The sequence below is a fragment of the Euwallacea fornicatus genome, chromosome 26, assembly GCF_040115645.1.
Source record: "Euwallacea fornicatus isolate EFF26 chromosome 26, ASM4011564v1, whole genome shotgun sequence".
In the NCBI taxonomy this organism is placed as follows: domain Eukaryota; kingdom Metazoa; phylum Arthropoda; class Insecta; order Coleoptera; family Curculionidae; genus Euwallacea; species Euwallacea fornicatus.
In genome coordinates, this window is record NC_089566.1 from 833,220 (window position 1) to 1,121,577 (window position 288,358).

The 288,358-nt window shown below is 34.9% G+C and overlaps 10 protein-coding genes across 13 annotated transcripts; 6 read left to right on the forward strand and 4 right to left on the reverse strand.

The window, feature by feature from the left end:
* Nucleotides 1-1,840: 1,840 nt before the first annotated feature.
* On the forward strand, nt 1,841-134,674 carry N (neurogenic locus Notch protein). Of its 2 annotated transcripts, XM_066296678.1 has the most exons (29): nt 1,841-2,235; nt 24,998-25,082; nt 57,188-57,468; nt 59,550-59,745; nt 74,681-74,814; nt 89,666-90,022; nt 94,690-94,845; nt 102,759-102,941; nt 117,104-117,308; nt 117,370-117,503; nt 120,865-121,069; nt 121,963-122,214; nt 122,550-122,828; nt 122,882-123,114; nt 123,531-123,825; nt 123,883-124,172; nt 124,230-124,649; nt 124,706-124,854; nt 125,180-125,357; nt 125,460-125,701; nt 125,762-125,885; nt 125,947-126,248; nt 126,392-127,820; nt 128,495-128,680; nt 128,791-128,990; nt 129,057-129,237; nt 129,295-129,493; nt 130,289-130,541; nt 130,659-134,674. In XM_066296678.1, the coding sequence occupies exons 1-29, from the start codon at nt 2,145-2,147 to the stop codon at nt 130,887-130,889; spliced, it is 7,470 nt and encodes a 2,489-aa protein (XP_066152775.1). In that variant the 5' UTR covers nt 1,841-2,144; the 3' UTR covers nt 130,890-134,674. The 2 variants fall into 2 exon arrangements, with proteins under 2 accessions (XP_066152775.1, XP_066152774.1); XM_066296677.1 differs by having other exon boundaries at nt 125,460-125,885.
* Nucleotides 134,675-138,073: 3,399 nt separating this feature from the next.
* Nucleotides 138,074-150,650, forward strand: Dip-C (dipeptidase C). 2 transcript variants are annotated; one of them, XM_066296681.1, is made up of 9 exons: nt 138,074-138,209; nt 138,510-138,738; nt 138,803-139,047; nt 140,224-140,402; nt 144,665-144,740; nt 144,797-144,976; nt 146,874-147,085; nt 148,267-148,437; nt 148,501-150,650. In XM_066296681.1, exons 2-9 carry the CDS (start codon nt 138,536-138,538, stop codon nt 148,762-148,764), a joined length of 1,530 nt encoding a protein of 509 aa, XP_066152778.1. In that variant the 5' UTR covers nt 138,074-138,209; nt 138,510-138,535; the 3' UTR covers nt 148,765-150,650. The 2 variants fall into 2 exon arrangements, with proteins under 2 accessions (XP_066152778.1, XP_066152779.1); XM_066296682.1 differs by lacking the exon at nt 138,074-138,209 and adding an exon at nt 138,253-138,380.
* Nucleotides 140,409-144,658, forward strand: LOC136347051 (uncharacterized). Its single transcript, XM_066296685.1, has 2 exons — nt 140,409-141,729; nt 142,609-144,658. Exons 1-2 carry the CDS (start codon nt 141,376-141,378, stop codon nt 143,233-143,235), a joined length of 981 nt encoding a protein of 326 aa, XP_066152782.1. The 5' UTR covers nt 140,409-141,375; the 3' UTR covers nt 143,236-144,658.
* Nucleotides 150,651-153,567: 2,917 nt separating the features above from the next.
* On the reverse strand, nt 153,568-156,664 carry Grx1 (Glutaredoxin 1). The gene is made up of 4 exons (XM_066296689.1): nt 156,509-156,664; nt 156,223-156,362; nt 155,200-155,304; nt 153,568-153,904 (listed from the first exon to the last, which is right to left on the reverse strand). The coding sequence occupies exons 2-4, from the start codon at nt 156,322-156,324 to the stop codon at nt 153,806-153,808; spliced, it is 306 nt and encodes a 101-aa protein (XP_066152786.1). The 5' UTR covers nt 156,325-156,362; nt 156,509-156,664; the 3' UTR covers nt 153,568-153,805.
* Nucleotides 156,665-158,438: 1,774 nt separating this feature from the next.
* Nucleotides 158,439-167,519, forward strand: LOC136347156 (leucine-rich repeat-containing protein 40-like). 2 transcript variants are annotated; one of them, XM_066296893.1, is made up of 11 exons: nt 158,439-158,673; nt 161,732-161,925; nt 161,985-162,188; nt 162,415-162,538; nt 162,598-162,770; nt 162,825-162,967; nt 163,021-163,227; nt 164,450-164,593; nt 164,641-164,829; nt 167,025-167,210; nt 167,265-167,519. In XM_066296893.1, exons 1-11 carry the CDS (start codon nt 158,499-158,501, stop codon nt 167,368-167,370), a joined length of 1,845 nt encoding a protein of 614 aa, XP_066152990.1. In that variant the 5' UTR covers nt 158,439-158,498; the 3' UTR covers nt 167,371-167,519. The 2 variants fall into 2 exon arrangements, with proteins under 2 accessions (XP_066152990.1, XP_066152991.1); XM_066296894.1 differs by lacking the exon at nt 161,985-162,188.
* Nucleotides 167,520-168,392: 873 nt separating this feature from the next.
* On the forward strand, nt 168,393-187,154 carry LOC136347157 (T-cell activation inhibitor, mitochondrial). Its single transcript, XM_066296895.1, has 7 exons — nt 168,393-168,698; nt 169,908-170,085; nt 174,086-174,388; nt 183,450-183,607; nt 183,676-183,920; nt 186,482-186,698; nt 186,758-187,154. Exons 1-7 carry the CDS (start codon nt 168,626-168,628, stop codon nt 187,060-187,062), a joined length of 1,479 nt encoding a protein of 492 aa, XP_066152992.1. The 5' UTR covers nt 168,393-168,625; the 3' UTR covers nt 187,063-187,154.
* Nucleotides 187,155-200,407: 13,253 nt separating this feature from the next.
* LOC136347038 (uncharacterized) lies at nt 200,408-231,667 on the forward strand. The gene is made up of 11 exons (XM_066296667.1): nt 200,408-200,667; nt 219,704-219,969; nt 220,031-220,297; nt 223,965-224,141; nt 224,204-224,466; nt 224,518-224,884; nt 224,939-225,085; nt 225,140-225,305; nt 226,294-226,504; nt 226,566-226,986; nt 230,698-231,667. Exons 1-11 carry the CDS (start codon nt 200,650-200,652, stop codon nt 230,822-230,824), a joined length of 2,430 nt encoding a protein of 809 aa, XP_066152764.1. The 5' UTR covers nt 200,408-200,649; the 3' UTR covers nt 230,825-231,667.
* A 9,125-nt stretch (nt 231,668-240,792) lies between these two features.
* Nucleotides 240,793-241,996, reverse strand: LOC136347060 (uncharacterized). The gene is made up of 5 exons (XM_066296692.1): nt 241,891-241,996; nt 241,645-241,829; nt 241,502-241,588; nt 241,177-241,447; nt 240,793-241,113 (listed from the first exon to the last, which is right to left on the reverse strand). The coding sequence occupies exons 1-4, from the start codon at nt 241,983-241,985 to the stop codon at nt 241,218-241,220; spliced, it is 597 nt and encodes a 198-aa protein (XP_066152789.1). The 5' UTR covers nt 241,986-241,996; the 3' UTR covers nt 240,793-241,113; nt 241,177-241,217.
* A 4,950-nt stretch (nt 241,997-246,946) lies between these two features.
* On the reverse strand, nt 246,947-259,587 carry LOC136347061 (multiple coagulation factor deficiency protein 2 homolog). The gene is made up of 4 exons (XM_066296693.1): nt 259,479-259,587; nt 250,651-250,854; nt 248,322-248,562; nt 246,947-248,270 (listed from the first exon to the last, which is right to left on the reverse strand). The coding sequence occupies exons 1-4, from the start codon at nt 259,479-259,481 to the stop codon at nt 248,146-248,148; spliced, it is 573 nt and encodes a 190-aa protein (XP_066152790.1). The 5' UTR covers nt 259,482-259,587; the 3' UTR covers nt 246,947-248,145.
* Nucleotides 259,588-267,534: 7,947 nt separating this feature from the next.
* LOC136347027 (uncharacterized) lies at nt 267,535-268,135 on the reverse strand. Its single transcript, XM_066296651.1, has 2 exons — nt 268,028-268,135; nt 267,535-267,873 (listed from the first exon to the last, which is right to left on the reverse strand). Exons 1-2 carry the CDS (start codon nt 268,133-268,135, stop codon nt 267,535-267,537), a joined length of 447 nt encoding a protein of 148 aa, XP_066152748.1.
* Between the last annotated feature and the right edge of the window lie 20,223 nt (nt 268,136-288,358).

The following is a 288,358-nucleotide window of genomic DNA, read 5'->3' on the forward strand; positions in this document are numbered from 1 at the left end:
CTGTAAAATTTTTATTTGTGGTCCGATTTTGATTATTTTTTTTACATGTTGTAAAGCATCAAAAACTCTAGTTTGTGAGAAGTTCTTGTTGTGCTCACTTAAAATCCAAGACCCACTTTGCTTCTTTTTCATGCCGAAAATTCAAGAAAAGGCATTAGGGATTTTTTTATTTCAAATTTAACTATAATAATATCTTTAGAATATTTCAAAATAGTTGTATCTCAAATTTCGTTGAAAAATATTGATTAATAAAAAAGTTATTGAACAATCAAATTTTAAATTTACTGAATCGTCCACATCTTTATTAATAAAGATTTTTGGTCAACTTGGCTGAGGGGTGTCCCGCTCTTATGTGGGTCACACTGTATATCAAACTGCTCCAACTTCGATATGAAAAAGGACATGTTTGATATTGAATGACAACTTTTCATTCTATCTCAAATTTGACAGGTTTTAACGTTTTCTTGACAAAATATTCAGCATAAGCATGTTTGTTTCGGATCTTTTTCTTTCAGATACCTTGTGTATTTTAGTTAAATATCCACTTAAAATTATTTTTCCTATTGCTTTCAAATAAAATAAAACTTTATTTTATCATTTAAACAAAAAAATATATTTTTGCTTCTAAGAGTGCAAAAGTATTATTCACCTTCCATCATAAAGACACATAATACCTACTTTTTTCTTATAAAACAAAACATTGGTTATAGAAAAAAATATCTGCGAACCTTTGGAAGAAAGTACCGTTTGCTTCCTCGAATGTCGATGCCCGACGCAAGAGAAGGGGATTAATTAGCACTTTCTTCCCTTGTTGTGCAAATTATTATTCATTACTATTCATTAATGATTATTTGACTATTTGAAAAATTTTCAACTTAAATCTCCTTAAAGTAGATTTTACTAACATGAAATTTTTCAATTCGAACTTATAATGAAATTCATGCAGGCACTTCATAAGTTTGGCATTTATAGATCTTTTAATCGTAAAAATGACTACAATAATGGTTGTTCAGTTGATTTGTATTATTGTAAATGGCACTGTTCTATTTGCACTATTTTGTAGTGACAACAAAAACTGTTAGTTCGAGTTAGCACTTATTTAACTAGTATAGTACTAAAGGTAATAAATACTCTTTAATACGTATTGTCTATACTAATTTTTTCTGAATGTACGGATACCTGCTGTGACTAAGCCGAGAATGTTAAAAACATGGGAAGTTTCGTGGATGAGCATAAATGAAAAGAAAAGGTCCGTGGAATGTCTCTTTTAATATTATTCTTCAATCAGTAACAATACAATAGGTATTCTGACAATGGTAAAAAAAGGTACCAGACCAGTTAGCAGTTTAAAAAAGAAAATTTGAAATTGACTAATTAAATTTTAACAATTTTAAGAGAGTTTCACAAATCACACAAATAATGTTGAACCGAGATCATCCCATATTGAACACAGTGTGTCGCCAAGCGCATCTGAAAACTGCCTCTGGCGTTCTTCAGTTCACCGAGAACACCTCTTCATTGGCCGATTGTTCGACTCGTCTGAAGAAGGGAAAACATTCCTACATGTGGCAACGAAAAGTAGAGCCCAAATACAGTTCTCACGAGCTTTTCTATCTTTCTGAAGCTTTATCATGCTTTCAAGTCAATGAGAACTTGTCAGTTTTAGGATGCAGTTGTCAGTTCATGCAGAATTATAAAGTGAAATCTCTAATAAACAATAGAATACCAGCAAAAACTGGCGGTCTTGCGCGTAGGAATATATCTGCCACTTGGGCGGCCATTTTGGTTGCCTGCTTCAACTGTCTCCCCCCTCTATTTCTTTCAATCGTGCTTTCGACGCTGTACCGATTGTACGTGTGACCTTTTTCAACGCGCGCGCTGATCAAAAATGTATCTTATTTTGACTTTTGTTACGGATTGTTGATTGAAATTTTCGTCTTTTCACTCCGAAAGGGTTCGGAGTTGTGTGACTACACCGGATTCGGTTTGTCGCGTTGTATAGTGCGTAAAACAGAGTGCCAAAACGACTTTCTTCAGACTCTCAGTGGCCGTTTGTACCATCACAGGATATAAAGTGGATTTTTTTATGATAGTAGAATAGAGGAAAATGCTTGGTGCCCCATGAGGGGGGGAACATTTGCAAAATGTGGATTAACAACGTCAAGAAGAAGGCAGATTTTCTTTGGATTATAACTTTCTTGACGATTTTTGGATTTTTTGTCCAGTCCACAACAGGTGTGCATTGAAATTTATACTTTTTAAGTTTTGTAGTAAGACAGTCATTATAGATGTCTTTATTTGATACTATCCATTGTTGATGTCAAACAATTTAAGTATTTCTGTCTAGTAATATACCCATTAATGCCCAGAGACAGGTAGAGTAAGCTATCCTACCAGGAGGGCGAAGTTCTCGCTCAGTTGGCGTGCGATGCGATCGTTGAAATCTAACCCCGATTTAGTCGTTATATGTGGTTTTATCAACATTATTATTTATTATTACAGAAGAGCGAACCAGAGAGAGAGAGATGAGTTAACTCTGCTAGAAATTTTTTACACTTTACCATTATGTAATGAAATTGGGGAACATTTTGATTTATATTAAGTTATCTAAGGGTTATTTCATGCAATCAGTCAAAGGTATAAAGATCTCTCAGAAGATTATATGATTCAAGACCCTTTCTACCAATGTCTGGAATCACTATCATGCTATCAATTGCTTAAGAAAAGTTGCGCCTTGGAACATTCTTTAATGTTAAAATCCCACTCCATCTAAAAGAAGTGCATTACTCCTCATTTGATAAAGTTGAGGTCTTTTTTCACAAAATGTGTAGGTCTCCGTTTAGATATATACCTATTGTCTTTTTCGGAAGTTCCTTTGTGAAGAATTTCCATAATGCCCAAATTAAGTAATTCTGGCAATTCATAAAACATTTTGAAATATTTGCATAATCTCTTTTTTTTCTGAAATTTCATTAATATATAATTCGAAAATTTTTTTAGTACCTCCAAAATTATTGAAAATTTAAGAAGGGAAACAATTATATATGGTACAAAATATTCCTAAAATATCTTGAGGTAAATCTCAGGTCAAGTAAAGTATAAACTAAAAGATATATCTTTGTTTTCTATAAAAAAATAAATGATCTATACCAGTAAACTTAGGTTTCTAGTTTGATCATAAATAATACAAAGGTCAATATGCAACTCGCCAAAAAAAGACAAGAAAAAGGGGTTTGCCAGGCTTGTAACTGTTAATCTAGCTTTCATGTGCTTATGCTTAGACAAATGAAAATTAATAACACAGATAATTGACAGTTATGCAGTTTTTCTGCTATACATTTGAATGGATCTTGATATTTACTGTTCTAGCGTGGGAATGAAACTAATATTTAATAAAGCATCCAGTAGTATAATTAAGTACAATTGCTTTCTTTTATTAATAATAATTATTATGGTCGGCCAGGTGCGAATGGAGGATTCTGATTTTCCAGGTTCGACCGGGCGCTTCCACCATTTAATTAAAATGTTTGAAATGGATTTAAAATATTGCATTATACTGATGTATTACTGGTATCAAATATTCCATATTTTAGACCTTTTTGAAAAATATCTAGGACTAGTATTTGAACCTGATAGGAAAAAGAATTCAAGGATCAACTTGATATATTGACAGTAATGGGACTGAACTTTGAACTGAGCCTTGGTATGAACTTTTTCTAAATAAGCCTGGTAAATAGTAGAGGTTTATATGTTTAAAAACGTGTCAGTTCGCGTTAATTCCCAGCAACCAAGAGAGTAATTGCCATTCTGAAAATGTTACTTACGTAAATAAAAAAAAGTAGAAATGACCCCCTTGCTTGAATTTACACATTCGAAACTGAAATTTTGTAATCAATTTTTTAATACAGGTTCTGGTCCCAGCATGTGACATTTTACGCTATACAAGAATTCTGACTTTGATCTAAATAAATTATTATACAGATAATCAAATAATCAGCAATAACGAATAATATAAATAGCCATTAATAAATGTACTTTTTTCCAGTATTTACATTCTAAGAATTGTACGGTAATAAATTTTCCGATATTTTGTCACACACGAAATCGATCATCAATAGTGGTTTTATCTCTTAAATTATGTTGTCCTTCAGGTCATTGATGGTACGCCGCTTCGACAAATACACTTTATAACTTAATTATGGTTAGGCTCTTAATTCGGAAATAGCCATGCAATGTGTCCTTTTTGGAAAATTAATGCCATCATAGGTAACACGCTAAACCAACTGCCATCAACATACTTGATCCATAGAATTCTCTATTGAAAACTGACCTACTGGAAAATGTCATACGAAATTAATAAATTTATATAGAGCTACTAATTCTAAACTCACAAAAATAAGTTTAAAGGCGTTTGCAGATGTATAAACGACCTTATAGTAGGTAATGTCACAAGTAAATCAAAATATTTCCAAGGCACCTTTCCAGCAAAAGAGGAGTTACAATAATTTTAAACAAATTCTAGATAAACAATATTAATATCCAACAGTTTTGAATAATTATGAATCATTTCTTAGCTATGCAGGGTGTTGTATGATGAGAGGGAAGTATTTCAACAGATGATTATCTATACTGGCTGATTCTAGATAAATTGGACAAGCAAAAAACTTGAAATTGAGAAGATCTACAAAAAAATGTTTGAATTTTTTTTTTTTTGAGGGCTCTAGTTATACAGTAAATTTTTTCCCAAAATCACCTACACCTGTTTTTTGAGATGAACTTCGTTTTTAAAAATGCACCCCAATGTTATTTTAAAAACTAATTTTTTCTTGTCAGTAAAAATGTTTCAAGTAAAAACATTTTTTGCAAAAAATGAAAAAAATCATAATAATACTATATGTACTGATAAGATGGGCTAAAAGTATTGACCATATGGGATTTTTTTAAAATTAAATTTATCATAAAATGTTATTGTTAGTAAGTTTATGCAATAATATTACTTGTATTTTTAACCCTCTCCGCAACAAAACTGGCATACTAAATAAATTTTCGTACTGGGTAAGTCATAAAAAAATTTCAAAGTGTTTCACAAGATAGAAACTTAAAATATCAATGTGGGGGTTATCTTTTAATTCTGAACTACTTTTCTTAATACACGTCTCCTCTAATGTTTTAGAGGTATTCAAAAATTGCATTAAATATTCGTGGTTTGTGGACAATTTAATGATTAAAACTAACAAAGAGGATACATACTTAGATACTTACTTATTAAGATAACAGAGATCCATTTGATTAGGTATATAAACTCATTGGGATACTGAAAATTATATAGATAAATAAATCTTCGTACATAGTTCTTAAGAGCTGCAAATTACTAATATTTCGACACAATTTTGGGTTTGTAATGGGTAATCTGCTGTAACTACTTATTTGGTAATAAATGTAATTAGACTCTCAGTTAGGCTTTAAATGTTATCTTGCCATGAAGGCCTCATCAATATAGTGAGGCCAAGTATGTAATGAAAGTACTGAAAAATTTAACCCAAACATACTTTGGTGGCTGAATGACAAATAAAAATATATGATTGTCAATGGGTGTCAATTTGACATTTGAAAGTGCTTATCGGTCGAAAATGATATAAAGTTTCTAAGAGTAGTTGGTCATGATAACTTGGTATACTCCCCGCTCTATAACGTGGCAACCAAAGAAATTATTTTCAATTTCGAGTTGTCCTTTTGAAAGATGTAATTTTGTGCTTGTTGTGTGTTATATCCTTTAAAATAATCCAAACTCCTCAATTTGAAAGTTTTGTGAATGAATACCCCCCCCTGTTTTGATTACTTCATTTTCTGCTGTGTTTCAATATGAAGAAAATTATTATCATTACCAAGCGCATTCATCCAACCTCATTCAGGAGACGGATCTCCAGCTCACTTGTATATGTTTGATTATTAGGCATACTACATTCAAGTTTATTACATTATCATTTGCAATTGTAAACTTACCTTAAGAATCAAAGTATCATCTCTATTCGACCAGTCATTAAATTTAAATAGTGTGAACGCAACTCACCATAATGGATCAGATTAGAAGATCAGCTTTCATCTCAATGCCTAAATTAGAGAAAATAAATCGACGCGGTAACCGGATCAGAATACAGTTTAAAACAAACCAAATTTGGCTCTTCGTGCACCTGAAGGTATGTTTTTTATTCTCTTGTTTTGAAACTTCTTCTCGATCTTGTTCCATGGCATTTCAATAGTCTGGAGATGATTAACAGCGATGAAGGCTTTAAAATGATGTGTATTTTTTCCTTTGGAAGTTAATTTGGCTACATTTCATTCTTTAACGCGCAATTAAATTTGACAATATCTAATTTTAAAAACAATTCCCTGGTGATAAAAATGACATGCTTTACTAAACAGTGGTCATATACAGGGTGTTTCATAAACATACCGACAAACTTTCAGGGGATGTAGAGCTCATAAAAACAAGCACTTAGAATGAATGAAGTTAGATCCGAAATTGCTTCGTTTCTAAGATACAGCGTGTTTAATTTTTAATGCTACTACCTACATAAAGGCTTGGACTAACTTTCAGTATGGTCGCATACACATGGACAATGTGGTCGTCTTCTCTGCCATGAATGCTCATTTGGAATGGTTGACTCAAAATTGTTTCGCCTCTTTTTTAAGACGGTTGATCGGTACTGAAGTGGTAGATTTAATAGTAGATAGTATCTCGTTTATTTTTATGGAAAATTGCGACAAAAAAAGAAAAGAAAATGTGGTGGTGCCAGATAAATTTATTCAGACAAAGGAGTGTGAATGATGGCGTGATTGTTTAGTGCCATCATATAGGAGAATTGCTAAAATAATTAAACGAACAAAATTCCATCTTGGGTTTACTCCACTATGTTACGAAATGTTGCACAATTTACAAGATATGTATTTGTAATTTGAGTCATCGTCTGAATGTTCTGATGTTCCATTCGCCCTTCGATATTCGCGGTCGCTTATCAGCACTGATTATGGAATGTTCATGTTAGGTTACGCCATTCAATTAAAAATAAGTTGCGGGTTTAATAAACCCTGTCGAGGGGTTCTTTCATTGAAATTGTCACTTTAAAATTAAGTTGTCGAGCATAAAAATTAAATACTAATAATCATTCTTTTAAAGGAGCATTTTGACAGCAGTAAGTAGCCATTTCCTACTTTCTAATCAAATTTGGAAATTGCCTTGTCTTTGAAAGCAGCGATTAGGAAGAAATGGAATTTTACGGAATTCGCTTACAGTAGTGTATTTTAATGACCAATAACTTAAATTCCATTTTTTGAAATCGACAGTTGCATTACAACAACCCTTTTTGTAAGGCTACTTGCGGAATATATTCCATATTTTAATTGATAATTTTTGTTTATTTTGTTCGATATTTCAGTTTTTCATTAAGTTGCGTTGTCACTTTTTTACACGTTAAGTCTGTTCTCTTCTCAAGCTCTGATCAAAGCGAATCGTTTGCCGAACACTCGGAAACAATAAGCTAAACGAACGGCACACCGAGCGCTCCAAGTGATCGATGAGCAATAAACGAACGCAGTAATTGTTAAGCTGAGTGTTAAGCTCATTTCATAGGTAACGGCTACTTTAAAAGTGATTGGTTGCATGTTGATATATTTCAACGGTATTCGACAGTTTTCCAAAGATTGACGACTTTATCGCAACGTTAAAAATCCAACTTTGCAGATATAAGTTCGCAAGTGTGGATTTAATTACATTCCAGTGGTGCCCTCGGTGGTGCCGGCCGGAAAAAAATATAATGGCCAGGTTCGTAGTCACCGTTAAGTGGTACTGACAATATGAAAAGTAAGTTTTGCTTGGTCTAATTTGTTTATATCATTTAGTTCTTGGCAATAATGTTGTCACGTGCACCAGCATGTAATAATATTAAAAATAAAATGTCGAAATTCGACATCTCACAAGCACTCTGTATTACCTCTGTATGTCTGTGTATAAGTATATGCTTATTTTTGCCCAATACACTACTATTATATTTCTATATTTTCCAGTTACCGATCTTCATGGGTACTTTCTTTCCTCATTTGAGAAGTTGACTTATTCCGTTAAAGGGAGAAATACATATAAAACGCTCGTTTTTTTAGTATTTTTTTTTATATAGGTATTGTTGATTATAAAAAGTACAAAATACTTTTTTCTACATTCTTATTAATCGCGCAACAACGGCGGCTTGAAATATACATGTGAAACATTTGCAATACTCTGTGGAGGTGGGGGAAATCGTCTGTAACAGATCTACCAAAAAACATTTCGTTAATTTATTGAAACATGTTTTGCATGTACCTAAAAGTCATGAAAATTCCAAAAAAGGCCATGTTTAAGAAAAGTTAACGTTTTCCTTAAAAATTACTGTTGATAATTTTTCTATAGCTTTAAACAACAAACATTACAGGGATTCGTGCAAAGGCCCACGAATAAAGGAACATTCTCTCTATAGAATAGTTTTCGATTTATCCTGTAGTGCGTGCAAAATTTCGGATTTCGTAAAAAACGCATTTAAAGTTTTGGATAGGGAAACGTCAAATGTAAGCATTCAATCTTTCATTGGCGATCTGCGAACGATCTCCTAAACACCTTTCAAGCGGATCTCCCCTTGACAAATCCTCCTATATCGGCAAAATGTCAATTTGAACATCTCAGTGGAGAAGAAGTAGATGGTTGTATTTTTCCAATCCGAGCGTCGCCACTACTTGCACGCTCCTGTCGACCTGACGCCATGGCATTTTTAGCAAGAAGTAATACAGGATGAAACCCGAAATCGGTTTCACAGCTTTCTTAAAATGTCCTAGAGATGTTTTCTTGTCATTTTAAGTAAAAAAATTCTTAAACAATTTTTTTAGGCGCATTTGTTCCTTTGACATCCAAAGACTTTATTTCATAGTCAGAAGGTCATACCATCCGCCTCATTAGCGTCTCTCCATGTCAATGACTACAGACCTCTTTCTCGCTTTTCTAATCTCTTAAGATGGCATAGTCAATTCTAAACTTAATCCAATTTGTGGTGGGGTATGGATTATGGATTTGTAAGAATATAGCTCTGATTTCTTTTATTTAAACTTGTGCCTCTCATATTGACTTGTGTATTATCGCTGTAATCCTTTTCTTCAGGTTCGCGTATATTTACACTTCCATAACTTCTTCGAAAGAAAATCAATTATTCTTAATAAAACCTCTTCACAACTAGCTTTGATCCATTGTTCGAATTTCGTGCACGCACGTTCACACCACTCAAAAGCAATACAGAACAAGACGGACAGTGTAACGTTAAAATTCGTCCGTCTAGCCGGTGTGACGTAAGGTGCGAAATTTGGACGCCAAGTTTCAGCTCTCAGCGGCCTCATTGCGCCAGCCAATAAAATCTCCTTTAACAAAGCTCTGTTTTACCGCCGGATAATAGAAAATTCACTCGGCCGCGGTACTTTGTGCTAGTGTCAGATCAAAGCAATGTTGATAGAACCCGAAAAAGCCATGACTATTCACAGTTCAGTCGCCTATCCTTGTCTCTTATTCGATAGCATTCTAAAGTAAATAAAGTTGCAGCTTTCGAAGCTTCCAATGCGTATCGAGACGTATTCGGCCGTTTAGCCAAGTGTGTCAAGTTTTCGATGATAAATACGCGTTCTGTTATTTTACAGCTCCGCGTATCAATCATCGATGGTACCAAATTGATTTGAAATTAACTCGATTGAAAATATTGATATTGATAAATACCACGTGGGAGAAAAATAAAGTCGCGTCATTACCTCTCATATGGTTAATTTAAAGGTACAATATCCGTATTCGACCTTTCAGTCGCAGATTAGCCATGAATATGTAGAAAAAGACAGTCATAGAGTTGACTATACTCAGTTTTTTTTTAAATTTTAAATGAAAATATTGCTTACAAACGGCTATTAAAAAATGTAAAAGTGTACAAGTAGATTCGGCAGTTCTAAAATATTTCATATAGCATATGCTGGTCGATATTGCATTGATTTCAAAATATAGACGTTTGAAGTATGGGGCTTTTCGCATTTTCAAACGCCGTAACATATCACTGATCTAAGTTGAAGTGAAAGGTTTTTTGCATTCATGTCTTGAATTTCAATCTAAATACTTTTCTTGGTAAAAGTCAAAAATGCGAATTGGCCGATGCAGACGAATATAGATATAAAGGACAATTTATCGAAACTCTAAATTTCAATGGACCGCGGTCATCGAGGAGATACTCGACTCATTGCGAAAATGAATTTCGAGGACGTGAGAATTTTCAAAATCTTGGTGTGGAACAACCACTTTGAGAGAACGACCCAATTTCCAGTTTTAATGCAAATTTCCATCTCGACGATCCCCAAGCAATCTCGCCGAGCATACTGTACTTTCGTATTTCTCTATTTCAACAAAAAATTCTAAATACAGTATAAGTGTAAGATTTGCCGTGCCATATACGGGAAAATGAGAACTTCTGAGTATTTGTTTTTTTTTTCACACCTGATATTAAGTTTGTTTAATTCATCCATTTCAATTCAGTCCTTTGGTGTTAATTAGCTGGAAAGTTGTTATTATTTTTCATATTTCATTAACGTATGTTTCAAATTATGGAATTAACATCACGGAACTGAAACACGTATAAATGATAACTAACACTCCGAAAAATATTTCAAAATCTGGTTCTGAATATCCCGCATAAGCACACCTGGCCACTAAAGTACGACCCAACTATACCCATAGAACGAGTCGCCCTACAATATTTCAGAACAGGGGTTGCCTTCTTTACCTTGTTTTAGTGAAAGTCATAGCGAACGCTCGGCTCCGTGGAATACTATGTTATTGTAATGCTAAGAATTCATCATTCCTACTTGATATAGCCATACAGTAAATTGTAAATTGCCGTTTTTTATTAAGCTGATTACGTAAATTGGGCAAACTAAACATATAGGCGAATGATTCGCTCTACTAAGTGTAACTTAAGTCGGTTTCCGCTTGGTAGTGTGTGAAACAGCAGGAGAGATCTTTGCTGATCGGTGATTAGGTACACTGTTTACACACAAGCAACAGTTTCCATCTAATGATTTAGAAAGCAGTTTTTCCATGATTTAGGGAGAATTTATATCGAATTAAGTGCGTTTAGATGTCTCTAGCGTTAGAATCTGACAAGTGGTATCACCGGTATCAGTAGAAAAGGCGTGTTCTTTAAGAGAAAGCTTGAGAATGCAATGAATTGACGATATCGACAGCCATGAATCTCTTAAGCGGGCGTTCTCGTTTAATTGATGGAGAATTATTTAAATATGCACCAAGTTAAATGAAATGATTGATTGTCAATATTTGTTGATATACACACACTTCGGTTGAATATTTGTTTGTGAATACTTTTTGCATCTTGACAATTTTGTGCGTAACCACTATTATAAATACATGTTGCAACTCTGTAAAGATCGGAGTTACGCGATCAAATTTTCGTAAGGGTGACATGGCCCTCCGGCCTTTCGACTCCGCTACCTTCCCTCTATAATTTCGGTGGGTATAAAAATATATGGTAGACTGTATATTTACCTACTTGTGCATGCACTAGACTGGGAAATTAATAACATCTGGTCCTTAGAGATTTTGTTCTGGCATCTCGAATCCTCTTGCAATATCATTAGAAAAGTATTACTTCTTAAATGTGGCGACAACGAAATTATTGCCGTAGGTAGGGATTTAATTTTTCATGAACTTTTCCAGAAAGCAAGTAATTTCCTTGGAGCCCTGGTAATTGGTATAGATAAGTTAGTCAAGAGAATAGTTATTTGGCCCTTAAGTTTCATACCACCAGCTTAGACGGTTTTCAAGTAAGAAGCTGCTACCTACCTATTTTAGAAGAGAAGTTTTTACGAACTTAAAATGAGACGGTAAAGGAAAGGATACGTAGAGTATAAATCTGATCCTTTTGAGAAGCCGGTGCAGACCTGATTTTTACCTGAAGGTTTTCATTTGGACCATTATGAGAAGCATACATACAAGGTGTCTCGTATTAGTAGGCCAATTCGCTAACCGAAGATTCCTTATGTGAACATAATTAGAATTTCCTAATGGGACTTTTTTTGGCGGTTTATACACATTACACAGGGTGTTGAAGTTAGTAAAAAAAATACTTTTGTTAATAACTTGGATGTTATTTTAAACATAATTTAACGATATTTTGTACTGATGTATAGTTCGCTTAAGCGCACATTCCTATGATTTATGTAAAAAAATAGGAGAACAATGGGGAATATGGGGGGTCATGTGCCCCCCCAACTTGTGCACACGCCAATTTTGCATTTGTTTAGTTATTCAAATTAGTTGTCTATGTACATTTTTTACAATTCGTGGCTTCCATTTTTTATTTAGTCGAGAATGTAGTTTCAAAACACACATGTTTACTGTTTTATATTTGGTATAGTTAAACTTACTAATATCTTAATTTTTCATTTGAAAAACAATAATTTTCGTGTTAATACCTGGATTGCTACGAGCAATTTGTAAAATTTCGCTTCTGGGTGTGGTTAATTAAATAAATAAGTAATGAAGCCACATATTAGAGGCAATAACCTGAAATGTCTTCTAAAGGAAATTGTAAATCAAAATTTTACAAGGATGAAAAAGAAGAAATCTAGATAAGAAGACTAATTCGAATAACTAAACAAATTGGCGTACGGAAAAAAGTTGGGGGGAAATCATACACGATCCTCCATTTTTTTTACTCAAGCTATAGGATATGTACGCCTCGGCGAACTATGCATAACTGCAAAATAAAAGCACCCAAATAATTAACAAAACTATTTTTACTAATTTCAACACCCTGTGTAATGGTGTAAAGCATCAAAGAAGAAAGTGCCGCAAAGACATTTTAGTTATTTTCGCATAAGGAATCTCCGATTAGCAGATTGGCCTATTAATACGAGACACCCTGTATACTATAAATTTGAACTAAATATCTACCTATAATAATGCGCAACAGCTAGAAAAGGAAAAATATTTTCAAAAACTGCAAATTCGTCCATTTTTCAAAATAATTTCTCTTTCTTCGGTATTCCTTTTCAAGCCACTCGAGATTTATTTTTGTTTCCTAACATTCACAGATGTTTAAATGATTTTTTTGCCATATTATTCTTACAAAGTAAGTAGTTTTAGTCTAAAATATCTCGAAAAAGCGACGTTTCATATTTTTTTCCTTTAATATCGTAAAATCCTTACAACCGATCGACACAACAGTTGTATATGACACATTCTTCGATATCTTCAAATAGAAGAGTCGCAGGGATGTGCAACGTCGCGTGAAGACCATATTATCTCAATGTATCGAATTATATAGAAATCTCCATAATCTCGAAATCTTGTAGACTTAAAAAATAAGTATAATTGCATTGTGATGGTCGAGTTAAAACTTTAGTAGGACCCGTTACTTTCTTGTTATCAAGCACCAGATCTCTTTAATCTTTAATTCTTCTGCAACACCTCGAGAAGAACCCGTCGGTAAAAAGAACAAGTAAATAAATAATTATAATGAGACACCATGGTACAGTGACGCGAGGATGGAAAGCAGTTGAATCGAAACGACTTCGAGAATTTTTGTGTCGTTTAAAGGTTGAGATTTCTTCATTGTACAATCGAATAGATATTAGATCTAAAAGCTTTTCCAAACCGCAATGGTGGTTTTTGCCCAAGACAATTCCGTTTAATTCCGGGTGTCTTGTGGGAACGTTTAATAATTATTTCTTGATCTGATCAGAGCACGATGGCCAAAGCCGCACCTCTAAATAATACGCATTATAACAATAAACACAGAGAAAATTACTATTTTCCTAATCAAGGTTTATGTATGGTTGGATAACCACAGGGTATAGCACACGATCAGTTTCGTATTGTAGGTTGGTGCAACACAGCAATTCGAAGTTCACGGTGTCAGGTGCTGTACTAGGAAGCACCCGAGGAAGTACCGGTTGATTCGTTTTGGTTCATTATTGAATCACCAAAATTTTACGGTTTTGTTTGATGAACGCGAAGCTTTTGGGAACCAACTAAACTTCTGGTAAATAGGTACCTGATACACGGTTGTAATCCCAGTCCTGTAGCACCACGTCCATGTGCAACGCCACACGTAACAAAGCCCAGTGTGGGCGCACTTATCTGAATATTTATAAAGTACGTATTATAAACATTGTTCTTCAGTGCGGAGGTCAATGTTCGCCAAGGTGTAAGCAACAATAATAGTGATTTATTAGTAGTTTCTTGATCATTTAGCGAGGAATTTCAAAGAAAAGCAACTTCGAAAACGACTATAAATCAAGCATTATGCTATTCTATTAATTCTTGCAATATTTGCATGTCAAAACCGGAGGACCAAATAAGTTTGTTCAAGGCAGGGACATTGACAGTTCTATATGTATAATAGAACTTCATTTACAATTCAATATTGAGTATGTACATAGTAACTATTAAAAATGAGGATGCCTTTACATGAAGTAAGAAACCTGTATTAATTTCAGGATTTCCTGTAGGTGTCAGAGTGTTACTTCGTTCTAGAGCTATTATAATTTTAGAGCGACGATGGAACTCTGAAAATATTTCTAAATAACTCTTCAAGTTGTGTACAGATTCTATAAGGGGGAAGAAAAATGCAGAGCCCTTACAAAAAAAAGTTCACAAGTATATTTCAACTTTCTAAACATAAGCCATTCTCGAACTTTTTACTAACCCTGTATAAGGGGTAATGTTGAAACAAAATATTTCACAAGTCTCCAAAAAAAAATTATCAGATGATATGTATAGCTCAAGTTTAATTTTATATTAATTTTTTTTTTTTTATTATAACTATTATACCATATACTGCGTTTCTTTAGCTTACTTGTTAAAAAAAAGCTGCTAACTTACATTGTTATGTATTATTCGACAGGAAAGAATTCAATTTTAATTACTCGATGTAACTGAACATGAAATGAAAACTTCAAAATTGTGCTTTTCATAAACGTTGTGAGCCAGACATGAAGCAGAAAAGTGAAAATCACTATTATGAATTTCAATTATTTAGGGTGTAAATTATAAAACCCCCTACGCAATGAAAAATGTAAATTTTATACTCATCATTACACAAAATGTTGAAGGTAAATTGTGGCATATCACATTTTTTGACATATCTTAAATATTTCCACGTTTTTTACAATTCTCATATGTAAATTTTAGCTGAACATCTGATACACATAGTTGAGACACCCTGTATGCACTATCAGGGGATCACTGCGATCATCTATAGGGGAGAAATTTAGAAGGGTTTGCCAATAGCGTTCACGTTGCAAAAGGGGTTATATGAAATTTTCTGAGCTCTTCGGTAATTTACCCCACGTTTAGTGGCGTTGTTCGTTACTCTTCTTTGATGCTGTGTAAATTTATATTTTGCTGTTTAAATAGTACACATTTGTACAGAGCATATAGTCGAGTACGTATTTCCTTGGTATGGAATGTGTTTCTTAACTGACCGTAAAAAAAAAAAACAAGTGTTTTAATGAATAGTCTTGAGGAGTTCTAAGACTTTACAGAACTAACCTAGCAATTCGGTCGATTCAGGTTGGACCGAATTTTTAGACTACTTTCTAAACAATTTTCTTCGAAGTAAGCATGTAATTTTAAAACTCATTGACTAGTTATGTACAATAATCATTTAGATTCAATTTTATATAGTAGACATCGGTGGAACGAATCTTATGATCTTTAGACGATCAGTTCAACCAACCAGTTCTCTTAGGTGACCTCCTGGTTGACCCACAAAATTGGCCGTTAGGTGTTTCCACTGTTTCTTATATCATATTATTTTATATATATATTATATCCGTCATGTGACCAAAATTATTCGTGTTGGATAAGAGATACGCCTGAGATACCGTCAAAGTGAGAGTTTAAATTTTCGGGTTTGCAGTGAACGGAATGTAATACTTCTCATATAACATTTTTTTGAAAAATCCCGAATAAACAAATAAAGAGTTGTTGCCTTAAAGTTTTATTCCTAATGCAATTATTGTTAACATCGACGTTCTTCGATATTCAGTTCTGTCTTCACAAAAATCAATCTACGCGATGATCTTGTGTACAGTATATCAGCCGATTCAACGATAGAATTGGTGACATTTTGCATCACATCTCGAATTCAATGGTTAGGTATGCCGTAAAATATACATGTCTCGATACAATATCGTCTTGTAAAAACTATAATACCTAATTGGTTCTTGGAACCTCATTGACTCTAAAGGATTCAACAGTCACATTCCAATGTATCGACCGAAACGCCGAACAATCATTAGAATGAACCTTAGAGCTTCATCGGGACATGATTCAGATTTTTCATGCCATACGGTCTATACACATATGTGATACCAAGGTGTTCTCTGTATAATAACTCTTCAACAACAAATATTGCCATTTCTGGAAGTCTCGCCTCGAACGGATGAAGACATGAATTTAAAAAGTATAACACGTTAATTGGAGATATAAATATTCAATTTAAAGCCAAGATTTCTCGAATTTCTTCAGGTGTTTGACGTCGACTTCACTTCCTCTTTAATCACATGGTTCCAAATCCGGGAAACCGAACGTCCCCCCGACATCCGTTAAACTTGGTCGTTATCCATTAATAGACACTTATTAAGATCAAACTAGGTCTGTTTTTAATTATCACGCATGCATCTAAATTAAAACTGTACTTATATCTGTTTTGTTTACAGCTGTCACCAATTGAAGACCGAGCTTGACCATTATAATTTGTGCATCCCTCGATTAATAAAACAGCTCGTCTAACATGATACGGGCCACTTAACTAATTTGAACTGAAAAAAATTGATCTGGACACACGTCAAAATTGCCTCAATTGTTTCCCGGATGGAACCATTTACGTTCGTTCGTGGCGTGTGTTTTATTTGACTAATGTTAAGACATAATCTAATTGGGAAGTAGGAAATTTATGGGCTTAGCTTACTGCATCAAAGGCATCCAAGAGGAATGCGTTCCATTTTAGATTATTCACAAATTCGATCTCTCCGACAGGGAATATTTTCCATTGTTAGTCCATGCCCATACAAGACACCAAGGCTGGCTGACCCTAATTTAACTCTATTATTTATATTAAATGGAGATACCATTTAAGAAGTGTTTATGTGGAAGATATAAATCTGAAACCAACAAAGAGTTACGACACTCAAGGCTGAATCACAGGTTTGCAGCTGCATCAATCAGTCACACTACTGATTAAATAACGAAAAATCATCATCTTCAATCGAAAACTATGTTACAGACTTTCGGTAAAGTAGTTCCTATTGAACTGTTCAAAGCAGAAGTCTTACGTGTTTAATTTATACAGGATGTCCGCAAACGACGTTGAAATATTTGAGGAGGTGACTCTAGAGGTTAAAATAATTTTAAAAAGTTCTTATAAGCATACCTCAAAAAATGCTTCTTAAAGGGGCTAGAACCCTTTAAAGGAGGCCCTCTGAAGATGTTTTTTCGTAATATTTTCGAAACGGTTTCTGTTACTAATTGCAAATTTTAGTCAGGGTCGTCACATACAGAGGGTCTCTTACGTAAATCTTGCATTACCTTTTTTGTTTGTGACAATTCTTTATTTTTGAAATGAAATTACTGATTCGCAAATATTTTCCAGTGAAAATGGTCCTCTCGCTTCATCTCGTTAGGATAGACCGTTTCCCAGAAAAATGATTTTTATAAATCGACGCGCGACTACTGGGACATAGAAACGTATCTTAATGAACATAATAGGCATCCTCGTAATAGAAATACTTTTTTATTAACCAGCAATTACAAGACAAACATTAGTAATTATTACTCATAACGAATGTTGAAAATGACCTCAGTTCATCTCAATACATCTCATTTTGTTCTTCGTAGGAAACCTACAGAGAACACCAGGCTTATTCCTGATACAATCACACGCAGTAAATATGTGCTGCTGCAATTCCTTCAAGTACCCCCATAGAAAGTAATACAGAGGGTTTAAATCTGGGAAACGTGGTGGCCAATGCACTAAATCTGTTCATTAATGTACATTTCTATGTCCCTGTAGTCGATCGTCGATTTATAAAAATCTATTTTTCTGGAAAACGGTCTATCCTAACGAGATGAATGAAATAAAACGACCTTTTCTACCGAAAAATATTTGCGAATCAGTAATTTGATGTCGAAAATAAAGAATTGTCACAAACAAAAAAACTAAGGCAAGATTTACGTATGAGGCCCCTTGTATGTGACGACCCTGACTAAAATTTGCAATTATTAACACAAATCGTTTCGAAAACATTGCGAAAAAAACATCTTCAGAGGTTCTCTTTGAAAGGGTTCTAGCCCCTTTAAGAAGCATTTCCTGGAGCATGTTTATAAGAACTTTTTTTATTATTTTAACCTCTAGAATCATCTCCTAAAATATTTCAACGTTATTTCCGGACACCTTGTATATTACAAATAGGTGAAAATTGTCTCTTGTAAGCAGCTTATGGATGGTCTCTACCGTATACATATACAATTACGACATATGCAAACTTTATCTTAGATCATGTAAATCGGATGTAAATGGCGCACCTAAATGTAAAGACTTGATCATATTTCATTTCACAAGTGCATTGAAAGTACCCGATAAATTTTAGGGCAGCATGCATGAATGTATATTGGTCTACATTTATCTAGAATTTTTGAATGCACAAGTATTATATTCGGAGAATTTCACGAACCAAATGCTACATAAATGTGACACCTTTGTAGAATTTTTGAGTCATAAACACTGTCAGAATCTGGCGGAAAGTATCGAGATATTAAACCCACTCATCCTTAGAAACGTTCGATTTTCAACCAATTATATTAGCATTGATAACAGTTTGGTTATCATAATAAACACTAGGTCGGTGTCGTCAAGGTAATATGACAAATTTTGTTATTCTCCAACGTCAATTTTAACCTGAAAATCGCTTATTTGTTGTCAAATATTACGCCTTATCATTGAAGAATCATTCGCATATTGAATTATTACTGAATGTGGCAAGATTGATCACATTTCCATCGCAAACATGAACACTTTCTTGTTCATTCTGACTGGCAAAATGATCTCAACATCGCAAAAAGTTTTTTTTTTAATTTAGAATTTAATATAATTTTAGTATATGAAGTTTAAAAAACACAATTCTGCTTGTGCCGAGGGGGTGAAACTTCTTCGATCGTGACCGATGGTCATTTATCGAACCTATATATTGCACCATATGTTTCAGTCAACGCACTCAACCCCAGCAAAAAAATCTTGGCGCTAAAAGACTTGTGACTTTTGTTGCTTTGCTGGGGGATCATGCCTTTGCTAGGTAACGACGGTTTGGTACTTGCAGACATTTATTCGATAACCTTTAGGCCTTTATATACATATTATATATAATATAATTTGCGTCAGTACCTGTTATTGTAGTTACAACAGTTACTTAGTAATCAAATACTTACCCGACTTTTGCCATAGAACAAGTGATTGAATGATGTTTTAACGGCGAAAATTGAATTTTTTCCTAATTGCGTCATTTCAGGGGTAACCGCAGTATACTTATTGCACCATATAACTTTGAACATATATACATCGGTATATTAAAAACAAACTTTCTGAACTTAATTTCTCCGCCATATTTTTGAAAATCAAATTTAATCGAAATGCCGTAGGTGCTTCCCTCAGATCTTTCGACAATGTTAGTTGTTCTTCTGACATTTCTTTCCAGCCCTGAAATACATTTCACTTCCTAAATTGGAATAGTTAGAAATATGGTTGAAATTTCCATTCTGGACGCGAATGTTGTCTTTTTTAATTAAGCACTCCATGTACTATTTGATATTTGAATGGACCGTTTGAAAGTCTTCCCACATATAACCCATAATGTATATCATATTCATGATAATTGTTTGGCCTAAGTTTTCACATTTTAACCATTTCCGGACGTATGCTTGTATGACTTTTTATTGGGAATAGCTGTATAAACATTTAGTAAGTATCCGTATACGTAGGAGCTTACTACAAACATAGCAGGAATTTAAGTTTGAATATATAATAAAATTTGAAGCCGAAAAGTCAACAGACACACCTATTTTTAATGCATTAAGTCTTCTGTTATTGTTGCCAAAAGAAATTCCCCAAAGTCATAGGATTCCACCCCCAAACGGCAACTGGGCGGCGCAGCCGGTGGTGTTCCACCACCTGCTCGAACCGTTAAAGCACGTTAAAAGTGTGCGCATCCATTGGCCAATAACTGGAGGGAAGAGCGGAGGGCAAATACGTGTGACGTCATGACGACAGCTGCATGTTTCGAGATATAGGTAGGCCCAGTTCGGTGTCCCAGTGGAGTCGGTGGGCGAAGGAAAGTGATCGGCGCTGTTGCCAGATATTGTAAATAAGTTCATTTTTCGGTACACATTATATTACTAAAAACATTTAGGAACATTTGATGGTTGCCGACTAATTCTTAATTTCTACTGCACCTTCTCGTAAACATATGAAAATAGAAATCAAACGACTAGGTTGTAGTAGTGACATTGATCAACGGTGATCGGGCGAGGCCTTTGGTACCTACATATATGCAAGGAAACGCCTTTGATAAATTTGTAAGTCGCTCACGTCATTGCACATAAACCACTTGATAAGAACCATATGGATGGAATTAACGAACTTTGGACATCTGCGACTCCAGAGCCACATTCTTATTCGAATATAAGTGACGTTTATTCATAATTTCACGTTTGGAATGTTTATCGAGGCGCACATGTGCGTTTATAATTTTTTTTAAAGTTCCCAGTATCCAGCTTCGGGCAGCTTCTACACACGTTCGTGTCATTCAGGACGCCTTTGATAGTTCAACTTTTCTAAGTAGGAAACATTTCCTTGCATTCTCCACAGATGTGGCATTATTTCTTCCTTTAAAATGAAAGGAAAATACTGTTCATATCCTGTTTGGGTGTGTGTTTACCGTGCACGCATCGGTTGTGGTGGTTGTTAATATTGAAAGCCTTGTTGCCGTGGCGTAAATGTAACCGAGAGGCCGTTAAATGTCTCATCTCGGCAGCTGGTCTCATCTTTGCTTTTGTTTATTTAAATCATGGTGCTGTAAGTCACCATGTTTCGGAATTGAAAGAATTCGGAAAATTTTTAATAGTTATCCAATTTTTTGCGTGAAATTATCCTTCAAACGTGCTCTAAAATTTGACATTAATTCCCAATTAGTTGTTTCAAACAAGCTTAATGCAACTTTACAGTATAATCACACTTTGATGGAAAAAGATCTATAATATATCATGGGATTGCAAATATAACGACAGTCTGTGGAAAGTGTGAAAGTTAACCCTGGAATGATATGACGCTCGGTTAACAAGTTGCCGTTACGGGCATGTTTGCTCACAAATTGAAAAATATTGAGAAAGCTGCAGACATCCAGTATGATGAATAATATATTGTCAGAAATATTAAAAAAATGACCAAACATGATAGAGAAATTGTATCCCAATGAATTAACGAACAATTTAATAAGGAGGTAATGGAAGTCCAGAACGAAGTAACTAGTGAAGAAAATCATGCCAACCCTATGCAGGAATATCAGTTATCATAAAGTCTAAAGAGGAATTTACTATTCGAAGGTACTAAAAGTGTATCTAAAGTTTTGCCCGTGAATGAGAGCAGCAATAAGATAATATGGAGTGAAAAAGATGCCGGTGGAACGATGGTACTTCACCATTATTCCCATGTCTATCGAAAGGCATTTTTTATGGAGTCAAACATTATTGAATGGAAAATGAGTCACAGGTAGCTGAAGCAGAGTGCCATAACAGGAAAGGAGATCGGAAACAAGTACTTACTGAATGTACGTCCAGAGAACTTTAGATATCGATTGAGATCTGTGCAGTAGATCATCTACTGCAATTATGAATGTTGAAATATACGGGTTTACTAATTTCCATCTTTAGGAGAATAGATAACACTTTAATAACGTTTCCATGCGACATGTTTCATCAACATGTTTTCAGAAACGTTTCGTTTGGGACATTCGCAGTACAGCAGAAGGACTTGGTTTTATCTTTCGGCATCTTTGATGATGCGGCCTCTTTTGCACTCCTTAAAGCCGTATCTAGCTTCTATATCACTAAGTTAGGACGAAATAGCTTTCGCGTTCTCATCTTAATATTTCAAAGTGATTCTAAGTGTTTAGGACAGTTGTCAAATTTTCGCCGACTATATGTCCGCACTAATCTTTCTTAGTTGCTCATCCAGTACATCAAAATTTTACTCACTCTGATCTGATAGTTAATCAGGTGTAAAGTAAGTATTCGCCGGGATTCCCAACAAAATTAACAGTGTTGCGCAGCGAACTGTCAAAAAGAATTTGCCTAAGAATAATAAAGTTATGATTCAAATTATTTGTTACGCACGTTAAAGACTTTATATCTGCAGCGATGCCACATTTCAAAATTTATGTGTTGCAAAGAGGTTACAAGCTCTTTACACCGACAATTTAAGAGCTTAGGTGTTATGTCAACAATAATAATAACAACACCGATAATAAGTCACCAGGAGCAATATTTTAGTTTTGAAAAGAATAAATTTTATCCCCAAAATTGATGATCAAAAACGCAATGGTTTAAACCAAAACGTCAAAAAATTAATCGGCAACCGCGCAAAAAAATAGGGTTATGTTAAACTTTGAAATATATTTTTATTCTTTTTTAGCACATTAAATATATCTGACTTGTCATTGGACATAGGGCGACTCTCAATCGTTATATTTTGTCACGTGATAAAAAGTTACACACGTTTAACTATACACAGTGCATTAGCGAACTAAATCATTATTGGCAAAGTTGATATACATATGATAAAAAGTTAGGTGTTGTCCTTTCCATTTCTAACCCCCACTGACAAAATGTTTTTCTAATCTCCAAATCAGGCCCTAATAGTTCTTGATGGAAGGATATTCTGTAGTCATGACACAACTTGTTTCTCTTTAAAATTTTACTAACGGTAGATCGAGGAACGATGGTTTCCTTGGATATTGTTGTTGAACTGGTAGAAGGCTCCGAAATTACAGATAGCAAAACATTCAACTGATCTTCATCGCTTGTCCTCTTAGTCCTTTCACATTTTTCATAATCACCTTGCCTGTTCTAATAAATCTTTCCCTAAGTTTTCCTAAACTTCTAACCGAGGGTTGCCTTCTATCAGGATATTTTTGAGCATACATCCTCTGAGTTAGCAAACAATTTTGATCAGCAGATCCCATAACAAAGATCATGTCAACCAGTTCCGTCTTTTCGAAATTCATACGTATTTAGTGAACTACATGGAAAATAAAAAATGAAAACTCATGGAAAACGTAAAAATGATACTGGACGTCACCGGACATCGCGTAAAATTTGCGTATGGTGACGTAACCGATGCGACTTTTCAAATACAAATTTAGATGTAAAAAAGGGGCAATTTTCAGCAGCTCAGAAACGGTTGGGTTTAGGGATGGGGTAATGTTAACAGAAGTTGTAGGTTTTTGGATTCTGAACACGATGCCGTCGAGAAAAGTAGGGCATTCTATTTGAAATAAGCAAGTTATTGAAGATTGAAGTCATACAACTTCGGAGGCCTATTTCGAGGGTTATGGAAAATTCTTTTTAAACTAAAACATGTCAAAACGTAGCTCATTATGTCGCCTTGGAGCCTCATAAGATCGATTCCAAAATTCGCAACGGTTAGGAAACAGCATTGATTTCCGCGAGACCTTGCAGCTATCAAAATTTTCGAATTTTCGCAAATAACTCGAAAATGGTAAATTTTTTATATAAGACCTATTTCATAAACTAGCCTTAAAATTTGACGATAAATCCGAAAATGGCAAAAAAATTGGGGGGTTCCATGTAAAAAAACATAATTTGGTACTACCACACTTTTATGACAGATCCTGTACATTTGAAAATAATTTAAAAATACGTGCCTTTTAATCCCCAAAAACTTTACTAAGACAAATTTCCTTCCAAAACTTATATATTTACTGAGATATCGCACTTTGACGCACTAATGAGCAACCCTGTATAAAAGCTTCTAACCCAAAAAGACGGCACTGTACTATAAAACAATAGAAATATGCGCGGGCATCAAAGAAGTAATTTCATTTTTTTTTCTAGTTTTGAGCGAGTAAGGTGAAAAACGAGCAAATTTTTCTGAATCAAAACAGATCACGAATGAGATTCCTACAGCAATTATCATAGTCTCACAAATTCCGGATGCAGCTTAAACGTATTCATGTCTATGCCATTTTCTTCTAATTTCGTTGTCGTACAGTAAAATTCGAAAAATCACGAATTCAACTCGTTCACCTCGCTTCGCTCGTCTCGTAGAGTCCCACTCCTCTCATAAAATTTGACATTTCCTGACTTGTTACATAAATAATTATTTACAAACCCGGAAAGGTCATAAGTAGCGGGTCAAAATAACGATGCATCTAATGATATTTATATGCATCAGAATTTTCTAGTTCTGTTACGTAACACGATTCTTCAAAAAGTGCAGGAACGTTCAGTTTAGTCTGGCTAAATAAGCTTTCAAAAAGGCCATCTCACCGTGGCCATGGGTTGAAAGTCTTGGACAGTACACCTAAGACAAAGACCACGCTGGTACGTGATAGGATTACAAATTGTAAGAAAACAAAACAGTACGATGGCTCTTGGTGTCGTCGTTTTATCTTCGTTTAATCTGGTCAAAGTATATTTCCTTCAGCTCTGCCTTGTATGGAGTTATTCTTGGAAAAACTGTATATTTCATTATTAGTGCAAAACAAAAACAACTCATATGGTGCATTCGACAGTAGTATTTAACAGTATGTGTACGTACTTCCAATTTGTTAAACTGATGCTTAATTTTTTTTCAAGGTTTCGTCTCATGCTCCCCTAGCCCCTGCAAAAATGGGGGAACTTGTATATCGACCCCATCGCTGAAAGGAGAAAGTTTTTGCAAGTAAGTGTCATTAATCACTCATGAATTAATTATTACGGTTTGAAATAGGTGTTTTACAGCAGATTTTAAGTAATTGAGGAACGAGTGCGCATTGGAACGTTGCCTTCTTAAAATCAATTTATTCCAGGCTTTGAAACGTTGTCACCCGATTCGAAATCTATTCATTTCTGGACGGCAATAAATGGGTTTTGAAAAGGTATTTTGCCAATGGACATATCTCGTGATTCCATTCTTAAGAAGTACTCGCTGGTACCTACTTTAAATTTAGCTTTATTAAGCTAATTGGTGGTTGGCCTCTTGAAATTGCCAGGTATTTATCACAAGATCCAAAACAGCTATAATGATAAGGTTATTATTCTTTTATGAAAATTTTGAGCAACCCCATATTAAAGGGCCGCAATTCTAGGTAGATGAACCAAGCACTCTGTAATCTGGGTCAAAACAGGCTCTTCGTGGATTTTAATGGTCGTCTTACAGTTATCTAGGCAAGGAACCCGGTTAGAATGTATGTTTGAGCTAAGAACCTTAATTTCGTAGCGTTGGAAAATCGTTTAGGAGCCCATGGGTAGGCGGACACGAAGCGTAAATACCCTTTTCTCTCCTAGTAAATTACAATGCGGTGACGTCTCAACCTCAAAGTGAACGCAGCTTCAACTGACGCTCTCGAAGCTTTTGCTCCTCGTTCTTTTTCTTCGACAACTTCATTAATTAATTACATCTTAATTGGATAACTGTAAAGTTACGCACAACTCCGTAAAATCCCATTGAAGTTAATTCCACAAATACCTTTATTATGTCGTATTTCTTAAGGCACTAGAATTGCTTTAAAACAGGTCTTCGAAGTTATAACGCAAACATGCATTTTGTAAACTAATAAGCCACGTTTCGAAAAGGAAGTCGTCTCTTAGCACTCCCATGTTAAATATTTTACTTTTAAGTAAGAGCTCGAGTCTTGTGGGTCTTAAGAGCCCCGTAAAATCTACCTGTCGGTGGTGGTTATGTTTACATTTTAGTTAGATCCTGATGTTTCGTTGGGTTGTCTTGTTCCCTTTTTAAATATCTTAATGTTTAGGTTTCCATTGCTGGTCCATATGCTCGCATTACCACACGAATAGTGTTTATACAAGTTTCCTTTCGCGCTTATTAATAATATGTCTTGGGAAAATCTAGAATATTATCCTACCAGCTACCGTTATGTTTTAATAACGACGATGCGAGCGGAGTATGGATAAATATATGAAGACTCTCTCATCAAACCAAAGCAAGGCTGTTTTTTAGCTTACTGCACATATGTTAACCATGTGTAAAGTATAACATCTTTCTTGTATGTGCATGTATTATTATAAAATCTTCGGAAAAAGTTCTCACTTTTTCTTATAATGCAGTACCTACTTGAAGTTCAACATGTGTATGAGTCTGGTTTCATTTGCTGCTCCGCTTCGTGGCAGGAAATAGGGTTTCTGGATAAACCTGTTGAGATGTCATTGACATTTCCTTAAATTCCCTTTAAAAGTATCGTGCGGCTGTTTGCTTTGCATTTTAAGTCACATAACGCTTCTGAAATCGTTTATCACTATCAGTATTTCAACAGCTTAGAAGAGATTTAACCCTCGCGATCAGATATTATGTAGAAAATCGCCCCACATTCCGTTTTCCTCTCTTTATCTGTTCGTTGTTTACTTAATTTATAAGAGTTATTCTCTTTCCATTTAACAACAAAGGAAATACCAGGAAAGTTGTGTTCTCATTTTGACCGTTCAGTGATATCACGTTTATGGGCCCGTTTAAGCCGATTGTAAGTTACGGATTACCCAGAATGTAAATCATAAGATTGGGATTGTAAAATTGTTTTGAGAGGTGCATTTAGTACTACCAGTGGCGGCTAGCACATTACGATGGTATAACGCTCAGTAGTTGGCCCACTGCCGATAGGAAATTTACTCATACTCGGCGAATCTGAAGATCATTTCCCTTAAAATGATTTTATGAGGCAGCTTGTCCGTAAGTGGTTACCGTTTACCGAACCCTTTTCGCGGATTTAAATTATACCTGCGCCCATGAGGGACTCAGGTAAAAGGCGACTCGTTTGTACCACAGACAGTGTGGGCCGAAAGGTTTATCTATTATCTGGTCTGCGAGCGAACGCTGGGCACGCCCATAGGCTCTTGGTTCTTGGTTCCTTCCTTTTTTTGTTAAGCCTTAAGCTCACACACAGCATTACGAACATCTAATGAGCTTTTTGAAGGGCCCCGCTCGTATTTAAAGATTGCAATTCCATATGCGATTCATTAGTACAAAATGAGCAACATATTTTTGTTAGCCCAATGCTCGTAACTTTCCAGATATGTTTGAAATGCCCCTGGTATATGATCGCATCTACAGAACGAGAAAGAATAGGGCAGATTTGTATACATACATGTGCAACTAAGGGCGTGCATCAACGTTGTACAGTTTGGAAAGTTTAGGTTGATTTAGGTCCTTTTGTTCAATGGTTTTTTACGAGTTTTGGGCTGGGTGAATTATAATAGGATTTACTCTAAGCATTGTTGAGTGTTCTCCATATAACACACACATGTTTCAATGTGCGGGGGACTCGGTCTGCTTTTGTTTCATTATAGTAACCTCTGTAACATGTGGTTTGGTTCCAGATGACTGTCTGATTTTATTCAAATTTTTCGAATAACAAATGAGGTACTTAAGGGACGAATATTCAAATTAATGTTCCGTATTCGTAGAGGTCCACGTTCCCAATAAAATTAATAAAAATTCTTTCGCGACAGGGGCCCTTTATTATCGAAAAATTATGAAAACCTTCATTAGTTAATGTCGTGTTTTATTTAAATTGCCAGTGATATAGTGAGGCACAAATAAAACCACGAATATTTGAATTGATTTCATTAAACCTAACTACAGGATCCCCACAGATTGGACTCCCAGATAACAGGATTGTAGGTACATTCAATATGAATTTGAAATGCTAGTTTACTAATTAATTTTAGTTTATGTCCATATAGAAGTCATTAGTGATAACTTAAGTAGCAGCTGACGTTTTATTCGTGTCATTTATTGGTTACACAAATCCTGCTAGCTGTGATCGATAAAATGTTAGCTAAAACTGAAAAAGCTCAGAAGATTTGTAAACTTCGTTTTTATTTGCTTTTACTGGAATCTTACGAAAGCACTAAACAAGACGAATATCTTTCTCAAGGAAAAGAAAATTTTACTATCCGAATTTACAATTTGGCTATTGACATACACTCTATGACTTTCTGAAATATACAGGGTGTCCCGCGAATATGAGCTTTTATCCGTATCTTGAAAACAATCACTAGAAAAAACTTGAAATTTGGGTATCATATCAAAGTGGAGGTGAATTATTGAATAAAAATATTTTCATGAAAATACCACTTCCGGTTATACCGAAAATGAATGTCAACTCGTTTATTTTAAAGCAACACCGTGTATGTAATATCAAATTTCGATTCTGCGAAACATTAAGAACATTTTCCATGCGTAATGTTCTATACCTAAATTTATCGTTTTCGAGTTATTTAGATTTTTTCAAAAAAAAAACAGTTGTAGCCATTAATGTATTTTCTGATAATTTGCAAATTGCATTTTCAATTATTTCGTCATCAACAATAAGCTTGTTTTTTCTGTAACGTCTTTTGAGAGATTCGTTAGTTTTAAAATTATATATTATGTGTTTGGGGCCTTTTCGTGATGGCTTTGTTTTCCCTGGACATTGAATAACAAATGTATGATATGTTCTGGTTAATTCTTTGTTACATTCTCCATAAATAATAAAAATATTGAGAAAATGTTCGTTTGCATAATTTACGGGTACCGCCATACTTAAGTTATAGTACTCAACGTTGAAAAGTATTTTTTTGAAATTAAATCAAAACGATCAGGTTGAGGTACGCACAATTTTACTGAAAATTGTTCTTATTTTTATGTTAAATATGCATTCGTTGAAAAAAGAGGCGGTTCCTGTTTAAAAATTGAGTATTTTTACAATTTTGGGCTATTTTTTTGAACACTGTGTATGAAAAAGCATGGTTTAGCTCGCTGACCCAAGGACGATAAAGTATTTTGTGAAACAGCACTAAATTTTATTGCAAAATACTCAGTCATTTGCGAATTATTGGAAAATATATTAATGACTGAAACTGTAATTTTTTTAGAAAACTCTAAATTCATATCTCAAAACCTGTAAAATTTAGGTATGAAATATTGTACGTGAAAAATATTCATAATCAATTTAAAATCGAAATTTGATATAACATAGAAAATATTTCGTTTAAAATAAGAAAGTTGACATTCATTTCTGGTATAACCGAAAGTCGTATTTTCATGAAAATATTTTTAATCAGTAGATCATTTCTACTTCCGTATGATATTCGAATTTCAACTTTTTCCAGGGTTTTTTTTTCAAGATATGGAGAGTGCTCCATATTCGTGGGACAACCTGTATAGAGGTTTGTCTAGAATGTGAACGTGCCAATAAGAGCCCTACAATCATGTATATGATTATACGTATACAGTTGAAAGCTCGATTGAAAACATTACCCGAAATAGAGCTCAAACACGTACTACGCTTTAGGATACTACCAAGATACTTTTAAAAGCTGCTCTAACTCTAAAAAATTTAAATTAATTCTTTACCGAGCACAAAACTTTTTGGAAAAATTAAATCATTTTGTAATGCAGAAAATACCCCGTAGATCCTAACATTCTTAAATTAATAATTAAAATTAAAATTAATAACTTTATTCGAAAATCCATGTGTCACAGATTAAAATAAGATTTTTTAAACGATTTTTAAAATCTCTTGAGTCCGATCTTTACAAGTTTTGATATGGTTTTAATATGGTTTTAATACATGTAATAACATTATTGTCGTCTAAAATTATGTTTTCCCAATGTATTGTGTGATGCTACTAATGTCACAATCACAGATGATTTATGTAATATGACTTGTCCGTGACGTCTACCTTTGTTGAGTGCGTCATCGCAAATGTCATTGTAATTTGACATTTATTACACGTTAGCTTAACATCTGGCGAACTCCATTTAAGGGTTTTAAGCAGTGTTGAAGCAACCAGAAGTTCTAACAATGGGCTGCAATACCCGAAACAATTTTAGTGTTGTTGACCTCTTAGCAACTTGAAAATTTCGATGCGTCATGCAAATTTAACAATTCTTCGATTTTATCTGGTTCTTATTTAATCATCGATGATTACGATTATTGACAGATTGAAATTTCTGTGTGAATAGGCCGACATCGTCATGTTGTATTTCCTCAGGGTATAGTCATAAGTTAAGGAAATGAAGTAATATTTTCTTTCAGGTTTACATTGGCACTATCGCGATATTTAACAATACATTCGATCAACGTCTATTGTATCTAGAGAAATATTTAAATGGAACGTAAATTTAATGGCCGTATGAGGAAAAGGAATTTTGACAAATGTTGGACAGAAAAGATCCATTAACCATCGGTTTTATTCAATTTTATTTTAAGGACTATCTTTTTTATGTATGTGTACGATTATTAAGATGGTTCATAATAAGTAGGTGTCAAGATGTCGGTGTACCATTTATTTATTTTGGATTAGGTTCCCTACGTCTCGGAACAGTTTATAATCCTTTAGGCCGTCAATGAAGTAGCGACATGTTATTAATTTTTTTTGAAAAGGATAAAAATATATATTTGATTTGAATCGAAACTCCCTTTGTGTCTGATTTATTCGACAAAATATCCATAAAGTAAAAATTGATTATGGTTGAGTTTTTGCTTTAGAATCCAGGGGTATAGTTCCTCATTTTTAACGACATTTTTGTTAAAAAAAAAGGTTAAATTTGATTATCGCTTTTTAAAAGCTATTATCGTGTATACAGGGTGTTCTCAAAGTTGAGTAATAAATTTCAACAGCTGGTACGATTCGTAAAGAGAAGTCGGTTTACCAAACAATGTTTATATAAAAGTTGCAGAATAAAGCAATCATTAACAATTATCTAGAAAAATTAAAATTTAAATATTTTAATACAAATCTGATTTTTCGTCGTTTTCGACTGTTGCGTTGTAAAAACATTTTAGTAGTAAACAATTGTTTGTTTACTACTGATACTAGGTGTGCTTATTTTTTTGTTTTGCGATTTTCAGTGAAATTTTCGATTTAACCAGTGCTAAATAAATTCTAATTCTACTCGGCTGACAGGGGAACATTATTTGGGCTTTCTTAAAAACAATCTGCCAGACTTATCAGAAGATGTTCCTTTAAATGTGAGAGAGAATATGTGGTTTCAACATGATGGAGCCTCACCACATTTCATACGAGAAGTTCGCGAAAAGTAAATAATTAGTTTCCTAATAGATGAATAGAACGGACTGAACCTATTTCTTGGCCTGCACGTTCCCCAGATCTAACGCCGTGCGATTTTTTTCAATGGAGCTATTTAAAACAGTTAGTTTATCACGATGGAGAAGTAAATAATGTGGAAGAACTGCAACAGAGCATTGAAAATGCTTGTGATGTTATTCGTGGACATCGGGATTTCATTTTTGATGGATTCATGTGGTCACTCATGGGCACGCCGAGTAAGACCTCGCATTAACCGAACAAATGATGACAATTTTGAACAGTTTTTGTACAACAGAATGCCTTTTACCCGCGAACTTGGCATAATTTTTAATTTTTATTGCGACTTGGAGTTTACAATCTAATATTATTTAACTCTCTTATTCTGCAGCTTTTACATAAACAAATTTCTGTAAACCGACTTCTCTTTACCAGTCCTACCAGCTGTCAAAATAAATGACTCAACTTTCAAAACACCCTGTATATCCCGTACGCGTGAAACGGATTAATTATTTGTCCTTTTATTCTATTTGGGGAATAAAGCTCCACATAAAAGTAGGAATTTTTGGGGAAACTCAATTGTAAACTATTTCTAGTTAAAAGTGGTGAAGAATCACATTTTTTCTTTACTAATGACTCAGACGCAAACCCTTGTTAAACGTTTAGGTGACAAACCTGTCACTGTTTTTAAATCTTAGGAAAAAATTGAAAATTTATAGGACTAAAGTGTATTGTAACTAAGTATGTAAAATATATTGTTAATGTGAATCATTTCATCATTTTAAAAGCTTCTAAATGGTATTTGCTAGAATTCAGTTTCTTTTGATGTGTCCAAAATACTGATAATGGCTTTTGTGACAATGATTCCTGGGGAACGGTGCAAACACCATTCTGTTTAATTTTATGATCATTATCAAAGGCACACTAGCATGTATTTGAACTAAAAAATCCTCAATTTTTAATGTAGTGTTCTTTCATTTCTGGTTATATTGGAAATAACTACCGACTCCATTATTTTGAACAGAACTCGCAAATTTTTTTGTCATTTTCGGATTTCTCGTTAAATTTTAACACTATTTAATGTAAATTTTACGATTTCCCATTTACACAGGAAAAGATCTTAGCCCTCTACCTTTTTTCTGGATTGAAATTTGATTCTCTATCAAATATTAAGGTTCGCTGGACCGATTCCAAACAGGGTGTCCTATTTGACATAAGCTATCGACATCTGAAATCATGCAACTTCGGGTCAGGTTTCGGTGGTTTTAGAGGACTTTTCGTCAAACTGAAATACGTCAAAACGTCGTTTATTGAGTCCTCTTTGGACCCCAAAACACAGACTCCAAAGTTTGCAGCAGTTAGCGCACAATGCATATTTTCGTGAGATTTTGCAGCTGCCAAAATGTTAAAATTTTCTGGTATAAATGGGAAACGATTAATTTTAGTCGTAAGTCCCCTTTACATGAACTGGCCTTGAAATTCAATAAAAAGTTCCAAAAAGGGCAAAAAATTAGGGGATTGCATTTAAAATAACAAATTGGTATCTACTGACAGTATAACAGAAAGTGCCCCATTTTGAAAATATTTAAAATGGTCGATTCTGGCTTAAAACCAAATTCTATTGAACTACTATATTGGAGAGTTATAGTTTTTCTAATGAACGGGTTTCGTGCCTAGCCCTATATAAGCCCTAATAAAGGCAGAATGTCATTGTGCATTGATTTTAACAAAGAGTGGCGTGCAATTCTGTCGATCCAATAAACCCTTCTTATCAAAAGCAGTAAGAGTAAGTAAGTGAAAGAGGGCTAAGTGCGGAAAAAACAAACTTTATGACTGGAGTCTAGGGCAAAAGTTCAGAATACCTTTTTATTTTCTCGATTTTTGGTTGGTTAAATAAAATACAAAGGTTTTAAAAAAACCCCAATCCTCGAAACTAATGTGGTCATTATCACTTTTCCCTTCATCAAAATCGAGCATAGAATTGAGAAGACCGTATGTTTCTAACTTTAATAATAACTGATGTGACTTGTGAAATCGTTTTGGAATTGGGACACCATGTACGGTGTAACCCTTTCAACTGGATATCATTTCAGTTAACCACCATTTTTTTGGGTTTCCTAAAGATATAATTATGATTGGAAAAAGAACAAAAGATGATTAATTTGTGAGGATATGTGTTCTTTATTTTTTTTAAATAGGACAACCCATATACATATTTTTAGTTAGTCCCATAGCCTTTATTTTTCTTATTTTGACAATTCGGTACAGTATGTATCACTTTAGTAGTTTCTACAATAACCGGAACTGTACTCTGCATGCAGAGTGCCACGCAATCGATGTTGCGAATTTTCTTCAACGTTGAGACATTAGAGATTAATATCATACATGTTCAAACGTGAAAAATATCAGATTTTCGTATCCAAGCAGATAAATATAGTTCTTCAATATGATACATTCCTATTCTTCGAAAGGTTAAGATGAGATGTTTTCAACATTACCTGCTCTATCATGCACTGACTCACAGAATATAAAAGGAAATTACACATTTTGGCTTTAGACGTAAGTAAACTGGTCAACTGAAAGTGTTTCGTATCCTAATGGAACCAAATTTGTAAAGGTTATAATTATAAACTACTTAGAACGGTCGGTTCACGGATTTGATCAAAGTGTAAAAGAGTTAAGAAAAAGTCGATTAAACGAGAAGTCAAACAAATAACAAAGATACTGAGTCATGATTTTGAGATCAAGAGATGATAATAATGTTAAAACCGTGGACCTTTGACTAATTTATGTTGTTCCGGCGGGTTTTTTGTCGCCAAAAGTAAGTGTTGTCTTGGAGTAATTGCCACTTTCGTTAGGGCCGGAGGGTCATTATTGTTCAGCTCCTTTCCGTTCGAATTAAATAATAGCTTAAACATAAGTTGTGGCACATTGACCATCACCCGAAACTGACCTGTAAATTGCCCAAATCAAAGGACGTGATAAATTCCACAGCGGCAATGGTGCAAAATTACCGGAAGTCTAGAGGTCAGCTAGAATAGTCGCCTCTGCTTTAATTAACTTACGGCGTATGGTTCAAAACGGTGATATGCCACGAATTGGGATAAAGGATTTTTCATATTAATCTTGTGTTAGCGACAACCCCACAAACTCGTTATGATTCGGATGAATAAACAGTGCGATAATTGAACCCACCTTCCGGACCCTTTGGACCGACCTACGAAGGGACGAAGCAAGTGTATATACAATAGCTGCTGAACAGTAGCGATTTCCATTGAAAATTAGGGCACTTCGTTAAAAGTTTCATTGTTGACTATGATGGGGTGGATGATAACAATACAGTCAGTTAAAAAATATGTAGAACATGTGCACGTTTCACAAATACATGATCGTAGTAGTAGCCAACAAGTTGAGACCACATTTGGAGATTGATGAAGTGCTCTTAAAAATTATTTGTGACAAAATAAACCCCTGTCTAGACTACCTAAGTATTCCGAAATCCGATACAGAAATACATCATCTTTAAATTTCCTTAAGAACCCCCATGAACACATGCAAGGGCTTTCTGCCTCCTTTCCTTCATAGTCACAGATCGATGGCCATGGTAAATTGCGCACCGTTGCCAGATATCCTGAGCTGGTGTCATCACTGCAGAAGCTTGAAATCTACTTTTACAAAAAATATGTCGCCGGTATCTTCCCCATTTTCACTGCGGAGTAATAACCTGTTTCCACACTCCAAAATTCAGCAATGTCTTTGCTGCTTGCGTTGAACTTCTGATAGTCAGTCTTTAATTTATCCCTTTCGAATCAAAACCCCCCTTATCACCATTTTCGATAATCAGTCGGAGGAACCGTGGAGTATGCTCGAAAATTACATTTTGACCACGAAAAGTTATTTGTGACATAAAATATGGGACTGCATTGCCCTATACGGGTTGGTGGTACTTTCACAGTCATCGGTCCTTAGTGCGATCTGGCAACGACGCTTTAATGTGAAATCCGACACGTACCAGACGAGGATGTCGAAATCGCTCTATCTTCGTCGCACTTACCTAACAGGGTATTCGAACGGAAACGCCTGAAACCACGACATTGTTGGTACCTGTTTCCCACGAATAATGGTACTACTCTGAACGAGTTCGAGAAATATAAGTAGTAAAGTGGTACTACATTGAAATTGTGCTGATATAAATAAAGATTATGATTGTTTAACATTAGAAGAATGGACGGGCTTGTTTAATTTGGCTGAACTACCTTCTTTTGGCATTGCATTGCGCTGATGACTTAACAGTAGCTGGGAAATTGATTTTGTTGGCTTGATGAAAGTGGGCAAAAATAAGTCGTACTGGCCCGAAGCAGTTTATCCGAGATCCTATTATTCTTTTTATGGTATTCAAAGTCTTTTGTTGGGTTCATAATCTAGCTTACGAGTCATTTAGAGAGTCATTCTTATTTCTTCGCCTAATCGCAAATGACGATCTCATTTCCAGCGTAAGCTTATTTCTTATCTTTATTTTTATTTCTGTTTTTTGTTGTTGTCGGTTTTGTGTGTCGGTCCAAGTCGTAACCGAGAGATTGAAGAATTCGATAAGCTTTGCAGGATTATTTTTTTCTTACAGCAGGGACTTCCTAAGAAGAGAGCATTTCAAATTTTCAAGGGACTTCTTCGTCGATATTAGTTCCAATTTCATAAGTGAGTTGTTGTAAAAGTAGTAGATCACTATCTACAGCGAAGATCTACTTGAACTTTTATTGTACATCCACGTTGCAAGAAGAGAAATGTAAGGTCGAATATTTACTGGGATCACGACAAAGCGGTCTCATTCGTGTGCTGGAAGTGGACAGGAACAAATAAAGGTTGTCCACGACTTCACGAACTATATCTTTTTTTCAAACAGTTATACATATTTGTATCCAATAAAATATGTACCATGTGATAAAGATGTGACAAACCCTGATTTAAGGGAACAAGTTGCGGTAGATCCGAAATAGAAAAATAAAGTGAGAAATATAAATTATGTGTGCTTAGCTGGCCGATTATGAATGAACGGTTTCCATTCATAGGAAACCAAGGATATTTACTAATACAGTAACTATTGCTATTCTTGCGATCCCATTCCGCATTAAGTTTATTAAAACGTACATGTAATGCGTTATAAAGAGTCGTTTAGTCTTATTTGGACAATGGTATTAAAAAGGGAGGAAAGGAGTGTCCGCAATTGTGTGTACGAGGTGTCCCAAATTGAAAGTTCACCATCGTTATTTCAGGAACTACCAGAGTTGTGCATTTGGCTATTTATAATGTTTCAGTTTTAAAAATTGTAGAACTCCAGATATTTCTGGAAATGCCTTACAAACTAATTTACTTTTTTCAAATACGAACCTGCATGTGGATTATATAAATTCTTTGGTGTCGGCATTTTAAAATATATTACATGCAATACATTTTGAAATTTTCCAAAACGTTGGAAATTCCTGAATTTTCTAAACTGAAATGTGGCACCTCCCAAATTCCTAATTTTGCAATTATTTGAACAAGATTGCTCCACGTCCTACGGATTCCGAGATCACAATGGTGAGCCTCCGATTCAGGATACTGCGTTCAAGAGTTTGCTTTAAACCGTATCTACCGCGTGATCGGCAGTGCCAATTTAAAAATGTTAAATTTGTAACCACTTAGTTTAAAACAAGCCATAAATCTCTTATTATTTACTAATTAATAAAAGTAAACCATTATTAACATCTGTGCTTGAAGTATCCAAAAACAATTACAAATGATTCAGTTTAACGCTAAATTTTTCAGTTGTTTCATTTGATGCACAATTCAATTAGAAGCAGCCAAGTATTCACAAAATCACCATGCATGGCGTTATCGTCTTACTTTACGCTTACTTTACGGAAAAGATAAGCTATAAACGGCAATATGCACACTCCCGTGAATAAAGTAAGCGGCGTACAATCGTCATTCTTTAACTTTCCTATCCAATTTGAATTATGAATAACCAATCGATCAAAAATATCATTTTTTTCGAGAACCACTAGTTAAAAACAGGTTTAAAAAAAACCTTTTTTTTGCGTAGGGATCGATAATTTTTTGAAAGTGATAGTGAAAGTGAAACTTCAATATTGCCAAAAATATTTTACGTAGCTACACATACTTTTTAAAATTTAAAAAAAATTTTAAATTAAATTCTATACAAGAATCATAACCAACACAACAGAAAAAATAACCATTGCAATATGGTCATAAAAATGACAATTAAATTTCGAGCAGGGTGGTTACGTAGCCGTGAGCTTTCGAATTAGAAAAATATAATACCGAAATGCATCGGGTCTCAAAATCTCAGAAAATACAACTGCTGGTTTAATAAAGTTTAAAACGAAAATATTATTAGGAAATATGAAAAAAAAATCTTTTCAAATTATTTTCAATAATCAAGTTTTGTGAGTTCAGGGAAATTCACAGCATAACTCCTGTGTCTGAGGCAACTCTTGACTACAATCTTAATACTCAAGCATTTTTTAAAAAATCAAGCGTGAGCTTAAAATTAGCTATTTTCCAAAAAATGACTCTAATTAGCCGAAAATTTTCCGTTTATTAGCGTATATACGTATACAGTGTGTCCGTTTTACGAGCTCAACCATGGGGATTTTGGTTATTTGAAGAGATGCGAGGTCGGTTAAATTAGGGCAAAGTTGCGCATTTTGATTAATTCCAGAAATATCCGGGAAAATACGAAATTTCGAAAAAATATTTTTATTTTTTTCTAGACTCATTTGAAGAGATTATTGAAAATGGCCGGCACATTTTCGTAGGCACTTTTTCTTCTCGACAACATGATAGTGTCAAATTTGGGATCCGACGTTTCGATGTTCCGGAACCATCATCAGCTTTATTTTTTCTTATCAGCGCCATCTTGGATTTTCACATTTTTAGATTCAGCTTCTTTTCCGATTACGATGATGTATCACGTGTTAAGATTCGGACTTGTCGTTTAATAGAAATATCACAAATACTGTTTTTGGTCCCGAAAAATCAAAACGTAGGATTCCAAATTTGACACTGTCATGTTGTCGAGGAGAAAAAGTGACTACGAAAATGTGCCAGCCATTTTCGATTATCTCTTCAAATGAGTTCAGAATAAACTAAAAACCTTTTTTCGAAAATTCGTATTTTCCCGGATATCTCCGGAAGTAATGGAAATTTTATAATTTTTCAAACGGCATTTCACAAAGCTCGAAAATGCGCAACTTCGCCCTAATTTAACCGACCTCGCATCTCTTCAAATAACCGAGATCCCCACGGTTGAGCTCGTAAAACGGACACCCTGTATAGTTTCCGCGAGATGGTCACTTTCCTTGCTTACTTGGTTAACTGGCATTTGACTAAAAATGTTACTCGATGTTTTTCATCATTTGACCGTTTGACAACTGTCGATTTCGCTAACTGCAGAAAAATCAGTAATGTTAAGTAGGCTCTTATATGGCCTATCGCACAAGCGTAGCTTGTCTAATAAAATTGTTAAGATACATCGACAGAACAACAATTTCAATTGCCTTTGATTAAGGACAAATGTATAAAAAGCCACAACATATGGCTTCATGGAGGTCAATTGGTGTCAGTCGCTTAAACTTCGCTTAGATCACCATTATTCTGAATTGGCAAAAGCTTTAAGCGCTTGTTCATCTGCAAAGACTGAAGAGGGTTTTCAAAGAAACATGCAACGTACTCTTTTATAACATGGTGTTGGTATATACATGGCGTAGTATCAGATCAGTTAATTATCATATATTTTGAAAGTATTTTTTAATGCTCTTCGCCTGCAGTAAATTATAGGTCGTCTAAACAGCAACCTTGTCGGATGAATTAACAAGTCAAAACAGAAACCTTCGATAGGAAAATGATGCAAATTTGACCTGCGATGATGTAGATCGGATCCCAAAATTTAAAATGATGTGTAGCCAAAATAACGATATCGACGAACAGTAGGAGGTATTTGAAGCTGGAATCGTGAATTTCTTATGTTAAAAATTGGTTTAGGAAGGTTAGGTTATGGATTAATTTATTATAAAGTTCCTAAATTAGTTCCACCTCTCGTAATTCACTGTACGAATGATGTCCTTCGAAAAGGTCTTTGGCTCAATGTTTGGAGCATACGAGCCGATAGATTTGCAAATAATTCAAATACCTTTTTGTACGTCCGTTATGGCGTAAAATACAAAAATAAAATTATGTACACTGCAGTCGGAATTGGTCTGTTTCAACAGAGAAACCCTATTTCCCGATTAGATACAGCAAAATCCGCTTAGATGTCATGAGCTCGATTTCTGAAAAACGTTCAATGGTAAAAACCACCTGACGATATTTTAAATGCCAACCGACATATAGGGCGTTTTTCGGTTTTTGGCCGTTTTGGCAATTGCCCATAATATTGCTATTGCAAGGAATATTCCAATACTGCAAACCCATCCTTAAGGCACTTTTTTAAGCGCATTCAGGTGGCTTACTTAATTTTGTTCTGTAGTTGTCCATTTCATCAGAAATATATAGATACATACATATATACACATATACGTATGTATATTTTTTAATGAAAATCATAGAACTTAAAAAATTTCAGTGTTTAGCCTTTTTCAGTTAGATAAAACCATGGATACCTATTTCCAAAGATGGCGGAAATACTAGATGTTGTTCTTTTAATGGAAGAGAACCTTGGATCTGTGTCGACTTTTTATTGTTATACTTTTATTCCAACAAAGTAAATTATACATAAATGTAAGTTATAGATAAGTAGAACATTAGATTATAACAATAATTGAATTAGTAAAAGCAGCACAAATCCCAAGACCGCTTCGGTTAAAGGAAAAGCATTTGCTGTTTGAGCCCTTTTTTGAAAATAGGTACCCACAATTTTATATAATGGGAAGGGGCTGAACCGAAGCATTTTTTCATGTTCGTAATCAACTATGATTTCAATTTAAAAATATATATTCATCTGTATTTTTGATAAAACGGACAACTACAGAAAGAATCCACGCAAGCCACTGAATTACGCAATAAAAAAGTGTCCCAAGAATGTGTTTATAGAATTGAAATATTCTTCGAAGTAAAAAAGTTATGGACAATTTTCAAAATTGCCGAAAATTCAGTAGTGCTCTGTATCTCGCTTGGCAGTGAAAACACCTTTGGGACAATTTTTACTATTAAAATTTCTCAGAAATCGAGCCCATGAAATCCAAGTCGATTTTATCCTTTCTAATCGGGAAATAGGTTTTCTCTGTTAAAGCAGACCAGTTCCGACCACTCTGTACATCGGCGAATAAACTAAATCAGTGAATTTAGCCTTAAAATTTTCAAAGGTTGGTGCACCTGCCTGACGCCGGCAGGCGCCATTTAATCCAAACGTCAAATGGGGTAAGTTGTATACTTCGATGATGGTTTTCCCAGGGTGGTAAGAAGAATATTATCTCATATAGTTTTTAATGTTACAAGGCCGATAAAGAGTGAATATCAACTGTGTATCATTTAAGATTTTTTTGACGATTACATGATAAATTTTGTAATCGTAATGGCCGTTACGGCCGGCCTCTGTTAAAAACTGTTTTTCAAGTCCATTTTGAGGTATATTCAATAACAGTATAATGTGACGAAAAGCATTAATGTTATAAAATCACGATATTCAAGTACACATTACATTACTTACAATTTTTACAGCAAATAACGATATTTTATTAATGTTTTATATTGGAATCGTCATAATCTCGTAAGGTGTTCCGAAATTAAGTTGGATAATTTTACCAACAATATATTGTGTGGCCAAAAATTAGATAAAAAGTTCGTATAAATTGACATATTGTGTGTTCATACAGTGTAGGTAGATCCGCAAAAGCTTCTTTTCCGAGATATAGGGTCCGAGGATGATATTGAGACGTCTAGCATGCATAAATAACACTGTATATTCCCGCAATCAGTTCCCGCAACCAAAGGTCCTAAAAAGTTGCATATATTACAAATTCGAATTAAAAATCTCATAAATTTTTGGGATGTATAAAAAAAGTTGAAAGTAGTTTCGACCTTTGATACTTTAGACCACGAAAGCAAAGCATTTGCAGCTTATATTTGCATGATCCTTTTGCCCCACGTTTCGTGGTGAATGTGCTCTTATAATGTTGCATTCTAGTTTCGGAACGCTCTGTATAAAAAATATCATCAAATTTGAATAAGCTGTACACGAAGCTTCATTACACACTTTGTGATGCATTTCAACGGAAAATTTATTGCAGTGACTTGATGGGACTTATCGGTAGTTCTCCCTCTAATATAGCAAACAGGAAACCGTACTAGTTTTAAAATTTACAGAAAGTAATATAAGATATATGTGATCCACGAGTGCGGTAACACACTTTCCAAGTGACTAGTTTGAAATAACAGAATTAAAACAGTTTTGATGTGCCAGAATGAAACGAGACTATAGTCGAGACTCTCGTAAGCCTACGTCTCAAATAGAATGATTTTTTTGATTGTAATATCTCTGTCTCTGTCTCGATCCCAAAATGAGAATAACATTTTCATTGTCTTTAGGATCCAGTAGGAGGTAAAAATTTTACAATATTTTGTCTATTAGTAACAAATTTAAGTTGTTTCTCATAACGAACATACTCTATCGAGAAAAAAAAATTCTCGAAATTAAAAAAGGTATTGACAGTGTAAAGACCATTTTAAAGATATACTGAACATTAATTTATAAATGCATGTCCATGGGGTAGTTGCATTTAGCTAAATTTCAATCCAATATTAGTTTTCTTTCATATTTTTCAAAACGAGGTAGTTCGCAATTGTTTGAAATTCAATCTTATCGAATTGCTCCGGAAAATGAATAGTGATGTAAAAATGATGAAAGGTAAATCAGCAATTTTAACTACGTTGCAGTTTGTGACTCGGTTTGCAAGAAGACGATACTGGAGATACCGAGATTATGTAAGTCTCGGAATTCGTCTCGATATAGAATACCGAAACCTATATCGAGATCGAGAAGTGTAAATACAAGACCGAGGCTACAGGTTTCTCTGTCTCTGTCTCGGTTTGGCGAAGCCCTATTAATAAGCTGAAAATCGCGAATTTCTACTAATGTATCATGTATACACGAGCGTTTTTTTTTATATACTTTTTACATATTTCTCACATGGTCACCCGATAGGAACGGATACTAGCATTGCCTTTATAAAAAGACTACTTCATCCTTATAACCATTTAAACATTTTTGGAATCTTGACAGAACTCTTTAGAATTATGTATCTACAGGGTGATTCATTGGGAATGGGACATGGCGAAACCCGAGATAGGGGACACCAAAATATGACGATTGGACGCGACATACCTTATATCAATGTTGCGCGTTTCAGAGTTACAGGGTGTTAAAATTCCTTAATAACTTTTTGTGTTTTCGTAGCATCAACACCAAAATCAGTGTACTTAGGTTTTGTAAGATGCCCAATAAGGATTTTGATCTAATTTTTACGAAATTTCTAGAGGGCGCTAGTTACAGCCCACCGCTTCGATATATTTGGTCGTATTTTTACGCAAAAAAGGTATTCTTGTTCAATCCCGATACCTCTCTTCGTTTACGAGATTTTTACGTATAACGTCCTTCCATTTCAACTCGGTTTTATTATTTTTCTAATAAATATTTTGCCGCTTTAAACAAATGAAAAGCCATTAACAAACGAAAAATAAGCTTTATTTAAGCAGATACTCAAAATGACCACCTTCCACCTCAATGCACTTTACTAACCTTCTCCTCAAAGATCTTTTTATTCGAAATTGCTCATCGATGTCATTCCTGATTTCATCAGCTGCTTGTTGAATTTTTTGGCATAATTCTTCGCCAGTAATAATTGTCCCTTTGTATACAATTGCTTTCATACTTGACCATATTGAGAAGTTCAATAGGTTAAAATGCATTTGAACAAAACACAAATCATATCGCGCATCTCACTAAAGGAAAAGTCATTATGCCTTGGCATTTTTACATTTAAATTACTATTTTTTACTTAAAAACAGCAAATGACAAGAAAAGAGTCTAATTACTTTGACAAGCTAAAGTAACAATTGCTAAGTAATGCGTTGCTATGCAAGTACCCACCTCCGTTTTTGAGGATTTGAAATGGAAGGACACGAATTAGCTTATAGGTAAAAATCTCGTAAACGAAGAGAGATATCGGGATTGAACAAGAATACCTTTTTTGCGTAAAAATAGACGCTTTTTCAATACATTGAATAAAATTTGACCTCAGTTGCACTCATAAAACCATATGACCAAATATATCGAAGCGGTGGGGGTTGTAACTAGCGCCCTCTAGAAATTTCGTAAAAATTAGATCAAAATCCTTATTGGGCATCTTACAAAACCTAAGTACACCGATTTTGGTGTTGATGCTACGAAAACACAAAAAGTTATTAAGGAATTTTAACTTTTAACACCCTGTACCTCTGAAACGCGCAACATTGATATATAAGGCACGTCGCGTCCAATCGTCATATTTTGGTGTCCCCTATCTCGGGTTTCGCCATGTCCCATTCCCAATGAATCACCCTGTATAACCCCCTATAATGGTTCTACTAAGTCTATATATGTATGTATGTATTATAATCCTACTGTCATCGACATGACTTCTATACTTTGCCCACGACTCTAAGAATATAGTAATTTTATATCAGTTTGTAAATACATACGTGATACGACGTATTATTCCCTATAGTGCAACCAATGCTATCGAGCGTGATAGATTTTGTATTCTATCGCGTTCCATTAGAAATAAACAAGAAATATCCCAAGAGCTCGCGAACATGTCTCTTTCCTAAAGGGGCTCGATAAAATTTGCATACTCGGAAAAAAGTTAATTCTTACATTAAATATTAATATATTTTATTGATTATTCTTAGATTACTTCACGTATTCTTGAATCGGCAAAGTAAATTTCGTTATTCGAGTATCGTCTATAAGTATTTCCATTGAGTAAACGCGATGTTGAAATAACGCTTCAACTTGCACTAAATAATTCTTTCATAGAGTTGAAAATTCCAAATTCTCTATTTGTCCTCCGACCAATTTTAAAAATAAAACGAGTAAACCGGCAAACCTCGAGTTTGATTGTGTTCTGAATGTGGTCGATACCAAACTCTTGCATTGTGATGTCAAAAGTGATCGTAAAATTCGCGAATTCTTTTAGATAGACTGACAACTACGGTTGAGCTGAAGAGGATTACGAGAATTGTATTAGATTTTGGATTAAAATCGAATGAAATTGTACATTTAGAATCTTCTAAAACGAGTTGTCTCTCGTCACTGCTCCAATTTTCGATTTTAAAAAGTGGACGGTAATTTTGTGAAAAAATCGAAATGAGAACATCGGGACGCTGCAACTGCAAAGGAGGCGAAATTTCATTAAATCGATTTCAGCCTCCATGACTAGGAAATCATTTTCTTCTCCCGATCACGGGACGATGAGAGCAACTTCTTCATTCTTCGATTTTCAGAAGCTCGAAAGGTATTTGTTCGTTCAGTTCTGCGGTTCGTCGTCTCACAAATGGTAGTTTTTTGGTCGATATTTGTCCAAAATTACGTGGCCGACAAAAAATTGTTTGTTGATTGGACTGCGGCCACTGAAGAATGACAGGCAGTTTAATTTTATGACGCTCAAGTACGAAAAACTGCTTGACGTACAGGTACTTTTAACTTTTTACTCTCGATTTACGGCCCACTATTAAAATATAATATGCGGCAGATAAACCAAATGGATTATTCTTTATGCGTTTTGCGCGAAATTGAGACGTTATCTGACAGTTAAGTTATCCCCGACGAATTATATTTTATTATGCATTTTCAGCATCCGGCGAGCATTTGCATTTCACGCGTTTAAGGCGATTTCAGCATGTAAGTCAGGTCCGCACATGAGTAACTGGCTTTTCAGTGATGCAGGTAGAGGAGGTATTTGGTGGCATTTGAATAGGGAAGAGGCTCGTATCTGCGGGTTTATTCTGTCAATACAAAGCCCTTTTGCAAACTCGATTCCCTTTTCAATTAGCTATTGATATAAAGAGGAAAGACGAGCCATTAAAATTTGAATCCACCCTTCTTCCCACTATTCTTGAATGACAAAATGGAATACCAACTTTGTTGAACCGCACACTCTATGTAGCTTCATCCAAGGTGATCTTGTTTCTTAAGTAGATATCTCCAACATTAAATATGAAAATTGTTTAGGTCAGTTAATGTTGCTTCAGGCAAACACTTCGAACGACTTTTGCGCATGTAAATTTTAAATTGTCGTATTATCGGACAATTAATTGTCTATACCGGCTCATGAAATTGGGTCTCTTCCCCATATTATCTCCGTGTAATTCCGTGTAATATCCACTCTTTGTGCTTACACACGTGTGGGTATTTCCCTTGAAGAGGCTGAGGAAACTTTTAACATAATAGTGTCCCTGATCGATAAAACCATATCGTGATCAAAAAGTGTCAAGATCACAATTTAGATATTTCTGGTACAACATCTCGGTCACCGGTGTCTTTAACAGTTTCTAATGACTAATTAATTGATTACCAGAGAAGTCATTAGATTTTTAAGCACTGAAGGTGCTAACGCGTTCTTTTTTTCCTTAGCTGTAGGTAAACAAACATTCTTTATGCTTATCTATACCCATACTGGTTACAAGTAGGTAATAATTTATCAAATACCAAGACTTTACTTATGAATTTTGATAGCTTGAAAAACGCATAATTTGTCAAAAGAGGAAACATTGCCTAACAATGTGCCGAAACGGCTCTATCTATAATTATGGGAGTGCCGATAGAGCTTTATGACATTGAGGTCATATGGGTCATCAAATTTATCTGCAGCTTAGCGCCTTTATGGTTTATCGTTTGTACAACGTGTAGGTAGACATAAATGCACAATAATATATGACCCTTCAAAACCAATTCATTCTTCATCCATAAATAGTTCAGTGTCAAAGTCTTACGGCATTATTCAACCGCAACAAAAGGATCTTAATTATATTAAATCGCATCCTGCGTGCCATATTGTGAAGTGCCTAAATGGCCGAGGACAACCTTTCTTCCTAGACGGGAACATAAAAAGGGCTTGGAAAAACAACCCTTTGTCTCGCTCACGTTCAAGTTCGATGAAGGGGTGTTGGGGTGTTATGCATCTGTGAACATTTGACGGCTTTTTGTTTGAATCGCTTATGAAAGATGTGTGGTTAAACACATGTGATATGTGATAGATAAGCGCAATCTCAGGGTTTATGAATTTAGTGTTAATACTCTTTTTACGTTGTCCTTTAAACTCGAAATGGTCTCAATACAGAATTATTTAGGTTTTCTAGGCAAATTTGGTAAAAGCTTAAGCTTTACAGGGTGCGGCTCGTACTAGTGTGTAATGAGCAGACTCAAAACCATAAATTCTTTTGGAAATTTAATTAATTTGGGAAATTCTGTGGCCTAAATTATTATCCGAAATGTGGTAATTAACCTGTACCTAACCCGGCGGCTAACTATCTCAAATAGTTATACCATTTTTTATTAAATTGGTTTGAACTCTTATTAAATCTGAAATAATCAGTTATTACGTAACAAATAAACCTACATAAAAATGAAATTATCCAATTTATTTCAAATCAATGTAAATCTTTGGCGTAAATGACCGCTTACCAGTTACATCCTATGAGGTCGATATGTCAAATCACTTTATACATTTTGTACATCGCTTTTGTATCGGTGTTCAAGGATTCATCACAGACCACTAATTTATGAATAGAAGGTATATAATTAATTGTTTATACAAGGTGTTTCCTAAGTACGGTACAAAACTTCGGGAGCGTATTCTACAGCTAAAATAAAGGTAATTTTGCTATATAAACTATTTTCCAAAAGTGCTTCGTTGTGGAAACAGAGGGTGTGAAAAAATCTTTAAAAAATTACAATTTTTTCAATAAATATCCGAAACTACTTGAGACATTTTAATGAAATTTTGCAGGGTTTGGGGGTTAGCAACGGTGCGTATTTTACGCTAAAACAGTGGCTGTGGTGTAATCAGGGGCGTGCGGGCAGGATAATTAGTGAATATTTTAAAGGAAAAATGTGGTACGCCACCGTTCGTCCCCAATATTTTGTTCCTTTTTTAATTATGTGTTCGATTTTGAAGAAAAAAGGCCTCTTGACTTTTTTTCGTAGGACGCACCTTTTTCGACTAAATAAATAAAAAACATCGTAGCTAAATTTTTTCCTTCTTGTCTATTGTTCTTAAGAGAAGAAACACTTTGTATGAAGATATGATTTTTTTGTTGTGTACTTGCCTGTTCTATTAAAATTTCATTAAAATGTCTCAAGTAGTTTCGGAAATATTGAAAAAATTGTAATTTTTTAAAGAAATTTTCACACCCTGTATTTCCGCAACGAAGCATCTTTGGGATATAGTTTATATAGCAAAATTACCTTTATTTCAGCTGTAGAATACGCTCCCGAAGTTATGCCCCGTACTTGGGAAACACCCTGTATAATACATCAATTGGACCAAATTAATAGTTGGAGATGACCAGCTTTCTTAAAACCTAACTATGTACGTTAAATGTATGATTTCAAAGTGAGCTTAATTTTGTCATCACTTAACAAGATGGAAACAAGTTATTAGGGATGGGAAAACCATTGTTATGATATTGAATTTGCTATTAACTAACTTTATTAATGAAATTTTTCTTCCAACACAATCGCACAAACCGATCTGAATTAAAATGCAAATTTGATTCTGAATATCCATAATAATTACACAATGCAGAATTAAATTCAAGCATAAAAAAGACGAAATGAAAATTATCCCACACATATAATTAAACGGGTAAAAGTTGACTGTAAAAATTTTAATTAGAAGCTTAATTAATCGTATACTTCTGGCAATTATGACAAAAATTACACAACATTTGTATTCTCATAAAATAATTATTGAATATCAACAAACATTATCCGTGTTTACTCGCCATAAGTTCAGTCTCAACAAGCTGCTACTTAATTAATGTTAAATGTAACTCTGTTGTGTGTTGTGCTATACACTTTATTTAAAGACTTTGATTGGTACCTATCATGTATTATATGCATTCAAAGTAATAGGTATAATACCATTTAAAAGCCAAATATTTATGTATAATAGATACGATCGCTCTAAAATAATCCATTTGCAGACCTATTCGTGATGAGAATTTGCATTCATCGATTATCTCGTTTGTTTCCTTAATGGGCATGTGGGTGGCAGTACCATAGGTTATTGATTTACGATCAATATCTCCAAATGGTTTGACGAAATGTCAGCATTTCTTCTTATTCTTTCTGTGTGTATTATGTCTGCGTACGTCTTCACTCATTTATCCTCTCATTATTTAATTGAAATTGTTGAGCTTGCTGTGGCCACCATCATATCGCTCAAGTATAGTATATTGACGATCATTTTGTTTCGTCACTTTTTTACTTATCATCGTATGTATCCGTCAATGGAATTTGCCATTAATTTCCATTGGGTATTCCGATTTGTTTTTTAGTCAACTTACTTTTTACCGTACTTACTTGAGTTCAATTCGGAGCTAGTCAAGAGTTATTCATTTTCAGTTGCGGAAGAGTCGTGTAGAAAGGGTTCCAGAATGATCAGACTAAGAACTGTCTCAAAACATCCTAGAGATGAGAAAAAATGGTAGAAATTCGAAAAGGGACAAAAGTTGTAAAATGGAAACTGAATATAATTTTAAATATACAGGGTGGCCCTAGAATTATCTCAAGACAATTCCCTCTGTATATTATTGCTTTTTGAGTTTTCTATTCCGATTTTTAATTTTTTTTTAAACATCAACGTTCATCAATTCGTCATTTCAATTGTCAAATTTCATTTGAAATTTGACATTTGGATTTACCGTTTAGTACTTACGAATGTCGAATTTGCAAAAAGCGGCATATTTTACATCTCGATATTTTGAAGACGATTGAAAATTCGATTACGACACCTTAAGCGAATTAATTATAAACATTTGTAAAAAATCCAAAAATGCACTAATATAGAATTCCAGGGATCCGATTGAAATAATTCGATTTTTTTTTTAAATTAGATCGTAGGGACTCAATTAAAATATAAAAGAGCTAAATCTTGAAGCACACACCGTTTGAGCCACCTCTTAAGTTTAAAATTACATTCGGCCTGCACTTCTGCTGCCATGTTATAACTTTTAACGTAATTGATCGTAATTAATTCGTAATCTTTAAACCGCCTTTCTGTCTCTACTAGATTTTGATGTGGCCGGATGGTCTTTGTCAGATATCAATCCACAGATCAGTAGAAAATCCTTTAATCTACTCAGCGTAGTTGCCGAGAGGCCAGTGAGGTTCCGTGACTAACGGATATCTTCTCAACGTGACTTTTTGAATTAATGGCGCACTTTTTTATTTCGGGCATTCAAAAATGCATATTCTCTGCAGCAACATAACCACGGGAAACTATCTGCATCAGTCTGACCATGTTACAAGACTTTGTCCTGAGGTACCCTAGTGGCCGTTAGGAAACTTCGTAGGCGTCTGTAATTCTAGAGGGTTATTCGCGCTATACGACACGGAACATTGTGGCCAAAATACGAGGCTTTCGGAAAGTTTTACTTGTGGACAATTGGGGGTTCATTATGGCTACTTTTCATAATTATTTCCATATTATACAGGGTGTCCGAAAATCTGTAAAAGTATTAAAGTTGTGGGTTTTTAATGGAACCCCCTGTATACTATTGCATTTTTGGATTCTTCGATCGCACTAGTATGTCTTCTACCAAGGTTTCTAATGCCTAAAGCTTAAGGTATTTTAAGCGGTTTGAATGTTATCAAAATTTGACGTAATTTTCGAATTTTAAATACTTAATTAGTATTTAAGTTAAGTAAGCGTAATTTACAGTGAAGTGTGACGATAGATCATACGTTATATCCCGATCATAATAAACTTGCCATCTTGTACAACGTCTCGAAGCATACTAATCAAATAAGAACATTAAGTGGTTATAACTTGATTCATTTAAATGCAATGCCACATTGTTTAACTTACCAAGAAATGTAAATTTTAGTTACCTATCGCATGATATTAGTATGTTCATAGCTACGTCTTCACGTTAATACATTAAATAATTGTTCTTTGCGCGATTTGGTCGCAGAATTAGACCATGCAGTAATATACAGAGGGTTCCATTAAGAAGAACGTAATGTGGATACTTTTAACGGTATTAGGGCATCGTGTATAATATAAAAATAACTTCGAAAATGTCCATAATGGACTTTCGTGTAGTTCAAGAGTAATTTTTTTTAAGTCCTATTTTAGCCACAACATTCCGTACCGTATGGCGTGAATGACCCTGCACACTATACCGGGTGGTCCATTTAACCTGACAAATCGGGATATCTCGAAAATTACGCATCAGATTGAAAAAAGTTTCAAATGAAAGTATTTTGTCTCGCATGGATCCACGATATAACACTAACCATGACTTCCCAACTCTTTCACTTGGGGTTGGGGCGGGGGTAACTTTGAAATCTCAAATGGCAACCCTCATTTTTTATTGCAGATTTGAATTTTACGATAAAAATTACTTGGAGTTTGTCTGAAACTTTTTTCGATTCGCCACAGATGGCGCTGCAATCGGAAAAAATTGTTTTATTCTGATTCTGAAAGAAAGCATCGTGTCTTTCATGTTTTTAATGGAAACCTGTTGGTTTTTTTGGGTACCTCCGATAGTTTAAGAAAATAAAACCGTCTGTGACAAAAAAAAAACTTTATTTATTATTAAATTTCTAAATAAACTTAGATCCACATTGAATTTTCATTCCATTAAACACAACTGTTCGAACATTAAATTAATGACGAAGCAAATGTTCAAAATCTCCACCACCTTCATCAATACATTTTCTTAAGCGTATCTGTAATGCTTGTTGAGTAGACACTAACACTTCGGGAACGACAGAAATACAAGCATTTCTAATCCTTTCCATCATGTTTTCGGGCGTTGTGGGTACTCTTGAATACGCTTTTTCTTTGAGATAACCCCATAAAAAAAAGTCGAGTGTGGTAAGATCAGGCGATGGTGCTGGCCAGTGAATAGGTCCACCTCGTCCAATCCAGCGATTGCAATATTTATGATGTAAAATTTCTCGGGATATTAAAGCCCAATGAGCTGGGCAACCATCATGCTGAAACCACGGTTTTATTTCTTTAAACTATCGGAGGTACCCAAAAAAACCAACAGGTTTCCATTAAAAATATGAAAGACACGATGCTTTCTTTCAGAATCAGAATAAAACAAATTTTTCCGATTACAGCGCCATCTGTGGCGAATCGAAAAAAAAGTTTCAGACAAACTCCAAGTAATTTTTATCGTAAAATTCAAATCTGCAATAAAAAATGAGGGTTGCCATTTGAGATTTCAAAGTTACCCCCGCCCCAACCCCAAGTGAAAGGGTTGGGAAGTCATGGTTAGTGTTATATCGTGGATCCATTCGAGACGAAATACTTTCATTTGAAACTTTTTTCAATCTCATGCGTAATTTTCGAGATATCCCGATTTGTCAGGTTAAATGGACCACCCGGTATAATTCCATAATCTCAGAGAATTCCCTTTTGATTTACCACCTTCTCATCCCCCATAAAACAACCCCGTCAAATGTAGCATAACTGTGGCGCAAGTAAACCGTCTCTTCCATTTCATGTAGCAAGATTACTTGCACTTGACAACTAAGTCAACTCTAATGATCCAACGCCCGTTTTAAGGTTCGCCATTCCTTCCTTCGATGCTCTCCAAATACAGTTGTGGTTCTTAAAACTTGCCATAATGCAAGATAGAAGATGTAAGATGTGCGAACCATACACCCCGAAGATCGCTGGTCATTCAATACTCTGTCATACTTGAAGTTTCATTGTATCATTGAAGCTTCATTGGCCATGAACGAGTTCACGACAAATAAAAAACACGCGGTCATCTGTGACCATAAAATATCTCGTTTCAGCTTGTTGGCTTTTTTATGAATATAAGATCTTCAGGGGTATTAAGTTACGAGAAAACTTATTATCGATGGGTAAAGAGGCAAATTTTGTTTCGGCACTTGTTTAATATTCAAGCCAACGGAACGTGTCAGAAAAGTCCCACAAAAAAGTTCGTCAGAATCCAATCGCGTTAGAACAATATGATACTTTCTCCATAGTTCAAAGCTCGAGAGCTGAGCATAAATCAATTTCTAATAATAATTACATTTCTGTCATGACCGCATATATTTTGTTTAATGCCTACGAACTAGTCTTAGCGACGGGATATCGGGCGTAGTTCCGCTAAATTGTAATTAAATCAATTCTTCATCAGATCTGATTATCAATTAACGAATATCGCAATTTACCTTCGTTCCTAAAAGCCTTAACAACAACCCGTCCGAGTTTAAAAAATGCGAGGTAATTTCAGACATTGCCCAAGCTCATAATAGGCCGAAAGAGAAATAACCACTTTTGAAGATGAGACAGGATGGATGTAATCTGAGCCATTCGCTTAACGTTTCAATGCCAAAACTGCAGAAGATTTATTGAATCCGAACGACTTTAAGATTGATATTAATGGTGGCTGAAATAATAGAATGCCATATTAAAATAGGAGTCAAACAGAGAACAACGCCCACGGCACCATGATGCTACAATTTTTTATTTCTCGTCTCTGTACGATATGAAAGATTGAAAGATGAACAACGATGTCGCATTTTTCTATAGGATTTAATCGTTTATGGACTTATGAACATTGCTTACCTCTGGGGGCCTGATGGCATGACAAATGAAGCTCAGACTTGGCGAAGACTATATCCAACGATTTGTTTCCAATTTACGATTGGTTGTAGTTACTTCATGATCTGTCTTCGGGATCCCATCTAGTAATAGTGTCGCCCTGTGCGAAACGAACTTTTGCCACACTTCACCGCATCTGCGGTACGTAGCCAGGGGGAGATCTTCGTAGAACTTACCACCGTTCAAATTTGCCCCGGGCATGGTCTTAAGGTACGCCATCGAAGGAACGGGCCCTGCTGTCTGCGACTGAAAACTTAATTAATGGGCTTCGGTGCAAATTATGCTCTAATTAACACAAAGACAATGCTTCAATTAAAAAGTTTTAATTTAATTAAAACGCTTCAGAAATATCTGTAGGAACTTACTGTTAATCGTTTCATAGATTAATATTGCCTACGTATATCGTGTCCATATTTAAAAAAATCTTCTCAGGACGTATATTTGACCTGTGCGCTGATTTATTCAGGTTAGACCATGTTACGGCATTACCTGCGTGCATAATAGTCCGGCTTATTAAAAGCTTCGGGTCGCCTTGAAACGTAGACGTTTGTCCCCTGTACAAACACTGGACAGTGGCACGGGCCGAAACTGCCAAATGAGTAAGGTCAGAAATTCGGAAAACGTCAAACATTGGCTCTTTTTAAAACTGGCACATGTCACATTTTTAATCTTACTTATCGGCCAAATTTATAAGGAGCAAAGCTGCGGCATTGCATCGTGTCACATGTCCCTCGGATTTGCCTTTAAAGCCTCGTTGTAGTTGCCAGACATTTGGCGCCTCAACTGATCTCTGACCTGAAGAACATAGATTTCCACGCCTCTTCGACTTCATGACGGCCAAACACAGGAATCCCACCATACCGTATGAGACTCTAAATTGTCATTCGACGTTTCTTTTCCTTTAAGTGTTGTTTGCGTCATCAATAGCGCAAAATGGCCGATTTTTTTAAATCGACGCAAAAGTCAAGTGACACCTTAAATTGGAGGTCTTTCAAAATCACATTCAGTGGTGTTTTACGATTCAAGATATGTCGATTAGTTTTTGGGAAAAAACTGGTATAAATTTGGTAAAAAATGCAATACAAACTCATTTAAATGGTACGTAAGCGTTGAAAAAACGAGTTTGTTGATGGGACATTGGCTTGTTTTCAATTTTGTGCTCAAAACTAGCCTTTGGATAAAATAAATAAATAAATAAATAAATAAAAATGACCAAAGACTCTGCGGGCACAAAATCGAAAACAAAACAATTTCGTATCAACACAAAAGTTTTTTAATGTTTTACATACTATTTAACTGAGTTTCTTTTGTATTTTTTTATCAAATTTATACCAATTCCCCGCAAAAACTCTTCGATAGATCTTGGATCGTAACGTATGATTGAATGTAGTTTTCGAAGACCTTTAATTTAAGGTGCCACTGGACCTAAATTATTTCAATTCTACCATTTTGTGGTACCGGCGACGTAAGCATGATTAAAAAAAATTAAGAGAAAAATGAGGGGGGAGGGGGCGCAACTTAGAGCCGCGCGTTGTGTTTATGTATCGCGGCCAAATGGAAATTTTACCTGGGCTTAAAATGGCTTTTAATGGAAAGATTTGAAATTTGAAATCAGACAGGCTCTTGGAGCTGTAATCGTTGAGATATGGTCTGTGAAATTATCGAGTAGGAAAGTACTAAAATTTTTATATATTGTGGCGATTTCCGTCTCGTGGCATAGATAACTTTTTTGGACAGTGATGGGCAGAATTTCACGCATAACCCATTTTAAACTTTAGAAATGTTGTCAAACTTTTGCAGTAGTCATAATGAAATACGCACCGCCGCAATTATCATATTCCAACGTGAAATATCTCGCGAACTATATACGGTGGAACAAATTTATTGTTAAAATTTTTGCTGAAATAGACACTTTCGGGTAGACTACAATGGAATCCTTAAAAGAAAGTGTTATTCATGATCATTCCTAGATAAAAAAAAAACGAACTAACTTTAAACGATACTTTCTTTAATTGATGGTCACTCTGCAAATCAATTAATAATCGAAACTGTTGATAAATACTAATTTGTAATAGAGATTATTAATGCATCATTTACGCTATTAAATTTTTTCACTATAACATACATACACGTGTATAGTTATTCACATCAAGAAGAAATAAATACAAAAACAAAAATTCCTTGTTCTGGAATATATCTTAATGAGAAAATAGACGCAACTCGGACTTATCTAGTCGTTTTTAAGATTCAGGGCACGGAGACAAATCGCCGGTACAACAGAACTTTCCAGATAATGTCATCTTTTTTCTAGCCTTTTTCAATAGCTTCGCCGGCAGTAACTTCGAAATAATCTTTTTCCAAACAAAAATAACGCCCATCCAACATCTGCTGTGATTATGTTCATTACATACCATAATGAATAGGGAAATGGAGATTATAATTTGCGTGAAGCACAAACCTTCATGCAACATTACCGCTGAGACTGTAGAATTCACAATCTACAGAGCATTAAAGAACTCTGTTAACTATGCATAGAAATTAGCTGAAAAGCTTGTGAAAAGATTTATACTACCTACCTACTTATTTCAAAGAGGTAACTGGTCGTTTCATGCCTAAAATGCAAACAAAATATGAACATTGTGTTCGGAAATTTATATGCCAAACTACCTTTGTTTCATATCTACAGGGTGCTACCATTTGAAGTTTGTCATTTTTACAGGTGGCGGAGTTTTTGAGATATTTAGCTGAAATTTGGAACGTAGATAACATTTAAGGGTCAATGTTATTCTGCCGGGGTGATCTACAGGGCGATATTTTTTCTACCGGAATGTTCTTTTAGTCCCCTCCCCTCCAAAGTATATGTTGCAATATCCCATCGACTATTGATTTGAGAAAGTTTTAACTAATTTTTTCATATATTTAATACTTTTCGATCTTTCTCAGCATAGAGAATACCATTTTTTTTTCTTAATCTAGCTGCATGCAAATGCTATGTATTTAGATTAGTTAATGAAAATGAAAAATTAGGTTAATAATGAGATTAATGGACATTTTTTGTGAATTACCAGTTTTTTGCTTCATTTTTATCATTACTACTTGTAAATAAACGGCTCGTTATTTTATGCGGGTTAAGGTATTTTCGGGTCACTTTTAAAGTTTTGCAATTCCGAAACGAATAAACGGATTTGACTACGTCTTGCCCTGTTTCGAGGTCCATTTAATTCAGTTTTTTCAAAACGATTTTATTGATATTTTAGCGTCAGTGTTTTCCAGGTGGGTCATAAAGGAGAAGGAAACGCATGTAAAAAATTCTAGTGATATCAATGCATAAAAAAATAGTTTGTGTGGACAAGGTCAATATTTTCAATCGTTTTTGGGGTGTTTTGAGTGAAAATCCATAATTGACCGTGAATTCTAAACTTAAGTAAAAAGTGCGGAAGTTTAACTTTAAGCAACTAAAAAAATGCCTCAAAAAATACTTCAACCAGGTTCGGAAAACAAACAGTTCGTACCAAGCAACTTAAATAAGATGTCTCGATAGTCAAGAGTGCGGCCCTCGAAATAATATCACCCTGTATATTTATGTGCTATATCTGTTGATGCTGACCCGAGAAAATTCAAATTTGAGCTAAATGTCTTAGAGACTTTCGAAACTCTAAAGTCAAAAACGAAAAAGAATTATAACCTTAGCACTCTGCAGCAACCGTATCTGGGACATGAAACGTTCAAATACCTGCGTTCATATGAATTTTCCTTCATCAAATGATTCGAAAAATGGCGTTCTGTAGTCCGCATAGGAGTAAAATTACGATTAGTAGTGTTAATTTTTTCATTTCTTTCTTTTCAGCTGTACCTCAAAACATGTAGGAGAATATTGCCAGTACTTAAACCCTTGCCACACAGGCAAAGGTCCAGGTCCTCGATGCCAAAATGGAGGCTCCTGTCAAGTTCGTAACGTTCTAGGTGGAGTTCCTGGCTTCGAGTGTTTGTGCCCTTTGGGGTTTAGTGCCTCCCTATGCGAGATCCGCGTGGCTAACAGCTGCGATCGAAAACCGTGCTTCAACGGGGGCACTTGTTCCTTGAGGTCCTTGGAGAGTTACCAATGTTCTTGTGCTCCTGGATATACTGGTAAGTTTAATTGATATTGTCGTTCAGTGACAAAGTGAGGAGGGTCGCGCAACTTGCTGCCAGGGATTAATCTTGGCGTTTTTTAGTTTTCAAATGACGATATCCTATTTCTTTACGATCATTGCAGTACTACATTGCCTAGCTTGCACCTACCGCTAGGTGATTAGCATATATCAGCCATAAGTTACAAAATATTAAACAAACTGGCAGTTAAGGAGCCATTTAAGGCATTGGTAATGCTGGCTATAATAATTAAAGATCTGGAAGCACTAAAAGTCAGTTTATAGGCAAATTACCAATAAGGAAGTATCATAAATTACGCCCGATACATGAAAATCTCAGCTTGTAACACGGTAGTTGTCCTGAATAAGAACTCTTAACTTTCCAGTTTTTAAGGACGTTTTATCGGGGCATTAATAGATATTTTAGTGGTTTAGAAGTAATGCGAGAAAATCGTTTACGATTTGATTTTCAAGTCGTTTTTACCTTACCGAGCAGCGTCAGCGCGAAAGAGTTTTCCTCCCTCCCTCCCCTTGAAGAAGTTGGCACTTAGGTATCATCGCTCCCAAAGAGAAAAACTGTGTGTTTCATGACATTCTCGTTTTACTACATGTACGGATTTTATGCCAAGCAAGTTGCCTATAAAGGCGTGGTACTTATACAGGGCGTTTACTTTCACACGAACCGATACTTAATGTTACAAAACTTCAATAGCGTGTTCCACGTTGTAAAATACAAACACAATGAAATAGTATGATGCATTATTAACTTTCAGATCAGTGTTAAGAGAGAACATGGAAAAAGGACATGACTGTTACTCGAATGAATCTAATGAAATTCCTCTTCGCTCTTGTCGTTTTTATTCAAAAAAAAAGAAAAAAAAAAGAAAAAAGAACACCTTAAGAGGATCCAACGTCTTTTTAGCGGTATTGTTCTTCCATTAGACTTGTTGCATTTTAACGATAATTGTTTTTTATTATTCACATGCGTGCCACTAACCGGCTGCAACTAAACTTAAAAACTGGAATATGTCGACCATTTTACACGGTCTCATGTTCAGGGATATTAAGATTTCTTTTTAATAATCCGTATCTGGCTACCTGCTTTAAGTCTAAAAGTTAAATAACCGCGTCATCGGCACTTTCAATGGTTGTTAATTAAAATTTGCATGACACGTCAACCGCTTGCATCTTATCTCCTGTTAAATGGCAGCCATTAAAAACACCTTTTTGTACCTTCGAAAAATCCGGCACGGATAAAAAATGCAAGAGTGCTTTTTAATATCGATTTACGGCAATTTTAGTGCTGTCAAATCGATTTTTGACCATTTTTATATTCATCCCATTAATTTCAATGATTATCAAGAATTACATTGTAAAGTTTAAATTGACAGTTACATTTTAGGCAGATAATCATTTTAGCCTAATAAAATGTGTTTGCACGCAACAACTTCATAATGAACTAATATTTAGCTTGTTAACTGAAATTAGATAAAGGTCACGTAGCACCAGAGGGACTAACGAGGGATCCACGGGACATAAAGTCTTTATCGCCGATCTCGCGAGTTGTGCATTGTCTTCTCCTATTTCGATGTTTCGCCATAAGCGTCGTCAATTTCATGAATTAGCAATCATACTTATTTCAAGTTTTGACATCAAAATGTGTATTTTGAATTACTATAATATGATTATAGATGAATCAAGTGATAATGAACATCTTCGGGACGATAATTTCCACGAGGCCAGATACTCGTTGACCCTCTGCAACTTTAAGCCGTGCCATTGATCATTCAATCAATTAAAATTCGTCACTCCGCTTTCAACGGAAGAATTTTTCTACCATTTTTGGAAATATCTTCAAAAATATGCGATAAAGCGTCTTATCTCTACTATTAGCAAATGCCCGGGAAGGCGTGGCGAATTAAAAAAATCGGCAAGGCCAAAATTTTCAAATTAAATTGAGGCTGAGAATTTTGAGGAAACTAAAAGATGGTTTGCAACGAGAGTTGCCAAAAACATTTGAAACGCCACGTATTTTGGCGGAACTCAGTAATTTTCCTAATTAAATTTTGTGACTTTCAGGGGAGCACTGCGAAAAGCAGGACCACTGCGCATCACAACCTTGCCGAAATGGCGCAGAGTGCGTCAGCGTGGGTGAGTCGTATCAATGCAACTGCGCGCCAGGATTTACTGGAGCTAGTTGCAAGGAAGACAAGGATGAATGCAAGCAAAAACCCTGTAAACATGGAAAGTGCCATAACACACACGGGAGCTATACGTAAGTCTTTCAGAATTCAGTAATTTCAGCACTTTTATACATTGTGAAACTGTGGATGTTGGATTGTAATGAGACATTTGAAAATCAAAATCCGCGAGTATAAATTTTATTCTCATTTGGAACAAGTTAAGTAAATTGTGGTCTGATTTCTCATGTAGCAGCTGAAACGTCGTGGAGCAATTAATAAATAATATAAACCCATATTCAATGGGCTCTCTTACACAGGAAACAATAAGCTTGTTAACGGTCGTTGCTGCAATTATTATTATAATAAAAAAAACTGTTCCCATGCTTTGGATCATAAAGCAACTTTTTGCCTTGTGGTTGTGTTTGGATCACACATATACACGCAATTTTAGCTGCTAGATATAATTGTTTCGAAATTGAGAAACGGATCTCCTAAAACGTTTATTTTATTTATAATAATGACCAACATGCCTTAATCGACAGTAAGGAAGAACATTATGATATGGTGTGAACATAAGAAACAATTTACGGTTTGGTACAAAATTAGGAAAATGATTACGTAGCTAGTTTTGAAAATGTTTAGAAGAAACGAGGAATTGGGACGGGAACTGGAGAAACGTGTAACGAAAAAGAGAAGGTGTGTTGGAATAAATTACAGGGACATAAAGTGTATGCAAAAAATGTGCACAGGAAAATTTCGAGGAAATAAGTGTAAGAAAGTAAATATAGCGAGAAAAAAGTAGGAGAAAACTCTAAAATAAAGACAATCGCAATAGAAAAAAGTATGGAAGAAATGAGGGACATTATCATATCATAAAATCTAGGTTTCAAATTAGTCAGTATTATTTTATTATCATCTTTTTTAAACATACAGGGTATTTCAAATTTTCCCCTCACAATTGTTATCTCGGAAACTAGAGGAGATACAAAGAGGTTTAAGTAGGAGCAAAACTGCGTAATTTAGCGTTTGGCTCGAATGGAGGCTCCACATCAAAATTCAGTAAGAGACAAAAAAGTTGCGTAACTGACCGGGAACTTCATAAAACAACAACTCACCGTCTTCATTTTGAATAGGAACAGCATATACACGAGATTTTAGCAACCCCAAATGGAGAAATCGCAGGGAGTTAGATCTGGAGATCTAGGCGGCCATTGAAGAGGCACATCATTTCCTCCATTAATTTTTTTCGTCTAATGGAGGTTCCAAATCAAAATTCAATAAGAGATAAAAAAAAGTTACGTAACTGACCGGAAATTTCATAAAATAAAAACCAACCGTCTGCATGAACGAATAAAAAAGTTCTGGTGTATTTAACATTCGACCTTGTAGCAATTGACCACTACTCCTGGCGGTTTTACCATTGTAGGCCCCGTCGAATGTGCCCCAGGAAGCAGAAAGATTATACACCAAATTTCCTAGCAATGCGTCTAGTCGTTTTCGGTTTATCTGCAAAAATTAAGAAAAAAGTGAGACTTTAAGAGCTCGTATCTCCAGAAAGAGACAATTTCGTATATAAGTATACCGCCAGGAATCTATATATTTTTGACCAAGGAATGTGTGGTTAAGCGTCGAGCCCCTTATTCTGGGACACCCTGTACACTAGAAACATTGTTGTAACCAAAGATTACGCAATAAATAATGTTCGTTAATAATAAGTTAGCAAAAAACCTAATCCTTCCAAAAACACCGTAGTGTCCGTATATTAATGCGAGTCACTGCAGATACGAGTCGACACCAAGTTTCAAACTACTTTGAAAAAATGTTCTAGAGCACTTCTGGCATTTGGCAGCCATGAAACGAGCAATGATCGGAAATCGTAGATCGTGCAACGGTAGCCAGAAAATGTAGAAGCAAATTTGAATAAAATATATTGAAGGTTTTACTGAATTCAGCATTAATCTTTTGTGAATCGTTAAACGTCTGTTGTCGCACAGATGAAATCGATACAATGCCAATCTGAGAATTGAGCTTTTGTTGAAACAAACCGTTCTTAGATTGTAAGCGACTTGCACAAGTCATATTAAAACGGTACACAAACGCAGAAAAAATGTATGACCGCTCTTATCGTTTATTTTTAGTGTCCGGCCTCTTCGCCTTCTTTATTCATGAAACATACCCAATGTTTATTTCCAATATTAGACACAGAAGGCTATGAGAAAATATTGACCAACATTGTACGGCATCCCAAGCTTATTTGAAATTCTAATCTCGCTTTATTCATTGTTCAAACTGGAGACCTGGAACCCAACAGTTTTTTCCTTTTTTTTTTTTTTTTTAACCGAAGTCGGGACATTTTTCGATTGACCACAAAAAATTTCAAACATCAGACAGAGACAATTGGAGGTGAGTTTTTCTTCTGTCTCATACAAAGAACAAGAAACAATTAACGCGTGTAACTATTCCAACGTTGGCGCTGTAATTGCTCAAGAAAGTTGAAACGGTCGACGCCCACAATAAGACAAAATTCACCAATGGACATATTAAGCACGAGTGACATTAAGAAACTAGTTCTAATGACTTTCTGTTATATAAACGCTAATAAAAATCGCACAGAAAAGTATTGATTGATACGAGCATAATGCTTAATTTGCCGCTTTTCTTACCTTAGATCCGGGTAGTGAAACAAATGTAGAACGTCCTTGCCTCGGGCTAGTGCAACCGTATAGGAAATCTCCACTTCATTGTTTTTGATTTATTAAATACAAATATATATGTAAATTACTATAGATCTAAGAATTAATATGCATCCGCAACAGCCAGGGGCGTGCAAAAACGTTAGCCAAGTCTCGGTGGATAAGAAAAATTTTAATTGACAGTTGCCGAGACGTCGAATTTCGTAAAAGTTCTGGGTGGTTCGTGAAGGGATGCGGAAATTTCACTTTTAACTAAGCCGACAATAAAGAAACCACGATAATAATGCGACCAGAAAATCGCAAACTGTTATCAACAATAAATGCTGTACGTACGCGCGTACTGTGCGCACTCCTGTGAGGTCATTCTTATGTGAGTGTGTAGAATGCGCTTTTTACACGCTAATCAAGCAATGATATTGTCTCTTTTCCAGTTTACAATATTCATTGAAGATTGTTAAATGTTCTCGCGATATTTCACCGTGTATTTGAACATTTTCATATTTTTATAATTGCAACATTGAATGTTGCTTCAGGGAAATTTTGACGCCTGTCAAATTCAGTGCAACTTCACAAATGGGCACTGTTGCTGGAACAATGGAACGATTTCCAATAAGTCAGAACAAAATTGAACGAAATCGAGAAGAGATCGTTCGTAGTTTCCACAGCTGTACAGGGTGCGCCACGAGTAACGCCTCGGAATTTCATGACAAAGCCGAGAGATTTTTTAACTGTTTCTTTTTTGAGGTGTATGCAGACTAACTAGAGCTACATTTAAAAATTATTTTCAAAGTATACAGAGTGTCCCAAACACATGTAATTGATCAAAGTTGCATTTATTTAAATGGGGTCCCCTGTATATTATATAATTTTTGAACTCGACCATTAAAATAAAATTAAGTTGTATTAAGGTTTATGGTATCTAACTCTAGCAGCTTTTGAAATAATTCACCCTAATGATATTCAATAGATAGGTAAATTTGGCATCTAACAGTAACACAACATACCGGGTGTCCCATTTAAATTAAAAAAGTTATTAACAGTTAAAAGTTGAACGAATTTGGCGCTATTTTTAGAACATCCTGTACAATTCGCCGACTTTTTGAAACTTACAGTACAAAATTTGGTCCCTTGATGGCTTCCTATGAAAAATTTTGTTTTAAAAACTTAAATATGAGATGAGAGATTGGGTGTTGAAAATTATCTTGCATCTTGACAAAAACTGAATTATTTCAAAAACTGTTAAAGTTAGATACCATAAATCTTAATACAACTTAATTTTATTTTAATGGTGGAGTTTAAAAATTATATAATATACAGGGGATCCCATTTAAAAAAATGCAACTTTGATCAATTAGATGTGATTGGGACACTCTGTATACTTTGAAAATAATTTTAAAATGTAGCTCTAGTTAGTCTGTGTACACCTCAAAAAAGAAACAGTTAAAAAAATCTCTTGGCTTTGTCATGAAATTCCGAGGTATTACTCGTGGCCCACCCTGTAGAAACAGCATAATGTGAAACACGTGAAAAAGTCACTTATTACACTCGTTAGATATTGTGTCACTCATGTAAAAAGTGCCATTTTTGGCGTTAGTTCTGCAATTTCAAGGTTCGAATGATTCCAGTAAAATTGCTTTTAACTTAAACAATAAATGTTACACACATATTAACTTTGCAAGCAGACATAACTAAAATTGGTCAAATAATAGAATAAAACGATCTTTGTTTCCTGAATTTTCCTTTTGATATTTGCGTTACTACGTTTTCGATAATTTTTCTCGTTCTAGAGAAATATGTCAGCAAAATAGAATAATTGTACAACAAGGGCAGAAAGACCAAATGATCGATAGCCCGTTCCTTTCGAATAAAGATGAATTATATATATAGGGTCATTCGCGGTGAGTGTCCTATTAAATGTTTACGGGGTTCTAATATAGCTAGAGATCTGAAATTTTGGATACTGATTTAATGAAGTTTGATCTGTTGAATTAAAATATTGGTATCGTTGCGACGTTGACAGATCTATGTGTAACAGACAACAACTTTGTTATTTCAAATGGCACACCCTGTATTTTATTACATTTTCGAATTTCCCGGAAGATTTAGACCCCAGTTTATCTATCATATGCCATAGCTATGATGAACTGTTTTCCAGAAAAATGATTTTATAAATCGACGCGCGACTACAGAGACATATAAATGCACATTAATGAACAGATTTAGTGCACTGGCCACCACGTTCATCAGATTTAATCCCTCTGGATTACTTTCTATGGGGGTACTTGAAGGAATTGATTTATGCTGTCTCGATTGGCACTAGGGAGGAATTGCAGCAGCACATATTTACTGCGTGTGATTGTATCAGGAATAAGCCTGGTGTTTTCTGTAGGTTTCCTACGAAGAACAAAATGAGATGTATTGAGATGAACTGAGGTCATTTTCAACATTCGTTATGAGTAATAATTACTAATGTTTGTCTTGTAATTGCTGGTTAATAAAAAAGTATTTCTATTACGAGGATGCCTATTATGTTCATTAAGATACGTTTCTATGTCCCAGTAGTCGCGCGTCGATTTATAAAAATCATTTTTCTGGGAAACGGTCTATCCTAACGAGATGAAGCGAGAGGACCATTTTCACTGGAAAATATTTGCGAATCAGTAATTTCATTTCAAAAATAAAGAATTGTCACAAACAAAAAAGGTAATGCAAGATTTACGTAAGAGACCCTCTGTATGTGACGACCCTGACTAAAATTTGCAATTATTAACAGAAACCGTTTCGAAAATATTACGAAAAAACATCTTCAGAGGGCCTCCTTTAAAGGGTTCTAGCCCCTTTAAGAAGCATTTTTTGGGGTTTCCTTATAGGAACTTTTTTTCTTATTTTAACCTCCTAAAATGTTTCAACGTTGTTTCCGGACAACCTGACATAACCTGAATATAACCAAAATATTTCTTTCATTATCATCTCACCATATCAATAATTTTTTTTCGGTGGCTATTGATTTACGACCGAACAGAGGAGGGGGGTTGTTTCGATCAACAATCCTGAATATATTTGTTGAATCGATAATCATCCAAATCGTATTCTGTGTACTGTTTTGTTGTTTACACAAGAATAAATTAATTAACATTTTTTTTTAGCCTCATATATCACAAACTTGAAATCTCAACAGAGTAATCGAAATATTATTCAACCATTAATTTAGTTTCCAAACTGAATTTAATTACACCAGATCAATAATCTTTAGATTTGCATAACAGCTACTTTTCATAAATTAATAGACCAAATCTCGTAGGTAATTACAGGGTACTGCTTTCGATCAAAACAAAAAACTGCTTTACGCGTTTCTAATGCAAGAAGTTGATTTTACTGCGCTGGTTTCCTTTCTGAAATTACTTGAACCTCCAGTTGTATGGGAACTTTTTAGTACGGAATGTTACGCGAATTAAATACGCCCGAGCTCTTCCTTTTGGTATAGATAATGTTAATTTTATCGATTGCAATCTAAACACCTCGGCAAGGAGTTTCTTTCTGAATCAATACTTAGAAGTTTATCTTATTTAATCAAAAAACTCTTCGCTTCATAAATTGTCAGCTAAAAGCTGCCCAAGACCATCGAGTCGGTCGCTTTTTGTGTTTGGACAAGCAATTAGCAATGTTCGGATTCTCAAACATAAGATACTGGTCGGACAGGTCTAAATATTTAAAGTTACTTTGGCAGGTTATATGCAGCCACTTTGCCATTTATATAATTGTGGTGTTATTCCGTGGTTTAATTTCAACAGATATTCGACAGTCCGAGGTCTAACTCCTACTAGCTGGGCACGCTGTTGAAACAAAATTCGCTCCATAGTCTCAGCACTACTAGAATCTTTACAACCGAACATTTTATCATTTGTACTTAGTGCCTATTCAAATGATCGCATCTCGGCTACACAGAGTATTCCAGCCATTGGGTGACAGAACCATACATTGCGATATTATCATTTAGTTTATTTCGTACTGTATCTCAGCAAAACGTGAAAGAAGTAGTAATCTAAACGCAAGAAATATACACGAGATTAGAATGTATGCATGTATGTACCTACACATGTCCTCTCTTTGGAAAAAAGGTCGCGGTAGTCCGAGAGGCTCTCATGATCCATACGCAATTTTCATGGTTTTGTTTATGACTTGATGTAGCAAAGCTCCAATTAAAACGTCTTTAACATCTCTCTCTACCAAAAAACAGGTCACATTTACCGAGCTTCGACGTTACCGGCCGATGTTGTCTAATGTTAATAAGTACATAAATATACTTGTTACACGCCACTGACGACTGTTACAAGTCCATTTTCTCATATCCGTGTGCGGCACATAAAAAGTTCTCGTTAAAGAATTTTCATTTTCTAACATTAATACACGATTATCGGAACAAGAAGAGATAAATAGCTTTTGGGGTTGTTGGTAACATCACTTCCTGATGGTAATAGGCGATGTTAGAAGTAAATAGCAGAGATGTACCACTTGTTTGCTTTGTAAGCTTTACCGCAATAACATGTTTACCTAAAATAAAAACCTATTTCTTCCCTTTTCACAAGATAAGCGACCAATGTGATTACCAGAAAGACAAACTAAACTCTATAACCGCTAATATTGTCGAACGATGATGATAATTTTTGAACAAACAATATTATGTAGATAAAGAGCAGAGGATCGTCCCGATTTGTTGGACAATGATGGGACGCAAGATGCTACGTAATGAAGTGAGCTCTGTGAAAAAGAGGGTAATGCGCAATACATTTCCTTCAGGTCGTAGAAAAATTCTCGTGACCGAAAATAAAGATAAACGAAGAGCAAGTTGTTTTTTGATAGTAATAAATAAATATAAAAATTCTGCGTCGTGCGTGGTTCTTCGTTCGGACTCAGCAAATGGGAGAAGTGGAAGGAGATCTACTTCGTTTTGCTTAAAAGATGGTACTTATATTGTACTAACAGACAATATTGAGAGAAATTGTAATAAAAAATATGTAGCCCTCGTAGTAATCACCCTGTATCTTACTTAGATTTTAAAAAATAATTTTTTATTTTTTTGTCATATACTTAACTAAAAGTTTAGGAAAATCGTTAATGATTTTTCTCTGATTTAAAAACAATATGACACTTAGCCTTTTCGGTTCATTGAAATTTTCAGCAGAAAGTTATTTGCGTATTCTATGCGTGCTGCAGTACTTTGTTCATTATAGTAATTTTTTCAGCTTCAACACGAATGTTACTGCCATTTCTCCTTTGTGAGTACGGTAACGACCAACTAATAATTCTTAATATTATCTATTCATCATTCTTTAATGGTTTGAAAAGAATCGTAGCGATTAAATTTCAATTAATTTTCTTTCCCAAGTATTAGGAGTTATTACTTTTGTGCCCGGTTTGATTGTAAAGGGCTCTGTGTGCGACTTACATAGAGAAAGAAATTCATTACGGTACTGGTGCAATAAAGCTGTATTTTAGTAGAATAAAGCGGATATCATACGTGTTTACTGAGGAAGAAGCATTGACTGATGCATAAAATGATTTCCATTACATTTTCTCTTGCTGTAATCATAGCTCACATTCATTTTAAGTTAAAGGTAGTTTAAAATATTGCAATCTTCATGCTTTAATAATGAATACGAAAAAATTATTATTATTCATTCCAAATTATTATTAGTGTGCGACCAACACTATAAAATAAAATAATATTTCTTGTACGTTCATTAGCCGTTCTTACAGGACTCGTTGACGCTTTCCAGATCTAAAATTTCATTTTGTTATGTTTTACGTTTAGAAGTAATCTTCACACACACATACACACATACAATGCCAATTTTCATTATGTCTTTCGCAAAAGTTTATGGTTATAACGTGGGGTGTCGTATAAAGTTAATAAAAGCTGAACTACTGCTGCTGATGTTCTCGCTAACAGCAATAAAAGTACTAAAGATTGTACGAATACAGTTGTTGTAATCATAGCATGCATTCTCTTTGTATTGTGTAACAATCCCATAACAATAAAAAAAAAAACCGGAACTATTACGAAGACCCAACTTGACCCCCGGGGTCACTGAAATCTTTGTGACCGACGACGTTCACAGAGGTGTAACATGTCCCGCCAGGAACAGAACAAGTTTTGCTTTTCGGTCTCGTTAAGGCAACGAAAACGAAACTAGAATGAGGAACTAGAACTGATTTTTAATATATCTGATCCAGGAAAACGAATACTTGAATACGGAGCAGAAGAGGTAGCAAAACAATCGCAGCGATCCTTGCCTTGATTAAATGATAATGGGACCAAATAAAGACTGCCGTAATTGGCCTTTAATTAAGAGGGATTTCTATGAAAACGCGTCGCCATAAAAGACATACAAGTTTCTCGCAAAAAATCCGGTTAGTACGTGTTACGACACCGTGTATCGGATGCCTTACTGGGATCGAAAAGTATGCTTCCACCATACGTGCCTTCGATTACCGATTACCCGTTTAATGTTTTCCATATGACGTACGTCCAACAGTATTTTTTTAAATCAATGTTTCTAGCATTGATAAGTTCTAAGATCTAGGTTGAATACCAAAGCAAGTTGTAGTGGGTGTCTGATATGTATACTAATATACTGCACGATGAAAACTTATGCTCCTCAAGACCTTCTTCAAAGACTCAAATCAACTGATGATCTGACGAACACTATTTTCTTTAAATTAGTTCTGCAATTGGCTTCCTAAGAGACCATTTTGTGTCAAATATTGTCGCCACGGAGTTAATGCAGGTTGGTGCGGAATCATTCTATTCCCTTCGAATTTTCCAAATTCCTTCATACCTGTATTTTCCTATTTAAACTAGTCGTTTCTAATATTATGGAGTTTCTGCAGTAACTAGCTCTCCTAAACCAACTGGAAGTTTTAGATGTAGCTCAAAAGCCGAAGCTGATGGTTTAAACGGCGAAGAAATCTTTCTAGTGTAGGGCCGTTGCGGGCTCTAAGTTCGAACCTAAGAAATGCTCAGTGCCTCGTCTGCAGCAAATCCATATTCCTCCTTTGCGAGTATCTTACATGCTGCTTTATTTATGTCTATAAATCCATGTGTTTTTAGATTTATTTGACAAATTCCCGAACCCGTTTACTGCGCAGATGCAGTTTATCAATATCAAAAAGAATATAATACGTAATATTATTTTAATTACTGCGGCACGTAGATGCAGCATCTCAGTTTTCACGCTGTACAGCCCGGGGGCGATAATAAAACCAATATCAGAGGAAATGAATAAGGCAGGTGGTGCATTCGAGGCAATATAAAATCTTCAATGTGATTATGTGTTGCTAGATAGCGATTTAAGCTATTTTTAACTGGACCGTTACCATTATTAAAAGTAGAAGAAGCGGGTGAATCATCAATTTCCCCGATGCCAACTCTACATTTCGGGCAGGACGTGGTACTCCCTGTAAGAAATCCACATTTTTTTAGAAAGAAAATAAAGTTCAGGTTGTATTATCAATCATAAGGCTTTTGACACGCAACATGCAATGTTGAATTAACAATTCAAGTGGCCCGACTGCTATGTTGATATATTCAAATATTTGCTTTCATGAGCGGCACTTGTATTCAGATATGTCGTGGTGTAAACGTGTATAATGGTTCCTGAGAATTCGGTACTTAAAATGTACCCTGTGTTTATATTCAAATGGCCCGCGGTGTAGAATTAATTACATTGCATTACATTTTTAACAGCTTACTCGAGGAAGATGAGCCGCGAGTCCCGAGAGTTTATTGGAAGTCCCACCCACCCACTAGCTTGTGAAATAACAATAGCTCCGGTGTAGGAATAAATTTCAACGAGTAAAATATACGAAAAAGTCTTTTTTCAGCGCCAATTAAGGGGAACAATGCACATACAAGACACCAAATCGGTTGACTAATGAGCTCACAGTCTAATGAACCCTTGCGGTTTGCAAACCAATAAATCTCCGCTTAGACCGGGCCGCAATGCGACCACAACTCTTATGGGACTATAATCGGCTTTGTTATTCTACCGCAAGACAAAGAAAATGTATTAGAAAGCCGTACCGAACTAATTGCAAGGTACCTTAGAGTACCAACCATGTAAAAGATATAGTTTTACATCACACGCCCACGTTGGCTTCCCAGCAAGAACATAATGCCATGTCGATTTGCGGAGTTAATCTTTTGGTCTGGACTAAAGATAATTTGTTGTAGGGTTCGGTCTTTTCTGGCTATTATTCTGCAGGAGGATGTGACCAACTAATGTTATAAGCCACAAAACGCTGCCATCCTGGACGAAGAAGTTTCTAGTCGCTTCGCTTGTGAAGCAATCGTAAAGGGATGACGTTTATTATATGCGAGTGCTGCAGGAAAAATGAGCAGCTTGGAACTGTTAAAATTTATTAAATAATATTAAAAGTATTTGCGGGTCTATAATCTTCAACCGTCAGTATTGCATAGACAAACGATGTTTCCTATCATTTCTTGATCAAAGGGCTATAATTAGATCACAGTTACATCGAAATATTATACTCGATCAATCGAAAATTTTAATTAATATTAAAATAATTTACATGTTTGATAAATGATGACGCAGTGGCATAACAGGAAATGAAATTATTGAAGAGTAAAACAACACTGTTACTCTACACTGTTCGTTTCTGGATATTTATTGGCGTATCCTATTGGTAAATTCAGTGTGAACCTGTCGTACACATTGTTGGACAACTTCATTGGTATTTAGTAAAAAGCGATTAATGCATTATTTTTACGTTGTTTAACCGTTTAAATGGCTATAACACATACACGAAAATATGACTATAAAAAAATTTATATACCTATAAAAAATTGTACCAGTTCGATTATTGTGAATTGGATTTTGGCATTGTGATTACCACACACTTACGTGAAACACACAGAACTATGAGCAACATTACTTGGAAGCTGAATTAGGGCCAGGGTTCACGCAACGTTTGGTATGACAAACGTAACAAAATCCAATTATGAAATTATTTTGGTAAAATACCAACTTAATAGACCGTTTTATGAATAATCAAAATATCTAACATCATTTGAATAATCGTTCAATCAATAGGAATCAATCGATTATATTACTCATTGGACTGTTCGTTACCATCTCTACGAAAGGTAGAAAACATTGTTGTTTTATTCAATATTACAGTTTGCTCACGTACTCAATCACAGTACATCCCTGTTTTCTGCGAATTTGACAAAAATTCCATTTAAATATGTCTGTTGGGAAAAGCCACATTTTTTAACGCCAAATCCCAACGCGTGTACGAGTACTTCAACCTTTTTTGATTACGCAAGCGCTTCAAGTCTTCTGGTCTCCTTCCACCGTTGATTCGTTAATTTATATGTAATTCATTTAGAGCAGAATTCATTTACCCATTTGGCTTCGAATCATTAAATAATTGAGAACAGAATCTGCAATATTTTAATGTTTCACGATCGCTGATCATGCGAAAACGAAAAAACGATTAAAAAAAAACACCCCGAGTATAGAGTGCTCTGAAACAGCCAACATTCCAACGCAATGCGCAGGATTGAGGGGGTGAGATTCGTCTTAAGTCATTGTGTCGACTCACAGGCAACAAAGAACCTCTTAACTCTTAAAGCACACATCAGAGGTAAAACGTCGTACTTTCAGGTACCTCAGAATTTTTTTGTTTGGCCTAAAATCCACGTTCCAACGAACCTACCATACAGTTAATAACGATGCTATCAGCCTGGTGCTTACCTGACATTAGATATTTTACTGCAATATCTCATTCATCAAAACCACCATGACCAGACCAACTTTGCTCGGTTCAAAACGTCACAACTTCACACTTTCTATTGTGACACTGTTCTCTTTCTTTTCGCTTTGAAAACGCTAATCACACATAGCACTACATCTAGAGCCCGCTCTTCCTCAATATTCCACTATTCCCGATCCTGAGGATTCACATTTAAATGAATGCTTGCCTGTCTAATTATTCTCCTTAACTTTAGCACATTTACAGAGTGTTGACCTTTGAGATTTTGCAGATAACCTGAAATCTAGAAACTAGGCATGGAAACATTGCGATTTCACATATGGAAATGGTCCCAGAAATAGCCGACCTAATACTCGGAAGAAAAACGCATTTGGAAAATATTACATTATTTCTCAATACAATCTCCTTCGAGATTGTCACATTTTTCCCATCGAAGTCCTGGGGCTTCCATACCCTGCTTACAGCAGAAAGCTTCGAATGATTCGAAATAGGCATCAACCTCCTACGTCTTGCGTATAGGCAAGTCCTCTTCCACCGAGTCATTTTTTCAAGTTTTGAAATTGAAAATAATCAAAGGGGGCAACATCTGACGAGTAGGATGGACGAAGAAAATGTTCCAAATCAAGTTGATCGATTTTGGCTATTACGATGACGGAAGCGTGGATGGGATGGTTTCTCGATGAAACTAGACTTTGCGTTTCGTCAAATGCGGTGCTTTTTTCTCATTTTTTCGCTCAAACGCTGCAATATATTTGTATAATATATTCCATTTATTAATTTTCCTTTCACGAGATAATCAACAAAAATTATCCCACGTACATCCCAAAAAACCAATGTAACCACCTTTCCTGCAGACGCAACGGTTTTCACCTTCTTCGGAGCTGATTCCCTCCTTTCAGTTTATTGTTTTAACTGGTCTTTCATCTCAGGTGTGAAACGGGGACCCACGCAAAAACTCGGCCTTATTGCTACCAAACTTTACCAACCGCTCCCTTGAAACATACTCACGGCGCTGTTTTGGTTCATCTTGCGCACAGTTTCCTCATAGCCAATGGTTGGGTCAAAATGCGATCTGCAGTATTTTTTTTTTAATGTCTATCTGGCAGTACAGTCTGGTGGAATTTTACCACAGTTTCGGGAGTGGTCAGATCCGGAGTGTGATTGGGTCGACCGCTGCGGAATTCCTCTTGGCAGCTCGTACGACGGCGTTTAAAGTCTGCAACTCGCAATCTTGCAGTTGTTAACGAAGGCCTAGATTCCTCCAGAGCAGAATCTAACCCCGCTTTGATGTTGAATGGACAAAGACTTTTCAAATGAAAGTGTTAAAGTCACGCATCAATGACGAATGCTTCCATATTCACAAAATCTCTAAAAGCTCTCACTAAAAAGCGCTCCAAAGTAAACTTAAATTGACGCGGCACCCTCAAATTTTAGTCATAAGCTTTCTAAATTTAGGCCTTTGTAATATTAGCAAATTTTTAGCAAAAAAGCGACATCTATATATAATGTCGGATACTTCTGGAACTATCCTCGTATATGTATTATATGTTGTAATAGCAAGTGGTCTAAAATTGTCATTTATAAATTCTGTTAACAGCCCGTTCAAAATCAGCGCTATCGCAAATTTTTACGTTGCTCTACAAAGACTGCTACGAACTCGCGGGAACGTATGGGGATCTTCAAAAGATTCAAAATTAGCTGACTTAAGGCAAATGTCGGCAATTTAATGCTCATTTAAAACCGTTTTAAAATTGGAAAATTTCCGAAAACTTTCGAAAATACTAATTTTGTTTTTCCTAGTTAGTACAAAAACGCTCATCATAGAAAGATGAAGTGGTCACAATATTAAGACGTATTTTCTCAACATACAAATTGCTAGTATTGCAGAAAAAAATTGTTTTTTTTATGAAAGTCATATTTAAATTGTGTTTTTTCATTATATTTTTTTCATTTCACATTTTAATTCACAATTGAAAATCTTTGAATTAAAATTTGGAAATTCACTATCAAAAAAGAGATAGTGTTCGATGGTTCAACCTTTTGGATTTATCTCTATAATCGATTTTGGAAAGAATTTTCCTTTTAATAAGTAAATAACGACTTTTGGCCAAATCTCGTAACTTAATGCTGCATTTTCGAAACTATTTTTTTTATGTAAGAAAATTCTAGAGAACCCTTAAAAAATGTTTTTTTTGCAACATTTGCATCTCGTATATTGGAACAATTTTTGCAACATTTAAAGTTTTTATAAAAAAAAGTACTTTAACCACACCCTAGATCCATTTTCCTTCTATAAGGCCACAGTTAAACAACCCTTTTAGTAAATATTTTTAATTTCAAAACACTCGGAAAGAGACGAGAAATTGACGTATTTTTGTCTGTCATTCTCACACATATTGTATTATTTGTATTATTATATTGTATATTTGTGTTGTATTATTCGTCTCTCCTTATCATTTGTTTTTTTACATTGGTTACAAAGTTAGGACGAAGGCTTTATTTTCACTAACTTCTATTTTCTTTTTTTTACTTTCAGATGCACTTGTAATGAGGGGTATACGGGTCAAAATTGCGAAAACGAATACATTCCTTGCGAACCCAGTCCTTGTGCCAACGGAGGACGATGCCGGCCTGTGGATAAGCACACGTACTCCTGTGACTGTCCCTCTGGTAAGTGATGCAGTTATTAGATTTCCCAGTAGATTTCCCACAGTTTGACTATCTACCGGATAATCAGAGGTCCTAACAAATAAATTACGTTCGAATTGATCATACCTTCGGCTTGCACTGTTAGTTTTGACTGATTGGCACACATCTCGAAATCGTCTTATACTGGGTATGAAAAATAGAAGTTTTTGGATAGATTTTCGATTTTGATTAGAAAAATAGTTTACATCGGGTTTTTTTAAAAGGGATGGTATATTTTTGAAAAAAAACTGCCAATCCAAGAAATTAAAAAAATTAAACATTTTTTTAAGTGTTCAAAGACATTTTATTACACAAAACTGTAAGAGGTCTTTCTCAACTAACATAAGAAACTGTAAGCCAGTCTTTAAACTATGAAGAAGAAACTTATTACGCACGAACGGGCAATTTACTCATAAATTCATGGAGCGCCGAGGTCGTACTTCCACGAGCATGGAGTAAAGCGCTTTTCCACCCGAATTTCGTATTACCGTTTATTTCCTCCTCTCATTTACACCGAAAACTACTGTTTATCATAATGTCCAACTTCTAATGGAGTAGAAAATAGAACAGGTCCTGTGAAACTAGATATAAATAATTAATTTGGTATCAGTGAGAGAGACGTTTAGGTAAAGCAATGTCAAACCTTTGGAATCAGTGAAACGTGTGCTCAGGGCATGGAAGAATGTCATATTTACGTCTCTGTTGGAATGGAGCTGATGTTATTTGATCACAGCAGATGAAATTTGGAACTAGAGCGTATGTTGAAATTGACTCACTTGTTGTTAATCGTATCGTCAGTAGTCATAGTCACCCCTTAGCACTCTCGCAGCGTACGTTTGCTCTACCGTGCGTAAGTAGTTCCTTACTACCGAAATAGAGAGTCTATTTGTTATTTAGTTAGAATTCGTAAGTAATCTCATCTATCTCGGAAACTGTTTGAAGATAGGTAGGTATGAAACATCCGTGACAGGACTTGCTCAGAAACCCGCACAAAAGAGGTAGAAACGATTTGGAAAAAAATATTCGATTAGCGAAAATATGTGTCATTATAGCACAGTACATTTAATTATAACGTATACTGCATAATACCATAATAAAAATGGTTTTTTCTCCGTAGGTCTCCGGAAAGGCGTCATTTTAAAGATTCCTAATTAGAATCCAAAATATTTAAAAAATTGTTAATTTGAGTGCAGTCCAAAAACAAATTTTGAGCTGCTCCCTTTAGTTGGCGATAAATCCGCAAGAGGGAAACCTCCAGGGCAAAAAAGTTTATAGGAATTTTTTTATTTTTATACGTTCTATGGAAATCCACGTGATTCGCCACATATTCTATCACACCTTGTATAAATAAAAAAACCCGTTTTTTATGTGAAAGAGTGGTTTATAAACGACTGGGAAAATCATTCGTATATGGAGCGAATAACTGATAAATTTAATGTACATTTTATATCTGGAAATTTATACACATTTTTTTTTCTATCCTTTTTCTAAATCATGCCAGAATTTTATTTTTTATATAAATTTTTCCCAAATATCTCAGAAACTAATAAGAATTTTGCCAGTTTTATTACAAAACATTCAACTTCAATATCAGCTTTTAGCATTTTCATCATATGCGTATCTCAAGACTCGTAGGAACTTCCCGGGGAACATAAAAAATTCTTTGATAAGCGATAACTATTTCTACCTAATAAGGATGGAAAATGATACTTTACCACACATTTACTAAAAATGAATGAGCGATAAGAGGCAAAGTCCAAACGGCAATTGCGTGCGGTAAAGGCACTTTCTGAGTTCATTAAATTGGTAAAATATTTACACGTGGGAAAAGTTTCTCCTAAAGATATGTATGTAGAGTAAAATGTAGATTTCAACTCAAAAATGTTTATTAAGAGATTGTTGCTAAAAACTTTTAAAAATTGTGACTTACAGGAAGTAAATAAAGAAAAACTACCGTTTTCCTCCTCCTCCTTTGTACGCAAATGATTATTACTGGCCCATGTTTGTTCCGGTGATGAAAATGAAGCATCCTCGAGCATATTAAAGTAAAACCGTTAATAGCAGGTTTCTTCTTTTCGAATATGGAAATACATGCTGATGTAATGTAGGAGGCACAAGTTAAAGTTAGTTTTCGGCTGAAAATGGGCCTAAATTTTCCGATATTTTATTCAACATGAGCAGTATTATGTTATAAAAAAGTGTCACTGCTGTATAATACTGATAATAATAATAATAATAATAATAATATCAACACCAGAACTAGTGCCTAAGGATTATAGCGATTGCACCCGAAATCGTTATATGCGCCATTCCCACGGTAGAGAGTACGACCAATGTATTTCTGCCTACACTCGCCCGCTCTTATCGCTTCTTATCAATACTATTCCAGATACTTTTGCGGTTTGTCGATTTTGTGCCTGGGATCCAGACCTTGGCTTTCTGACTTACTGCATCAATCAAAAATTCGGATATTCTTCCTGCAGTCGGACTTTCACGTGTGTCTTTCTTGTAGAAGTTCCTCTCTTAGACGTAGAATTCAAGGGTCCTCAGGCCATATGCTCCGAAGTATGCGCATATCGACCGTATTTGAATGACATTGCAAGTGGTACCACGACTGAAAATCAATAGGTACTACATTGTTTTGTTTGTGTATGTGGTACTCGTTGGATACGCCTGCATGACGTTTCAAAATGACGGGAACAACGTATTTATGCTGATGAAAGACCACATGTTGTTGAATTTACAGATTTTTTTATTCACTTATCAAATTAGGATTCGAACACCACAAACATATGCCCATCCGTTATTTTATCTGCACAAACAGGCAAATGTGATACCAAATCTTGCAAACGTCAATTTTGATCACGTTCACAGAGCTAAGAAACATGGTTTACGAGTTAGGCGAGTCAAAGAGGAGTCACATTAGAAGATGAATTATTACGAAAGATTGTTAAATATTTGCACCGGTCCACTTTCAACGACCGTAAATATCTCAAAAACATATACGCGTTCGTTTATATAAGGCCATGCAACAACTGTTCTTTTACTACACGCACAAACGGGTTTTAGTTGCTACGGTGTGGTGGTCAGTTAAGAGATGCAACATTATGTTTAAGTCATAACATTTAATTTGTTAGTAGTTGTCTAATTAGCGAAGAAGCGAAATTTGTTAACAATATTGTTGAGTGGCGCTCTTCGGATAATTAAGTAGGTTAAAATGTGCGTTTAAACTTATTACTTCATTATGAAGGTTTGTAATTCAGTTTTTATATTTACTTTTTGAATTCAACATATCCGAACATACCATTGCGTAAAAGTGGTACTATTCTGAAATCGCGACCAAAGCGGCTTTTCTACATCTCTCATGGATGTTTCATAGCGAAGGAATGTATCTCCCCTCGTGTTCTCAGTATAGATACATTGTCTCAGAAATGTAATAATGGTAGATTACAGATTCAGGTGGAATATATTTGTTTTTTTAACGAGAGCAGAGAACAACTATCTGCGGCGCTTATCGGCAAGGTCAATCATCAAAATACACTTTTCCATTCTTATGCACCGTTCGGTGCGTCAATGTGGTTTTTTTTAATTTATAACCGCATAGGTAATGTTGATCATTACTCATTACAAATTGGAAAATGCCATATTACCTACCTCGACTTTCCGCCCTCATTTCACGCCCTAATGTTCCGGTCTATTTTAATATTTAATTTTAGAAATTGTTCGTAAACATACGATCAATTACCCACAAGGTTTATGGTTCCTTCGATTTGCTATCATCTCTTTAATACGCCATTTGAGCATTTTTGGACTCAAATTCTTCGTCCTTTCAACTAAGATGGACACAGTGTGTATACACCTTAGTTGAAGGTGAAATAAGATATGAATTCAATTTCGTTAATTGCGGCTCTTTCTAGCACGAATCGAAAAAAATATTTTGGACAGAAATCTCTTATCTTTCCCCGTATGATCTGAACCTGTAAAAAAAATGGGGGTTGCCATTTGAAATTATAAAATGAATCCCCACCCCTCCCACACGGGGGTAGAGCCGAATCAACTTTAGCGCCAATACATTTCCGCCTTAGAGTGTTCAAAGCGCGATACTAAAAATTTCTTTATAGGACGCCTAGTATTCGAATATATATCGATATTCCAGGTTGAGTGTTACACCCTGTACATTCCGACTTACAGATTTATGGATTAATCGTTCAATCCTTCCCCAGCAATTGAAACGAAGTTAAGGGCTACTATCCTACGCAACAGCATGACAAGCAAATTAAAAATAATACATAATCAATCATCCATATGATGGCTCAAACTATTCTTCTAACTTAATTTTCAGTTTCCTGAGGATTAAGTTACTATTCTTTTTAACTGTGAATTGCAAATGAAACACTCTCCACCTCGTCTTAATGAAAATGTTTTAATGGAAATACTAAATACATAAATAATAAATTGTACATTATTGAGCCGAGTATAAAGCTTAATTTTGAGCGCCTACCAGAAGATATGCGTAAAGCTCTTTATGAGATAGATTAGAAGTTGCATGTTGCATCCTTATCGTTTTATCATTTGACATCCACTTATGTAGAAAATACTCACTTTTCAGTCGCGTGCGGGTGACACTCCGAAAATTTCCATATGAGATAAATGTAAGAAGTAACATTACTACATATGTAGTGGTAAGCAAATTTTTTCACAATTTTTTTCAAATAAGTGAGCTTTTTCATAATTGAGAGAGAGGACCAAATTGGATTGTTTCGTATGTTATGCAGCAAGAATTTCTGCAAATCTACTATTTTCTTGCGATTTTTTTATCCTACAACAAAATTACAAAAAACATATTTGAGACCGACTACAAAATACTGTTTTATGTAATTTTATTGTCGTCGAATAAACTGACTTCCATCGAAACACCCAAGAGAAGTTTTGAACATGTAGCGACCATAGAGTGGATGTTTGTACGATCGGGCTTATAGCTCACAGAAAGTAAGCATAAGACCTGATATTTGTCATTTATAGTGGATTATTCAGGTGTGCGAAACACCCTCCATAAATTGCAAATACACAGAGAAAAAAAGGTTCATATACAGGGTGTTTCAGAATAGCAAGTCATAACTTTAAGGAGTGATTCTATGAGTGATTTTGAGAAAAAAAGTTTATATGAACCTAGGCCCGTTTTTGCTTTCTGTCTGAATTACAGGGTGATAAAAAATTTTTTTTTTAGAGAGAAAAAAACAAATTTTTAAATGCAAGCAGTGGCGCCCCTAAGGTCATGACCCTGATTATTTTTGGTCAAAAATATGTTACACCTCTGCTTTTTCAAAAAATCAAAATCGTTTTCTTAATTTTAGTTGTTTTTGTTAACAAAATAGCCTCTTAAATTTTTTTCGTAACATCAAGTGTTTTCAGACAATAAACGGACTAGTTAACATTGTATGTTATAATAACAACCAAATTAGTTATAATAATACTTTATTTGTAGCAATTTGTCACGACTATTCGGACAAACAAAAATTAGATAAATTGCTGAAAATGTCCTCCGTTAAGATAACGATTTTTATTTTTTTTTTAAAGCACCGGCGTAACATATTTTTCACAAAAAATAATCAGGGTCATAGCTTGGTGGGCGCCACTGCTTGCATTTAAACATTCGTTTTTCTCTTAAAAGGTATGTTTCTACACCTAACTTACGTCCACCGAGTTCGATAAAAATATATAATGCAGGTCCGGACTTATTAAAAAATATATAGCAAATTTCAACACCCTGTATTTCAGACAGAAAGCGTGAACGGACCTAGGTTTATATAAACTTTTTTACTCAAAATCACTCGTAGAATCGCCCTTCAAGTTTATGACATGCCATTCTGAAACACCCTGTATGTATGCGATTATAGATAAAGTAATTTTTGCTGGCACCTACTAGTATATCTACAATGTGATTCAAAATAAATTTATGTAGGTCAAGTCCATGTTTCCAAATAGAATGGCCTTTTGAGGATTCTTTTTTTGTAAATCTTTCCACGTGACCGAAATCACTAGGTTCGGATACATCTACGAACGTTGAATATGAGAATCCCACGAGATTCATAACACCAATTTCTCCAGAAACAGTAGTCTGTTAAGTTTATATGCCTTCTGATGGTCATCCTCACAAAACTGGACTATCATAGTTATGTCATATATATATCATAGTCAGTTTTTGGTCCTTAATTTCCCATTTTTTTGTTCCATGTTATTAGTTCAACATTAATAATAATTTGTCAACAACTTTTTACAAAAATCTAACTGCCTAACTGAAAGTTCTGAATTAATTTAACTAACGCTTTGTAAGTGACTGCCTCAAGTGGATACCGTAATCAGTGTCTTGTGTACTGCAGTAATTAAGACAGAATTCAGGGGTTCATGAAATAAACGAAAATTAAGTGAAGTTTGCCATAATGAATCATAAATATTAAGAAGAATTCCAATACACTCGCGCATGTCAAAAAATGTGTGTTTTAAATCTTGTCCAGCCCACAGGAATACTATTTGCATAAAAACTATGAACGACTTATAGTTCTCATAATATGAAGGTTGGGATGGCAGCTTGCAAGATCGAGTTTAATGGTCGGTTTCACACTTCCTTGGCAATAAGTACTCCTTATCTACGTAAGCCAAAGCAGGAACTAACGCCTGTAATCGTCGCTATATGCAGGTTAAAATCGAACATAGAAAATATGAGTAAAACCTTTTAAAAAATCCCCAGACAAGTTCGTTATCGTTCGTTATCTTGAACCACGAATCCGTTGGTTCAATGCCTTTCCCATCGTATCTAGAGCCTTCGGACTGCTTATCTATTCGAAACGGTAGTAGGATTATTGAAAGGCAACCACACTTTAATGTAAAAAATGTGTTCTAGTTGCATAAGAGATGCAGCTCATTAAGAACTAATAATTATTTTTAAATGGTTTCAAGAGCAGTTCGTTGGCTCTAAAACGGCAAAGGCAAGGGAACTGAAAAGTACAAAGTACCTCCCATCTAAGCGACGTACCCAGCCCGAGGTGGTGCTTATGTGGGAGAGAACCGACGATCTTACCTCGCTTGTCGCGGGAACCCCCTGCGGGCACCACGAGTACTCGCCTAACTATGGAGCCCCCGAGCGGATCGAGACCGAAATGGTGATGGTACTAAGAAAACTCGATGGGCAAGAGTACGAAGTGGAATTGTACCCGAATTTTAAAAATGAAATCTTTACTCAGATGGAATTTCAGGAAGAGGGGATGGAATTTATTCATTTCGGTGGTTAGCTGGGGGCACACACATATATGGGAATAATTTCGGAACCCTCAATGTGGTATAATTAGGTGGCCAGGTTAGGTTACTTCGACCCGCTAGCAACTACTTCTTTTTTTTTTTTTTTTTTTGAATACGCTAAAAACTCCTTTCCCATTCTAATCATCTGCACAACCTCTTCGACTCGACATGAATACTTGCCACTGTTTTGTGTACTGCATACAAGTACCACCACACAATTTTCGACTTTGTTTGATCTGATATTACGACTTATTCCGAACATCTGTATCCATTACAGTATCAGTATAGCTGTTCTAACGAAAAAAAAAATATATATATATATATATATATATTTTTCATGAAAGGTATACGATGGCATTATGCAAAGCAAATCAACATGTCCGGCTGCCGGCTAGCGTCTCCTGCTGCGGATTCGCTCTTAGTTGATAATATGCGTATTATGTTGTGGTGTTAAGAAAATAGTAATCAGCAATTTAAAATATTAAATCTTGAGTACATTAAACGGTAAATATCATTAAATATTCATAAGACCCGGAGTGGTTATTAATTATGTTCCCTCCTACGCGATCTACGTCACACGACTGTTACAGGTTTTTATGTAATTTAGTTACAAGATCATGTACCTCACGCAATATGATGGAGATTGTTTAATAGATTCTTTAAGGCCGCGTTAAAACTAAGATATAGAATTCACGTCTACTTCACCTTAAGTGTGCCAGGTTGAAGTAAGTGCAGTTGAACAATAAAATAGTGCTTTCGACGAAGCGTTACGGTCTTCAGAGGTGCTGTTCTGTGTATAGATTTAGATGATGGTAAAGAGGGTTGCTGCGAATCAGCCAAGGATTTCTATCCAATTAACTAAAATTCGTTGCGAAGAAGTTCAGGGCTGTTTTGAAATAGTTCGTTATTATTGGTATTAGAATATCATTAGGAAATAAATCGGGACTGCGAGATGGAAAGTGATTAACCTTATATGAGCGAAATAAAGGTTGCAGGTCATTATATTGCACTAGATACACCTGAACATAATAGGAAGGGAGAATGTTAACATTGATTTGATTTATGTGAAGTTTCTATTGAATTTTGATGTAAGCCTAGAAACTGCGGTGCAAATTATTCATCTTTTGTTCCTTCATGGATTCCTTACTTCAAAGTATCGACATGATAATTTCAATATAATCACCGTAATGATTGTTCCTCGCATCAACGTCTTGATTAATACAAATGTGATATAATTGGTAGTTCATTTCGCGGACAATCTGTGCAACAGATGAATTAGATTCAAAATACGATGCCAATTTACTATTGAATGTTGTGGTCTTTTAGTAGAAATTAAATTATTAGAAAGCGTCATTAAAAAAGCGTTATACCTCACTTTCTTTTTGCACTAACGCAGCTGGAACAAGTTCTTGTGGCAGAACTCGGTAATGCGTTCTCTATCTCCAATACACGATTCAAGAGATTCGTTAAAGTGAAAATAATGGGTCTCAATAATTTTGGTACGTAAAAGGGTAAATAAATGTCTTTTCAAATTTACCATATTCCAAACAATGGAAAGAGGTGGCGAAAAGACACAGAAGAAAAAACGAAAATTGATATTGCGACATCGAAAATCGTTCAAATATACCATAGCAATTTCAGGCTGTTCATCGTATCAATTTGATAGGTGGAACCGTGATGCGTTAATGGTTTTTAAGAATCTAACTCCTTATGCACTCTTATACCAAGTTGCACATCCTGCACTTTCAACTCGACATATAGCTGGAGATTTGACATTACAGATGAGCAATTATACATCAAATCTGAAACTATTAGTACAGTAGAACTCGGCTATAACGAACCTTCAAGGGACTTGGCCTGTCGTTCGTTATATGTGGAGCCTCGTTATAGACGATTTAAGAAAAAAGCGTATTCATTTAAAATCTTTGTTTTAACCAAACGTCAAATTACAAAGTTTTTAATTGTGTTAAATAAGTGTACAGGGTGTCCCATTTATAGCTGTGATTGAAGATTGCCCAAAATCGGTACGTTCTATGACAAAAGGTTTTAAATAAAATTTGTCCTGTAAAGAGGGGGACATGTCATGAAGATAGCAATTTTAGTCAAAACGTCGTTTTAAAGTTATTTCAAGGGCAACTTTTTTTCTCATTTGGCAACCCCGTATTTTTTTAAAGATCCTTGTAAACCTACAAGAAATTAATATTTTTTATTTGAAATTTTTTTAATTAAATTCTGCTGCAAAGTTATCCTTGATTTTTGTCCAATTTTTGAGATAATCGAAATGATTGCATTTTTTTTTCTAGAAAAGTTTTGCAATGCTTATTCTGTTTAAAACTCATAACAATTCTTTTAATGGAAAAAAATATATATTTCTATGAAAAAACATTTTTTTCAATTTGGCATATTAATTTAAAATCCTGATTTGAGAAACTTATGGAAGCAAATTTTCAAAAGAATGTTCTTCCTGCTCTAAACACCTCCCAACTCTTATTCGAAAAGAATTGTTTACCCTGCGCAACATCTCCCCCTCTTACCAATTAACGCGTATTTTCCATTCTCTTTTTCATGTCGTCTGCAATTCTTGGTATTTCTGCAGAAACTTTGTCCTTTAAAAAACCCTAGAAGAAAAAATTTGGTGCGGTCAGATCAGGCGACCTAGGAGACCAGTTCACCGGTCCAATCCATCGATCTGGATGCATTTCATCGAGAAATTCACGAGACATTCTCGAAAAATTGGCTGGACAACCGTCATGCTGCTACCTCATCACCCGTCTAATTGCAAGGCGAACGTCTCTAACAATTCCGGAAGATTATTACGCAAGAAATTGCGGTACATTTCTTCATTCAAGATTGCTTCAGTGAAGAAAAGTCCAATTAAATATTTCCCAATAATACCGCACCATACGTTAACTGACCATGGTCTTTGATGTTAGACTTCTCTGAGCCAGTGTGGGTTTGCAGCAGTTCAAAAATGCAGATTATGACGATTCACTGTACCATGGTGTGTGAATGTGGATTCGTCCGAAAACAAGACGTCGGAGAAGAAATTTGCATTTTGATTTAATTGCTGCCTGGCCCAATTACAAAAATCGACTCGGTTTTCAAAATTAGTTCCATGGAGTTCCTGATGTAATCCTGATGTAAAGAAATGTGGCAATGACGGTATTTATTCACTTACAAAATTCTTTGGACACTTGCCTTTGATATTCCTGACTCATCAGCAATTTGACGACAACTTACATGGGGATCGAGGGCGACAGCTGGAAGAACTGGTAATTGATTTCCTCTATGTGTTGCACGGGTTCGGGAGCGATTGTGTTTTTTTTTGTTTTAAATAGGACACCCTGTATATATAAATATGGTATGTTATAAGTCTTCAGTATATCCGAGCTTATTATAAAATAATAATATTTGAGCTTTATAGAAACTTGGACGGGACTTTTTTGTTCGTTCACTATAAGAGTGCGTTACAGCCGAGTTCTACTCTACTTTCTATTTGTAAAACTAATGCAACAATAACTTACATATTCTTAAAGACACACACATTCTACTTTTGCGCTAAATTTGCCAGTATGAAATACTATGAACCTTTTTGGATCGATCGCAGCATGAGCAGGTGAGAAACTATAAAATTGTGGCATCCCGTTTGCTGAATACGTATGTAGCATATGTATCTTATAGATTCTACAGCCCTGTAAGCTCAAGTAACATTTAATCCCACTTCCGGTTTAACCGGAACAGGGTTAATTATTTATTTTATCTTTGTTCAACTAGTTGGGCTCAATATATGACCAATCCGATATTATACAAGGTGCTTATTAAATACATATATAAAGTTTTAAGAATGAATCTTTGACTAACCTTCAGCTAAAAGGTTCATATGAACATGAGTACGTATAGGCGTGGCTCTTGAGATACACTGGTTTAAAAAATGCTTTGTTTGGTATTTTGTTTAAATTTTTGTTCAATAACATGTCAATTTGCCGAAATTCTGGATATTTGGAGTATCGGTGGTGATAAACATAAATATATATTACGTAGTTTTTTGGTTGATGCTAGAGGGCGCCACATAGTGTTCTATCTGGTTTTAAATAACCATGCCTTTAGTATTTGTCGGTAAAAGCAGTTATTTTGGAAAAAAAGACGAGTTTAAACTTACACTACATTCGAAGTTTGTAAGTTGAATCACTGAGAGTTTTTGAAACATAAGCGTGAAAAATAAAAATAAATAATATCAAAAAATATTTTCCTCACAAAAGCAACTAAATAAGTATAAGAAACAAAAAAGTTCTTATGATTTAAATGTATGCAAAGCGTCGAATGCAATACACTACATAATTCATAAGAATTCTAAGAATTGAATTCCTCGACCTGAAAAATCACCGGTTACCAAGCATTTGTTAATAACATTTGTCTTTAGTAAATAAATTAAGAAGAAATGTAAAAGTTGAATTCAGACTTTGTGCTGTATTATGAAAATGAGATGTTTGTGAACAGTTTCCGATTAAGATTTTTTAATCATTTATTGAGATGAGCCTACCCTTAGACTCTGCAACATTCTCCTTATCTCTCATACATACGTACATGCGGGTGTAAATGTACGCCAGTTGGGATCGCAATGTTGATGTTTATTCACACTTTTGTTTTAAACTGTACTACATAGCTAAACCCTTATTTGAATACACGTTTTTTGAAAATAAAGCAGTTTATCTAATTTCGACAAATCAAGGAACATTTTTCTTAATCAAAAACTGTGACCAAACGGGGCAGATTTAGTAATACAATGATGAAAGATCGACATTTATTTTGCATTTCGAAAAAATCACATGTGAAATTCATTAAGAGATGTGCCATCACTTGTTCTGCAAAAATTTGGAAAATGCAATTATGTCTTTCACAAATGGGTACATAAATACCTATTTTCTTGTCATTTCATTCTGATATATATCTTCGACCGTGGGTTTTGTGAAATGCAAAAAACACTAAGACGTAGGCAGATATTTAGCAATTTAGGCTTGAGCACGAAAGGCTTGAAAAGGTCTTACGGGGTCTTGGTCCCAATATCGTGTATCTTCAAAAACTTGAGATCCGCCCTTAAACTCGAAAAGCAGTCATCTTACACTTTGATTTTCAGGCATTTTCCCTAAACTGAACAAATAATGAGATAGAAACGATTAATAAGAAACTATTCTAATAGGTATTTCAGTTAATAATGTCGATTTTGCCGAGAGATGGCATTAATGGTACGTTTGTTGCTATACACTCGCGACGTTTATGGTGTTTTGGTAAGGTAAACATGCGCTATCAAGAGCCGGATCAGTATTAATTGTTATTGTGCACAAATATGGTTTTTCATAGCTTTGCATATGGCGAGTTTTGTACCAGAGAAAGACATTTTGGGGGGAAGTTTAACGACCTTCTTTCATTTAAAGAAAACGACAGCTGAAAGTTACAGATTGTTGGTTGTAGCTTATGGGGAACATGCTCTATCCCAAAAAAGGGAGCGATGGTTTAAACGCTTTAAAACTTGTGTTTTTGATATAAAGGACAATGAGCGTCCAGGACAGCCGAAGAAGTTTGAAGATGCAGAATTGCAACATTGTTTTAAAGAAGACGCCACTCAAACGTTAAAACAATTGGCGGAAGCGTTGAATGTTGCCCAATCCACTATTTCCCAACGTGTACACTCATTGGGGAAAATCCAGAAAGAGGGCAAATGGGTTCCACACGAATTTAAGGAACGAGACGTTGAAAGACGAAAAACCATTTGTGAAATTTTGCTTTTCAGACAGAAAAATAGAGTTTTTCCCCATCGAATTGCAACAGGCGACGAGAAGTGGATCTATTTTGACAATCCGAAAGGAAAAAAAATTTAGTAGATCCAGGTCAGCCTTCAACATCACAACCAGTGCGTAATGTACACGGAAAAAAGGCTTTACTGTGTAATTGGTGGGATAGCAGAGGAGCTGTCTTTTAAAAATTTCTAAAACTTGGTGAAACTAGTACAGGCTATAGATACCGAAAGCAATTGATAAAACTAAACTGAACATTGAAGGAAAAACGTCCCGAATACGCTCGGCCCCATGTTGAAAAATCAGTGCAAAACTATTTGGAAAGCGTTAAATGGGACGTTCTACCTCGCCCGCCGTATTCGCCGGGCTTGGCCCCTCCGGACCACCACTTATTGAAGTCCGTGCAACACGGACTTGCAGAAGAACGCTTTCGATCTTACGAAGAAATAAAAATATGGCTTGATAATTGGTGGTTGGCCCCCAGAAATGTAAACTTCTCTTGGCGCGGAATCGATCCTTTGCCGAAAAGATGGGAAAAAGTCGTTGCTAATGATGACCGATACTTTGATTATCAGCGCAATCTATTTTGTTATAGAAATAAACGTTAATATTTTGCTAAAAAATCGACATTATTAAATGAAACGCCTATGGTAAAGGCGAACTTCAGTGATACGTCGAGATGAGGGAAGACCGAAGCAAACGAGCATTTACCTTCTCCCTAACGATAAAATAAGTAATTTTAAATAAATTGGGATACAAGCACGAAACCTATACTAGCCCAAAACAACAAACACGCCTTTGCATTAGAAAAGCAAAAGTGGGCCATCAGAAACGTGCATCTTTCGAATATCAATTACCTGTATGTAACTGGACCCTATTTAAATTGAAACATTGCATCGTTAAGTGCATAAAGCCTCCTTTAACACTCCGAATATGTAAATACTTCCCGTTAACATTATTCTGGACAGCGGTCTATCTACCTTTGATGTCTAGATTTATGGGACCTATTATATTAGAAGCTTTAAGGCTGCCTAGAGTTCAAAGTTCCTTGTGGGGACGCATGCCGAACCGTTCGGTTCTAATAAGGAAAGACGATAAAATATCGTTTATTATATAGGAGCTGAACATAAATGAAGCAGAATCAAAAAAACCAGGAGAACTCGAAATGGTAACATCGCTAAACCGCTTTAATCCAAAAGTAGATGATACAGCAGACTGGCTTGCGGAATTGAGATCGTTCTTGGTCTCAGTTTGAAACTTGACGATCAATAAAATTCTATTATCGTACTTTTTTATACCAGAACAAGGATTAAGCTCGTATTTTATTATGGTATATGACATCGTGTAGCCATGAGAGCATTATGCTGCATATTCGACTTCAAAGTGTATTCTTACCAATTGTTCGAGACGTTAAATAGAGAGATTACGAAATTCAGTGAATAATAATGACAATATACAAAAACCTCGCAATATGAGAATTTATGGCTCGGCAATTCGAAAGTGATTTAATTCGTTTTAGCCTGTCCATAATACAGTAACTCATCGGCATAACAAATTCGTAATGGACCTCTTCTCGTGAAACAAGTCGTTACACCTTTAGTAATTTGTCGGGTACCCACGAATGGTTCTAGTTGACTGCCTTAACAATAAACTTGACTAATTTAAATTCAAATTCCTCTAACTATAAGTTATTATCAGTAATCAACATTGCAGCTTTCTAGCAATAAAGATCGCGTCTGTTTCAGGATTTGCTGGACCGAACTGCGAGGAGAACATCGACGACTGTCGAGGTCACAAATGTCAAAACGGCGCCACGTGTGTTGATGGCGTTAACAGCTACACCTGCCAATGTCCCTCGACGTACACTGGACAGTACTGTGAGCAGGACGTAGATGAATGCGCGCTCAGGCCGTCAGTCTGTCAAAATGGGGCTACATGCACCAATAGCATCGGAGGATTCTCTTGCATTTGTGTGAACGGATGGACAGGTCTCGATTGCAGCGTCAACATCGACGACTGCGCAGGAGCGGCATGTTTCAATGGTGCCACCTGTATAGATAGAGTTGGCAGTTTCTATTGTAGGTGTACAGCTGGAAAAACCGGTGAGTCTCTAACTGTTACGGAATCGCTTAAATTGGGACGGATGTTGTTCGATTTTCGGCAAGTTTTAATGTAATGGTGTTCGACAAGGTAAAATAAAAAAAGATCGAGAGGACAGCGGTCCTTTAATATTAAGAAGCAGAGAGGCGTTTTCACCGTTAGGCTGGTGCTCCGAAAAACAGTATAATTTTAGAGCGCTATTCGATACCTACCAGCAGATAAGGCTTATAATTACCGAGATAATGCTAATGCAATTAAAACATCGTTAAGATTTGGGTTGAAAATATCCACGGAACAATTATGTTGTAGGTATAGATCTAGTAAAAGGTCCCCCCGTAAGAAAGCCTGATTGTAACGGGTGGCAGTCAATTTTAATGGACTCAATCAATTTTAGAAATATGCCATAGACCTCCCTATATGAAAAAAATATCGTAAAATTAACAAGCCAAAATCCGAGCAATGTCCATTAACTCCGGAGTATTAAATCGCCAATTAAATGGTCAAGACATCGAGAACGCATCTCGAAATAACAAATTGAAGAGGGCAACTTAAAAAGCGGTCCTTTATAATTTTGCCTCGGATCGTTTAATTGCTCCAGAAAATGCTGTTCTGAGGTACCCTGAGATAATGTAATTTACTCATTTGCATAACCTGAAGCTTTAACCGTTTTCATTCTCCCAAATTTATATTAATTTCTTACAAGTGCGATATTGACAGTAGCGTTACTTTTGGTCGCAAGATTGCAGTCAACTAAAAAATTTGGTATCTATAGTGTTTAGAAATCTTGCCAAATGTACGTCCAGGCTTTCCATCATACTCCATGGAAGATACCGCAGGAACTTCCCATCATTCATATTTGGTAGCAGTCGCCAATATTTTCCAATAGTAACGACTTCGCTTTGGTTCCATTTCAATACATCCTACACGTGTCCATAAAATACTGAATGATTCGATATATTAGCCCAAACGATAAGATTTGGTTGCATGTTTCCAAATGGAGGTATTCAGCTTGCTACGTATAAACTTTCTTTCGAGATTACATATTAATAGAAAGTCTCTGAAGGTGGATCGGTAAGGTATTCACGAAAAAGTTAATGTTCATTAGGCTATTCGTCAATTGCTAGATTAACATCTAAGTCGCGCATATGCTCTTCAATCGAAAGTAAAGGACGATTTGGACGCGACGGCACATTTACTTGAAATTAGATATCAATTTAGTAAATAGTGTCCGTCTATCTTAAGCATTTTGTCATCTCAAATATACTATATGGAAATTTACCCAACGTGAAAATTTTGCGTTCTTAAGTCAGTGAAATGAACTTCCTGATATCAGTTGAAGCTCTAGTTCACTCCAGTATTCACTAATGGGAAATGTAAACGAAACCGCTAGCATTTAATGAAAACGTCTACTTTTTATTGTGTTCTAATATTTTCTTGTTTTATTTCTAGTTTTGAAATTATTATTAAAAATTTAACTGACTCGAGCTTCATCATTTCGTTCACGTCGAGCCTTTATATGAAGGAACCAGATCGAAAATCGTCCCCCCTGAAATATTCGTATTTTTTTCTTATAATACAGCTATATTCAACTATTAGTTCGGCGCCGAACTTAATCTTTTCGGTATCAGCAATCTGACTTAAGTGAGAGACGCCTGCGAAGGCCTGATTGATTCACGGTGAGTGCTGCAACTAAAGCGTTTCATACAGAATTCTATTTTCAATTCACGCCCGCGACGGTACAAACCGATTAAAATTTTACATTGATATTGATATATAATTTAGTTTGGATATCTCAAATAGTATTACCAAGTTACTGAGTGTGTTAAAAAAAAGTTTTCGTTCCAATATACCGCATTATGTCAAGAATATGTATCTTATTTAACATCGGGATACAGTCGCTTTTTGAATCGTTTTATAATAAATTCTTGTTGGTCCATAACATGACTTAATATTTCTCCTAAACACCACATATATTTTCTTTGCTACGGCAGCTTGCTACGAACGGTTATTGATGTAGTGAGTGCGCACCGTTGGTTCATATTCCTCTATTTTTCTCTCATCCCAATATTACAGCTTCGACCATGAGCAGCAATCCCTCCTCTTCTCGATGCATCGAGATATAACGTACTACATCCAAAATTCTATAGTTTCATTGTTAAACTTCGTCAATGAATAATCATTTTCATGGTTTGTGAAGATAGCTCAAAATCCGACACATTTGTTCCTCTAAAAAGCCATATTTCTATTTGAAGCTGCCGAGAGGAGGGGGTACATACAAACGAGAATGAATACCCTTCCTTGGAACTTCGCCAACAGTTTTGAGAACAAAAAGAGGATCTTCACATACTTCCTGGTGGTTTAATAAATGGATGTTCTTTACCCCTGCACCATTTGATTTTACAGCATTTTTAGGATATTTTCTAAAAACGTGCAGGGGTGTGATAAAAATTAAGATCTGGTGGCTAACATGATGGATCGAACTTGAGAAAATGATATATCGCTAACTACCTTTTTTTGTTTACTTTCCTCGTTCTCTTCCAAGACCGCTCCGCCTTTTTTATGAATGCGAGGATTTTTCCCGTGACATCATGTCGCTGGTTGGTTTAACATCACTAAATTGACTGTTTTCCGTCAGACTGCCGAATCTGACAACACCCCCCTAAACCTTAACGCACCACCTATTTCTGATTTTGTAGTGTGACATCTCTTTCAACATGGGGTGGACCACACAATATTTCGTTACTTCAGTCTCGTTGCTCTTTCCCAACAGCCTCTCTCGGTTCCCGATTTTGTACATTCAAAACGAGTACGATGTGCCCTTTGCTGGCTACTGTTCCAAGTTCAGGTAAACCATGTCGGTACTTATATATTTGCTCCTATCTTCATCGTGTCCCTCTTCGAGATATCCCTCCTCCCTGATCCCGACTCTTCATTTCTTCAAATCTCTATCGCTCAAGCTCTTTGTGTTTTTTTGATTACCGGCGTAGATAAAAATTGGTTGAATGAGAGAAAAGTAGCACGTTCAAAGACAGACTCTTATGAACCATCTACAACATTGTTATTTTTGGTTTTTTAGTTGTTTCAAAATGTCCTTGTTTTCCCATGCAGTGGAAACAGATAGATGAAAACTAGAACCACTTTCCAATTAGGGTTTTTTATAAGCTTTAACATAACAGGTTTGCTTTCGTTCTATGACATTTCATTTGTTAAACATTATCACCAACTATTTATTATAAATTCATTGATATATGGCATTTAGTAATATACGCAACGTGTTGGTGTTTAACTGAAATTTAAAAATTTTTGGAAACTTACATTATTATAATAGATTTTGGACAAGATTTTGGATACATTGCAACGTTTCAGCCAATATAAAATTTATCAAATTTTTTTAAATCTTGCCACATTATTATTTTTGATTGTTCATTCAACACCTTGTGATATCCGAAAGTGGTACAAAACTTTTCTCAAAAACAAAAAATAAATTCGAAAATTTTGTTTTTTTTTAAATAACTGGAAAAAAGAAAAATGATTTCGGAGGTGGGTTTACACTGTGGACTACTCCCTTGAAAACGCAAGTTTTCTGCTATCTTATCGTTGCCATCTTGTCGTTGCCGAGATCCCCGTTTTGGACATGTCTATGTTGGGGTCACGCTCTACAGCCAACCTGAGGTTAAAATTCCACTTTCTACCGCTTCTCAAGTTATCAATACATGCCCGATCGACAAAAACAGTCTTAAATTTACTCACATTATTATACAGAGTATCCCTAGACCAACAACCACATAGAAATGTCTCTGAACAATTTACAAGTAACTCGTTAATATTGCGCTAAAAATCCATTCCGATGTCGTAAACTCTGTACAGAGAGAGAATAATGGACAATACAAACTGTACAAATCGACGTTGCTTTGAAGAAAACACGTTTGGTGTTAAAATAAATGCATTGAAGTGTCCGCGTTAGCCATTCTGTTATTCAGAATCTGCAATATTTATGCGTTGCCTTAACCATTGTACCGAGGTGTGGTATTAGTATGAGTATGACCTGTTCGATTCCGCGAATTTCACATCATGAAAGATATTTAAGAAAATGTATTAAACCGTGTAATATCTAAAACTACTTAGCGTTTACTGTCCACTAAGTGAACCGCATAATTAACTGGACAAAAATGGCGAATACTGATCGGTGATTCAAAATCATTCTTCACACCTAGACTACCATCTAATTTGCATAATATGAATCCGAGGACTGATTAAAACTCAGTTATTTTCCGGAATACTCAATTTCGGTGTAAAAAAATCTTATAAAGAGAAACTGTGTCTTAGCCTATTTACTTTTTTGCAAAGTACCTGATCATTTTATCTTATGAACTTTCTAACGGACAGAGTTTTTTGTTAATTTCCCTTCCCAATCCGACTGTATTAAAGCAATTATGGCCAAAACGCGAAGCTCTTTATAGGTTATTTTTATAGCATCAACGATTAGTTATGAAAAAAGTAAATTAAGTCCAGTTCCATGGGTGGTGAGAAGTGAGTCTGCTTTTTCGCAAATGGTTTACCGATTACACAAAACAAAGAGCAACAAAAAAGCTGTTTACCTTTTATAATGAGCGCAGATGATCATTATTTCTACAGATTACATGGATAAAAGCAAATTTTTCATTTTTAGGTCTTCTTTGTCACTTGGACGATGCCTGCACGAGTAATCCCTGCCATGCAGACGCTATCTGTGATACAAGCCCTATAAATGGATCTTACACGTGTAGCTGTGCCTCTGGATATAAGGGAGTCGACTGCTCTGAAGACATTGATGAATGCGAACAAGGTACGCAACCAAAAAATCTCAAATTGATCTACGAAACGAACATTTAGGCCTTTTCCCGGTCAGCTCCTTCTTTGCAGCTTATCTCTCATCAGTCAACAGAGGCTTAATTTCATGCATGACATCAAATTTTTAATTGCTTATTAATGTATGTATTTATTTACTTATCGCTTTAGTCAAGGAAGATCGTAATGCTACCGGACAATCCAAAGCAATATCTCAATACTTCCATTAAGTATGCTAATCCGACCGAGCCTGCATTAGATGATATTTTTGGGTGGGCTTAAAGCTTTTTTAGTTCTTAGATCCCCACACGCTCTTTGTAGAAATTAATTTATTCGCTGAACACACTTGAGCTTGTTTCGGATGATATGTGCGTAATTGCTCAATAAGCTTTCCGAATGTATAACAAAACGAAACCGGTTCATATCGGCGTTATTGTTCGTTACTCTAAATTTATTGAGCGGGTGTAAAGATTACTGCTTCATTTGTATAATATCTTGATAGTTTTCCCATAGACACATGTATATGTGAAAGTGACTTTTACGTCCGGTAGCGGCACTATCGATTTCATTTCTCCACAATAATTCGATATTGCCACTGTTGTGTCACCGCCATCTTAGCCAATATAGTGGCCCCTCTTATGAGCACTAGAGATTATCACCTCTTGGAGGCCAACCTCAAACTCTCAAAGTGGTGTGGAAAACGACTTGAAAAGACCAGCTATGACAAACTTCAGGAGCGTGTTGTACATGAAAAATAAATGTAAAAAAACTCAAATGTTGTTATCCGATTTTCGTTTGTTTACAAGTTATAGCGTAAATAAAATTAAAACATAAAATTTTAAAAATATATAAATTTTATAAGAAATTCCATAAATTAACGTTTGGATATCATAAGTAAATGTTCAAAAATATTGCCATTAACTTCTAAACATTTTCGGCTTCGTCTATGAAGAGCATTCGTTGCGCTCCTGATTGTTTCATGTCTTTCTTTAATAAAAGCTGCAGCATTTCTAATGCGTTGAATTAGTGCATTTTGAGTGTCCACTTTAACTCTGTACACTTCAGTTTTAAACCAACCCCACAAATAATAGTCTAGTGGTGTGAGGTCTGGAGACTTTGGAGGCCAACTAATAGGGCCACCACGACCAATCCAACGTCCAGGAAAAGTACGTTTATGGTAAATAGAATCCTAGTTAAAAAAATTTATTTACGCTATAACTTGTAAACAAACGAAAATCGGATAACAACATTTGAGTTTTTTTACATTTATTTTTCATGTACAACACGCTCCTGAAGTTCGGCACGATCCTCCCGACTCACCCCGTATATACTCGATCCGTCTTATTTATTTTGTGTCGAACTTGATATTGGGTTAAATAAAACACGAGGCGCAGGCGTACACGACACAAATATATAAGAATATAAACCCCAAGGTGCGCAAAATGATATATCTATGACAAAATCGTTTCCTTACGAATATTTTAAACTTGAAAAGTAACGGTGTGACAATGCCAAGCAGAGTAAGAGAGATATACATAACACAGTTCTACTCTTTCTTGTCTGTGTCGGATTTCTCCTGCTGAAATGGTGGTAAATCTGCGCATAGATTTAACTCTAATATTCTAGATTTCTAGGAACGAGTACGTTTTGTGGGTGTTTCTGTTGACAGTTAAAAAAAATACAGAAATTTCTCTTGGATTATTTGCCCGTCTCACTTGAGCTATATTTAGAGTACGTTCGATTCGTATTCTCAGACGTCGAGGATTCCTGGATCTCGTTGGGATCATGTCACACCAGACTTTGTGTTATGTCAGAACGTTATGTAACAGTGAAAATCTGGCCGTTTTGATGCGATAGACCCTGACACCCGCATTTTTAACAATGATTGTCTGAACAAAGTAGAGACCACGACATCTTAACATATCAATTACATCTCCGCCGGGAGTTTTCACTAAAGTCGCTCGATAATGAAAATAACACCTTGCGGATAACATCATGTAACCTAACCCGCGATTGTTCACAATGAAAATTTCATCACAGTATTGGCCGATGCAGTTTAAGCTGCAAATTAACATTTTTTCAACGTTTAGGTTCACACTAATTGATGTTCCTGATGGCTGACGTTGTCGTTACTTTGTATGCCGAGAGACTTTTATTTTAAGAGGTAGAAGTAAGAACACAAATGTATCAAATTCTACCAATAAATCATGTCCTATTGACATTCAAATATACCTCCAGAAATCAGTTGGCCGCCCTTCAATCATCACCCCATACAAAATTATGACGCAATATGCGGCCAGCCTACGCCCTTATTCGACATTTTCCTGCGTTTCGTATATTGCGTTACCTGTGCCAACTACCTTACACTGCCAATTAAACCGAGCTGACCAGAATTGTCCGAAACTGACCTTGTTTTCACTTATTCTTGAATTTAATTTAACATTTTTTACCTCAATGTGTGTCTCTTGTTATAGTGGATAGTTAGTTCTCAGAAGCGAACAAAACCAAATGCATAACAGAACATTACAGCTTTTCTACAATTGTTAATTTACATTTCGCTCTTCTAATTTCGAAAATCGTGCCCGCAAGAGGTACCAACTACCATTGTACAGCTTGTTTCCTACAACTATCTGTGTCACTCACTACTAAACTAACTGCTACTAACCTGAATTAACCTGCTTAACGCTGTCATATGGCTTTGTGAGGTGTAGAGTGAAAGAGTTATACAGGGTGTTCATTTAAGAGCCTTTCGAATTCGTATGAGTTCATTTGTTATTTCATAAAAAGATGTATTATAGAGATGTGTATGAAGCTAATGAAGGTAAATGTTAAAATTAGTGACAACCGTACAGAGTGTCCCCAAAAAAGTGGGGCGTCATAAAGGCCCATTTTTTCACGTGATAGAATCCTCTTTTGATTCTATCTTAGTTCCTAATATTGGTTTGAAAACTGTGCAGGGAATTAAGAAGGGTGATCAGAATAATACACACTAAGTTATAGAAGTATATGTAATATTTATTTTAAACTAGAAAAGGGAGAAAGAAAGTAATGTAAGAGTTTGTGTGATGATATTTAGCTTCTCGCGCATTCTACGAACGACTAACTGGCTAGGGAGATTAGGACTATAGATTCGGAGCTAAAAGAAATATAACTCATAGCCCAGACATAAACATAAACAATCTCCCTTGCATGAAGAAATCAACCGTGAGAGTTTATGTCCTATAAAAGAGCCGCTTCCATAATTAATCCTTAATATTGTGATTTTCAACACCTAATTTTTGTTTCACTTTGAATGCAGTGACTCGGAAGTCATGACGTTTTAAAATAAATTTCACACATTTTCAGTGCCTCATAAGAAATTAATGTCAAACTTAACTTAATTTAGATTTTGATAATTTTAGAATCGGTTCTCATATAAGATTGCCTTAGCAGACACGAATGCTCATTTAACTGAAAATACACACAGGATGCTCACAACAACTTTAATTATCACCTTTCCAACTTCAGTTTTCTTGATTTTTTTCAAAATAGTCGGTATGGCGTTTATGCCGTGAGACCAATGGAAATTGAATTTTCTTCATTTTGGCATAAAATAATACTTATTTATTGTAAATGCTAATGGAATTATTCATCATTTCAAGAACACTTGCATTCATGGCTAAGTGCTTGAATGCTAAGCGTGCATTGCTGTGGTTTCGATGTTTTTTTGCTTTTTTTTTAACTGATCATCAAAATAAAGCATTCTCAACAAGAACTTAAGTATGATTTATGTAATTGCTAATGTAATGGAAATTGTTCATTAGCATTACGACACAACGATTTCCTAACAGATAGTATTTTAATGTAAGGGGTCAAGAAAGTCTAAATTAACGTTCCAAATGGACAAGAAGTGTCAATTATGAAAAGGAAAGCATCTTAGGAAAAGAAAATGAACTAGACATAACTTTATCAGTAATAGAAAATCGAACCGTTACCGTAAGAGAAATTAGTCAGAAGATCAATAAATTGTCAAAACTTAAAAAAAAAATCGAAACCATGACAACGCATGCTTAACATTGAGGCACATGGCTACAAATACAGGTTTTCCTCAAATGAAGAAAATCAAGAAAATTGAAGTTGAAAAAGGAAAAATTAATGTATCAACACCCGGTGTGTATTTTTATCTATATAGCCATTCGTGTCTTGTTCAGGTGATATCTCATGAAAATCCATCCCAAAATAATCAAAATTTAACTTAAGCTAACTGCGATCCTAATTTTTTTGTGAGGTACTGCGTTCCAGGGCAAAAAAAAGTCTAGGAATTAATACAGGGACAAGAGGAGGTTTCATGACGTGGAAAAATGCAGCTGATCCTTTTTGAAAAAATGACACTATGATTTCCTTCTTTTTTAGGACACCCTGTAGAGTGGTCATTAATTTTAAAACTTACATTTATTAGCGTCATATACATTTCTACAACTGATTTTTTTCGTGAAATCAGAAATAAACTTCTAAGAATCCGAGGGGCTCCCTGTATATTTATTTACCGAAGGTGGTACGATTTTAGTTAGAAGTATTTATCTAAGAAAAAGGTTGACCTGACAACTACTTGGATTCGTAGTGATCGAAAATAATTTCGAATAACTTTCATTGTTAGTTTAACGGCTTCAAGTTGTGTTCTCCAGTGTTCTGGCACGTATAGGTATTAACTAGCTAATTATTGTTATATTCACGGTGCACAAGACCTTACCTCTTTCCTGATATAGTATTTCACTGCTTTCAATTCAGTTAAAGGCATATTGATTTTTATATTGCATTATGATACGCTTCTTCGGATTTTGGTCATGAGATAGGCGACTTAACCTAAGACGTTTGAAATCTGAACCAGTCATCGTTCGTGAAGCCCCACAGTCACTAGGAAGCCCATATTTCAAACCCATGTAAAACCTATCAAAAATTCATCTTGGTACACGCTTCGTCGTAATCCACATCCAGGCACCCTTTTGCATACAGCACGTTCAGGCCTTAGTATCTTCTAAGGAGGCAAATGAAAATTTGACACATTACCCCTGTATAAATTATTGACAATAATCATAGATATTCATGTCACGTAAATTATGTGTTAAGCTGGATATAAAATGTAGATGACAAAAGTTGCTACAGATTGAAAACTGTCAATTTTTAACCAATTGCTTCTATGTGTAACACTCGTTTTTATTATTCAACCTCATTGACAATGTCGATCCTGATAGTAATGAAATATTTTCAGAAAATAGACATTGTCATTGTTATCTTGACTGTTTAAGACACACCGTAAGAATTCTGCCCAAAATACCATCAAATAAAACCATAGAGTACGTCCTGAAATGTATCAGAAAATTTCGACAGAACCAACTAAATGAGATACCTGGTGTTGCTTAGAGTTCAACACTCTCTCATCAAGCCCACAAAGCAAATGCGGGAATGATGGTAATTTGAGAACTAATTTGTTTTTAAATTAAAAAATAAGAAGGTTACTGTGTAACTGAAGTTTTCTATTGTTAGAGAATGTTCGTTTATTAACAAATTGTACTTTCTTCTTCAAACGTATCATTTCTTGAATTTACGTATATTAAAAAACATATCGGTGCCGTTGGCAGTAAACAGGCACCTAAAGCAAGACCGCGAACTTATCCGTATCTGTCCAAAATGACGCAAGGTCAGACGTAAATCCAATTTTACGTTTACGGTGAACATAACGATCCAGCTACGCACATAGCCTGGATAAGCCCTAATATGCTGTTCGAGAAGTTCCGCATTTGAACGACTAAAAATGTAAAATAATTATCCGGACACTTCCGACAAGAGAGATTGATTACTTGTAAGACCAGTGCAGATGCCGAAAGTTTGTGCTCTCCAAATGTGTTTCCAAGTTATTAACTCTGAAACTGAAATCTACAAAATGTAGAATTCGTCAGAAAGCCTAAAGGATCTGGCTTATAGGAATATTTGCACAAAGGAGTAACGCTAAAGCATATGAGATGTCAATTACAAGTTTCTTGATACGTGTAACCTTACCTTAACTCTATTTTCTACTACTGGTCAAGTCGAACATAACCAGGGATCCTTCTGCGCTTACGGTAGTCAGGTACGTTTCCGTTTATGATGCACTTTAAATGTCTAATATTAAAATTTTCAACGTTACAGCTTGAAGCGACGTGCGTTTAATTTGTTGCAGATTATAATTAAAGCATTACAGTTAGTTCAAATAAAAACCTCTATCTATCTCTCTCTCTCTCTCTCTTTCTTTCTTTCTCTCTCTTTCTCTCTCTCTATCTTTTTCTCTCTCTCCCCCTCTCTCTTTCTCACTCTCTCTCCATCTCTCTATCTTTTTCTCTCTTTCCCCCTCTCTCTTTCTCACTCTCTCTCCATCTCTCTATCTTTTTTCTCTCTCACTCTCTCTCCATCTCTCTCTTTTTCTCTCTCCCTCTCTCTCTATCTCTCTCTGAAAATCTGAAATCACATCGATAAAATCTCACTTTAGCATTAAAACCCCTCGACCCATGATGCCTAAAATCATATCGATTAGACACTTTTATGAGTAATAATTACATTACACTCTCCTACCACTCTCCGAGTGTCCGTTAGACCCACAAATTTTCGAAGCCGTGTATCCCGTCCCGCTGTAATTACGACGGTGCACATTGAAAGACAAATGGATTATTCAACATTAAGATTCATTTTCGGCACATCATTCGGTGACTGACAAGATGGGCTCGAGACAGCAGACACTTAGTCCGCCTTATTATTAGCGACACCGACACTTGAACGCAATTAGCGGACTCACCTCTGACCAGTCCCGAGATATTAGCTGAAAAGACGCGAGGGCGTACCCATTGGTATTGAAATTCAATAGGAAACGCAAATGTTTGTGGCTTGGAGACTCTTTCTTGAGCTAATGGAATCGTGACGACAACGTTATGTCAAACAACGCCCCCGTACAATTGGAGGACGTTATTGTTTGACAGTCGCCATTGCATCGCTTTGCATACTTGTGGGACTGCAAATCTGGTGATAATTATTTAAGTTCCCATCGAAATCAACATATTTCTGACCAGTTTTTGCTTTGAATCGAAAGCTCAAAGAACTACCTCTGAAGGTTCGTCAATGGTTTGTTCTGTATTCGTGGGAAATTATTTTTTTCACTTTGACCCCGTTTGCTCTGGCTAATTGACAACCGATTGCCAATTTCCAATAAACACATCGACCTGAGAGACCTGAAGATCAATTATCTTGACCACCAGACTCGTTTAACTACTTAACTAATTATTACTTAATTTAATCGGGAATATTCTTGTTAATGGAACGATACCAAACTTTATTAATAATATTATTGAAGCAAAGGACCACTTCGGTGAACAGTAATTTATGTACCGCCACTTGTTACAGAAGCACTAAATAACAATAAGTTTATTGTAGAAAGTCTTAATTTTGACCTGTTAATTAGCGTCCAGCTGTTTAAAGTGTACAATGTACGAGTAACTGTTTCTCATGACAATCTGTTACCACACAAAGAGCGTATTCAAAAGAGGGTACACGTATTAACATTATGACGTGTCAAAGGTATTGCCGAATGTCCCGACATTAATAATGGTACCGTTTTCTTTTACCTGGAACTTTCGTAATGGGACCTAAAAACTATATCAAGTCTAATGAGTATTCTCCAGTCATTCAAAGCCTTATTTGCTTTAAGATTCTCCAGTTTAATGCGTGAATAATTCGTCTATTCACGGTGAAAGACAATCATCTGAATAACAAAAAATCGATTATGTTTGGTTTAAGGTCGACAACATCAACTGCTTCTCAAAGATTCTCTGTTCTAAGCCCTCGCTCACGATCTTAGGCTATCGAACTTTCCATTGTGAAGTAACAAACCTTTGTATTTTATTTTAGGTTCGCCTTGCGAGCATGACGGAATATGCGTAAATACCCCCGGATCATTTGCCTGCAATTGCACCCAGGGTTTCACAGGACCAAGATGTGAAACTAACGTCAACGAGTGCGAGTCCCATCCATGTCATAACGACGGATCGTGCCTGGACGATCCCGGGACGTTCAGATGCGTCTGCATGCCCGGTAAGTGTCTGTAAAACATTCTAAAAGTCGCTAAACGGATGTCCATTTTACTCTGCTGACAATAATGGGTTTAAAGAAATTCTCGATTAATTTGCAGAATTCGAGTGAACGATCGTACAAATATTTTCCACTAACGATCAACTTAAACGCCATCGAAACAGGCTTCTCTAGATTTCTGAATTTGGTAAAGCATCCACGTTGCACTCGGGCGAGTTTTGTACCGGGATGTTTCGAAAAGTTGGACAGGCGGATTAAATGCCATTGACATCTCTTTAAGTCGTGAATAATATGATGATAATGGTGCTGATGAAGGGTAACGACACTGACAGAAGCTGTTGCGATGCTTGCAAAAGAACTTGGACTGTGCTTGCTCTATGTAAAGCCCGAAGTAAATATCTATAAATAAATTCTTATCAGGAGTATCTGTTCATTCAAATGAATTATGTATCCTGATGATCTAGATTTTTGTCAAAATGCAACTGCTATGTGTATACTCGGACAGCAGGGTGATCATTCGGCGTTCGTAGAGAAATAATATACACAAGAATATTTCTTGGAACCAGTAGCTACGTTTGAACTATACGTTATTTTTTCTGCAATCGACTAAATATTAGGAGACATGTCTGTTAATTTGAGTGTCTATCCAGACAAATCATAACTTAACCAATAACATGTTGAGATATCGAAAATTTCCATTACTACGAGTTATTTTGTTAAATAGGTTTACAGCATACATAATAGCTTTCCTGTATAATGTTCGATGCCGCCTTTACCATGCAACATTAAAAAAATTCTTACATGTGCAGGATCATTGGCCTCCTAGAGATTATTCTTTTAATTTAAGGAAAATGTTGTTCTATCGTTTTATTTTGAACTCATCAACCTGTGGCAGAACGTTATAATGACCTTTTACAAGCACCTTATAGATAGAGAAACACTGATATACAGGATGTTAAAAAAAGAGTGTAAAGTAGTTAAAGAGGCAATGGTATGAACCAAAATAAGCAAAAAAGCCTTTGCAAACATGGGTCCGCGAAGTAACGGTTTCCGAGATATGGAAGGTTGTTCTTTTTTGACACATTTATTTGCAATTATTTATTATCTATTTATTATCTGCAAGCAAAAGATGCTTCTAGTGAAAAAGAAAAAATCAATGTACATAAGATGTTCAAAGTGCTGTCCTTCCATTTCCAAGCAGGCAAGATATCTTTTTCAGGAGGATATTTGATTTCTTTCCAAAATCTCCTAAATGGTTCGGATTTGTTGCCATTTTTTATTGCTCGAGGCTATTTACATGAATACGGTGGACTAGTGTTCCCAAATATTTCCAAAAAAATAAATCTCGAGCGTTTAAATCATGCGATCTTGCAGGCCACGATACAAGTCTCCTGTTTTCTACCCGTCTACGTCAAAACAACTTGGTGTAAATGCTCTCTAATGGCAATCGAAAAATGAGGTGGAGGGCCATCGTGTTGAAATTACATTTGTTGCCTTTGGTCTAAAGGAATGTTGTGCAAAAGATCGCCCATTGTATTTTGTAGAAAGTTTAACTGAATAGTGCCTGTTAATCGGGTTGGCAACACAACAGGACATATTAGGAATCTGTCGCCTGAAGTACCCATCCAAAAGTTTGATTGAAGACGTGTTTAATGTCCGCATTCCATTAAAGCATGGGGATTTGCTACGGCCCAAAAACGCCTATTTTGACAATTAACAGCCCCATTCCGTGCGAATGCGGTCTCATCAGTAAAAAAGAATATTGGCCAGCAAGGGGGGGTTTCCATCAACATTGTGTAGAAACGAGCAGGAAAAAACCAAACTTCCTTGATGATCAGGTGGATTTGAGGGATGTACGCGTGCGCGGGACGATTACCAAACAATAGAAACACCAATTTTTACTGCGACTGATATTCTCTACACACTTATCCCTAGATTATTCTCTATCCGCACTAGAACTTCTTCTGCCACTCTAAAAGTAGATACCGACCCTGATCTTCTAGATAAAAAGCACTATTTATTCAATGAACCGATATCACTTAATCTTTGGTGAATTCTTCCAAACAAACGATGTAAGAGAAACTGGCGATTTGGACAAGCTTCAGCATAAAGACGTCACGATTTAGTGACAATGCCATTAGCACCGCCATACACATCAAACGCGTGCCGGTTAATGCTGCGTTAGAGTAAACAGCTAAAATGCAAGTTTTTGTAAAATAAAAAAAGGCGGTTAAAAAAGAAAAATTATCGTTGATTTGGACGTAATGAATAATAAATAAATGAAAATAAATGTTTCACGAAGGAATAACCTTCCATATCTCCGAAATCATTACGTTACCATGTTCAATAAAAATTATTTGTTTATTTTGGTCCACACTATTACCTCTTTTCATATTTTATATATTTATATATATATTATCTTTTAACACCCTACAGATCTTATCGTTTTATTTTCAATGTCGACTGCAGCATGTTTGGATTTTTGACAATTTTGAAAAATGACTGCGTAATTCTGTTATTTAATAGAACATTAAAATGTTATTAATGGTTTCATAAGGTATTTTTGGGGCTTTTTGCACGGGGGGGGACCAAATTTTTATCCCAATTTTGACAAATTAAGCGACAGTTTTCGTATTCGAAAGAACTGCTACTTATCAGAATCACCTTAATTATACTTTTAAGACCGATATAATCACCGAACTATTTACTTGATATTGCTTCGTCCAGTAGATTTATTTTTTTACTAAATGCGGAACTTCCTTTGGTTCCAAGTTCAGCGAGAAGAATTCCCCGCGTCTGATTTGTGAAATTTGCGGTATGATTCACCAATCATACCGCAAATTTTGCAATAAAACAATGATCTCGCTAGATCATTGTTTTATTCCCACTATTGCTAATTACTATAGCCCGTTCATAGTACCTAGGGTCTGTCAAATTAATGTTTTGAATGTCAGTTTTTCCTGTCAGTTTCAATAAGACGCTTTACTACTATAATCGTCAAGATTGTTACAGTTGATAGAAACTGTTAAAACTCCATTTATTAGCTGCTGAAAAGCGAGATCTCATTAACAATATTGACAGAAAATTGAAAATGTTCATTATATTTATGACTAATTACATGCATAGTGGCCTATTAGATCAGTTAATGGAATTGTTTTAATGTTAGTTACCTACGATGGCTTATATTATACAATATCGATTGACGGTCGTCAAACAGACCATATAAACTCACAATATGGCCATAGAAAGAAATATTTATAAATTTTATGAAACATATCGCTTTTAGCACTTGCCAGGAAAACAACCATTTCAGCACTGGGCAATCATGAAGAAGGCTTAGATGAGTCCGCAATGCTTCCATATTTTTCAATCTATTCTTATGCTATGGGTATATACATACGTGTGGAATGCTAACAGTGGACGTGTAGTATACAGTGAAAAAGTCCCACATAAATTTATTGAAAATTCTAGGAAACATTTTTCGTGAAAATGGTGGAACATGTCACATATTGTTTTTCTTCGAGAATATTTTGACGTCACAGACATATACAGGGTTACCCAAGTAGTAAATAAATATACTTTTCCATTTTTTATGGCATCCCACGTATATTATGAAGTTTTTGAGTTTTTTTGGAAATTCTAAACATAGTTTATGCAACGTGTCCATGTCTAAATTCAACAATTTTCCAAAAAAAAACACAAAAAATTGAAATGACGATAAAACTGTTAAAACTTAAAAAATTAATAATATAATGTATTAAATGTTTCAACTGTGCCCTGTCGAGCTAACCCGAAACTGAACTTAGCCGATGTTGAGTAATATTATTTTTTAAGTCTTCGCTACTGTTGGGTTCATTTAGATAGAGCCTATGTTTCAGATGACCCTATAAAAGAAGTTCATAGGGGTGAAGTGAGGCTATATAGCATGCCACTCTAATTGCCCTATTGCGCAAATATTTCAATAACTGTTGAAATTAGACTTGGGTGTGTTATGTGAACTACGTTTAGAATTTCTCAAATATCCAAGAACTTCATAATATACATGAAGTTCCATAAAAAAAATGAGAAAGTACATTTATATACTACATGGGCAACCCTGTATACAGGCCTGTTACGTCAAAAAACGCACAACAAAAAACAATATTTGACAGATTTCAGCATTATCACGAAAAATGTTTCCTTTAATTTTTAACGAATTTATACTGACCTTTTTGTCCTCTATGTGTAAATCAAAAACATTATGAGTCTGTTGGTTGCCTTTCGAGGTATTTTATCCTGATTTGTACGGATTCTTGCTGGCATGATTCAGTAACTCTTGCATTTTCAGTTAGATACACATAGACGAGTTACGTTGAGTCTAAAAAAAATTCTCTACCCGTACTTCCGCTTGAGCAAGAAATTTACCTTGATTCCCTCAATGCAATACTAGTGCAGTGGCAGATGAGCTCACCAAAATATACTCCATAATTAGTATGGTTTGCTGTGAGGCTTAAAATTCGAATTCAGACTCAGTCTGAAGAAAACAGTTGAACGTGAATTTCGTTAATTCAGAATAATTTGGCTATATAGAGTGTAACAGATCATCATGCAGATATTTCAGGGGGTGGCAGTGTTCGATAAAATAAAAAGGACATTCTAAGATGTCCATAGTCAAAGACGCAGCATTTTTGATACTCAGAGGACAAAGTTCGATTTGTTTTTTATTTTTTAGTCTTTTCTTTCGTATGCCTACAGATAACTTAATGAAATTTCGTATTCCTATGCTTTTCCAAGAGCCTCTACAAGAAAATTTCGAAATGGTCGGCGTTCATATACACGATCTTATGTTTTCCTCGGTCACGTACTATTTGCTTCTTACTTTTCTCCGGAGCACCGGAATTCATATCAATTCTGATTTCGCATTTAGATTCCTTTCTCATTTCTTTAACTTTTAAATCTGTTACAGCCTGTAGACAAACATTATTTATAATTCAGTGCCTATGACTGAGGGGAAACGATTGCAACGTTATTATTCCCGCAGTACCTGCACTGAGCATCAGGTAAAGAGCATAATTCATAATCCTAACAGTACAGTAAATTCTTCTGGCGCTTAATAAACTCTTTTAAGATTTCTTATTAGGTTCTTTAATAAGCAAGGTTAGCACATAAAAAGGCATTAAAACTACAACATTCGAAATTAAGAAAGTCACTCTAATTGCTTTGTATCGGATCTTTCGACTAACGCTGAAAAGTCCTAAGGTCTAAAATGGAAACCTAAATAGATGAAGCATGTAGATCGTCTGACATGCACATGCATAGAATTACGGTTTACACTCTTTTCCATTCAAATGCAACATCATCTATTAATGAAGGTCATTATTGAATGATTTCACGTAGTGTAAAGGAATGTGTAATACTTAGCCGAACGAAAAATGCGTAAATAACAAAGTCGCATAGACTTCATTGCTGGCAACTTAATTTCGGGTTTCTAAGGGTAGTTAAAGCGCTATTGGCGAGGGCCATTTGCAACTGTTCGGTAATAAAGCGAAGGAGTAAGTACCACCTTCGCGTTCTAAGAGATAATAACGTGATGTATTATTGTTGGGCTGATTTATAGCTTTTTTATTATGTTTAAACCCCAGTTCTTCATTGTTGTGTGTTTATATGCCTACGGTTTATTTATGGTTTTAGATAATAAAATGTTGCGGTAACTTCTGAAAGTTGAATTGACGAAATAATTGTTCACACTTAAATTGATATGTATTGTCGCATGTTGTATAGCTACAGTGCCACGGAAAAGTATGCGTACCCCGGTCGAAAACGGCTTTTTTTACATAAGGAATTGGATAATAAAGAAAATCCTTTTGGAAAAATTATATATGTCTAAACATATAGTAAATTTGTTTTTAACTAAGCAACAAAAAAATCCCTAATTCAACAAAATTAAGAAAACTGATAATTGCAACTCAAAAAAGTATGCGCGCGAGAGAACTCATCAACGAATAACAAATAAAAAAACCATTCTTAACATTTTGTTGGTCCTCCTTTGGCCTCAATAACTGCCTTTAGCCTATTCCTCATAGAAAAAACCAAATTTCTAGTAACCACTTGAAATATCATTCCACTCTTGCGATAGAGCATCTCTTAAATCCTGTTTGTTGCGAATTCTCCTCTTTCTTATGCGTCCCATAAATGTTCCATGGGGCTCAAGTCCGGAGATTGGGGTGGTGAATGGAGTTGTTTTGGGATATTATAAATTAACCATTCTTTTACAATGGCAGATGTATGCTTCGGATCGTTGTCCTGTTGGAAGCACCATCCGCTTGAAAGGCCCAGTTTTTCCGCAGACTGTTTCAAATTGTTTTTGAGTACGTTCAAATAAACAAATCGATCCATTGTCGCATCTACAAACACCAAATTACCCACCCCACCAGCAGACACACACCCCCAAACCATCACGGACCCTCCTGCGTGTTTTACGGTAGTAATAATATTTTTAGGATTTAGCTCTTCATTTACCTTTCTCCAGACTCTTTGTTTTCCATCACTACCAAATAAATTAAATTTGCTCTCATCACTAAATATGCAAGAACTCCAAAAATCATTGGTTTTATCAATGCGTAGATGAGCAAAGTGAAGCCGCTTTTGTTTATTGGTATCTATTATAAAGGGTTTCTTCCTGGGAACTCTACTATGAAAACCCTCGTTGCGAAGAACTGCCCTTACTGTTTCTAAATGAACATGTATTTCATGATCGTCTTCCAATGTATTTCGAATTTCCACTGCCGTCGTTCTGGGGTTTTTTGTAACTAAACGGTCAATGGAGCGCCTAATGCGGGGAGTTATTTTTGGCGGAGGGCCACTTCGAGGTCTACTATGAAGTGAATTGGTGGTTGAAAAATTTTTCAAAACTCTTTGAATACTAGATTTGGCTTGTCCAACAATTTTGGCAATACTGTTTAATGAATTTCCTTCATTCCTCAATCTAATAATTTGTTCACGCGATTCAATGCTAATCTCTTTACTTTTTGGCGCCATATCGATCAATTATTCTGTCTAACTAGTGAGAAATCTGTGCACAAGCTGGTCAGATTACAACTATTGCAGAAACCAGACGTTAACTTGCAGCAACATGTCAGATCTTGGAGAAATATCGCAAAATCTATTGTACGCACACCTTCTTGTCCTGCATTTTTAATTTTGTTTAAAGAGATTTTTTTTTAAATGTTTTGTTAGTAATAAAATTTAATATATTTTTGGGCGTAAATAATTTTTCGAAAAGATGTTTTTCCTTCTTTGATCCGTTCTGTCCAAACAGCCATTTTTGATGGGGGTTCGTATACTTTTCTGTGGCACTGTATATACTGTTGCTCGATGAGAAAAAGACTCTGAACGCGAAACGGAAGGCGGATATCTCTCGAGGGCGATACTGCGTGCTCGAATTACGTATACAGATTTTTCTACAATCATCCAAATCAATATTGAATTAGGTGAAGCGGTTTTCGTTTATTTGGATAACTCTATAAATATAATATAAAACGATTAAACGTATTAGTATAAAAACTTTCTTTACTTTGGATTTTTCTGCTCAATGCGATTTCACCACGTTCGGCGAAGTCAAAAATTGTGCAACCGTTGAGATTTATGCTGAGTAACATGCTACCCGTCAAATACGTTTCAATAGCAGCTGACGACATTTTTGTTGCGAGTTCTAATCAGTTGCTCAACGGTTGCACAATTATTACTTCTGCCAAATGCGGCAATTAATTCATCCCGATGAGCAACCACCTCGGGGAATTTTTATAGAGGTTTACCTCGCAGAAGAGCCGGTTACCAAACGAAAACTTGATAACTTGTACAAAATTCAGCTTTCTCCGAGCCTTGTAGAGGTGATGACAATATGATTGAGCATGGTAGCGGGGTTCCCACTCGTGATTGAAATGATTTAGTGTTGATTACGCAATATCACTCTCGATATCCAGTGATTATGTATTCCAATTTGATGAAATATTCGATTGATTCTGATTTGACGAAAATCCCTAACTTTGTTAACGGTTCTATGCCATTACCACACAATGGAAGGCATTAATTCGTTTACTTTTCAGTTTGTTTATTTCGCACGATTTTTGTTTCGTTACGCGTCCCATTTTAAACAATAATAATATGAGAAGACTTCCAGAAAGGCATAAAAAAAATTAAAAAAAATTCATCTCGTCATTCGTAGAAGAGCACTCAAAGATGGTAGGATGATGTCAATTCATTTGAACTCGAAACTCCGTTCACGCCATGAAGTTTATAGCCATAACATTCCAAATCAATAGCAAATATTGAGTTATTTAGCGCTTAATGTTTTTATGTAACAGAATCCTGCTAAAGGGATTTTAGGCTGATATATAACATAGCTTTGACTGAAACATAAATTCATAAGGGAATCCTTTCCTGTTACTATATAACGCAACAAATGGCCGAATTATGCAATTTTTTAAGGAAATAACAGTTAAATATTAAATTAAATCTGGGTGAACCTGGCCTAGAACAACAATATGCAGTTTTTTATTTTACAGCTACCTAAACCCGAATAATCTGTCATTTGCTTTCCGATATTTATGGAAATAACATCAGAAGGAAGCAGAATCGAAATATCAGAGCTTCGTTTTTTTTTTTTCGTATATCTTCGGAAACAATCGGAATTTTTCTGACTTTTCAATGGTACTTTATTCAGCGTAAAACTACGCAAGTTTGTCACAATTTGAACGTTCTCGCATCACTAACGTTTGTCGAGATCCCCACAGTGGCTCCTTCATTTTAGACACCCTGTACAGATATGAATTCCATAAGCTCAAATTTAAAGTAAAATGACAAAAATGACCCTTCTTGCCTCTATTTACCTATATTCCCGAAAACAGACAGTGAAGATCATGCAGTTCAATTTTTGCCAAAAACTTACCATGCCACTAAGTTCAGAACAAAATGAGATTCTGAAATCCGGTTTATGGGAATCTCAAAGGTTGTAAAGAGGAACATTTTTGGCAGCACCAGTGCTAATATTACGCATAACCATGCACCTCCAGCCACTGGACTTCCAGAACCTTAAATGGCGCTCTACCTCGATATGTGCCTCACATTAAAAGTTACTCAAAATGCATTAGTTTAAGGTAAAAAATTCCAAAATCAATAAAGTTGTTTTTGAATAATCATGATCAATTAATAGCAACTTTCAAATTCAATTTTTTAACATCAAATTCATTTTTTTTTTTTCGAAAAAAAACATGAAATATTTTAAAAATGATTTGAAACTCAAATGATAAATGTTCAAATACTCCCCATTATTTTGTAAGCAAAAATACACCAGCCAGTCCTCGGACACTTCTGAAAGTTTCTCTTGTAATCTTTCGACATTCTACAGTTATTCGATTTTTTAAATCATTAATATTCCGACGAACCGTTTTGTAAACTACAGATTAAGATACTTCCAAAGAAGAATCAAGCGGCGTTAAGTCGGGAGATCTTGCCGGCCATCTTATTGCACCTCTCCTGCTAATCCATCACCAGTTTACGACTTTCAGTTGTTGTGCGCACTGGACGTTTTACGTGTTTAACGTTCACTAAAGATCCAGTCATTCTAAATTTTGTCAACAGCTGAATGGCATAAACATGCGAAACATATTTGTCAGGATGTTTTCACTGAATACTACCGCGTTTGCCTAGGAGATTCATTATTCGCCCCATAAATTAACACAATTTCGACATTTTCTTCTAGGGAATAAACCATTTTAATAAACTAACACTTTAAAAATAGTAGTAAATTATCTGTCAGCCCATAAACAGTAATATTCAAATTTAAATGGGTTCTGACCAGTTTCTTTTCCTGTTAAAGATTTGTTTTTTTTTTTGGAATTTCTAGAAAACAACTTTATCAATTTTAGAGTTGTTTACAACAAAATAATGCATTTTAAATATCCTTTAATATGAGGTGCGTGTCGAAATAGGGCGCCATTTAAGGTTCTGAACTTGGGGTGTGGCGGTCAAGAGACATGCGTAATATTAACACTGCTGCTGCCAAGAATGTTTCCTCTAACAACCCTTGAGGTCTCCATAAACCGTATTTCAGTATCTCTTTTCCTTCTGAACTTATCGGGGGGATAAGTTTTTAAGTGAGCATACGGTGTGCCCCAACACCGCTTCATCTGTCTACCATTCCACAACCATGATAATACTTTTCTTGAAACCGATGCGCCAATGAACTGCGCAAGTCCCGCTTTAATTTCCAATCAAAATTGCGGTGTAAAATGTTGTTTATCATGAACGTTTATGCAAGTACCTAAACAAAAATTCAACATTTATACAGCTATTGATTCGATGACACAAGAGATTATTATTCCTCAATTTTTTATCTATGAATATGATTAATGTTGCCAGGAAGCAAACTGCAAACGAATGATGAATAATACTAAAAGAGAGAATAAACACCCTCAGGCGTGATATCATAACAATCAATTAAAACCGAACCAACATCCACAAAGGAAGTGAAAGGTAATATCTTACATACTACCTACTTGTTGAGAGGAACCTGTTCGTAAAAAATATTATCTGTCTGATTGGTTCGTCGTTTTAATTAGTTGATTCAATCCATGCAATGTGATATGAGCGCTATGATCTCCCTTGAATAAAAGAATTCCGCGGCAAGTTGGCACATTGTAAAATCTGGGTCATACTGGGGAGCTTATTGGTAACCTTATAATTTCTACAGGGATAACGGCACCTATGTTTAAAAAAAAACCAATCCTCCAAGTATTTCGTAACAAGTATTCGTAAACATTCATCAAATTCTCCTAAAAACTCCTTATTAAAATAAACTGGGTCACTTACTCCAGTTGTTCTTTTTTAACAATCCTTTGTGAGATTTCTTGCAACACAACACACCTGACATCTTTAACTGATGATGATACAGCAGACTACCGAATTGCAACATTTTCAGTAAATTGCCATAAGACGTAGGTACCGGTTCGGCTAAGCCCTCGACACCCTCCGAGTCCTGGAACCTTGGAATATTTTTTCCTTAATTCAGGTTACAGCATAAGGCTGATTACAAATGTGCCTTTATTACCATGATCGAACACTTTATTTCGTTGTGTTGGCGATCAGCATTCAAGGTATTTAACGTGGGTGTTGGGGGCATGGCATTACATGAGTTAGCCATATATCTTCATAGCTTTACGATAACGTGGTGTATTCACTCGATTACCGAATTGTTGTCTACTTTGTCGAAAGACGATGTCAGCAATTTAAACCACTCTTTTACTATGCATGGGGTCAACGAAGAACTCATTTCCTAGCCGAAATTATCAGCAAAGTACCACGGGCGGTTATTGGGAGAGTACATCTTGCAACGTCGCAGTGACTTTTCCTAAAGCTAACCAAAACCCAACTTAGGCGTGGTCTACTTATGAAAGAGCGAGTCTTTCTTATGGTGCACATCGCATATTTCATGGGAACCGTTAGCAAATTTCAGATGCAACTTGGTTATTTATGATCGTCTCTACGGGTATTCCGGAAATAATTCGTCGAAAATCGAATTTCGCAGTTCCAAAATGTATTGAAGGAGAAGTATAGTACCCCTATCCTTTTCATGTCCGTAGATATAAGAATGGCAAACGTTGTGTCATCGGGTTAATGAGGTAGACAATGAATGTTTGATATCTGTTCGTACATCCTGAACATTAGTAATCAAGAATTGAGGATCATTCATTACTTGTCAAGCCTGTCTAATAACCATATGGTAACTCAAGTTAATTCAAATTGGTTTTCCAAATTAGAGATAGACGTTTGGTAGAAGATAAAGGCTATTAGTTTGTTTAATTTGTGTCAGTTTAGAGCTCGCAATTAACTTATTATTAATGATCTAGGTGAGCTTTCTGCAAGTTAGTTCAGGTTAGACGACCCAGATAGAAATCTTGATTATCGATAGGTTTATTTGTGACATCAGTCTGAACCACTCACTTACTTACAAGTTAAGGTCACAATATGGCCGCCGAAGGCCCGTTCAGTACATTGCCACACCGGGTGTGCACTGGTGTTAATGCCTGCATGCCGTAAGACAGTTATCCGACTCTATGTTATAAAATTGTAACGTATTGACACTTGTCAAACAAAATTGATTTCAGATTTTTTTTCCATAGAAAGTTGACAGTGTCAAGTTCAGAACACGCCTGCGTACTGGCGCCCTTTGAATACATTTTTTAAACAATGCGAGAGATCATTTGGTAAATGAATTTCAAAAATCTAAAAATTTGAGTAGGTGTCAGTCTATTTAGAATTTCCATCATACGGATGACGATTTTTTATTGTAGCAAAGAGAGTGACCAGTGTCAATTTCCTCTTAACTAAGTTTTAACCAGAATTATATTCCTTATTTAGAAAATCCACACCTAGAAAACGGTATCAGTCCGAGCCAAGCAATGTTGGGAACCTATTGAGTATCATTCTATTTTCAAATTCATGTGTTAAAAGATTTCTCATGCTACTAAATCATAAAGCATAAAAGATAGAAGATGGAGGGAATTAAAACAAATGTAGGCAATTCGATGTTATTAGAACCCTTCATCCTTTTTTTCATTCTAGAAAGATCTACTGAGTGTTATTATTTTCTAGTTATTATAGAACTATTTAAGAGATCTAAATGCTACGGCGAAAACGAACGAAGTAGTGTTTCTCGGGTATCTGTAGAAGTATTTGGAATTTTTTGTATTTAAAGGCAGATTAAAAAAAAAACAGTTAATTACTCATATTTGCATATTTAATTCACTGATAGTATTTCTTTTGTGGTTTAGAAGATCCTGATGTATTACGGATTTATGGTACCCTATGCATCTTATTCTAACTTATTAAATAGTCGCCATGGAATCCAGATATTGTTCCTTATAATAATTAATGTACAATGATACTTGCAGAATTCGACAAATGTGTCAGACTTTTTTGACATGTGTCAGATTTTTTTGACATGTGTCAAAGTTCTAATGTGACAGAATCACTTTGCTTCTTAAGTGCATTATTTTGGCCAAACTCAGGATTGGAAATGATATTGATAAATGGTTTTATACATATAAAAACAGATTATACAACTTTATTGCATTGGTAATAATGTTATAAAATGCAGGATTATTCCGAGGGGGTATACATATATGCGCAGTATGTACACATACATATGTGTGCCTATGCACCTATTAGACTCCGTAGTTCTTTCAGAGTATCGTCGATGTTCTTTTCTAATCGAATACGTATTATTTGATTTGAAACCTATAAATAGTTATTGAATATGGACCTGAAGCACTCTAGCACATGCTTCGGCCAACTTAATTTCTCATATTTAGACTATATATTTAATAGGAAGTGTCTGCCTTGCTCGTTTTCGATTTCGGTACAATTTCCTATATTCGAAAACGACACGATCTCTGTCTCGTTTGAACCACTCCAAACGCAGCCTCCACAGCCTAGAGCGAAAGCCATTTTCATGTCCAAACAGTCGATTTAGCTCTTCGTACATTATTCAATCCCTTCGTATTATTATAAAATTTAATTCAAGAGTAGAAAACACGTAAACTGAACGCCATTGCAGAAAATCACCAAACCAATCTGGGATGTAAAACGATGCAAAATATACCATTAATATGCAAGCGGGTACGAGCTGACCGAGCCTCCTCATATTATCGAGCCGACAGTAATTGAAAATAATCTTTTTGTAATGACTATCTTTCTTGCAAGTGGAAAAGTCATTGCCTCTTATGTTTGTTTGTTTCAGTCAGGGTTATAGAGTTCCAAGTTCAAATCAGGTTATAATGTTAATAATTCTGCATTTTCTGCCTTATGATTAAAAGAATAAGCGCTTTCAGTTGTGTGCAAACCAAGACTTCTGAAATTCCCAGCTTCACTGCGCAACGATTTCAATCTTCAGCGGTAATTAAAATACACTTCACAACTGGCCAGACCTTATACGGTTTCACGTTCGACGATCGAAAAGTCGGACAGGAAGTTCGACATTACTATATTAAGAAATAAATTTTGTCTCCGAATGTATTATTGCTTTTACTTTTTTCTCGCAATCTCTCGTTCAGAAACAATTTGAACCTGTTTCGATGAACTCATCCATTAATATTTATGCTCTTATTATACTTACGAAACGTTTTCAGGATTCACAGGCACCCAATGCGAAATTGACATCGACGAATGCAAAGATAAGCCTTGTCTAAACGGAGGCATCTGTCAGGATTTGATCAACTCCTTCAAATGCACCTGTGCAAGTGGATTTACTGGGTCGAGGTGTCAACTCAATATCGATGATTGCGCTAGTCAGCCCTGTATGAACGGTGGAACTTGCCACGATTCCGTAGCAAGGTAACTATCGAATGTAAGAAATGGTGTGCTAAACCCAACCGAATTATTGTTTTTTTTACAGATACACCTGTGAGTGTCCCCCTGGATACACTGGAAACTCCTGTGAGGTTAACATCAACGACTGCCAGTCGTCGCCTTGTCGTTACGGAGAATGCATAGACGGGGAGAACTCCTTTACCTGTCAATGCCATCCAGGTTAGTAAATTTTGAAAACGTATTTGATACGAAAACCGAGCCCTACTGAAACGGGTGAAAATTTTAAAAATCACATTAAGCGATTTCTTTGCCAAAAAGTCTGATTACACTACTGAATTAAGCGCCCTTCGTAATGGCCACTTGTTAACCTTCGTTAAAAAATATTGCATATTAATATTTCTATGACGAAACTAAAACGGCGTTATTGTTATGAAGTTGTTTCCTGCGGCGAAACAAGCCCTGGAATAAAATGACAAAAATAACTGACAATGTTAATAAATGACTTTAAAATATTAATAATATCTAATTACAGTCTTCGAAAACCCTACAAAATGTTTACTACTAATAATGGAACAATGAAGTTAGAGAGACGAAGTTGGATTTGTGAGTTTCGTTTGCGATAATGTTCTTCTATTTGAGATATGCGATCAGAGATTTAATAACAGATATCTCGGCAGACCTATCGTGAAGCGCGACACCGTACACCACATACAAAAAAATGTTCAATAAAACAGGCCATGTGTCAAGACATATTTAAACAAAGAGGAATGATCCATATCAGAAAATTAGATATATCTAATCTGAATTATACCAGGTCGCTTTGAATGGGAAATTGATAAGACATTTTGAAAAGTGCGTAGCTCTGAACCCTCTTTTAGAACATTCAGAGAATCTCAAAAACCAGATAAGCCATTAGCGTTAGTAAGAGTTTGACACGTCAAAGTTTGTGTAAAATCGAAGTCTCAGGACTTTATGTTGGTAAAATCGGTAGGTAGCAGTCACAAAAAGGCTTTTAAATGAAGAAAAATTTAAGCACAGTTTGCAACTGGAACGCGCCTTTTTACCAAATTTATCACTCAGTTCATCAAGTGTGTGAAACCCTAAAGATTCTCCCAAAAAGACATGAGATTTATAAGCTAATTTTCCAACATTCCAGTAACGTCGTTATAAGAATTTAAAAGCTGAAATTAGGGAAAAAGCTATAGTTCGAGACTTTTTTTGAAAATCTTAGCCAACATTTTTGACGTAGATATTACAGACAGATTTCAACTCAGTGACAAGATACAGTACGAAATTCAACAATTATACAAATAAAAAGCAAGTTTTCGAGATAAAAAGAATTAAAATTTAAAATTTTCAAACATTTTCCTTATACATACATACATATATGTATACCGTACGTTCGCTTAAAAACTTACTATCCCAATAAGTTCTGAATGAAGTTTGTAGGATCCTCAAAGATTGTAAGGGGCAACATTTTCACACACACCTCTGCACCTTCAGCCATCTCAACTTCAGAACCTCAAATTGAATCCCACGTCGATATATACCTCAAATTGAAGGCCATTTAAAATGCAGTATTGTAATGTAAACGATTCTAAAATTGATGAAGTTGTTTTGATTAATCATCGTGGAAATTGTTAGGAAAATTAATAAAATTGAATTTTTCAATGTCGTGTCCTCTGTTTCAACTATAGCTTTGTTTTCCTATATCGTTGATAGGTTATGCATCAAGTGGGAGACGTGATCTTATTGAATTGCAGAAAATATTTTTATCAACCGAACTTTTTTGAATAGTTTAAGCTTTCGCTAGAGCTTATCCGCGAATATTCGCTACACTATCAAATGGAGGCTGTCTATTTATCAACCCCTTGGACTTCCATAAATTTGTGATTTCATAGAAAAATAAATTATGGGGATATAGATGGGATTGAGGAAGATAAATTTTTCAAATTAGTGATAATTACAGGGTAGCCCAAAAACAGGGGCATCACAAAGTGTAATATTTTAACGGGAGCACTTGCGTTTTTTCACGTGATAAAATCCACTCTTAATCCTGTGTTATTTCCTAGGTTTTCTTAAACCTTAGAATGCAGCGAGTTGAAGCTGTAGCGTTTTAGAAAAAATTTCAAACATTTGTAGTCCTCCTCAAAACGTTAATGCCACAGTTAGTTTAAGGTAGATTTTGAAAATTTTACGACGGATTCTCATCTAAAATCACCTTAACAGGCGCGAACACTCATTTAGTCCAAAACATGTGCAAGGTGCTCACAATGACTAGTTTAATTTTCCCCATATCAAGTTGAATTTTTAAAATTTGTTCAAATGGTATGGTGGGTTTATGACGTAGGTACCGGAAGAAAATTTAGTTCGTCTTACTTTGGAATAAAATAACTTCATATTTATCCTAAATGTTAATGGAATTGTTAATTTTTCGAGGAAAACTTGCACTCATGGCTAAGTGCCCAAATGTTAAGCACGCGTTGCCAAGGTTTCGATGTTTTTCCATTCCGAATTTTGACACATCATTTACGGTTTTCTGTTTCATCAAAATCTGTTTGCTTTAAAACTGACCATTAAAATGAAATAATTGGTTCACGTGACGAAAATTATTAATTATTGTCTTGGGTTTACGCACAACGATTTCCTAATAAAAAAAAAAAAACATTCTAATGTAAGGAGCTTAGAAAGTCTAAAGAAACGATTTGAATGGACAGGAAGTGTCAATTATAAAAATAAAATTCAAAAGAAGATGTTCTTAAGGGAAGAAAGCGAAATGGATGTTAATTTTTAAGTAGTAGAAAATCCAAGAATAAGCGTAAGAGAAATTAGTCAGGGGGTCAACGGGCTGTTCAAACAAACAACATCGTAGCTATCATAGTAAACACTCAGACAGTTAGTTATGAATGCAGGTTTTCCCGAAATAATTAATAATTTCATTGGCAGTTAGGATAAATGTGACATCAATTTATGTCAAACTGAAGAGAACCGAATTCTATTTCATCCTGTCATAACGCACCATCCTGCTTCACAAAATCAGGGTTATTGAAGTTGAAGATGTTACGGTGAACACCCTGTAAGTATTTTTGATTAAATGAGTATTCCTGTCAGCTGTCATTATATATAAAAATCAATCGTAAAATTATCGAAATCTCACCTACGATTTAATGCCTGATACCTGCGATATTGACGCTTTTATGAGGTACTGAAAAAGTCTAAAATTTATTTTAAAGCGTCATACCTTCAAGTCACTGCATCCCAGGATAAAAAAATCTACGAGCTAATACAGGATCAAGAGATGACTCTGTGACGCAAAAAAATGCAGGTGGTGCCATTAAAGAAAAAAACGTTTATTGACGATTCACTTTTTTTGGGGTACTCTGTAGGGTCGTTACTAATTTTAAAATTTACTTTCATTAGTCTGCATATCCCCATAATTGATTTGTCGTGAATCCACAATTCAGGCTAAAAGTACCCCTATATACACCCCCTCATTGATTTTTTATGAAATCACACAGAAGTCCGAGGAGTTGTTAAATGGACACTCTCTATATTTGTTAAATTCCTATTTTCCTGATAGGATATATGGGACGATTGTGCCAATACCAACTTAACGAATGCGATTCCAATCCCTGCCAATACGAAGGTACTTGCCAGGACTTAATCAACGGGTATCAGTGCATATGCAAAGCCGGGACGACTGGGCCTAATTGCGAGATTAATATCAACGAATGCTACAGCAATCCCTGCAGGAATGGCGCCACGTGCATCGACGGGATTAACAGGTAAGATAATGTGATCTGATCCACTATGATCATTATAATTCGGGACTATGACTAACCGAAAGCATGTGCAAATTTACTATTAGAACGATTTAAATTTGATCTTCTAACAGCTATTAACCTTTTTTACATGCCTTCCAGGGGATTTCCTTTTTATATGTAAGTGTTGCATTTTTCCTTTTCGCAATGTTTTTGTGTCATTAGTAAATCTACTCTATTTTAAAACGTACGAAAAGGTATTGTCAATAATTAAACTGCTGCTCAATTCCGGAATTTTGATCCCTCGATTTTTCAACTGTCCCATAATTCGAAATATACAGTCCCATGAATTTTAATGGAGAAATAGAATATTTTTATCTCCTCCCTTGTGGGAGATTGCAATCCGTTACTGATTCAGGTGACTTTGCAGCCCTTTTACTTTCCACGATCTCTTCATGAATCATAAAGAAACTCACGCGTTATATTTCGATTAAACTTATTATTGCTACTACAAACTCAGTCAAAAAGTAAACTTTTAGATCACCCAAAAACATTATTTACTTGGCGTCTGGAGTCAAAGATCGCAAGTTGAGGACAATAAAAACACCTTATCTTTTTAGCTAGTCTTTAAATTAGCTCCCACATTAGAAAAAGATTGTCATAACGATATCTCCGAAAATATTCATTCCAATTGGGCTCTCTGTGTTGGATTTATCACAAACGAACACAGGCTGGTTGAGATCCTCTCGAATAGAGCAGTCCATTAATCCACGCCCTGAAAAGAGTTCGCACTCTTCAGAAATAGTATGAAACGGTGATGACCATAGCAATTGTGCAGCAATTTAATTACAATAACCTTCGATTGGCTTTCTTAGACCGCTGTTTTATTTTATTTATTCGTGTACTCCCTTTTGCAGCTACACCTGCGAATGTAAGCAAGGCTACACAGGCCGACATTGCGAAAATGATATAGATGAATGCTCCTCCAACCCTTGCGCTAACGGGGGCGTTTGCATTGACCTAGTAAATGGCTTCAGATGCGAGTGCCCCCGCGGATACTACGACGCCCGATGCCTCAGTGACGTAGACGAATGCAAAAGCAATCCTTGCAAGCATGGAGGGAGCTGTGAAGATGGTGTTAATCAGTTTATTTGCCATTGTCTTCCTGGGTACGTAAATCAGCTTTGTTAATTTTGAGAACATTTGCGAAAGTCATAAATCCTAAATAAACCCTAAATGTTCGGTTCTTTAACGCCCCCATAAAAGGAATTTTCATCGTAAAGGTGCATTTATAGTTTATTTAATATAAATCAAAAGCGTTACGTTAACTTTCAGTGAAGTACGACTTCTAATGGAATGAATATATTCTTCATACGGCTTAGCTTTGCGTCTTGCGGCTTACGCTAAAGACGTTATAAATCTAGCTTTACTTTTAATATATTACTGCATGTTGCTGATCTTGTTCATTTTTATTATGCTACATGTTCATCTTTAATGTGAATAGTTATGGAGGAAAGCAATGTGAAATCAACATTGACGAATGCGCCTCAAATCCTTGCCAGCATGGAGGCATCTGTCATGACCACCTCGCCTCTTATACCTGCGAGTGTTCGGCTGGATATTCGGGAATTAACTGCGAAATCAACGTGGATGATTGCGCTATCAATCCGTGCAAAAATGGTGGTTCATGTATAGATTTCGTTGATGATTACAAATGTGTCTGCGACTTGCCCTACACTGGACGTCAGTGCCAAGATCGACTAGATCCATGCTCTCCGAATAAGTACGTATTTATTGGCAATTGTCGCAAGACATTACACACATTTCGATAATTAGGTGCCGCCATAACGCCAAATGCACTCCTAGCTCGAACTACAAGGATTTTGCTTGCACATGCAACTTAGGGTACACAGGACGATTTTGCGAACAGGATGTCGACGAATGTGTAGTCTCCAAACCGTGCAGAAATGGAGCGACTTGCAGAAATACCAATGGCTCATACCAGTGTTTATGTGCGAGAGGCTACGAAGGAAAGGATTGCAGTATTAATACGGATGATTGTGCGTCGTGTAAGTAAAGAAATCAAAATTGTATTCTGTTTTAAAAGCACTCCCAGGTAGTGATAATAAGATGTAAAATATCGTCACTTTTGTGTACATCTGTGATAAGCTCACCTGAAAATCACTTTCAGTCAAATATCGTACCGATCATGTTATATGTTCACATAAATGTAATTATCGCATTTGATTATGGCTGTAGAGCACAGAGAAGAACTAAGCTTGAAGACGTGCATGGATAAACGATCCACAACGTTATATTAATATCACGTACCCTCTATGAAGTATACGAAAATGATAATCAGCTACTATCTGGGAGCACTTCTCTCGAGAGTTAGTAACAAAATTTAAAGAATCTCAAAACTTGAATTCCACCTAGAACTCATCTCAATGATTATCGACCACTAACTAAAATTCCCATTTCACAGATCCCTGTCAGAATGGCGGTACTTGTTTAGACGAAATCGGCGAGTTTACCTGTCTTTGTGTCAATGGTTTCGAGGGTAAACAATGCGAAGTTGACATCGACGAATGCTTATCTAATCCTTGCAAAAATGGAGCCACTTGCAACCAATATGTAGACTCTTACACTTGTACTTGTCCGATGGGTTTTTCCGGTATAAACTGCGAAACCAATGATGAAGATTGTACTGAGAGCAGTTGCATGTATGGGGGAACTTGCATTGACGGAATCAATTCGTATACTTGCAGCTGTAGACCTGGGTATGACCTTTATTTAAGACTTCACCACTATTAACGCTACTGATGGTATCTTTACAGTTATACAGGTTCCAATTGTCAAAACCGCATCAATCTGTGCGATAGTGCACCTTGTCGCAATGGTGCCACATGTCAGGATCACACTACCCACTACACTTGTCATTGTCCTTACGGATTCACTGGTAAAGATTGTGGAGAGTACGTGGACTGGTGCTCAACAAACCCATGTGAGAATCATGCTACTTGTCGCCAAATGAAAAACCAATACTCATGCGCCTGCGGACCTGGTTGGACTGGTAAAGTCTGTGATGTAGAAATGGTCAGTTGCCAAGATGCCGCCGCTAGGAAAGGTACTACTTCTGCACGACTTTTGATTATTTAATGTTTATAAATGTTTCTATATCCAGGAATTCCGTGGCAATTATTGTGCAACAACGGCACCTGCGAGACCATTGGGAACTCTCATCGCTGCCATTGTAAAGAAGGATACACTGGATCGTACTGCCAGAAGGATATAAATGAATGCGAATCAGCACCATGCCAAAACGGCGGCACTTGCAGGGACCACGTGGGATCATACGCTTGTGAATGCCCGAGAGGTTTTCAAGGTCAAAATTGCGAACTCAACGTGGATGATTGTTACCCAAATCCATGTCAAAATGGAGGCACTTGCCACGATTTGATCAACAACTTCCAATGCTCCTGCCCTTCTGGTACTTTGGGTTTACTGTGCGAGATCAATCAGGACGATTGCGATCCAGATTCGTGCCACAACAACGGCACCTGTGTGGATAAAGTAGGAGGATTTGACTGCAAATGCCCTCCAGGTAGGCTCTCCAACAAAAATGTTTTCAACGTTCACGTTCGAATTTAATTTGTTTAGGTTTTGTTGGGCCAAGATGTGAAGGCGACATCAATGAATGTCTATCTAATCCATGTTCGAATCCAGGAACCTTGGATTGCGTACAGCTGGTAAACGATTATCACTGCAATTGCAAAGCAGGATTTACTGGAAGGCATTGTGAAAGAAAGGTAGTGAATCTAACACAAAAATTATATCTCAAGTTTAAATATTTTAAAAACATTGGAGCAATTTCAATTTAAAATACTGCAACGGAACCATTAATGGGCTAATACTTCCTCCCGATCGTTTTTCTTCTTTTGACGCATTTATTTATCGATGGAATAATCGATATACTTAAATAGACTAAATTAGACAATTGAATTTTATTCCTATAGTCCTTTCTACATAAACCTGTCTCTTATGGCATCTTTCAAGCCAAATACACCACACAAACGTTATAGTGTAATGTTATACGACACATGCAACTTATTTGATTAACGTGATTTATTTTAGGTAAACATTTGTAACGCTTCTCCATGTCAAAATGGAGGTGTATGTACCGCCGTTCATTCAGGCCATAAATGTACCTGTCAAGATGGTTACTATGGCAAAAACTGTGAGTTTAGTGGATACGATTGTGATTCCGATCCATGTCAAAACGGAGGAATATGCCGAATCTCTGACGCTGAAGGTCAGTGAATATTCTTAATACCTGCGTCAATAATAGAACGAACTAAAAATGGCAACATATCTACCGGAAACGAGTGTTAGTACCATATATTTTATTTTATAGGATATGTGTGCGACTGTTCTCCAGGCACCACAGGTCTAAACTGCGAAATTGACTCTATGAACGAATGCGATAGCAATCCTTGTCAACATCCAGATGCAACCTGTCAGGATAAATTTGGAGACTACGCTTGCTACTGTCCACCGAAACATACAGGCAAAAATTGCGAGATTTACGATAGAAATGCACCTGGGGGATTGGGCAGAATCATTAAAACTAAAGACTTTAGCAGGTTTTATGAAGCTGTAAGTATTAATTTTAAATTTTTTTGTGCTTTACTACAACATCAATACTATCCTATCCAGGATTTGGATCGACAGAGACAGCAATGTATTGCTAATAAGTGTCCAATGAAACGGGGCAATAGACAATGCGACGAGGAATGCAATACATATGCCTGTGATTTTGATGGAAATGATTGTTCTTTAGGTAAATATTCAAATTATGTTCAAAAAAGCAAATAATATTAATCATGTTATTGCTGGGATAGGTATCAACCCTTGGGCAAATTGTACCGCTCCAATAAAATGTTGGGAACACTTCGGTGACGGAATTTGCAATGAAGAATGTAATACTGCTCCGTGTCTCTTCGACGGTAGAGATTGCGAGAAAAAATTACAGCCTTGTAATCCAATCTACGATGCTTATTGCCAGAAACACTATGCCAATGGACATTGCGATTATGGGTGTAATAATGCTGAGTGTAACTGGGACGGTTTAGACTGTGAAAACGTGAGACCTCCTGAAATTGCAGAAGGCGTTATCAGTATGATCGTCCTTATGGATAAACAGGTATGTGTCACTTATAGTATAGAAAAAACGTGCGGGTTCAAAATTTTTACAACATAGGAAAAAAATTACTGCATATGTGCGGTAAAATTCTGTTTTCCACTCACAATTGTGCATATTTCTTATGATCTTTTTTTTTGCTTTAGGCTTTCAAATTAAACATCAAAGCTTTTCTGAGAGACACGTCCCATCAACTTAGAACCACCGTTCGAGTCAAAAAAGACCGGTTGGGTAAAGACATGATATACTCCTGGGTGGGAAATACGGAAAATGCCGGACAGTTGGACGATAATTACTACAAGAAATATAACATCCTGGCGAGTGAAACCGTTCAGTCCGGAGTGAAAGTTTACTTGGAGATCGATAATAGGAAATGCTCAGAATTTTCTGATAGCGGAGATTTCTGCTTCCAGACTGCAAGTGCGGCGGCAGAATTTTTAGCTGCAAAAGCATCGAAACACTCTCTATCCAAAAGTTTTCCAATATACCAAATAAACGGTTCTAATGACTATGACGACGACGTCGTTCAACCAACGAACGGAAAATACGTTGGTTTGGGAATCTTTTTAGTATTCTGCATGGCTGCTGTTATCTTCATTGTCGTCCAAACTCAGCGAAAGCGAGCGGCTGGTATTACTTGGTTCCCCGAAGGTTTCTTGCGGACTAATTCTGGAACTAGGCGGCGCAGACGAGGTCCTGAAGGACAAGAGCTAAGGAATATGAATAAAAACCCTTCGATGCCTGGAATGGAGTTGGAATCGCAGCACGGACATGTGTCTCAATACTCTGACGATGATAGTTACCCCGGATACCCCCTACCGGCTAAACGAGGTAGAGTTGAGCCAGGTTATGCAAGTGATCATACGGGAATGACCGAATACGAAGAAGCCGAACCTAGATGGACCCAAACTCATTTGGAAGCTGCTGATATAAGACCTAGTGCTATGCTAACTCCACCACAAGGTGAAAACAACAGAGATATAAATGCCAGAGGACCTTGCGGTATGACACCAATCATGGTCGCAGCAGTTAGAGGAGGAGGAATGGATACTGGTGAAGATGACGAAGATGATGGCTCCGGAGCGGCCATCCAGGACTTGGTCGCTCATGGGGCTGATTTGCACGCAACTATGGATAAAACTGGAGAAACGTCCCTACACTTGGCCGCAAGATATGCCAGAGCAGATGCCGCTAAAAGACTCTTAGATGCTGGTGCCGATGCAAATGCGCAAGACAACACCGGTAGAACACCTTTACATGCGGCAGTGGCAGCTGATGCTTTAGGAGTTTTCCAAATTTTGTTGAGGAATAGAGCGACTAATCTCAATGCTAGAATGCACGAGGGAACAACTCCGCTGATTTTAGCCGCCAGACTTGCTATAGAAGGAATGGTACAAGACCTCATTAGTGCTGAAGCTGATATAAATGCAGCAGATAATTCGGGAAAAACAGCTCTTCATTGGGCTGCCGCGGTCAATAATGTGGAAGCAGTCAATATTCTCTTGGCACATGGTGCTAACAGGGATGCACAGGATGACAAGGATGAGACACCATTGTTCTTAGCTGCACGAGAAGGTTAGTAAAAATTGGTAGCGACTTCGATTAGTTAAGAAATATTTTGATGTCTAACTTCGTCGTGAATTCTTGACTTCAGAGCTTGACAACGACTACATTTCTCAATTAAATTCTGGTTTATTGTGCTTAAATCCTAAAGTCCAGTTCAAAATAATTTATTAAATAGAAGTCTGTTAAAAAACTAATCTCTCATTTACTTTAATTTGCCCATTTTTTGGGCCATACATTTTTTTGCTTCACCTTGCAATAGAATTTGTCAATGAAAGTCTGTGAAGTTAACCTGCGTTTATAGTTTTGCTTCATCGACAGTTTAGTTGTTTTTTTAAGTGGCATATGAGAGTGACCACATTGAACAATGTTTAATTTGTTGATAAATAGATCAACAATGATACGACTCTAATCAACATAAAACAAATACATTATAAACTTTTTTTATCGGACACGTTATACATAGAATAAAATAATAATACTACATGACGAAAAATTGTTGTATAAATATGATGCCAGTAAATATATCAAACTTATGTGCACTTCTTATAGGATATACCAATAATCCATTATGGAGAGAAAACTCGATTTGAACGACTTGTGAAATAATATTTTTAGTTGCAAATTCATTAAAAATATTTCCATATTCTGTCATATCTAGAGACAATAATATGTCAAATTTGCAGGTTCCTATCAAACTTGTAAGGCTCTTTTAGAAGCTTACGCTAATAGGGATATTACGGACCATATGGAACGACTACCCAGAGACATAGCTTGTGAAAGGTTACACCACGATATTGTTCGGTTGTTGGACGAGCATCTACCAAGAAGTCCTCAAATGGTGAACGTGGTAGCCAGCAATCAAATGCTCAGTAAGTATAACAAAATGCCGTTAGTGTTGTAGTCAATAACAGGTTTGATTATTTAGAATAGAAGTTTTTATGCAAAGTAATTATTTTAACATGATCAAATTTTTGTTTAGCATCACCTACAGGACACATGCTTCAACAGCCTACGGTTATCGTTCCAAAACGTCAAAAGTCCAAAAGACCCAGCAAAGGTGCTGGCCCTACAAGTCCGCAAGAAGGCGCCGAGGCGTCGAACACCGGCGGGAGTATTAGGCGGAAACCCAGTGTTAAGAGGAATAATAACAATAATAATAATAACAACAATAATAAAAAGGTACGAAGTGACAGATGATAACACGTGATATAGAACTATGATAATGTAATGGTGAATTTCTCTTAGAATACACAAGTGCAAGGAGCGCAGACGCAAATAAATGAAGCACCTCCAAAAAGCACGGATTCCATCGCTTCCTCTTTAAGTCCTGTGGAGTCTCCAATGGCGAATTTGCCGAGTCCGTATGATGCGGCAACGTTGTACTCCAACATGGGACTCACACATCAAAGCTTAGAGTCGCTTATGGGTACGATTAAAGAAGTAAGCCTCCAGGACAATTTTAACAAAATAATTATTATTCTAGCAAACAAGCAACCCCCCAGTTACGAGGATGTCGTCAAGAGCATTCCGTACGGAATAGAGAATTACGGAGCGTTCAATATTTTTCAACCGGACGCATTAATTCTGCAACAAAGACAGTTGCAAAATACTCTCAGTCCGCCATACTCCAATCAAAGCCCTCCCCACTCCGTGCAGAGCAATATGTCCTTGTCTCCACAAGGGTAAGTAACTGATTCTACTAATACATGAATACATTTTGTTATGTTTATTGGTATTTGTTGCCCTTTCTGTGTGATCGACGTTGAAGACCTCTGTAAACCTATAAAGCATATAAACTGCTCAACAAAAGTTAGAAAAAATTACAAATTTTGAGATTGTTTTAAAAATAGTCGATTATTTGCCAAATTTTCAAATATGAGGATTTGAATGTTTACTATCCTGTCATCATCTTATCATCAATCTAACCAAAAGATATGGTCAGCTACGCATATTAAATAGTATGGACTGTAGGTAAGCCGTATAAATTATATTTAAACTTTATACAAACCACTTACTCGTGACAAGTAATCTAGCCCAATATTTGTTTAAATTTGGATTCCTAGATGAACATAGCCCAATCATAAGATACATAACTTAAACCATGCGTGAAACAATTTATAAATAGATAAGCTTAGCATAGCACAACACAGCATAACAAAGAACATGAACAAATATCATTTCTAGTGTTATGCTATCGTGTACACCTTGTATCACACTAATTAAAGGTTCGTGTTTTTGAGTATAAGGTGGAACTCTACAACCACAAATACTACATATGATACAAAGCAAATCAGATGGGTAAACGATCCAAACCAAAAACTAAAAATAAAATAATATAAATTTGTCATACTAAAGACAGTACGAAATTAGAAGAAAGACTTTAACTAACCAATAGATTGACAAGCAAAAAATCAAATCTATAAATCCAACAAAATCTTTTGACATATGTATCCTATTCTTATATTTCTTATTTCCAGATATAACGGATCACCTTCTCCCGCAAAAACGCGCCCCTCTTTGCCAACCAGTCCCACTCACATAGCAGCAATGCGAGCCGCTACTCACGCCAAACACGGAGGTGTCCCACAAACTCAAACACTTGTCATGGGTTTTGATTTCAGCCAAACAGGCATTGAATTGCCACTGAGCTACATTGGCGGAAATGCTACTCAGACCCTGGTGCAGAATCAGGCTCAAACTGGACAAAATCAGGGACAGCAAGCTTTCACTGTAAGTATGCGAAGTTTAAGTTTTTAGAATAGTTCGTTTTCTTCTTCTCCTCTACAAAGAACAGAAAAAAAATCTATTCTGTCCTACGTAGTGAATCTTACTGTAACTGTTTTTCAGCAACCAAATTACTATATGACACCCCCATCCCAACACAGTGACCACCTGCTCCCAGACAATTTCCCCACTCCCTCGCCGGAAAGTCCCGGACACTGGTCATCTAGTTCGCCCAGGTCCTGCAACTCAGATTGGTCAGAAAATGTGGCCAGTCCAAATACGGGTACGTACGTAGCTCCATCTGCTATAGGGGGTCATCAGACCAATAAAGGTTCGGATGCTATCTATATCTAGTTTGACACCAAAAATACTTGACCAAGTTAGTTTTTCACAGTAAACATGTATGAAACGAACAAATTGGTAAAGTATAAATATTTTGTTGGACTTTATTGGGTGGCTAAGTGAAAGTGATCGTTATTGATGAAGGACTTTTTTTACGGAAGAAATATTTTATATTAGTGTTTAAAGAAATATATCAAATGTGATGTAATTAAATAGAGTAATTGTTGACACGTTGTGAAACTGTTATAAGTTGTGACTTATCTGAGGATAGGCGCGCGAGTAGTTCTGTATTTTATGGTCTCATTTTTAGATCTAAATCTCTCTATTTTTATTATATACTTTTTACAATGTAACGAGTTCTTGAAACTTTTCATGTACGATTTTGCCGAAACGATGAAATGACAGAAAAAATGACACTATATTTTGTACTATTTGTAGGTAAAAAATTATTTATTTATAATTGCATTTTAAGGCCTTAGATTAATTAACTCGCTGAAAATAAACTACAAAATTTTATAGGCCAAAATGCACGGGATCGTCATAAAATAATGTGCCTTTTGACACAAGTTGTTCTAGTAATATAACATATCGAGAAAACTTTAATTGTTTATAAGTTTGTACATAACTTATGTAGATTAATGATACGAACAACGTTGGAGTACGTGTATAAACCCACCAAACTGACAATCACTCTTAAAAACATGGAAAAATAGTCATAATGATAAATTTAAATGAACCATGAATTTAATTGGGAAATCATTAACATTTTTGTTTACATATAATATTAATTTTTTTGTCAGTAGTATTAAAATAATACATATTTTAAGAACCATGAATTTATCGAGAGTCTTTTGAAATATTTTTGGACTCAATAAAATTGCAACGTTTTGACAATCATAGAAAAATACTTCAACTAAAAAAAATTCAAAAACTTCATGATGTTTATGAAAATTGCTAAATAATACATTGCTATTTCAGAAATTAAATTTCGCTTTAAGATTTGCTTTGAATTGAAAATTTGATTAAAAAAATTACCCAATAAATTGACTAAAAAATACGTTACTGTCGAGAATTCGATTATCATATGTTGTAAAGCGACTTGCGATCACCTTTTTAAGAATAAGAAACTGAAATATTTATAAAAAATTATAAATATTAAATATTAAAAATAAAAAATAAATTTGTACTTATTTTTTAATATTACGAAAACTCTGTAAATTTTGTAATTTTTTTGAATATCTCCGAAACTAATCACGATGTGGCATCTCTGGCGGAGCTTTATCAAACTTAATTAACGCATTATCTTTTTACTTCTACGAAAACATTTCAGTTATATTACGTTAAATTCCATACTATTCTAACAAAACTGACATACCTGGTATGTGCAAAATGGCGCCCAAACCCTACAACAAATTATTGGAAATCATAACATAAACTCATAAAGAACTATTTTGCAAAATTTGCAACATATTCGTAGTTTTTCCTACTTGTTTGAATAAATACGTATTTCAGTAGCAGGTAGACACTATTCGGCAGTAAAACTATCAAGAAAAATATGATAAATAAAATTTAAAATTCTGGGGGAAAAGTAATATATTGCTACTTGTTGCAGATCTGTATAAACTAATTTCAGCCTGAATATAGCAATGTTATGGGATTCGATAATACGAAATAGGAAAGTTTTTTATTGGTTTTCTAGTGACAAAACTAGTTTTTTTTAATCTTTTAAATAACACAAAAAAAGTAAATTTGAAAACAAAGGAGTTCCAAAATAACATGAATTTTATACATTTTTCGCACCACACTAGCAAAAAATGTTATTGGTAGTAAGAAATAACCTTTCAAACAAAATAATTCGTATGAACATATATCAGTAGTTGTTTCGTTTTTTGTTTAATTATGTTGCGTTTAATAATATTCTGCATAACTCAAAAACGTTATCGCTTTCCAGAAACATGTAACAGTCGAAAAACTTCATAAATAAAACTGGAAATTTGAAATTCAGGATATGAACAAGGATACATCTTAAAAAAATAAGTAGTAGCAGGAATTCTGCCTTCAAAAGTAATATATTTTCAATGTATTATACAAAAAACTGAGACAGTTGTGAAGTAACAAGTTAAACGAATATAAAATTTTGACACGCTGTATATCGGTAACGATGTGTTTACTGACCTATGTTTAGTTGAAGTTTTTTAATTAAGGTAATGTTTATTTCTATCGTCATTGATCAATAATGCTCCAACATTGTTACGTAACTAAGTTCAAGTGGCCTTTGTTTTGTCTTGTAAAAACGAAAAAAGACTTTTTATAATTGCCTTAATTGATTGAATCAATCACTGAAAATAATTTTGATATATTTGATATACGTATTAAATTGATGGATCGAAAACAAAATTTGCCAAAATATTTTAGTAGCAACGTCTGTGATGCGATTTCTTTTAACAATTTTAACATAACCAACATAAAATTATTATAATCCAATGCGATTTATTACTTTTGTAACAAATTTTTATACAAATGTTTTACTAGTAACTTCCATAAACGCACATTCCATTACGTGTGAATTTAAATCACAAAATATGTCCTTCATTATGTTAGATTATTGTATTCGTGCCTCTCCCGCATGTCTTGCCTCGTCGCATAAATTTATTTTTCATTTGTGTATAATTACAACATACAGGGTGTTTTTTGTAATATGAGCCATAGACGAAATTATCTAATAGGTATGCAAAGGACATCACTCAACTAGGTAGATAGGAAAATCAAGTGAAGTTTATATTTACTATAGTTCTAGAAAAAAACTATCTTCAACATTGTTTTAGGTGGAACAGATCGATTTTCGTACTAGCTTACGTACGTATTTAAACCTTCTATTTAAGATTTTTCCATATCGCACTCACTTTAAGAGGTTAAATTAATGCCATCAGAATACAATTTTAGTTTTCACGTTTTCAAGATTATCACATATTACAACGTACATTTGTTAATTCGCCTTGACTCTCCTATCCACTTTGTGAGGTGATTTTGTCTACTTGTTATTTATGAAGGTAGTTTAACTAGAGTTTTACAAACGGCATTACTTATGGGATTGTGATAAGAGCGTTCAATAAAATTAATGTTATTTCAGATGTCAACGGATTTTTTTCAAGTTTCTGTAATAACACTAGCGGGAATTTCTGCTGAAAAGCGCAAACAACACTTTAATTACTAGTAACTACTTGTTAAGTAATTTTACCTATGACTCACTTAAAAAAAAATCGAAAATATCTAAATACGTTGCAATCCCTATCGCTCATTAAAAAAAAACACCCAATACCTCTGTATATGTTTCTAAGACAATAATTTAATCGATATAACGCTTCTAGCAGGACAGCACCTAATTTAAGTAAATCTAATGTAATATTATGCTACTCTTTTTTCAGCTATTGAAAAGATGAATCTTCAAATCGCACGACGAAATCGGTAAAGCATTTGCGGGAATATAAACTGAACATATTCTTAAAATTACAAATTTTGTTAGATCTTATAATGTAGATAAAACATATGAAGAAACTCAGCTGATACCTATAAATTGAACGCCAGTTAAACTTGACATACTAGGAATATCAGCTGATTTTCCATGATGTCCTATTTTTGTATAAAGTACTGATTAGAGTATGATTAGCCTTAGTTTTTAGTTTTTTCGTTGATGGTAGAACTTTTCAAATTTAGTTTTACCTTTTTTTATTTCTATCTATTAGATGAGAGACGATGCTTTGTATTATATTATTTTAAATAAAGACTTTTTATAGTAACTTACTCGTTTCAATTAATCGTTTTGCCCCCCCAAAAAAACTTGAAGGCTGTAAATTAGGGCACCAATAGAAATTTGTTCAATTTTGGTTAAGTCAGTATTTCTACGAGCCAACGATTCGAATTGAATGAATATGTGTATATTGAAACCCATACGTTAAACATGTAATCGAAAATTATAATAAAACAGGAATAGTCGAAAAACTTGGCTATTTTTTCGCATTTTCTACAGAAATGACCAATTTTGTAATTTTTTGAAATCGCAAAATTCATTGTTCCAAGAGGGTCCAAGTTGGGTTCATATTCTTAATATGAAATGACCGGTCCTTCATAATTAAGGCATATAATACCCTGAAACATACCCACTACCAAACTTATATGAAATGATTTGGTAATTAGCAGAAAATAGTATTACTTTGAAAAAAAAAGAATATTTCAAAAATAAAAGCAATTTATCCAAAAACGTTTTATTATAAAAAAAAAATCTAATCTTTTAATAATTTTTTCTGAAAATTTAATGGTCAGTCTTGCCTGCTCTAGAGACAATACAAGAACGAATTCGATGAGGTCTACTCTACGAAATTATCAATGGCTTCTTAGGAAGCATTTTTCCATTCTTCTAAAACTGCTGCTTAATTGTTCGACGTATCCAGGGTTACTTTGACATATTTTAAACCTTCTGTTGTTCTTATGCTATAAGTGCTCAATTGGATTAAGATCCAGTGAACAAGACCAATCGAAAACCGTCACATCATCATCATCACAGTTACAACCGTTTTTCATTAATCAAAATGTCACTCCAAAAGATTACAGTTCCCCCCTTGTATTTGGAATCAAATCGAGCAGCTCCAAGGCTAGCTTTTCTCCCACGACCCCTTTTAACAAAACATTTCGTTACTCTTTAATTGTCGAGTTTTGGAGTCCCAAACACCAATTTATACGGTGAACTTTATTTGGCATTGATAAGGTTGGAACCCTTAGCTTTCTTCTGTTGAAGAAATCTTGAGCTCGAAGGCTTTTTCTTGAAAATTTCGACCGAATTGCTAATACCTATAGTTTGCAAAAATTGCCTTTGAAGCTCAAGGTGGGAGGTTGCTGGATTCCTTCTTGCTAATTGAACTAAAAAGTAGTCCTGACCTGTGGTGGCTTTCCTACGGCTTCTCCTAGATTTAATTTTTAGGCTTCCTATTACTCGAGAACGTGGTTTTATTTCGAAGTCGACAAAAAGTACCTTTTTAACTTAGAAAACTGTGCTTCTTCAATTCATGTAGTCAAAATGTAAGAAAAGTTACAAGCAAAAAAGTTAGGGCCCAAAATACCCTAAGCCGGCCCTGTTTAACACACATCTAAAGATTTTGAAATTTCGTTTGCATTTTCTAATTTACCATAAAAATCTGAGTTAACTTTATCTCTAACCGTTTCGAATAGAGTCCATTTGGCGACCTACGTTTATATGAAGTTTTTTGCCTATTTTTTATCGTACAACCACCTCCTGAAATATTTACCTCTAATTTTCGGACACCCTACCCCCTGTATATATATATATACATATACAGGGTGTAAAATAAGTAGAGGTTTTCTTGTTAACACGACATAGGCTTCAAAAACAACCGAAATATGCACCTATTAAAGTTTTAATAAATACTAAATCTTTAGCTACTACTCACCCCAAGACTGGCTTCAAAAGATGTTCGAAATTGTCTCCGTTGGTTTCATTTGCACAAACTGCTAATAGAAGAGATAGTTTTCCTCTAATTATTTCTGCAGCGTTTTCTATCCGTTCACGCAATTCTTCCACTGTGTTAATTTCACTAGTAAACACTAAATTTTTCATGTAACCGCAGAAATAAAAATCACATGGATTAAGGTCTAGTAATCTTGCGGGCCGTCTTATTGATCCGTTGCGACCTATCCACCTATTAGGAAATTGATCATTTAAAAAGTCCCGTACTTCGCGCTTAAAATGAGGTGGGAACCGTCATGTAAAGACCACATTTAAAGGCACATCTTCAAGAAGTTCAGGCAAATTATGTTCCAGAAAATGCAGGTAGTCTAAGCCCGTCATTCGATCTGGAAGACAACGAAGTCCGATAAGCATGCTATTAAGCATGCTGGCCCAAACAATTAAAGAAAATATCTGCTGGAAATTAGTTTGGCGAATAGCGCGAGGATTTTCCATTGTCCATACGTACGTGTTTTGAAAATTATTTATTCCGTTACGGATAAAAATTGATTCATCCGTTACCAGAATAAACTTAAGGAAATTTTCATTACGAGCGGTTTCCTGTAAGTCACAAAAGTTTACTCTTGGGAGATGGTTTTGTGGCATTAACGCTTGAACTCATTGCACGTGGTAGGGATAAAGTTGGTTTTCATTTAAAATTCTCCACCCTGCCATGTGAGATGTAGGAACTTGCTCTGCGATTCTTCTAATGTCGGTAGTTGGATTGTCCTGAACGATATCTAAAACATGCTCCTCAATGGGCACCATTCTAGGTGGCCTAGGACTTCCAGCGTGTCCACCATCAACTGCTGTTAGGTTTCCAGTTTCGCGAGCTCTTCCAACAAGATAAACAAATCTACGGGCTGCAGGATGATGTCTTCCCGAGAAGCGCTCAGCGTGTTCACCGCGAAGCTGCGACGACACTTTGGTGACACTCCCTGTATATCAACAACATGTCCACCAATTCGCGATTCGAGTAATTACGAGCCTTTGTCAATTTAATAGTATCAATAGTAGGATAGTTTATCAAAATAACACCTGGAGCTGAACTTCACGACTGATTTTTAAGCAGCCTGGGTAAATCACATAAAAACAGTAAACATTAAATGTTTTTTGCGTTTTTACAATGGCTGATAATTTTTTGTGGGACATTCCATTTCCTTTACATTGAATTACTCTTTTATGCAGAAATGGATTTAGATTTTATACAAAAATCTGTTAAAACTCGTCTGCGTATAGTTCGTTTTTATTTGACATTTTCAAATAAATGTTATATAAAAATATTGCTTAACTTTTTGAGGTCTATTCGTATTAAAAGGAAAACCCGTACTTATGTTACACCCTGTATATATTTTTTGTAAATTTTGTAAATTACATCAATGCTCTTTTTCTCAAAAAATATCTTATGTAATAGTCTAATTTTTTTGACAGTTTATACTTAAAAAATATGCTCTTTAATATTTTAAATTAAAAAACCAGGGTTGTCATTTAAAAAAATGGTCGGTGGCTGCATATCCGGACAACGATGACATCACCAAGAGTATAAATATTTAAAAATAAATTTATTTTTAAAAACTAAATTGATGTGTTCGAGGATTTTTTCTAAAACAGTTTTAATATTAATGATCTTATTCAATGCTTTACGCCAACACCGTGTAAATTTGGTGTCGCGAAAGTGAACGTAGAAATAAGGTAATTTAAGTGAGGTTAGGTACTCACTTATATTTTTCTTTACGTTTTGTCGTACCACAACACATTTTTTAAATTTTAAAGTGGAAGAAACGAGACGTGCAGATTCAAAATCGATCTTTTTGGTAATATTTTACCCCTTATATGCCTAACACATACGTGTCGAAAATCGGAAATTACATTTGCGAATGTAATAAATTTTCTTCGCAAATGTTAAATTTATTACGGCCCCTATCCTGACGGCTAACGATCCATCCGATTTCTACAGTCTACATTAACAAATATTGGTTAATATGGTGTGTGAAAGTTATCTTGTTTTTAGTTGTTATCATTATCTTATCTCAAGAGGTTTCACAAATATCCCATTCTTACCATTACAGATTATTATTTATGGGAAATGAATTGCAAGTGATTTTAATTTATAGTGCTTCAGTGTGCCAGAGTTCCAACCATGCCTGACAAGAGTAGTAATCCTGAGAAGAAATTTTTCTCCATGGGGGCTCACACTTTGTCTGTGCCTTTGGATCTGTTTGCACTAAATCGAAGAAGGCTTATAGAAGCCTTAAAAGAAAAAGCTTTAGATTCCATTGTACTTTTACAAGGAGGAGATGAAGTGCCTTTTTATGATACTGATACCACATACAATATTTTCCGGTAAGATTTTAACTAGACTGGTTTTTTATTAATATTTAAATATTTTCTTACTTTACTTTCACAGTCAAGAGTCCTATTTTATGTGGACTTTTGGTGTAACTCATGCTGGCTGTTATGGTGCAGTAGATGTGAAAACAGGAAATACTTATCTTTTTGTTCCAAGGCTTCCTGAAGAATATGCAGTGTGGATGGGGCCTCTTCTGCAGCTGAATGATTTTTCAAGCAAATATGGCATTTCACATGTCTATTATGTGGATGAGCTTAAAGGGATATTGGAAAAGTTAGGCAGGAAAATTTTAACTTTGAAAGGTAAAAGTGGGAAGGTCCTATCCTTTTGGAATTTGTACATTATTTACTAAAGATTTAGACGTCTTAGTAGTCATGAATGATTTTTAAAATTTGTTCAGTGCAAAAATTCCCTGCCAAGAATGATTATCAAGAAATATGTGGTAATTTATTGATTTCTGATATTTATTATCACTTTATGAATGATCTCTTTGCATTTCTTTTAATTCCTGGTGTGATGTACAGGGATTTTATAGCTTAAAAACCCATTGGATAAAGTAAAAAAATATAAGATACACTTATATGAGTGTAGTTACTTGTTTGTGAGATATTAATAATAGATCTAATTGTTAAATTAACACCTAACTGTGAAGGTTTGGTTACCAATTGACATATTGAGTTTGAAAGCATTCAAATTAACCATTTTTTTTATAGTAAGCAGATCTCTTGGTAAAAATATCTTTGAGATGGTCCATTTTTTTTGTCCCAGATGCATAGATAGTAAAAGCATTTAACATGCAAAATTTAATATTACCTAGTTTTTGGTGAATTCTGAGTTGATCTATAAATATGGTTCATACAGAAGTTCTTTAGGGTGATGCTGAGATATTACTAATTGTTTCGAAAGGTTAATTATACCTACAAATATTTGACATACACAGCAATATGGGTCCAATATTACTATTAATTGTTTTTGAAGTTTGAGCTAAATAACTCATAACCTTTGGGAATTTTAAAGAAAAAAAAATTGAAACTGTGATACTCTATATTTAAACTATTTGCCCTATTTGTGGTTGTTGATTATTCTCATAAAATTATGCGACCTTCTTTCTGATCATCTTATAACGTATCGAAAATCCTGTCGAAAACACTTGGCTATCGGAATAGGTAATGCAATATGAAATCATCATTAAAATTTTGAGAAAAATCCAAAACCTCTAGAGTGTTTCATTTAAAATAATCTGATATCTACTTCCAGTTTAACTCGTAGTGTCGCCATTTTCAAAATATGTTAGGTGAATTGCTGCTCATTGAACTTGAAATACTGGAAAAACTTCAGATTTTTTCTATTAGGATTTCTTTCGATTCTTGATCTATCCGTTCAGTTTCCAAAAGATAACTCTGTATAAGGGTACAGCGTACACCGTGAACATATTCAACGTTCAACACTGAATAAATTAATCTCCTTGTTTTTTTAAGGTGTTAATTCTGACAGTGGGTTAACAGCAAAACCAGCAACTTTTGAGGGAATAGATGAGTTCACTGTTGATGATGCCACACTTTTGCCTATAATAGCGAATTTGAGGGTTTATAAGACTGAACATGAAATTAGAGTCATCCGATATGTTGTTGCAGTTTCTAGTTATGCCCACAGACAAGTAAGTACTAACTAATTTTAATATACTTGTTATTATTTCATTGTTGCTTCAATCTTTCATCCTTTATCCTGGTTATTGCAGCTTATTTGCTATAAAATATAGGCACGTTTTCATCTCTGATAGGGATATATTAAGCTAAGTAAATCTTAATTAAGTAAATCAATTTAGTGGTATATTTGTAACAAATTTATTGTCGTTTTATATGTTTAACGTCAACTGAAATCCTTACCAATCTTCCTTACTAATCTTCAACTTAATCTGTAATTACATAGCTCAAGGCTTAGCCCTGACTTATAAGATTAATGATTGCCGATTATAATATAGTCTGACTGCCGTGAAGTAAAAATTAATTTGTGAACATAGCAGTTTATATCTTGTGGATTTCAATATATTGGATGTACCTATACTCCCAAAAACACGTCCACAACAAAATAAGCCGACTTAACTCAGTTGCCTCATGTGGGGAAGTAATTTGTTTTAACAGCAGAGGGCTTCAAAGTTAATTTACAAAAATACGTTTTTAAAACAATTTTGAAACACCTTGGAAGATTAATGTATTAACATGTTAATTAAGACACTTAAACACCTTACGCTACCCTATAGGAGTACTACAATGATAGATTTATACGTAGTTTTTACGTCTACTGGACGTTTGGAAAATTATTTATATCCAAAAACATAATTATTTTTTCTGTCGACTGATCATTATCACCCTTGTTTAATGTATCCAAATCGATCATTAAGGATTCACTTTAAGGCTTAATTTTTCAATTGTTTCAATTTAAAGCCGCGTTGACACGGGTATTGAACCACGATCGTGACTCACGCTTTCGTGGGGTACGCTTCGTGTCCACAGCACATTCGTGATGGAAGAATCGAAACGAATCGATACGAAAGACGCCACGATCATGAATTCAAATATCAAACGTATTAGACATTTTTTGCCCGAATCAGTCGTGGAGCGGTAATCGCCATGAATGGATTACGCATGAGTGACTCCGAAACTTTAAAATTTTTGGAGTATTACAGAAATGAACCTTCGTTATGGGACCCTATAAATGAGGGATATAAAAAAAAGGAAGCGCGTACTGCGGCAGCCAGCAGAATCGCAGAAGCATTAAATTTGCCAAATTTCACAACCGCTCATGTAAATAATAAATTTAAAAATTTACGGAGCTCGTACGCCCAAGAGCTAAAAAAAATAAGTGGAAGTGCAAAAAGTGGTGCTTCTACTGGAGATGTATATGTGCCAAAAGTTGTATGGTTTAAACAGATGGATGCTTTTCTGAAACCGCACGTAAAGTCCCGAGCTACACTGTCCAAATTGGTAAGTAAAAAATAATTTTTAATATTATAAAACATTTATATTATGGCATTACTCAATGATTCGCCATTGCTATAGCACTGTTCTTTCCTGGTCGAAATCCTGGCAATATTGGTCGCGTTTTAGAAATGCCTTTTTTGTGAGACTTCGATTTTGTGGCCTTTCTTCCATTGATACAAGACCACCATAATTCAGACCTTTCCGGTTGCCCGGAACACTCGTATGATTCATATCTTCCTCACTTAAAGGGCCAGGATAAATATAGGATTTATTGGTTTTCCTTAACCAGTTAGCAGCATGCCGTAATAATTGGGTCTGCCTTCTCTGGTGTGAAGTCGATGGACCTATTGATTATTTTTAATTTGCTGACGAGGGTATTGAAAGCATTTTCCGATATTCGTGACACTCTTGACGAACGATAATTAAAAAAATCTTAATTTTTCTGTTAATCCACGTTTACTATGCGGCTTTAAAAGATAAGTTTTTCAAGGAAATGCATCGTCTCTAACTATTACTCCAAGCTTTAGAATATTTAATTATTTTTTCCAAAGAATTGGACAAAGTGCAGTTGGCGAAAACGCCTCTGTCTGAAAATCGTGCTTTGGCTTCTACATCGACATATGCAATGCAATAGTTATGGTTTACTATGGCGAGCAAAATTATGCAATGATCTGTTTTATAATTAAAATAACCGAATGCACTTCTTGGAGGCGCTTTTATTATGATTTTTTCTCATTGATGGCTCCAATGCAAAATAGAAAATTTTATTTATTTTTAAATTCCGTTTCTATATAATTCGTCTCTTGCTTTGTACTCGAGATCTATAAAATACAACTAATATAATACACAGTACAACAGTTACCTAAAAATTTTTTTTTACAGCGTAGGGCACCAGAAGAAGTCTGCATTAAAATTAATGCTAACTGTGCTAAAACGGAATGCCCGCAAAGTAACATTCAATTTCAAGGGAGACATACACCGACGGAACCTGGACCTTCAATTGAACAATCTGCATATTTGGTTCAGCGGGAAAAACAATCTATTGAACTTCAATCTCATTTTACACGAGCAGCGTCTGCAACTAATTGTAAGTCCAGATCGTCCCCAGAGCCATGCTTAGGAACTCCATCAAAAAGACTTCCACTGAATAATCGCGTGATACAAAAGAAGCGACATATCGAATATGAAGCACCTGAAGTAATAATGGCTGCAATGGAAAAATTAGACAAAATTTCGGAAAGAGTGATATGTAAAGAAGACAACTTTGATCATTTTGGAAGATATATCACGTCTCTTTTGCGGAGTTTGCCTAAACAAAAAGCTTTAAAATTGCAGCAAGAAATTATTACTCGTGTACTAAACGCCCACATGTCGATTTCCAATTCATCGTCATTCACAAATCTCAATTATCAGATTGATGCTGATGTCTTTTCTCCCCCCTCTACGACTCAGGAGTCATGGATTAGTGAGCTGCCTACCGCAATGGACAGCTACTCAGAAACGAAATAACTTAGTATTTTTTTGTATTTATGTGTTTTAATATTGTTACAATTAAATTAAATGATGCGTGATAGGTTAAATTATTGTTTATATATTATTAACGTTATTAACGTTAGTTTCGCTATCACTGGTTACTTGGCTTGATAAACTCCTCTAACGAAGTTATTACTGCGGCTAGAACTTCCGGTAAAAATTTGCTGATGATGGACTTTGGTGTTTTAAAAAAGAATTCAAACCTTTTAAAATTGTCACCCTTTGCTAGATTAATTTCATTTTGGCTGGAAATGCATGTGGCATGTTGGCATTTTCCTTTTGTATTTTCAGAAATATCAGTTCCGACAAAAATTGCAATTCATTTTCTGACATGCGAAGCAAATTCTTAAAATCATGGCGGTATTGTCCTTGTAGTTCTTCGGCAATGAATTGCGTAGCTCCAGATATGTTGCGCTTTGAGATTCATTTCTTTACCCACCATCTAGGCTGTCTTCTTTTTTTTTATCTTTTCAATAGTAGCATGGTATGATTAAAGATAATGTTTTAAGATCTAACACATCACTGCAATAGCTTCTAGTGCACTCCTAGAGGCGGAAAGAGTGATTCATGATTGTGGGGCACTACCCGTGTAAACGCGGCTTAATGCACGATCAACAAACAATACTTAACGTTTACATGACACAATGAAATAATTACAATTCAAATTTTCATCATCTATCATTCTATTTTACGTCGTGGTTCTGTATTTGCCACTGGGATTGAATTTTCAAAATAGGAAACTTTCTTACTTCGAATAATACTCTCATGTGTGGTGGATTGCGTTCACTAGCCGCTGCCACACTTTGCTTCCTCTTTTTCTTTTTAATCTACTCCAACTAAAGATAAATCGTACAAGCGTAAAATTTACGAAATTTTGAAGCTTTTTACAATTTCTCTATTCAACCAGTTTCAATGGCCAGTGATAAATTGGTCAGCTGTAATTCCCCCAGCTTTCGAAATTCATCGTGATCAACGTTTTGCTGAATGTCTACTTTCCAATTTAAAATTTTTTACCATGTTGTAAATACACAAGATGTAGCTTTATTTGTCCTAATCTAACAGTGTAATCTAATTACAAGGTACAAATATTTTTACTACACACAGATTGCAGCTTTCAGCGATCGAGTGTGGTAAATATACTTTTTGCCGTATTAGGTACAATTATTTTTCCATGAACGCTTGTATGTTAATTTTATTGTATTCTGTAAGTACAATTCAATATTAACGTATAGTAAAATGTTTAGCGTTCATGTGCATCCAAATATGAAAAAACAAATGTCGACAAACACGTACGGTAAAACGCTACTTTTAGGTTCCAAATCTGTGTGGCAAATCCTGTTTACCACACTGTCGTAAAGAAACAACGCACCGTATGCTTGTATGTATAAAATGATTTATTCTGTAGGTAATGAAGTTTGTAAAACCTGGAAAGTATGAGTTTGAAGGAGAAGCAAAATTCTTAGCGGAATGCTATGAAAAAGGTGATAATGAATCCAACTGGAAGCTACAAATATAACTATCTTTTTGAACTCTATAGGTGGTTGTCGACACGTATCCTACACCTGCATTTGTGGATCTGGAGTTAATGGAGCTATACTCCATTACGGTCATGCTGGTGCCCCCAATAATACTCGTATTAAAGACGGCGATTTGTGTCTTTTTGATATGGGAGCTAATTATTTTGGCTATGCTGCCGATATTACTTGCACTTTTCCAGGTAATTCAAATATAATAAAATAATGTAGACTTGTATATTTAGGTTTGTTTGTAAATTAAGGTGCGCCGTTCGGTGAACATCGATTGATTTCCTTAACAACAGGCATAATGTGCAATAATGTCGACAGATAAAAAGCAAATAATATCCTCCAGTACCTCCAAATACATTTCCCTTGTTAAATTGCCATACGAAAAAAATGTTCTAGCTAAGCGATCTCCAGAAATACCTGTCCATACGTTCAATTTTTAAGAAGTTTGAGTATGGATTTCATCTAAAATTTTTGGATTATAATCTACCTAATAGCGACAGGTATGACGATTGACAGTGAAATTACGAAAGAAAGTACGTTTGTATGAAAGACAGATATTGAAAAAAAATCTGTCTGCTGTTAGCCGTATATTCATACCTTTACAAAATTCTAGCCACCGATCGAAACCATCTTTATTCAATTGCTGGATTAAACCAATTTTGTAAGAGTAAAATTGATGATGTTTCAATTTCCGTTAAATAGTTATTCTTCCTATGTTAGTAACAGTACTCGATTTTTTCGTTCTAGATAGATGTGTTTGCAGCAATTTGTACTAAAATTTTCGTCTCAATGCTCTCATTTCTGGCTGGAAATTAACGTTCAGCATTCCGTTTTCTTGTTGGCTATAGATCCAGTTTGTCGGAACTTTAATACTTTAAAAAGAATTATCACACTAGATTCAGGGAAACAAAGCTTTTCAAATGCGGTATCACTTGCTCTATCATCCCTATTTGCATTTTAAGGGTTGTAATAATAGTGCAAAGGGGCGAAACAATGTCGAAGTGAATTTTATCGTTCAAGTTGTCGCTCTTAAAAATAAGATTGGCATTTCTCAGGGTTTATAGAAAAAAATATTGGGCACAAACTTGTCTGTTTCATTTTCAATGGGCCACCTTGTAGGTTTCGCTATGCACACGCTTGCATAGACTTGACTGACAATTTGTGTAAGAGTTATTTGGGCAGATATTGTCGCTTATGTCCAGGGTAGAAAATTTCAAGCATTTTATAGGAAACTTCAGTAGGTCTAGTCAGATGATTAAAAATTTTTCAGTGATTTTTTGTTTTTGAGCTAGAAGCAGAAATTAGATTTTGGCCATTTTTGAGAAATCAAAGTTATTTGGGTTTTAGCTACATAAACATTGGTTACATTTTTAAAAGTCTGAATTTTGTATTTTTCATCAGCTTTGAATCCGTCCGCAACGAGCATGCTACGATCTACTATGAGATTTTGTTAGATCTTCACATAAAATCTACAAAAGTTGTGATTAAGAGCGTCCCCAAAAAGTGTTACACGTAGTTCGTTGGCCTACGGTCTTGCAATTTGCATTAGATCAACTGCTTGCAAAAAAATGAGGAAAGATGAATAAAAGCTTGTTGAAAAAAAAGGGAGAAATGAGAGACACAATAATTGTCTTCTCTGATTTGCACATCTAATGCTGTAATATACTGATAAACACACCAAATGTCTAAATATTTTGCAAGAATTTTGAGGGGTGTTATAAAATTTTATTTAAAAATAGTGATAATAATGCCCAAAATCCGAAACGTCGTATTAAAAGTGGTATGGCTTTGTCTTACACTGGACAAAAATTCCTAAGCAAGAAGTAAAATTCATTTTCAGAAATGAGATTCAGCATAAATTAAAACTTTTAAAAAATTGTAAAACGTGGTTTGCTTTATCATTAAAATGAGCCTATTTTTCCTTTGTTCTAATTTAGCCAACTTCATATACGAAATAGATTTCAGGATCACAATAATCAGCAGCAAATTGAATAACCCTGTATAGGCACGGAAAGGTCTCGTAGTTTTACGAACAGCCTCGAGGTCGATTTTCTCGATATGTATCTTTAATCCATTTTTTTTTTGTAGCAAACGGTAAATTTACTCAGGATCAGAAACTGATATACGAAGCAGTTTTAAAATCCAACCGATCCGTTCACAAAGCGGCGAAACCGGGGGTTTCTTGGGTAGACATGCATATATTGGCTAACAAGACTTTACTGGAAGAATTGAAGAACGGAGGTCTATTGCAGGGCGATGTTAATGAGATGTATGAAGCTGGCGTAGCTGCAATATTTCAGGTAATTTCAATATTTCGTTCAAGAATAAATAAAAACGATGTTCAGAGTGTGCAACTCTGAAACTGTGTCGCGAAACTGTCTCAAAATTATCCGAACAAATCTAATTGAATTTGTCTACAACGAGTTCTTGAGCCTTTTTAATATAATCCATTCCCTAAATAGACGACGAAGCTATTTGCGATGTTTAGTTGGTACTTAGTTGAACCGCTTTGTTAGCCTACGTAATAGAATTGCGAAATAGTTTTAAAACACTAGGAGATAACATATGAGACGTTATCAGGCAGCGATTACTTTACAAAAGGGGCCAAAACACTAGGTGGTATTTACATCACTTCCCCTTGAAGGTAAACTAAAGTGGATCTTTCCTATACATGGAAATTTTCTTATGAATACCATAATAGAGTACACATATATAGTCGAATGGACTCTTAATTTTTAGGTCGTCTGATTTTTCTACGACGAACTATTAAAATTTATTTCCATTTTAATATCGTTTATTATTGACACGCAAAACCACCATTTTTGGTACGATGTTTCCAGGTATTCTTAAAAGAGAAGAAATCTCAAAATAGATGTCTTTGAAAAAATGGAGAATTTGTCAATGCTTAATTCCCAGCTTCTACGACATGCTCTGAAGGAATGCCGAAAGGCGATATTGGGGTCGAAAAGGGGAGGTGGTTTTAGTGGGTAGGCGAGTGACGTGTTGGTCTATCGAATCTCACCCTACCTGGCTGCATATCGAAGCCGGGCGTCTTAAAATTTCCACTTCCTGACAAAAAAGAAACTTCTGCGACATATTTTTTACAAGAAATATGCTTTCAGAAAGTAGAATGTTGTTGAAACTGAATGTTGCTTCTGTGTATACGAATATTTAGGATTAAAATAAAAACATTCGCAAAAATATAGAAAATATCTTTTGCCGAATTTTTTTAAAATGTACCTTCTTTATCTTCTCTTTTTATTTGATCTATATAAGAGCTGAAATATTAATCTATATCAGAATCGGTCATTTCAAATTAAATTGAGCCTGTTCTCATTTTAATTAATATATCAATTTATTTATGTGACATCATGATGTAGTTTGAACACAAGTGTAAACAATAAAAAAGCAAATTAAAGGTTTGAAATAGTTTTAAACAATACTGTGTAGGCGGCAACATAACTTCCTATATATATTGTAGCCCCATGGATTGGGCCATCTAATGGGCCTAGATGTTCATGACGTAGGCGCATATTTGAAAGGACAGCCCGAAAAGCCAACAAAACCCGGTCTAGATAAACTGAGAACTGCCAGAGTGTTAGAGAAAGACATGGTGCTAACCATTGAACCAGGATGTTATTTTATTGCCTCTGTAAGTCCATCCAATCAAAAACTAAGTTAGGTATTGAACAATGTTTGTCGTCTGTGTCAACAGCTTTTGGACAAAGCTCTAAGCGATCCATCGTTGAAAACGTTCCTTGTTCCTGAAGTTATTGAAAGATTTCGCAATTTTGGCGGCGTTCGTATCGAAGACAACATTTTAGTTACGGCTGACGGGGTTGAAGATTTAACCATTGTCCCACGGTCTGTGGAGGATATTGAAGATTGGATTGCCGGAAAAGTGGACGAACAGAAGTATTTCGATGCCCAGCGACTGTTCATATGGTGGCACACTGATCCTTCACGATTACACATGTGATGCATACTGTACAAATCACTTAAATATGTCATAAGTATTGACTACATTATTTTTTGAATTTGTATTGTATTTTTTGCATTAGCTGACAATTTATTCGTTATTTATTATAGAGGATTTACATATTTTATATATCCACATATTTACGTAGCCCGTTGATTAGAAAATTTTGGCAAATTGAAAAAGACGATTTTTTCAAATCTGGTATGCGGTCATAGTAGATTATCTGCTATATCCTGCAAACAGTTTCGCTGTTGTAGAATTGCATATTTGAAATCACTAATAATAATATCAAAATGTGAACCTCGAACGAATAGACTTATAAATTGATTTTCAAACTTCTACTTTAACTTTTCAAGACGTATAGAAACACCATATTTGACATATGTCGAATTAAAAATTTAGAATCTTCATTAAAAGTTAAGGTGGAGATGTACTTAGCAACCATTTCAGCGGAACTAAAATCGTTCAAAAGGTAGAACTCTCTTAAGTAAAAAAAATGTGATATTTCAAACGTCAATACCTCAAAAACAGTTAAAAGACGACGCATTTATATGGGGCGGGTTTTTTTTAAGTATAAATATCAATATCTTTACAACTGTAGCAAAAATGACAAAATTCAAAAACACGTTTATCATAATACGATGGGGGAAGATAATCAGAGGTATGATGAACTCACTACCCTCCACTAAATATACCGCAGCCACCCAAAGTTATTTTTTTTTAATGCACTCACTCTCACATGAAATGCACCACCCAGTAATACTAATAATTAAGTCTTGTAACTTTGGCTAAATAATGCTTCATAATGAAGTATCAAATTATCAGACTTTCAGTACTACATACAACATTTGTTAATTAAAAAATTAATAATGAGTGACATCGCCTCGTACGGCAATGCAAGCACGTACTCTTCGCGGCATGCTTTGCAACAAAAAAAATCTAAAAGGTCAATGACAAAAAAATCACCAGCATTCTTTCTTTTTTACTGAAAGTCTGATCATTTGATACTACATTATGAAGCATTATTTTGCCAAAATTACAAGACTTCATTATTAGTATTACTGGGTGGTGCATTTAATGTGAAAGTGAGTGTAGCATTGTTGCATTGTTGCGACATATCAGCGGAAAGCATTTTCGATAACTTTTTCAATGGTACCAAAGTTTTTGGAATTTCGTCCTCAAATGTATTCGATAATGCCTAGAATACAAAATTCTAGAATAAGATATCTAGGCGTAGGATTAAACAGTTATAAATCAGGAATAAGTAATATAACTGATAATTACTTCAAAGTTTTCTCATAATTAAATCAAACCGTAAAAATTGCCGCTCAATATTAACAATTTTTTATAATAGGTGATCGTTATCATCTTCTCCCATCATATCATACACGTGTTTTTGGAGTTTTCTATTGCCGGCGTAATTTTCAAGATATTGACATTTATATTTTTAAAACACCCACCCTGTATATACACGAAATATGTTTAGAATTTTATATCTCACTTGAAATTTCAAAGTTGCCATTGGTTTCAAATACATTTATGCACTACACGATAAGTACTTAAACTAGTAACATGTCTGTTTACCAGTTTTGAGAAAATTATTTTTTTATTCTCTACATTTTTCCAATGAATAGAACAAGTGAGCACCCTGCATATCTACTAAAAATAGCTTGATGTACTATATGTTCATATAAATGCAATATGTCTTCATATTCTCAATGATACTACTTTGTACTTAGTACCAATTTTCAATTTGGGCTAGCTTACAATAATATATTAAGTATGCTTTCGACTTAGTTTCAGTCAAATTGATTCTCTTCTGAGAAATAAACTTTACGACTTCCTATGTACACAAGACATTTATGAAAATAGAGCTCTAGTTTTCACTATGTGTTATGTGCGCCCCAATACATCGATAAACGTTTTGTTTTCTAAAGTTCTAAAAAAAAATTGAAATTAATAAATAAAAAAACAGGCATCCTGAAGGTTTTTACATGACAATATACTGAATATCTAAAAGAAAAGTAAGATTTTCTGCTCACGATGTAAAGTTCTGGATTCGGCTGACAAGTATCACCGAGCGTGAAATATAATTTCCCAACGAGATTTACATATCATTTTTTCTATAATTGAATTTAAATTTCAGACTACAATAGAACTCTTCCAAGACATATCGCTTAGAGGAGATTGAGAGAAGGTAATTTGGTCTCGAGAAGGTCTTGAATATGACTGTTAAGGCCATCGGTAAATGCTCATAAGCCTACATATTGGTGGACTTGGCCAATTCCTACCTGTTTTATGCTGTATGCGTTGGACGTCAACTTTCGTCTAATTAATGAGACTTGAGGGCTGTACGAACGCCACCGCGAGGAACCATAAGCAGATTTCGCACATGGCCCTACGGCGTGAGAAATTCGTTACATTGGCCAGACCCTTTGGAAAACCATTAATTCTAGACAGCAATTGTAGTACCCTTTAAGGTTTCATATTTCAATCATTTTACATAAAACAGAGACCTTAGGCCGTGGGAATCTGTCTATGGCAGTTCCAATTGGTGCAAACGAAGACGGAGGGAGGCTGAAAATAATGAACTTGGTCGCCACCACCATCGAGACTGGGAAAAAAAGGTTTTCGAGTTTTGGGTTTTTAATTTTTTCTGAGCCCTCTCCTCAATCACACGTGGATACACATTCTTCTCTTTTATTTTTTCATTATATTTACCAGTTTTGTACGCTAGCACAGTTCTGATAAATATCCAGTTATCTCAAAATAAGGGGTATGTGTTAACCGAATTACAAGGCCTTTGTTTTGCGAATCATGTTTGCAAGTACAAACGGGTAGTTGTGTTCGGGGCAAAATATGCCAACCTCTAACCGTAAGAAGTGCCCTGCTCGACTAGCATGGGCTCAAGAACATGTGATATAGGAACCGGATCAGTGGAGAAGCGTTTTGTTTAGTGATGAGCTTCGATTCTCGAAGGATACCTGTTTGGGGAGCACCTAGTACACGAAGTCGAATTCAACACATATAGAAAGTTCACCGTTACAGAGGAAGCACAATTATGGTATAGGTGGAAATTTCACTTAATCTTATCACCAATCACGTTTTCCTAAATCGTTTTTTTATCAGCATACGATTATGTTACAATTCCCGGTCCAGATTTTAACTCAATGCATGATAATGGCCCTCCACATTCTATCAGAATCACTATAAATTTCCTGAAAGAGCAAAATATTCCAGTTTTAAACTAGCCCGTGCAATCTCTCGATCTCAACCAGATTGAGAATGCTCGGGGCATACTTCAGAGAAGGGTCCTTCGAAACCAGAATGAATTCCAAGACCGAAATCAGTTATTTTAAGCTAGGCTTGGAATGATATTAATTAGCAAGATTTGGATAACCTGATTCCAATTATGAAAATGCGTTGTAGGATCACCATAATTGCACACACATTCTATATTAATCTTTAAATTTGTATGTTTTTTTGAAGAGTTTTCAATAACTCCTACTACCATTTATATTTTACCTACCTTTATATCGTTTTTTTATGCAGATCCCTTAGTTTTGCACTTAACAAATTAATATAAAAATAACTTTCATAAGTAAGTTGAAGGCTCAGTTCAAGGTAAAAAAAATGACTTATTGACAAAATCTAGAAATCCCAAAATTTTGAATACGTGTGTATGTTCATTAGTAATTCAACAGCATATTTAAACAGATATTTGCTTAACATATAGTAATGGGTCCTGGTTTATTGATAAGGTGCATCGCCAATTGCAAAGAAAGGTTTTATTAATTGATTCTGGTTTACCCAGAATAACAAAAAATGTGGGTGACATTAGGAGGTTCTAGTTTAATATGACCAATATCTTATACATACGGTCCTTCTCGTAGGACCGAAGTAAGGTGATTTCGACTCGCAGCACGAAAGTTGATGTATTTCGCAAACGTTAACAGTATTTGTGAATGTTAAAAATAGCCGCCACGATAGTTATGGATCTGATAACTACGTTCGGTCCACCCTGAGTTCGCAATCTCAAAGACATTATTTTAAGTAAAATTAACTAACGACTTTTCTAACTTTAGCCAAGCTTTATTGAGAAAAAACGGGCAATGGCGAGAATATGCAAGGGATTCATCACTTTCCAGAATCAGTCCAAATACCTAAGTTCTTCAGAAGAGGTGTCTGTTTCATTATCAACATACATAGTCAAAAACAGTCGTCGATAAATGGTGCGGTTGTCACGTCGACTTGAATCTAATAAAATACAAGCCTTAACGCATTGTAAAAAGAAAAACAATGCATTTTCATATAATCGTATAACCCATTTGATGACATTAAAATAAATAAAAAAATACGATATAAAATATATTGGGGAACATAACTCGCGTCCTTCTGAGGAACCACCCACGTGGTAGCAATTTTCTTATTACAAAAAATTATACTTTCTTCAAATAGTTAAATAAATAGCATAAAAACCAAGATCGAGATCACCAATAAGATCATATAAGTATTATAATCCTTTCCTTTCATTTTCAATAGTTCTAAATTTTATTCCTGGAAATAATTTGAATAGATAATTAAGGTAACTTACCCATATAAATTCTTTTTTTAGTAATATTAATGTTTATTTGTATTTTAGTTGCTTTGGTAATCTTATTGCTTATTTAGTGTCTTAATATTTTGATAATGTTACTCCAAAACTGGGGTATTCTTACCGTAAGGCGAGCGACAAAGCACTATTAAGTTAATGGTACTTACTGCACGGTTGTAGATGAAGTATTTAAACAAATAATACATATGTTTCAAATTCAAATGTGAAATTTCTCATTGCAAATTTTTACTTTCCCATTTTTACGAAATAAAATACGACACATGTTTAAACTGCCATATTACCTGTGTATGGCCTATACGCGTTAAAATATGCATATTTATTAGATTTGTGTATGGGTTATTATGTATCTATTATTATGTTAAGTATCCCAGTACTGGACAATCAAGTTAACATATATCATACAATATTAAATTCGCCAGGATTGAATTATGCAGCCACCAGTGTTTGAAGTTCTCCTTTTTCAAAGAGACTTTTCACATCAGATCCTCCTCCCACACAATTTCCTTTTATAAATACTCTTGGAACCTAGAAAGAAGAAAATAGCGTTGCTTATTCACAGTAAGCATAAAGTAGGAATTAATTTTGAACCATTTTGTTAACGGTCATATAATGTTGCGATTAATCAGATAGAGGTCTATTTCATTTTAAAATTAATAAGACAAGCTCATACTTCAAGGTTTCTAATTTCAATAAATAAAATTTGCATAGGTATTTAACTATCCATAAACAGTTATTACTTCTTAACGGCTAACAAGAAATCTGTAATCATTTATTAATAATGGAACTTGAATTTGTTGCAATATTCATGAAGAAGCAATAGTTTGTATTTCATTTTACATTCAGATATAAAAATACAGTATTTTCACAGTGGTCCTTCATATTTCCTACGATCAGTGTTGGGTTTATTTGTAACAAAATAATTTTAGATAATAAAGTTTGAAGAAAATTTTACATTCTTTAATAATCTGACTTTGTGAAAAAACTTAAAATTCAGAATAGTCTTAATCAATGAATAAACTTTATTTTATCAAACAAATAAATTAAAATCTGGCAATTATTTGGCTGTTCCACTTCACTTGACACTCAGTCCTATGTTTCTCTTGTTACAATAACAAATTAATTCGCGAAAACAAAAATGAGTTGAGGATGGTAGTCCCAGAACAAAACGTCATATTTTAAATTTGACAATTCTATCTTGCAGAATAAAAATAATTGTTACAATAAAGCATAAATTGAAATTACATATTTCTTCTAATAACTCCAGGCACAGTAAATAAGTCTGAAAACTGTAATTTTAGCCTGTAACTTATTTCAATATATAAACAGCAGTGAAGCCAGTACTAAATTGAGCAACTATGCCATAATTTAATTCGTTCTAGATTTTGCATAGGTTTCAAGATTTGAATGGCTCTTGGAAACTTTAAAAACCCTTATTGTGAAATAAACTACTATAACGCATATTGAACGTCAAATTTAAGCTCCAAAGCCATAGCTTCAAGGCTTCTAAGATATTAGGAGCATAGTAAGTATATTCAAACTGTTATCTGCAAGAGTTTGCCATTATCCATCTTCTTGTACCAATAAATTTTTGTTAATAATGATATAGATTTGGTTAAATGAGCAAAGTTAAGCTGCATTTTATGTCGATTTCATGATTACTCATATTCAACAAGTTCATTGCACAATTGGTACAAGCATGTTTGAAAAAAGGAAAAAACTACAATATCTATAAGTAAATAATGATATTGATTTAGTCATATACCAATATTAAATTGAATGGAACAGGTAAAATAAGAAACCATCTGTAAATATGTACTTACAGTTCTTGCACCAGTGATGTCACCAAGAATGCTTTGAATTTCATCTCCATCATTTCTCTTGTCAAGCTCTACAGCTGTATATTTTTCTTTTAGTTTATCAAACACCTGAAATTAAATGGACAATTGTAAATAAATTAGTTGAGAAATACAGGGTGTCCCAAATACTTAGAAATCAAGATACTAATTCCTCTCTCTGATTTTAGGAAGTTTAAGTGGATTAATTTCATATTTTTGATTATTTAAAATTAATTACATATTTTAGTGGCACTTGTAGAATTCAGTTTTTTGTCATATTTTGGCACATCAGTTATGAAATTAATTTTCTTTTCTAGGTCACATTGAGGCTCATCTTCAATCTCATTCTTGAATTGAATACCAATTTTGAAATTCAATTGAAAAACATTTTTCAACACCTATGATAGCAAACATCAGGATTATGGTTCTAAATCTTTTTTTATTATAGATATGTTTCATTTTTAAATCTTTTTGCAAGTTTACCATTGAATGGAAGTAACCTAAAACTAATGCAACTGATAGAACTAAAGTCTAAACAATGGATAATAATTTTCTGCTAATATTCTAAATAGAGGAAACCACGCAAAGCTCTAAACTTGCTTAATTGATTTCACCTAATTAGCCATTTTTAAAATAACATACACATAGAGGGCAATAAACATGTGCTGCAACTGAGATGCTTCAGCAGTTTATGTAACTTTATTGTGAAAAATCATGGCTTTTATCAAATAAAACCACTTTTCACATGTTTAATATCCTTATATCTGCCATTCTTGTCAGTATTGTTGATCTTCATCTTTAGTCATTGAGTAACAACTTTTTAGTCATTGACAGTCACAATGATTGGGACTTCACATTTTTTTTTCCATTTCTGGAGGACTCTATTGCAGTTGAGGTTTTTGTGTATTGATATTTTCTTTACTATTTTTTTATTCTATCTGCTCTTATTATCACAGGTTTTTCTACTGAACATTCAATTAGTTGCTTGTTTGGTCTATTAATACCTACCTCTTTGGCCAACTTGCAATATGGGCAGGTTGTTTTTGAAAAGATAACCACCTTATCACTGGCAATCAAGTTTTTTACTTCGGTGATCTTTAGGGACGACATGTTAATAGTTTCTTCAGACCTAGATATTGCTTGTTTACCTATAAAAAAAACCTACAACTTTTACGATACTCAAATACTTATAAGTGAACTGCCAATTGAATATACAAAACCGAAGACATGCTTTTATGATGAAATCATCTTCAATCTCCTTTAATTGTTCATCAATGGATTTATGTATTCTTACCTTACTTTGATGACTTTAGTTCAAGTTACGATTTCAGCTTTCTCGATGGATAGTCAAAATGATTTCGAAAATAATTATTTAAAAAAAAATTGAAATCTCATGAAAGTAGATCGTAGCTACTGATTCAGATCCTGAAATGGATCGTAGATGAAAGAACTATCGATAATACATTCTTTAATAATGTTAAATTTGATCGATAGGTTCGGTATCGATACCTATTTTCCTTCACTATCGATCCAATTATAAATCTCTGAAAATTAAGATATAGAAATGTTATCAATATAAAGAAAACTAACTTCGGAATTTCTTATACTATACTCTTTATCGGAAAACTATACGATTTCAATCATAACGTCATGCGATCACATTAATATGGCAATGCTGAAATCTACACTCATATTTGTAATAGGTAATACATTCCGTTTAGTAATAAAACGGATTGGATATTTATAAAGGATATATATTTCGTTTGTATAGATTGTAATCGAAAGGAGTTAAATGCCTCTCATCCATCAACATTTGTTTTTGCTTCAACCCCCTAAACGGGAAGCTATCTGGAAAGGGATTAAGAATTTTTTTCGTCAAGCGTATTACGTATTTCGAGTTCAAACCTGCAGTGTGAGAAGCTTAGAAGGTTTTTTTTATTTTTTCTGGGATGGTTTCTTAGCCAGTTGAAAAAAATTTATTATCTTGCCAAAAAATCATTTGAAATTTTAAAATACAAAAAATGGTATAGGTAAATTCAAAATAGATTTTTTTCAAAATGTTTTACCCTTTGTTAAATATGTGTGAAAAATTATGTAATAAATGTCACAAAGAATATACTAAAAAATGCGTTTACGACAATAATAAACGAGTCGCGAACGTAAAATTTACCGCGGTTGTTATCCTATTTGCAACATTAAATTTATAGTAAAAATTAGTGATGTAAAAATTCCTTTAAAATGTTTTTTGAAAATTTTACGAATAATTTTTTGAAAATTAAAAAAAAATAAACACCGGAACTTGAGTAACAGCTCAACTAAGTAAACACTTTAAATCGTTTTATTTCCAAAAATGTACAGTATAAAAAAGTGATGTATCTAACACTAACCGCTTCTAAATATGTACATACATACTTTCCTCGTGCCAAACTGCTTCTGAAGTTTGAAGAATTCAAAAATGTGGTAGTTAAACGACAATAAAAGGACAAAAATTATAAGTTTGATGATTGTCATTGACAATAGACAAATTTTTGTATTAGACAGAAAAATTTGCACTTTTACATATCAAATAATAATATTACTTAAAGCAAAACTTGTGGTTACTCATCATTTTAAATCTCGAGTACCTTCTCTAATAAATCAAAACAAAACAGATACAATCCGTAATATGGACATTTTTCAATATTATTAACTCCTAATTAAGCTGCGCTTTTCTATAATTTTTGTTTCGCCTGGGACATAATTTGTTTTTAATTTTTGAAAGTCCACTCAATAAGTTGGGTCATTTTTGCTCTTCAGTGCTTGATAATAAACAAAAATGGCGGTCACTGGTGAACTTTAAATGGAAGGCATTGATTAAGTCATTTGCTATTTACTTTTAAATATAGGGCAAGATTATAGTTGATGAATTAATCTAATAGCTATCTCTTTTAGTCCAACGTCTACTTAAGATTTCTTTTTAATAAACTCTCTTTATCGTTCATTGTCGGAATATATCAATGCATGTATTTCGACTTGTCCTTGGTTTATTTAAATTTATAATTTATAATTAAAAAATATTATCTAAATGAAAATAACCCATCGAAACAAATTGGAAGAATCAGTACCTTGAATACTTTCAAGTCAATTCATAAAATGTCTGTTAATCGTAAGCAGAACCACATGCAAAAGGAAAACGCTTATCGGCATCCTTGACATTAGCGGGCTGGTCCGATGACGTCATAAATAAATGTTTAACGTCAGACCAAAATATACATATTCTTCACAACACAAATTTAACACGCAAAATGCTCAAGAAATCTAAGGAAAGTCAAATACCAATAAAAAATAAAAGAAATACAATTAGCCCCATTTTTCACATGCAAACAGAAGGTGAAAATGAAAAGTACCTGTCGAAGGAGATTATTAAGATTGTCAAGAAAACTGGAGTTTTAAATTTACATGGCAAACATTTGTCCCATGGTAAGTGCTCTGTACCTAGATCCTCCCCCTGTTTAGTGGTAAAGCAAACATCCATAGAGTTATTTGCTCAAAAGACCAGCCTAGTTCTGTCTGTTTGCAAATAATTTTAAATTAATTTATTTTAAACCTTAGTAAGTAAATTAAAGTAAATAAAGTAAATTAAATAATAAATGTAATATTATCAGTTGGCTCGGTAATGGGAATAATTTGGTAGGTGTTTAATGAGCAGAGTAACACCCCTTTGCAACAAAAAGTATATCAAAGGCCTGTAGAACTATCATTACACAAATAACCATACAACACAACTGAAACTCGGTAAACATATTTAAATATAATAATAAAAATTACAAAACAGATTAAACATTTTCATTTGCTGACATAAAAATGAAGATATTAGCAGAAAAAGTGCAACAAAAAAATACTATTGTAATATTATGGGCATTTATAACAGAAAGTTATTGTTGTGTTGTCAGGCAAATAAAAAAGAAAAAACAAATCAGTACATATCCACAGCAGAGCAGAATGTGTTAACACTGATTACAAACATAAGGCACCTTCACTACCCCCTAAACAATGTTCAAATCAACTAATTAATATGTGATAATATGCCAATGACAAGAAAAACTGAAAAAGTTTAAAATCTCAATAGTTTATTTAGTTTTTGAATGTTTATTTCTCATTTTTTGGAATTATAAAATGGTACAAAACTTTTCATAATAAAATAAAGTTTTACATGTTGTGTTATGATAATAAGATTAAAGTAGAATACATATATGAAGGTGTTTATCCTAAAATGATACAGTCAAGCAACAAGAAACCTTGTGAATCAGAAGAAGAATAAGAGTATATAATGTTTTTTTATTAGTTATCAAATGTTCTTGGATACCACAAATTATGAAATATTGTGTCATGAAGATATTTTCATTTGAACCCCAAAAACAACAATTAGACCCTCCTTTTCAAATTCAAAAAACAAATCCATTTTACTCCAATGTTTCACTCCCATCACCTTATCCTGAATAAGGAACAATTCAACTATTGCCATAGAATTGCTATAAGGCAACCATGACATTTGTGAAATAAATTTAGCAAAATGCAGATATACTATTTTTTTTTTTTTAGTTGAAAACTGCATTTGACAAAAAAGTATCAAAAGAGAGTATCAAAGTATCAAAAGGGAGATTCTAAAAATTATTTCTGTTTTGAGGAAAATCAATGGCATACCATTTTTTTCGAAAAAATCCTGCCAAAATGTACCCGTCTGTAAGTTTTGGCGAAACTAAAACGATTGGTTACACATTAAAAAAATCATCATAATTAATTGTTAAAAAGTGCAAAATGCCATCTAAATACTTCAATTATTTTTGGAGATACTAATAAATTTGATTTTATTTAAAGGAATGTATTTTCATAACGAGGCATTTCCGGACTATGGTTTCAATAACTAACACTATTTTCGAAAAAAAAATTCAATTCTGAACTTTGGTCCACTAAATATGATTTACCTTCTATACATATGTACATACATATAGTATGAACCTGGGTAAGGCTGCCAAGAGAAGAAAGTTTCTCATTTTTCATTTTGAAAGAAAAACATATTGTATATGAAAGATTTTGTTTATTCCAAAACGATTGAATCAGTTCTCAGTGTTAAAATTTTTCTTTTCGTTACAGGGAAATATCTAAAAATAGGTTTATTTAGTTGAAAATTTTTCAAAGTCCAAAAAATAAATTCTCTGAAATCTCTAAAAAGTTTTTACTTCATTAGGGAATAAATTAGATAATGTGGGGACTAGTTCGTCTTGAAATACGTCTAAATATTATTGGTCAATTAAATTTTGATTAAAAAAAATTGATTCTATTATTCGATAACCTTATGATATTCGTCTAAACATTTATTTTTGAAAAGTACTATGTGTGACTTTCTTTCATTCGATAAAGATTTATTTTACACCAATATAGACAATTTTGTGTTTTGAGATGTTAATTTAAAATAAATGTTGACTTATGACTAAACAAAATTTATATCATAAATATTTCTAAGTAATGAACAGAATGCATAGTCCTTTCGCAAAATTCAATTTGCTGATCTGTATCATCCTCAAGCAATTTTTGATTTATTTGCATTTTACATGGTCTAATATTTCGAATTTTCAATATTTTCAAAAAGAATGTGTTGTTGATTAAATTTGCATGAGCAGTCTGCCAAACTGATGTCATCAGCTTTTTTCCAGTTGCCAATAGTGCGTTAATTTTTGTATTGTCGTCAATGCTTTGGGGACTATTCATAAAAGTATTTTTCAAAAGACTATGATCTTCAAATTTTGTTCTATTTTATTTATGGCCCCTTGATTAATGAGGGGCTAATCACGATATTTCTGTCGAAGTAATTGAATAACTTCATTTTGTATTTGAATTATGTCTTCGTATCTAACCATTATTAAAATTTCGGTTTTGTGAGATCCAGCTATACTTCTTATCTGTATTAAACGAAACAAACTAAATTTCATGCTGATGAAATACTCAAATTATTGTGGTATCTCATACATTTCAGAAAAAAAAATTAAAATAAACAAAATATAAATAGGGAAAAATATTTTTAGTATTATTCGATCCTATGAAGAAAAGTAATGCCACATAAGGTCAAGTTAAAAAGATATTTAAAATGACGTATCATTTAAACCCCTTTTGTATTTAAACTTTTAAGGGTATTTATCGCTCTAGTTAAGGAATTGATATTTGTAGCATAGAAACATTACCAAAAAGTGTATGGGATAAATTAAAAACTGACTTTTTTAAGCAAAAATAAGATGTCATGTAAATAACGAATTTATTCCAGTTAAAGTTATCGTATTGTATATATCCATTCTTCTATATCGTCCGGAATATTTTCAACTTCTTTAGTGGTGTAGGTTTGTTACTGTGCCTGTCTGCTTTAATTATGGTTTTAGGATTTTTACTAGCAGCTATATTAAATAATATAGAACAACCATGGAAATTGATCGCTGCTACGGTACACTATACATTATGTATATGAAAAACCCTTACGTATTTTCAGTGCCTGGCAAAATATTTACAATGTATGATTCCTCCGACTCCCGTGAAGTTAATCTGGATTTTGGTCGCGGATGCAAAGAGGAAAACGATTTGTGGTGGAATTCTAAACCCTTAACAAACCTAGATTTGAGCTCTAACGTTTTAACAGAAATCCCTGGCCAAATTGGAATATTCCAGGATCTAACAGTTTTGAATGTAAGATGTAACATACCTTGCAGGCCTCTATTTTGTTATTTATTTTCGGTTTGTTATAGTTACAAGATAACTGTTTAACTTCTCTGCCTGCAGAAATAACTACTCTTACTAAGTTAACTAAGTTGAGTTTAAACCGTAATAAAATTAACCAGTTACCAAAAGATATTGACAAACTCTTTGAATTGAGGGTACTCAGCCTCAGCCATAATAGCATCAGCATGCTCCCCAATTCTTTTGTGGATTTGGTTATGTTGGAAAAATTGGTAAAGTACCACTAAATTACTAATTTCGCTGGTTTATACCTTCTGAATTGCACGCCTCCCATCCCATTTGTATAAGTACCTGCTATTTTATGTAGATATAGTTGAATTAATAGTGCGAAAGACATGAAGCAAACTGAAATTATAATTAAATTCATTCAATTTTACTTCTCATCATCATAATAGTATCTATCTTTTTATTCATTTATTAATGTTTAATTTCTCTTAGGATTTATCACACAATGCATTAGAAAGTCTACCTTCAGGCATTGGATTTTTAGTGAGGTTAAATGAGTTTGATACTTCATACAATAGATTGGTGGAAGTACCTCCTGATATTGTAAATTTGAGAAGTGGGTGTTGAGGGTTATTTATTGATTAAAAAAAAAATTAACTTAACTGTATTTTCTAGGTTTAACAAAGCTCGACTTAAACCATAACAGTATTAAAAAATTACCTGAGAGTTTGGGAGAACTTCGGAGACTTCAAATTCTCTACGCTCAACATAATGATATTGAAGAGATACCTGATTTTACAGGCTGTGAATGCATTCAAGAGATTTATTTTGGGAATAATTATATTAAGGTATATTATTGAATGTGCTCTAATTGCGATTTTAAAAATTCAACATTTCTAAAGGAAGTACCTCCAGATATGTGCGACAACATGCCGCACTTAAAAGTGTTGGATCTAAGAGATAATAAAATTGATGAATTACCTAAAGAGCTAACTAAATTAATGCATTTAAACAAGTTGGACCTAACCAATAACGATTTAACCAAGTAAGTTTTTTATTTTGCAATGTTTAGTCAGGTTTTTCATGGTTGCTTAACAGGATTCCGGCAACATTAAGTTTACTACCTCACCTTCAATCGTTAAAAATCGAGGGCAATAAGTTGAAGCATATTAGACCCGACATTGTGCATACAGGAACCCAAAGATTGTTGCAGTTTTTGAGGGAGACACTGAGTGATGATGAATTGGCTGCCGTCACATGTGGTGCCGTGAATTCACCAGCTGAAGCATGTGTGTTTCCGGATAGGTAATTTATACTTAAATAATGTCGTTTAAAACGAAATTGCTATCAGGCTGTAAATAATCTTGTGCATTTAACGTTATAAAATAATAGTTACTTTAGAACTGCAGAAATTGATACTTTAGCGCAAGCCGATTGCAGTTGACCCAACGACAGGCGGGAAAGTTCGTACAGCAAATTAACTGCAGTAAAGGTACTTTGGCGCGTATTAAGAACAATAGTTTTACTAGAAGCACACGTGTGTTAACTTTGCGGTCATCCATAAGTTCAATGAAATATCAGTGTACGGTAATATCTCTATATGCATATATGTGGTAATTTTTTTTTCAATTACCCCCCAAAAAGTAGTGACCTTGAAATGCGGCTGACTTCAAAAGGTAAATCTCAAAAAACTGTATCGAAAGAGTTTCAATACTGTTTTGAAGTCATAACAGTATGAGGAAAGTGTCATTTTGATTGCAAAACATATCGAAATAGAAAAGGTGTTGAAAAGTCGATTTACTTAAAAAAAAAAGAATGACTATATTTAATATATTTGATTTCCCAGTCAAAGAAGTTTTTCTGATCAATTTATTAAAGCCAGACTTCATTATTTAAAAAAAATAAAAAATAACTTTCTGCACTTCTTGAGTAAATAACATTTACGCCTGGTTACTTATGACAGGTAGGTAATTAATTTACTCAAAAATTAACGCCAGAAATGACATTTATGAAATAAATACAGTACAATCAACAAATCAACAATTTTTATTTATAAATATTAATATGAATGAAAAAAATTGACATTTTTATAGTTTTTAACCTCGCGAAACTAGCAACTATTGCAATTTTTTGCCATTAACTTGTCACATTCTAATTTTAATTTGACAGGTTAAGTGCTCACATTGAGAGATCACTTCCTCAAATTACCGAATAGCATTTCTCGGTTGATTTTACCAGCAAGTTCGTCACTTATGTGGAAAGATACGAATGGAATAGAAGGTGTTCACTCTCCGTGACAATGTCCATTTTAGCCGAAAAGAATATGGAATATGATTAGACAATTTTGCTTTTCATTCTCTTATTAGGCAGACCTCAGTGACAAACAGGCGTAATGTTATATATATATATATAGTTCACTCAAATTTTTAACATTCAATTGTAGCTGGCAACCAAATTTCATTCTAACGCGATTTTAGAAAGTCAAATCGTATACCTATTGAATGAATATAAAATTCTTTATTTTCAGATATCGTATGAGGAACGGCAACATTTTAAACTTAGCCATGAAAAACTTATCAGTTATACCAGATCATGTATTCATGGAAGCGAAAGAGGCCCACGTTTCCGTGGTTGACTTGTGTAAAAACAAATTGCCTCAGTTGCCTCTGAGGTAAGAAACAAGTTAAGGTTTTTGCATTTCGAAGTATTTTTTTGCAGCTTGCTTTTACTGGCCGATTATTTAACAGAATTGAATTTATCGACAAACCAATTAAATGAAATACCTGCAGAAATTGCTAACTTAAGTAAGCTGAAGTTCTTAGATTTGAGTAACAATAAGATAGAAGATTTGCCACGGGATATGGACAGTATGAAAAATATACGAGAGCTGGTTTTGTTCAACAACCGGTAAGTTTGTACAAGGATAACATTCAATTATAAATTATTTCAGCCACGTGACTAAATATACGAGTGGATCAACAGAAGTGATTGTCGCAATATATAGGGCGGTCATTAATTATCTACTACACTGTAGGTGTTATTTTTTTAAAACAGAAATGCATATTGGAGTAACTAACTTTTGTCTGTTGTCGAGCTTTAAATAGTAATAGAAAATTAAAGAAAAAGGATCGTGATATAAGAACCAGCCGTGTGCCACCTTCATTTTTTTTTCTAAAAACACATAATCTACGTTCAAGATTAATTTGATAAACAACGATTAACAATCAACTCTGAATGGGATTCGCTCGTTCGCGTTGAAGGGATTTTGTATAATTGCAGTTCCGTTATACTGTACGGAATTAAGGTTGTTGTGATGATAGAGAGCACATAGAAATCGGGCAGCTAAAGCACGTTTTAACTTGCTTATCTTACAAACCAAAGTGAAATTTTTATTATAAAATTGGTAATTAAGTTTGTCCTTGCAGTATGAAATTCGATTAAGATATAAAACGCCATTTTTCATTTGCAATATACTGGATAAAACCAATAAGACATTCCCATTAATTTAAAAATATGTTTTAGGTACAATAAAAATACGTGTTTCGATATACGTTAAATGTGATTGTTGAGAAATTACTCTTGATTGTGTGAAAATTGTTTCCTCTAGTTGCTTGCTAGTTGCTCGTCGGTTGGCATACTTAGAGTTTTGAAAATATTACTTATCTTAATTTTTGCTGAGAATCTACGAAAACATTTTTAGGTTGTTTTTTTAAATCAGATGATAGTTACAAGATAGTTGATGACGAAAACGAAAAGCTGCAAAAAACCAATTTTTCCTTTTTTAATTTTCTATTAGGCGAATTGTCATTTGGAAAAATCCATTCATATAGTTTGATGGGTTTCTGAACATCTCAGTTATTGCTGAAGTCATAGATATATGGTTTTCATGATCCTGTAATGGACTTTTATAAAACGATAGGTAACAGTGCCAGAGAAGTCGTGGTCAACTTGGTTTCGTAGATGCAGGGTTTTAAAGAACTCTATTTTGAGATTCCATTTATATTCGCTTTATCTAACAAGGTATTGAGAAAGTAAAACCGGATTCTGATAGAGTTTTTGTCGTGAAATCTAAATGCTCAGTTTGTTTTTTTCTGCACCTCATGATTTAAGCCGCAAATAATCATAATAATTATATTTTTAATGGGGCAGTCTATTACATGCTTTAAACGGTCTGCCAATTGCATTTCAAATAGTGAGGAATTGTTTTTGAAAAAATTATAAATTCTTTTAATACGCTTTTTTGAAAGATGGGCTATTTAAGGTATTTGTTGTTAAAGAAGGTCTTGAAAAGTCGAAACTTCTTAATAGATGAATGTGACAACGTGATAAAGCATCAACAACCGCCGGAAATTAAAATCATAGAAACAACTGCTACTACAACGGTTGATATGTTTTAACAGAAGAAATGTCGTTCGCAGAAAAGCGTCAAACCCCAAGAGTTAGTTTGCTTCGCATAATATAAAACTCGCGCAAAAAGGCGTGTCTAAAAGCTAGGTGTGATTATATCGCTAAACAATTTTAATAAAAGCTGGAGAGCGTTTTATTAAGGTGAAGTTGTTTTCATTGGTTGGATTTTAAATTTTCTTTAAATTTAGTTAGTTGTTAGTATTAAGAGGAAAAAGGACACTAAGTAAGTAAAGATACATTTTTACAAATCAAAATTGGACGTGTTTCTTAATACTGTAAATCTACTAAACAGATATATACTGTAATATTTTTAAATGCAGTAAGCAGCCTGGAGCTGAAGTTGTTTTTTCAAGTTGGAAATAAATTACATATCGTTCCTTAAAACCCGTCAACCTGTTTTTGCATTTTCGTTGAATATTTTCGTTTCCTAGTATATCAGTGTTTCTAGTCTATGTCCATCTGTATTATTTTACAGGATGATCATTAAGGAAACACCTCAAGTAGGCATTTAAACATCAGTCCTGTTTCGAATACATTAATCTGTTATCTTCTGTCATCCAGATGATTAATAGCATTGATCCATTGATGATCTATAGCAAATGGCCTAATCAAAGCTCTATGTTTAAGGTTCACCGCGGATTCTGGCTTTTTTTAATTATCACCAGTTATTTACATATTGTGTTTTTGTATTGTAGATTTAAAAAGATACCAGATTGTATCTTTGGAATGGTAGGTTTGGAAATACTGATGTTAAACGATAATAAATTGGATAAAATTAATGTTGAGGGACTTCAGAAACTGAACAGATTGGCCACTTTAAGTTTATCAAATAATAACATTAGCGTAGTTCCACCAGAATTGGGGAATATGAACCATTTAAGGTAAGTAGACTTTTTACAATAATTATACTTCCTGCTAATTGAGTTTTGTTAAAGGAATTTGGAGCTGAAAGGAAATTTTTTTCGACAGCCTCGATATGCCATTTTGGAACAAGGGACGGAATCAGTTTTATCTTATTTACGAGATAAGATACCACGCTAAATTCATTTGCCATTTTATTTTTTGTGATGTGTTTGTTAAGAAAATGACGTTATATTTTTGTTGAATATCTTGTGCGTCTATATTTTTATGTTACCTCACCAATTTTATTTGTTTATTAAAAAAATGTGCTTTTCATTTAAGAAGGTTAATCATCGTTCGATATTTTTCTTTAAGGTAACGTTTACCAATCCACCAATTAAATAATACAGAAAAAACGGTAAGGCTGAATTCTAGAGTGTTCATGTCGTTTTTAGGTCTATCTTCTTCCTGAGTTTCCCTTGTTAATACAATGACAAAAATCACGTTGAAAATTGCTATTTTTTCTTTGCGAGTCGTATCTCTTAAGGCGAGAAAAAGAAAATAAAAGAATAGAATTAAACATGAGAAACTGCAGAGCAAAACTTCTGTTTCAAATGCATTATGTGAATCAAAATTCGAATTTGAATTCAACACTTTCTTCTTTGTCTTTGAATTGATAGTCATTTTTATATTATTAATTTAACCACACAAAAGTAAACATGAAACTAACCGGCAATGTGCCCTCATCGCTCTGTGTAGAACGGTGCACGACTTGAAAATCTCTTTAACAAGCAATTTCCCAACATAATTCAAAATGTTGCGAAATTGCGATTTCAGCACTGCAATGTGGGGAAATTGTTCACGAAACTCTTAAAGACAAGGTAGAATTTCAATGGCCCATGATCCATTTATGAACTGTGCATTCCAAAAATAAGACTTAACCGTAAAATCTTTTTTAGTATAAACTTTTTAGCACTCGGAAAAGTTTAACTAACAAGCACATAAGACCGTGGAGCCTTGAAAAAGATAAGTTTTAATAAAATCCAACAAATAAGATAGATAAATGGAGTCGACATTTAAGTGGGGTTAGGTTTATTTGTTTACGTTGGAGATTATGTAGAGAACATATCAAAAACATACGGATTCGGCGTCAAATAATCCAAAAACTGATTTCATTGGATTTTTTCTTGACGCACGGTATATGTTTGACGCTTTCGCCGTATTTCACTCCCTACCGGGAATTTGGTAGTTTTAAATCGAACATTAATGTTCCTATCAGAACAACCACGGAATGCCGCTAGATCATAAATCGAAAATGCTTTTGATTTTTGTTTACCTCGTTTGACATTGGCAAAGGTTATAAAAAAAGTTGTTTTAATTTTAATTTTAATGATTTTAATTGATAAAACGTTGTTTGTTAAAGTACATTTATAATTGATATAAGACACAATAGGAAATGTTTAGAAAAGGCACATTATGTATTGCTAATAAAAATTTAAGCACCTTTATGAGGTATTTAACATCAACAGGTAGGTACAGGCAAACCTAAACAACTACTGTCATATTCAATGTATTAATCCATAAGTACTCACACATTAAATTAGTAATGTTGGGTTTATATAGGGCATGACACTAACATAATACATATAATAAAAAGTTGACGCTAAGGTTATAACTGTTAGGGTTCATACAGTATAGAGCAAATAAATGATAAATAACGCAGAGTTAATGTGTTTGAAACTCTTTAATTTTTATATGCTGTGTTGTGTTAACTCAGTGTTGCTAAGATATTAACAGATCACCTGACAGTATTAATTTTTCACGACCAGTTCAAGCAGTGTTTTTATTTGAGCTTATCTTGATCCTGTTCACAAAACTGTCATATACTTTACATCAAACAATTAAAAATTTTTTTTTAATTGAACACCACAATAAAACGAAACAAAAATCAGAATTGGTAGAACTACATTCCAATTTGTCACTTGTTAATTTATTTAGTATGAGCATTAATACCAAATACAAGAGCCTTGATCCTTTGCAGTGGATGCTTTTGCAATAGATTGCTCCAATTAGTGTCTTTATACATTTCTTTTATTTCTGTTGGTCATAAGGACAGTGCACCTGCAAATCATATGGTGCTGAAGAGTGCTTGTGTCTTGTTGGCCCTTTTAGACATGTTTTTCAATGTTTCAGAGTTTATGTTCACCTCTATGCCATGATTTTTACTGAGATAGATAATTATTAGGGTCAACTTTCCTATTACAGATTGCATACAATTGGTGATTTGTGTGGTATCAAGGAAATAAAATTTTTAATAACTTTTCTTTTCATGCTTTTAGTATCTAGGTCTGGCAGACATAAAATTTTCCTGATAAAAAGGAGTATCCCTTTATGTACATTGAACACTAAAACACATTATTATTTTAAAACTACATGTCATGAATCATAAAAAATTGTCTGTCATCTATAGCCAGAGTTATATACAGGGTGGGCCACCAAGGTCGCCTCAAAGTATTATGTGTTTATTAGTGATATTGATTGAAATTTGTTTTTGGAGGTGTATGTAGGACCTTATAGGGTATTCATATGTTGTATGAGATGAGGCAGACTTGTAGACTATTTTTTTGGTTCATAATTTTAGTGCCACAAAAAAATACAATTGTGCTGTAGTTCACAACTAAGTCAGTAATGAAATGACCTTTAGCTATATTCTCCTAATTTAATGTTTGCTTTGTTAGAGGTATCAACTGCACTCAGGCCTTTTTACTTTTCTGTTCATCCTGATCTCTTTGGACAACATCCAAAGGAAAGGGCTACAAATGAGTCGTCCCTACAGCAACTGAGTTCAATTCTTCAGTCCTTACAGGGTGATAAATTATTTGCTCCAATTACGTTACCATTTTATGTGAAAAACAGGTAAGAAAGAGTGATTTAATGAAAATTTATAGCTTTTTTTTTAACATGTTGCTCTGATTTCAACAATAGGCTATGATTGGGCCGATAGGTTTTAGTTCAGTAATTATTTTGTTTTTAAAATTGTAATTAGAAACAAAAAACATTTAAAGTTCGCCTCGGTAATTGTCAGATTGATCAAATTATGGTAATGTGCTAAGTGACTAATTTTTTTTTTTCAAACTTCAAGAAAATAAGTATTTAATGGAATTTGTCTGATTCATTTAGGGATATGAAAAAATGTTAAAAATAAACATATAAATTCATTGTAAAAACAAATTAAATTTTTATATTTTATTATATACTTCCTCAACGCGGTACTTTAGGGTTTATTCGGCAAAAATCATTTTTATTTTAACGTATTGCCAAATCCTATATTATTTTATATGTCAGGAACATATATTTAACTTCAAAAAATCCTTTAGAATTGGGGTTGATATTTACATCTTTAATTTGAAGAAATATGTGGTTTTTGTATGTTATCATGTAATATCCTCAACTTTTTTCACCGCTACTATATAAGTAAAATAATAAATATTTTGGCGTGTCTGTTAATTTGGGGCCTAGAATAACTGTGTTAATTTTAACATGTACTCTTGGCGAGATTTTAGAAATTAGTGAAAAACGGGGAAATATACAGGATGTCCCCCGAATATGGGTTCTATCTGTATCTTTAAAACTATGACTAGGAAAAAGTTCAAATTTTGGTATCATACTAAAGTGACATGGACTATTAATTAGAAATATTTTCATGAAAATAACACTTCCAGTTATGTCAGACATAAATGTAAACTAGTTTATTTTGAATGAAACATTCTGAAAGTACATTAATGGGTGCAATTGTAATTTTTTTTGGAAAATTCTAAATATCTCAAAAATTATAAAATTTTCGTATAAAATGTTATACATGAAAAATTTTCATAATGTTCTGCAAAATCGAAATTTGATATAATATACAGGGTTTTTTTTTAAATGAGTGACATAATATTCATTTCCGGTAAAACCGGAAGTGGTATTTTCATGAAAATATTTTTAATTGATAAACCACCTTCATTTTAGTATGATACCCAGATTTTAATCTTTTTCTAGTCATATTTTTGAAGATATGGATAGAAGCCCATATTCCTTGGACACCCTGTACATACATTCATGTTATTACAATCAATGAAACGACGGACATAGCTATAACTTTCTTAATGTTTGCGTACTATCGTAAGTGTCAACAATATCGCGGATATCGCCTCTTCGTCGTCAATAATGGTGATAAACATCATTATTAGGATGTTCTATTATGTTCTCTCGTCCTGGATTTTCATTTGCCCGCTTCACCACTTCCAGTGGAGATTGATTTCTCTCTATAATTATTTTACAGACGGCCGTACTTAAATGCCGGGGGAATGCGCATCTGTACCCGGTGACTTCTTTCAATTTCCGAAAGGCATTCGACACTATCCCACATTCTAGAATCCAGCGGGTTCCACGGCATTTGAACGTCGATGAGCCACTTCAGCCCTCTTTTCTGCTTGAGTTTACGACCTGCCATACTACTGTGAACGTGGACAAGATTAGGGTTCCTTATGCTCAAATTTTTAGAGGAGTTAAACAGGGTGACCGTCTTTCGTCCTTGCTATTTAATCTGCTCCTTAACGAGTTCATATGCGACATCAATGCTAAACTATCCAGGATTGATGTTAAGGGCTCGGTCATAAACAGCCTTATGTATGCTGACAACTTGCTGCTAATTACCTCTTCAGATATAGCAGCGCACTTATGAACGCTTCTTCGAAGAATATGTTGCTGAACTAACCTAAACAAGTGCGGAAGTGTGATTGCCAAGTTTCTCCCTTTTCAAAAAAAACCCGATCTTACTTTTTGCGTTATGGGCCTTTGTGAATTTACATTATTACTTTTAACCGATACTGAAGCTAATTTTAAATATCTTGGCCATAATTGTAGGTTTATGGGTACTTATTCACATTTTACATGCGCTCTAAAGGATGTATTAATGTTTTATCAAAAATGTATGTTCTACAGTCTATCGAAGTCTTTGTTTAACCTCCAAAACACCAAAGTAATTTTAGCGTTGCTTTATCAAACTGGCAAGGCTTTTTGGAGGTTAGTGAAGCAGTTCATTTACGTCCCGATGCAGACGACATTACATTCTTGAGAGGGAGCGTTGAAACGTGGTGCTGTGGCTTTTTTGCTCGCATTCATGGCATTCTGCATTGTTAGTTTAACGTTTGGTCTCAAGGTGTGATTCTCAGCTGTGGTGTGTCCTGACCTCCAACTACGTCTCTCACCTCCTAATCCACTGCATTACGTCTTACGGCCTTGGTACGAAATGGCCTATTATTGGTGCAACAGGCTGTAAAATTTATTCATTAGTGGCGTCTTCCTCAGCATTCTGGACACAATGCTGTGTGTGTTTTTGGATTCGTGACTCTCCTGCTCTTTCATTCGAAAAAGATTATGTGGCGGTTCTTCAAATCAAAATCAGTGCCTTTCTTACTAATGAAGGTCTCCGTAATGTCAGGCTTCCAAATCAAGCTCTGTTGCACTGAATGCATAGAGTTCAAACAGTCTCCTACATTCTCCAACCAAATTCTATACTCTTAAGTTATTGGAGACAAGAAGGACTTAAATGTGCAGATTGAGTTCTTTATCTGTGATACTCCGAGGCGTTCTAGCAAGTCTGATGTCGTCTTTCGTCCTGCTACTATCACGTCGATAATTGATATATACGGGTGTACGTATGCTGAAAGACTCCTCGGTCCCTGCAATTCTATTTCAACGACAGGTGGTTATGTACTCGACTTGCAGTTCCTTGATGCCGTCAGGGCATTGTTGATTGAAGACTGGTACTGACAGCTAGGAGAATATGCTGCCATGCAAACAACGGTCTGACGGTTGGGTTTGCCTCCACACTTCTGTCTGATATGTTTCTTGCTGGCGTCTCCCTTCATCATGTGTTTGAATCACAAGTATATGCTGTGCGTCGAGCGGGGTCTGTTCGTGTGCTATTATGTGTTGTGGTTAAGTGTTTCAATATTCAGAGCGGGTACTCTCTGTTATCTTACGATTTGATGTAGCTTGTTATGCTTTGGCTATTGCTTGTTATTTCATGGTCCTTGTTTTAATTTTGCGATCTTTTGCTTATCACGGGAACGTCAAACCGAAAAGTTTATTGTATATTTTGGAATAAATAAATGTATCCTTACTCAAATGCCTCATCATTTAATTAGTGATGCGCATCAATAGATCAACGAGATTTCCACCGTCTTTACTCACTGAGGCCTTGTTGTATGTTGCTCGTAATTAATTTTCGTTCGGGGTAAAGACGATGTACTGAATGAGGCAACAATTGTTGAACGTATAGAAGAGAATGGATTAGTTAAGGTGTTTTTGCGCAAAGGGTCTAAAAATTCTGAAGAGTATGTGAGCGCAAATTTAACCATATTTAGAGGTTACGCTGTTATTTTTAGCGAAAATGGCACATTTTTTCTAAGTTGGCAAAGTAACGGACTTTAGGATCGACGGAAGAAGTTTTGTGATATATGAACCTCAAATTTTGGGCAATATAAATGTTCAAAATGCGGTGCGTGCGTATCGCGACAACCACATCTACGATATTTTGAGTGGTCAATGAGTGAATGTCCGAAAGCTGGGTTTGTTTTATTCGATCACTGAGTCAACACTAAAAATACTTTAGGTATTGTCAATGGTGGTGATATTGTCAATAGACCTGCCTTTTGTTTTGTTTGTGTGACTCAACTATGAGCAGCTAAATGGATGTGATTTGTCAGTTAGGCAGTCTTTAAAACGTATTTATTACTTAAATAAAACCGTTTTTTAACTTTATTACCTTGTAACTCAGACAAGCGAAAAACGGGATGTCCTGAGACGCCTAGACATAGATTAGTTATTTTGAATTGAATAAAAATTTAAACCAAAACCTCTCTTTTAGGAATAATCAAAATGAATCTGCAAAACTTATTAAAATCTTTTTAAAAGACCGCGATCTGGGCACTGTCATTGTTCATATATTGAAAGCATGTGATTTACCTATTAGTCATATTGAGCATTACATCAAACCTGCAGCCATGAACCAGAATATGTTTCATACAGAGAATATTCAACAGAACGGAGACGAATGGATTAGTGTGAGATATAAAAATGAATTTGACTTCACAAAATTAAACAGGAACCATCCTTTGTATGCTACGTTTGAGTTACGGCAACAAATGAAAGATACTAAACATAATTTAAGGTAAGTTATATCCCAGGTTGTAAGGTGACGTGAAAGATACGTATTTTTTTCGTCACTTTTCTCCAAAGGTGACATGTATACGTAACGTTGAAAGGACATATAATTGACAGCCGATTTACATCACATTTGATTATTGCCCTCTAGAGCTGGACATTAATGACTTCAAGGAACGCCAGAAAATTTTGGAACCTCACTTATTCTCAATTACCTACTCCTAATTTTATTTTACATTAATGTGCAGGGTGTCTCTAAAATGACTCTATAACGCTTGATCAGAAATTGTTTAATCAAAAATAAGGCATTCTAAGTAAACTTACCTGTGTATATGCAATGTCGCTTCGTTTTGACACTACAGGGCGCCTAAGTTCTCTAATTAATATCGAAATAACTGCTAAGCGCTTTCACCGATTTTCACTAATTTTGGAACTAAGAGTTGCTGTATAAATGTGTTTTGAGGTAAGCTGCATTTTTGTATGCACAGAAATATTAAAAGTAGTACGTGGTTCATCAATAAAAGTTTGTATTTTTATTACCCAGTGTACGAATTATTTTAATTGTTTTTTAGCCACTAGCTGACTTTATTTTTAAATTTTTTCGTTTCTTGTGAAATTTTCATCAGGCTTACAGTTTCTCTATCAAGAAATAGTTACAGTTGGGAAATAAATTATTTGTCCACCCAGAACGAAATCCAAACTACTTTTCTTTTATTTCAATTTTGTTACAAAAAGTAACAAATTTTATTCATGTGGCAAATATAGTACTAAAATATTCAACATTAATAATCATGCTACAAAAATATCAATAATAAAACATACATTCTTCAAAACCAATGGGCGAAAGATTATTCGTCCACTTCAAAAAAATGTATAAATTTATGTTTAGCATTCCAATTTCAGTGATAAAAATTTGTAGGAATTTATTGACAATTTCAATGTTAGTTTGAGACCATTTGTGGTAAAAAACACCAGTAAATTTTAAAATGGGCTGCAAATCCACAGAGATGTCTCGAGAAATAAGAGAATTAATTATTAAATATTATAAAGACGGAAAATCGTAAAGAGGTATAGCGAAAATTGTAAGGAGAAGCCGGTCTACAATTCAATACATCATAAAAAAATTTATAATACAACCCATACAACAGAAGATTTGCCAGAGAGAGGGAGGAAAGGTACACTGACACGTCGAGAGAAACGGGCAATATTAAGGGGAGTTCAAGAAAATCCGCAAACTACTGCAACCGAAATAGTGAAAAGTGAAGCCAATGATTATCACAATGTTTTCCATAAAACGAAAGTACGAAAATTTTTAAGAAGCGAAGGTATATGGGCACGAATTGGCCGGAAAAAAAACCATTAGTAAGTAAGAAGAATAGGACAAAACGTTTAGCGTTTGCTCAAAGGCATTTGGACAAAAATATTGACTATAGGAAAAACGTTATATTTACTGACGAATCTAAAATTGAACTGTTTGGAAAATCCAAAATAGTGCTTGTGTATAGAAAGCGAGGGGAAGCATGTAATCCAAAAAACTTGATCCCGATTGTGAAGCATGGAGGAGGTTCAGTTCTAATCTGGGGATGTATGTCGTGGCATGGAGTGGAACTATTAAATTTTTTTGATGGAATAATGGATCGCTTTGTTTACGTAGACATTTAAAAAAAATTTAATACAAAGTGCAGAGAAAATGGGAATTAAAAACGAATTCACATTTCAGCAAGACAAGAGATCCAAAACACTCAGCCCGCGTCGTTAAAGGGTGGATTTTATGTAACGTACCAAGAGTGTTGGAAACATCTCTCCAATCTCCAGATGTGAACCCGTTTGAACTTTTTGGTGGGAATTAAAAGAAAGGGTAAACAAACAACACATTTCGAATAAAGAGCAGTTAAAAGCAACATGTCGAGAGAAATGGTCAAAGATTGAAACAAGTTACGTTAGAAAACTAGTAGAATCGATGCCTAACAGGTTAAAAGAAGTTATAAGATCCAAAGGATACCACACACGTTATTAGTTTCGTACTGCTTCGACATATTAAAAAAAAAGTTTAGTGGACGAATAATTTTTCTCCCATAAGTTTTGAAGAATGTTTCATTTATTTTTGATAGTTATTATTAATGTTGAATATTTTATTACTATATTTGACATATGAATGATATTTTTTCTTTTTTTGTAATAAAAGATAAATAAATGCAAGTGGTTTGAATTTTATTCCATTATTTTGCACTATTTCTGAGTGGACGAATAATTTATCTCTCGACTGTACAATACCTTGCAATTCACCATTGTTATGAACACAATGTGGTTGGAAATTATGAGTATATTTAGTGGAAATTGGTATTAACAAAACAAGACTGCACCAACCGACTTTACTCATAAACGGCATAAACACTACTGCGGTACGAGCATCGTGAAAGATTACAAGAAATATTTCCCTTTTTATATACACGTAAATCAGTTTGGTTCGTACACAATGTGAGTCAGCCCATGCTGAAATTATTATTTATCTATCACTATTTTGATTCGAGTTTTGTACATTGATTTGTAATTTAACAAATCCGACAAGTGTTTTAATAAAACCAAATACGATGCGGAAAGGACAGATTCATTTTTCGAAACGAATGTATCTATGCGTTCAAAAAAACGTTCAACATTTTGAGTTATAGGAATCAAATTATGTTGGCAGTTATTTACCATTATAATATTCTGCATGTTTTCGTTCCGCCTAAATAATACAGGTCAATTGCAAGGTATCGTAAATATTTTTTGGTAGGGAAACTGTATGCCTGGTGAAAATTTTACAAGAGACAGGAAAAATTCGAAATGAAATTATATAGTGGCAAAGAAAAAAATTTAAATCATTCGTACAGAGTGTAGTACCCTTCTTGGTATTTAAACACTGTTGTACTCCCCCAAAACACATTTATTTTAGTCATCGATAATATTGTACAAAATCCCCTTTGATTCTTAATCACTAACTCCTTAAAAATATATCTTTTTAATTCCCCGATCCTCGGCTAGTACTCGACCCCGAACTCTCTTATCTCCTTCCCACCGCTCGCCTTTTTTCTGAGATGATTCACACACCGGTCGCCACACAGAGGACAACAAAAATGCATACTCTCATTTACGTCACGCATCATTTTTACATTTCCACGTATTAAAAAAAATACCTTACTGCAAAGTACGCCAATTTATACAGGGTATTCCGGAATGGTAGTCAAATCTTTTTATCTTTTTATAGGGTATTCTATCAGCCATTTTAGGGGGGGGTCTTTGTTTGAAATTTTTCAATTTGGGCCGTTTCCTCCAAATATTCGGGTCTCAAAATGACGGAAAATGATCTTTTTTTTTATTTCTTAAAAACGGTTACACTCATAAATTTCAATTTTGGTACTTTATCATATAATATCATATAGCTAGTCCAATGCTATTTTGCAGTAATGTCTATTCTTTTACTCTTGTTTCTGGAAGGCGAGAATTAGCAACCTCTAATTTTGTATTCTTCAGAACTTTTTCCTGCAATGGCCGATTTTAACAAAACTTCGTTTTTAAATACTAAACATAATTTAATTTTTTTTTCGCTCTTGTTATTTTTTCATGCAACCAACAGTTTGCCTAAAAAAATATTAAGTTCTAAAATTAATGAAAAGTGATAAAAGCCGTTAGTAATTATTTCGAAAAAACGATATTAATTCGAGAAGTTTGGCGCTCTCTAGCCGCAAAACGAAGGTAGATTGGATATACAGAGTGAGTCGGGAGGATCGTGCCAAACTTCAGGAGCGTGTTGTGCATGAAAAATAAATGTAAAAAAACTCAAATGTTGTTATCCGATTTTCGTTTGTTTACAAGTTATAGCGTAAATAAATTTTTTTAACTAGGATTCTATTTACCATAAACGTACCTTTCCTGGACGTTGGATTGGTCGTGGTGGCCCTATTAGTTGGCCTCCAAGATCTCCAGACCTCATACCACTAGACTATTGTTTGTGGGGTTGGTTTAAAACCGAAGTGTACAGAGTAAAAGTGGACACTCAAGATGCACTAATTCAACGCATTAGAAATGCTGCAGCTGCCATTAAAGAAAAACATGAAACAATCAGGAGCGCAACGAATGCTCTTCATAGACGAGCCGAAAATATTTAGAAGTTAATGGCAATATTTTAATGGTAACATTTACTATGATATCCAAACGTTCATTTATGGAATTTCTTATGAAATTTATAATTGTTTTTAATTTTATGTTTTAATTTTATTTACGCCATAACTTGTAAACAAACGAAAATCGGATAACAACATTTGAGTTTTTTTGCATTTATTTTTCATGTACAACACGCTCCTGAAGTTTGGCACGATTCTCTCGACTCACCCTGTAGGTAAGTTCGCTTAGAACGCCGTATTTTTAGTTAAGGAATATTTTTGGTCAAACGTTTTATAGTATTTTCCGGAATACTCTGTATATTACTGGTAAACGCATATATAAAAAAAAATACCGTACATAATTTGACAAGGTGTCAATTCCAAATAGTAAATTCAACAGCCGAAAAACTAGCGCACTAGTTACAGTGGAACTTACCGGTCACGAGTTACATATTCACAAACAATCCAGATTTTCTTTATTTGCGTGACCGTATGATCGTCGGGTTCACATATGGAGAAGGTGAGGAGAGTGATTTGTTCAATGCAATATCGCGGAACTTGTTTGATATTGAGCTGGTTTGGTCATAGTTTGGGGAGGGATCACTTTGGTAGCAAAGACTTCTTTCCATATTTGTTGTAGAAGAAATCTGCTAGCACACAGATGCATTCAGAATATCCTAGAACATTATGTAGTGTCCTTTGCCATTTTTATCGGCGACAATTTCATTTTATGGCGCGATAACACGTGACCACACGTTGCAAATGTGCCGAACGGCTATCTCGAGGATGGTGGTATATTCACCTTACAATGGCCAGCTCGCAGTGCTGATCTGAATCCTATAGAGCATTGTAAGGATAAACTAGGTAGATGCCTACGAAGCCGACAGGATCCGCTAGTGGATCTTCAACATTTTAACAGCGCGTTAGTTGAAGAATGAGACAGCCTTCCAGAGGAAAGGGTCTTCAATCTGATTGACGGTATGCCTAGAAGGCTAGAAGCTTTAATAGGAGCAAAAGGAAGGACAACACATTGCTGCAAAAAATGCTTCTTTGTTTTTGCTTGTTTACGTTAAGAAGAAAGAAATTTATTTTGCGATTTTGTTAAAATATTTTTTTTATTTTGTTTCATTTTTTAATTAAATATCATAAAAACTTTTCGTTTAGCTAAAAAAAATGTTGGTGCGTCAGTTTCTGCTGTTGAGTGTATGTTGTGAAATTTTATGTAGGTATTTACCTATTATAATTGGCTTTATACAAGTTGTTGCATCGCCTATTGTATAGGGTTTCCGGGCATTTTCAAACACACCTAAGTGATTTATTTAAAGAGTTCGTTTATTTTAAGACTTCGAAAAAATTTGTAAGTACCAAAATTGAAGTATTTTTCCTGAACTGTAAAGACTTGGAATTCGATTAAACAATTGGGCACCTCTAGTTAAACTAAAAGTACCTTTGTTCACCAAGCAGTGCGTCGCGTGATTTATGAAGGGTGCCTCAAGTCAAAAAAAAAAAGCCGAAAACCCCATTTGATGCACATCTTTAATTCTAATGTGCGGGTCTTCATGAAAATGTAATGATAATAATATGATGATAATTTTCGTCCTTAATCGCATATAGACTCAACCGAAATTGAGCCTCGAAACCACATCATTGAGCAAACAATGACTAAGTTTTTATGAAGTGACGGTTTTTTTTAAATACCGGTAAGAAAAGTAACTTTCACCACTTTTAAAAGTTGCTAAGTGATCTGGTGTCATTTATTGAGTGAAAATAGGTGACGACCAGGTATTTTCTTCCCTCGGGTGTAGTTTCAGGTGCAGAAAAATTAAGAGTAACAGTGTTTCTTTACTCAAAAAGAGTGAGATAACTTACCTCATTTAATAAGTCATAGAGTGAATGCTTTTTTAATGTTAATTTCAATTTTAGATATAATTATAGATCAAGTAAACTGGAAATAGAATTCAAATGTAGAGGAAATTGTATGAACATAAAAATATTGTTTAACCTACCAACTGAGAGAACACTCAGTAGTGAAACCTGTAAAATTGAAGCGCAGTGATAACACACAGTATACAGGGTGGGGTTCTTAAAAATATAAATGCTAATGTCTTGAAAATGGAATGGAAAGATTCAAAAACACGTCTACTATAATACGATGGAGGAAGATGACTGAGGGCATGATGAACCTCTACCAAATGCACTCCAGCCACTCCAAGTCATTGTTTTAATAGCACGGGCATTGTTGCGACATATCATTGGAAAGCATTTTCAATAAACTTTTCAATTATACCGAAGTTTCTGGAATTCCGGCCTCAAATGTATTCGATAATGCTTAAAATGCAAAATCCAAGAGTAATACACCTAGGCGCAAAATTAAATAGTTTTCAATCAGGACTAATTAATAGAAGTGATAATTTATACTAGGTTTTATTGTAATTACGTCACAGTTAATCAAGATCTTGCGCTCAATATAAACAATTTTTTATAATGGGTTTTTGAAATTAATTTGTGGTACTGAGGAACGTTACCTTTTACAAACCACAGAAATATTTCACTAGCGCCCTAGAACGAACGTAAATTTTTTCTATTTTAGGAAATTATTTCAGAAATTTGAAGAAACCAGTTCTACGGCCGATAAAAAGAGGAATTAAAATATAATATTAGATGAGCTTCTTCAAATAGATGTTTTTGAACTATTTGCCAAAAACCAATCATTGTATATCCATCAAGCATCTACTTTAACTAGACAGTCAACACCATCGATTCGAAAAGTTTTAAAATTACACAAATTCATAAAAAATTCAAGTTCATCAGGAGTTGAATGAAGATGATTCAGACCGACCAATTGAACGTTGTGAAGTGATGCAAGCTGTGATTACCAACCCGTCCCGATTGTTGTTAAACGTTTGTTTCAGTGATTATAGCATGTTTTATTTGAATGGTACTCTCAATAGCCACAATATTAGAATCTGAAGTGATTCAAGCCCTTACGTTATGAAAGAAAAAAACACTCAATGTCCCCAAAAATAAAATATTTGGGCCGGGATTCTTGAAGATGCTATCATAGTACCTTTATTTATTGACGGTAATTTGAATGATGAAATCTACCGAAACCTTTTAGAAAATGCTATGGAAATATTGATAATCCCTGAGCAAGAGAACCAGCAGGACGAAAATGGCGAATTGTAACGGGAAGAAAATTTACTAAAATTTCAACAGGATGGGGCGCCGCCATATTTTGTTATAACCGTTAGGCAGTGGTTGGATAACAATTACCCCATTTGGTGGATTGGAAAGAGGGGAGCGATTGAATGAACCCTCAGGTCTCCCGATATCACGCCCTTGGATTTCTTTTTGTGCACTTGAAATCTGTAGTGTTCAAAATCCAACTAGTAGCAATTGAAGAGTTAAAACAGTGAGTGTGGTGCAATTCCTAAGGAAGTTTTTGCCAATGTGTATCGAGAATGTGAACATTATTCGTACTCTTGTTTGGAAAATAACGGACATTTTGAACACTTATTATAAACAATTATTAATATTGAGCGGTATATCTTACCCTTTGATTTAATTATAATAAAACTTTCAATTAATTATCAGTTTTATTACTTATTCACGATTTAGAACTATTTAATTTCAAGCGTAGGTGTGTTACTCAGGGACTTTGCATTTTAGGCATTAGCCGAATTTCAGAAACTTGGGTATCATTGAAAACCTTGATGAAAATGCTTTCCGACGGTATGTCACAACCATGACCCAGTAATAAAAAAAAATAACTTGAGATGACTGGGACCCATTTGGTAGAACGAAATGAGTACATCATATCTTAAATCATCTTGCCCCATTATATTATAGTAGACGTGTTTTTGGATTTTTCCATTGTGCACATAATTTTTAAAATATTTGCATTTATAATTTTAAAAAACTCGCCCTGTATACCGTTGTAAGTATCATGTGCCCCTGGAGGTATTTTTTTTCATCTGTCTCCAAAAACTTCATTTAAATGGCTGTGACTAACGTACGATTGTGAAATTTGGATTTTTACATAGGTCACCGTCTGAGGGATTTACTACGAACTGCGGCGGCGAGCGGCGTTTAGACTGTGACCGAAATAAAAAATTCACCTTCGCCGTTTAGGGGCGTTCACTGTCTTAACCGTTTTTAGAACTCTATCAAAAATCGCCTGCACCATTTCTTTGCAATTCAAACTATGTATGCGCAAAATTAGATTTGTTTATTTAAAAACAAACCTCTGAATATAATTCTTACTTTCAATTTTGAGTAATTATAATATTGTCCTAGGACGTCCAGGTCTAACGCGGGGACCTCGGCTTTCTAGGTTCGATTAGGGGACATCGACCGTTTAGGTACGATGGAAAGTCCCCGGCCGGCTTCTTTGTTCTTCGTTGGGTTGCATGTTTTTGAAAATTGAGGATGGTTCTGGTCATTTTGTGTTTTTGTAAATTATAAAACTGAAATGTTTGTGAGTATTAAATGTTTTATTTTATTTTTTGAACACATGTAACTGGTAACCATACCGAATTGGAGATGTGTTTATGAGATAATTTTTCAATTAAAATTAAAGTAATTCCTTTGAAGTTTGTACGATAGGGTACGCAACACCTTGTATATTCTTTACCGTGTAAAAAAAGAGTAGATATAGATGTAATGGATATGTATACTAGATATAATAATATAGTTTTTGAAACGCTTTACCGACTAGATAGTAACATCTCCATACAAATCTTAACTTTTATATTTTTTGGTGAATTGCAAAAAAGCGAAAATATCGTTATGCCTTTTATGACATGTATATTTGGCATCAACAGAGCCACCAATAAAAGATACGATATAGATGCCAGCTTGCCACCTGGGATGTGTAAACTTATTAATTTAAAATGTTGATTTGATAGTGCTATCTTTTAAACTTAGAACATGGTTGGAAACTAACTTTGAAGACGCCCTGGAAAAATTCAAAAAAGGCTCAGCCTTGAGAGAAGAAATTCAACGATTGAAAGTGGAAATAATTAACCAGTCTAAGTTAAAAGATATAAAATGGGATTGTGGGTGGAATAGTCAGCATTTCAGGGGTACATAATTCAGAGTTTTCATGTGAAAAGCTATAGGTACCTGTTAATGCAGACATTCGTAACTTCAGGATGTATTCTCTCCTTAAAATCCCTAATGGATCAGCATCCGCAACACATGAAGCAGTTGGAGAACCAAATTTTAGTATTTTCCTACTTCACTGGTATCAGTTTAGATGGCCATATAATGTTGTTCAGTGGGGAAGTGCGGCACAACTGGCTCGATTTTATTAAAAATATTGGGAAGCATAAAGCAGCATTAAGAAGAGTGCCATATTATGAGAAATCTCTGTCGCATATCCTAAGAAATATAAAGGTATGTATTTTATATTTTATTTGTTTGCTCTAACATGCTAAAAAAGATAATTATACATTTCCCGTTTTAAAATAGTATCCATATGTACAGGGTCTTAACTCTTCACTTCAGACATTTTACCACTTTTTAAGATGATTTATTTAAAATTATGAATTGATCTAAAGCGCCGCAGAAGTAGAATATTCGAAAATGTAATTTTTTGTATGCTCTGGTTAATTCCAGAATTCTAATTTATTTACACTTGAAACGGTATTCATAGTATTCCACAAAGAATGTTATCGATCTAGAATGGAAAAACTGTAGCCATGTAAAATTTGAACTTTTATAATGATATTAAAATCAATGGGGTCATTACACCTAAAATCTTTTGAATATGGAAGCATTTCTATTTAAATCATCGAATTTACTTTCTTATTTCAAATGAAATTTCTCGTACCTTTAAAGTTTAAATCACAGAGATTGATAATATTTTACGCTTTCTAAAGTGCCTTGTCGATTGGCTTCATGTGGTTCTTAGCAATCGAATTGTCAGGGCCAATTTGTTTCATTGATATATATATATTAATACCACCCTTAATCTTTTAAACACATTTTTTTTAAATTTAAAAGCAGCATTAAATAGTACAAAAAGTACTATCTTTTGGCGTTTATTTATTGTTTTAAAGAGTTAAATCATTAATATAAAATGTAGTATAAAATGGCTGATCTTTTAGAATGGAAACACGAGTCAAGTGGGACTTCAAATTAAAGGTCTTTCAAAATTCCATTCTATACTGTATTGCAATTCAAAATCTATCAATTGGTTTTTGGGAAAAATTTATAAAAAAATAAATATAAATTTGGTAAAAAAGGCAATACAAGTTCAGTTAAATAGTACGCGAACAATGAAAAAATGTGTTTATTGGTAGGAAATTGGTTTGTTTTTGATTTTGTGCTCATAAACTGTTTTTGATTAAAAAAAAAACAGATAAATAAAACTATCCGACGACTGTTTATGGGCATAAAATCGAAAACAAAACCAATTTCCTGTCAACGAACAAGTTTTTTCATTGTTTATATACTATTTACCTGAGCCGATATAGCATTATTTATCAAATTTATACCTGTTTTTCTGAAAAAATAATCGGTAGATTTTGAATCGCCTTTAATTTGTGATGTCACTTGGCCAATTATTCAATTTTAAAAACAGTCATTTGGTGCTACCGGTGGAGGAAGCATTAAAAAAATAAACAAATGCCAAAAGATAGTATTTTTTGCCCTATTTAATGCTGCTTTTGAATAAAAAAAAGTAATTTGTTAAAAAGTCAAAGAAGAAGGGAGAGGGGTTGCAATTGAAAACCGCACGATATTATGACGTTTTCCAGAGAAAAAACTCCCCCTTAGGTATATTAACAACCCTTCAAAGATTTATTACAAGAGTCTATCAAGACAATTTAGGAGTTATGTGTTATTTTTCTGTTATGGCAACAATTGAGAAACGACCATTTGTTATCTATATTTTTTTCAGATAAATACTCATGGTATAGCATACTGCAAATAAAACGCTAATTAATGTGGTTTATTATTCCAATTAATGAAAAAAATCCTCGATTCGTTCTGGAAGCTAATTGTTTTGCCCATATCTAAATAGCACATAGTGACTGTCACAGAATTAAACAAATTGGTGCAGTTATAAGTTTAATAAATGTCAAATTTCTGGGTGAATTACCTAAGGGCGAGGATAGATATTTAGCGCGTGCGTAATAAAATTTGCCCAATGAAGGGCATATGTTAAAAGTCACTGTCGATTACAATAAAACAATTGCTTTTCAAGATGCACCAAGATATTTAGGGCATCATGAAAGTCAATTGGAACTACCGAAGTACCAGACATGAATAATGTCATTATTAAAATATACATATGATCTATACGGGTTGTCTCGAGTATGCGACCGTGGATTTAGCCGGAAATCAGTCAGTACTGAAATTGAAATCAGACGCCCTGTATATTTTTCAATATTTAGATTTTAGATTTCATTTTGGTTTAAGCACGCATTACGTGTCAGTTTATGACTCAGTAAAGAGAGTAAAAGCAAGCAATTTTATCGAACAGTGATATTAATTTTAATTTTATTTTCATTAATAAATTGAAAAATAAATGTTAAGTTTGTGGTGCCAACAGATTAATCTAGAAAGATTGGCCTTAACATTAAAATCACACACTGCCATTTTACATTTTCATACGGGATTTAGGGCAAAAATACATATTCGTTTTTCAAAATGAAAGAACTCTAGACTAACCAAAGTCAAGTCTTGTACCAAAAGTGCTATATGTAGATATATGGATGTAGAATGATGTCTAAAATCTATGTAGATATTTATATTTAAATATATAAAGGATTTTCAATTTAAAGTTCGAAAATTAGGGCCATTTCCGGCTAATTTAGAAATCACATGAATTTAGCGATGACAACAATCACGCACAATGTAAACTTACTTTGAAAATATCGCTTAAAAAAATAATTAGCTAAAGAGTTATAGCGCATTTCGATAATGTATTGGAATATTCCGTTTCTTTGTAGGTTGGAAAAAGAAAGTTTATGCCTGACATGAAAGTTGAGGAATACGAACTTAATTTGCGGCAATTAACGACCTCAGTTAGCGATTATTTTGGACGTAACAGATATCCGAAAAGTTGGCCACACACCTTGGATAATTTTGAAATTGTCGTCGAAAGTGAGGCTGGACCAATGATGGTATCACCCACTGGGCAATTTATAGTACCATCATCGATTCCGGGTACGTATTTTTGCAATATGACGGTAAAAAGTTTAATAATCGGACGTGTAAATATCCAGGTCAAAATTTGATCAGTTTCATCACAACCAATCTAGAAGAAGCAGATAAGTTAAGCGGTATATACAGAAGTCACAAAGGGCAAGAGAAGGAATTGCAACAACAGTGCATAGACCAACTACAATTAGCAGCTTTACTTAAGGACGATAATATAACACCAGAATATATGATATTATTTTGTAAAAAAATTCTAGAAAGTCAGGAACAATTAAAGCGTTTTACCAAAGATTTACGCATTAACGTTTCAACATATTACTCAGTGTTGTCGGATGGGGCTGTTTGTATACCGTGGAATTTTGTACTCTGATTAATAGATTTTTCTGTAGTAAGTGTTATTAGCAAATTTAAATTTTTCAAGATTTTTATATGATTTAAATGCAATAAACACATAAGAATGTTTGCATGTTTGGTATAATGTAATGGTTAAAAAGGAAGGTGAAGAATATGATGTGAGTTGGAATTAATAGTAAGTGCTTGATAGAAAAGAGTAAGTGCATCATTACTGATTTTGCACGAAAATTGACTTTTTAAATTAATTTTATACAATTTTTTTCTTATGTCCACGGTTGCTGAGATATTGGCCTAAACAAATGTCTAAGAAAAATTTGGAATAAACCGTGTACATAACTAGTAATGTATTATAAGAAATATGTACATATGTAATGTCTGAAACTTATATTTCAGCAAGTCTTAACATCATATAACAACCGAATTTCGGAAACGAAGTTCTTTTATTGACATGTTAATTTGGTAGAAACTGGAAGCTCGGGAAGAGGAGACCGAGGCTTGGGCTATTCCTAAAATTAATTACATATTTCTGTTACTCTAATTGAAGTTACAATTAAGCTCTAAGAGTTCAAGGGCAAATGCGATTTTACACTGTTTATCGTTGTGAATTTTCCAAGAAATTATCCATTTTTGAAAAAAGTGCGATTTTACTATTGGGACCAGAACTGATAGAAAAGAATAAAATAAAAATTATACGCGTTGAGGTTATAATAAAAATGCTGGTGCAGAATTCCATGGAAAAAAATTGAATTAGAGAAACATTTTTATTCAAGTGTACGAAATAAGCGATAAATTATTTTATACAATTAAATAAATAATACGTTACATCCGGAACTTAACTTTCAAATACATAAAGTAAAAAAAATCGTAGTAAAGCATTCTGTCTTTATTCAGAATTAAAATATTTTTCTATATAAAAAATAAAATGTTATCGGTTTATTAATTTTTTTTCCCATTTTGCTCAATGCAAAGTTTAACCAACACGACTGTTTATACGAAACTGCTTGTTAAACAAATTAACAGTAAACGCGTTATTCAAAATGGCTTTCATTTTCTATTATGCATAAATTCACCCTTCATCGAAAGTTAAACCTTGACTTTGTTCAATGATTGAACTTCATGTTTTTATAGTGGCAAATATATTATTGATGGGGTTCCATAAATCTATGTGTATTTTAATCCATTTATGCATTGCTTTGCCATCAGATATGGAGAGTATTTAATTTGTTTTGATTGCAGTTCTTTTGCTGGACGTCGTGTAATGAGCCTGCATAAATCTATCTGCATTATCCCACCGATAGATTACCTATTGTATAAGATATGTAAAGCCGATACACAAGAGAGTAGATAGACAATTTATCATTGCGGTTGGCTTTTATTTAGTTGTAAAATACCTTTACACTGTCGTAAGTTTCTGTTTCTTGAGAAAGGAATAATGTTATTCAATTACGATATTAGCATATCACAATGTTAGTAGCTACAATTTTTCAAACACGTAGCGATGGTCATGGCTTGACATTTTCAATTATTTTTGCATCTTCCAAGGAATTAAAAAAAAACAATACTCATTTTACAAGGGGGCTTTACTAACACTTTTTCCAATATACATGAAATGATAAATCATCTTTTGCAAAGAGCACCGTCGACTTGGAAGTATTCTTTACGAGGTATGTTTAGAAGAAAAAGGGAATTTTAAATTTTTTGAAAGAATATTATTTATTCGACTATTTATCCCCTCAGTCAAATTGATCCGTTTCAAAATAGTCCCCTTTAGATGAGTTACACTTACGCCAGCACTTCTTCGAATTCTCGAAATAGTTCTGAAACTCAAACTTTGGAATACTGTTTAGCTCTTTCAGGCATGCGCATTTAATATCGTTTAAGTTTGCAAAACAACGACCTTTTAAAGTTTTATTCATTTTCAGGAACAAAAAGAAGTGACAGGGGGCCATATCTGGCGAATATAGAACTTGCGGTATCGTTATGGTATTGGTTTTGGTCAAAAATTCTTGAATGAGGAATGAAGTGTGAGCGGGCACATTATCATGGTGGAAAAGCCATGAATTGTTTCATCACGACTCCGGGCGTTTTTTGGAATCGCTTCACGTAAACGATGTTGAACTTGCAGGTAATATTCCTTGTTGATCGTTTTGACAAAATTTAATGCAAATGCTTTGCTTCGTTTTTGAAAAATCAACAGATTAAACTCTCAATATATCTACCAACACGCACATTGTTTAGGGACGTGTTTACCAACACAACTAGCGGATAATCACATAATTAGAATTAATACAAACTAAAAAGTTCCTATTATTTTTTTAACATATCTCGTACATAATACGAATTGCTTCGTTGGCAGTGCGGTAATAATTGGAAAATTTCATTGCACACGCGTCTTAAAATGCTGTTTTCAGCTTTAAATGCATGCCGTAGAGCCACAAAAATGTTATCAATTGGATACCAAAAACGTTACATCTATGGAAGTACCCAGTGTAATACCTAATATATGATGATTATACAGTGTGTAACATACGTAGACGTTTTCCTTTTAACACGGCATAGATCACTGTCAAGACACTGATGAGATGTCCCTCGGGACAGTACCGGGTACAGGGTTTTTTTAGTGGGTTCGGGGTCGGGGACCGTTGGTTAACGCGGGAGAGTGTTCCTCGGGTGAATCCCACACTACTCGGCCGCCAGAACAACAGGCCGGATATCTTTTGAAGATTTTTTTCCTCGGGAAAAAAAACACGGCATAGACTTCATAAAACTAATAATAAAGCAATATTTTTATATAAAATTTTTTCAAAATCTAAAAAAAACGACATATGCGCAGATGAGTTTTAATACATTTTTGTATAAAATCCAAATCCATTCCCGTATAAAAGAGTAATTCAATATAAAGGAAATAGAATGTCCCACAAAAACTTATCAGCTATTGCAAAAACGCAAAAAAATATTTAATATTTACTCTTTTTATGTGATTTACCCAGGCCGCTTAAAAATCAGTCGTGAAGTTTAGCACCAGGTGTTCTTTTGATAAACAATCACTATTGATATTATTAAATTGATAAAGACCTATAAATACTCGAATCACGAATTGGTGGACATGTTGGTGATATACAGGGAGTGTCACCAGAGTGTTGTCGCAGCTTCGCGGTTGCGTGCTGAGTGCTTTTCGGAAAGACATCGTCCTGCAGCTCGTAAATTTGTTTATCTTGTTGCAAAAACTCGTGAAACCGGAAACCTAACAGGAATGCATGGTGGACATGCTGGAAGTCCTAGGCCACCTAGAATTGTATCCATTGAGGAGCATGTTTTAGATATCGTTCAGGACAATCCAACTACCAACACTAGAAGAATCGCAGAGCAAGTTCCTACATCTCACATGGCAGGGTGGAGAATTTTAAATGAAAACCAACTTTATCCCTACCACGTGCAACGAGTTCAAGCGTTAATGCCACAAAACCATCTCCCAAGAGTAAACTTTTGTGACTTACAGGAAACCGCTCGTAATGAAAATTTCCTTAAGTTTATTCTGGTAACGGATGAATCAATTTTTATCCGTAACGGAATAAATAATTTTCAAAACACGTACGTATGGACAATGGAAAATCCTCGCGCTATTCGCCAAACTAATTTCCAGCAGGTATTTTCTTTAATTGTTTGGGCCAACATGCTTAATAGCATACTTATCGGACTTCGTTGTCTTCCAGATCGAATGACGGGCTTAGACTACCTGCATTTTTTGGAACATAATTTGCCTGAAATTCTTGAAGATGTGCCTTTAAATGTAGTCTTTACATGACGGTCCTCCACCTCATTTTAAGCGCGAAGTACGGGACTTTTTAAATGATCAATTTCCTAATAGGTGGATAAGTCGCAACGGATCAATAAGATGGCCCGCAAGATTACTAGACCTTAATCCATGTGATTTTTATTTCTGCGGTTACATGAAAAATTTAGTGTTTACGAGTGAAATTAACACAGTGGAAGAATTGCGTGAACGGATAGAAAACGCTGCAGAAATAATTAGAGGAAAACTATCTCTTCTATTAGCAGTTTGTGCAAATCAAACTAACGGAGACAATTTCGCACACCTTGTGTAGCCAGTACCGGAGTAGTAGTACCTCTTTAGGTACTACTTAATAAGTACTACATATTTATGTAGTACTTATTAAAACTTCCATAGGTGCATATGTCGGTTGTTTTTGAGATTTCGAAAAAAAGTTATATAAAAATGTTGCTTAGTTTTTTGAGGTCTATGACGTGTTACAAGGAAAACCCATACTTATGTTTCATCTTGTATTATAAGTATATTCAATCTGTTTTTACAGAGTACCTTATTGTGTTCACGAGTTTTACATGTAAGAAAAGTAAATAAACATATGGAAACTTAGTAGTTTTTATTATTCATTTCATTTTTATGTGGTGTGTTTAATGAAAATGACGTTGCAAAATTAGTAGGTATAATTTCTTTATATTGTCTTCACGTAGGATGTAGATATACGATATCCACGTTTAAAAACACCTCTTCAGTCATTGTTTCAAACATAGGTATCTATTGTTTCCGAACTAAAAGCCGTTGCTAAACATACTATTAAATTAGTTAATTACCCACTTGCATTAGAGCTTGCATTATCTATAATAGAAATATAGCCCAAATAGACGACGTGTCTTATAAAGTTGTACTTACGCAGCTGCTAACGTAAGTAGGTAGAAAGTATCCACATGGCACATGTTATACATCGTCAAGGTTTGAAGATAAAAATGTTAAATCTGAACATCAAAGGCGCGTTATACCTATGAATGGGAGAAACCACTTTCATTCTTGCATTCCTTTCTGCGTGCATCTTCCAGATGACTATAAAAGCATCAAATTTTAGATACGTCTGATATTACGTTATCAATAGATACAATATGGTGATTTTCTATAGGTATGAAAATACAAACGAATATAACACCTTTGTCATTATAGTGGATTATCTAAGGAACTTAATTTCGCAATATGCAAACACTCTTTGCGACATAGTAAATAGGGTGTTTCACTTAAAGCAACGTAAGTGATTATCTCCGAAATCAAATTAAAAATGAAAAAATGTTCCAAACAAACGGTGCTTTTAGGACATTTAAAACACTTAAGTTAATTTTTACTCAAGGTTATTTAAAGGTTTTTTCAAGGTTAACTTTTTTTTTAATTGAACATCTATTTTTTTAAAGTAAATTTGTAAAAAGTTTAAAAAAATAAGTATTTTTTGCTAAAAAAGCTTTTTTTAAAACTTTTTGCTATTCAGATATCAATAACAATTGAAACGGTCCATTTAAAATGACTCATGACTTAAATTATGAAATTCAAAAACACGAAAAAACTTTATTAATGGAAAATAAAAATTCACACATTCTAAAAATTAACCGAAAATCGTAGTAAAAACCATTTCCGCATCGAGACATTTTCTAATTCTCATAGTAGACGAACCCGAAACATTTCCCAGCATTTCTTACAGTAATTATAGAAACTCTTTATTCGGGGAATCTTTGTACGTAAATCCAATAGGCTTCAGTGTTGTTTTTGACCACTTTTTCTATAAGCTAATACCATTTAAATTTTGTTTTTTTTTAGAAAAGTTCCCCATTTTTTATTTTTCATTATATTTAAATTAACAAATTTTGTTGATAAATCGTTAATTAGCTTCGTCTTAAAAGTTCCTTTGAAATAAATAAATAAATTCAATACCTACCAGAAAAATTGCAAGTGCATTCTATCGAGAACATGCCGGTTTTGTTTGATTGATAAATGTTTAAAAATTATTTTTAGCATGATTTTGGGATAATTTTTCAAGACCGCGAATGTTTATTTTTCATTAACAAAGTTTTTCTCGTGATTTAAGTCATATGTTATTTTAAGTGCACAACTTGAATTTTTGCCGATATCCTTAAGACCAGAAGTTGTAGAAAAAGAACTTTTGTAGTAAAAAATCCTTAATTTTTTAGCAAATTTAGCTTTGAAATGTCCTTTAAATGACCTTGAATAAAAGTTTGCTTATGTGCGTTGGACGTCCCCTTTTATAACAAGCAATGCTTGTTTGGAGCTTTTTGCATTTTAAATTTGGTTTCGGTGACAATCGCTTATGTCACTTTAGATGAGACACCCTGTATGTATTTAGCTATTGATGGCACGTATTGGTGAATAAGTCCTGCCAAAGTGCTACCTGCTACCTATGTATCTTCTGAACGCTTTATTATCGAAGAAAGTTTATTACATTGAACAAAGGAATCTTTTTGAACTTTACAACCAATCCTTCCTGACATTCAATGCAGAGTCATCTTAATGCATTGTTGTCCTTTTACCAAGATATTTTTCAGATGTTCACATTCAACAAAACTATTGGTGAAGGTCTCCGCATGTGGTTTCTAATTTTCTCGCCGCATTTATACTGAATGGAGTATTATGGCCTCTGTTACTCAATTTTTTGTTCGTCGGCAGTAACAATTTAATTTAAACACATCCCACATTCCTGCACGTTACCATGTATATTAGTCTTACAGAAAGCGCATTCCAAACGAGCAACGTTAATGCTATTGTCACCACAATAAACAATGCGACACAAACGCAATTAAATTTCGGTTTCGTTTTAATAATCATTTCTGTTATTTGCTAGTTAACCGAGTATGTTCACAAAGAAGAAACTGACAGTTTCATTGTTGCATTTTTGTAATGAACGGAAACGTTTAGTATGGCAGCAGGAAGGTAGGTAGGTACTTTCCAAACTTTCTATCAATTACAAATCTCGTAGTCAGCTTTTCTCAATATAGAGTGAACAGTAAACGACAGTAATATAAAATTTTACATTGCATAATCTAAGTAATGATACGAAAATTGGGAGATTAATAAAACACAGCAATGCAGAAAATATTAATATATAGGGTGTAGAGAGCATGTGGTATGTCCGCTTTCAGTATTCGCATATTCCTAACTACTTTCGTTATCGTTGCAGCTTGATCTGTTAGAAGCCGAGAGTGGACGATCTCGTTAGAAGACTGACAACCGAATTAGTTTTTTCCTTAGTTTTTGAGAAATAAAAAAACGAAATAACATACAGTAGTTCACAGCGAACCAGGCATATGAAGGAGTGTCTGTTTCTGCGCATCTCGATTTGTAGTATACAAAATCCGAATAAAACGTGATGGAGCCCATTTGCGGTACTGCTCGTTTGGTGCGGTGGCCAGACGGAGCTCTGCAACGTTGCCGGCTCGCTCTTAAACGGCCGGGCGCTTGATTGGTGATATCGAAAAACCAATAATGTATCAAAAATACGGCGATACTTACAAAGATAAGGGAATTAGCACGGAGACAGTCACCAAGATATACAAATCCATCTGCAGACCACTATTAGTCTACGGGTACATAATAAGAGCGAACACAACAAAAAAACCAAAAAGACGTATACAGACGACAGAACAAATCGCACTTAGACTAATTACTAAGATACGTCACCTCGACAACCCCCTACGTAACCCATCCAACCAACTGCTATACCAAAGCACCAACATGACAAGAATAACGCAAAGAATTCTGGACATGCAAACGAAATGGAAGGACAATCCTGACAATGGGGCAATAGTAACCCCACTGTGTCTGACAAGACAAACAAGACAGTCAAATCTCCAATTCCCCAATACAACCCTGATAGAGCACTACAGCCTGTAAATGTAAATAGTGCAACTGATTCAAAATATTTCTGTTCTTTCTTCTTTTCTTTCTTAGACAGTAGGAAACACTAAGTGTAGTAATTTTTATCATGGGCAGAAAGACCATCAACGGTCTATAGCCCTTTTCCTTGTGGAAATAAATATTTTTTATATACATATACAGGGTGAGTCGAGAGGATCATGCCAAACTTCAGGAGCGTGTTGTACATGAAAAATAAATGTAAAAAAACTCAAATATTGTTATCCGATTTTCGTTTGTTTACAAGTTATAGCGTAAATAAAATTAAAACATAAAATTTTAAAAAATTATAAATTTCACAAGAAATTCCATAGAAATTCCAAGAATTTTGCGGAAAAACGGGTACAAGGTGAAAAAGCGAACCAAATCTTTCCTGAAGATCTAGAGAGACGACTGGTTTTTTATGAAAAATAATGGAAATGGCCAATAATAATGAAAATTTCATCAAAAACATCTTTTTTACGGATGAATCGACATTTCCATTATTAGGTCACGCTAATCCAGTCGTCACTCGTTACTGGTCAATGGAAAATTTGAACCAAACGTACGAAGCACGAACCCAATATCCCCAAAAACTTAATGTCTAGGCAGGTATTTTAGGTGATCATACAATTGAGGATACTTTGAATGGGTTGAAATACCTTGACTTGCTCCAGGCACAAATCATTTCACCAATCTAACAATTAAGAATTAGTTTAGTAGATGTATGGTTTCAGCAAGATGGTTGCCCTGCCCACAATATTGCTCCTGTTCGAAAATCTCTTGAGAGACATTTCCCAAACAGAGTGATAAGTGGATGGGGAGCCATTGTATGGCCAGCAAGATCCCCCGATTTAACTCCTCCAGATTTTCTCTTGTGGATTTATGTCACATCTACAATTTATAGATTTGAAGATGATAGGGCTAATAATTTGGACGAGTTGCGAATTGAAATTGAGAATTGCATGCAAGCTATTAGTCCAGAAACACTTACAAGAGGGTAGTAGACTTATAATCGGTTTGATTGCTGTTCTGCTCAAGACGGGGGCCGATTTGAACATTTAATTTGACCTTGGATTTTATTTTAATTTCCACTAACAATAAATGTTGATTGTTTTTTTATTATTTTTTAAATTTATTTCTAGAATTTTACATTTACGTTTAATAGTAAATAAGTAATAAATTTATTTTCTTATTTAATTTTGAGGAAAAAAATTATTTCAAATGATTTTTAAATGACGATTAAGCGCTCTACCGTTTAAAAGCGAGCAGTACCGCAAATGAGCTCTATCACGTTTTATTCAGATTTTGTATACTATGAATCAAGATGCGCAGAAACAGACACTCCTTCATATGCCTAGTTCGCTGGGACTTACTGTATGTTCATGAATATGCTATGACTTCTTGAATATCTTTGCATTTTGCACAAATGCTCTTGGGGTAACTTTTCGTTCTGGGTCTCAGCAAATCTTTTACACGTCTAGATTTTTAACAGTACTTTTCAGCTCAGCAACTAGGGTAATCATAATATTTGGAAATTATTATGTAGGCCCATATTGGGTTTTTAACACATGGGTCATAGGTACAAAATTCTTTATTTTGGTGTGTAAGCAGTCGACGTTTGTATTACAAAAGTATTTGGTAAGCATTTAAGTCTCCATGTCTTCGTCCGTCATTATGGTATATTGTTTCTATTTTGCTGAGACGCGTTCTAACAGGTAAAAGGCAGATAATTATTTCTAGTGATGAAATGGGTACTTGTTAAATCTGGTGGCAACATCAGCTAGACACTTGATTTGTCGACTAAGTCCCCACCTGGTTTCTAATACTTGATTCATTAAAATAAAACTTGAAAAAGAGATTTTTATTTATTATATTATATTAATATTATTATTTAAACTAATAAATTTTACAAAAATGATGATATATCGCAATGTTACGTAGTTGTGTTTATATTTGAGCGATTGATGATACTTTCTGAGTTGACACAACTGGCAATTCACGTTATCAAACACGGTTTTTTAAACTTTAATTTTGAATTCTCAGTAATACAATTGTTCAAATAAGAGTCGCTATAAAAGTGACTTTCACACCAACATTCGTATAGATAATAAGATCAGATTTTCTCGAAACGACTACAAATGAGTCACCGACCATTTCAAATTTCTGGCACATCCGTTATTTAAGAACATAAACATTTACCGGACATTTAGTAGTTTATAAATTTTAATACTAAAGTTATGAATAAGATAGTGACGGGCAAGCCGACATCTAAGGATGAAGCAATGTCGAACGAAGTTATCACTATCACCGTTACTACTAAATGCCCTAGGGGCGAGGAATCCCTTTTTTGGCTTGGGATATCTTCCGGCAACGAAGATAGAAAGGGTGAGAAATATGCAGGGTGATGTACAGGGTGTCTGGCAAGTCGCTACAATAATTTTGGGGAGTGATAGATTACGTGATTTTAAGTTCATTTAACGAAAGATTCCTGTATACCAAAGTGTTACAGTTTTTGTGATAATTGAATTTTTCACATTTTTTAATTTAAGTGAGGTTTTTCATAATTATTGACAGGTAGAAGAACAACAAGCCTTTTAATCACAAAAATGTACCAAACTTTTTTATTATACAGGGTGTTCCAATTTATGGTAGCAGGACTTTAACATAGATAGATAGAAGACCTTTTCTTAAGATGAAAATGTCATATAAGTAGATATTGAATACGGCTCAGTTTTTGAGACACAGGATGGCGAACTTAACTTTTTTTTCATTTTTTTTAATAATTCACGCAAATATTAGGGTATTACCATAAAGTTTGATATTTTGGGATCTTTCGCAGTGCCGAATTTATATTTGTTAAAATTTTCGTCAAACTTACAGAGGGCGCCAAATGCAACATACTAGTGAATGTTCAAATTATGATAAGTGTTTTGTGCCTCCTTGTAGCAATTTTTTTTAAATCAAAATAGATTAGAAATTTTTAACGGGGATTCAGTGTAAACATTTGAGCGGGAATTTTCCAAAATAATTTATTTGGATTCTATTTTTTGCCAGATCGGTCGACTTCTGTATATTTTTGAAATTTCTAAAAACCGAGCTTGGTAATGTGTGGAACGATGTGCCAGTAATTTTTATTTTTTAGAGAACGGTCTTGGTTAAAATTGGATGGTTGCCCAGCGCAATTTGGGCGAAATGTAAGAGCTTGGTTGAATACGAATTACCCAGGAAGATGGATAGGACGTGGTGGTCCGTTTTGTGGCCTCCACGTTCACCGGATCTCACGCCCTTAGACTTCTTCGTGTGGGGCTTCAGAAAAGAAAGAGTTTATGCTACTCCTACGACAAGTGTCGAAGACCTGAAATTACGGATAAGAAATGCTTGTCAAAAGATACGAGTGAACAATTTAATTGAAACACGAAGATCTATTAAGCGTTGTTCTCAACTTTGCATTCGGCTAAAAGGTTTTTTGTTTGAACATTTACTTTAAATTAGACCTAAATTAGTTTTAGATTAGTTAGAATATGATTATTTCTTTGTTTTGTATTAATTAACAATTGAAAAGTGTTTGGTGTTCATTTTTTTCCAGAATATTAAAATTTTAAATAATAAATATTGTTGAATGTAATAGTCATAATATGAATAACGTTGACAAATGAATAAAGAAAATATTTTAGCATTTATTAAACATATAAAAATTGGTGAAATAAATTATTTACTATCAAATCACAACTCTCCTCTGAAAGCAGGTGGTACTACTAGAAACCAAATTCAAAATACCTCGCAAACAGTGACTTTTAGCAATATATAACAAGAGTACCTTTTTAAGGAAAAAATGAACGGGGAATCTATTTTGATTTTAAAAAAAGTTGCTACAAGGAGGCACAAAACAGTTATCATAATTCGAACATTCACTAGTATGTTGCATGTGGCGCCCTCTGTAAATTTGACGAAAATTTTAACAAATATAAATACGGCATTGCGAAAGATCCCAAAATATCAAATTTCATGGTGGTACCTTAATATTTGCGTAAATTATTAAAAAAAAAATGAAAAAAACAGTCAAGTTTGCCATCCGGTATTTCAAAAACTGAGCCGTTTTCAATATATATTTACACAACATTTTCATCTTAAGAAAAGGTCTTCTATTGACTGTTGAAATCCTGCTACTATAAACTGGAACACCCTATATATATATAGATAGGTTGTTCGAATTATTTAAGCGATCAAATCTAAAATGGCTTGTTACTTGTTTAGACCTTCATAAACATGATCTTCCGAGATTGTAGTGAAGTGAAAAGTAAATTCAAATGTGGATTTTATTTAAATCCTTAGGTGTGTGCTTATTCAAATTTCTTCAAAAATTTCTTAGACAATGGCCTTAACAATTTATATTAAATAACGTCTAGAGTTACTAGATGGCGCTGCTCGCCAGAATTTAAGTATGGCGACACTCGTAAATTATTCAAACGACGATTATCTCGATATGTTTATTATTTACGGTGAATGTAACACAGTATTAACCAGAACGTGTCATACATTTGGTATTTGATATCCAGAAACACAGAAGCCATCACGAAAACTCCTCAAACGCATAATAGATCGTTTTAAAACGAGCGGATCTGTCAAAGCGGCTTACTGAAGAAATGAGCGTATTGTTGCGCTCTCTAGTAACTTTATACGTTATTTAAAATAAATTGTTGAGTACTGAACATTGAAAAGTGTTTTTTTTTTTAATGAAATCAAAACGGTTACGTTTAGGTATATTCAATTGAATTGAAAGTAGTACTTATTTTTGGTGTTAAATATGTATTAGGGGGTTTCAATTTAAAAAATTTTAGTTTCTTACAAATCTCGAATGATAATTTTGGACTTTCTTTTTGAATAGCCGTATGACAGAAACTTGATTTAACTCACTGATCCAAGGACTGTAAAGCATTTTGTGCAACAGCGCTGAATTTCCCTGCGGAATACTGAGCCCTTTTCGAATTATTAGAAAACACATTTATGGCTGAAACTCAAATGTTTTTTTGGAAAATTCTAAGTATTTCGAAAACCGTAAAAATTTGGTGTAGAACACTACACACGAAAAATATTCGTAATGTTCCACAGAATCGAAATTTGCTATTATATATAGGGTGTTCCATTTAAAATGAGCAAGTTGACATTCATTTCCGGTATAACCGGAAGTGGTATTTTTGACGAAAATATTTTAAATCAATAGATCACCTCCACTTCAGTATGATGCCCAAGTTTCCACCTTTCCCCAGGCATAGTTTTGAAGATACAGATGGTGGCCCATATTCGTTGGACACCCTGTGGTGAGACCCTGGACAATGTTTTCGACTTGTTTCCGGGAATTCTGACCGTAGTTCGGGATATTTAGAGGGGCAAGTCGTGAAAAAGTGACGTTGCAGAATGCAGTTTCTGGCTGACGCAACTCGATCTTAGCTGCTGAAACCCCGTAACGGTAAGTGATAACGTTTCCACAGTTAATTAGAAATCTAAAATTGTCTGAAAAATCGCCTAGGTGGAGAGAAATCAAAAATAAATAAAATTTATAAATATTAACAATTAAAAAGTAGGCCGCACCGACGATCATACGTAGTATCTACAAGAAGACAAGTGGAAAGTGCACCGTCCGGTACCTATCAGCTCAACGGAAGAGCTTACTCATTCAAAGACGGACTGCCTGCCTATTGAAGAAGAGTATGCACAGATTTTGTACCGTGCAGTCGCGTCGGAACCACTTTTTAGCAACGACTAACGAAAGTACTTTTACTCTTAATTATTAGTACCCGGCGCGGAATTTGACTTCTTATCGGTCGCGTATATGAAATCGGGAACAGATTTTTCATTTTATTGCTAATTTTTTGTGATTTTTTTGCTGGAAAGAAAATGTCGGCCGTTTTGAAGGTTAGTAAATCTTTTGCGTAAGCAAAATAATACAAAAAAAAAAAATTATCTAGCTTGTAGTGCCCTGTTATTAATACACTGACAGTTTTACCACATAGCGACTTTCTACAAGAATGGTGGTTTGATTTTGGCTGCCCTTAAGCATAATAACGCCCACTGACATCGCCCTTAAAATAATTAAGGCAGATAGTTTATCAAATAAGAGTTCAATTTTGGAATATCACAGATTCTAGGCGAAGTGTGCATAAATAGACACGGCATAACAAATACCATTAGAATTTCCCTAACAATAGACTTTATTATTCCGTACTATGGATTCACTGATGCACATTTGTTCTGCTAATCCTTTGTTGCGAACTTATTGAAATTTCACAGATGCTGCACAATCATGTTTTTTGCCCTAACTTTGTAAAACGTTAAACATACTGTACTTAATTTATATATACAGGGTGTTTCAGAAGAGTATGTCATAATTTTAAAGGGAGATTCTATTAGTGATTTTGAGGAAGAAAGTTTATATGAACCTAGGTCCGTTTTCGTTTCCTGCCTGATATACGGAGTGTTAAAATTTGCTATTTTTTTTTTTTAAATACGCCCAGACCTGCATTAAATATTTTTATCAGACTTGGTGGGCGTAAGTAGAAACAAATTTTTTAAGAGAAAAACGAATTTTTAAATTCGAGCAGTGGCGTCCCAAGGCCAAGACCCTGATTATTTTTTTGTGAAAAATATGTTACACCGCTGCTTTTTCAAAAAATCAAATTCGTTTTTCTTAATTCTAGTTGTTTTCGTTAAAAAAATAGTCTCTAAAGTTTTTTCATAACATCAAGCATTTTCAAACAAAAAACGGACTAGTTAACATTGTGTATTATAACAACGACCAAATTAGTTATAATAATACTTTATTTGTAGTAATTTATAACAACTATTTAGACAAACAAAAATTAAATAAGTTGCTGAAAATGTCCTCCGTTAAGAAAACGATTCTTATTTTTTTTTAAAGCTGCAGCGTAACATATTTTTCACAAAAAATAATCCGGCTCATAGCCTTGGCGACGCCACTGCTTGCATTAAAAAAGTCATTTTTCCCCTAAAAGATGTTTCCACACCTAACTTACTCCCATCAAGTTTGATAAAAATATTTAATGCAGATCCGGACTTATTAAAAAAAAATATAGCAAATTTTAACGCCCTGTATTTCAGACAGGAAACGAAAACGGACCTAGCTTCATATAAACTTTTTTTCTCAAATATAGATATAAAATATAAATATAACTTATTAGGTCTCCTCCTAGTCCTAAGAGGGTGTTCCTAAAATTCGTAGCGGTTATGAAACAACACCGAGTTTAGTGGGACCTTACACGTGTCAAAAATTACAATTTTTTCCGGAATAATTCAAAAATCATACATTATTAAAAAGAGACATCTAACAGAAACCAACTTTAAAGTTTAACGAAAAATCTGAAAAAAAAAATGGGAAGCTCAATTTAAAATAATGAAGCTTACGTCATTTGCGGGGGATGAATCCTGCGGGGGAGGGCAACGAGGCCATCTTTAAGTTCTACTTCTAAAATGAAGAGGGTCCCATGTTGAACCTTTTTTCTAGTCTCAAAAATAAAGAAATTAAATGTGGAACAAACCGTTAATGGGATACCCTGTATATTGCGAAATTTTTCTAACGTTAAAATTAACGACCTAGAATCATGAGGGTGATTCAAAATATGGGGAAACCATAATTTTACGAGAACAAAATAAGGTAAAAAAGCAATAGGATTTTTGAGCTAAACTTGCAAATAGAATTCGCCTTTAGTTTAACCCAGGAGAAGACCATCCTCTTTTAAAGAATGCCCTATATACTATGATGTTTTTGTAGATGCATCACAGGCATGTATGAGTTTTAGAAGTGCCCGACCTCACATATAGGTGGCGCGAATTTTTTGGTTAAATATTACAAAGGCTCAACCTCAAGAAGCTTACATCTGAAGTTTGAGTGCGCTACGTTAATTTGGGTTTGCCTTGGAGCCATTTTTAGTGAACGTTTTTAGAGATTTTGTGAATATGGGAAAACATTGGCCGTTAATGGAAGATTCAATATTTTCATTTAAAAGGCATTAGTCGATACAACATCAAAGAGGAGTTAGATTCTGCTCTGAGGGAATCTGGTCCTTCGTTAACAAATGTCAAATATTCGGTGGCAGAGTTTAAATGCGGTCATGCGAGCTGCTAAGACGAGCTCGACAGCAGTCGGCCCAGTAAGATGACCACTACAGAAAATGTAGTGAAAAGCCAGAAAACTGTATTGAAGAACAGGAATTTCATAAATTGCAGTACATCGCATTTTGACGGAACAAGATGAACAAAAACAGCGACCTGAGCATGTTTCAAGAGAGCGTTTGGCAAAATTTAACAGCAATAAAGCCGAGTTTCTTCATCGATTCATAACCATGGATGATATATGGGTTCATCACCTGAAACGAAAGAGCCCTGAAAACAATGGACTGAAAGGGGAGATTTTGCTCTGAAGATAACAAAAACCGTTCCATCTGCAGGAAAGGTGATCGCAGTATGTTGGGGTGCAGGTGGGATAATTTTGATCGACTATTCCCCTAAGAAAAACAATAAATGGAAAATATTATACAAGTTTGTTACAGTGTTTGAACGAAGAAATCAGGAAAAAGTAACCGCATTTTGCCGAAAAAGAAAACCTTGTTTCATCAAGACAATGCATCAGGCCACACTTCCGCCATCACGATCACGTCAAAGTCAATCAACTTAACTTAGCACTTCATCCTCATCCACCCTGTCGGCCAGATTTAGCCCCCTCAGATGATTTTCTCATTCAAAACTTGAAAAACGGGCCCTGTGAAAAGAGATTTGCCGATAATGAGAGGTGGAGTCCGAGGATGATGCCTATTGTGAAATATTCGAAACTTCTTGCTTAAACACAGTACAGAAACCATGGAATATCACTGGGAAAAGTGTGTCAATCTCAAACGAGACTATGTAGAGAAATTATGTAATATTTCCCATTTATTTTTCTTCAAGAATTAGGTCAGGTATTTCTGGAGCCATTCTAGTATGTACCTAACAAGTGCGGCAAGTGATAGGTTAACACACGCTGATTATAGCTCAACGAATCATAGTTAGCATTTAAGTATAGTGAAGACACTTTCGGTTGTGTTAAGTACAATGCTTACTTTATTAGTGCGTGTACGTTAATTCTATGGTTGTCTGTCAATTCAATTAACTATTATCATACAATACACATTTTTTTCTACAACCGTGCAAGAAAGTGGATTTATTGCAGACGAATCAAAGCGGCAAGAGTCAAGGTGAAAACTTTTTCTGGGTATTTAACATTAACATGCGCGCGTTGAATTTTTAAGCGTACATATGCGTGTAAGATTCTTCCGGAAGCTAATATTGACTTAAAATCATAGAAGACAATAAATTTAATACATTTACGCTTTTAAGGAAAATTCTGTATTAAACACTTTTTTACTGTACTTGATTGCCGACTGAATACAATTTCGTATCGTTCGATCGACTGCAATCGGCGTTCGGTAAAGTATTTCGTTGTGCGTTAGTTAGGTAATTCACGCCTTACATGCGGTAATGCCACATTAAAATACAAGTTTCATAAGACAACGCATTACTGTACGAAGTCAGGTGTACAAAAAGAGGATCAAAGTGACGGGTTGGAAATGGCTGGATAGATGGAGTTTTTCCTATCGAGTAGGAGATAATTATTAAAAAAAAAACATAATTGTACATTTGAAGTATCTTTCCGTAAGACCGTTCTGGACGCCATTTCCTGAAATTGGTTGTTTAAATTATATTCATCATAGGCGACGCAACAGAAAAAATACCTATAACAATATGGTAGAATAGCTTTTAATCAAACTGCTAGCAATGTGTCAAAGTAGTCATTACCGCACGCATATCTGTCAGTTGCCTGATTCTTTACAAACATTTTTGACCCTATCATATGCAACTTTTATGGGTGCAGTACAAAAATTTACCGTACATGTGTGGTTATCCTTTTGAAATGTACAGAGAGATATACAGGGTTAGCCACGGGACCCGTCTATTAGAAATTTTTTTACTTCTTACTATCGCAATCTAATGCAATTTGGTTTCAGGCTAGAACTGCCATTTTAAATCCAAGTAAAATATTTTCAAAATGGCTGCACTTCCGGTTATACCGGAAGTAGGTACCAACTTCGTTAGTTAAAATGACACCCCTTTTTTGCATATTTTTGGATTTCTAGTTCAATTTTAAGGTCAGTCTATGTAAAGTTTGACTTCTAAGATTCACGGTTTCCGAGTTATATCGCAAAGCTCAGACAGCTGCAAGATCCCAAGGAAATTTGTATTCTGCGCTAACCACCGCGACTTTTGGAATCTATACTTCCGGGCTCAAAGAGAATTTGACAAGTTACGTTTTGACGTATTTCAGTTTGACAACACAATCACCGAAACATGTCTTCGAAGTTGCCGAACTACAAATCTCAATAACTTGCTTATTTTGAACGGGACACCCTGTACCTTAAAGAACATTCTCGAGTCTAAAATTTAATTCTGTATAAAATATTATTAAGATTCTGTAAACTGCTTGTGGACAGGATGTCTCATTTGAAATAAGCAAGTTATTGAGATTAGAAGTTATCCAACTTCGGGGGCACGTTTCGGGAATTGTAGAGGACTTTTTGTCAAACTGAAATACGTCAAAACGTAGCTCGTTAGGTCCTTTTTGACTCTTAGAACACCGATTCCAAAATTGGCGACGGTTAGTTCGCAATATTGATTTCCATGGGATTTGGCCTTGTCAACTATAGACTTTGAACGTGAGACACATTATACAGGTTGTCTCAGACCAAAGTGTAAATGTTTTAACCGTGGTTCCTACTAACGAAATTAATAAACATGTATTTTTTCTTTTTGTCCAAAAGTCTGTCGTATGAGTTTTAGGACTGTTTGAATATGGGGCCCCATATCCAAAGAGCCCTAAAATTTAAACGACAGACTCTCGGACAAAAAGTAAAAATACGTGTTCGTTGATTTCATTAGTGGAGACCGTGGTAAAAATACTTGCACTTTGATCTGGGATACCCTGTATAAACTGGGCTTAAAATATAAAGAGACATCCGAAAATGGTAACAAGGGGTTCCGTTTGAAATAACGAACTGGGCAGCTACTTCCGCTGTGACCAGAAAAGCCGCCATTTTGAAAATATTTTACCTGAATTCAAATGGTCGATTCTGGTTTGAATAAAATTTTACTGGGTTGCGATGGTGGGAAGTCGAAATACTTCTAACCAGCGTTGTGCCTGGCTAACCCTGCATAGGATATCAAACGTATAAATGTCTTCTACGACCATTAAAACAAAAACAAATGGAAAAAGGAAAAACTCGGAGGCGAATTGAATAGGCAATTAGAAGAAAACATCGTTGTATCGCATCATCTTCATCTTAATTAATTATTATTATTACACGCCAGTACCCACATTGGAATTTTAAAGACATAGCAAGTACCTCTTCGCCTACCCAAGTGGCGCAATGTTTCTGCTGAAGATATTCTTCAAGATTTCTGTGGTATCTGGTCTGCGTGCGTCTTCAGGGCAAGAAAAATTGAGTTGTCATTAAGAACGAGTGAGGTAATTATAAACAAAAATTATTCTTGTTTTTGCGTTATTATCCGAAAGCGAAACTGCACTTGACGGTCTTATTTTCCACACCATTTGGCAAGAAAAAGTTTGTCTTCGTGTGCATGTCCGGCTAATGGGTGAAACATGGAATTTCACTTGCAATGATAAAAACTACATGACCACAAACTGGTGTATGTGATTTACTGACCCATATTGCCAGTTTTGAAATTACAGTATCGCATTAAATGAGTATTACATATGGTCTCTGAAACGAGTTCAATTTAGAGAAATATTCATGAATTATTTTGATTTCCCTAATCAGAAGTAAAGTTCAGTCAGATATTTTTGCACGGGTAAAAGTCCTAACGATGTTTAACGCACTTAACAATTAAAGTGCTATTCATTCGGACTACATATACGGCAAGTGGAGCAAAGTGTGTGCCCATGCTTACGTTTTTTCCACTCTAAATTTTTTTAAGCGATTCTATGACATTATTCGGTAATGAATCATTAATCTTTCATGGTGTGTGTAATAGTATCTGCACGGGTTGGTACGTTTAAATGAATCAAATTTTGAAAGTGCCTATAGCGGATTAGAGAAATTCATCAAATGCAAGAACTTATTGTTGCGATGAAGGACAAAAACAACAACCTTTGTTCTCAGTAAATACGTGGATGTCTGCTAAATGCTCGGCGGTTCTTTGGATGCTCTATAATGTCATCAGAATACTAAAGGTCTGATAGAAATGGTTACGTCCAGTTTGCTAAGGAGTCTGGTTGCAGCTCTGAGAATCTTCCGCATTTTCATGGACGGTATGATTGGCTTTCACACTAGTAACCTAGTAGCGTATGAAGTTGTAGCTAAACAGATACCTTCTGAATCAAGCGAAAGGACTAGATCGCTTTGTTTAGGCCAGGGGCTTTTAGTCACTGCCTAACAGAATCGATTGCCTCACAAGGCACCCGAAGAGGTATCTCCTATTTTGCTGGTGTGAGTTATTGATTCGAAGGACCAGACGCTGATGCGTCAATTGATTGTAAACGGGGTTCAAGGGTTCGGGGAAGACAAACTCCGTAACACGAATTAAGTAATTTACTTTACACTACAGATATCACTCTAAGTTACACTACGGATCTACAACTTTACATACACTTTTACAGAGTCAGTACTGTGTTGCCCGAGATCTGAGAAAGTTCACGTATACAGTTTGAGGGGTGACTTGCAAAAGAGTTACTGAGCAGAGATTTGAGCTAATGTTGTGAGAGAGGTTTGAGATAGAGTTCCGCGTTCAGGGATCGGGAAGTGTCCGAGATACGGGAGAGAGAGAGAGAGAGAGGTTGCGAGCACTGCTTTAGAGCTAAGTTATGTGAGAGATTTGAGAACAGAGTTCCGCGTTCAGGGATCGAGAAGTGTCCGAGAAACGGGAAGGAGAGCGTTCACGAGTACTGTCTTGGAGATAATGTTCTGAAGGAGTGTTGCATTTTTTGCGTCCCAGAGATGGTGGGGCTGGAGGGAGATCACCACGGTAAACCCTTGACCAATCTCAACCGACATCGCCCCCTAGTTTGTGGAAAGTTTTTTCCCAAGAATCTCCACGGTCAAAGCCCAGATTTGGCTCTCTGGTTCCCTTGACAGATTTATCTGGTGCCCCCCATAAATCGGGACAACGATAATTCAAGGAACCAGTGCCATCACGGTGGCCGGGTTTAAACACGTGAGGGTAAGTGCTGCATCGCGGGGTGCAATGCAGCAGATGTATTAGGGATTGTTCCAACGTCTTTAGGGCCTAATTGGTGCCCAGCGATAACGCTGATTTATGTTGGGTTTTTTCCCAACACGCTTTCCAAAGCAATCAAATTCCTGCGAATATTACAAATGGGACGTCTTGGCTCACTCATTTTTACTTTATACTTAAATAGAAATTTTTCTCATTACAGGGAATACCTCCGCGGACATAAGATTTTGATAAAGTTTTATATAATTATTCCATGTTTCTGGGCTAAAAATTTTAGCAAACTTTTACGGATAAGCCAAGTTTACACTTTTTTTGAACATTTACTTCGACTCCATTCGTATGTGGGGCCCCACGTAACTGTGGCCTGCTGCTGCTTGTGAGATAAGGTCTTGTGTTATATGAAATCAGAAGCGTGCTGAGAGCATTCAAAAGTCGAGAACTAAAAAGAATTTATAAATTAAAGAAATAGTAATTTTATAACACTGCTGGGTCAGCGAAACGTTCTTATACGCTAATAGCTTTTAACTGGTCAGTTTTTGCGTACTTTTGAATATTTATTAATTAATGTGAAAATTTCAATATTTCATTTCCGTTTCAGGAAAATTTGTATCAAACGCTGAACCTTTACCATTTCTTCAAAATTTGCACTGAATTTTTTCATATTTTCAATAGACTATTTCGTAGTCTATGACGCATTTTCGCCACGCCTCTGCAATTTTCAATTTAAAATTTGTGTCATAATTTTTCTTTATAAATTGCTTTCTATCTCTTCTTTACAAGTTATAACATTTCTTTGATATCGCGTTTTCGTTGTCCTTCCATCATTTCATTAGGGTGTTCATAGAATGTCCTTTTTGGCCTTATTTAGGCCATGTTCGGCACTATCCCATAATTAATGCTGATTTTTTTATAACACAGTTTCGAATTTTTTCTTTGATTATAATTTCACTCTTTTTTTGCTCTGTTATTTTGGCGGTGCTGTGAAAAACGCAAGAGTGAAGGCTTCGTTTAAAAATTAACATGCGTGAATTGATATTTTTTAATTTTTTTCATAAGTTTTTTTCTGAATAAATCTCCTTTTAAATATTTTCTAGTATAGTTTGAGCTTAGTCGGATACTACTCTCAGCGTTAAAATACGAATTATTCATCATCGGGATCTTCCTTAACGTTCTTAGCACACTTAATAGTTTACGTTATAGCAATTTTCGAACAAAGCTTTAGTAGTATGGGATTAGGTGATCTGCCTGGATATGAGTAAATAACGTCATATGTTCGAGATTGGAATTCGAGATAATGACTACACACTTGGCTGTGCTTCAGCTTTATTAGCACATTGTATTTTTTCCTTTTTAAGGGTTTACTTGAGGCATATCCTTCATCAATCCTAACAAATTACACTGATGACTCCAATTTGATTAGCGCTTGCAGAAATCTGGAAAACCTAAGTTCTATAGAGTAAATGGATTAGCGAAATTCCACTAAAAAGGTTTTCCGAAAACGGGCAACCATCTTCATCTGGAGTTTTGATAAAATGGCTATATTGCTCACATAGATTACGCCAGTATTCTTCTTTTGTGTTGCATGTCCGAGCAATGTCACTCGTACATAACGTATTCCTGGAAGTGCGTCAGCACTAGGCCTCCCTCAAGTTCCCCGTTGGTGATTTGACGATATGTGATCTGTGACGTGGCCGTCAATGACTTGGTTCATTTTTCTTGATAAAATTGTGGTCTGTATCTTGTGGATTGGGTTGTAGCGCCGACCACTGTTTCTCTATATGAGTTCATATTGCTTTAACTCACTAAAAATATTGTTTTTTGTTTCTTTGAAAGAATGATTTTTTTTGATATTCTAATACTCGATTCTCTAAAAAAAAAATTCGAATTTTTTTACTTATTTTCCATATAAGTGTCTGCAAGTTTTCGGGGCCGTGGCGTGAATAGGGGTACTGGGCGAGGTAAAATAAAACAAAAAACAGTTCAAAAATATAATAAATAATACAATACAACCTAACCATAGCCGAATCAACCAAAACCTAAATTAACGTAACCAAACCCTGTTAACCAAACAAAACTCGCATATAACGTAATTGAAGAAGAGTTAAAATTCATATGGTGGGTGTGGCTGTGGTTAGGTTAGGTTTCATTATATTACTTATTTATTAAGTTTTTTGTCATATTTTACCCCACCCGTTACCCCTATTTACTCCACGATTCCGAAAATTTGTAGATATTTATATATAAAATAAATATAAAAGATTCGTAATTTCTATGTAAAGAATCCCATATTACAATATCAAATGAGCCATTTTTACAAAGAAAAAACATTAATTTTTGGCGGATTAAAGCGATATCTCCCCTTATATTTATACCAATTAATTTTTGAAAATGGAAATTTTTCATTGATAGCAATTGTAAGAGATGAAGTACTGTGTGTTACAATTTCATAGCTCTGATAAGATATTTTCATAGAAAGATCTCTAGAGTAGAATATATTGGCAACTTTGTTTTGATGGAAACAGCCCGAAAGATCCTAGCGAAGACTGTAAGATTCTTGTAAACTGTTTCCTTAGATATTTTAAGCTGGAAACAGACGATATCATCATCGTCAAGCAAGCGTGTAAACCAGTAGGCAGTAGTAGGAAATTAAGATATTATATAAGGAAATGATCATTTGCGAAATATACGACACTTTTTCTACAATTATAACAATACGAATTTGTGAAAAATAAAATTAATTTACTGGCTTGAAATTTAAAATTTCGATAAAGTTATTACTGAAATGGCCAACGGGTCATTAATGAGCTTATTTGTTTATGAGTGCGCGCGCAACGCATAACAAATGACAGGGATATACAGAAAAGGGGGGGTTTTCGAGATCATTTTTGAGTAAATAAGATAGTAGAGTCGCAGGGAAAAACCAAACCCGTATCCCATAAATAACCGGAATGACGTTAAAACAATAGCAAATCGTGGCGATATTTATGAAAAAAAAATTGTTTTGCAAAAAACTAACCTTCATTAACAATCTATTAAAAATTTATGATATTTAATTTAAAAGAAATTTAAATATTTTACATTAAATAGCAGTAATATGCGCGTAAAAAATAAACATTAAGTTCATCGTTAAACTGGGTAAGACAGCTACTGAAGCGCTCCAAATGCTTATAAGTACTTACGAGTCTGCTTGCTAGTGGAAAACGCAAGTTTATGAGTGGCACCGAAGATTCAAAAATGGCAGAGAGGATATTGATGATGATGATGTTGAACGTTTGGGCCGACCAACTGAAGCGCTTGCAGAAGAAAATATCGAAAAAGTCCACGAATTTGTGAAAATTTGGAAGAAATTTTCAGTAAGATTCCTGAAAATAGAGCTATATACAGTGGCGGACAAAAATGGAGCAACGAACATATTCTTGAAAATATTCAAGGTTTGTTCCGACTTATTCATAAATTAGTAATATCGAAATTATGTTAGATCTAGAAGTAACGCTTAAAAAAATTATAAGTTTATTGCTGAATTCAAGGTATTTAACAACAAAAACGAATAAATGTGGCGGACAAAACTAGAGCAACTTACGAAATTTTCAATGATTACGAAAATTTTAACTAATACTTAGCAGCGTTGCCATTCTTATTAATAACTTCATTAATCTATTCCTCGTAGAACTTATTAATTTATCGATGGTTTCTTCTGAAATGGAATTCCATGCAGTTGAAATGGCGGTGAATAATACTGCGGAATATTGAAATTTTTGTGGATTTTCTGTCCTTATCTTACGGTCTACTATCTCCAATAAGTTCTCCATTGGATTAAAGTCGGGACTTTGGGCAGGCCACTGCATTGCATTTACCCGTTGCTCTTTTAAACATTTTTAATTATTTTTGGAGTACGCTTTGGGTCATTGTCAGGTCCATTACAGCGGCATGTTTTCCTCAGCAAACGGAAGCGTATGATCCATTAATATTTCCAGATACTTAAGCCGGTCCATAATGCCCTCTATTTGTACCAATAGTCCCATTCCAAATTCGGAAAATGATCCCCGCACTAATACGTCACCCCCACCAAATTTAATTGTGCCTTTAGTGTACTTTGGCTGGTACCTTTCATTTGGAGGGCGTCTGACGTATTGACTTTCATCCGAGGAATAAAAATAAAATTTACTGTCGTTGTCCATTTTTCGAAACTCCAGTTGAGATGGTCATTTGCAAAACGGAGCCGGGCCATCCTGTTCTTCTTAGAAATGAAGGGTTTTTTGGGCGGGTCTTTGAGCATGCAAGCTTTTTTCTTGTAAGCGTCTTCGAATCGATCTTACAGGAATACCAAACTCATTACATTCCTGTGCAATATCAACTGCTGTTTTGATACGGATCCCCCTTTGAAATGTTCACAATTTTATTGTCTTGAACTCTTGTGGTCTTTCGAGGACGACCTGTTTTTGGAGGACTCACCGCATTTTTGCGTGCCTTGTAAGCACTCAATACTCTGCAGATTATAGAGCCGTTAAGACTTAATTCTCTGGCAATATCACTCTGGAACATTCTAGATTCAAACTTGGAAACAACTAATTGTTTCAGATGTACTGAGAGAGATTTGCCACGAGACATGTTTGCTGGTTTTCACCAATAATACTAAACACAACAACTCAAAGGTGTTAGATAAAAAAATGACGTCAGGAAGAATTTTTATGTATTGTTGCTCTACGTTTTTGTTGTTGAATGCCTTGAATTCAGCAATAAACTTATATTTTTTTAAGTGTTATTTCTATATCTCCTAACATAATTTCGATATTACTAATTTATGAATAAGTCGTAACAAACCTTGAATATTTTCAGGAATATGCTTGTTGCCCCACTTTTGTCCGCTACTGCATACCAAAAACAATTATTCATAGTATTTTAACAGAAAAATTTGGTCTGCAGAAATTCAATTCGCAGTGTGTGTTAGATCAATTAACAGATGACCAAAAAATTTGTCGAATTGAATATTGCCAAGATATCATTAGGGAAGGAAAGAAAGATAAAAACTTTTTGAAAACTTTTATTACTGGTAGTGAGACCTAGTGGTTTTCGTGTGACTCTGAAACTAAGTGACAAAGTGCTGAATGGCGTTTACCAGATGGAGGAAAGTCCACAGAATCTGGTCTTCAGAAATCAAAAACCGAGACAATGCTCATTTCTTTTTACGATTCAAAAGATATCATCCACAAAGAATTTGTTCCACATGGTACAACAGTTAATAGTGCGTGTTACCTCGGTATTTTGAAGCGTTTACTCAACCGTATTCTCAGTGTTCTCTTCGAATAACGACAACCTGGAAGTTGGCGACTACAGCACGACAATGCGCTTTTCCATCCTTCGTCGCTTATCACTGATTTCTTAGCGAAAAATAAAATTCATTTGTTGCACAATTCAGCACATTCACCTGATTTAGCCCCACGCGATTATTTTTTATTTCCTAAGTTGCGTTTATCGACCAAAAGCAACCGTTTTGTTTCAATTGAAGACACTCAACCTTCGTCGACCAAGATATTAGGTCTACCGGAAAGTTTTGTCCGTTTATGAAGAAGAAGAAAATTATGCAGTTTTTGATCCATCCAACAATATTTACTGTACGATATAATTTCCATGATTGTTTATAACTACTTGCCAGCGCGATGGCAATTTGTAAATCCCATTTTTGAAGAGCGCCCTGTCTTCGAAGACGAAAAACTCAAGAAGTGCTGTTTTGACATCTTCATTTTTGAACTTTTTTCCCCCAAAAAAATTTTGCAAAGAGAGGAAAAATTAAAAATCAGAGGGTGCGAGGTCTGGGGAGTATGGTGGATGCAAGAGAATTTCCCAGCTTAGCTCTGCGATTTTCTGGCGAGTCGCCAAAATTCCATGTGGTCTGGCATTGTCGTGGTGCAATGTGATTTGCTTCCTGTTGAACATCTCCATAATCTATCTTTTCTTGGAGTGCTTTCTTTAGCTCATCCATTTGCCAACAGTATTTCTCCGAATTGAGCTTCTCTTTTTAAGGCTCAATCCAGGTTTTAGGAGTGGAAGGGGTAAGTTGTCCGGGATGACAGTACGCCTTTTTCCTTACAATGTTTTCATGTGTAGTCCACTTTTCATCATCAGTTATCATACGGTCCAAGAAAGGTTCACTTTTGTCCCGAGGAAGCAGAGATGTGCATATGACGATGCGGTCATGCAAATTTTTTTCACTTAACTCATGAGGCACCCCTCTGGAATATTTATAGACCAATCCTAGCTTCCGAATACGGTCCGAAATGGTTTGTTGAGCTGAGTTAAGTTTCTCCACTATCTCCCATGTTGTTAGAAAAGGATCTTGGCGTATCATGGTCTTCACAATATCGTCATCAATCAGAGATGGTCCCCCAGAGCGTGCTCCATCACTAAGATCTAAATCATCTGTTTCAAAATTTTCGAACCATCTCTTACGTGTTCTTTATGAAACAGCATCTCCTTCGAAAACTTTCACTAATTTTCGACATGCTTCGGTAGCATTTCTACCCTGTTGAAATTCATAAAACATACAGTGCCTCAAATGAACTTTATTAGTACCCACGTTTTCACGATCGTGTCTAGCTTAATAATGAAATGAGATATCTTTACTGTAGTTAATTTCCAAGGAAACATGTATGTACATGCAGTTATAAAGAAACACGGCCATATATGGCTCAAAAGAGTATGAGCATACATGTTCAAACTTGAAACAAAATTATCAGACAGAACTTTCCGGTAACCCTAATACTTAGCAGCCTTTCAAAAATCGAAATAGAAAAATCATTTCATGCACTAATGGAACGTGGAAAACACCGTAGTGCAGTTGCGAGAGATTATTTTAAATATTTTAAATACGTTTATTAAAATATTTTATTTATCCTATTTTATTTCATGTCATTTCGATCATTTTAGGGATAGACGAGGAATTACCGTATCTGTTAATTTCAGTCACAAGTGTTCGCAATTTTGAATTCTGTAACAGCTTACTGCATCGCTTACTGAACTAACAGTTCCAATTTATATAACCTAAAAGGATACGTATGCACGTTTTATCACGAAATAAGAAATAGATAAGGGGAGAAAAATTGGCTTGCAGCAGATGAAATTAACTGTCCATGAAATCAAATATGAGTTCACTCATGTTTGATTTCATCATCATCATCATCATCAATCACGTTGATCATAAAAAAAGAATATTGTCAGCAATATGATTGGTGCGTTCTGTAAGGCTTTGTGTTTTCATGGTTCCTTCATTTTAACAGGTTTACAGTTGTGGTGTAAGCTGTAATGTTTAAACTTGTGATACCAGTTCCCTAGCATGACTTTTGTTTGAACTCAAGCAAAACTCAGGAAGAGTTCATGAACTCATGTTAAACCGCTCAAATTGTTGGTGCTCAATAAATTGTGGTGGTTATCGTTAATCGGTGATTGATTTGATTTGGCCAAACAACAGTGTCTCCGAAACTGCAAATTCAGGGTGGTCCTTCGCACTCGTCCAGTCCATCGTAGCAATACGCAGTACTAACTTCACAACTGCCCCAACAAGTTTCTCTGATGGGCGCACAGAACTTTTCGCGGGTTTGAAGTTATGTGGGATGAACTTGAATTTTTATTGTTTCCTAAAGGATAAAGTCCATGAGCCTAAGATCCGGAGATCGCGGCGGCCAATGAATGAGAGGACCACTTCGTGCGATCTGGCAATTGGAAAAATGATCATTTAACCAATTTCTCACATCAGCTACATTGTGAATGGGTGCATCATCACGTTGGAAATGTAAATTGTAGCAACAATAAAGTGCGTCGCTAAATTCATTTTGTAGAAATCTCAAAGCACGAGGAGCATTCAAACTTTCGTTAAAAAAATATGACCCAATAATCCTTTGATTTACAATACCATAGAATGCCTGTATTCTGGAATAAAGGAAATCTCTCAAATCAGTTCCGTTGTTAAAATACACTTTTTACGAATTTTAAAATTTGCTTAAATGTTTACATAAATAAGATATTCTATCGATTTTCTCGAACACTCCGTTTAGCAAAAAAATGAAGGTGGACACTGGTGCGTTTTAGGTCATTCTAATTGGGAATCTGTCTTTATCTTTATCTTAAAAAAGCCCCAATGGTACTTTTTAAAGTTTGGTCCTATAAAAATGCAAGCAGTCAGCCATGACTATGGGTGAAGAGTGATCGAACCCATTAGGCGAGTGCGCACTTTCAATATCTAAGCAACAAAAAAAACGTCAAAATCAGCCAAAGAATAAAGATTTTAGAAGAGTGGTAAACCCTTAACTCGGCCACATTGTATATCTGATATATACGGTATTCGCCCAAACAAACAGTACAGAACCATAGAGTCTTGTGGAGTTGCTTACGGAACATGTATTTGTAATATTTGAATTAATTATTATTAGTTAATGTATTAATAGCACCTTGTAGTTAAATTTGATTTAAAACTGGTTCTAACAACGAAAGAAAACGTTTGTGTTAGAGCATTATTTCCATTTATACGGAAATTGTAGCAATGACGACTCAAGCTTACAAAAGATGTCAATAAAATATCGACAAAAGTTTAAGGAAGTGCCGCACTGACAGTGTATTTTGTCAACTTAGAGGTTCTTCAGGTCATCGAAAAACAGTGTGTGCTGACAAAATCAAAGGACGTGTTGTCGACCAAGTTGTCCAATCACTTCAAAGGAGCCTCATGAGAACTGCATATAAACTGAACATCGGCAAAACGTCTACACGTTAAACATTCAAATTCATGGGTGGTTATCCATACCGTATTGAAATTGGACAACGACTAAACGCTGCGGACAAACGTCCAAAAGATATTTATTGTGGTTCCATGTTGAGGTTAATTTACGAGGATCCGTGATTTTTGAAAACCATATGGTTTTCATATGAGATACGCGTTCTCCTTTAGTGGTTATATTAACGGATAAACAACCAGATTCCTTAGATTTGAACGTCCCGATGTTATTGTAGAGAAGTCACTCCACAGTCTTCGAGTTACCGTTTGGTACACGCTATCTGGTCATGGAATGAATGGTCTTTATTTGGTTGCAGACTATAATCGGCATTCACTTACTGTCAATCAAGAGTGTTACAGACAGAAAATTATTGTACGTTTTATGATATAAAAATATAAAGTAATTTACAGGTGCACAAATAATGCTTTCAACAAGGTGGTGCAGCGAGTCATACAGTTGCGCGCACCTTGGACTAGCTCCGTCGCCATTTTGTTAATAGAATAATTTCTTAGGGAACAGACTTCGCATATCCATCTCATCAAGTTGATGTAAGGCCAACTGATGGATACATTTGGGGCATATGGAAGTGGATGGAGTTACATCGACGACTCTTTATCAATATGTTTGGTGACTTAAAAAACCGTTATGAAGCTCATTTGCGTGGAAATGGTGAACATCTTGAACGTTTAAATTGCAGAGATGAAAAAATAAATCTAATTTTTATTTTTGGTACTGCTCATTTCGGCGGATGTTGTAATATGGTGCCACTTGCACGATATTATCCGACTTCCAAGTTCTGTCCTCCATATTTTCCTGTACAGGGTTATTCCCCGTATTTTTGCTCGACCGTAGAATCTTTATTTTTGGAAATAGAGAAAAATAGTTAAGACCAATTTTTAGTTTTTATTGTGAATTATCAGAATCCGCCATCGGATGAAACGAACGAGCATCGTAAAGCTGTCAAAATATTGCAAGTTGTGTTTCCTTTTTTAAATAGAACACCCTGTATATTTATACTTTTTTGGAATCTGCTCGCCTCTCTGATTTCAAATATATATATATATATATATATACATATATATGTATAGTTTAACTTGGGACCAGTTATTTTTGAAGATTCCTTAACTGAGCAAAAATATAAAAAATACTTAGAAAATGATATTGAAAACCTTTTAGAAGACGTACCAAATCGAGGAGGGTTTATCTGGTTACACGATGGGGCGCCTCCACATAATGTCCGAAGTGTCACTAATTTCCTAAATATTAAGTACCAGATGTGGATAGGCAGACATGGACTAATTAGGTGGCCAGCGAATAGTCCCGATTTAAATGTAATTGATATCTTTTTATGGGATTTTCTAAAAAACAAAACTTATTGCCACATTCCTGAAAATGTCGAAATGCTTCAAAATGAATTAAACGAAGGAATTTTGTTGCTTAACACAGAAAATAACGATTTTATTAGTAATGCATTATTAAAATGGAAAACTAACACAACCAATGTTGCGAAGCGCAAGGAGGTTGTATAGAAATATAGAAAACTTACTTAAGAACTGTTAAAATATAAAACGTTAGTAGTCACTTGTTAATTTTTTGTTTAAATAATGTTTTCCCATGACAACTTTGATTTGAGAATGAAAGTTTTAAACGTCCCCATAGGGCACAGGGCTAGAACAGGTGTATGAGATATGTATTTGAAATCGAGGAGCAGATTCCAAAAAGGTATAAATATACAGGGTGTTCTATTAAAAAAAACACAACTTGCCATTTTTTGACAGCTTTACGATGCTCGTTCGTTTCATCCGATGGCGGATCCCGATAACTCACAGTAAAAACTAAAACATTTATCTCGACTATTTTTTTCTATTTCCAAAAACAATGATTCTATGGCGGAGGAAAAATGTGGGCAGCAACCCTTTACATGTTTTCTATTGTCTTGCGATTTCTCGGCTATAACGCTCGGTATACCTCGGTTTAAACAATTTTTAATAACCATAGTTGCCCGAAGTCAACCTGAAAATTCAACCAAGAGTGTAAAAACGCGAGGAAGTATGGGCACAAGAGAACACGAGAGATTTCTACGTTACCAAGAACTCAAGTATTGAAAGCCTCGAGAAACGTCCATGGGCGTCTCACTAACTAAAGGGAGACTATCGGCCGGATCCTTATCTAGCAATCAGCAAGAATGGGCTATTCAGCAGTTGTGCCACTACATCGAAGACATCGCAACGTTGAAATACTAATTTCCTTGAACGAATGAGCCGTTTTGAAGGCGACCAGCATCAAAATCATTTTGTTATCGTTAAAATTCATCTCGAAAAGGACGCCGCACATAGGCGTGGAAAGGGGGTACGTTTCGAAACAATTGTCATTTTTAAACTTTTTTGCCGAAGACCTCGTTTAACGGTTTTTCAAAGATCTTGGGAACAGAAGCAACCTTTTCACCTTTTTCGTGCTCATTTTGAAATCTTTCACAAATCAAGCTTAAAATGGAATACTTCGAGACATAATGGAAATTAACGCCCAGTATTAGAGTATAATTTCCACGGTTGAATATAACGAGTTAAATAAGTCACCTGGTAAGGTTTCTTAATAAGTGGCGATTAGCGGAGTAACCTTACAGGTGAAAGTAATAAAAGTAGGTGATGAGACGGCGAGTTATTGACTCTTTTGCCTCCAACAGCGCACTTTCTTTTGCCGGCTCGACGCTCGGTCTTTTAACTGCCAGATGCTCCCGATTGGAAAATTATAGATTAAAAAATAAGAATGGAATGTTTCGATTGTTAATTACATTTTTTTTTTTTTTGTGAATCACCGAACCGGCCCAGACTGCTAACATGAAACATACGCTACGTTGTCCGAGTGGTTTCAACCAAACGTTCTCTTTGCAGATCGCACTTCCAGCGGTGCTAATTTTTGCGCTCGGGGTTGCAGAGGAGCCAGCAAAAGTTGCTTTACCTTTTCACACTCGCACCGAATTAAAAGTGTCCAGAAGCCTCAATTCGGACGCCACTCAAACCCTAAACGTCCTCACCAAGGACGGAAGCGTCGCTCAGCTAATAGTCAAGAGAAGGAACAGGTCGAGCGCAAGCGGCGGTCAAGATAAATCAACCCCCGGCAGCTACGTACAAATCGCATCGAGCGACCAGGGCAGAAGGTATTTCACCCGACAATCGTTATCTATAAAGTAATAACCGGGTTATGAATGCTGTTTTTAGTCAGGATACGAGAAACATCAGAAAGTTAGGAGTAAACCCTTCCAACACGTTTTACTTCCCTCAGGAGAAGTCCGAGAAGTACCCCCCATCCGAAGACAAGCCCAATTCTTCTTCAAAGTTTGTCCCGAATTGGATACCCCTATCCCACATGTATTATCAACCCGGAACTGTCGTAAAACTGAACTCATTGGCGCTAATGAGAAATTCTAGCGACTTCAACGCCAGATCAACTAGCAAGGGACTGGGCAATGTGATAGATAGTGATAGGTGAGTATTTAGAGATTTAATAAAGGCGTTCGCTTGAGTAATTGCGGTAATATGTTTGTTCCATCAGAATGGTTCCTCGTTAGTTTTAAACTATTCTGATCCGATCTAATAGTTATAGGTCAGAATTAAATGTCAATAAAGATGCTTTTTATCGTAGCGGAATTTCTCTTTTTAGACTTGTGTAAATTGGATTGCCAGGTATTAAGGCAATCTTTTTTCTATTAACGCTAAAAGGATCGAAATTTAACTGTTTAATGTGTCGTTCGAACAGGTACCTGCGCGTGTACAGGGTGTCCCATTACACTTTTAAACGCCTTCAGCAGAATATCCAAACTATGTCAAAAATGTTTAGATGTGAACGGAAATCAGTTTCAACATTTGCTTCAATTTGCATCATTATGCAGTTAAAGAAAAATGGTAAATTTGTTATTGTTAGTGATATATTCATGTTCCAAAAATAAAATTATATCTTGAGCCCCTTTATAATTCATATCGTGAATTAGATATTAAACATTAACATAATTATTGACAATTATAATTGTCACTAATTGTTTTGTTTTAGAATTGGAAAATTAGGGGAATCAAAATAAGTAAAAATATACAGGGTGTCCCATTAAAAAAAGCATAAATTTGGTCCATATCTCGAAAACTAAGAATTATAGATAAAATCTGAGTATGCCACTGGATTCTTCGTAAAAATCTCTATCCGACACCGTTTATACAGTTTCAATAGCTTAACACCTATTCAAACTACAGGGGGGGGGGGCCCAAAATACAATATTTTCAAAAACGCCCTGTAGAGCAAAAACTAAGATTGCTGGATCGATTCCGTTAACGTCGTCATTAGTTTCACTAAAAAGTGACGCAGGTTCGCGAAAACCGCATCTCTTTATCTTTGTTAATATCCCTAAGATTACAACGAAAATGGGACACACTGTACAGTGTGCGTCATTGATAGAGGCACATTTCTTTAAGCAGCAAACGAAACCTTCATAAGGTGAGGGATTAATTGCGCTAGTAATAACACTGGTTTGGCCCTTATGGCACTGGGTCACTAGAGAGATTTTACGCACGATGCAATACAGAACTGTAAGAGGTAATTGACGTAAAATTTAATTTTATATCTCCTTTTTGGCAGCAGTAGAAGCACTTGTGTGTTATCGCCAGCACTGTCACCTTTTTATTACAGTCGTTCCGTAAATTAAACAAAACCAGTCAGTTTATCGTTAGCGCGTATCTTTTACTGTTTATTTTAACAACAGAACTTGTAAGCGGTGGGCGTAAACGTAACCGTTAACTAAGTTTACTATAAACGTTTGGTGTAAACGTAAACTTTAACCGTTCACCCTGTATCTTTACTCGAATAAAATAATTTTACTTTCATTCATATTTTATTATTATTTAACAAAAACAAATAAGAAATTCAACAGCGATACTGTTGAGGCGCAAATTGCGAAATGGTGAAATGATGGCTCTCGTCTGCGTTCAAACTCTTCCTATACTTGCTCTTCGCATCTTTGGTGGCGCACTTCACAAGAGAACAACGTGCTCAGAGATACGTAACATTCTCCGGTGTTGTGCAACTGAAAGTGTCTTTTTACCATTTTCTGTGTGTACCCTCAAGTCAAACTTTACGGTTCACAATCACATAATATTTCATTTCGATCTTTCGAAACTTCAACCCCGCCACTGATTTTGGATTTTTCTCAGTATATTTTGTTTAGTACTCATAAACAATTGCAAAACTATGAGATCAAACAGAAACAGTAATACAGAACAAATAGCATTTGGGAACACCAGACCATGACGTACTCATGATATGTGTAATCTTGGTTACGTATCAAATGAAGATACTTTTCGCCTTTGCATGCGAAATGAAATACTTTAGGCAGCGATTAGTTGCTTACAACATCAAAAAACTTCTATGTGAAGTCCGCCGATAATATTATTTTTTCGTAATTACTTCAGTTCGTTAATGTACGAGGGTATTCCCAGAAGCATTCGACATTTACATGTAGATAGCGAGTTTTGGTAAAGAAAATGCTTATATTACGAAGACCTAATCTTAAAGAGCTTATGTTCAAAGTTTGAGGGTGCTACGCTGATATGCGTTTGCCTTGGGGTCGTTTTTAGTGAACGCTCTTAAAGATTTTGTGAACATGGGAAAAGTGGGTCATCGATACTTGATTCAATATTTTCATTGGAAATGTCTTAGCTCATCCAACAGAGTTAGATTCCACTCTTGGGGTATCGATTCCTTCGTTACCAACCGTAAGATATCGAATGGCGGAGTTTAAACGCGGTCGTCCGAGCTTGTCGCAGCGTTTGACCCCACGACACTCCAGATCTAAACACTCCAGAAATTGCGATGAAAATCTATAAAACTGTACTGATAGATAGGCATTTCGAAAAGTACTGTACGTAGCATTTTAACGGAATAATTGGCTATGAGAAAGCTGTGCCCAAGATGAACAAAAACAGTGCCGTCAACACGTTTCAAGGTAGTGTTTGGCGAAGTTTCGCGGCAATAAAACCGAGTTTTTGCGTCGATTCATAACCACGAAAGAAACATGGGTTGGCCATTTCGCACTAGAGCTAAAAGAACGGTTAAAACAATGAATTCAAAGGGGAGAATCGGCTCCAAAGAGAGCGAGAACCGTTCCATCTGTAGGGAAGGTTTTGTCGCTAATTTCTCGAGATCCATGCGAAATAATTTTTTTATTGACCATCTCCCTAAAAGGAAAACAATAAATAAAGAATATTATACAAATTTATTGCAACCTTTAGGCGAATAAATTAGGAAAAAGCGACCGCATTTGGCTAAAAAGAAAGTCTTGTTTCATCAAGACAGCGCACCACTCCACACTTCCGTGATCGCGATGACCGAAATCAATCAACTTAGCTTAGCGCTTTGTCCTCGTCCACCCTGTTGGCCCGATTTAGCCCCCTCAGATAATTTTCTCATCCCAAACTTGAAAAACTTGCTCTGTGGAAAGAGATTTGCCGATAATGAGAGGTGCAATTCGAGGTTGATTTTGAAACATTCCTAGCTTCTCACTATAAACAGGGCATAGAAGCTATAAAACATCGACGGGGAAAGTGTGTCAGTCTCACAGGGGACTGTGTTGAGAAATAATATCATATTAATTTTTTTTTCTTTAACTGTTAGGTCTGGTATTTCTGGGACTATCCTCGTAAATAGAACTAACTTTTACTACTTGAAGTAAGGTGCAATTTCAAAATAGCAATAACGTTAGAGAAATATTGAATTAAGCGTGCCCAAATGTCTCTGATTGTACAGAAAATTTGTTTTGTGCGACAAGTGGTTTAAATTTGTAGTTTTTAGCGTTTACGTAGAAGTAGGTACAGCGTTTGCGAAATAAGTGCTAAAATTATAAAATGAAAATTTGCAAGCAAGATTTGACAAGAAAAATGTATTGTCACTGTTAGATAGAGAATAAAATTGAGTCTAAATAGCTCAAATTAAGCCGCAAAATAAAGCAGAGACAGTAATTTGAGAAAACGAAGCAAAAATCAGATTTTTATTACTCACTTTATGCTCATTGCGCTCTACGTACTTCTGTCTAAACCTTAAAAATTACCATCTTAAAATCCGTCTATGTTCATCTTGTAATCATTCCACGTATGTACTAATGCTTACTTTCAGAATACCTCACGTGATTCCGAAGCCAGTGAACATAAGGTCGAGCGAGGTATTCGTAAAAGGGACAGATAAGAAGCGTGCCAGATCAGTAATGCAACTGGACAGTGACGGTATTCCAGTGATCCACGGAGTTCGAGTGCCAGACGACCCGAATGACACCAAAGTATGGAGGAATGCTAGGTAATGTGCTCTCGATTTTTTAGCTAAAATTCCGTGACCCGACATATCTTTAATGCCCTCAGGGTAATAAACGGAGAGTTGGTTCCTTATGAAAAGGACTATAAACCCCCAGCCGCAATTCCTGTTGGCGAGCTGGTTTATGCCAATCAGGTGGCCGAAAAGGAAATTCAGGAGAAATCCGTTGGGCCTTTTTCGAAGGAAGATAACTTTAAAAATATAGAAAAAAGGAAGAATTCTATGGGACCTTTTAGCGTAAAAGATAATATTGCCCCGCAAGAGAGTGGGAGAAGTGACAAGGATGATAAATTTGTTCGAATTGGATCTGGTGAGTTTCAATAAACATATTTCCTCAATAAACTCATTGCTTTCTTTTCAGTCGGTTTTGGACCTTTTACAAAGGATGAGAACGGGGGATCGTCCAAAATCAAAATTTTAGACTTCATTAAGGAAGTCAACGAGAAGGAAGCCAAAAAGAACTACCATTCTCGAAAATATAGAGCTTATGACGACTACTATTCGCCTGAACAAACTAGCGGGTTCTCCACCGCTTATGAAAATGCAGAAAATAATGGAAATATTTACGATTACGATGAAAATAGTGAGGTAAAACAAGAGCTAAACGCGAACAGTTATGACAACTACTACGCTAGTTCAAACCCTAATGGACAATTTCAACGACGCATGTTAACTTATCCAACGAGTGAAGTTTATTACCCTGCATCTCAAATGTATAGTCCACCGAGGTAAATGGAATCTAATATTCTTCTATTTAGTCCATTTTAATAATACGATTTCAGCGCAACTAAGCTCAGCCCAGTAACTTTTACCGAGGGGGTAAGAACCCCAGTTCTTCAGTATGCCCATCCAGAATTGGGAGTTCAGCCCGCCAAAGCTACCAGTGAGGAAGATGAATACAACTCGGGAGTTATCAGGGACTCGTACAGGTATAACGAGTGCTCTAGTTGGAGAAGAAATAAAAGACTTCTTCTTATTTTTAGGGAAAAAGATTATACCGCATATGGAGATGTTAACACTGGGAGGCAGCAGCAGAACCGGTACTACACAAACTCAGATAGCAATAGCTTGAGTTTCTACAAGAAGGATGTTTTGAATTATCCATACAACACGTATTATATTAAGCCGAAAACTGAACAGCCACTCTGGGTAAGCAGCTAGTAAGATATATTAAAACTGTAAAATTTATTTAATTTAATTGCAAATGAAGTGCTTGCTCAACTTAAAAGTGATCTAGAAGATTTTCAAGTTCAGGCTCGACTTTTTAAGATACATATATCTGATGCAACGATCTAGAAAAATAGAATGTAACAAAGAATTGCCGGCATTCTACAAAAAATTGGTCCTATTTTTGGATTAAAGGTCGTCACATAATAGTACTCTTATGACGTCATTTTTCACAAAAAAGTCAACACTTACAAGGCTTTTCTAAATATATAGCGCGAGTTTAAGGGAATATTCTCTAATTCAAGATAAGATAGAAATTGTGAATTCCACTTAAAGATTAATCTCATTTATTTTATTGTTTTGACTTGTGTTAAGTGTGTTCAGAAATGTGTGAGAGTTTGGATTTCAATTTTAAATCAGACAACGAACCGAGGACCAAAACAATATTAAGAAACAAAAATTTTGAATTTTTAGGTGCTGCATTCGAATTATTAATAAAATTTGCCAAAACGTACTGGGCGTTATTATTTTTGTGAACAATTGCGCCTGCGCAACTCCGCACACACTTTTTTAAAATTTCTGAATGAGCTCCGAAAAGTCTAAAAGGCACACTGTGGAATTGTTATTAATAAAAAAAAATCGATTAAAAATTTTTAAAAAAATCAAAAATTGATTTTAGTTTTGAACTTCAACACACTGTATTTCAAAAATGAAGTGATTCCGGGCATACGTTTAAAGGAACTTTTTTTCTTACTTGATTTAAGGAATAACCCATTACCAGAGCACTGTATATTTAGGCAACATCTTGTATAAGATACAGGGTGTAATAGTGCGGCATTTAAGAAAACCCGCTCGCTCTTATTCTAATTTGTTTGGGGGCTATAGATGATAAAAAGCCAAAAAGTGTTAAGAAGTCCTATTTGAAGAGTTCATATTTCGAAAATCATGACTCTTTTTGAATCTCTTTCAGCTTAAAATCACTGAAAGCATCAAAGACAACGTCCAAAACGGCATTCAAAACATGCAAAAGCTTACTAGGCCAGTGTTCGAACCCTTAGTTGAAGCTACGCACAAAATATCCCACAATCTAGGGTTCGGAGGGGTAAATGCCCAAAGAGCTGATGAAAAAGTAGGGCTGATTGCTCCAGTAGCAGGAACATCGGTAATTTTACCTGCACTGGGTGAGCTAATTACAAGGCCAAAGTTCGACGGATTTATTCTAATTAACATTTTATCTTAAAGGTTTAGTGGCAGGTGGGGCCGCCCTGGGCCTCGGAGCGGCCGCAATGGGAAGATTTTTCAGCCCCGTCGAAAGCATGAGAGCAATGCAAGATTTAAATTCCCAAAAGATGAAGACCCTCGAAGACATCGACCCTCAAAATTTGGTGTTCATTGTGGAAAATACGGACAGGCTGAGGAACGAAGACGGGGACGCGACCAGCGGCATTAAGGGTCGAATCAAGAGAAGTTTGTTGATCGAAGATGACGCCGATCTACAGATGACGGATCTGATGAAGAAGGCCGGAAAACTAAATGGATTGATGAATCCAGAGTTTTGGGCAGACACTCCATGCTCAAAGCAAATATTTTGCCAGGTGATGCTGCGGCAACATCCCGACGAGGTAGTCTTCATGGAGAAGAAGATGATACGGCTTATTTCTTCGTGAGTATTTCCGAAGGATGACGTCTATTAATAAATTTATACGCATCATCGATAATTGCTAGTTATTCTTGCATAGTAGAAAGTAAGTTTTTCGACATCAAGCAGCAAGCCGCTAAAAATTCCATCTGGGTCAACGAAAGTTATATCGATTTCAAGTTCAAGAATTCTATTAATATATGGTACTTGGTTCTGGGCAAAATGTCACGTGGAAGTAAAAAACGGAAATATCAATCACTTGCTAATAGCGATGTTTGGAATTCCATAGTCTATAAACCAGAGAAATCTTATATAAACGGATTTTTTGGACACACCGCGTACTTTCTACAAATCAATTTGAATAAATACTGTATTATAATCATCACTTCGAGAAATTCTTTATCGGAAAGTGAAACTGAGGAAATCGTCAGAGTTTATCTGAAAAGGAATGTAAGTGCAGTTATGTAATTTAATCTTCATTTGGTTTGTTTAGACAAATTACGTTAACTCGCGTGTCACATAATATTTTAATTAACCATCGTAATGCCTGAAAAAGGCCAAGTCAGTACAGTAATCAAGATATTATTGTATTCAACTGCATTTCAAGACTATTAATCCTGCGGCGGAACCGATTTGAAAAAATTACACAAGCGGCGGCATGCGGCTTTTAACCGCGGCGTGTAAAAAATCGTTTTTTTTTTGCTTAAAACCGCGTTTCAACCAGTTAAAATGGCTTATAGGAGCTCAAATTACCAATTTGTTTTAAACGGTTTGAAAGAAGTTTGATTGTTTTACGAGGGTGGGCTCAGAAGTACCCGGACTTCACATTTAAAGAGAAAAAGTTGGAAAATGTTACATCATTTCCTAACATAGTCCCCTTCGAGATTTACGCACTTTTCCCAGCGATCTTCTATAGCTTTGTGCCCTTTCGCTTAAGTAGCTACAAACGTTTCGAAAGAGGCATCGACCTCGGACTTCACGTCTTCGTTATTGGCAAATATTTTTCCATCGAGTTTTTCAAGTTTGGAAATGGAAAATCAGCCGAAAGAAATCTGGCGAATAGGCTGGGCGAGGGTAAAGTTCTTAATCAAGCTGATTGGTTTTGACTATCGCGATGAGCCAAGTGTGGGCTGGTGCGTTGTTTTGATGGAACAAACTTTCTTTTCCGTCAAATGCGGTCCCTAATTTCTTAGCTTAAAGGCCAAAATAAATTTGTATAATATTCTTCGTTTATTGTTTTTCTTCTAGGAAAATAGTCAAGAAAAATGATCCCACTGGCATCCCAAAAAATTAACACCATCACCTTTCTTGCAGATTAAACGGGCTTTGCCTCCTTTGGGGCCGATTCTCCCCTTTAAGTCCATTATTTTGCCGTTTTTCCGTCTCAGTGGTGAATTGACACAAAAACTCGGTTTTATTGCCGCGGAATTTTGCCTAATGCTCCCTTGAAACATCCTCATAGTGCTTTGCGTTTATTTTGCGTAGTTTTCTCCTAGCCAATTATTCGATCAAAATGCGATCTACAGTACTTTTCGAAACACCTATCTACCACAGTTTTGTAGATTTTCGCCACAATTTCTGGAGTGTTTAGATCTGGAGTGTCGTTGGGTCGACCACTGCGAAGATCGCGTTAAGAGCTCGGACGACCGCGTTTAAACTCTGCCATTCGATATTTTACGGTTGGTAACGAAGGACCAGATCTTCCAACACAGTTTTCTGGATTTTCACCACAGTTTCTAGAGTTATCTGTTCTGGAGTGTCAATGGATCGACCACTGCCAAATTCCTCTTGGCATCTCATACGACTGTGTTAAACTCTGTCACCCAGTTTTAACAGTTCTTAGCGAAGGGCCAGTTTTCCCCACAATAGATTCTAACTCCGCTTTTGATGTTGGATTGTCTAAATTCTTTCAAATAAAAGTATTGAATCACGACCAATTTTTCAAGGCAAAATTTTTACAAAAAAATCGCTATCAATACAGGGTGTTTCAGAATAGTATGTCATAAATTTAAAGGGTGATTCTATGAGTGATTTTGAGAAAAAAAAGCTTATATGAACATAAGTCTATTTTCGCTTTCTGTATGAAATACTGGGTGTTAAAATTTGCTATATATTTTTTAATAAGTCCGGATCTGCATTAAATATTTTTATCAAACTTGGTGGGCGTAAGTTAGGTGCAGAAATATATGTTTTAAAAGAAAAACGAATTTTTATATGCAAGCAGTGGCGCCCCCAAGGCTATGACCCTGATTATTTTTTGTGAAAAATGATACGCCGCTGCTTTTTCAAAAAATAAAAATCATCCATAACTGTTGTGAAGTTATTACTGGTTTCCTAACTTATCTAATACTTTATAGTGACTTTTTGTTTAACAGTGCCCTGTATTATTTATTTCTGTACTTAAAGGTGCGTATTGTTCTCTTTTCAACGATAAATTCCTTTTTTTAATGTATTAAAGGTATTTGAAACTCTCTTACTAGTTGAGCTCTTGTTAACTAGAAATTTTTGAAAGCTTCGAAAAAAGTTATTTAGGAATGGGCTTTTCCGTATATATAGACTATTTCCAAAGAAATTTTTGGATATATCTAAAATTTTCTTTTAAAGAATCAGTTCAGGTAAAGAAGTATTTCTCTCTTCCCGAAAGAAATGAAAGGAGATAAGTGTTATATGGAAGTTTTAACGTAAACCTTTTCGAAATTTTGCAATTCTGAGGTCATGCCGCGTTTAAGTTTTTTCGAAAAAAATGTTGGAATATTTTTGAGATTTTTCAACCGTTTTCCTTTTTATTAATACACTCCAGTTTCGGTTCAGGTACAAGAAGCAAAATTTCCTTTAGAAATTGAGAAATTTCTCACTGCTCATAAATTCATATTAAGCGTCAGTTTTTGGTGTGTGCAAAGGGATATTTTTCATTTGTTTTTCCATGATTTTGTACCCATTTTGAAAGGAATTTTTGGAAATTTCTGGTATTTTCCTACAATTTTAGTTAGTACGTTTTCTACAAAAGCAAAATTAAATTACAGTATTGAAACAGATTTTGTGAATTAAGGAGAAATTCTCTTTAATTTATTGATAATGTATATACGGGATGTTCGATAAAGGGATAGAAAGTTTTCAATGGGGGATGCACAGGGTGATTTTGAATTTATACGACCATATTTATCCCTATACGTTTTTAAAATGTTGGCCAAGAGAGGAGAGTAGCAGGAATTTCTTATGTAGAGTAGTAGGAATTTCTTATGAAATTTATAAACTTTTTAAATTTTGTGTTTTAATTTTATTTACGCTATAACTTGTAAACAAACGAAAATCGGATAACAACATTTGAGTTTTTTTACATTTATTTTTCATGTACAACACGCTCCTGAAGTTTGGCACGATCCTCCCGACTCACCCTGTATAATTGTTTGCAACAATAATGTTCAAATCATATTTTTGTCATTATACATTATGAGAATATTTTTAAATATACCTCGGAGAGTGACAAGTATATAATATTAAAATTATCAACCTAATTGCATCAATACAATTAGTTCATGTGAAAATCTACGAAGGTTGATATTCCAAAAACAACGAGGCTTTGTATAAGGATAAATAAGGTTTTATAGATTTAAAATGACCTCATTTATCTTTCATCGAAAACTTCCTGTCTCTTTACCAAACACCCTGTACACACTTGATTAAAACTCACCTTTTTTTCAATATCTATCCAGCTTACAGAGGTTATTGTTTTAGATTGCATCCCGATATGGCCCAGTCAGTATCCCATCATCTGCAGGAAGTAATGGACGCCATCAAACAGCAGGACTGTGCCAGATTTTCTTGCATCCGGAAATTTCCGTTTCCCGCCCGGGCGGCGTAAATATGGAAAAGATTGCGAAGGGCGAAGAAAACGGAGAAGGTTTTTCTTGTTTTCGTTGAAGCCGAAAAACATTGAGGGCAGATATATTATTGAGCATCTGATGTGTTTAAAATTCTATTTTGGACAGGAAAACGTTAACTATCTAGAGCAGTCAGAGTGATCCAGTTTCATCTAAATATCTCTGAGATTGTTTTTTGTAAAATGCCAGCAACGATTTGTAATGAAAATTCATATTTAAAGAAATGGCTTTATGTGTTGCGATGATATTTATTGAATAAATGTAACTTTAAGCTATACATAGGTATTACTTTACATACGTATACTGATTTTGACTAAATTGCTCGGTACGAATCGAGTGCTACAAATCGCGGCCACCTTTTGCATTCAGTTTGAACAGGGTGAGAAGACCCAAATCGCAATTAGATTTCTTTTTCATAGTCTATGATAACGTGGAGCCTTTAGAATGATGTTTTACCTCGTTTGGAATATAATTTCGATTCTGCCAAATTCAAGGAATTTCTGATTTTGCGGATTGTGACCATTTCTGAGGGCCCTAGGTATAGATATCTGTATAATATTAACAATATTATTGAAGTTACCTATTGTATTATATATTATATATTATATATTGTATAATCCAACTAAGTTTTTTTCATATATTGAAGAGGTTTTCATAAATCTTAATTCTCGATATCTCAAATTGCTGTAAATACTGCTTATCATAATCGTAAAAGGTTGTCGAATCACGGTGATTTAGATATTAATTATACCTATGTTTTAAGTGCGTGCCAAATATTGTAATGCATGTGTACCTACAGATGTAATATATTTTTTATTAGAATACACGGTATTTAATGTACAGGGTGCGCCAACTAAAACGAAACAGAGCTGTTTTCGCGCTTGACACTTGAAGAGTCGTGCAAAAATGCTCGGACACGTCAACTTTAGCGTGGAGGAGGAAGATTTTTTTATTAGACATTCACGGCGATCGCCTTCACCCCCTGAGCAGGGGACGAACCACCCCTAAAATTTCAAATGGGAAGGGGGGTCACGTGAGACCTAAAATTGAAGGCTTTTTGAAGGTCTTTATGGCGACACAAAAATTTCTTACTTTGGAGCGGCCGCTGGGGATTAAATCGATTGTTTCTTCATTAACACTTCGATTACAAAATACAAAAGCGCCTAAATCAATTGTCCAAAATGATGTCCGGTAACGTCCTGACAGTGAAATAAGTTTGCTTCGAGTCGCTGTCGCAGCTACTGGGGTATTTCGGGGGTGATTTGGCGGCGTTCGTTAACAACGCGTTCTCGCAAAATTTTTATATTCCCTGGAGAAGTCGAATACGGTTTCGACTTGAGATGACCCCACAAGAAAGAATCTAATGGACTCAAATCTGGAGAACTCGCGGGCCGTTCAATCCAATGACCAGGAAAATTTTCATTTAGAAAGTGCCTAACCGCTAAAGCACAGTGCGGTGGTGCACCATCTAGTTGAAACATCAATTAGTTTTCTGGATAATCCGGATTATTTTCCACCAGATCTACTAGTTGGGGATAAGCAAAGTCTTCCAGCAATTGAAGATCAATCTCGCCAGTCAAATTTTCGGGAATAAAGTATGGTCGGGTAATGTGGTCTTAAAAGTGCCCGCCCAAACATTTAATCTTTGAGGGTGTTCTGTGTGCGCTTTGTGGAAGATATCTGGATTGATATCTACAGTTGTGACTTTTAACAATGCCCTTTGAAGAAGAACTTGCTTCATCCGAAAAGCAGATGTTGAATATAAAATTGTGGTTTTCAGTGGCTCTTGGAGAAGTTTAATTTTTCAGGGGTGAAATTGATGTGATTTTAAAAGTCTGCGAATGCTGGTTGCGCTCGTTCCAGTGGAAGTCGACAATTGTCTCGTACTAGTTGTAGGTTTTGAAACCATTTACCCTAAAACCCCTATCTCCGCCGCTTCATTTCTTACAGGGCGTGTACGATTTGTTTTTACGTTAAGATTGAACCAGTTTCTCTAAACTTCTGTACTAATTCCAGCACACACTTTCGGCTTACATGCTTGTCCCCATAACGTTTATTTCTTAAAAACGGTTACACACTTAGAAATTTCAATTTTGCTACTTTATCAGCTAGTCAAACGCTATTTTGCAGTAGTGTCCATTCTTTAACTCATGCTTGAGGAGGGCGGGAATTAGCAACCCCTAATTTTGTATTCTTCAGAACTTTTTCCTGCAATAGCCGATTTCAACAAAACTTCGTTTTTAAATACTAAACATAATTTAACATTCTCTTTCGCTCTTGTCATTTTTTCCTACAACCGACAGTTTGCGTAAAAATGTAATAATAGTTTTTTTTATATACAAATAAAAAAAACTATTATTTTCCGCCATTTTGAGGCCCGAATATTTGGACAGGAAAGGCCCGAAATGAAAATTTTCATACAAGGATCCCCCTCTAAAATAGCTGGTAGAATGCCCTGTTAAAAGATTTGACCATATTTTCGGAACACCTTGTATAACACTTAATAGGTTTATTTCCTACCGTTAGTTTATTACGATAATGTAAAAATTGAAAATAGTTTTCATGTAAAACGGTCTTGTTAGGATTAGCGATTTACCTTCCATAAATAATAGTATTAAAACACGGTATTAACATTATTTTTTTTTAGAATATCATAGAGTTATTCTCTTATTGCACATCTGGTAGATAACTAATTAAAAAAATAATTTGCGATTAAAAACAAATAACAACTTATTCTCTACTACTATTTGCCAGAAGAATTGCCGAAACTCGTTGCTCAACCCATTTTTGATAAACTAATAGTATATCTTAGAGAATTAATTAGGATTCCTGGTTTATGTCTTAATTGTTGGACAACGTTTGTTATTCTCAATTTTAATTCTGAAATGTCATTGCATGGAATTTCCTAGCTTCACTTTTCGCATATGCTTAAAAGAAAAATCCAATATAGTTAAATTCCTATTTTAATGTAAAGTTAAAATTTAATTTCAGTTTAAATTAAAAACCATTAAACTTAGAGACTACCTGCATAATGCGAAAAGCATTTTCAATTTTTAAATTGCCATATTAAGCTAATGGCAAGAGATAGACATGCTAAGTGTTACGTAAAACATATTTAGAAATTTCCCTACGGCACAAAACCGCGAAAATATACAGGATGTCCCATTTGAAATATAACCAGTTACGTCAATAAACGTTAAAATCCGACAGTCATAGGTATTCATTTTAAATTTCCAAAAAAATCGTGAAGAAGTCCTGGAAGAAGAGGTTTTGTTGCACACCCGGATTTTCAAAAACGAAAAAGTTATTGCAAAATGAAATGCGATCAAGATAAAACGATCACATCGTACAATTTCGAAAACTGGTGCGTTCAAGTTCGTTGCTAAGAAACATAAAGTGAAATTGAAAATGCATTTTTCTAGCAATAATATAAATAATATAAATAAATATAATAAAAATATTGAAACCAAGCCGGCATCAAAACCACTCAGTATCGCCAATTTTTCGTATACAGGGTGTTCTCAAAGTTGAGTCATTTATTTGAAAGCTAGTAGAACTCGTAAAGAAAAGTTGGTTTACCAAAAACCCAAACTCAAGTTAGGACATTTTTTGAGAACGTAGTTTTCATAACTTTAATTGGGATATCTAAAATTACACAGAAGTAAAAACAAATCAAAAGCTAAAGTTCTTGTGGGGAAAACACGATGTATCATTGATGATCAGTGAAAACACCTTTCTGTAAAATACTGGGTGATTCCATATAAGTTTGACTCAGTGTGTATGAATTAAGTTCAGATTTTCACTTCAATAGTTTTGCACTTGCGCACTCTCCTCCGAAAAAATAAAGTTTTCGTTGCAGCAATTTTGAAAATATTTTTCGTTCATTCGAAAAATTCGAACGTCTGAATTAGTCTGAGCAATTATTTTTTCCGATCAAAGAGTATTTTAAACTAAATATATGAGGATCCATCTTTCAGCATAACTGCTTGGAGCAAATCATATTGGAGAATGATGATGTCCGTTTGTGAAGGGTGATCATATATTTCCCCTCATCCCTGGGTCTTCATAGAGTGCGGCGGTCAATAGCGCCAGCCGTCCATATGTGGGATATTATATGGGACAAGATAAAATAAGAAGTACAGATGACCACATGAAGATGCGTATAGCTCTGCAATGAGGCAGATGGCGCTTTACATATGGCAACATAAATCGTATTGTGATATTTCCATATTAATCAACATGAGTGGGTTACGTATAAGTGATAATGAAACTAACATTTCTTTGAAGTATTATAGAAATGAACCTTTGTTATGGAACTCCGCCAAGGAGGAATATAAAAAAAGAGAAGCTCCTAGGAGAAGTATTAAATTCACAAAATTTCACAATCATCCATGTCAATAACAAATTTTAAAATTTACGAAGCTCACGCACGCTAAATAAGTGAATATGCAAAAAGTAGTGATTCTATTGAAGATATGTACAGGGTGTAACATAAATAGGGGTTTTTCTTTTTACACGTCATAGACCTCAAAGAATTAAACAATATTTGTACATAACATTTTTTCGAAATCTCAAAAACGACCGAAACATGCGCCTACGAAAGTTTTAATAAGTGCTACATCTTTAGCTACTACTCACCCCAGGACTGGCTTCAAAAGGCGTTCGAAATTGTCTCCATTGGTTCCATTTGCACAAACTGTTGTTAGAAGAGGTGGTTTTCCTCTAATTATTTCTGCAAGCGTTTTCCATCCGTTCACGCGATTCTTTCACTGTGTTAATTTCACTCGTAGACGCTAAACTTTTCACGTAACCCCACAAATGAAAATCGCATGGATTAAGATCTGGTGATCTTGCGGCCATCTTATTGGTCCGTCGCGACCTGTCCACCTGTTAGGAAATTGATCGTTTGAAAAGTCCCGCATTTCGCGCCTAAAATGAGGTGGAGCACCGTCATGGAAAAATCACATAGATTGTGTAACATTCAAAGGAACATTTTCAAGAAGTTGGGGCAAGTTATGTTCCAGAAAATGGATATAGTCTAAGCCCCTCATTCGATCTGGATGACAAAGAGGTCCGATAAACGTGCTATTAACCATGCCGGCCCAAACATTTAAAGGAAATCTCTGCTGGAAATTAGTTCGGCGAATAGCGTGAGGATTTTCCATTGTTCATACGTGCGTATTTCGAAAATTATTTATTCCCTTAAGGGTAAAAATTGATTCATCCCTTACCAGAATAAACTTAAGGAAATTTTCATTTCGAGCGGTTTCCTACAAGTCACAAAAGTGTACTCTTGGGAGATGGTCTTGTGGTATTAACGATTGAACTCGTTGCACGTGGTAGGGATAAAGTTGGTTTTCATTTAAAATTCTCCACCCTGTCATGTGAGATGTAGGAACTTGCTCTGCGATTCTTCTAGTGTTGGTAGTTGGATTGTCGTGAACGATATCTATAGCATGCTCCTCAATGGATACAATTCTAGGTGGCCTAGGTCTTCCAGCATGTCTACCATGCATTGCTGTTAGGTTTCCGGTTTCGCGAGCTCTTCCAACAAGATAAACAAATCTACGGGCTGCAGGATGATGTCTTTCCGGTAACACTCCCCGTGTATCACTAACATGTCCACCAATTCGCGGTTTGAGTAATTATGGTCCTTTGCCAATTTAATAGTGTCAATAGTGATTGCTTATCACCTGGAGTTAAACTTCACGACTGATTTTTAGGCGGCCTGGGTAAATCATATAAAAACAGTAAATATTAAATACTTTTTGCGTGTTTGCAATAGCTGATAATTTTTTGTGGGACATTCCATTTCCTTTACATTAAATTACTCTTTTATACGGGAATGGATTTAGATTTTATACAAAAACGTATTAAAACTCATCTGCGCATATTTCGATTTTTTTGGGATTTTGAAAAAATGTTATATAAAAATATTGCTAAGTTTTATGAGGTCTATGTCGTGTTTAAAGGAAAACCCCCTATTTATGTTACACTCCGTATAGAGGGACATTTTAAAAACTTGCAACATCTATATCTCAAGAATGAAAAAAGGTTTGAAAACTCCTCCGAACCCTTTTTTACAATAAGTAGGGTGAACCAAAATTATGTGCTTACTAACTTATCCACGTTTACCATCTAGCTCCCAGCCACCCAAACTTGGTAATTTTGAATGGTGTCCACCCACTTGCAATACCTCATTTCAAAGCTCGTTAACGATGTTTCACGATCGTATTAACTAACATCACATCGGTTTAAGCAGTTATCGATTTATCAAATAAAAAGCTATAGAATGTTTGCATTGACCTTTTATTTAATTAAATGCTCAAAATGGTTTCCGTTATTTTCCAGACAAGAATCGAGCCAACTTTCCAATTCCCGACGAACTTTAGCCAAGATTTCCTTTGATATAGTCTGGCATGCTTGAATTATTCTTTCTCGTAGTTTCCCAATTGAGTCAGGCTGAGTTTGAAAGGCGACAGATTTTAGGTGAGCTTATAAAAAAAAATCAAGTGGTGTTGGGTCTGGAGATCTTGGTGACCACTTTATAGACCCTCGTCTACCAAGCCATTTGTTTGGATAATGGTTATCTAATCGTTACCTAAATGGAACCACGTAGCGAGGAAGTGCTCTGCTCTGTTGAAAATGTAGCAAATTCGCACTTAAAGACATATTTCCTTGCTTGTCAGTCTGGTTTTGTAGTTCATGAATAATCAAAGGTTTTAATCAAACGCACCATTTAGGTTTCTCTCTACGAATAATGAATCAATAATAACATCCCCAAATATGCGAGCCCAAACATCAAGCTTTTTGGGATACTGGGTGGGGCCTCTAAATATATGTGGGTTTTGCTGACTCCAATAACGACAGTTTTGTTTATTGACGTGTATGTTTAAGTAAAAAGAACAATTATCACTAAAAACCAATGTTTTTTCGACTAGTCGAGGTTCAGCAACAATTCTCTGAGTCATTCATTCACAAAATTAAATTTTCATATCCGGGTCATCGTCACAGACTTTTTTAACGATTTGCATTTTATAAGGATGAAATTTATTCAATATTAATTCCCTCTTAATTGTTTCGTGTGAAAGGTCCATTGCCGTAGCTACCTGACCTATCGATGAAGTAGTGCTCATCCGAAATTGACCGAGACATCCCACTTGAGCTGCTTCGTCAAGGACTCTTGGTCCATTCATTTTCTTATTAAAAGCAGAACCTGTTTTTTGAAATTTAATGACTAGCTGTTGAAGATACTGATTGCTTATATTTCTGCTTTCATATCTGCTATTAAACACAGCATCTGCACTTAGGAAACAACGATTCTCCGAACCATAAAAGGGTATTATTTCTAAACGTTCAGCAGCTGTGGAGGCAATCAAGTGAACGAACACTTTAATGGTACCGATGATCAAAGTTCCAAAAATTGTTAAATGATTTTAGACAAAATCGTCTTGATTCATCTCAGTCCCAAAACGAAATGAAGTAGGTGAACGTCTAAAAGAAGAATTTCGATTAAAAAAAGTTTGCTAATTTAGGGGTACATAATGATTATAATATAAAAAATCTAAATAATTCTAAATTCTTCAAAACCTCGAAATAAAGCATAAAAGTATAATTTGAAATATTAGTCTGCGGTTTAATACGATTGTGAAAATTTACATCTTATTCATATTTTATTTCACAATTCTATAACTGCTGAACAAATATGATGTTGGTTGATGCAGTCGTGAAGCATTTTCACAGAGCTTTGAAATGAGGTATTACCAGTGGGGGGTTGCCATTTAAAGTAACAAAGTTAGGGTGGCTGGGGTTGAGAGGGTAAAGGTGGGTAAGTTAGTAAGTGCACAATTTTGGTTGCCTTCATTTATTATAAAATCAGTGCCGAGGAATTTTTCCAGTCTTTTTTCATTCCTGAAATACAGCCATTGCAAGCTTTTAAAATTTTATCCTATGTTATGACACCAGCCGGTATTGTATATGTGGTAGACACCACGATGTAGATTTGTCAGGATTGAGACAACTCACTAACTCACTGACAACTTTTCCCTTCACTAGTGCTTCCAATGGGGAAGGATAGTACGAGTATTTAGAAAACAAGAAATTCAGCAACAATATTTAACAATCTAATGATAATTTAAATGAATGTGGAATAATGGAATCTCTATGAATCTGGAATATGAATGTCTTTTTGAAGGTGTCTGTCTTTTTTGAATGTGTCCTGACTACTTATACTTCTGTGAGACCATGGGCGTACAACTGATAACATGAATTTATCTAGAGCACATCATTAAGGGTAGTTAATAATTTAAACAGATCTTTGGTCTAAGTTAACTATATTTTGATGATTTTGTCGTTTCAGATAAAGAAATGACGTTTCTTAAATAAACCAGTATTCTAATTGCTCTGTAACATCACCATTAGGTTTTCATGAGCGATCAAATAGGAACAATGTAAGGGGGAAACCGATCCATAGGCGTAACATAGAGTGCTTGGTTTACGGATAAGAAGGTATGCAACACCTGTATATATCTTCAGTAGAAGCACCACTTTTTGGTTTTTCACTTATTTCGCGCGTGCGCACTGCAAATTTTTAAATTTGTTATTTATATGAACGGTTGTGAAATTTGATACATTTAATGTTTCCTCTGAGAGTTCCTTTTTTTTATTCCCTTCATTTGTAGGGTTCCACAGCGAAAATTCATTGCTATGATATCCCAAAAATTTTCAAGTTTCAGAGTCATTCATGCGTGGCCCACTCACGTTGATTACCGCTCCAAGACTGAGTCGGGCAAAAATTATCTATACAGGGTGTTCCGCAATGACGGTCGAATCTTTTAACAGGGTATTCTATCAGCCATTTTACGAGGGGAATCTTTGTGTGAAATTTTTCAATTCGAGCCCTTCCTGTCCAAATATTCGGGTTTCAAAATGGCGGAAAGTAATCGTTTTTTTTTAATTTTTTTAAAACGTTTGCGCTTAGAAATTTTAATTTTGGTACATTATCAGCTAGTCAAACGCTATTTTATAGTGGTGTCTGTTCTCTGACTAATGTTTCTGGAGGGCGGGAATTAGCAACCCTTAATTTTGTATTTTTCAGAACTTTTTCCTTCAATAGCCGATTTCAATAAAACTTCGTTTTTAAATGTTAAACATAATTTAATTTCTTTTCATTCTTGTCATTTTCTCATACAACTAACAGTGTGCGTAAAAAATAGTAATAGTTTTTCTTACCCTATTAAGCTCGTAATCACACCACTAACCATGGGTTAAGAGTAAACATTGAGGAATAAATAGTTTAATTCATTATTAACAATATGAATAAATAAAAATAAATTTGTCTAATCCCCTAAATAATAAAAATAAATTACAACAAGTGTTCAAAATGGTCTCCGGCGCATTCTTGACATAACTGTAGACTTTTAATGAAATTAATATTTACAGACCGTAGAATGTGCACAGATCGCAACCATTAAAAACTCTTTCTTGCAGTTCTTGTACGGTGTTAACTTCTCTTACGTAAATTAAGTCTTTTTTTATTTTTTAAATTATTTTCCGCCATTTTGAGACCCGAATATTTGGACAGGAAGGGCCCAAATTGAAAAATTTCATACAAAGATCCCCCTTAAAATGGCTGGTAGAATGCCCTGTTAAAAGATTTGACGATCATTCCGGAACGCCCTGTATATGAAAATTACATTTTCTATACCAAAACATCATAACACGAGTTATGTGGTCATATGTCAAGGGCTATGTGCATTTTCATGTGGTCATCTGTATTTTTATTTTTGTCTTGTCCCATACATTACCGCACATGCGGACGCCTGGCACCATGGACCACCGCACCCTATAAGAAGCCAGGGATGAGGGATAATGTATAATTGCCTTTCACTAACGGACATCATCATTCTTCAACATAACATGCTCCAAGGGGTTGTGCTGAAAGTTTGATCCTCACATATTTAATTTTATATAAAATATAATACAATAGTGCTTTGGGGGAAAACAGTTGTGTTAAATGAAGAACCATAATTCACATTTGATACCCGAATTCACGATTGTGACGTATTTCGTTTGGATTCGTTTCGACACTTCGTTCACATGCATGTACTGTTCACACGAGGCGTGCCCAACAAAAGTGTGGTTCACGATCGTGGTTCACTACCCGTGTAAACGCGCCTTTAAGGGACACATACTCTGTTGCGACACCAAAACCTGTTCTAGTAAATACAATTAAATTTGAAGCTGATGCATCACCCGTGATACCTGGGATCTGAAGATGACATACAGCTACTAAACATTTTCTGAAATATCTAAAGTTTAAGTCGACTTACACCATTTGTTTATTTACAAGTTGCGACAAATTCTAAAGTTTGTTTAGGTATTCGAACTATTGTCGCACCGAAAACCTTCACATTTCCCTCCTGCTAAGCCCACATTAGCAGCTCGGTCTACCTCTCTAATAACATAATCGTAAGTGTCATCGGCTTGATATCCGAACATCTTAAATGCTTTTAGCAGCACATCGCCAGCATTTACATATTTTTTCGCCTGCTTCGGTTGATGGCAGGCGATGTTTTGAAGACAACCATTATCCCCAGGGGATCCTAAAATCATATTCAATTTCGAGTTAATCTGCAACAAATGCAACAACAGCTTACCGGTTAAATAGCTCAGGAACATGAGTACTTCTTCATCGGTTAAAAACTTGTTTTCCTCGTCTCCATCGACGCTTCGCGAATAATGCTCTAGAATTTGTTCGTAAGCTCATCCAGAAAAGTTTAAATGATAGTTCTATCAATACCACCATCTCCGCCTTTGTGCCCAGCCAATGAGGCTGCAGCGAAAACAAGGGCCTTCAGTAAAACGAGGATTAGCAGATTTGTCAGGTTTAACGAAATCACTTGAGAGCCCATGCCAGTGGTACCATAGCCCCTTGACATTAGATTCGCCGCTAACGAGGTAAGTAGGTTCCTTGCATCAAGTCCTCTAATGATACACTCGTTTGGGTGCTATGCTCGTAATAAGACGCTGTTCGTATTATATTTACCTGCTAGTAATGCTGTTGGATTCGAAGACACTTCCACACACAACACTGCTAATTAATCCAGCAAAACACACCAATGTAGCCCCTTTCGGAGACATTTCTGTTTCAAAGCGTGTGTATCAAGTGACAAAAAACGGAACGTCTGTCTTGTATTTATATAACTTATCAATTTGCTCACATTCGTAGTTTTATTATTTCATTATTGTCGTTTGAGCGTGAAGAGCAAGTCGTCGTTCACCCATTGTGAACAGCCACCGCATTGTGCTCAAACTTTTCCTGATTATGTTCGAGCATTGTTCTTGTGACGGTTGGTGGCAGAAGGAAAATTAGCAGACATTACACCAAAGAAAACGAAAGATTTACTTTCGATTTGTATCATTAACTGTCGCATTACATTAATTTTGTATTTATTGTTTTCTATTTATCCAACTATAACAACGGACAATTTCTATTTAATTTAACCATGTTTAGAGCTTTCTCAAAGATTTAACATTAACCTGATCGTTCATAGTAGTCTTGTCAATATTCGAATGAAAATTGGATTTATTCACGCATCAAAAACTCTAAAAGTTGATATTTTTAGAGAAAATGTTACTGAAATCTTGCATGCCACCGATCCCCTATTAACCATTTTGCGATCTTGTGGTATATTTTTTTGGTAAAATGGAAACAGCATTGTTGGAGAGATTCCAACATAAAGATCGCTCTTACGCAATGCCCTAACACCTGGGCAATAAATAACAGTAAATAGAAAACAGAACCCAAACCTTGACATTCCATTGGGTGCCAAACCATGGGCACCGCGCTAAGTACCATTCATGTGGTTTACTTCCGTCCTGATTTATGAAGTGCGAATCGTAAAACAGATAAAGGGCCGCAGTAAATTAGGATGGAATGTCTCTTGACAACCCACGCAAGTGGTGGCCCAAGAACCAGAGGGTGTTAGCGATAAGGCAATGGTGTGACCCACCCATCAAGGTGGGGATTTTTCCACGAAATAGTGGGAAAGAACCAGACACTGAGACCTGCATTTTTCGGGAAAGAGCACCACCCCTTTTGGAGCAGAACCAGAACCGTTTCTCATCTCATCGCGTTAACTGCAACTTCTCAACTCTCCCGATTTCACAGTTAGAATAGTTTACCAACTTCTCTCGCTCTCGTTGTCATAGAACCCTATACACGGGCATTATTGTTAATAAGTTAATCACAACTCACCCTGTAATTCAACTAGTCTGTGATTAAATTTAGTGTGATTCGTGTAACAGAGTTTCAGTACCCTCTCGAACCTCTGGACCGCTATTATTTCATGAGGGTAGCTCGTCCAGTCCTTCGACTCAGGTGAAAGACCCCTCCAGCGTATTTGGGTTTCTCTGTGGGTGCCTAGTGAGGCAGTCACTGCTGCTACGTAGGAACTCAGAAAGCCCCGGGGCTAAACACCCGTATTAGCCATTTTGGAATCTTGTGGTGTATTTTTCTGATAAAATGGAAACAGCATTTTTGCATCAACACTTCCTCTTAAATGCCTGTCGTACAGAGTTCGTAAAAACTTAGGGAACGTATTCAGTAATGAGTAACGATCTCACAAAATTTCAAATGCATCCACGATTTTTTTTTATTATTGTAATTTGAACAAAGTTGAAAATTAATGCTATTTGGTGGGTACTTCTCAAATAGCGCAAACTACATAATCCGGTCTTCGTTCATCTCAAATCGTTACTGAGTACAAATCATCAAAGTGCAGTCGTCTAGAACTTGTAACCTCATTTTTCGCAATAAATACAGGGTGTCCAACGAATATGGGCCACTATCCGTATCTTCGAAACTTGGGCATCATACTAAAGTGGAGATGATCTATTGATTAAAAATATTTTCATGAAAATAAAGAGCTACGGATTGGCCAGCTTTCTCGCAGGTTTTGCTTTGAAGGAGGGGGCGTGGCTACATTTCTAAGTTAAACTATTAATTTTCAACGTATTAATATTAGTCATTTCAGTGGTAAACAGGATCCTGAAATCTCGTTTTATGATTTACACTTTCACATCAGTGGCAAACAAAAGTTTAGAAAATAAAAAATGTTTTAATTAGTTGAAACAAATGGCAGGTTATTGTGATACCTCTGATATACAATGGTAAATTTTCAGAAGGTTGATTGTTTGACATACTTAATTATTAAATTTAATATATAAAGAAATAGAAGAATATTTTATTTTTGGAACGAACAAAACTTCTATTTACAAAAGAAGTCTGTTACGAAAAAAAGTAAAAATTAATATTTGGTTCTATATCCTTTTGCATTAACTACTGCTGGACACCTTCTCTGGGCAGCGAATCTACAAGTTTGGCACGCATTTCTTCAGGAATGTTTTCCCACTCGTCCATTATGGTATCAAGAAGCTCAGCTCTATTTCGAATATTTTTCAATCGAATGCGACGATATAGTATTTCCCACATGCGCTCAATAGGATTTAAATCTGGTGATTGTGATGGCCAGTCAATTAAATCCCCCTTTTCTGTTGATAACCAATTTTTGACAAGCTTCGAAGTATGCTTGGGGTCATTATCTTGTTGGAATCTCCAACAAAGAGGCATTTCATATTCCGCAAAAGGCAACATTTGATTGTCCAAGATGTCCCGATATTGAAATTTGTCCATACTTCCTTTGACCTCAACAATTGATCCAGTTCCAGACCGACTAAAACATCCCCAGACCATGACACTGCCAGCTCCATGTTTCACCGTCGGTACTTGGTACTTTACGTCGTGTCTTTTGCCTTTTGGTCGTCGTACGTAGTGTCTCCCATCTGATCCAAATATTTGAAATTGGCTTTCGTCACTCCAAAGGGCAGTGTGCCATGTTGCGCCAGTTCACTCCAGGTGGTCTCGAGCAAAACGAAGACGAGCCTTGATATTTTTCTTTGATGGAAGGGGTTGCTTCACAGCAACTCTTCCGAGTAAACCAACAGCACATAGATGACGTTTTACCTGGATCTTTTTCTGAGTTTTTTTAATGATTTTATCAACTGCAGGGAAAGTTTTTCGTGGTCGTCCTCTACTTTTCGCTGTTACAAGACTTTTATTACAGATATGATCTTTGAGATGACACTTTTGCAAATTTTGAGACTTTTTGAAATATGAACTTGTTTTTCATCACTTTCATATAATTGGACAATTTTTTGTTTCAAATCCTCAGATATACATTTAGCCTCACCCATATTTATAGTATAACAAGAATTCGCTGACAACTTGTGCAAAACTTTGCACTAACCGAAGATAAACAAAAAGTTTCTAAACTTTTGCCCGAGCAAAAAATTGTTTTTGCCTCTTAAACAAATTAAGGAATGTATGAACAATAAATAAATAAATAGAAGATTTCCGTTTGTAATAAACAAAAATTTTATGCGTACGAGGGATCCTTGAAAAGACATACTCAAATTCTTGAACTACAAAAAAAAAGAGTTTCTAAACTTTTTCCGCTACCGTGTATAGGGTGTTAATTAAGTGCATGCACTTATTTCAAGGGATAAATCTATAACTGATTTTATTACAAAAAGTCCCTATGAAGGTAGGTCAACGACGTCTTCGTTTAAGAACTAGAGGGTGTTGAAATTTTATTTTTAATTTGTTTTTTTGATATTTTCGTGCATAGATGTAATAATCGACTGAATTTTTATATGCGGGAGTTTTACATGAGGCAAAATTCCAATATTATTATAATTTTTTTATTAGTGTTAGGGGGCGCCACATAAAGGGCTCCATCACATTTTTATTGGCCCTAACTTTTTTGCGCCTCACTGTATGCCACTTTTGTGTTGATAGGCTTACTGTACATTTACTTTTATTGAAAAAAGATACTCTTGAAAAATATCTGTAGAAGTAATCATTTTGGAATTATACAGGTTTGCAATCAAGATGACTCGAGTAAAATTGATTTAATTATTATAGAAGTAATCAAGGTTAATTTAATATTATAATAGTTACTAAAAATTACCATCTCCGACTTGTATACATGCATTTATTCTTCACAACTTTGATTGGAAAACTGTCTCAAACATACCCGATGTATTTTTGATTTCCGTGCAAGAGTCAATTATTCTATTTTTCAGGTTTTCTTCATTTTCCACGGGAGTTTTGTACACTAGCGATTTTAATTTGCCCCAAAGAAATGAAATCCAACGTTTATTTAAAATGTAATCCAGCGGATTCATGTCGGGTGACCCAGGAGGCCATGTTGTGGTCTTGTTTTGCCAATCCGTTGGTTAAGTAAACTATGGTTTAGAAGCAAGCAAGTGATAACATTTATTTTCTAACTGGGCCTATTTTTTGTAATTGTGAAAATAGATTTTTAAATACTTAACTAGAATGTACTTCACAATCACCTGATTTTGAGTATAGCATGTGCTGTTTAAAATATACCTAGTTTCCGACTAGGAACTCGAATATGCAAAAACACGAAAGCTATACCATTTAAAAAAATGCAAGTTTCTTACGTCATAGCTTTTTGCGCTATTCTCTATATTCTATTATCACTTAGATTTGCAGCGCTAACACAATCCTACATGTTTCCATTAAAACGGTTTTTCCAATTCCTACTGGGTTGTGAGATATTTACTGTAAACTCTATCGTGGGACACCCTGTATAGAGAATAAGTTGAATAACGTCCATATACAAAATTTAAAAGGACAATAAAGTTGATTTCAATACGTTGATATCATCACTGATCTAACTAGGTAAAGTTTTCTTTTGGGTATTTACTTAGAGAGAAGCGAGCCCAAAATATAATGTAAATAATAGCATAAAGGGGTAAGTGTTATTTGATTGTACTTACCTTTATAAATTTAGAAGAGTGTTTAGTCCGGATTTTTACTCTTTAGAACAGTAATGAGCCATTATCGGTGTATATACACATATATGTATGTATTTGGTAAACGTCCCAGTGCCAGAACTTCAAACTTGAAATTTAGCCAAAACCTAACTGTAAGCTCAGAGTGCAACTAAATTTCAAGATTTTTTTAGTGATCCTACGCCTTCGTATAAAAATCATAAAAATAAAAAATAACATAATAATATGTTTTTAATATAGCAATATTACAATCTTGTAGTCATTTACCTTATAAGTACGGAAAGTGACATTTTATCGCACGCTGGGTCTAATTAACCGAACAATGCAAAGCGGTATTCGGTCAAATCAACGATCAATGACTGTAAAAACAGCAGTTTCGCACGTGTTAAGTATTACGAGCTCCGGTGTTTAAAATCACTTTATTGTCTGTAAGTTCAATTTAATATTAGCCTTTGGTAAAATCCTTACAGCAATGTTGTAAAAAGTATTACCGTATACATCTCTCAATATCAAATATCTAAAAAATTTTTTACACTCTAACGCATGCTACTTTTACGTGAGTGCTGTAAACAGGCGGCAAGTAGTATTTTCGCCGTACATGTATGTGCTATAAAGTGTTACTTTCGGTGCGCAAATGCATGCGATAAACTGCGAGTGTTAGCTCGCAGAAGCTACTTTTTCGCACGGTCGCAATAAAGTTTCATGAGTTAATATAATTCTTATTAATCTGAAAAAACTTCATAAATTAAATAAAGAATTCGCCACATTTAACATTTACACTAAATAGTGCCCGTCGGCGCTTAACAAATACACTAACCTTTTACAATTTTACGGCAAAGTATATTACTATTTTAATTTATTACTCTTAATATAAACTTGTTACTCAATAAAAAGTAAGAATAAGGTGCACAATTAACAAAGCTTATTGCCGCACACATCCTATTATAAAACTCGTCGCCTCTCTAGTTTTAGGCACTTGGACTTTTGCGACAATGACTTGCCTTATATGACTTATAGGTATCTTAGTATACTATTGCGTCATGATGACCAGTTGGCCAGTGGTTTAGAAGCCCTGTTAATAAAGTCTCATATCGTTAAGACGGTTTACTATTTGAATAGCTACGTGGGTCAAAATTTTAATAAAATGTTAAAGTTATTAAAGTTTCCAATAGCGTGATAACCCGATTATCGTTGACCCTTAACTATCTCCAATTTAATAAATTAAAATCTGCCTACCTTAAGCTAAATTGTAGTTAACCATTCATATTTAAAAAAATGTACTGCTAGACTCACCAACTGTCCTGAACTAGCAATAACTCTAGCAACATACTTGCTTTAAACCTATACAAATAACTAACTATTATCTTGTATGATACTTTCATTATTATCCCATTGTCACAGCTTAATTTGACCTAATTCATCCAAATGCAGGCTGCTTCCCTGCAGCCCTCTCAGTCTTTTTCCTCCCTTCCACGTATTCGGCATAATCGAGATAACCGTCTTGGTTTTTGTCATCCTCCTTTAGAACTTGGTCCACTAGATCTAGAAAGAGGTTAAATAAACGGGGATACATAACCAACAACGAAGACTAACCAACAAAACGATTGAAAACTTTCTCATCAACACTGTCCTCTTGGTCGGACTTCGGCATGGAACTTAGGTCATTAGTGTCGTGGATCTCCTCATGAGTGGTATGCAGGATGGCGTTGAGGAGCTCTAATCCGTCGAGTTTTGAGTTTTTATCAGTGTCGTGCAACAAAAAATAGTAGAGCTCTAATTCTGCCTCTGTCTTTTTTGATAGATCCACTTTTGGCAACATTTCTTCTAAATGTTCCTAAGGAAGAGTAGTAGATTACATGTCCGGATGGAAATAGGTTAGCTACTACTCGAGACGTATACAAAATATTTCAAACCGCGATGAGTGTATAATTTTTCCAATATTAGCTCTAAAACACAGGATTTTTGAGTTCGTTGAATGATAGTTAAATTCGTTTTATGACCTTCTCTTCTAAAACTGTTTAATAATCGGTTAATAACTGACACATGTTCAGCTGGTTTTTACCTAACGAGCTAATTGGTTACAATACGATCCTCATTATTGTTACTAAGGAAATGATTGAAGTCACGTTGTGTTGTTCGGTTTCGACATTGATTTATAATTTTGATAAGTTTATTACAATTTTATAAAATATAGTTAAATCTAATGGTGGAAAAATTGTATATACAGGGTATTTCAAAGTTAACTGTACATACACTACCAGGAGTTAGAGTACTTCGTCATGATTCAAATTCCCTCATATATCGTAGATAAATCTTTATTCATTTTCGATATAGAGGGCGTTTTGCATTTTGTGCTCAATGACTTTATAGTTGCAACTTGTGACCTACTGGCTGTAACTATTTCAACTTTTGTGGGTAGTCACGTCTTAACATGCACTTTAGCAGCGTTAACAGAATTTATAAATTGCATGTCTGGACTAAGAAAGAGTCTTTTTTTTCATTTTTAGGAATTTGAATATCCTGTACATTAATTTTTAAGACCATATGGAGCTTTCAATAAAGCATTAAAAGCAGCTAACGCTTTACCACATTAGTTTCGTAATTCCCATACGTATCATATTGTCCCAATAACAAGACACATTTTGAAGAAATTAAAATATTTAATAATTGTTCGATATAAACACCATCTTTGTATTTTAATTTTTTAAAATTAAATTAAATAATGACAATTACAACACAACAAGAAAAAATTTCCGAAGGTACATGGTGGAGCACCACCCCATTCTACATGAGCAATTACATAGGTTTTGCATGCTCGTTATGAAAATCGATGAATTCGAAGTCGTGGTTCGCATACGTGGCTTCCTAGATCGTCAGATTTTGATCCATTGGACTATTATTTCTGGGAGCATCTAAAATTTGGAATTTATAAATGAGAGATAAACGCAAGAGAGGAGCTCCTTCACGATTGCTGTGGGACAATTAGAAACAATCCTGATATTATACGAGTGGCAATAAGGCAACTTTCACTGAGAGCAAAAAATGCATACCAGCAAATGGCAGTCATTTTGAACACCTCTTGTGCCCGTTCTTTCGTTATGTTGTAATTTTTATTATCTAATAAAACTTTCCCTTATTATTAGACAAATATATTATATTTCAATTTTTCCAAAAAATGTCTTGTTATTGAGACAAAATGATACGTGTGGGAATTATGAAACTAATGGGGTAAAGGCAGTTTTTAATGGGAAAATAAAATATAAAAAAATATATATAGAATATTGAAATTTATGAAAAGTTCTAAAAAGGCTATTTCCTAGTCCGGACCTGCAATTGAAAACTTTGTTAATATATAGTATGTTATGTTGTTAACGTTCAGACGGACTGCCCAAAATTTGAAATAGTTGTAGCCAGTAGGTTAAAAGTTTTAACTATAAAGCCATTGAGTGCAAAAAAGCAAAACACCCTGTATTTCGAGAATTAATCGAGGTTCACTTACGATATAGGGGTGAATTTGAACTCTAACCTCTGGTAGCGTATGTACAGGTAACTCTGGAACAGCTTGTATATAAGTTGATTATGAAATACTCATGACTCAAACGTCACAGGTCCCTCAAGCCTGCGGCCTTCGGGATTCGAACGTGCCGTTCGGGTTACAATAAAATACTTCATAATCTTGGGATGTAATGTGCTTTTACTTAGAACTACATCTCCATAGTAATACAATTGAAGTAAAACGATTTGATGCATCTTTGAGGTACCATTTGGTATCCAAGCTGGTGGAAAATACTCACATTCCATCAGCGTGGCCAGTCAGAAATCAAAACGTTTCCACTTGAGCAAACGTTAATATTTACAGGCAAGGTTGTAAATAAAAAATACTACTCGTAAAAAGGGAAATAGACAATAGAATTTTAGCTACCTGAATGTGCTGCTTGTCTTGCAGTAATTTGGTGTCCTGAGTAATTTTCTCAGAGTTTTTCTCAGGAGTGTAATGAACATGCCGTTTTGTTATAGATGATCCTCTGGGATGATGCGGTCCTCTAGCCCAGGATTTTGGCGTTAAATGCAGCAATAACGTCAAAATCAAACCAATACAGTTCATATTCAAATTTATGAACAACATCTGAAACAAATACTGTACCTATGAGATAAAATTATACGACTGTCAGTGTATTTCCGAGTGTTGCCAAAGAAAAGGCACAATTAATCCCCAAAACCCATATCTTTTGACCATAATTAAATAAACATCAAAATAAAGACCCCAAATCCAAAGCCATTCATGAATATTGGGCTTAAACCCATGGGGTAAGCGCACGGCGAGGCCTGTCATCGGGGGTCGTTGAGTTTTCAGAGTTAGAGGTCAAATATTTAAAAGGGATATTGTCATTTTCTGTAATTAAAACCATTTGTAATTTGAGTTTGAGTTTTTAAAATGTTTTTGTTTTCAAACTGAACGAATAATTTTTTTTTTAATTAACAGCAAACGACTGAAATTTGAAAAACACTAATTGCAGAGAAAGGTTGAAGTATTTCTAAAATTTCTTCCAGATTTGGAGTTCAGAATAAAACTTATTAACAATTTAAAGATCTAACGCACAAATTCGAAAATTAACACTATTAACTTTGCTTTCAATTCCATGCAGATTTATAATATAACAAAACATTCGATTATAGATACTTCGTTTCTCACATGGCATATTTGAAACAAGAGTCAGAATGATTATTCAAGTTTAAAATTCATGATTTCTGAAACAAAAAGAGCTTCTCATTGTATTTATTTGGACTTAAAACTACAATTCTTCTCAGTAAATTATTCCCGAAAGGTTTATTCCAATTTTTACTGCAACTAACTGAATGTTGATGTCACAGGGACTCGAAAATTTTTATCAGGAATTTACGGCATCCGGACATTCAGAGCTCAGAATTCTTATAAGATTATTAAACTTTGAGGTTTTAATAACTGAATTTAGTTTGCCTTGAATTAATTTAGTCGAATTTATTTTCTGTGAGAATCGTTTAATTTGAGTATTTTTGGAAGTAACAATTCCGAATTTGAACTACAATATTTCTCGCAGAAAATATATTTTTTATTTCATTAAATTCTTGAATTATAACGTCTGATAATTGTTTTCGAAGATCTTCACTCAGCTATGAAGAAAATTTTTTAGAGCCACCTAGCAACTCTAGACGTTGTTTAAAATAAATTGCTAAATACTGGACATTGAAAAATATACTGTTTTTAATAACATGAAAACGGCTAGATTTAGATATAGACGATTGAATTGAAAGTAGTACCTATTTTTTATGTTAAATATGCATTCGTTGAAATAATAGGTGGTGCGTATTTGAAAAATTTGAGTTTTTTACAATTCTTGAGTGATAATTTTGGACTCTCTTTTTGAATACCCTGTATAAAAAAAATTGATTTAACTCACTGATCCAAGAACTGCAAATCATTTTTTACAATAGCGCAGAATTTCATTGCAAAATACTTAGCCCTTTTCGAATTATTAGAAAACACATTTATGGCTGAAACTCAATTTTTTTTTTGGAACATTCTAAATATCTCGAAAACCGTAAAATTAGGTATAGAACACTATACACGAAAAATATCCATAATGTTCCACAGACTCGAAATTTGTTATAATATATAGAGTGTTCCATTTAAAATGAGCGAGTGAACATTCATTTCCGGTATAACCGGAAGTGGCATTTTCATGAAAATATTTTTGATCAATAGATCACCTCCACTTTCGTATGAAGCCCAAGTTTGAACTTTTTCCTAGTAATAGTTTCCAAGATACGGATAGTGGCCCATATTCGTTGGACACCCTGTATAGTTACAATGTAAGATATTAGATGTGCTAATACCAGGTTTCATTACTAAATGTGTAGTCACTTCCTTTTTTTATTAATTTGTGTTTTATTCTTTATGGTCGTGGGAAAAAGAGTGTAGACAATTTCCTAGATATTTTCTAAACTCAATAACGCGATTGGTGACTTTGCCTGCGACTCGTGTGTTAACAACAACTTGCTTCGTTTATACAGGATACCCTAGGGAAAAGTCTCCACCTTGAATATCTTTTCTATTGGTTGTTAAGAAAATGCTAAAACATGTCAACTTTGATAGGGAGGCGGACAGTTTGTACTATACCTCGTTTGAAAGGTAATTTTGTTCTCTACATGATCATGCTTAAATTTTTTATTTTTGTGCATAATTTTTGTAGAAATTAGACTAAATCTGTATAATTTGATTCTAACCATTTTTGCTAATACTTTATTTATTTTAGCGTAAGAAATGTTGAAAGTGACCTTCATTGATTTCCATCCACACATACAGCTCATCATCAAAACGTCGTGGCACATTACTAACATTTTTGATGTTATTGACTTGCACCCTTCGACGATTCGGGCACGTGACTTGTGTGTCATAGATTTTTGTATCCACATGTCCTCACAAGAAAAAAATTCAGAAGACTAAGTTGGGAAGGTCTCGCTGGCCACTCCACCGAGCCTCTCCTACCAATCCATCTTCCAGAGAAATCTTCTAGAAATTGTCGGAGAGCAGCAGTTTCCTATGGAAACAATCCATTGTGTTGAAAAACCAATTTTTGTTCCAGAAAGCGACTATCTTCTTCAAGTATGTCAGTTATGCTGGGAAATATGGCGTCTTGTAAAAGTTGTGGATAGTTTTCTCCATTTAAGTTTCCTGGAATGGAAAATGGTCCAACAATGCGATCACTTGAAACCCTTGCCTAAACGTTAAATTTTTAAGATTTTTGAGTGTGGGTTTCTTTAGAACGAATGAGGATTGACGTGATCCTGGTAACGATAGTTGTGGGTGTTAACTTCACCGTTTAAATAACACGAAAATTTACCATAAAATGTTGTTAAATGCAATAAATATCTTTTTTAATTTGACGTTTTAATAAATGATACGCGGAATCCTAATCGGCTTTCGTAATAATCTTCAATTAATTCCTGTACTAGTTTTATAATTTGTATATATATATACAGGGTGTTTCCTAACTACGTGTAAAAAATTTAAAGGAGTAATCCTCGACTGATTTTGAGTCAAAAATGTCTAATAAACATATGTCCGCAAATGCCTCGTATCCAAGATACAGGGTGTTGACTGAAAGACGTTGAAAAAGGTTTTAAAGGTTTCTAAAGGTTTGGTGGTATTTACTAACTTGTTTATTGTTAGTTTTTTTTGCTACTTCCACTACTATAAACAAGAAATTCAGTGTTATTTTGGTGTTTCACTCTCTAAAGTGAAAGAATTTAGTTCTGTGTCCCAAAAATCAGATTATACCTCAGTTTTGAAAATTTTTCAAATGTCTAATTACACTAATCAAAAAATGGACAATATAGTTTTTGAAATGTGAAACGATACGTAACACACCAGGAGTTGTCGAGAGAGTGAGACAATCATTAACAAGAAGGATGGAAGCGTGCATTATGAGTAATGGTGGTCATTTTCAGCAATTCTTATGATTAATCATTAAAGCATTCCCCCAAAAAATTGTCTTTTCTAAAATTCAAACACCCAAATTGAGTCATTTTGGAAATAAAATCTCTTTTTCTTGTCACATTTCAACACCTTGTATCTTGGAAACAAGGCATTTGCAGACATATGTTTATTAGACATTTTTGACTCGAAATCAGTCGAGGATTACGCCTTTAAATTTTTTACACGTAGTTAGGAAACACCCTGTATATTTGAAATCGGGGAGGTGGGCACATTCCAAAAAGATATAAATATACAGGGTGTTCTTAAAAAAAAAACACAACTTGCAATTTTTTGACAGCTTTACGATGCTCGTTCATTTCATCCGATTGCGGATTCTGGTAAATCACAATAAAAACTAAAACATTTGTCTTAACTATATTTTTCTATTTCCAAAAAAAAATTTTTTATAGGGTCGAGGAAAAATATGGGGAATAACCCTGTACAGTGGTTTTTAAAACGCTGATTTAATCATATTTTTCGCACAGACATTCTGTTTTCCATATGAATATGTCCCACAGCTATAATTTGGACTTTATCACCTCTTCTCCTGCGGTCCACTTCGTATTTTCAGAATTTTTATTTTGGACTGAACGAGTTTCATTGAATTTCATTAGCAATTTAGATACGCAAGGGTGCCATACCGTTTTATCAGGATGATCGGAATTAAAGGTCCAAGCTGCCGCTTTTAGAGAATGATTTTTTGCGTAATGGAGGCTCACATCTCGATTCTCTCTTGTAACGCGTAAACCATTTCAATTAAATTGAAAGAACTGGAAAGTGATGTCTTGCCACGACGTACTAAAACCACAAAGTGCAGAGGAAAATATCGATAAATTGTTCCTCCAAAAAATTAGAGTTTGTTAATTTTAACTGGAATGTTAGCAATGTCATTGTTGTTGATACGTTTGAGATGCCGAGACGTTTTAAGTCTAACTGAATACTTTCATCATTCATTACAGTAACATTCATGGTTAAAATCAACTTATTCGGTTTTCGTTTAAATTCTGTAAAATCTATGTGCAAAACTTAAAAATGAGAGCTTCACCATGTAGAGAGTAAAATAGCTTTTCAAACGAGATATAACACAAGCCCTCTTCCAATTTGAAAATTTCAGAGGGGAGCTTTCCAGGAGTAGAGAGATGACATTTGGAAAGCAACTCTTTCACCAAATCATGCCCTCCCTATCAAAGTTGACATGTTATAGCTTTTTTTTAACAACGAACAGAAAGTATATTCAAGGTGGATACTTTTCCCTGGGATATCCTGTATAAATGAAGCGAGTCGTGGTTAATACATGAGTTATACACGAAGACGCTAGTCTTGCGAGCGTGTTAAGAGAATTTTTAGCGAGTTGTTTACACCATTTACAATATACCTAACTCCAAACCTTGAATCATTAATTCAGTAAAATTTCATCTTTTTGACGAAATAACCTGTGGTGTCGATTCTAGGCGTGAAATAAAAAAAGCTAAGGCAGTAAATTTACATTTTTTCCTAGTAAAACACACATTTTCTTTCATCGATCGGGATGGACGGTGTTAATTTGAAGACTCCCTACCCCTATTATCTCGAAACGGGGTAGATTTTTTCAAAATCGTTGAAATCCGTCGATTTTGTTATCCAGGGGGAACAATTATGATGTAAAATTCCCTGAGGCTCTTTCAATCCTCTACATCCCAGAGTCGCCCTCTCAAATATCTTAAACGGTAAAAGGAGTTAAATGATATATCGTTTTAATAGGCTTTTCATTTTTTAAATTTATTTTTCCTTTGAGTGTTTTGACGGCATTTAAAGTAATTTTTTTAAATTAAAACATGTCTTACGATTAGGAAATTGTTGTAATAAACTTACACATAAGCGATTTAAATTATATTATAGAGAAAATAATTTTTCTTATTATCGATATTTATAAAAAGCACATTCCAAATTGGAATTCCTATTTTGAAGCTTCCCCAAAATTTTCAAATATCACTTTTAATATTCTATATAATATATATATATATATATACAGGGTGCCCCATAAGTTTTTCAGTATATTTTAGTGGGTAATAGTACATTAAAAAATAATCTGACTCCGCACATAAACCATATTCCAATAATGTTTCATTAAGAAGATACAGGGTGTTAAACTTTACTTAAAAAATCCAACTTTTATTGATACATTCAAAACCGCTTGAGATATGTAAGTGAAATTTGGCACGTTTTGAGAGTTAATGTAGACGCATTTACTTATGCAAAAAGGTTATTTTTAATTTGACCAGTGCCGTGTATATGGCCAGTGGCGTAATATAAGAATTCTAAGCAGAAGGAAAGCAGAGTGGTAAAACCAGAGCATGGGTCAGGGAGTCTTCTTTTAAGGAACCATCGCTCTTAGAATAACTTATAAGTATCTTTATCATTTTTTGCCACAATATTATATGTTAATACAAAGGCATCTCCAGTTAACAGCATTTTCACTTAATAAATTTGAATAATTGTGTGTGATAAAAATTTTAAAAGAAATTATTATGAAATAAAAGCATGTTGAATTAATTCGAAACTCGGTTAAAAAAAGACAGAAACAATAATGGAGGCTGCAGGTTAATAGATGTGGGACTCATCTTGAACAATAAAAAAAAAACTTATTAGAAAATATTATTTTACGTAACCTGTACCAACTTCTACCATCTATTGCTTATCCAGCAATATTGTACTTGCCATTGTACATTTTCGAATCACATCAATAAATAGGTATAAATATATATTTATTGAAGTATATATATATATATATATATATATATATATATATATATAATCTTCATTTAATTATTGAATATACTATAGAATTAGATTCTCTATATTGATTTTTTTTTCAAGTTGACACGGCCTTCCTCTAAATTTTTGATCAGAAATTCTAATTAGAATTTAATTTCTTCGACTTTCAGGGTAATCCTGATAAATTTCAAGTAAAATTCTGACAACCACGCACAAGGTGAAAAAAACACTGTCAGATCGGAAGAGTTTTGAAATTTTAACGAGAAAGTCAGAATTCATTTGGTTTAGAGATCCTTAAAATTCTTGAATTGATTTCTGTTTTACCTCAAATTTATCTGATGTTGTATTAACTTGCACTTGTGCAATACATTTGACAAATTCAAATTTGAAAAAGTGAAGAATACGCCAGAAATGTATTGGATCTTCTAGCGTACATCTTAGGCAATCGGTTTCAATTGAAGGTTGTCAGAGAAAGTCTTCATTTTTATTTTGAAATTTAATATCAAAAAGTACTTCCTAGATTTTGAAATTCGCAGGTATAACGGAAAATCAATTAACTTCTGACGTTATAATTCGGAATTACTACACTTACAAAAAGAAAACTCGTAATGGCAACTGCAAAGATAAATTTTCAAGCAATTTCGCAGAAAAAAAGTGAATATTTTTCTTAAATATCTAAACTAAACTAGAGAAATTGCAAAGAAATGGAGAATATAAGATGAATTGAAAGTAACAAAGCATTTATTTGAAATGATATGTCAATTGAAATAGTGCCTATTTTGAGATATTTTCTTGAGTTAAATGTAACGATATACAGTTCCACACATAGAGTACGCATCATATGAGAAGTCCTTCTGCTTACGAATGCAATTAAATTTTACATTTATTTCCCGGTTCGCATTGATCAAAATTGATAAAAAATTACATTCAAATAAAGAAACAAACGACTGTCTGTAACCTACAATTGCATTTTTTTCTCAAAAAAACATGTGTTCCCTCAATCGAATTTGTGATTCCTTTCCAAAATTTTGAAATTCATAAAGTAAAAAATATGAAAATTCCTTATTTCCAATCCACATTTCTTATTGAATTTTGCATGTACTGCAACCGTAGAATAATGATTCTATTATATCAGAGTAACTGTTTAATGTCATAATTATTATAAGTTAAAACTGCAAAAAAAAGTTTTTTAAAGGAAATACAAAATACATTGGAAATAATATTTACGCATTGATTTGCAGAGTGGAACCAGCTTAAAGAAATTATTCAGGTTTGTTCAGTATTTAATAAACTTAATTGACGTAGAAACAGATTCATAAACAAATATTGGCAGAAAATGACTAAATTATGTATTAAGTAGCATTCATGATTGCATGCAGATATGGTTAAAATGCAAGAAATACAAAAGAGAAACATTAATCGAAAGTTATCCGAAAAACTTGAAAATTATCCTATAACTAGAAAATAAGGAATTAAGAAACTGTTCCCTTTTGTGATTTTTCCAAATTTTGGAAATTAATAGTAAATCTTAATTTTTTTGCGAAAAAATTACAATTTAACTAGTATAGACGGCCATTTGTTTTTTTTTTAAATTTAAATGTCATATTTCGTTATTTTTAAAGAAATGCCGGAAGATAAAGTCGAAATTCGCTTAAATTCATAACTAAAAAAAAGTCATATCACGCATGCTTTATCTGTGTCACTGTAACACCTCTTCATGTGGAATCTCGTCAGGTTTGCACTAGAGGGTGGCTTTTTATACAGAGTACTGTTATAAAGTGTGGACTTTTATTGAAAAGAATTGAAATGTAAGTGTTGACAGGCAGGCATTCTGTAGGGAATTGTAATGAGTGGCTAATGAAGGGGTTCGATACATGTCGAGCATTACAGGGAGGGAATACGTAATTTGTCCTCGGCGGCGACACACATTTCAAATTCAATATGTGAAGGCGTATTTGGTTACACAGCTATTGGGCCATGGAATGAGACACGAGAACGTACACTTAGTTGAAAGAAGCCACGTTTGCTGTTTTACGATCAAATGTGGAAAATAAAAAATTGGGGACTAAAAAAAACGATCCATCTCTGGACTAGATAATAACAATGCCAACATACAATATCCCCGGGGACAGTCATTAAGGCGTCAGATAACATCTCCTATGTCGATAGAGGGGGCGTGCAGGTCCATATGGTCTCGCATGGTGTTGAGCTCAAGTGCTTTGAGGACTGCACCCCGCGGATAAAGGACTTTTGATCACCCCTGCGGAGCCCCATGAAGGGCGGAGGATTGGGGCACCTGTTATAGTTTCAAATTTTACGCCTCGAATTTTACAGATTCGCTCACAAGGGATTTATTTCAGAATCTTACGGTCTCTATCTGTGTGACCCACTTTTTACTACCCTAGCTCTAATTACTTTGATCTTAACTTAAAAATCTAAACTATACAAAATTAATAGTTAATAATTTGATGATCACATACCATGTCAATTGGACTCAATGTGATGATATTTTCGAGAATTGAATATGAGCGCTATACGATTTATATTTTGTACTTCATGTTTTGGCACTGTATAGGTTAGGTCTCGCTCTTGATCGATAGAGCGCTCTAAGCTAATGACTTGCGCAATGAAACATATTGAATTTTAACAAAATAACATGCCACTGAAAAAAATCTTCCTTTGATTAGATTTGGGACTTATTGAGGCTTAATTATGCAGACCATGATACATCGGGAATTTAAGGTGTCTACATAATACACGTCCTGTTCGTTCATTTTATTAATAATGAAGATGGATAACCTCTCCAAACCCCGGTATCATGGCTGGTATGTAGAGTCGTGTTTATTTTACGCACGGTAACATGTTGCTGCACCGCGGTACCACACGTATCCCTTTAGATACCATGGAACTTTTTACACATGCTCACTCAGAGTTTGCAGGTCATTAAGTGTTAAATTTTTTTTTTGTGTTGCAAGACTGAACAATCGCTTTAACCCCAAAAACAAGTAATTTAACACGTTTTTATTGTTGTTTTGCGTAAAGAGCGTATACCGCATATCACTTTCCGGTTTAGAATGGGATATTTATGAACACGCCACTAGAGAATATGTTTTTACAATTGAAACGTTTTCGAGGCAAAAAAACCTTTTCAGAACGTTTGACGCAGAAGACCCTGCAAGATACCTTTGATAATTTAGTTCTTGAAAATTTAGATATCGAATAACTTCCTGAAGTAAATAATGCAGATGATGGACCTCTTTTGAACCAAAGTGACGAGGGAAAAACTCAAAATGAGAGTAACGGTTCTTTATCAGACGAGTCGATAGCTTACCATCTATCAAATAATTGGTCCAGAAACCGCATGTTCAAGCCCATGGAATCTAACTTCGAATACGTGTAAAGTTTTTACAAGAAGTTGCTCCCTTGGACGTTCTTCAAAGGAAACATTTTTTTTCCTGGTGTTCCATGTTGGTGAGGATATACGAGGAAAATCTGGATGCTTTGGGCACAAGAGATCAGACCCCCAAACATTTTTGACAATGTGTTTTTGAAAATCGTTATTTATTGTTACATTTACCATTTAAACCTGTAGAAAACCAGGACACTTCGAAAAAAGCCAGACAGGCTTTAGAAAGTTAGATTCATGCTAAATATGGTGCAATATAAATATCATAGGAGTCAACAAACCAAAATAGCATCGATAGATGATTCTGTTTCACGGAAAATACTCATGGAATAACATGTTCAGATGAAATCTAACCTAGTGGGTTTGAAAAGCTCTATGGTTACGACTCCAAATGTATTGGGTATTGGGTTGGGTCTATGAAGGAGACGGAACATCTCTGGAGCTAGCTCTAAGTTTGACAGCTCAAAAAATAGATGTAGGCATCCGAATTATTTCGAAGCTTATTGAAATGTTGCCGATAGGAGACTCTTTTCACATTGATTCTTTTCACTTGGATTGCCTGATGCTCTACTTTTCAGACAGATTTTCTTGGTTGGTACAATAGCTGCTAACCAAATTCCAAACAATACAGTTATGTTGAGAGATAATGAAGTGAAAAAATTAGGAAGAGACTCACCTTACGAATTAGTAAGGCGAAAGTGGAAAAATTGTTATGACTAAATGATTTCACGCAAAACCTATGCATTTCCCAAGTTCACAGCGTTATGTGGAACTAGAAGCTACATATACCAGATGGTTAAAAAATACTATGTATGTCATTGTCAAAAAGCATGCTGTAATAGCTGAGTACAATGCCAAAAAGAGTGGAATAGACCTTTTTAGATAGACTGATTGTCAAATATCCAATGCGTGCAAAAATCGTGTTTTTAATTTTGAAATTGCTGCTAGCTGGGTAGAATGCCAAGAGCATGCTATCTAGAGAAACATTGTTAACAAAGGTCTCGTGTTATGGCCGTCCGAATTTCTGGTATTTTTTGAAAAAGAGAGTTTTTGTACAAACGTTTGCGTTTTCGTTTGTTTTCAATTCCTATGTTAATATTTGAACCCCAATTAACACAATAAAATATATATATATGTGGGAGATTTATTAGTTCTTAAGTTGAGAAATGTAAAATTTGAGTTAGCAATAGGGTGAGGAGAATATCGTGAAGATAAAGCACTGTCGAACGAGGTCACTATTACCGACGCAATTAAGGGCCATGTGCGGAATTTTGGTCCGTGTGAAAACCAGGACGGACAAGTACCATTCCCTTGAGCCGAGAGGACCACGAGGAATGGGAAAAGTGAAGAAGGCAGTAATTAGAAAGAAGGGCAAAGTAGCGGTCGGGTAGTGGTGAATTCGTTAGCCTTACCTTACTATTATTTAATATAATAAAACATTAAAATTATTGATGATGGAGAAAATTCCTAACGTTACCCCGACATATATATATGTATATACAGGGTGTTTCCTAACTACGTGTAAAAAATTTAAAGGCGTAATGCTCAACTGATTTTGAGTCAAAAATGTCTAATAAACATATGTCCGCAAATGCCTCGTATCCAAGATACAGGGTGTAGACTGAAAGACGTTGAAAAAGGTTTTAAAGGTTTCTAAAGGTTTGGTGGTATTTACTAACTTGTTTATTGTTATTTTTTTTTGCTACTTCCACTACTATAAACAAGAAATTCAGTGTTATTTTGGTGTTTTACTCTCTAAAGTGAAAGAATTTAGTTCTGTGTCCCAAAAATCAGATTATACCTCAGTTTTGAAAATGTTTCAAATGTCTAATTACACTAATCAAAAAATGGACAATATAGTTTTTGAAATGTGAAACGATACGTAACACACCAGGAGTTGTCGAGAGAGTGAGACAATCATTAACAAGAAGGATGGAAGCGTGCATTATGAGTAATGGTGGTCATTTTCAGCAATTCTTATGATTAATCATTAAAGCATTCCCCCAAAAAATTGTCTTTTCTAAAATTCAAACACCCAAATTGAGTAATTTTGGAAATAAAATCTCTTTTTCTTGTCACATTTCAACACCCTGTATCTTGGAAACAAGGCATTTGCGGACATATGTTTATTAAAAATTTTTGACTCAAAATCAGTCGAGGATTACGCTTTTAATTTTTTACACGTAGTTATGAAACACCCTGTATATATATGTTCTCGAAAAATATATCCTTATTTGAGCTTGGACGCGACGATTAAGATTAATTATGTATTCGGCATGTTCAAAAGAATGGAAAAATTACTTTTACTTAAAAGATTTGCGGATACATTATGGTAGAAGTTTTTTTTTATCATCAGTAATTGGTGAATATGTAAAAACATTTTTAAATTAATGTAGGTTGATTAGAGGTAATAATATATTTTGAATGTGATTATGTGAAATGTACCTTTGTAGCGTTCTTTCGCCTTTATGTTGTAAAATAGCAACAATGTTGGACGCCGCCCCTTATTTATTGGTTAGTTTAATTTATATTATTAGGTATTATTGTAATCATTAATATGCAATTAAATTTCTGTAAATGTTTCCGAGTTAAAAAGTATTCTAATATGCCACAAATTCATAACATCTGGTTCTACAATCTTTTTATAATATATATATATATATACAGGGTGGGCCACGAGTAACGCCTCGGAATTTCATGACAAAGCCAAGAGATTTTTTAACTGTTTCTTTTTTGAGGTGTATACAGACTAACTAGAGCTACATTTTAAAATTATTTTCAAAGTATACAGAGTGTCCCAAACGCATGTAATTGATCAAAGTTGCATTTTTTAAAATGGGATCCCCTGTATATTATATAATTTTTGAACTCGACCATTAAAATAAAATTAAGTTGTATTAAGGTTTATGGTATCTAACTCAAGCAGTTTTTGAAATAATTCAGTTTTCGTCAAGATGCAAGATAATTTTCAACACCCAATCTCTCATCCCGTATTTAAGTTTTTAAAATAAAATTTTCATAGGAAGCCACCAAGGGACCAAATTTTGTACTGTAAAAATACATATAACTCATCTTTACTCCCAAAGAAATAGGCTGTCGACCATTTGGTCTTCCTACCCTTATTATACAATTATTTTATTTCGTTAACACATTTCACTAAAACGAGATAAATGATCGAAAACATAGCAATACAAAGATCAAAAGGAAGACTCAAAAAACAAAGAAGAGCTCTGCTGCCAATAGTACTCTAGTAAGGATTTTGGCGGAAGAATTGAATTTTGCTTGTTTCATCTGTCCTGCCAGACAAAGTGGGTTCAGTATCGTCCAATTGTACCAGCAGATTACCTTAAAATTAATCGATAAGTTTCCGTGTATTTATTATTAGATATTACCATGTTACATATAATTATTACAACTTTTTTATAACAAATTTTCGCTAAGAAAATGTTTCCATCGACTTATTAGAAACACTGGAGGATGTTCAGTGTTTCTAATAAGCCGCTATCTGGGAAAATTCAAAAATTATCAGCTTGACAAAAATATTGATTAATTCATATTAGAAATAAAGTATTCCTCTGAGGAAACACAGCTGTTTTGAATAAAACATTACGATAGATAAATTTTGTTAACACAAGATTTTGTACATTGTTGCAAAAAAGGTTGCTCTCCTTTAGAAAGTCCCTATATAGCACTGACGGCGTACTCTATATTATACAGAGTGATCCAAATTGGACTCTATTAAAAGAAAAATCTCATGAAAAACTGATCACAGGATTCGATGTTCAATTTTTATGATAAACTTAATGGTGCATTTAATGGTTGCGGAACTACAACTCCAAATTTTTGTCCAGTAATTTTTGTTTCTGTCACGTTGGAACACAACTTTTATCAGAACCATCAAGTCTGTTTGCGTACAAAGTAGATATAAACACATCGTTCTGCGCATATTTTAAGACATGCGCAAATGCGGATGTGGTGTGGAAAGGACGGAAGAAAAACAAGAGGGGCCACAAACAGGCAACATCTCAGACCGTTGTGGCAATACTCAAAGTTTGCTCAATTTCAGGGATAAATTCAAGATGTCCACCGCACTTTTCCTCTGGATATCTTCTGTGATTTACCCAACCAGGAACGTTTAGCAATGAAAAAGTTTTTGCAGATAAACATCAAAATAGGATATTTCAAGTAGAAAGTAGTTTTATACTTGATACTTTTTGCGGATTTGCCGCTGATACGAAGCCGGATTCTCCCAGTTCCATCTAAAGGACCGGAGTTCTCTGGTCGGACCTGAACGGCGGAGGATCCTGATTTTTAAAATTTAAGTTAGCACCTATTATGTTACATATTTACGTGTAGTTATTTTCCCCATTTCTTACATTGTTTCATAATATGTTATTGTAACACAATTTTTGAAAAAAAAATTATTATCCTTATCATACCGGTGTCTATCCTTGAGAATAGTATTTATTCAAAATTTTGACTTAAGGCGTTAAAATCTCTAAGAGCTGTAAAAAACTTTTGAAAACTATTTTTGAGCTCATACATCTTCTATATGGGTAGCGACTCAATGGAAAACCTAAATAGAATTTATAAATCATATTCCGAGCGGATACGCGAACAAGTATGCTCGCAGACATGTTATCGTGCTTCTCAATAGATAGTGTGAATTAATAAGATGGAATTTTTAAAATAGATGCCAAGTTTGGAATGCTCCTGAAAAAAAGCATGTTATGGATTGCCGAGATAAAGTTTGGTCTACAGTCATAAGAAGACTTACGGGACATACGAAACCAGCACTTACGAATCTAACGGTTTTATTGGGAGGAAAGTCGAAAGTTCTTTTTGTTAGGGCTATCACATTAATATGAGACTCCAGCCAGTCGAACAGGGTTATCAGTTGTACCGTAGAATATCGTAGACATGGCGTAACTTTTGTAAACGTTACAGCCTACAGGAAAATGCTTCGTATTCCAATGTTAATGTTGAAAAAAATCTCATGTTATTTAAGAGACATTTTAGGAAGTTAAACCTCAATTTCACAAATTCCGCAGTTAATACAAAAAAAAATCACCGACGCAAAAAACGAAAACCAAACAAAGTCATTACGTTAACCAGGGAAAGGATCTTTTTAATTTCTCGCCTTGTTAAGCACTGATGCGATTGGCAGAAGTATTCAAAGGGATAATCACGATAATCCGCTCGAGTTGGGAAGATTACCTGGAACGAATTATGGTGAGGTCTCCCTTTTGCCACCACCATATTTACTTTAAGTCTTCAGAAGTTGTGTATCGTACCACAATAAATTATGAACGAAGGTACATTTACTAGGAATTAATTAATGTGAGCGATCATTTGGACCTCTCATGGGAAAATCTAAATATGAATAGACTCAGTTACGCTACGTTCTATATAAACATATAAATATACATATACATCTATATATAAATATATATGTATATATCTATATCTATATATAGAATGGATAATATCCGGTTTAAACCAAAACATTAAAGCAGTTCAATTAGGTTGGGCTTCCAATAGGAATTCGGGTGGAGAGTGGTTTAAAGGGCCGCTTGAAATAAATATTATGCAGATACACGTGTTTTCCAGCCGTTGATAAAGGCGGAAATTCCGCACAAGCCGGAAAGGAAACCTGCCTGAACTGTATACTGAAACAGTGCGGAACATTACATTAGCTGACGCCAATAATTCAGTGACGTTCTTGGATCTTTTCAACTCGGAATCGTTGAAACAGTTGAACATTTATAGTTTCACCAGTCACCTTTGACGAGTGACGATCACACTGCTGCCAATCTGCGCTAACCCGGTGTCACGTGCCGTCATGAACGATTAAAATGTCTGGTTTAGGTATGTTAACATTCGTACGCCTACATTTCCCACGAATACTTTTCCAGGGGACCAATTTGAGAAAAACCATGTCGCAGTTACCTGCCGCAACTCGTTAGGTGGAAATATATTGACGAACAAGTACGTTGGAGGAAGCATGCGATGGTGCGCCCAAAGGGCTCTTGCTCCGTTTGAAAGGGACAAATTAACATTTACATGCAATCTATGTATGTAAAACCGCATATAGCCTTTAAACAATTTTTTCTCCACCACTGCCGCCTCCCACCAATCAATATCCCGGTGGAGCCGCCGGCGATGTGCGGTTTCCATGGTGATACGCCATAGCACGCACCCGTTCATCTCCTGCCACCGGCGGCATTTTGTCGGATACCTGCATGGTTGGATTACTTTTCCCTCGAAAATGCGGGCTCTTTTTCTTTATTGAAAATTTTTCTCTTTCTTCGACTTTCCATTTTAGAATATTCCACTTGATAAATGCGGCCGGGACACACAGGACCCACCTTTAAACGCGTCGCAAATTGCTTCTGCGACTGAATTTGGTTGATTAGTTGATATATAATAGAGTTAATGCATGTGCACACTACACACATACATGTGCACGTGTGCAGGTACACGCAGTGGCTCACAGGCGATACTAAGAGAAACCGATTTGTCTACGGGACGCGATGTTTAGTTTTCAAAAAATTAATTATGAAATTTGAGTGATATGACTGTTTTAGGGGCACATAAGCTAACATTTTTCCTCAGATGTGCCCCACTTAGGGAACGAATTTTTTCAAATGAAATCACGTCCGATTTTAATGTCGCAGCATGAACGATTCAGAAGGCAAAATTATAAAATTAACCAGGGTAACGAACTCCCATAAATTGATATGGCACTGCCGATACTTGGTCGGTCCTCCTTTGTTGTCAGTGACTGCCCGTGGGCGTCCAGGCATTGGTTCTATCAACTTTCTTGTGTCTTTCTGGATAACGACGCTCCAAGCTTCGATTATTTTTGTTCACAATAAATTTTCGTTAGATACTGAGCTGTTTTTTTACTAAATTTTTTATCGTCAAACGCAAATTTTAATTACATTTAAATCTGGCCACTGCGCTGGTGTTCTAATGGCGTTTGGCTTACTGCCTAGGATCCGTCGTCACCTTGATAAAAACGATAATTATTGTTAAGACCAAATTTTCGAGCACTTGGTACAAAGTGTTGTCTTAATATATTCAAATACATACTATATTGGCTCGTGAGTCCTTCAATAAAATTTCAGTTAGCTGCTCCTGCAGGCGGCGTACGCCCCCACATCAGTCCACCTTAACCGTGTTTCACTGTATTTCGAAATTTTCAAGTTCAGTTCTTTATTAGGCTTTCTCGATTCCGATTTTCCATCCGACTCAAATAAGTAAATTTTGGTTTCGTCAGCAAATATAACTGAATTCCAGAAGTTTAAATCTTTATCAATATGCTTTCTGGCGAACTCCAATCGTGCCCTCCTATTTCTTCGGCCAATAAACGGTTTATTTCTGGCAGTTCGACTAAATATGTAATTTTTCCCAAAACGCATTGAATTGTTTCTTAGTTGCACTTTTTCTAAACGATCTTTCCCCCTCTACACACAATTTTGGACAACGTTGTTTAGGATTATTGGTTATTTCCCGTACAATACATCATTTTTCGCATTTCGTAAATATTTCATTTGCGGCCGCCAGGGACTTATTCGCGATTTTATTTTCGTTGTGGTAACGCTTAATGACGTGTTGAACAGTTAATATATATCTCTTCAACGTTTCGGCTATGTCCCTTTGGCTGCATCCATCTCTGTATTCGATCAGAATTGAATTTCTTTTACTGACCGTTGTTTGACGACCCATTCGCATGAAGTTTCATTTATAGCTGATTAAAATGTGGCTTTGAAGTGTCGAATGTAGTGCCCAGTTCTGCGTGTAACAAAAAAAACAGACATGCATCATTATTTGTTTCATTTATTACATATTATTTTCAAAAGAAACGCGAAAAAACTCATTTTAAGTACTTTCGCTCTTTTCGAGCGATTTGAAAAAACGGGTACTTACTAGTACCACCAGGAATTAAAAGAATTTTTTCTCAAAATATAAACCAAATAATGTACATATTTTTCACTAAATTTTAAATAACGCAAAATGAATTCTAACAACAATAAATTTCCTCAAATTTAATAAAATTTTACAAGAGACGCAATGCAATGTACACAGTACAATCAAGTGAACAAATAATAATAAAGAGAGATGAAAATATGAATTGACGCACGCGCACTAATTCCAACGATATGTGTTCCACGCAAGTACTGACATGCAAGAGCGGTCGAAATACGGTCAAATTACAGAACAGTGGTTCAAAATAACAGTAAAACTCTTAAGGGCCGTCGGGCACTAAAAGATTAAATAAAAAACACGGGCTAAATCAATGCGACTTCGTAAATGAAAATTGACATGTTTTGCACCATTTTTTCTTGGTTGCATCATTTAAGCTATGACATTTAAATCTCCCGTAAAATTCCATAAATATTTATAATTACTTAAGTGTGGCGTGTCTGAGTAAAATATTAACCTATACGCTTTCAATAAATTCGTATTGATTTAATTTCTATATATTGTTTTTTTTTCAAAATAAATATTGTACCACTGAGGCAAGTTAGTTTTTTGCACTGCCGGCTGCGTCATTTAGGCTGTGAGCCACTGTAACCATGTACATCCAACATACGTGTGTCCATACATGCGCAGTATGTGGGAGGAAGATACTATAGGAGATGGTTATACAGTTCCTTTCCTGCATAAGAAGAGTTATATGGGGTGTAACATTTAACCTGGAATATCGAAATATCGCAAATACTAGGAATCCTATAAAGAAATGTTTAGTATCGGGCTTTACAGACTCCGAAGGAGAAATGTGTAGGTTCTAAAGCTTAATCCCCTCCACTCCTCGGGTAAGCACAGTGGGGGTTAACCTTTTAATTTCAAATGGCAGCCCCTATTTTTTTTTATAATTTTTGGATAATACAACTAAAAATAAGAAAAAATTGCCCGAAATGTATTTTTCGATTTATGCTTGAAAACATAATTAACGAAATTCAATTGCTTTTTCGTGTATGATTTAGCGAAATGTTTGCTGATATCTGCTTTAGAATTTATGAAAACGTGATTTTTTTTTAAACTTTCATTTAAAATAAATGTTCAGATTCGTGTCTGTGAACTTTAATGCACTTATTTATCCGTGTTTTAAAGGATTTCACATCTACGAGGTGCGACTTGTGGAATATTGACACTAGCGTTAATACCTCGTAGAATCATATCTTCACGTGTCGTTGTTATTTGTTTACAAATCTTATCTTTGACAAACCCTAAAAAAAGAATAAATCCGGCGACGTAAGATCTGGAGATGTATCAGGACAATTCACTGGACCATATCTGCCGATCCATCGACCGTTAAAATTACGATTAAGAACTTTCCGAGCCACAGCAAAATAGTAAGCTGGACGACCATCATATCGAAATCTCATGTTCTGACAAAAGTTTAAGTCCTTAAGTAATATGGGCAGTTCATTGTCCAAAATATTCCGGTACATTTAACCATTAGAGTTACCATCAATTATGTGGGGACGGATAAGTTTACTGCCAATGGTTCCACACCATATAGTTGACAGTCCCAGGACGCTGGTGCTCAACTCGTCAAAGCCAATATGGATTTTCAAACCCTCGAATAATGCGTATTACGTTTATAAACTGTATTATGATTTGTAAATAACGACTGGTCAGAGAATAATACACAACGGAGAAAATTGGGATTTCCTTTTAAGTGTCCAGAAGCTCATGCACAAACGTCTAAACAATTTTGAAAATCCGTCTCATAGGACTGTTGGTGCAAAAAGATATGATAAGGATGAAACTTGCGCATACTTAGCATTTGCTACACACTCATATGAAAATTCCTGATAATCCTAATATTTCTCTTGTGCTTATTTAGGGATTGAAAGCTACAGTAGCTAAGACTGCAATTTCATTGTTTATTACCATAAGATTTTTTTGTCCATACAAGTTTTTTAAAAAGTGGAGGTTCCCATTTAAAATATGAATTGATTTTCGTTGATTACAGTGTTTTTCGCATGAGTTGAAAAAAACGTTTCGGGTAAATTATTCTTTTTAGCCACATTTTCCGAATGTGCAAAAAATGGGGGTTGCCACTTAAAATTAAAAAGTTAACCCCCGGCCCGCCCGCACGGAGGTGGAAGGAAATCCACCTTAGCACCAATAAATTTCTTCCTCAGAGTGATTGAAGCTTGATACTAAATATTTCGTTAAGGAATCCCTAGCATTTAAGATATTTCGATATTCCAGGTTAAATGTTACACACTGTACACATGCAGGGTAGTCCATTTAAAACAGTCCACCTAAAATATCTAGAATGGAATTTTTCGCTTCGGAAAACCCCGAAACACATTAATTTTACTTTTAAGGAGAACATTTTTAGATCTTAAATTCATAGGTGTGTAGCCATCCCCCTAAACGAGACGGCAACCTCTTTCAGCACCTTAAAAGGCACGGGGGGCAAGTGGCACATCAAATAAAAGATATTTCAGTTCTCATTAAAATTATGCTGTTTTTTTTTTGCTACGCTTTTAAATATTGTAAAAAAAACAGTTTTAAACTATCAGTAAAATAAAACGAAAAAATAAATTTTTAAATAATCTTTTTATCATATCATTTACTCATATATATTATAATAAAGTTTTTGCTCGACCTCTTCCCGAACGTTTTATAGCACTTCGGGAGTTATTTCACAACATTCTATCACTATTCGATGGCGAAAGTCTTCTAAAGAGGTAAATTTCGTTTCATAAACAAGAGTTTTTAAATGAGAAAAAGTCCAGTGGTGTTAAATCAGGCGAGCGTGGGGGCCATTCAATGAAATCTCTTCTGCCAATCTAGTGTTCGGGAAAGTTTCGATTCAAAAAGTTATGTACAGGAACTGCATAGTGTGGCGGAACGCCATGTTGTTGAAAAAACACATCATTCTCTGGGAGCTGATCGTTACTTTCAAGGATCTCCACAATGTGAGGGTAAATGAAGTCTTGAAGCAGATTTAAGTAAGATTAACCCGTCAGGTTATCGGGTAGAGAAAAAGGTCGAATAATAAGATTTATCGGCCCATACATTCAATTTTTCTGGATGCTATGAATGCTGGTCTCGCACAATTCTGGGATTTTCATCGCTTCAACATCTACAATTATATCTGTTGAAACCATTCAGAAAGAAGACGCATTCGTCAGAATAGCATGTAGAGCATAAAAAATGAAATTTCAACAAAATGTTTTCACTCATCACCTCATAAAATCGCATACGGCGATCTGGATGATCGTCATTGAGCTCGTGAATGAGATGCATCTTAGAGGGATATGCTTCTAGAATCTTATAGAATTGTGCCTTTTCAAGATCTTCTGATAACATGTCATAATTATAGGATTGTTTTAAGGATTTCGTCCTAATGATTTAAGAAATGTTAATACTATTACGTGTAGTAATTGATGTTGATTCTAATTCTCGGGTGCTTGAAATAAACTTTTCTTGATTAACATTATTCAGTTCAATATGTCTTAAAATTGCAATCCGTGCAGCCCCGTTGGTAACGGTGTGTCGCCTTCCATGTTTTTAGTTGGTAACGGATCCAGTCTCCATGAATTTAGATATTCGATTCGTCACGTAGGGATGGCACAGATTTTTACCGGGATGCCTTCCATTAAAAATTTTTGCAGTTTCTCGGGCTATTTTATTGTTTTTGAAAGAGACAGCGACAATTTCAATCCTCTCTGCAGTGGTGTGAACTGTGATGCTTTGAATTGTCGGATGAATATAGAAATTTCGTGGTCAGTGTAAAATCGGAACAAAACTACTTGTTTAACGTTAACAAAACCCATCACCTTATTTTAAGGATTGAACGATGAACATTATTCCTTGTGGTATTGGTGATTTTATTATTATTATGTATATACAGGGTGTCTCTAAAAGGTCTGTACAAAATTCTACCACAGATTTCTGAGGTCAAAACATGACGATTTAACCCAATTTACCTTAGTCCAAAAGTGGACGGTTTTCGAAATACAGTCAAGTCAAAGTGAAAACAAAAAAAAGCAAAAAAATTAATTTCTTGGTTGGTAATGCTGCTATCTACACAAAATGTCGTATCGAGCGGTTTTTGGGGATAAGAAATCAGAATCCGTTTACATTTTCGATGCACAATGTAGAGGGCGTTGTCAGCGCTCGATGACCCCTCTTTAAAAGGGCATAACTTTTTCATCACCCGGTATAAAATTTATTTATGACTAAACTTGTGTTTTCCTACATTTTTAAGGAAAAAAGGTCTCGTGTTAAAAATCTCTACGAGGCTTCCTTCTTGAGATATTTGACGCTTAAAGTTCGCTGCATGTCTTGAACAATAATTTTAATGTACTACATATCTACTCTTACAGTTGGATCGAAAAAAATCAAAGCTTAAAAATAGGTTACAAATTACTTGAAAACATAGATACCAAACATAAACACGAAAAAATTATACTTTTAGTAGATGTTGGAAAAGAGCACCATCGACTTGCATACAAAGATTAATCCGCCGCAAGAAATTAAAATGTACTCTATTCATCAATTCTTCGTCGTTCTTTAAAATATTTATTGCATTTTGAATTCGTCCCCATAGTTCCTCTTCACTATTTATGGCCGTGAAGTATACCATGGACTTTAGAGTCCCCCATAAAAAATAATCCATCGGAGTTAAATCCGGTGAGTGCGGTGGCCATGGTGTCAGAGCGTCATTTCCTCTACCTATCCATCTTCGATCATTCTTTTAATTTCTTTGTACAGACCTTTTAGAAACACCCTGTATATTCGGCATTATTAAGTTTAGGTCATGATTTTCGATTTATTTTTCCGATGCTTTAAAACCGTCTTTTTACCATATTTAACAGCGAAAGAGAAAAAATTCAGCATATTTGTAAAGAGAATTGAAACATTTTTGATTTGATATATCACTTGACCCCTGTGCTATTTACAATCAGTGAAGGGGTTGCCGTTCCCTTTAGGGCGATGACAATACACCGACCAATTTACGATCTAAAAAGTCCCCTTTAAAAATAAAATTGACATATTCTGAAGTTTTCCGAAGGAAAAAATCCACACAAAATATTTCAGGTTAGTTCAGGTTAGTTTACTGTTCAGGTTAGTTCACACTCTCTGTTGCCAATGGACCACCCTGTGTGCATATTCATAAAGCCTGATTTCGAACGTTTTAAAAAATATTACATTTTTATCCTTTCCTGGATATCAAATGATGTGTCTGCTACAGGTGAAATTCTTTAATTTCACATAATCAAAACTTAGGTATCTTAGGTAAACCATATCAAAGAGCATAAAATTTACTAATGAGATAGCACATTCGGCCTAATTTGATATTGCCTGACAACTCCCTCAATTAGAAGTGTTTCAATTCACGAACAGCTCTGCCCTAGTTTTATCCTTATAGTTCATTTCGGATACTTCTCATGGATATATGTTGGTAAGTTTCACACATCCTCAAAGTTTTTAAAGTAAACAAAGGCATGTAATAATTTCTTTGAAGTTAAAGAAACAGTTATTTAACTTTATGAATCCCTCAAGTGCAAGAAAGTGAATCTTTTGCTTTTCCGATGGTTTTCCATAAAAACCTAGTTGGTATGTAGTGCCTAGATGGTTTTTAGCATTTAATAAAAAACATTGATTAACAATGCTTATGACTGAAAAGTATATTGGTATGATTTTACTTATAACTTTGCTAACGGTGATGCGATTGAAGCTGTTATATAATGTAAAATATGAACGTCGTTACCCAGAATGGCATATTGCCAATAACAGAACATTTAGAGGAAAACATTATTACCCTGTTTGGAAAAAGGGTTGACATTTCTCATACTGAGGTGCATGGATCACAGACGGTCAACACTTTCCATGAACAGTCTTTTTGAGTTCATCAAAAGGCGCCAAGGAAGTTTACGCCAATTTTTGTCAGTAGTACTTGAGCATGTGTGCAGAAGAATAATGAACTTTTTAAAAGCAAATAATTTAAAAACAATTGATCTAGACTGCCTAAACAAGAGTAAATTTTCCTTGAAGAATTGAGCGTTTTTTCAAAATTTTTTGATGATTTTAAATGTACCTTCAACGATGAAAAAATGTGCTTTAAATAACTTAAATAATGCCTCGAGACTAGCGCCCTCTGGAAGCAATGTTAAGACAAACTTAAAATTCTTAATTCTCGCTACAAAGAACATAAAACTACCAATGTTGAAATTTATACGATCAAAAATTTCTTAATTATTGAAAAAATTCCGATTAAAATTTAAATTTTGGACAAGCTGTATGTCTTAAACTAGCGACATTCGTATAAGCCATGATGAGTCCAGTCCCAATATTTCTGTATTTAGTATCTCCAGTTTAGTGTTAGTCCATACTGCATTTGAATCAATTTACATTCTGAAATGTAACTTCTTTATCACAATTTATTCGCTGACTTAAAGATGACATCACTGTTGAACATTTCTTACCCATGAAATACCTAATCCTCTTGAATAGGTGAGGAACAGGTCTTCAAAGGTATTAATTTTTTTATCATTGACAATTTAACAATCTGTCGATTTTAAGTGTTACATATGCTATATCAACTGTGTCTAGGCCTCGACTAGGACCTCAAATATGTAAAAATATACAGAGTGTACCATTTAAAAAATTACAAGTTTCTTTTGTCATAGCTTTATGTACCGTCCTATATATTTTATTATTACATCAATTCGAAGCCCCAATACAACCTTACGTGTTTCTTTAGTCTTTCTCTCTCACAAGGTTGTGAGCTATTCTGTGTAGACTCTATCGTAAGAGATCCGTTTACTGAGTGATATTTACGTACGTGGTCAAATTTCAAGGGATGATTTTGTGGGTGATTCTGAGACGCAAAGTTTATATACCGGTAAGGCATTGTTTTTAAGATGCAGAGTGCTAAATTTTTATTTAAAAATCCTATTTTAGTACAGATGTTAATTTTGCTAAGATTTGACATTTCTTTATTAATTTTTTTTACTAAAAACAGTATAAATTATTTGTTTAGGTGTAGTTTTAATAAAGAATTTTTAAAATTTTTCTTAAATTAACAATGTTCTGATGATCCCTGTGCACGTCACTAGCAAAAGGAAATAAACAATTTGTAGCTTAAAAATTCCTTCGTACTACACTCACTTTCACATGAAATGTACCACCCAGTAATACTGATAATTAAGTCTTGTAACTTAGGCAAAATAGTGCTTCATAATGAAGTATCAAATGGTCAGACTTTCAGTACTACATATAACATTTGTTAATTAAAAAATTAATAATGAATGACATCGCCTCGTACAGCAATGCGAACACGTACTCTACGCGACATGCTTCGCAACAAATGATCAATATCCTCCTGGGGTGTTTCATTCCATGCTACCTCAAGATGATGTCGTAGGTCATCTACATTGTTTGGAGGCCTCGATAAATTTCGAAGACGGCGACTCGTCATGTCCCAAAGTTGTTCGATGGGCTATAGGTCTGGTGACCGTGCAGGCCAAGGCAGTATTTCCAATTGTGCTTCTTCCAGGTACTGTCGAGTAATGTTCGCACTAAGTGGTCTCGCATTATCCTGTTGGAAAATGCCATTTGGTAAAGTTTGCATGAAGGGTACTAATACTGGCCTCAGAACATTGTTAATGTAGCGACGCGCATTTAGGGTGCGTGGAATGAACACAAGAGAAGATCTTCGATCAAAACATATCGCACCCCAGACCTTAACAGTGTTAAAGCTGTGTGGCGCCTTTCACAAAATTGCAAATTTCTTCTTTCACCTCGGTATCGTCTGACTCTTCTCCGACCATCATTGATCCATAAACAAAATCGCGACTCGTCACTGAAGACGATATTGTTCGAGTCATGACTCCAATCAACTCGTACTTGACACCAGGCCAATCTGGAAGCTTGGTGTTGGGCAGTTAGTGGCAGTCGTGAATTTGGGCGGTATGAATGCAGGCCAAAAGACGAAATTCTACTGTAAACTGTTGCTATCGACACCCGATGATTCAGAGCTCCAATCCAATCTACTGCAACAGACGTTGTTGTTTGAAATCGATCACCAATGGCCATCCGTCTAAGAAGTCCATCTTCACGTGCATTGCTGCTACGGGGAGGACGTCCAGCTGGACGATGTTGCTGAAACTTTTCTTCAGACCATGAAGACCATATTCTCGCAATCGTGGTGTGGTTCCGATTCGTTCTTCGGGCAATCTCATGGAAAGAAAGTCCACCCTCCTTCATGCTGATAATTCGCTCTCTATCGAAATCCGAAACGTGGGAAAAATTTCGACACTGTCTCACTGGGGGTATCTTCAGATGTGTTGTTCACAATTCAACAACAAAATAAACTGATATTTCCATCTAAATATTATTTTATTTATTTAAAATTTAATAAAAAATTTAAAAGGTCAATGACAAAAAAACCACCAGCATTCTTTCTTTTTTATTGAACTCTGATCATTTGATACTTCATTACGAAGCATTATTTTGCCAAAATTACCAGACTTAATTATTAGTATTACTGGGTGATGAATTTCATGTGAAAGTGAGTGTGTATAGAAAAATTTGACAGCCTGTATCTTGAAAACGAAGTATTACCATACCAATATTTATGCGAACTTTTCGTCTTAGGATGATTCAAGGCATCACCCCTTGAAGTTTGACTATGTACTTAAATAATATCCTCTATCGAGGCTGTTCGACAATAATAAAAGGTTTTGAGAGGTTATTTTAGAAGTTAAAATAATTTTAAAAAAAGGTTTCATAAACATACCCCAAAAATGGCTTCTCAAAGAGGTTAGAACCCCCGAAAGAGGAAAATTTGAACATGTACTCCCAAAAGAGGTATGTGCAACAAATTATAAGTAATTTAATTGTCAGACGACATCAAAGCACAAGCTAAGTCCCTCTGATAGTAAATTTTATGTCTATATCAAATTGCCCATATGATGCGTGCGTTATGTTATATTTATTTTATACAGGGTGTTCGGGAAGGGCATATTATAAACTCTAGAGGTTATAGAGGAGACTTAAGGAACGCTAGTCATTTTAAAAATAAAAATTTGGCGGCCTTCGTTACCGAATTATTGGCTCTCAAAGAAAGAGGTTAAAAAAAGTATTTTTACTACAACTTTCGACAGTTATCATAGTCACAATGAAAGATAGGCGGTATCAACAATTCATAGTCGCGTTTATTTTCATATATAAACGACAGATATCGACTAAAACGAGGTATGCCTCATTTCGTTGGAAAATCACGAAAAAATCAAAATATTAAAAAAATATTTATTTTAACTTAATAAAAAAATTAATTAGTCTAAATGAGAAATTTTGACTTCTCCCGTATAAGAAAGACACATCAAACATCTGTTTACATATGAAAATAAACACGACTAGGAGGTATTTAAACTTCCATTGTTACCATGACAATTGTTTAAAAGTGGCACCGAAAACACTTTTTTTAACTACTTACTTTGAGTGCGATTAGCTTGGTAACGAAGACCGCTTGGATCTTTTTAATATGAATTACTAGCAGTATTTTAACCTTCTCTATAACCTGTAGAATTTATGACATGATCTTTTCGGAAACCCTGTACAGAACATAAAAGTGGTTAAAGGGAAAAGAAAGCGGGATTGTCTTCTTAGTCTTGTAAGGCAAAGGCGGTTTAGAATAGTCCAGTTGTGATGATTGTCTTTCCCTTTTACTTCAATTTGTAATAGTCTTACAGTTTCATCATGTGTGTGTTAGTATAGCCATGTGTGTAGCTAGATGTCGGAGCATTTGATCTTTGTAGTTAGCCTTAATGCAATCTGTTATATTGTTTGTATTTATTACTTAGTGTTGCATTTTTTGTTTTATTAACGTTCACTAAATTTTAGTCATATTTATAAAATTTAATCGAATTAAATTGTTTCGATTCGGCGTTATTGCAGATCTCCTTGATTGTCCACGAAGATACTCTTCAACGTACCATTCTAGTTCAGGGACTCGCTAACCTTGCTGGGGCCACCAGGTTATTAAGGGCCCGTTCCGCCGATTTGTAAGTTTGGTGGGTTTAATGATAGATTTTATTATGAATTTATCCGTATAATTTTTAAGAAGCTTAATAAGTCATTAAAAGGAACTTTTTAAATAATGAAAGTGTCTTCTTTATACAGGGTGCTAATTAAGTACATGTACTTTTTATTTATTTCAAGGAATAAATCTCTCACCGATTTCATCGCAAAAAGCTCCTCTGAATGTATGTCCGTAACGTCTTCGTTTAAGAACTAGAGGGTGTTGAAATTTAATTTTTAAAGTGATTTTTTATATTTTCGTACAGAGATGTAATAATCGGACTAAATTTGGTACACAGGTTTTGAATGACGCAAAATCCAAATATTGAATTAATTTTTTTGTTACTAATAGAGGGCGCTACGCACAGGGTTCTGCCACATTTTAATTGGCACTAACTTTTTGCGCCACGCTGTATGTCGCTTTCGAGTTAACAGGCTTACTGTACACTTACTTCTATTAAGAAAAGTTATTTTTTGGGAAAATGCCTGTAGCAGTAACCGTTTTGGAGATAAACGGGTTTGCAATTAACATGACTTGGGCGAAATTTATTTAATAACAATTATTCAAATCATCCAAATCAAATTAATATTACAATAGTTGTGGACAGTAGCCACGTCCGTCTTCTATACATTTATGATGTCTGATTATTACAGCTTCATCCGAAAATATATTAAAAAAAAACAATTTAGAAATGAAATTTTGACACTGTCCAGTTCTTAAACGAACGCGTGACGGGCCTATGAAATATCAGTTTTTGTCGATTTTGAAAAAAGTGTAAATATCTCGAAACCCGTGATGTTTTCGTTAATGCTATTTTTTCATTTTCTGACTTTTCAAGGATGGACCTTCCATCAGGCGAAGCATTGTCAAAGGTTTACGGGACACCCTGTATATATATATATATATATATATATATATATATATATATATATATACAAAAGAAAGCTATACCTTTTGCTATAGTTTTACTCTGGCTAGCTTTGTCCTATACTGAAATTAATTGTCGGAAATTCATTAGGTTGTAATTGGCTTACCACTAGCCCTCAAAGAGCTGTTATGGTCACCTGCACATTCATTTTAATAAATTAATTTTCTACGTTTTCGAACCGTTTGCCAATAAACGCTATTAAGTCCTCTGAAAGGCATATTGAGTAAAACCGGAGATCCGCCGTCATATGCCGGGCAATGAAGTGTATAACAATACTGTAATTCCGCGGCAAACTTACTTAACGATAGAAAACGTCATTTAAGGACCAATTCAATCGAATTTTCCTGAGTGCAGGCATGTTGGCCTTTAATGGGAAGAGTTGAGTAGTTTTTCAAAAATCACGAAAAAGGAAGACGCACTTGTCTAGTTGATGGTTGACCCTCGTGTAAGCCATTTGGCCACTTTTTTTCTCAACCACGCTTTCTGGCCTGCATATTATTATAAAGGGCCTAAACGAAAGTGCACATATACATACTTCGTAAGGTCTTTTAAAAATGTATAAAGGCGGAAGCGGGGCTTTAATACGGGCTAAAAGCATAAGCCGTTTGGCCAATTACAAATATAAAAAGCCTCTCTCATACGATCCAAAGTGCTATTCCTGAATTTTCAACTAAAAAAAACCCTCGCTGCCAATAATTTCGTACGACTGTTATAAATACAAATTTCCATAGAAAAGTTCAAATGCGGCAAGGTGAATGAATTACTTAGATCAACTAACTAATCCGTTTTAATAAAATTTGTTTAATATAATTTTAAATCATTAATACTACTCACTTCAAGAAAATATCTTTATACTGCTAGAGTCCCAACACTTCTACTCATTTCTAGCCTCCTCTTGTGGTTTAAATCCATAAGGTGACGTGTAATGATGTATGTTGATAAGCACTCACATCTAGCTATATTTAGCAGAGATGAAAGATGAATAAGTGTCAACAACCTATTTGACTATATAACATCATATGATTCATCTACATATAGCTAAAGAGTATATATCATTCCAACTTTAAAAAAATCTGAGGTCGGCATGGAACCCTCTATAAGTAATGGTCAGTGACTGTGTTCGAAATTGACAACTTAGTAATAGAGTTATAGTGTTCTCGAATTACAATCTCAGAGCGCTCCGTGGTTGCTCAAACAGCGAAGTTTCTGTTGGACTTAAAAACGTCAATTCATCGTGTTATGATCTGCGCTTCCGATTTACCTCGCTATGCGACCGGAATCCTAATTGGACCCCTCCGAGTTGATTTAGTAAATTGTTCAAAGCGATGGCTGATCTCATAAAAATCATAAAAAGTAAGATCAACATGAAATGTCAAAGCTCTATTTATATTGTGTACTGTAAAGGTTGATTGTTAAAAACACTCATGTGCGTGTGAACCAGTGACATTTGACAAATAAATAACAGTAACTGTTATCTATTTGTCAGATGTCAGTTTGTCACCGCCTACTGCGAACTTTTTTATAGAGATATTCTTTATTTTAGAATGAAATAGCATACATATGTGTTAGATTTTGACAAGATGAATGTGAAGGGTCACGTTGACGCATGTCGGTCCCTAGTCTTGGTACTCCGTTCACGTGGGATTAATGTAGACGAATATTTTTTTATCGTAACGTCCCTTGCATTTTACCGTAGAGCATTTTTTAAAGCTTTAACATTAACCATATATAGTGAATCATAAAACTATTTTGTACACCCTATAAAAAGTATGGTTTTGACATAACAACGCTCAGTAATTATTTTCCAGCAAGTCTTATTGGATATAAGCATATAAAAATAATTTAAAAAAAAAATATATATATAATTAAAAGTATACATTTGTACAGCTTGACGAGAATAGCTTGATACATAAGAATTTTATGACATGCGTAAAGGCGAGACAGAGAAATTAAAGTACGGTACTATCAAAAGCATTGAATATTTAACATTAATTGTAATTTTTGAAATAGATTCGATTTTCACATATTTCACTTTGTAGGAGTTATTTGTGAATCGGAACGTTATGGTGCATTGTCTGGAACCTAGACAGTATTGGGTAGTAAATTTCAAATGAGTTTTTCTTCGACCTACTTTTACCTTATAGTCCAGTTAAATTGGGTTCATAGTGATAATTTTAAAATTTTAAAAAATTATTTAAAAAAATTCCAAAAGTCATATTCAGTGTCAGAACTGCTTTCTTCACTAGCAGTATCTATGTTGTCAATTTCATCGCTGCTATCACTTTCTAAATTTTTGATTAAATTCTCTACCACCAAATCCAGATTTAGATCTTTTTCCACATAAAAAATTTCATTGTCCTTTGAGTGTTAACATCGTTTTCTCCACTCTTCTTTGGAAAGTGAAGAAAAAGATCTATCCACATCTTTAAAATTAAAAGCCACATACTGTTTCAAAGACGCCTAAACTAACTCTATGGGATTCAAGTCTGGACGGTAGGGAGGAAGTCGTAAGACGGAACGACCTGCTTCAGCTATTAATTGGTCTATCTCGTACGTTTTATACTGGGGTTTATGCAATTTTACTAAACTGTATAGTTCTGCCCTTAACATATCATGTGTAAAAGGTATATTTAGGTAACTTTTATATAAAAAAATAACATTTGTGGCTGCCTCCATGGCTTGACCCCATAACACTTTACCACCTAACTTTGAACTAAAAAACGCCATTGCACCTCTCTGAAAAATGCTTAAACCGTTTAAAAAATGTTTGTTGTTTCAGTACTTTTGTCACCCACTGTAAGTAGTGCAGTACTTCGCTCGGAGATGATAAAAACCAAAAAAACGACTTTTTTTTGTAAGTGGTGCAGTACGCATCGATAGGTGGAGGTAAATATCGTTTTTTCATATATCAAGCTGTTCTTGCCAAGCTGTATGTCACGGTCAAACAACTCGCTGTAGTACCCTACCTACAATTCCAACGTGCCGGGAGTGGACTTCTTAAATAGGCACACATTCAAATTATCCAGTGAGTCCAAAGACGAACCAAATCTACCACCTACTATCCATTCTATGACCAAACCATTCGTACTATTGTCCGGCAGACCATTCGCGAAAAATTATATTTTTTGATTATCTAAATTTCGAATTATGCAACAATTACTTCAAAATCAGATAATTCGGGTGAAGATAGTCTACCTTGTAAACATCGAAAATTCAGCGGTTGCCAGCCTGAAGATTTTCCAGATAAGATAAGATAATAATCATACGCCAAACTTTAACAAACATGAGGAAGAATTAAGGTTAAAATGTAGCTTGTTATTTAAGTACGTGGCTAAACTTCAAAAGGTGATTCTTTAAGTGATTTTAAGACAAAAAGTTTATATGAACTTAGGTCCGGTAGTGCTTCGCTTCCAGGATACAGGGTGGCAATTTATTTGGTCATTACGTATTAAAAAAAAAAAATTAAATAACAAAAAGGCGCAAACTAACATGACATTTAAACTAGGTGGGTGTTTTGAATGCAGTACAAAAGAATCTTTTAAGCTAGAAATTGTCTCCTTTTGCTGGTGGCGTGCACAGGGGGTAACTCCGGAAATTTGAGAAAAATCAAACAAAAGCAAAAAACCCTTTATTGAAACTGCACTTGCACAAATAGTACGCGTTTTTTTTTTAAATAAAAAACATTTAACATTAAGTAACACGAAACTTACAATAGTTGCTGAACATGTCCTTCAATTTCAATGCAAACATGAACTCGTCTTAACGTCGTTTGACGAACACGTTGAAATATTCCTGGCGTAATGCGAAAAAACTATGAAAGTTTTAAAAAAGTCAGTAGCGCACAAATAACACTGCAAAACTTCAATTAAATTGGCTTGAGAATTATTAAAATTTTTACGAAAAAAACAATTCTTTAAACAACTTTTCCACCCTGTGTGCTGAAAAAAAAGCATTACCGAACTTATCATTATACAGGGTTCGTCATTACTCCGGCCTTGGTTCCTGGTGTCTTTATATACATATCAATATGAAATGTTTAGTACAGTACTAATTTATATCGGAAAGCTGCATGGTTTAATAATATTTTTGTTTATACAGAGTGTTCCGTTTTCGCTGGGCAGCATACAGTTATAATTTTTTAAATAGCAACCCATAATTTTTTTTATGCCATTTGATGAAATCTTAATTTAGAAGGAAAATACATTAAACATTTTGTAAATTGGTTGCGGCGTTGCCATATTAGAAGGTAGTGACAGGTAATATGACAACTAAATGAAATACGTAATTTACGCTTTTGTTAAATAGAAGCAAAGCCTACTAGAATAAATCTGTTAAATTATGATAATGCCTGTTGCAATTTGATTGAAATTTTGTAAATATCTCCATAACTGTAAATGTTAGATGATAAGATGTTATTGCAAATTAATAGAGAATTAAAAACTACATTAGAAGGTCTTGAAAAAAATCATAGGTACCATTTTGAAAAAAACGAGTTTCAGCAATTTGTAAAATTTGCAAATTAGCGCTCTTATTCAAAAGTTATGGTGCATTAAAAAAATGTTTTAAAGTTTTCAAGTCCCTCTGACTTTCATTTACTACTTTACAAAAACAAATTTCAAAAAACACCAGTTTTGTGATCATTTCTTTCTGATGCTGCATTTTTAAAGAAATTTCTCTAATATGGCAACGCCGCAACCAATTTAAAAAATGTTTAATGTATTGTCTTTCTAAATTAAAGTTTCATCAAATGGCATAAAAAAAATTATGGGTTGCTATTTAAAAAATTATAACTTTATGCTGCCCAGCGAAAACGGAACGCTCTGTATAAACAAAAATATTATTGAATCATGCAGCTTTCCAACATAAATGAGTACTGTACTAAATATTTCATATTGATATTTATGTAAAAACACCAGGAACCAAGGCCGGAGTAATGGCGAACCCTGTATAAACTTTTCGTTTTAGAATCATCCAAAGAATCACCCAATGGAGTTCGACCACATATTTAAATAATTCCTTTTACACAGGGTGTCCGGAAATAATGTCAAAATGTTTTTCTGAACATATCCCAAAAATTGCTTCTCAAAGGGGCTAGAACTCTTTAAAGGGCAAATTCTAAATGTGTTTTTTCACAATACTTTCCCAAATGGTTTACGTTAAGGTTATAAAATTCGCTATATTGTAAATGTTCGAATAGAGAAAACTTTTTTTGTGTTCAAAATTGCGGATTTTAGTCAGAGGCGTCACATACAGGGGGTCTGCTATGTAAATCTTGCCCTAACCTTTGCGCTAGTGCCGTTTCCTTTTTTTTTATCAAATTATTGAACTGCAAAAATTTTTGAGTAAAAAAGGTCCTTTTATTTCATCCTTGTTAGGACAGACCGATTTCCAGAAAAATTTATTGATTCCAACATATTGATTTAATAATTTTCATCATTTTAGAGCAAACCTTTTCGAAAACATTGCGATAGAAACCAACTTCAAAGTTGCCCTTTTATGGAGTTGAAGCCCCTTTAAGCAGCAACCTTCGGGAAATGTTTATAAGCGTTTTTTATTATTTTAATCTCTAGAATCACCTCCAAATATATTTCAGCGATACTGGTGGATACCCTGTAGCTACCGTGAGCGCAGAAACTTACCTTTGCCAAATTTCCATTATATACAGAGTTACTAAGTGGTGCAGTAGAAAAAAATAGTTTTGCTTCTGTTTGCGGTAAATTGCGATATTTAAATATGCAGTCTGTATAGTTTCAAAGGATCATCAGTGAAATGTTTTTGGCGTGGAACTGCGTATTTAGGGTTGTTTCAATTTTATGGCGTTTTTGGTGCCGCAATTAATATAATAACATATACATACATATGTTTCCCGAAAGGGTGTACCAATTTGAGCTCGAGTGCGAAGGGGGTAATTTGGCAGTAACTACGTTATTTATATCAATTTCTTGTTAAAAAATGTGATTTTTTGTTCTACTGACAACTACGATTTTTAATTTTTTTTTTAAATAATTACTTGGGCTTTTTTCAACTCACTGAGGTACATTTTTGTGCATGTTTTTTGTACACTAAAGTCCAAAAAAAGTGGCTCACCCATTTTTTTTGTCAAATTCGAAATTTTATGATTTTTATACCAGTTATTCGAATTTAATCATTTTTTCGACGCTTTGTAGCCTAGCCCGTTGGCTATTAATGTAATTGGAAGGTATGGATTTGATTTCTTCCTTTACGGAGTTTAATGGAAGAGTTCAGATTTATGTTCTTTACTATTTTTTAAGTCGCTCTGAGCATGAATACGGCACTTGTGTTAAAAAACTTGAAGCGTTATTAGAATGTGCCCTTTTTAGCAAACATTTAATTTCTCAATTCATTTTTTTACCTCTAAAATTGTCGAAATTACAGCATTTTTATCGGGACCTTTTATTGAGCAAAGAATCCAATGCAAATGGATTTAATCTAAATACAAAAGGCACTAGTTTAACGTGTTTATTGAAACATCGCGTTGTGAACAAGGGAAAATTACCAAATTAAATAAACTTAGTAATGGATATTGCCACCTCTAGCAACTGTTGGAGATCCTGATCTTCTTGGTATACTGAAAGTTAAATTTACAACAACTTGTCTAGTGTGAAGTTCCACTTTTCAACTAGTGCATCACACATTTCTTCTATAGTTGCCGGAGGCGTATCGCAGGAGCGCACCTTAATTCATCCCATAGGTGTTCAATTGGGTTCGTATCTGGATTTTATGCAGGCCATTGCAACGTGTTGATGCCATCAGCTTCTTTGAAGTTTCGAACGATTCCTGCCACATGTGGTGAGGCATTATTATGCATTAGGATAAAATTAGAATCAGTTAACGTAGCACACGATTACACCTACTGCTGTAAGATGTCGTCAACGTAGATTTGTGCTGATCGCCTAAGAGGAAAAACGTGAAGCAGTGTACGTCCGTTCATAAAACTTCCAATACAGACCATGATTGAATCTCCATTAAAATTCTGGGGCTCTATAAACAGTTCTTGGTTGAACCCTTCGCCCCATTTTCACCACACTCGCTTTCGGTCATTTACCATATTGAGACAAAACCTTTATTCATCCGTAAATAACAGACGGGACCATTCTCGAATATTCCAATGTCCATAGGTTGTAACGAAGTTTCTTCGTACTGTGTGGTGCTCTGGAAATATTTTAGGACCTTTCGTAGGGCTTCTTGCTTTCAGATTTGTTTCCGGCAGTCGTCTACAAACAGTTTGTTTGCTAACTGTGGTATCTCGAACTTGTCAGAAGTTTTGCTGCGCGTCCACTGCAGTGCTAAATCGATTGCGTAAAACCTATAGCCTCACAAAGCGATCGTCTCTGGGGGTTGTTTTTCGGGGGCGACCAGAACCCGCCCTTCGAGCTGCGCCTCCAAGTTCTTCGTACTTTTAAAGAGCTCTACACGCTGCGGTTTAAGGAATTCCTACTGCACAATGTCAAACGTCAAGTATGGACGCAATTGTTTTTCACAGCCTACTTTATTTTACTACTGTATTGGTAGGAGTGGATTCTCTGCTAAATCCACGGTTTCAGTAAAAATGCTGAAAATTTAACAATTTTAAACGTAAAACAATGAATCGGGAGAGAAAATGTTTGCTAAAAAAGCACTTTTGAACAACGTTTAAGGATTTTTAACACAACTGCTCTGCTCATGCAGATAATAGTTTTAAAAAAATATGTGAAGAACGTGAATCTAAATTTTTCCATTGGCTCCCATGAAAATTTGACAAAAAAATCAAGCCAGCCACTTTCTTTTAAATCTCAGTGCATTCGTGAGAAAAAAAAATAAAAATTCAAGTTTCTCACGGCACAGCATCAAATTACCAATAAACTTGGTTCACATTACTGTAACCGTTAATAATTACAACTAAAGCCGACTGCAACTTTAAAGTTTTCGTTCGATATTCTGTTCTATTGCACATTTAAATCACACTTTGATTGCACCTAAATGCTATCAGATGTGCCCAGCTTGACATGGTCGCCCCCAGCTGTTTCCATCCCTCTCATTAGAAGTGCGTTAACAATAGTCGAAAATAAGAACCAATCTGTCACAATTCTCGATTCGATGCTCATTAAAACTGACAAAAACAAGTTTGTCGAGCGCTCTGATGATATTGTATGCTGGTTCTCTAAATTACGTAGGCATGTAACAAAACGAATGACGTAAAAGCTCCGGCCCCAAGATAAGAAATTCAATTTTCTATCGGCAAAATTCGCATTAAGACAGGAAAACGTAAATTTGAATATTGAGCACACAAAGTATATGTATGATGATGGGATGGGAGACTGGCTATATATGTATGTGGAATGTCGCATCTCAGTTGCTTTAGGGGATGTAGATGTACGACGAAATTCCTATACGAAATTGGAAGGAGAATGTCGGCTGGTGTAAATGCTATGTATGGCATATATTAGGAGGAAACTAGAATTAATGTAATGGATAAGCTTCAATTGCTAAAGGCTCTTAAATCAGGCTTGACGACGCTTGAAAACAATGTAGTTGAAAAAACGTGAAAGCCAATTTAGTATTCTGCGAATGGTGCAAAAAACTTCAGAAAGGGACGGCACAACTACTAAATATTTATACAATGCATTCTGCTAAAAGAATTTTCCCTTAAACTTTACTTTAAGCAAATGCTCAAAGTATTCGGGGCAACTTGTGGAGTATGTATAGCATCCTTAATAGCAGTTTTGCAAGAGACGACAATGCAAACTAGTCGAAACCAAATATACTCTGTCCAAGCCGGAAAATCGAATAGGTGTGAAACAGGCTAAGACACAGTTGTACACTTTAGTTTTTAACTCCACCTGCAGTCGAACTGGAGTTTTTGACTGAAAGACAATGGATATATGGAAAATTTAAGACTTAATCCCCAGGTCGAGTTCAATACGAAATTATGCAACTCGGCTTTAAGGCCAGCCTGAAAGTGGAA

Coding starts and splice junctions, on each gene's coding strand:
- LOC136347038 (XM_066296667.1), top strand. Junction 224,142..224,203: donor AAAGTATGGAGGAATGCTAG/GTAATGTGCTCT, acceptor TAATGCCCTCAG/GGTAATAAACGGAGAGTTGG. Junction 224,885..224,938: donor CAAATGTATAGTCCACCGAG/GTAAATGGAATC, acceptor ATACGATTTCAG/CGCAACTAAGCTCAGCCCAG.
- LOC136347051 (XM_066296685.1), top strand. CDS start 141,376: ATGAATGGATTACGCATGAGTGACTCCGAAACTTTAAAATTTTTGGAG. Junction 141,730..142,608: donor GAGCTACACTGTCCAAATTG/GTAAGTAAAAAA, acceptor TTTTTTTTACAG/CGTAGGGCACCAGAAGAAGT.
- LOC136347060 (XM_066296692.1), bottom strand. CDS start 241,985: ATGTCTCCGAAAGGGGCTACATTGGTGTGTTTTGCTGGATTAATTAGC. Junction 241,830..241,890: donor TCCAACAGCATTACTAGCAG/GTAAATATAATA, acceptor GTGTATCATTAG/AGGACTTGATGCAAGGAACC. Junction 241,589..241,644: donor GCACAAAGGCGGAGATGGTG/GTATTGATAGAA, acceptor AACAAATTCTAG/AGCATTATTCGCGAAGCGTC.
- LOC136347157 (XM_066296895.1), top strand. CDS start 168,626: ATGTTTAGAAAAGGCACATTATGTATTGCTAATAAAAATTTAAGCACC. Junction 168,699..169,907: donor GAGGTATTTAACATCAACAG/GTAGGTACAGGC, acceptor TTGCTTTGTTAG/AGGTATCAACTGCACTCAGG. Junction 174,389..183,449: donor GATACTAAACATAATTTAAG/GTAAGTTATATC, acceptor TTTTAAACTTAG/AACATGGTTGGAAACTAACT.
- N (XM_066296677.1), top strand. CDS start 2,145: ATGTGGATTAACAACGTCAAGAAGAAGGCAGATTTTCTTTGGATTATA. Junction 59,746..74,680: donor AACACACACGGGAGCTATAC/GTAAGTCTTTCA, acceptor TTTTACTTTCAG/ATGCACTTGTAATGAGGGGT. Junction 128,991..129,056: donor ATAACAACAATAATAAAAAG/GTACGAAGTGAC, acceptor AATTTCTCTTAG/AATACACAAGTGCAAGGAGC.
- Dip-C (XM_066296681.1), top strand. CDS start 138,536: ATGCCTGACAAGAGTAGTAATCCTGAGAAGAAATTTTTCTCCATGGGG. Junction 139,048..140,223: donor GAAAATTTTAACTTTGAAAG/GTAAAAGTGGGA, acceptor TGTTTTTTTAAG/GTGTTAATTCTGACAGTGGG. Junction 148,438..148,500: donor GATGTTATTTTATTGCCTCT/GTAAGTCCATCC, acceptor CTGTGTCAACAG/CTTTTGGACAAAGCTCTAAG.
- Grx1 (XM_066296689.1), bottom strand. CDS start 156,324: ATGTCGTCCCTAAAGATCACCGAAGTAAAAAACTTGATTGCCAGTGAT. Junction 155,305..156,222: donor ATTGCAAGTTGGCCAAAGAG/GTAGGTATTAAT, acceptor ATTTAATTTCAG/GTGTTTGATAAACTAAAAGA. Junction 153,905..155,199: donor ACATCACTGGTGCAAGAACT/GTAAGTACATAT, acceptor TCTTCTTTCTAG/GTTCCAAGAGTATTTATAAA.
- LOC136347156 (XM_066296893.1), top strand. CDS start 158,499: ATGCTCAAGAAATCTAAGGAAAGTCAAATACCAATAAAAAATAAAAGA. Junction 162,189..162,414: donor TGGTTATGTTGGAAAAATTG/GTAAAGTACCAC, acceptor AATTTCTCTTAG/GATTTATCACACAATGCATT. Junction 167,211..167,264: donor GGGAATATGAACCATTTAAG/GTAAGTAGACTT, acceptor GTTTTGTTAAAG/GAATTTGGAGCTGAAAGGAA.
- LOC136347061 (XM_066296693.1), bottom strand. Junction 248,563..250,650: donor AAGACAAGCAGCACATTCAG/GTAGCTAAAATT, acceptor ACTCTTCCTTAG/GAACATTTAGAAGAAATGTT. Junction 248,271..248,321: donor AGTTTTCAATCGTTTTGTTG/GTTAGTCTTCGT, acceptor ACCTCTTTCTAG/ATCTAGTGGACCAAGTTCTA.
- LOC136347027 (XM_066296651.1), bottom strand. CDS start 268,135: ATGGGTCGTCAAACAACGGTCAGTAAAAGAAATTCAATTCTGATCGAA. Junction 267,874..268,027: donor TGAAGAGATATATATTAACT/GTTCAACACGTC, acceptor AATTGTGTGTAG/AGGGGGAAAGATCGTTTAGA.